At 62.8% G+C, this 274058-nt stretch overlaps 7 protein-coding genes across 20 annotated transcripts in view; 3 read left to right on the forward strand and 4 right to left on the reverse strand.

Annotated features, from left to right (window-relative positions):
* LOC311515919 (uncharacterized protein) overlaps positions 1-5188 on the forward strand; it is a 12681-nt gene extending 7493 nt beyond the window's left edge. For both annotated transcript variants that reach the window (XM_084619426.1, XM_084619427.1), the window contains exon 4: positions 675-5188. In XM_084619426.1, the coding sequence (XP_084475552.1) occupies positions 675-3049 (2375 nt within the window). In that variant the 3' untranslated portion in view covers positions 3050-5188. The remainder of the gene's footprint in view (positions 1-674) is intronic.
* Positions 5189-22058: 16870 nt separating this feature from the next.
* LOC311515915 (uncharacterized protein) lies at positions 22059-40805 on the reverse strand. 5 transcript variants are annotated; one of them, XM_084619415.1, is made up of 7 exons: positions 40695-40805; positions 34022-34226; positions 32564-32697; positions 31795-32031; positions 31272-31385; positions 30377-30490; positions 22059-30067 (listed from the first exon to the last, which is right to left on the reverse strand). In XM_084619415.1, exons 4-7 carry the CDS (start codon positions 31895-31897, stop codon positions 27558-27560), a joined length of 2841 nt encoding a protein of 946 aa, XP_084475541.1. In that variant the 5' UTR covers positions 31898-32031; positions 32564-32697; positions 34022-34226; positions 40695-40805; the 3' UTR covers positions 22059-27557. The 5 variants fall into 5 exon arrangements, with proteins under 5 accessions (XP_084475541.1, XP_084475542.1, XP_084475544.1 ...); XM_084619416.1 differs by lacking the exon at positions 40695-40805 and adding an exon at positions 35525-36106; XM_084619418.1 differs by lacking the exon at positions 40695-40805 and having other exon boundaries at positions 31795-31946; positions 32595-32697; positions 34022-35502.
* Positions 40806-49469: 8664 nt separating this feature from the next.
* Positions 49470-54355, forward strand: LOC311515932 (retinoic acid receptor responder protein 2-like). Its single transcript, XM_084619454.1, has 5 exons — positions 49470-49682; positions 52226-52330; positions 52990-53094; positions 53524-53661; positions 54123-54355. The coding sequence occupies exons 1-4, from the start codon at positions 49518-49520 to the stop codon at positions 53629-53631; spliced, it is 483 nt and encodes a 160-aa protein (XP_084475580.1). The 5' UTR covers positions 49470-49517; the 3' UTR covers positions 53632-53661; positions 54123-54355.
* Positions 54356-56409: 2054 nt separating this feature from the next.
* LRRC61 (leucine rich repeat containing 61) lies at positions 56410-69136 on the reverse strand. 5 transcript variants are annotated; one of them, XM_084619449.1, is made up of 3 exons: positions 64564-66994; positions 63258-63375; positions 56410-59585 (listed from the first exon to the last, which is right to left on the reverse strand). In XM_084619449.1, exon 3 carries the CDS (start codon positions 59405-59407, stop codon positions 58616-58618), a length of 792 nt encoding a protein of 263 aa, XP_084475575.1. In that variant the 5' UTR covers positions 59408-59585; positions 63258-63375; positions 64564-66994; the 3' UTR covers positions 56410-58615. The 5 variants fall into 5 exon arrangements, with proteins under 5 accessions (XP_084475575.1, XP_084475574.1, XP_084475576.1 ...); XM_084619448.1 differs by having other exon boundaries at positions 64452-66994; XM_084619450.1 differs by lacking the exons at positions 63258-63375; positions 64564-66994 and adding an exon at positions 68262-69136.
* Positions 69137-69260: 124 nt separating this feature from the next.
* On the reverse strand, positions 69261-77969 carry LOC311515914 (zinc finger BED domain-containing protein 6-like). Of its 2 annotated transcripts, none has more exons than XM_084619413.1 (2): positions 77771-77969; positions 69261-74045 (listed from the first exon to the last, which is right to left on the reverse strand). In XM_084619413.1, the coding sequence occupies exon 2, from the start codon at positions 73374-73376 to the stop codon at positions 69960-69962; it is 3417 nt and encodes a 1138-aa protein (XP_084475539.1). In that variant the 5' UTR covers positions 73377-74045; positions 77771-77969; the 3' UTR covers positions 69261-69959. The 2 variants fall into 2 exon arrangements, with proteins under 2 accessions (XP_084475539.1, XP_084475540.1); XM_084619414.1 differs by having other exon boundaries at positions 77789-77817.
* An 18075-nt stretch (positions 77970-96044) lies between these two features.
* Positions 96045-103241, reverse strand: ZNF467 (zinc finger protein 467). Of its 4 annotated transcripts, none has more exons than XM_084619433.1 (6): positions 103132-103241; positions 101640-101959; positions 100264-100379; positions 99761-99874; positions 98939-99058; positions 96045-98540 (listed from the first exon to the last, which is right to left on the reverse strand). In XM_084619433.1, exons 3-6 carry the CDS (start codon positions 100295-100297, stop codon positions 96961-96963), a joined length of 1848 nt encoding a protein of 615 aa, XP_084475559.1. In that variant the 5' UTR covers positions 100298-100379; positions 101640-101959; positions 103132-103241; the 3' UTR covers positions 96045-96960. The 4 variants fall into 4 exon arrangements, with proteins under 4 accessions (XP_084475559.1, XP_084475558.1, XP_084475560.1 ...); XM_084619432.1 differs by having other exon boundaries at positions 103056-103221; XM_084619434.1 differs by lacking the exon at positions 103132-103241 and adding an exon at positions 102542-102559.
* A 10379-nt stretch (positions 103242-113620) lies between these two features.
* LOC311516811 (SCO-spondin-like) lies at positions 113621-243261 on the forward strand. Its single transcript, XM_084621145.1, has 114 exons — positions 113621-113723; positions 116374-116512; positions 117822-118034; positions 119322-119404; positions 121751-121921; positions 122426-122756; positions 124307-124602; positions 125172-125330; positions 126467-126552; positions 128031-128165; positions 128264-128426; positions 128951-129191; positions 129894-130032; positions 130645-130771; positions 131013-131185; positions 131525-131746; positions 132153-132318; positions 133045-133294; positions 136024-136204; positions 137371-137465; positions 138640-138896; positions 140210-140344; positions 140904-141106; positions 146267-146394; positions 147749-147858; positions 148335-148484; positions 149804-149897; positions 150414-150814; positions 151330-151560; positions 151996-152184; positions 152915-153151; positions 154070-154192; positions 155248-155339; positions 160698-160935; positions 165257-165409; positions 165881-166021; positions 166856-167038; positions 167211-167361; positions 169323-169482; positions 170670-170724; positions 171211-171330; positions 171572-171790; positions 172448-172575; positions 174605-174746; positions 174923-175087; positions 175618-175807; positions 176369-176408; positions 179605-179662; positions 180515-180635; positions 181504-181726; positions 182215-182356; positions 183890-184045; positions 184920-185333; positions 185818-185946; positions 186843-187013; positions 187443-187607; positions 188353-188532; positions 188699-188821; positions 189191-189320; positions 190557-190682; positions 191426-191517; positions 191910-192092; positions 192763-192927; positions 194620-194872; positions 195068-195114; positions 195439-195609; positions 196561-196692; positions 199206-199351; positions 200901-200995; positions 201082-201134; positions 201721-201891; positions 202935-203105; positions 203755-203834; positions 204941-205110; positions 205560-205606; positions 206102-206302; positions 207501-207671; positions 209277-209474; positions 209652-209748; positions 210375-210601; positions 210926-211075; positions 211525-211691; positions 213004-213164; positions 214106-214326; positions 215198-215239; positions 215803-215970; positions 216558-216767; positions 217780-217947; positions 218808-218939; positions 219299-219539; positions 220106-220258; positions 220536-220582; positions 220678-220848; positions 220922-221092; positions 221759-221917; positions 222610-222740; positions 224346-224470; positions 224666-224712; positions 226392-226673; positions 227382-227543; positions 228587-228703; positions 230074-230212; positions 230789-230991; positions 232375-232545; positions 233622-233749; positions 234848-235084; positions 235407-235815; positions 236202-236366; positions 236729-236937; positions 237284-237379; positions 237973-238033; positions 238485-238615; positions 241490-241640; positions 243065-243261. The coding sequence occupies exons 2-114, from the start codon at positions 116409-116411 to the stop codon at positions 243085-243087; spliced, it is 18126 nt and encodes a 6041-aa protein (XP_084477271.1). The 5' UTR covers positions 113621-113723; positions 116374-116408; the 3' UTR covers positions 243088-243261.
* Positions 243262-274058: the final 30797 nt, after the last annotated feature.

Here is a 274058-nt window from a genome sequence, read left to right on the forward strand (position 1 = left end):
TGAACAACCTCCCTTCCCGAGGGTCTCGTAACTCTGCGGTTCTGCTGTATGTGACAGTCATCTTAATCTTCCTAAGTAACCAGCAGTGTGACCTTCTGGCTCACTGCAAACTGATGTGACCTGACAGCATTTTTTAAAATCTATCTTTCATACATGCCACCTAGTGTTCAAATAATTAAGACGATCCTGGGAGCAATTTTATCTTTAACCAGCAAATTCTAAGAAATCTTGGAAAGGAGGAAGCAGCATGTATGGTGGGAGTACGGTCTCCTGAGTTGTGTTCCCAGCTTTCTGTCACTAACCTATTGTGTGACTTCTGCCAAGCCACTTGATCTCACTGTGCCTCAGTGAGCCACTCTGTAAAACGGGTATGATACCACTACTGCTTACCTACCTATCTCACAGCACGGGTTTGGGGGACTAGATAATGCCAGTAAAATGCTTTGAGATCCTAATATGGAGGCAACATCCTGTTGGCACGATGACTTCCTACAAAAGTTCAAAATCTTTTAAACCTTGTATCTGTAGACATGGAGGTGGTACAAGGGGCCTATAACCAGTGCTGCTTGTGAGACACACCTTCATGGGATTACACTGGAAATCAGACAGAGCTGATATTAAGAGTTTTACCTTCCCTTGCAATAATATTCTGAACTCTTGTCTCTGTGTTGTAGATGATGACAACTCTACTATAAAATCAGAACCACCTGACCCCTTACCAGAGAGATCAGAAGAGAGTCTCTCCATGTCTCCAGACTGGAGAAATGCCTACAAGATCCAGTGCAAACCACAAAGGCAACAGATGTACCATGCAGAAGCCAAGCATGAGAAACTAACTGTAAAATTAGAGCCAAGTGAGCCCTCATCAGAAAAGTCTGAAGAAGATCTTTCCACATCTTCAGACATCTACAGGATCCAGTGCAAACCAGAAAGGCAGCAGATGAACCCCACCGGAGCAGAGAATGAGAACCTTACTGTGAAATTAGACTCACCCGAACTATCACCGGAACAGTCCAAAGACACTGTTCTTAAGTCTTCAGACTGGGACAGCATCTTCAGGATCCCTTGCAAATCAGGAAGGCAGCCGGTGAGCCTCATTGAAGCAACCCATGAGACCTCTGCTATAAAACTGGAGGTATCGGACCGATCATCGGAAACACGCCAAGAGAATGTGGCCATGAATCCAGACTGGGGGAGTGTCTGCAGGGTCCCATGCAAATCACAAAGGCAGCTGAGGAGCACTCTAGAGGCTGAGGCTGAACAATCCAGCTTTGGCAACATGGAGAATTTTGCACTTTTCCAAGGACACCTGAAGAGAGAAATGCCATACGTGTGCATGGAATACAAAGACAACTTTGCGGATCAGGTTGGCCTGGAACCACACCAGGGAAAGCTCCCACTGGAGGCTCCATTTAACTGGACTGATTGCAGCAGCAGCTTTGGACCGATGTCCCTTCTCATGACTCATCGGGAAACCCACATGGGAGTGAGGCCATACATCTGCACCGAATGCAAGAAGGGCTTCAATCACAAACAAGACTTGATACGGCATTACCGTATCCACACGGGAGAGAGGCCCTATCAGTGCACTGAATGCGGGAGAAGCTTCATCCAGAAAACGCACCTTATAACGCACTTCCGAATCCACACGGGCGAGAGACCATTTCCATGCACCGAGTGTGGGAAAAACTTCAGGAAGAAAACCCACCTGGTGCGGCACCAGAGGACTCACTCGGGAACCCGGCCGCTTCCCTGCTCTGTATGCCAGAAGAACTTCAGCCACAAGCAAGATCTCGCCAGGCACCAGCAGATCCACACAGGGGAACGGCCGTTCACGTGCATCGAGTGTGGGAAGAACTTCAGCTGGAAGAAGAATCTTATCACCCACCAGCGTATCCACACGGGGGAGCGGCCCTTCAGCTGCGTCAAGTGTGGGAAAAGCTTCAGCTGGAAGAAATACCTCATCACGCACCAGAAGACCCATGAGGAGAAGAGACTGTACAACTGCCCTCACTGCGACAGGAGCTTCTGCCAGAAGTCCGTGCTCACCATGCACCAGAAGACACACCTCGAGAGGCGATCCTACACCTGCGCCATATGCCAGAGGAGCTTTGGTCACAAGCAGGACCTCATAAGGCACCACCGGATCCACACCGGAGAGAGACCCTTCGCCTGCAGCGAATGCGGGAAGAGCTTCAGCCAGAAGACTCACCTGGTTACCCACTTCAGGATCCACACAGGCGAGAGGCCGTTCCTGTGCAGCGAATGCGGGAAAGGGTTCAGCAAGAAAACCCACCTGATGAGGCACCAGCAAATCCACACCGGGGAGCGCCCCTTCAGGTGCACCCAGTGCGACAAAGGCTTCAGCTGCAAGAAGAAACTCCTCACCCACCAGCTGATCCACTCGGGGGACGTGACCCTCTATGCCTGCGCCGAGTGTGAGAAGAGCTTCACCTGGAAGAAGAACCTCATCACCCACCAGAAGATCCACGCGGGGAAGAAGCCGTTCATCTGCACCGAGTGCGGGAAGAGCTTCAGCCAGAAAACCCACCTGAACGCCCACCAGCGCATCCATACCGGAGAGCGGCCCTTCCCCTGCGCCCAGTGCGGGAAGGCCTTCAGCCAGAAGTCCATCCTCATCACACACCAGAAGACCCACCTGGGCAGCCGGCCCTACGCCTGCACGGAGTGTGAGAAGAGATTCAGCCACAAGCAGGACCTGAAGAGACACCTGAGGATCCACACAGGAGAGAGGCCCTATGCATGCACCGAGTGCGGCAAGAGCTTCAACCAGAGGACACACCTCGTCACGCACTACAGGATCCACACCGGGGAGAGGCCCTTCCCCTGCGACCTCTGCGGGAAGCGCTTCAGCAAGAAAACACACCTCATGAGGCACCAAAGAGTGCACGCAGTGGTAAAGCCGCACGTGCGCTTACTCAACATGGGGGCCATCACCATGGGGAGCCAGCTTTCGGTCTCGGTTGGAAGTCCTATCTCACTCGGGGATCCGCTGAAGGAGGAGACCATATACATTTACCAGCTGTGAAAGAAGAGCAACACTAGACACCTGCCCAACGGAGCTGAGCAAGGAAGGTGCAAGGAAGAAGCTTCTTGTAAAATAACCACTCAGAATCCAGACACTGCTGAATGTGAGAGAAGCTTCATTCTTGCTCCACAGCAAGGCCACATGCCTGGACCCAGTGTGCAGGAGCAGGTCCAGTCTAACCGTCCAGCTCCTGTTCCCACCAGCAAATGCGCACAGAGCAGAATCCGTGTCTCTTTATCAGGCTGAAGTCTGCAGATAAACTTCATAGCACTCCAGGGACCAGCCTAGCGCTGGGACCCTAGAGGAAAGGTTCGTCTCCTCTCTAAGGTTAATTAGTGGCCTCACACAAAAAACATACTTTGGCCCCAATTTGCAGCAAGTTGCCTTAGTTGCACATGCAGAAGTTGAGTGCATCTGTCTGCGCCCCCGAAAGTGCATCAGCCTACGCAAGACGAGCAACTGCCTGCACAAAGCACGCTGGGGGTGCAGTACTTGTGAGCACTGTTAAAGAGTCCCCCTGGAAACACGTCCCTTTGTATCCTGGATGTGAGAAGAACGTCCATCACAACTGGACATTTTAAAGGTCACAAGACAGTCCACATAGACATTCACGGGAATCTACTGGGAGGAATATAAGCTTCACTACTAGGTCCTGCTTCAGTCTATTCTGCAGATCTGAACCAGGAGAGCAAAGACAGAACTGCAATGAATGTGTGAAAAGCTGCTATCGATGTTTATATGTAAATTTCAAATGGGATCATCGCAGGAATCAACAAACCACAAAGACTGCCCTCAGTTGTACAGTAACCCCTGAAAACATGAGAAATGGGGGGACACAGTGTCCGACATGTAGAATGTTTTCAAAAGAAGAGGAGTAAAGGAATAACCAAGATACCCTGTTATCATCTCTGTCAGCCACTCCCCCTGCACCCCATATCTGCAGGGTGGCAGAGGACACTGAACACGAGTTGGCAGGAAGCTGTAGTGGGAAACAGTTTCGAACAGAACCATCATTTCTCCTTGAACTGCTCCTGGAAATACTGGAGTGTATTTCAGTGGCGCATCAGCACACACTGCAGTGACCAAACCAGGGGCTTTCCGTTCAGACAGTGGGAATGTCTACCTAGTTCTTCTCTCATTTGGCTCGTACATCCGCAGCAGAGAGCAGCTTGATGGGATTCAGAACCGGGCACACCATGAGAATCCGAGCACCGTCTGCTTCCCCACAGGGACCCAGGGCTGTTATTGCAGATGTTAGATCTTGCTTGCAAAACGAGCGTGCTGAGTATCAGACACGCTCACCACCGTCTAGCCATGACACACTAACAGGGCTTAAATTCGTCCGGAGCAGAGCTCTAGTAAATATTCCCGAGCCCCAGCACCACCCTGTGGGGTGGAGCCCCTGCCTGCCCTGAGACCCGATGTGCCCCTCCTCCCCTACCCCCATTGCGGCTATATCCCAGAGCCCCGCCACAGGGCAGAATCCCCGAGCTCACCCCACCAGCCCAGCGGCTGGAGCCCTGAGCCTCCCCTCCACCCTGCTGGGCCCTGGAGTTTTTATAGCATGGTGGGGGGAGGTGAGGGGGGCTCTGGGAAATAATCTATAAGAATTTAAGCTCTGCCCACTAATACTGCGGCCTCTGCTACAGGGGATAGCAGAGACTTCGGTGCCTAACATACAACACGAAGACTTGTTCATCCACAGAAGCAGAGAATATCTAAAGTCGCATTCAGTGTCCTGCATAAAGCGCGGGTACCTTGTCGTGAAAGGGGTGGTACGACTGGTGTTACGGCACTTCCCGCTCCCAGGCGGTCTAGGGGCCAGTCTGAGCTGTCCAGCATCTAGGGGCTTGTCTCTTCTCCCCGCATCGCTGGAGTATCGGAAAGCCTCCCAGTAAAACCAACCCCGCTGTTGCTGCCATTGGAGAGTTTTAAGGGCAGGTTGGACAAACCCTGTCAGGGATGGTCTAGTTATTATGCAGTCCTGCCGTGAGTGCAGGGCACTGGACTAGGTGACCTCTCGAGGGCCCTTCCAGGCCTGTGGTTCTGTTTCTTTCTTCCGTCCCTGCAGGCGAGAAGCCGGTTTGGTGGACACGGACACACAGCCTGGGGCAAATAAAGAACATGGGTTTAATGTTGTGCAATGTAATAATATACGTGGGGGGAAAGTTACTGAGAAGGGGACTGTAGAGATCCATGAGCTCAGAAAATGCCTGCCTTGGTTTGTAAAGGCACCGCGGCGTGAAAACGCAGGAAATCCCCTCCTGTCCCTGCACGTAGTAACGCTCGCTGAAAGGGCTTCCCTCGGTGGTTCATGTGCCACGCTGAACCTGCAGCGTCAGGGGCTGGAGTTTGCTGCTCATTGTAAATGGAGCGAATTTGATCTGGAACCCACTGAGGCAGAATCAGTGTTAACTGCCCCACCCCGCAGTGCTGTTTCAACAGGGGCCTACCTACCTGGCCACACTCACACTCTAGGTAAAGTCCCATAGCAGCAGGCCCGCCAACGCGGGGCAGGAGGGGGCAAAGGGGGCAATGGCCCAGGGGTCCCCAGCCCCCACCCCAACCGCCAACTCCGCAACTCCCATTGGCCGGGAACTGCAGCCAATGGGAGCTGCGGGGGCAGTGTCTGCGGGCAGCAGCGTGCGGAGACACCCTAAGCCCCCCGCCTACGAGCCACTGCGAGAGGGGTGTGTGGGTCGCTTTCGAGAGCCGCCCAAGATAAGCGCTGACCCCCTCCTACAACCCAGCCCCCTCCCCAACCTAGAGCCCCAACCCCCTCCCACACCCAACATTCTGCCCCAGCCCAGAGCCTGACCCCACACCCCCTCCCACACCCAAACTCCCTCCCAGAGCCCGACCCCCTCCTGCACCCAAACTCCCTCCCAGAGCCCCGACCCCTCACCCCCTCCTGCACCCAAACTCCCTCCCAGAGCCCCGACCCCCTCCTGCACCCAAACTCCCTCCCAGAGCCCCGACCCCTCACCCCCTCCCGCACCCAAACTCCCTCCCAGAGCCCCGACCCCCTCCTGCACCCAAACTCCCTCCCAGAGCCCGACCCCTCACCCCCTCCCGCACCCAAACTCCCTCCCAGAGCCCCGACCCCTCACCCCCTCCCGCACCCAAACTCCCTCCCAGAGCCCCGACCCCCTCCTGCACCCAAACTCCCTCCCAGAGCCCGACCCCTCACCCCCTCCCACACCCAAACTCCCTCCCAGAGCCCGACCCCCTCCTGCACCCAAACTCCCTCCCAGAGCCCCGACCCCTCACCCCCTCCCGTACCCAAACTCCCTCCCAGAGCCCCGACCCCCTCCTGCACCCAAACTCCCTCCCAGAGCCCCGACCCCTCACCCCCTCCCGCACCCAAACTCCCTCCCAGAGCCCCGACCCCCTCCTGCACCCAAACTCCCTCCCAGAGCCCGACCCCTCACCCCCTCCCGCACCCAAACTCCCTCCCAGAGCCCCGACCCCTCACCCCCTGCTGCACCCAAACTCCCTCCCAGAGCCCCGACCCCTCACCCCCTGCTGCACCAAACTCCTCAGAGCCCCGACCCCTCACCCCCTGCTGCACCCAAACTCCCTCCCAGAGCCCCGACCCCCTCCCGCACCCAACATTCTGCCCCAGCCCAGAGCCTGATCCCACACCCAAACTCCCTCCCAGAGCCCCGACCCCTCACCCCCTCCTGCACCCAAACTCCCTCCCAGAGCCCCGACCCCTCACCCCCTGCTGCACCCAAACTCCCTCCCAGAGCCCCGACCCCCTCCTGCACCCAAACTCCCTCCCAGAGCCCCGAGCCCTCACCCCCTGCTGCACCCAAACTCCTTCCCAGAGCCCGACCCCTCACCCCCTCCCACACCCAAACTCCCTCCCAGAGCCCCGACCCCTCACCCCCTCCTGCACCCAAACTCCCTCCCAGAGCCCTGACCCCTCACCCGCTGCTGCACCCAAACTCCTTCCCAGAGCCCGACCCCTCACCCCCTCCCACACCCAAACTCCCTCCCAGAGCCCCAACCCCTCACCCCCTCCTGCACCCAAACTCCCTCCCAGAGCCCGGATCCCTCACCCCCTCCTGCACCCAAACTCCCTCCCAGAGCCCCAACCCCCTCCTGCACCCCAACATTCTGCCCCAGCCCAGAGCCCGACCCCTCACCCCTTCCCGCACCCAAGCTTCCTCTCAAGGCCTGCACCCCAACCCCCTGCACCAGCCCACAGCCTGCACCCCCTCCCACATCCAAACACCCTCCCAGAGCCTGCATCCCCACCCCAGCCTGATGAAAGTGAGTGAGGGTAGGGGAAAGCGAAGGACAGAGGGTGGATGGAGTGAGCAGGGGCGGGGCCTCGCAGAAAGGGTGGGATGGGCGTGGCCTCATGGAGGGGGCGGGGCAAGTGTCTTTGGGTTTGTGCAATTAGACAGTTGGCAACCCGACCAGGCGGGCATGAGCAAGCCCTGGCTGTGCCAGAAGTAGGGTGACCAGATAGCAAGTGTGAAAAATGGGGACAGGGAGTGGGAGGTAATAGGCACCTATATAAGACAAAGCCCCAAATATCGGGACTGTCCCTATGAAATCGGGACATCTGGTCACCCTAGCCAGAAGAGCACTCCCGGCAGCACAGCCCGCTGGGCACCAGCCAGCGCAGGGGACACCACCCAAATGTCAGGCGGACCACCTCCGCGTGGGCCCAGCTTGTGCGTGCACAGGGGCCCGGACTTGCTGCCGGCCGGCCTGCGTAGCAGCATACAGAGTTACAGTCTCATCTGTACAGCAGCAGGTCTGTATTCTCATTTCATAAATAAAACTAGTCCCTGTACAGACCAATGTGTTTCAGTGGCGAGGTTAAAATAACACACCATGAATTACACATCAGCACAGCAGTGAGTACTGGTAAGGTGCTGAGAGCCTTCTCCCGGTGACGTCAAGAGCACGCAGCCCCTTGAGAGAACAGGCCCTGGGCACCTCGTACACAATTGCTAACTATTCCTACCCTGTGTACACGGCCTGTTTGCGAGCAGGAGGCGGTAGGGTGGAGATCAGAGGCTGGTGGCTTTGAGGGATGCCGGTTTGGGATTCTTGTCTGGAGAGTTTTCTACCAACATCTGAACCACTGAACCATCTTGACCTGCTCTGAGCAAGTTAAGACAACGTGGTGATGAGAGCACCTGTGCCCTGTCTACACTAGCGCGCCCACTGTTGCTACCTCGACTTCCACTGGCTTCAGTAGGCATTGGATCAGACCCCCGACAAGCAGCTATGGCAGGTCATGGAGGTGCTAACGTTGGAAGGGGCAAACTCAGGGCAAGATTCTGCCCCCGGAATCCCATGTTGTGTCCGGAGTCAGACTTTGATGCTCAGCTCCCCCTACAGGCATAGACCTGGGGCAGAACTCCGGCCATTTACTTGAACCTCTGTGGGGGGTGATACGGGACCACGTATGGAGACTTCCCCCTTGGCGAAGAAGAATGACACAGAGTACTTTAGACACTGCAACAGCCAGCAAAGCTGGCATTAGCCACGATGACTTTAGCTTCTTAGGAGTGTAAAAGTAAATGAAAATGTTAATTGCAGTAGAGACAAAATGTCTCTCTCCCTCTGTCCACACGCATAATTCTCACTATTGCACCTGGCTTCCAATCATTAAGAAAACAAAACTCCACAGGTCTTTAAATACTAGCACGTCTTGTCAGGTTCTGTTAAGGGCTTGGATTTTGCCGAGGTTTCTCTCTCCCTTCTTGTACGTGCTCCAAGAGGTTAAAATATTGATGATAATGAAAACATACACACTTAAAATAAAACACCACCACCAAGGTGACACAATGGCCCCCCACGGAGTCACATCTCGCCCTCAAAACAGAATTGTCTAATTATAAAGCCAGTGCAGCAAAGAATATGATTGACTGGTTATAATTATGCTATCTGTGTATTTGTATCATTTTTCTAGTTAAAGTTATGAATATTGGCTCTATACTGTCTGTATTTCAAACTTATGCTATGCTTCTGGGTGACACCCCAGACAAGTTGGTCTCAGCTCTGCCCAGCCTTCTTGATGGCCCATTGAGGACCATCCGCTACACAACTGACCTATCGAAAGAAGGCAGATACACCTTGGGACTCAGCGAGGTGTGCAGGGTCCTGCCTATGGACAGAACTCTGAGGTGTTTCCAGGCCATGGGATGGGCAGCTTGTCCTTGGGACAAAGAAAGCAGAGATCACATGGCAAGAGACTATAAAAAGCTGCTGCAGCTCCTCCATCTGGTCTTCAATCCTGCTTCATTCCTCTGGAGGGACTTGGCTACAAACGGAAGCTCTACACAAAGGACTGAATGATGAACCAAGAACTTTGACATTACTATATGTAATTGATTCCATTTCATAGAATCATAGAATATCAGGGTTGGAAGGGACCTCAGGAGGTCATCTAGTCCAACCCCCTGCTCAAAGCAGGAACAATCCCCAACTAAATCATCCCAGCCAGGGCTTTGTCAAGCCTGACCTTAAAAACTTCTAAGGAAGGAGATTCCACCACCTCCCTAGGTAACGCATTCCAGTGCTTCACCACCCTCCTAGTGAAAAAGTTTTTCCTAATATCCAACCTAAATCTCCCCCACTGCAACTTGAGACCATTACTCCTTGTTCTGTCATCTGCCACCACTGAGAACAGTCTAGATCCATCCTCTTTGGAACCCCCTTTCAGGTACTTGAAAGCAGCTATCAAATCCACCCTCATTCTTCTCTTCCGCAGACTAAACAATCCCAGTTCCCTCAGCCTCTCCTCATAAGTCATGTGTTAGAATCATAGAATCATAGAATATCAGGGTTGGAAGGGACCCCAGAAGGTCATCTAGTCCAACCCCCTGCTCAAAGCAGGACCAATTCCCAGTTAAATCATAACTGATTCCAGTCCCCTAATCATTTTTGTTGCCCTCCGCTGGACTCTTTCCAATTTTTCCACATCCTTCTTGTAGTGTGGGGCCCAAAACTGGACACAGTACTCCAGATGAGGCCTCACCAATGTCGAATAGAGGGGGACGATCACGTCCCTCGATCTGCTGGCAATGCCCCTACTTATACATCCCAAAATGCCATTGGCCTTCTTGGCAACAAGGGCACACTGTTGACTCATATCCAGCTTCTCGTCCACTGTAACCCCTAGGTCCTTTTCTGCAGAACTGCTGCCGAGCCATTCGGTCCCTAGTCTGTAACAGTGCATTGGGTTCTTCCGTCCCAAGTGCAGGACGCTGCACTTATCCTTGTTGAACCTAATCAGATTTCTTTTGGCCCAATCCTCTAATTTGTCTAGGACCCTCTGTATCCTATCCCTACCCTCCAGCATATCTACCACTCCTCCCACTTTAGTGTCATCTGCTGAGGGTGCAATCCACACCATCCTCCAGATCATTTATGAAGATATTGAAGAAAACCGGCCCCAGGACCGACCCTTGGGGCACTCCACTTGATACCGGCTGCCATCCAGACATGGAGCCATTGATCACTACCCATTGAGCCCGACAATCTAGCCAACCTTCTATCCACCTTATAGTCCATTCATCCAGCCCATACTTCTTTAACTTGCTGGCAAGAATACTGTGGGAGACGGTGTCAAAAGCTTTGCTAAAGTCAAGGAACAACACGTCCACTGCTTTCCCCTTATCCTCAGAGCCAGTTATCTCATCATAGAAGGCAATTAGATTAGTCAGGCATGACTTGCCCTTGGTGAATCCATGCTGACTGCTCCTGATCACTTTCCTCTCCTCTAAGTGCTTCAGAATTGATTCCTTGAGGACCTGCTCCATGATTTTTCCAGGGACTGATGTGAGGCTGACTGGCCTGTAGGTCCCAGAATCCTCCTTCTTCCCTTTTTTAAAGATGGGCACTATATTAGCATTTTTCCAGTCGTCTGGGACTTCCCCCGATCGCCATGAGTTTTCAAAGATCATGGCCAATGGCTCTGCAATCACATCCGCCAACTCCTTTAGCACTCTCGGATGCAGCGCATCCGGCCCTATGGACTTGTGCTCGTCCAGCTTTTCTAAATAGTCCCGAACCACTTCTTTCTCCACAGCGGGCTGGTCACCTCCTCCCCGTGCTGTGCTGCCCAGTCCAGTAGTCTGGGAGCTGACCTTGTTCGTGAAGACAGAGGCAAAAAAACCATTGAGTACATTAGCTTTTTCCACATCCTCTGTCACTAGGTTGCCTCCCTCATTCAGTAAGGGGCCCACCCTTTCCTTGTCTTTCTTCTTGTTCCTAACATACCTGAAGAAACCCTTCTTATTACTCTTAACATCTCTTGCTAGCTGCAACTCCAGGTGTGATTTGGCCTTCCTGATTTCCCTCCTGCAATCCCGAGCAATATTTTTATACTCTTCCCTGGTCATTTGTCCAATCTTCCACTTCTTGTAAGCTTCTTTTTTGTGTTTAAGATCAGCAAGGATTTCACTGTGAAGCCAAGCTGGTTGCCTGCCATATTTACTATTCTTTCTACACATCCTGATGGTTTGTCCCTGTAACCTCAATAAGGATTCTTTAAAATACACCCAGCTCTCCTGGACTCCTTTCCCCCTCATGTTATTCTCCCAGGGGATCCTACCCATCAGTTCCCTGAGGGAGTCAGAGTCTGCTTTTCTGAAGTCCAGGGTCTGTATTCTGCTGCTCTCCTTTCTTCCTTGTGTTAGGATCCTGAACTTGACCATTTCATGGTCACTGCCTCCCAGATTCCCATCCACTTTTGCTTCCCCTACTAATTCTTCCCGGTTTGTGAGCAGCAAGTCAAGAAGAGCTCTGCCCCTAGTTGGTTTCTCCATCACTTGTCCCCTACGCTTTCCAAAAACTTCCTGGATTGTCTGTGCACCGCTGTATTGCTCTCCCAGCAGGTATCAGGGTGATTGAAGTCTCCCATGAGAACCAGGGCCTGCGATCTAGTAACTTCCGTGAGTTGCTGGAAGAAAGCCTCGTCCACCTCATCCCCCTGGTTTGGTGGTCTATAGCAGACTCCCACCACGACATCACCCTTGTTGCTCACACTTCTAAACTTAATCCAGAGACTCTCAGGTTTTTCTGCAGTTTCATACCGGAGCTCTGAGCAGTCATACTGCTCCCTTACATACAGTGCAACTCCCCCACCTTTTCCGCCCTGCCTGTCCTTCCTGAACAGTTTATAACCATCCATGACAGTACTCCAGTCATGTGAGTTATCCCACCAAGTCTCTGTTGTTCTGATCACATCATAATTCCTTGACTGTGCCAGGACTTCCTGTTCTCCCTGCTTGTTTCCCAGGCTTCTTGCATTTGTGTATAGGCACCTGAGATAACTCGCTGATCATCCCTCTTTCTCAGTATGAAGCAGGAGCCATCGCGCGCTCCTGCTCGTGCTTCCTCCCGGTATCCCACTTCCCCACTTACCTCAGGGCTTTGGTCTCCTTCCCCCGGTTTAAAGTTTAAAGCCCTCCTCACTAGATTAGCCAGCCTGCTTGCGAAGATGCTCTTCCCTCTCTTCGTTAGGTGGAGTCCGTCTCTGCCTAGCACTCCTCCTCCTTGGAACGCCATCCCATGGTCAAAGAATCCAAAGCCTTCTCTCCGACACCACCTGCATAGCCATTCATTGATTTCCATGATTCGACAGTCTCTACCCCGGCCTAACCAATTCTAGCTCTAATCCATATATTTTTCCTTTTATGAATAAACCTTTAGATTTTAGATTCTAAAGGATTGGCAACAGCGTGATTTGTAAAAAGAAAAGGAGGACTTGTGGCACCTTAGAGACTAACCAATTTATTAGAGCATAAGCTTTCGTGAGCTACAGCTCACTTCCTCAGATGCATATCGTGGAAACTGAGTAAGATCTGACTGGTATATTGACTTGGGTCTGGGGCTTGGTCCTTCAGGATCCAGAGAACCTTTCTTCTTTTACTGGGGGGTTGGTTTTCATAACCATTCGTCCCCATAACGAGTGGCGCTGGTGGTGATACTGGGAAACTGGAGTGTCTAAGGGAATTGCTGGTGTGGTTAGCTAGTGAGGTAAAACTGAAGTCTTCCCTGTTTGGCTGGTTGGGTTTGCCTTGGTGTGCATAGAAACCCCAGCCTTGGCCTGTAACTGCCCTGCTTTAAGCAGTTTGTCCTGAATTGGCACTCTCAGTTGTGTCCCACCAGAACCAGCATCGTTACAAAGGTCTTTTAAGCACAGCCAGTGCATGATCAACAACCTTGTTCAGACCTTTCTTCCTCTCCCACTTCCATACCCACAGGCCTGCCTGCCATCTCGCTAGGCTGAGCTTTGCTGCTCTTCTTCCTGGGAGACACCCCCAGACAGAGGCTAGGGAGCAATGTGCATCTGAGCTTTGCCAGTCCGGGCATGAAAGGGATGTTATCATCCTAGTGCAGTGGTTCTCAAAGTTCATTGCACTGTGACCTCCGCCCCTTCTGACAACAAAAATTACTACACGGCCCCAGGAGGGGACCAAAGACTAAGCCCCCTTCCCCACTCCCCCCCGAGCCCAGCTGCCCGAGCCCCACCACCTGGGGCAGGGAGGCCAAAGCTGAAGCCCAAGGGCTTCTGCCCTGGCCGGGGGCATGTAACCTTAGCCCTGGGCGGTGGGGCTTGGGTTTCAGACTTGCTGGGGCCCAGGGCCAACACCAGCCTTGGCGACCCCCACTTTGGGGTCCCAACCCACAGTTTGAGAACCCTTGTCTTAGTGCATTTGATTAGAAAGGCAACTGACCATCAGCCAAACAATGAAGCTGGCTTCCCACACAAGGTGGTCTCAATGCACAAAGCAAAGACATGTTAACAGCAGAGAAGCAGGGTTGTTTCTGTCACGGGGCTCTCCGGTGTGACCTGTAACAAAGCACGTGCAAAGTGCTCAGAGGGAAATGAGGTTTTCCAGAGGACAGCAGCTCCTTTAACGCTGGCGTAACCGAGAGCTTTGAACTGACCACCGTTCTCTCACACCCTTCATTCCTAACGAAACCGGGCAAGCAGTCGCTCAGCCCAGGCAGGAGATTTTTGACAATAACAAAATGATTGGGTTCGAGTTGAAAATTATAGGCACTGCAAATCATAGGAAGCCACCAAACTAGGTTGTTTTAGTTGGGATGACTAGGGTTTGAAAACAAGCCTCGGCCAATCAATACCCCGCAGTGTGACCGGCTTATTTGGAACAGTTTGCGAATGACTGAGCAAGATTTGAAATGAGTCCACAAAGAGAGGAGTTTTTATCCTGGGAGCCTGGCTGATGAGTTTGGGGGTCCAGTGACCGTGCAACTACTCAGGGGGCCAGGACACTTTCCCAGAGCCCCTTGGACATGCTGGGTGGGGATTCTCTAGGGCTCTGAGAACCACAGAGTTACAAACCTCAGAATCCCAATCCGACTGGTCGACCCCACACCGCATTTGGAACCAGAAGTTCACCGTCAGGCAGCAGCAGAGATGCACACAAAAACGAACACAGTGCAGTGCTGGGTGAAACGTCAACTACGAATAAAACCAAGGAAAAGTTTACGATGTTTTGACAAGGGAAGGAAACTGTTTCTGTGCTTGTTTCATTTAAATCAAGATGGTTAAAAGCAGCATTTGTCTTCTGCACAGTAACATTTCACAGCGGCATTAAGCCACTGGTCAGTTGTAAACTTTTGAAGGAACAACCCTCAGGCTTTGTTCCAAGTGACGAGCAGCCTCCAGCCCCGAGGGGTCCGTAACGCCGAGGCTCTGCTGTAAAATTACTCTGAGGCTAACCCGGAGCAGCAGAAGCACATGGAGAACCACGGTTAACGTCATGAGGCGAGCGGGCTCGACGTAGTCTGGGACAAACAGGGCTCTGCTGGTTTGCTTTGTCCAGGCAGGCTCTCAGTGGCTGTCACTCACCCGTGCAGACATTTCTCTGCATTTCCTTCTCTGTGGAGTCCCTTTGATGCAGGGAGCCCAGCTCCTGCCTCCTCTCCATCCTTGTAATTGGGCGGCGAGGTTCACAGACTTGGAGGACCTGGTAGGGAAAAGGTCATTCAAATGGTGGGAAGAGGCTGCCCTGCGGTGGGGACACAGGTCCCCAGAAGCAGCAGCACTGGGATGAGCCTGCTGGGGTCAGGCCGGCAACTGGTTGATTCCAGAAGGAGCCAACACGAGTGACCCAGGGTCTGTCCAAATGGGTGGAGAGTAGTAATGGAACGACACCCCACCAAACAGCCTCTGCTATACTCCCCCTCATGCTCCGGCTGCTCTGAAACCACCCCCCCCCCAGCTCAACCCCTCCCGGCGCTGCAGCCCTCCCACCGCCACACCTCACCTCCAGCAATGCAGAGCCACAGAAGGGACAAAATACTGCGCGACCCTCGACCCTGCCTGCACAGGGCAAGAGCTGGCGTGGGTGTGGCACCCGGCTCCCTTGGGTAGGTGGCATGGCTCATGGAAACTACAGGGCTCATCCCTCAGTTTGACTCCGGATTTGAGTGCAAAGCCTTTGCATGGGTTTGTACAGCACCAAGCACACCTACAGCACCATATCACCAGCTCTGCCATATTTGTGGCGCCAGGGGGCCAAGCTGGGGGGCTGCACTGGGACAGCCCATGGCACTTGTGCAGATGTGGGGCCTGTCACAGACCCAGGATTCACTGCACCTCTGCCCCTATGGGGTCTCCTTTAGGTTTCAGCGCTCCAGAACCCACATCCCTCTCCCTCCAGACCAGGAGTTTAGGCTTGCAGCCCCCGCTTGCAATTCACTGTGATTATCCCAGCAGCTCTGACCTTAGTCCAGCACCTGCATCTCACTCTCCCAGGGCTTTGGTGGGGATTACTAGAGACCAGCCAGCTGTCACAATGCCCAGTACATTTATTTAGGACAAAAACAGCACAGGGAGGGTCCTAGTGGCTTCTCCATCGCTGGATATTTTGAAATGAAGATTGGAAGGGTTTGGAACTTCTTTAAAGAGATGCTCTAACTCGGAAGTTGTGGTTCCAGGGAAGTCCTCTGGCCTGTGTTATGCAGGAGGTCAGACTGATCCCAATGGTCCCTGCTGGCCTGGGAATGTCTGAAAACATGTAATAAAGCACGTGCTAATTTACCAGGTGTTACCCATCTCCCCCATGGAGACCCTGGCAGGTTCTGGTCCCTCAGCCCCTGCCAGTCTCTTGGTTACAGTCGCATGTCAGTTCAGGGCTCAAAGGAGGGTCACTGAGTGAGTCCAGGCTGCTTCTTGGTACCAAAAGCCTGTTTTCTGTCTCCAGAATCTGATCAGCGCCAGTCTGGGGCCTGGTCCACACTGCAGGGTTAGGTCGATGCAGCTGCCTTGCATCGACCTAGCTGTGGCCTTGTCTTCACTTAAATCTGGCTCCTGCCGATGTCAGGGCCTCTCTGCGCCGATTCAGTCACACCGCCTCCCCGAGCGGCATAGAGACACGCGCGATATAAGTAGGTCGACGCAGTGTGAGTGTAGACACGGCATTGCTCACATCGACCGCTACTGGCCCCCGGGAGCCCTCCCACCAGGCCCTGCACTGACAGTAAAATTGATACAAGCGCTCCCGGTGAGGGGACACACCGCCCGCGCAAGGAGCAATGTGTGCACACGCCTAAGCAATTTAATAGCTGCGTGCCGACGTAAGTTAGGTCGCCAGCATTTGGCCGCGTAGACGCGGCCGAGGCAATGGTGGTATCTCTCTGCAGCAGGGTGACCAGATAGCAACTGTGAAAAAAAACGACAGGGGGTGGGGGTAATAGGCGCCTAGATAAGAAAAAGTCCCAAAAAACAGGACTGTCCCTATAAAAACAGGACATCTGGTCACCCTACTCTGCAGTGATTTACAGTAATTACCCCCCACTGATTTTAGTTCCTGCAGCAAGGTCAGTTACTGTCCCTCATGGAGCCAGAGTGCAATCCCCAGCTCCCGGAGATACAGAGAACACTGAGAGATACCAAAGCCTGTGAATGGTCCAGGTGCCCATCCCAGCACATCTCAGTAGAACAGTCCGCTGAGCTTTCCACGCTTTTGAGGGCTCACTTCTGGCACAGCAGCTGGTGTGGAAAAGCATCCCCAGAGCACGTGCTGTACGTTGGGCTGTTTACAAGTTGGATAGTAAAATGCAGGAAAAGGAGATTGTTTGCAAAGTGCTGTTTCTAAGACTAAAGCCAAGTTGAAGTATTTTAGAGGCAGCTTATATCTACACAACCTTTATTATTATTAAATATTTATATTACAGTAGCAGCCAAAAGTCCAAGCAGGTTCCCTGACCTGGAGAGCTTCCTGCTAAATGACTCGCCCTGTAGCACCAATAAGCTGTGGTACTGGGGGACCGACGGTGGCGACAGAGACACCGGATTGGATAGCAGGATGGGCTATAGGGAAACAGGGATTCCTGAGTTCTCGCCCCTGTTCTCACACGACTTTCCCATAGCCTTGGTGGGGAATTCTCTTAGGGCACTTTGTGGAGGATCTGGGTGGCCAATTCTGAATGCTCAGAAAACACAGGGAAATATGATCTAGATGAAATCACTACAAGGTGGGTGCACAACTGGTTGAAAGATCGGACTCAAAGCGGAGTTATCAATGGTTTGCTGCCAAACTGGGAGGGTGCATCTAGTGTGGTCCTGCACCTTCACCCACCACAAGACCAAGCTTCCTCTCTGCCTCTAGCGTATCATGTGGCAGTGAGTTCCACAGGTTAATTATGCACTGTATAAAAATGTCCTTGTATTCCCTTTCAGTTTCATTGTGTGGGGGTCCCCTCATTCTCTGGTCACAGGAAAGTGTGAATGGGATTCACCTTCTCTGGACCAGTCGTTATTTTGCTATCTATTTCATTCCCTCTCATGTGACTCCTCTGTAAACAGATCTAATCGTACCAATCCCTCTAGCCTTTTTCATTGCCCATCTTTGGAGTCCATCTGCTTCAGCTCTTTTTTACGAACTCACTTAAACCCCCTATGTTTTCTGTCACCTCTGATGACCACTTTTTTCTCCTCCTTGATATTTACTCTCATCACCTACATCCTCAGGTCAGTGCCCCTTTGCAATGAAACCCTGTGGCTCCCAGCCCAAACTTTTCTCCCTCTCCTGGATCCTCTCTCTGTATTACAGTCCCCATGTCTGGAATCAGCTCCCCATGGAATCTCCTAAGCCGACCGGTCACCAATAGTATAAGCAAATGCAATGCCCATCTCCCACCCATGGCACTTTCCTGACATTCTGTATCTAAGCAAACCTGTCACCTGCTTGGCTGCTTTTCTTACCCTGCGTTTGTAAAGACTTCCTTTTCATTGCGCAGCGGGCAAGACCCTGTGCGAAAGAGGCTGCAGCATTACAGAACAACCATCTATTTCACAGTTCAAGCTCAGGTTACGGATCCGATGATTTACTCCAACCCCCATAGCGGGGGGATTTTCCTCTGCTCTCCAGCAGTTACCAAGTGAAGTAAAGTTTCAATAATCTCCATTGTTCAGCACCTGTTTCCCTCTACTTCTGCTTCAATCCATTGTCCACGCAGAGATGCACAGACACCAGGGTATTGGCCACCTGCACCCAAATGCAGCCGGCGTTGTGGCCTGACCTGGGCAAGCCCCTTGAGCATTTCGCCTGCCCCTTTTGGCCCAGGAACTGGCCAGCTGGTTTCCTCTTCTCCTGTCCCAATTTTAATCTGGTTGATCAGGAGGCATCCTGGCCTCCACCCACTTCCCAGAGGAGTGGGACCAACCCTGCCCACCACCCCCTATTTGCACAGACTACAACAAAAGTTTCCAAGTGGAGGGGAGATTGTGGGAAGGTTTGGCAACCCCACAAGGACATCAGTCACTCAGCTCCACAAGCCAGGCCATCCAGGGAGCCTGACCGAGGGGGGCAAAGCACCGGTCCTGCCCGTGAAATGCAGAATTCATGCAACAGCAGATGCAGGGATCCTGTCGAGCGGACCAGATTACAGAGAGAGATGCACACACCATCCCCATATCTACATAGACACCCCACACACACACACACACACACATTCGGATTGCTGGAGACAGGGGCTCCAAAGAGCATCCCAGAGAGAGAGAGAGAGAAAATACCTTTGGACTTTGACCCTAAAGGGGGAAACACTTAGTGCCTGGGCTCAGTTACTGTTTTCCTGGCTGACAGTTGAGTCCTGCCTGTGCTAGGCATGGACGGTCTGCGGCCCTAGGATTGGCTGGGGGCCCTGACAATCCAAAGGGCCAGAGCAATTCAAAGGTTTGCTCTGGAGGGGGAAAAAAGCAGCCAGAGTTGAGGGTAGCGGGAAGCTGCCATTGGCTCCTTTTCTCAGATGACCCAAACCCTCCTATTGTAGGGGACGGTGGGGAGGTGAGGGGGGCGGCTGACAGCTCTGAGGAAGGGCCTTTGTTCTCAGGGACCAATAAAGAGCCAGTAGGTTCCCCAGCTGGCTGGCCAGCCACAGCACTGGGAAGTGATCGAATTAACCCCAGTCTCTCCAGGAGCGGGGGTGTGTACAGGGCAAACAGGGCTCAGCAGGGCATGGAGACGAGCACCCAGCATGGCTGGTGTTGGCTCACGATACCAGCTTCGGCGCTGAGACACGGCTGGGGCACTATTCATTGTTTGGTCCATTGTACCCACTGTACAGCACCGTTCACATCTGCAGCTGGGTGACTGTGTGTCATGCGGCAGCATCGCGAGTACCTAAAATGTCCAGTTCTTGAGTGACAAGGTGGGGGAGGTCAAGTCGTTGAGTTCGCCAACTTCGGTTGGTGAGAGCTTTGATGCAATAAGACATGACCTCCCGCACCGGCCTCTCTCAGATCCTGGGGCCAACATGGCTCCAACTTCACCACAGACGACAGCTCTCGCATGACAGCTGTCTGTAATGCGGGAGTGAAGCGCAGGGAGGGAAGATAAAGTTGGCACACCAAGAGCCCTTGCAGCCTGCTGCGCTTTCCTGTTTACTTTTCCCCTCTCTTCAGCCTCTTTGGGTGTGTCTACACAGCAAGCAGCACCCCCTGCCACGGGTAGTCCGAGGCTTGCAGGGCTCGCACTGTGGCACCAAAAATAGCCCTATAGACGTGGGGCTCTGAACCCCAGGGAGGCATGGTGGGTGCAGAGCCCACGCTCCAGCCCAAGCCCAAGCCTATGTGGCTATTTTTAGCGCCGTGGCAGGAGCTCCAGGCTCGGAAACTTGCTGTGTAGACGCCCCCTGTGGCTCGTGGGTGCGGCACGGCCTGTGTCTTGCCACGTCTTCCCAGCTGGCTGTGCTGATGCTGAAAGTTTTCCAGTCCCTCTTGGAAACATCCTTAAACCTGAGACAAGTTTGGCCCTGTGGCCTTGGACCACGGGCACAGTCTCCATGCAGGAGACCCTTTGGAAAGCGTCCATGCGGGCAGGTGTCCTAGCCAACGGAGACGTCTGTGGTGGAAACTAATAATTCAACTTGACAATTTTGCTTTCTCATGTACTTCAGTGTCAGTAATTTTGGCTCCCATTCGCCATTTAGAAGACGGGGAAGCCAGCAGGAGTGGAAGGTGCTTGGCCTTCTCTCACGCCTGCTGCAGACTGTCCGGGTCTCGCTCCCACCAGCTTCTGGAAGTGGGATGGGGGGCCTGCTCCACACAAGGCCAAGCAGGTTGAGTTAGACCAGTGATGCTCAGACTGAGGGTCCTGAGCTGCAAGTGGTTCTTTAACGTCTCCTGGGGCCCGTTGCAGCACGTGATATTAAAACAACATGTGATTGAATTAGTCACCAGTCTAAGTTATTAACCAGTCAGGAGACTTCTACTGTGTCATTAACCAATTGTTGATAAAATAATACTTGGTCAGTCATTTTGCTGTAGGAATAACATATATATCTATAGAAACATAGGCGCTGACTCCCCTCTGCCCCGTGGGTGCTCGACCCCCACCCTGCCCCTGGCCCCACCCCTGCTGCACCCTCACCCTGCCCCAATTCCCCCCCTTCTCCCAAGTCCCTGCCCCGCCTCTTTACTGCCTCCTCCCCCACCCTCCCAGAAAGGCATAAGTGCCACCAAACAGCTGTTAGGCGGCAGGCAGGAAACGCTGGGACGGGCAGGAGCGGGGATGCCACGCTCAGGGGAGGAGGAGGGGTGGGGGAGGGGCAGGGAGCTTGGCTGCCAGTGGGTGCAGAGTACCCACTAATTTTTCCCCTTGGGTGTTCCAGCCCTGCAGCACCCACAGAGTTGGTTCCTATGTATATAAACTAAATCTTTCCATCATACTGTTTAAATAGGACTATAGTATATATAGCACTATAGTAAATGAAACAATGAATTCACACAACTGTGACTCTTTGGGTAATGCTGATGGCTAATTTGGCTCCTGAACCACTGAGGTCTGAGTATCACTGAATTAGGTCAATTAACCTGATAGGCTGATTGATGAGGGTGCCCCCCTGAGACAGAACAGACAGGGCTGGTATAAAGCCAGGAAGCAGGCAGCAGAAGAGAGCTGCAGGTGAAGTAGCCAATGGGAGCTGCGGAGCTGGTGCTCAGGGTGGGGGCAGCACACGGAGCCCCCCTGGCTGCCCTTGAGCCTAGTAGCCGCAGGGACATTCCAGCCGCTTCCAGGAGCTGCGCGGAGCCAGGGCAGGTAGGGAGCCTGCCTTAGCCCTGCTGCACCACTGACTGGACTGACCAGAGCCACCAGGGTCCCTTTTCACCCAGGGGTTCCAGTTGAAAATCAAACTCCTGGCAACCCTAAGTGGCACGTGGGCTGGACCTGGCTGAAAGACTAATCAAAGGTATGAGAACTGGCAATGTGCTGGGCTGGGCAAAGCTACTACCTGTGGTGTCTCGGGAAGCAGGGCTAGCAATCTTCTTAATAGCCTCCTAGGAACATCAGAATGGCCACACTGGGTCAGACCAAAGGCCCACCTTGCCCAGTGTCCTGTCTTCGACAGTGGCCAGTGCCAGGTGCCCCAGAGGGAATGAACAGAACAGGGAATCATCAAGTGAATCCATCCCGTCACTAGGGTTGCCAACTGTGTAATCACAGAAACCCAAATGCCCTTGCCCCACCCCTTCTCTGAGGCCCCACCCTGCACACTCCATCCGTTGCTCACTCTCCCCTACCCTCGCTTAATTTTAGCAGGCTGGGATAGGGAGTTGGTGTATAGCAGGGGGTGCAGTCTCTGGGCAGGGGCTTAGAGGTTCGGAGTGTGTGAGAAGGGCTCCGGACTGAGCCTGGGCCAGGGGGTTGGGGTGCAGGAGATGGTGCGGGATGCAAGCTCTGGGAGGGATTTTGGCTGCTGGAGCGGGCTCAGGGCTAGGGCAGGGGATTGGGGTGCAGAAGGGAGTTGGGGGTGCACGCTCCAGCTGAGAGGTGCTTACCTGGGACGGCTCCCGGTCGGCAGTGCAGCGGGGCTAAGGCAGGCTCCCTGCCTGCCCAGGCCCCACGCCGCTCCCAGAAGCGGCCAGCGTGTCTCTACAGCCCCTGGGGGTGGGGGCTCCACACTCTGCCTGCACCGCAAACACCACCCCTCCAGCTCCCATTGGCCACACTTTCCGCTCGGGGCACCGGCAGCACACAGAGACCCTCTGCCCCCTCCCCACAGGGGCCACAGAGATGTGCCAGCCACTTCCAGGAGTGGCGCAGAGCCAGGGCAGGCAAGAAACCTGCCTTAGCCCCGTTGCATCGCCAGACTTTTGGCAGCCTAAAAATCTCTTAGTTTGGAGTCAGTAGCCTCTGGGAGATAGGGCCCGATTCCAGGAGACTCCCGGTAAAACCGGGAGGGTTAGCAACCCTCTGACACCTGTTCGCAGCTTCTGGCACCATCTCTGCCCATTCTGGCTAATAGCCATTGATGGACCTATCATCCATGAATTTGTCTAGTTCTTTTTTGAACCCCGTTATAGTCTTGGCCTTCACAACATCCTCTGCAAGGAGTTCCACAGGTTGACTGTGTGTTGTGTGAAGAAATATTTCCTTGTATTTGTTTTAAATCTACCTAATAATTTCATTTGGTGACCCCCTAGTTCTTGTGTTGTGTTTCTCCACACCAGTGAAAATTTTATAGACCTCTAACATATCCCCCCTTAGTCGTCTCTTTTCCAAACTGAACAGTTCCAGTTTTATTATTCTCTCCTCATACAGAACCTGTTCCATCCCCCTCATCATTTGTGTTGATCTTCTCTGTTCCTTTTCCAATATCTCTTTTGAGATGGGGTGCCTACATTTGCCTGCAGTATTCAAGATGTGGACGTACCATGGATTTATATAGAGGCGATATGATATTTTCTGTCTTGTTACCTATCCCCTTCCTAATGGCTCCTAACATTGTTAACTTTTCTGACTGTTGCTGCACATTGAGCAGATGTGTTCAGAGAATACTACGTGGGGAGCAGTTGCAATTTCCAGTGAGGACCAGCAAACAGAACAGGAGTTATGCAGGTGTAAAACATGGGAAGAGAATAACTGAACGAGAGGCACCTGAGAGCAAGGGAGGTAGCAGCTTTGGAGCAAGCGCACTGCACCCCCGCCACCACACTGCACGCTAACCCTGCTGCATTTAGGAGGTAGCTAGGCTACTTTACAGCAGTGCAAGAGGCTGATCCACAGGGAGTTTGCAGCTCCCCCCTTTCCTTCCCCAGCCACGCCAATGCACCAGACTCGGCCACACTTTCAATCACTTAAACAGTGTCTCTGCCGAGCTGACTAGGACACGTTCATCCCAGCCCCAGGAGCAGCACTCAGCCAACCAGCCGTGCTTCTCCAGCCAACTGCAGAGCTTCAATCGCCCTGGGATAGTTCACTGTCCTGGCATCACCATGAACACTGCACGAGGAGGACGAGTGTTTGTTCACATCAAACAAGTCCCTACATGTTGTGTCTGAGGATCAGGTCAATGGGCCTAACGCTGCAGGGTGTCCAGGAGCTCCAACCTCCTTGCCCCACTGCTCGGAAAGACCCACAGATGCCAATACACAGAAGTTAAGCTGAGCACCGAGGAGAGCTAGGAGCTCTATGGACACCTGCCTCTCACAGGCCTCTGAACAGCCACCCAAGAGCAAAGGTTTGCAGTTACTGCTGGCCTGGCCTGAATTCAGCCTGGCAGCCTAGAAGCGAGAGGCTGCAACCCAATCCCCTCTGCCGCTGTGCCTTGTTCCCCAGCAGCCCCCGAACCCAGACAGGCATTTCCACAAACACAGAACTCACCTGCTGCCCCAAAGCTTTTATTTTAAATGAACATACTGGGCAGAAATAGACTCGCCAGGCATTAAAGACGGCAGGAGCGCGGGGCTGGGTTAACAGGGATGGTGACAGGGGCATTTCCCACCAGGGCCATGCCATGAACACACAGCAGCAGCACGAGATGGTGATGAGAGGGCTGCAGGTATGCAGCAGGTTTGACCTCATGCTAGCGAAATGGTCCCCAACCATGCTGAGCAACTGTGCCATCCCGCCCTATCCAGCAGCCTCCTGCCCCTCCCAGTCCCATCCAGCTGGCTGCCTAGTCAGGTGTGTTCTAAGCCAGGAGCCTGATCAGCGAGTAACGCTCAGTCCTTACCGCTCCTCCAGGCTCTGCCTGCCTACCTCAGTGGGGAAGCGCTGTGCTGACCCCCAAGGAACTGACATGCCACCTCCGGTCCATGGGCTCCCTGGCACATTGGAAACGCACACCTTGCGCAGTGGCAGACAATGGCAGCACATCAGGGCCTGTCGTGGGACAGGGCAGGCCTAGATTACCAACCACAGAGGGCTGAAACGCCCATTCCTACTGCTATAACCTAGTGAGTGCCCACGGCCTGCAGCAAGTACAAACACACACAGTTATCGTGGGTACTAGCATAGCACCAAGAGCCCTGGTGCAGGAAGAGTGCCCGCCCTGAAGAACTTCTTCTGAAGGCAAAAGTCTGTGTCACGCCCAGCACTAACCAACATCCAGAGCAGGACGCGGTCCTCACCGGTGCGGCTCAGTGGCTGGGAACAAAGTGGCTCCATGCCCACAAGCAAGAGAAGAGCGGGGAGATGGCTGCAGGGACGGGGTGCGCACGGCTCTCAGCTTTTGCACAAATGTACTTTAAGGTGAAAGCACCCCAGTCCCCTACCAACTCATCCTGTTTGTGGGGTGCGTGCAGCCTTTCACTACCCACCACCTGGGGCAGTGACCCCTCCTTAGCACCGTGCTCCATGGGCCCTGCTGCACAGCGGTGCCTCTCTGGCATGCTGGGGGGACTTACAGATGCTAGACAAGAACAAAAGGAAGCAACACACGCTCGTTTGTTCCCATCCAAGTGCCCACTCTCACCCTAGCCAGCAGCTGCTGCTGGGAGGGGCCCCAAAGCTTCGGGAGATGTCAGCACTGAGACAGAGCGTGGTCAGGTAGCAAAACACAAGGAGAGAAAAGCCCCAGTGGGTTCCGTAGCCACCTCTTCCCCCAGCGCTCCTGGGGAGCTATGTAAGGTCAGTGCGGGAGAAAGGCGCTGGCCTAGCAGCCCTGTGAACCAGTCAGCAGATACGGCAGGGCCCTGCAAGCTTCACATGTACGCACGCACATCTCCCAACCCTGCCCCAGAAGATCACCTCTGGGGCTCAGGGGAGGCCAGGGCCAGTGGCCCATTCTGCCTGCGTGCTGGGACTGTCCAACAGGACCCAGGCTGGCAATGACTGGCGGGAACCGGTCTGAGATGGTCACACAAAGGGCTCCTTTCCCACAGCCTGTCCCAACCTCCTGCCCCAGCCCGTGGGAAAAGCAGAGCCCTGTGCTTGTGACAGCAGGGGCTGGTGCCCGGGCAGAGATGGCGCAGCACAGGCCCCACCTCACTGTCACTAAGTGAAGACGGGATTTGGTACCCCCTGCCCCAAGCAGCCCTGGCTTCTTCCTTCCCCTCATTCGACCCTGTTCAACCAGCCACGCCCACAGGCCAGGCTGTCCCCTCCCCACCTCTGCTCACTCATCTGCAGCTTCAGTCCCGCCCACACCCTGCAGCAGCAATCCACAGACAGGCAATGCCTTCGCTGCCAGCACAAGGGATCCTGGGGAGGCCTGAGAGCCAGACGTCCACTGCTGCCTGGGACTGCACAGCCCTGGGGTCGGCTTTGGGGGCAGCTGTCAGAGCCTGGCCCATTGCTGAGTGACCGACCTACCCAGGGGATACCCCCTTAGCTATAACAACCTGGGGACTGCTAGCTGCGTTTTCATGTAAGAGACTTACGAGAGGGTCACCACACGCACTGTCACTTCTGCAGGCCAAGCTCAGCACACACACCAGGGGTCCCTCCATTCCCCCAAGCTCCCCGGGTGCCACCCTCCCTCCCCCTCTAGTACAGGGGCTCCCTGCTGCAACCCACAGCCTCATGCTAGAGGCTCTGTGTGCCCCCCATTCTGCCCTCCACAATCTGCCTGGGGTTCTGTGTGTGCCCCACCCCCCACACAGTCCTCCCGCCATTAGTATTTCTTTTCTTCCTGAGACATACGTCATTCATGGTGTCGCCACATTCTTGCTGGGACGACGGGACGAGCGTAGCTGGGAGATCATGCTGGAACCTATTCATGGCTCTGTTCTCTGCCGTGGAGCTAGTTACACACCTGGCTGAGGCTGGGGGCTCAGCTAACCAGGTACCAGGGCTCCCCGTGTCGCCCGGCTGTCCCTTCCGGTTTTCAGCTCTGACCTGACGGGCAGCAGTGCTGCGTAGTTATCGTGTTACAGTTATCAACGCCATCGAGCGGAGCTCTGCCCCAGCACGCAGTCCTCCTCCACCAGGGCATCAGTGCCCAGCTTCTCCTTCCTGCTCCCCAGGAAGGGCACCTCGTCCTCGTGGGGCCCCCACTGCTTTCAGACCAACCGCAGCCTTCTCTGGGGCTGGGGCTGGGCCTCCTGCCCACCGACCCCCATGAAGTGCAGACACTCTGGGGGGAAGGCACGAAAATAAAAGGGACGCTGTAACTGTTTCTACAGGGGCTGGAGCTTGCAGCCCCAGGTGGCCTTTCACTTCCCTGCAGATGGCTCTGGGGGGGGATCCAGAGCCCAGCAATACCCTCGGTACAACTTACGCCCAGGCTAGCCAGGCTCCACCTCTGTTTGGATCACAGCTTCCAAGAGCCGCCCACACCCCACGTTTAGCTCCAGGGAGGCCACAGCGTAGAGCTCCATGGGCCGTTCCCTCCCAGGGAGTCTCTTGCAGGGTTTGGGTTTCCCAGGACACTCGCCACAGGGTCCCAGGCCTGCCAGCTTGCTGCGCCCTCCCCTCGTTCTGCTCACAGCAGTACTTGGCGTCTCCTCGCACCCTGCAGCAGTGCGTGCTGATCAACCAGCCGGCTTGCCCGCTGTCAGGAGCTGTGCCCTCTCTGAAGTTCGGTGTGTGTAGAATGAAGTCAGATCTGGCTTCTGGCTGTAACGTTCCCCTGTCCGTGTCTGGTGTCGTGGGTGCGACAGCAGCACTGGTTAGCCCCACGTTCCCAGATCCAGTCACTGTACAGCTCGCCAACCAGGTGCACGCTCTACTCGCTCTGGCTCACACCGGGGGCGGGCGCTCTCGGGTTCGCTCACAGATCTTCCAAGCTCCTGCCACCCCCGCTGCACGGACACCACATCTCTGCTTGCTTGGCTTCAGGAGCTCCCTGCCGTGGGAGACGCAGTGGCCGAGGCCCCCTCTGCGGGCCAAGTGCACGTGGGGCCAGTCCCCACAGCGGCGCAGGGTGAAGGGGTGTCCGTGGGGGAAGCTTGCGTGGCACTGGGGGAAGCATACGGTCTCTGCTGGGAGTGGGTTCTGCGGTGAGTGAGGAGATTGGGCTTCTGGCTGAAGGTCTTCCCGCAGTCGGAGCAGCTATAGGGCCGCTCCCCGGTGTGGGTGCGGTAATGGGTCACCAGGTTGGGCTTCCAGCTGAAGCCCTTCCCGCACACGGTGCAGGCGAAGGGCCGCTCGCCAGTGTGCGTCCGCTGGTGCGTGAGGAGGTTGGGCTTCTGGCTGAAGCTCCTCCCACACTGGGTACACTGGAACGGCCGCTCTCCAGTGTGGGTCCGGAGGTGCGTGACCAGCGTGACCTTCTGCCGGAAGCATTTCCCACACTCCGGGCAGGCGTACGGCCGCTCCCCACCGGGCACTCGCTGGGGGAGCTGCAGGGCTATGTGCTCCTTGAAGGGTTTCCCACAGGGGGAGTGGGAACAGTACCTCTTCCCAGCGTGGGCCTCCATCAGATCCACGCTCAGCGGCCTTGCGGGAGGTCTCTCCCCTATGTGGACACGCTGGTGGATCTTCAGGGACATCTTGCCCTTGAAGCGTTTGGGGCACTGGGCACAGGCGAAGGGCCGCCGCCCCATATGGGTTCTCTGGTGGGCAAGGAGGTTGGGCTTCTGGCTGAAGCTCTTGCCGCACTGGGGGCAGGAGAAAGGCCGCTCACCCGTGTGGGTCCGGTAGTGAGTCACCAGGTTCCCCTTCTGGTTGAAGCGCCGCCCGCACTGGCTGCAGGCAAAGGGCCGCTCGCCCGTGTGGAGCCGCTGGTGTGTCATCAGGTTGGCTTTCAAGCCAAAGCTCTTCCCGCACACGTCACACCGATGGGGCCTGTCGCCCCCGTGGCTTTCCTGGTGCTTTGCCAGCTGGCTGTGCTGGCTGAAGCTCTGCCTGCACTCGGGGCACGTCCAGGCTGTCTCCCGCACCTGCGCATCCTGCTGGGCTGGCAGGGACAGCCGGGGCCTGAGGCCTTTCCCACGTTCAGGAAGCTGATACGGCTGCCATCCTGCATGGCTGCTCTGATGGGCAATGAGAGCCGGCCAAAAGCTAAAGCTGCTTCCGCAATGGTTACAGATGAAGGGCCGCTCTGCCCCGGGGACCGCGTGCGCCGCGTCACCAGGGCTCAGGCAGGGTTCCAGGTGTCTGAGGAGATGTTGGTTCAGGCTGAGGCCTCTCCCATACTGGGCGCTCTCACAGGGCCTCTCCCTGGCATGGCTGGGCTGGTGCTTCAGAAGAGCCGCCTGTGGGCAGCTTTCCCCACACTGCATGCACAGGAAGGGCTGCTCTGCTGAGGGGGTTTGCTGGGGCAGTGGGATATGCTGTTTCTGCGGGAAGCTGCTACCGCAGTCAGTGCACATACATGGTGCCTGGCTTCCGGGGATCTTCTGGGCTAGCACCGGCTGAGCAGGATTGCGCTGACTCTCCTGCTCAGCGCCTGCGGGCTGGAGCGGCATGGCGGGGGGACCGTGGAGTGGGATTGGCTCTGGATTCCCACAGGGTCTGGGCTGGCTCAGGCTGTGGGTTCTCTGGTGCGCTTTCAGGGACACCTTGTCCTTGAAGCACTTCTGGCACTCCCCACACGGGTAGGGTCGCACATCCGTGTGGGTGCTCTGGTGAGTCACCAGGTTGGTCTTCTGGGTGAAGCGCTTCCCGCACTGGGGGCAGGCGTAGGGCCGCTCCCCAGTGTGGGTCCTGTAGTGAGTCACCAGGTTGGTCTTCTGATTGAAGCTTTTCCCGCACTGGGCACAGCTGAAGGGCCGCTCGCCCGTGTGGGTCCGGTAGTGAGTCACCAAGTTGGGTTTCTGCGTGAAACTTTTCCCGCACTCGGGGCATACGAACGGCCGCTTTTCCTCATGGTCTCCCTGGCGTGCTGGGGACTTTGGCTTCCCCCCAAGCCCACCCCACAGCGGCGGCTTCTCCCCTGCGTGGGTTCTCTGGTGGGCAATGAGATTGGCCTTCTGGCTGAAGCTCTTCCCACACTGCGTGCAGGAGAAGGGCCGCTCCCCGGTGTGGATCCGCCGGTGAGTCAGGAGGTTGGGCTTCTGGCTGAAGCTCTTCCCGCAGTCTGGACACCTGTAGGGCTTCTCTCCTGTGTGGATTCTCTCATGCGTGATGAGGCTCTGCTTCTGGCGGAAGCGTTTTCCGCACTCAGCACACTGGAAAGGCCCAGCCCCTAGCTGGCATACGACGGCATCTGAACACTTGCTGAAGCCGGCTGATTCCTCCATCTTGATCCTGGTCTGGTTTCTCTGCTGACTCTTGGACACCAGCTGCCGACTGTGAAACGAGCCATCAGAAAGGTCACAGACCACAGGGGACAGCTCTAAGTCTGCAGCAAAGCTCTCAGAGTTCTCTTCCTGCTCCACTGTGTTCACACCCCCATGCTCTGCTGGATTGCAAAGAGAAAGTGAAGGCATTAACTCATGGGCTTTCCTTGCCATTCGTAAAACTCTACAGAAATGAGCAGCTCATAAGGCTGGACCCAGACTGTACCCAGCTGAGGCTGCACTGGCAGCCTGCAAGAACAGCAGAGGACGCAGCTAACTGGCATAAAGCAGAGCAGACTGCTGCTGTCCTCATCTTTGCTATGGAACTGCAGCCCCTTGAGACAACAGGTCCAGCAAACCACTCCCTGTGCTGATCTCAGCCTCCGCTGGAAGGGGAGCCCAGAGCAGAACAAATTGCTGCTCTCACTCACCTACGCAGGCACTTCCGGGGATCTTGCTCTCCTCCAGTTTCTGCTGAGCCTCGATATATCGCTCCTCCCATTGCTCAATATGGAATAAACCATCGGGCTTGAAAAATCCATAGCCTGGTTGAGGGGATAGAGGATGTCACCATGTATGGTTAGGCACATCCAGTGACAACACCACTGTGCTGGAGACGATGCATATGCTACTTCACAAATCATATAATTAACCTGAGTCCCAGGGGAACCTTTTTCTTTATTCTAAGCCTCTACTGCCAAATGTGGAATTAAAGATACCGGACAATACAATCAACACACCATCAAGCTCCCTGGCTAGCCCTCCTTTTCCTCTCCACTGTCCTGGGGGTGACTGGCAGACAGAGGAGAGCACATCTGGCCAGGAAAACAGTGAGCTTTCAACGTATCTTCCAAATGTTCATAAAAATACTTTGTTCTTTTTTGGTGTCTTTCAACCCAGACTCTCAAAGCCTGTAACATGTGTTAATGAATCACATCTCCAGCCTGTCTCCTGGGAGGAAAATCTGGATCACTAGCCATACTGTACTGAGGGAAAAACTGAGGTCCAGGAAGGTTAAGTGGCCTGACCCAAATTTGCACAGTGGGTCAGAGTGGCAGAGCTGGGATTAGAAACCGGGAGCCTAAACTTGTCCTTTGCCTTGTCCACTAATCCTCCCTGAACCGCTCAATCGAAAGGGAGGGGCGACAGCCAGATGTCATTTAGTACTGGTGCAAAACCACGATGGACGCGTCCCCTGAAACTCTAGCAAATTCTATTTAATCTGAACTAAGTGAGTAAAGACATGAAAGGATTACGCCAATGGCAGTTTCATCTGCTTCTCTCGACCTCGCGTGCTGCTAACTAGCTGTTGTGCTGAGCACTCACCTGCGCAGGGATCTGGCGGACGCTCTAAGCCACCAGAGACCAGCTGAACCCCAACACCTGGGGGTTCCCCTCGTTCAATCCGGAACAAGAGATCAGGTTTGAGAGCTGGGTGGCCTGGTTCGGGGGGGAAAATATTCCTGTTAGCAGGTGCTCGACCACTGCTGCCCGCACTGAAGTCAACAGGACCAGGGCCTTCAGCATCACACCGACTCTGGCCCCGCTGCACTGCTAGCTGGCGCTGGGTGGAGGGACATGGCTGTTTAGAGCACAGCTACGGTCAGACAGTGGAGAATAGAAAATGGCATAATCATACCCAGCACCTCTAGCGCCCATGGGGGCGGGGAGGAATAAGTCTCCACTGCCCACTCAACCGCCAGTGTGCCATGCAAGATGGACAGCAACAGGGCCAGGCTGGGGGTGGATTTTAGGAGGTGCCCTAAGAAAGTGGACCCAGGCCCTCCAAATAATTTCATGAGGGTCTCCAAAGAGGCTCAGATGGCAATGACTTTGGAGCAGCACTGACCTGGATTTGAATTGGTGGCGCCGCGAGAAAAGGTTCCACAGCCCATCTCCAGTTCGCGGTGCCATCCGGCCCCCTCCTTTGATGGGTGCGACTCTTCAGACATGGCTACACCCAGCCGCAGGGCCAGCTGCCTTGTGTGGGGCTCTCAGACCCTGCAACAGGCAACACCTGAGCCTGCGCTCCACCAGGGGCCCAGCCTGATCGCTCTTCCCCGTGGAGCTGCTTGCACTGAGGCCCCTGAGGAGGGGAGGGAAGAATGAGGAGGGGGCAGGGTGCTCCTGCTGCCCCACCAACCAGCCATGTACATCACAAAGAGAGTGAGCCTCTCCAGCACCCCTCACGGTCACACCCAGAGCCACCCACTGCAGCCAGGGAGCAGCCCTCTGCCCTGCCAGGGAGGGCTGCAAAGTGAAGCCACTAGGAAGTCCAGAGCCTGGCTCCTGGCAGCCCCAGTACAGTTTCCCTCCGCTCCTGGCTCCCAGATCCTGCTGGGAGAGCACAGGCTGGTCTTGCTTCTCTTCTGAAAGAGAGAGTGAGGCGGGCAGTGAGTTTAGTGACACTGTCGTCTAGGGGCTGGAGGGAAGAGCTTTGTCCCATGCATCAGCAGTACCAGCTCTGGTTTCAGGAAGCAGACTCTTGCAAAGAGATTTGGAGGAGAAGGTAACAGCTCCTCAAACAGTGAGACAGCTGAGCCCCGCCCAAAGAGTTATTTTTACATCAGCACTCTCCAGCCCCTCACATGTTCCCCTTTTACTGCCTGGCATCTCACCTCTAACTTGTGCACCAGACACAGTCCTCACCCAGCGAGGTGACCAGCTCGCACAGCTCCCTCTGCCACTCCACTAACACCGCCCACTTCACCGGGGAGAAACAGACCCTGCCGTCCTCAGACGTCACCGGCACCTGCAACAAGAAGCTGCCCCCACTTAGCACTGCTGCTGCAGCAGCACAGCCGTCACCCACCCCAGTCTACTGGGCAAGGCCATTGTGTGCTGGCCGAAACAGGAGAACAGGCTGGGTGTGCCAGGCACTCGTACCGGGCGACATGGCTGAGTACAATATTGGTGGCTGGCTGGTGGGACCACGGCTCCTGCCTACCTCACCGTGCAACAGGTGACATGACAGAGATCAGAAGGCTCTGTCTGGAGGAAGGAGCTTGGGATAGCTGGGGTGGGAATGGACAGGGGACACGCCCGTGAACAAACTGCTGACTGGCAGCATCGCACACGGGGGAGAAGCGGCTGGAGCAGGGGACTTGGCATTCTACGCCCAGCTCTGCCACTGATTCACTGTGTGACCGTGCACAAGTCACTTCCTCTGCTGCGCCTCAGTTTCCCCATCCGTGAATCGGGGATACACCATATTCTGCCTCCCAGGAAAACAGTCAAGCTGTATTCCTTACTGTTGCTAAGGTCCCTAGCTAATGGAACCCAGAACCAAAGAGAAAGCTGGGCAACAGGAGAGGGGGCACAGAAGGATCCTGGACTCCCAGGAGGACAGTGACTCTCAGGAAAGGTGAGGAAACTGAGGCAGGCTCTTGCATGCAGTGGTTTGGTACTTCTCCATAGCTCTGTATATCCCTTGTGCTCTGGGTATGAGTGAGGTATGTGTAATTCAGAAATACTTTTGCAATGTCTGTGTTACTTGCTTTAACTGTAACAAAGTCCCTCCAGGGTTAACCTGTAAACCAGAGTGCCCGGGCAGACAGAGCTTAAATACTGGGAAGCCTTAGGGAACAGCACTGGTCTTGGGGCCTAGGGCAACTGGCCCGCAGGGTTCCACACCTCCAGGAGGGGGTACCAGACGGGGTTGGTACCCCAGAAGCGTGCCAGGCATACGGACATGGTCTAGACACTGCTCAGGCTCAGCAGGGTGAACAGCCCATGGAATCCAAGTTCTCGGTCTATTACAGCAGCCCAGTTACTGTCCCCAAGGGGCAGGGAGCTCAGCCAGGAGTGTAAATGAGGGCACAAAATAACAAGAAATGGGGTGACACATTGTTAGGTCTCCAACTCCCCCAGACACCACCACAAAACCCTCACAGAGCAACAAGGAATCAAAGGCTGCCCCTGCCCACCATAGCACCATCTGCCTCTCTTCTGTGATGGGGGGAGGGGGAGGAAATAGAGATCAGAATTAACCCCTTCCTGTCCGCAATGTGTGCGCACAAGAAAGCAAGCAGACAGGCAAGCCTGTGGCACCCTGCAGTCCCCCAGCTGCAGCCTACCTGGGCAGCACCCCCTGCAGGCACTTTCCCATCGGAGAGGACTCGGTGGAAGATGACGTGGATCCTGTGTGGAGGATGTGAGGACGAGATCCTGTCCCTTCACCTTTTACTAGGATTGGCAACTCGAATCGTCTCTTCTCACAGCTTCTTCGAGTGGCTGCTGCAGATCCCTGCACTGACAGCAAGTAGCGCTAATAAACGGGGGCTGGGAACAGGAGAGAGGCACAACACAAAGGCTGAGAAGCTGCTCAGAGAGAGACTTGACCAACGCTTTCATCCCACCTCCCTCCAGCCATCTTAGGGAAAGAGTTCAGCTAAGCCCAGGCTCTGTATTGAATTCACAGAGCCCCTGTTATTGCAAACTTCCCCAGCCCGCTCAGCACTACTGGGACTTGTAGTCCATGCTGCCCAGAGGATGCTACCATACGTGAGTGCTGCCTAGCCTGCTTCACAGTACACAATGGGGGAGGGGAGAGAAAACTACAGTTCCCAGCAGCCTCTGGTACAGCTTAAAGATAGCCTGTCCCTCTCCAGTCAGTGATAACAGTGAAAGCAGGGTCCCTTTATCCCAGCCCACCAACTCAGCTAGACCCACAGCCCTGAAGGGTAGCACTGCAAGAAGCAGGAATGCAGACTGCAAATCGGCAGACCTGGATTTCCCCTCATCTCATCATTTGTTTCAAAATTCAGCAATTCCTGGCCTTAGTGCTATCCTGTGGCTGAGAGTTCTACAGGTGAATTATGCACCAATTACTTCCTTTAATGAGTTTTAAATGTGCTGCCTTTCAACGTCATTGAATGGCCCTTTTTGTTCGTGTAGTGCAGCCAGTGATAAATGAGAGCCCCTGATTCACGTGTCTATCCAGTCATTTCTTTGTCTCCTCCTCTCTACACTGAAATGTCCCAGTCTTTTCAATCTCTCCCAGCCTCAGCTCCACCTCTATCCCCTTCCTATCACTGCACTATCTTGTTTGAGAAAGGGGGACCAGCACAGAATGCAGGACTGGGGGAACAGGATGTACAGAATGGCAGCACTCCAGACAAGAGCCCCACCCCTCATCCGAAGCTGCCAGAAACCCTCCCTGATTCATACACTACAGCCCCCTGCCAAACCTTTACAAAGTAGCCATTGTTTGCGTGTGTTCCAACTCTGACTACCTAGCACATAAAGGGTTAAGTCTGATGTGCATGACAACTGCACTCAGCCCCTGAGTTTTGGAGGGGCTGGTTATCAGCTCCCCACTGAAGTCACGAGAGCTGCATGCCTCCCAGTGCCTGGCCCTGCACGCTGACAGAATGTCCCATTTCCAAAGCGCTTGACCATCGTTAGCCTACCCAGTAACTTTCCCCAGGCTTTGCAGCTAGTGAGTATCAGAGATGGGACTCAGACTCAGGAGGTCCTGGCTTCTGGACCCATGCTTACCCTGCACTTTAACTGAACTGTTGTGTGCGCCCCGGATGTCCATAGTAATGAGGGAGGAATCTTTGATGGGTCTCAGTTACCTCCAATCTCCTCTCCAGTTATTTTTCTCCCTGGGCAGCAGAGGAGCCTTGCTGTAGCTAATCCTGGAGTGCTGTCACGAGTGCCTAGTGGGCAGAGCACCTGCTTTACATTGCAAACGCGGTTAGTTCCACTTTTCTGGGGCGGGAGCATTTACTGAACACTTGTTTTCTCTTCTACCTCTGTGTGTGGAGCTTTCTGCACTTTCATCTTCATCTGTGCCCAAATGCTCTGCTTTGAAGGGAAACGTTTACCCCAGGCTCATGCTGGAAGGACACAGCACCCTGCAGGAAAGCTACTCGCTGGGAAATGTTGCATAATCACAGATCAGAATCTGAGCTGAGAAAACAGGCTTTGAACTTCAGCACCTTCAGATGCTTTAAAATCCATGTTCCTCCTGGTTCTCTAGAGCATTCAAGGAACAGGAGGGCACTACGGAGACCAACTAAGCTATGCAGCCTAGGGGTAGTGTCGGGGAAGAAGTCCCAGGCAAAGACTGGCAAGAAGTTTCATGCCAAGTGCCATCAGGCCGGTTAGACACTGGTGACTGGGAGTGGCTGAGGGACTTCCACACCCATCTCCTCTGCTGCACCCCCAGATGTATTGGGCCACAAATTCTAATAAAAGACCCCCACCACCACCACCTCCGCCAGCTCCATTAGTGCTGTGGCAGCTCTTGGTGAGTCTCTGAGCCTACTAGGCAGAACCATTCTCAGTACTCCTTAGAAGTTTTTAAGGTCAGGCTTGACAAAGCCCTGGCTGGGATGATTTAATTGTGTATGGGTCCTGCTTTTGAGCAGGGGGTTGGACTAGATGACCTCCCGAGGTCCCTTCCAACCCTGATATTCTATGATTCTACTCGGCTGGTAAGAGAGGAAGCAGTTAAGGAAGCTCATTTGGAGCATGTTAAGTATCCTCACACCTTCTTGTCAACTGTCTAAATGGGCCATCTTGATTATCGCTGCAAAAGTTTTTTTTCTCCTGCTAATAATAGCTCATCTTAATTAATTAGCCTCTTACAGTTGGTATGGCTACTTCCACCTTTTCATGTTCTCTGTATGTGTATATCTTCTTACTATATGTTCCATTCTATGCATCCAATGAAGTGGGCTGTAGCCCACGAAAGCTCATGGTCAAATAAATTGGTTAGTCTCTAAGGTGCCACAAGTCCTCCTGTTCTTTTTTCATTTGGATCAGTGGTTCTCAACCTTTCCTGGCAACTGGAGTAGTGCACCAGACTAGGAGCCTGTGCTGATCTCACCCCGGTGAGGATCGGGGGTAACCGCAGGAGTTCCAGCAGCGTACAGTCAGCATGACAGCAGAATCAGGCACTCGGACCTCTGCGGCACAAAGAGAATCATGCCCCATTTACAGATGGGGAAACTGAGGCACAGGAAATTACTTGGCCAGCACTACTCAGGAAATCAGAGCAGAGCTGAGTTTGGAACCCAGGCATCCTGACTTCCAGTCCTCAGCTCTCGTCAGTAAGCCACACTCTCACCTGAAACAAGTGAGGCACTGCCCAGCCTACACTGGGAAGCCCTATGTGTGTATCCCAGTCCCATGAAGAAGCCAAAAGGAAGGGAAGAGGCCGAGCTTGCTCGAGGGGTCATTGGAGTGTGGAGAGGAAAACTGCACAGGAACTTTGCAACAAAACCAGAGAAATCCCTCCGCTGGCCCCTTGTTCTATTTACAAAGACAGCAGAGCTGGGCTCCTCGTGCTGCGGGGCCTCCTGACTGGCAAGCAGACAGGGTCAGGTTTGGCTCAGGGAGGGAGATGACAGGGAGGCAGGACAGGATGGAGTCCAGCCTCCACATTAGCACTGCAGGAAACACAGAAGAGGAGAGACCCAGGGGCCACTGTACACCCTCTCTTCACTCCCACAGAACTACTGGGGAAGGACCACTCCTGACCCACCCATGACAGGTGAGACAAGCAATGGTGATCCTCAACCCACACACATAAAGACATACATGGAAACCATTGCTTTATCCACCCAGAAAGCACTATCATAGAATATCAGGGTTGGAAGGGACCTCAGGAGGTTATCTAGTCCAACCCCCTGCTCAAAGCAGGACCAATCCCCAATTAAATCATCCCAGCCAGGGCTTTGTCAAGCCTGACCTTAAAAGCTTCTAAGGAAGGACATTCCACCACCTCCCTAGGTAACGCATTCCAGTGTTTCACCACCCTCTTAGTGAAAAAGTTGTTCCTAATATCCAACCTAAATCTCCCCCACTGCAACTTGAGACCATTACTCCTTGTTCTGTCATCTGCTACCACTGAGAACAGTCTAGAGCCATCCTCTTTGGAACCCCCTTTCAGGTACTTGAAAGCAGCTATCAAATCCCCCCTCATTCTTCTCTTCCGCAGACTAAACAATCCCAGTTCCCTCAGCCTCTCCTCATAAGTCATGTGTTCCACTCCCCTAATCATTTTTGTTGCCCTCCGCTGGATGTTTTCCAATTTTTCCACATCCTTCTTGTAGTGTGGGGCCCAAAACTGGACACACATTTCCAAGGCATACATGTGACAGCCTCTTGATGTGGGGGTGTTGATGGGCCTTTCCATCCCACAGTGCCCAGAGCTAGTGCCCAATGCTGTGCTGGGGGCTGGGTGGGCACTTGAAGCGGGTGGGCGTAATAGCTGCCCTTCATTCAGGATAAATGTAAGAAACAATTAATTCCTTTATGGAATAAGATGGCTGAAACAATAGGAGCCACCACCCAAAACACAGGCCATATGCAAGGAGCTGAGCAAGGATGATGTAGCTGTGCATGCATGTGGAGAGAAGCAGCCAGAAACACCACAGAGGCACACAGAGAAGGCAGCAGGGAAGCACCAGAGACAGACAGAGAAGCATTTGTAGCATGAGCATAAGAGAAAGCTCTTGGGCAGAGTGCTAGCTGGAAAGGGGCTTAGAACCATGAGCAAAGAAGCTCTCTCCTATTGTTTGATTCCTGCTGTGTTCATGGAGACAGGACTTTGCATATTCTTTGTAGATAAATAGGGTTGCATCAAAGAAATGCCTGATTCCATCATCAATTGCTCTTAACAGAAACAACCCACAAGTCCCCAGATATCAGCTAACCACTTAGGTCAAAAAGGGTGACACTGGGAAGCAGGCTTAGACCATCTGAGTAGAACTGGCTTTCAGCACTCTCTTGGTTTGCAGTTATTTACAAAGAAGTACTCAACGGTTTGGTTCTGCTCCCATTTCCCTGCTCTGCCCCCACATGATGGCTTCCAGGTCTCCCCAGCCACTGTGCTCCAGCAGAACCCCCTCTACGCACAGGGAGAGACTTCTTAGGCCATTGGATGGCTCCATTGATTGACACAGTTGAACCACAATGAGAACAACTAAACCCTTGAATCTACAAAGAGAAAGTGCACTTCCCCTCCCTATGCTACTGCCTGACACCCAAACTCATCCAGGCTTTAGCTCCGTCACCAATTTGAGTTGTTTCCATATTTCGTTAAGCATAGGGGGATGCTGGACAATGAGGGTTGATCCAAGCTGAAAGCGTCTGTCCTCAGGAGACTTGAACACAGGATGTGTTTTTCACAGAAGTCCCAGAGCAGTGAGACTGAGGATCTTTGCAATACAAGGCTGTATCTACTAGCAGTCACAGTCTGGCAGTCAGTGCAACTTTGAGGCTCCTTTAGCCCGTGCCCTGACTTCAAGTGAAACAGAACTATCACTGCAGGGAGCGAGTTGGACATACATATCAACAGAGCTGAGCTGAAAGCTTGTTCCCAGCTATTACCGTGATCTAAAGAGAGAATTTACTGCTGTTTTGCTACAGTCCTCCTCCATGGGCCATGGCACAATGGTCCCCTACAGTCCATTTACACAGCTAGTTTGTAATGTCCTAATGGGGTTCCCGTCCCTTCCCTTAGGACAGTGGTTCTCAACCAGGGGGATGCTTAGCCCTGGCGGTACACATAGGTCTTCCAGGAGGTACATCAACTCATCTAGAGATTTGCCTAGTTTTACAACAGGCTACATAAAAAGCACTAGCAAAGTCAGTACAAACTAAAATTTCATATGACTTACTTATACTGCTCTATATACTACACACTGAAATGTAAGTACATTATTTATATTCCAATTGATTTTATAACATTATGGTAAAAGTGAGAAAGTCAGCAATTTTTCAATAATAGTGTGCACTGACACTTCAGTATTTTTATGTCTGATTTTGTGAGCAAGTCGTTTTTAAGTGAGGTGAAACTTGGGGGTACGCAAGACAAATCAGACTCCTGAAAGGGGAACAGTAGTGTGGAAAGGTTGCGAACCACTGCCTTAGGAGATGGGTTTACATGCTTGTCACTGATACACTAGGAAGATTATCTTTGATATTTTACCCTTAATTTCCCTTTTCTCCATTCCAGCCCATGACTCCCAGTCACCTTCCCACCCTGGCAGCATCCTGAGTAATTCTTCTACCAGCGCAACTACTAACTCGCCTCATCACCAGGCATTTACAATGGATAAACCTAGTTTCAGCTGAGCCTCTCCCCACACCTGCCCCCTCCCCCCAGCCTAACCCTGCCCCCTGCCCCAGCCTCTCCCCACACCCGCCCCCTCCCCCCAGCCTAACCCTGCCCCAGCCTCTCCCCACACCCGCCCCCTCCCCCCAGCCTAACCCTGCCCCCTCCCCCCAGCCTCTCACCACACCTGCCCCCTCCCCCCAGCCTAACCCTGCCCCCTCCCCCCAGCCTCTCACCACACCTGCCCCCTCCCCCCGCCTAACCCAGCCTCTCACCACACCCGCCCCCTCCCCCCGCCTAACCCTGCCCCCTCCCCCAGGCTCTCCCCACACCCGCCCCCTCCCCCCAGCCTCTCCCCACACCCGCCTAACCCTGCCCCCTCCCCCAGGCTCTCCCCACACCCGCCCCCTCCCCCCGCCTAACCCTGCCCCCTCCCCCAGGCTCTCCCCACACCCGCCCCCTCCCCCCAGCCTCTCCCCACACCCGCCTAACCCTGCCCCCTCCCCCCAGCCTCTCCCCACACCCGCCCCCTCCCCCCGCCTAACCCTGCCCCCTCTCCCCAGCCTCTCCCCACACCCGCCTAACCCTGCCCCCTCCCCACACCTACCCCCAAATCCCCACGTGATCGCCAGACACCCCCCGCCAGTGCCTGCCCACGTCACGGCAGCGGCGCTTACGTCACCCTGTGACTCCATTTTGTGGCGGGAACACGTCATCGCGCATTGTTATGGCAACACAGTCCAACTCCCGCGCTAAGCCCTAGAGCCGCATCACCGCGGCGACCGCCCAGCCTCACGGGTTGACGTCACATCGGAACGTAATGACGACACCACGCGCACGCGCGGACCCACTCACCTTCAGCCAGCTCCGCGGAGACGCTGCCGCTGAGCGCCGCCCCGCAAGGGATCACGGGAAAGATAGGAGCCAGAAATCTCGCGAGCACAGGCGTCCCCTCACGCACCGCGCGAGAACGGGGCCGCACGGTGTGATGGGAGATGTAGTTCCAGGAGGGGCAGGGCGCTCCCGGGAGCTGGGAGAGCCGAGGGGCCGCCGCGGCTTTCTGTAGACAGGAGCCTTGACTGAGATGGCCAGAGCGCCGCTCCCACGGCACCATAGAGACGTGTCCGCCAGAGCGCCGCTCCCACGGCACCATAGAGACGTGTCCGCCAGAGCGCCGCTCCGATGATGCCACCATAGAGACGTGCCGGAGCGCCGCGCCTCCCTGGGGGCCCTGCAGCTGCAGCACCATAGAGACGAACCAGAGCGCCCTTCCCCCAGCACCATAGAGACGAACCAGAGCGCCCTTCCCCCAGCACCATAGAGACGAACCAGAGCGCCTCCTCTGTAGGCTCGGGGAGCAGAGGCCTGGGGGGCCGAGGCCGCCGCGGAGCCCCAGTGGCCTGACTCCCCGCCCCTGCCCGGAGTTAGGGTTGCCGGTGCCTGGTTTTTCGCCGCGAAGTGCGGTTACCGGCGTAGCCGCGATCAGCCTCCCCGCCGAGCGATGGAGGGCCTCCACGGCGGCTGGGGGGGGGCCTCCACGGCGGCTGGGGGGGGGGCCTCTCACAGCCGGGGGCGGGGCCGGGGCTGGGGCGGGGGGGGCCCACAGTTTGGAGCCAGCAGACAGGCCGCGGGCTGCCAGCTTTCTAATGGCACAAAACCAAACCCCCTTGCCCCGCCCCCTTCCCTGAGACCCCGCCCCCCACTCACTTCGCCTCTCCCCCACCCTCGCCCACTTTAGACTGTCGGTGGGCTGGGACAGGGCGGTGGGGTGCGGGAGGGGCGGAGGGCTCCAGCTGGGGTTGCGGTCTCTAGGGTGGGGGAGGGGGCTCTGGGCTTGGGGTATGGGCCCTGAGGTGGGGCCAGGGATGATGGGTGGGGGGGGAGGGCTCCGGCTAGGGCTGTGGGCTGTGGGGTGGAGCTGGAGAGGAGGAGTTCGGGAGCAGGAGGGGGCTCCAGGCTGGGGCTGAGGGGTTTGGAGTGCAGGAGGAGATGTGGGAGAGGGCTCAGGGCAGGGGCTTGGGGCACAGGAGGGGGTGCAGGGGGTGCTTCCTTCAGGCAGCTCCCAGAAGTGGCCAGCATGTCTCTGCAGCCCCTAGGCACAGGGGTCTCCAGTGGCCTCCGCACGCTGCCCTCACCTGCAGGCAGAGCCACTGCAACTCCCATTGGCAGCAGTTCCCGGCCCCTCGGAGCTGCAGAGATGGCACTCGTGGCGGGGGCAGCACACTGAGACCTCCAACCCCCACCCCGCCCAGGGGCCTCGGAGACGTGTGTTATGATAGCACAGTTTGATTAATGACCACTAACTAATGTCTAATACCTATATACACACACACACACCCCAAATGTTCTGCAGCTGCTGTATAGTTACCAGTCCTGAACATAGCTTGAGTCCGTGGCTTGATTTCACAGCTTCGGTTTGTAGCTTGTGGTGGCTAACTGGCCAGGAAAGCCAGGCACAAGGAAGGGCTGGGTCTCTGTTGGGCATGCACCGATGCCATTTGATGCTGGCAGCAGAACGTTACCCAAAATCTTCCATCTCACCCATCCTTTTTGTAGGCTTTAGTTTGAATCAAGAGTCTTGGTCTTGCTGGGTCATGCTGTCTCTGGGTTCTGTGTGATTGGTCACCTGTCAATTGCAGACCTGACTTTCAGCCTGGGACCTGACTTTGATCTTGTTTCAATTTCACCTTTGTTCTTTTCTTTTGGGGTGGACTCTTCTCACTTTGTTAGGGCTGTTGTCTGCATCTTCAGCCATTGGTATTTGCACTTAACTTTATCAGGACAGGCTGGGGCTGGAGGTTGATTCCATTATCCATGCATACCTCATTCACACATCTAAACTAAACTAATAAGGTTACAGCAGGGTTTACAAAATGGAGTGAGCATTTCAAAATGGAGTTTGAGTTACAATATGGAATCTTATTAATAATAGTAATTAAAGAAAAGAAATAATTTCATTCTTCAGATCTACATTTGGCAACTGCTTCCGGGAGCCATGTGGAGCCAGGGAAATTAGGGAACCTGCCTTAGCCCCACTGCACCACCGACCAGACTTTTAATGGCAAGAGCTGCCAGGGTCCCTTTTTGACTGGGCATTCCAGTTGCAACTCGGATGCCTGGTGTGACGGGTTGGATCACAGAAACCCCTTGGCAGCTGCCAATTGATGTGCCAAGTTTACTGTTGCTCCTTCTTTCCTGCCCTGTCAGCTTAGGAATTCAGTGCCCTGCCTGGTTTGAGCCAGACCCGCTAGCCTGCTGCAAACCCAGACCCAGGTCTGAACCACATCCCCTAACAGCTGTTGGCTTAATTGAAAGCAGCTTGGGAAGTGTTCCTGTCTTTAACACTCAGATGCTCAACTCCCAATGGGGTCCAAACCCCAAATAAATCCATTTTACCCTGTATAAAGCTTATACAGGGTAAACTCATAAATTGTCCACCCTCTATAACACTGATAGAGAGATATGCACAGTCCCCCCTGCTCCCCCGCCAGGTATTAATATATACTGTACGTTAATTAATAAGTAAAAAGTGATTTTATTAAATACAGAAAATAGGATTTAAGTGGTTCCAAGTAATAGCAGACAGAACAAAATGAATTATCAAGTGAAATAAAATAGAACATGCAAGTCTATGTCTAAGAAAACTGAATACAGATAAAACCTCACCCTTAGAGGAATTCCATTAAGCTTCCTTTTACAGACTAGTCTCCTTCTAGTCTGGGTCCAGAAAGCACTCACACCCCCTGTAGTTACTGTCCTTTGTTCCAGTTTCTTTCAGGTATCCTTGGGGTGGAGAAGCTATCTCTTTAGCCAGCTGAAGACAAAATGGAGGGGTCTCCCATGGGCTTAAATAGACTTTCTCTTGTGGGAGGAGACCCCCTCCCCTCTCCTATGCAAAGTCCAGCTGCAGGATGGAGTTTCGGAGTCACCTGGGCAAGTCATATGTCCATGCATGATTCAGTTTTTACAGGCAGCAGCCATTGCCCACATGGTATCTTGAATGTCTCCAGGAAGACTTCTTATGTGGATTGGCATCTTCCAACATCCATTGATCGTTAAATGCTTCTTGACTGGGCACTTGCACATTCCTTTCTCAAGAAGCCAACCAAATGCTTTACTAAGTCTACTTAGAATTCAAGCAAGTACAACTTCGAATACAACAATGACACATGCATACAAATAGGATGAATAGATTCAGTAGATCATAACCTTTACAGAGACATGTTACATGGCATATGTAGCATAAACCATATTACAGTTATGTCAGATATATATGTTCATAAGCATATTTCCATAGAGCCTTATTGGGTGCACCGTCAAACCTGGCGACCCTAGTGGGAAGGAAGGGGGCAACCCGCTACCTGCAGGGCATGGATGTTAGGAGGGGAGCCATTTGGAGAGCAGCCCCTGGCCGCTCTCCACTCACCCCCCACTGGCTGCAGAGGGGCCCGGGCTTGGCACGTTGCATGGGGCCACTTCCCCTGAAGTGCCAGGCCAGGCTGCCAATCCCAGCTCTGCACATGGCACAGTCACCACCCAGGTAGGAGCCCAGTTGCCCACCAGTGCCACTCCCTGAGAACTCAGGCTCCCGCTCGCTCTGGCAGCAGAAGTTGGTAGGCTCTGGCACTTTGTAGCCAGACTGCGTCAGCCGCAGCTGTGGTAGCCCAGGAGCTGGGGCCCCAAGAGCCTCTCACGGTGGGGTGTGTAGAAGCCAGGAGCCAGGACTCCTGGGTTCCATCCACTGATGAGCTGCCAAAAGCTGAAGAACTGGTTACTTCAGTTGCTCTTGAGATATGTTAAGTGCCCAATCAAGAACCAAAGACACAGAGCGAGTGAAGGACTCACCACCGAAGTGCCGCCAAAGACCCGGAGCACCGCCGGGTGAGAGATCAGGCGGCCCAGATGTGGCCTGCGGGCCGGAGTTTGCCCACCCCTTTAACAACCGGTTCTAAACCAGCTTCAAAATTTAACAACCGGTTCGCGTGAACCGGTGCAAACTGGCTCCAGCTCACCACTGGTTCCATCCTCTGCTCTGGGAGGGGAGTGGAGGCTAGTGGGTTAGGGACTCAGGGCTCCTGAGCTCTATTCCTGGCTCAGAGAGGGGAATGGTGTTTTTTGTTTAGAGCAGGGGGCTGGGGGAGCTGGGAGCCAGGACTCCTGAGTTCTATTCCCAGCTTCTTCACAGACTTCTTGTGTGACCTGGGTGAGTGGCTTATGGAGAGAGCCTCTCCTGCCCCCCCCCCCGCCCCTGTAGGTAACTGGTGGGGTGGGAAGACTGCGGCAGTCCCCCAGCTGGATGGGACCTTGGGGCCTCAGGGGGCGGGGGCAGAGCAGTGGTGTCCAGTTTTCAGAAATTGGAAAGTTAGCAACCCTAGTTTTAACCCACTTCACTCCCAGTGGCGGGGATATCCCTAGTATCAGCCCAAGTATTCTCAACCATAAGTCAGGCACCCCCAGGCCTGGGATTGGCTTAAACGTCAAGTGAACATTTCTAAATAATAAATGTGCCCTTTTATTTGCCTCCTCATTTCTGAGCTTTTAGGGTGCACTCGGGTCATGTTTCCCAGCTTTTCTCTGCAACTGTGAGGACTGGAAACTTACCTTTTTCTTAAATGAAAGCTGAGCTTCTCATGTAATAACATGGCTCCAGGAGCTGGGGCTTTAACAAAATCCACCAGCTAGTGTGAAACTCAGTGAAATCATGAGCACTGGCAACATTAGAAATAGAAACCAGGAGTCCCAACTATTATTTCCGGGCCCCCCCTCGTGCCCCACACACCTCCTAACCCACCAGCCCCACTCCCAGGTGTCAGGGTGGCAAATCCCCACTCTGCTTGGGCATCACTGATGCCATTCAAGTGCTCCGCAAGGCACAGAGACCTGAGCTCCAGCCCCAGTGGGTAGAAAGCCTGCCGATCCCCTGTGGCTGTTGTTTACGTGTCCGTGTTAAGTCTGCACCCGTGGTTGCGACACTAGGGTGGCAAACAGTTGATGCATTTCAGCAAAAGCCTCTGCAGTGCCCCTGCGCCACCAGTGTTCAGCAACGTGGGCCCGGCTCCACCAATGCTTGGGCTTATATTTCTGGGCTGTCCTCTCCATAGGACGGACCGGGGCAACCACCCCGGGCCCCATGCTGTGGGGGGCCCCATGCTTCAGGGGGATGCGGGGTCCAGGGTGGCCTGGGGATAGTGGGGGGCCTGGTGCCAGCAGCAGTGAGTAACCAGGCCCCAGCCTGCCCTGCTCCACCCCGCCCCCATTCCACCCCTTCCCCCAAGCCCCCACCCCGCCCCTTTCCAGCTTCCTCCCCCTCCCCTGAGCGATGCTGGGAGCCGACAGGGTGGAGTGGGGCGGGCTGGGGCCGGGTCACTCGCTGCTGATGGTGCCAGGCCCCCAGCTTACCCCCCAGGCCACCCTGGACCACACGTGCCCCTGAAGCATGGGGACCCCCAAAGCATGGGGCCCAGGGCGGTTACCCCAGTCCATCCTATGGTCAGGACGGTTCTGCTTGGACCTATTCTGGGCACCACCAAAAATTATCCAAACCTAGCGCCCATGCTCCCAGCCCCACTTTGACTGGACCAGTCTATCTTTAGAAATGCTCCCTGATTCCCCGGCTGTACGCCCCTCCCCCCGCCTTTCTTTCTACCCAGCCAGGGAAACGGGGACTCAGCTGGGAGCACATGTCTGGGGGATAGACCGGCGTGGCAGCAGAGCATGGCCAGGGGGGAGTGGGGCCTGGAGAGAGGAGATCAGCTCGGAACACTGAAGGCGGGAGGGGAGCACTTTCAGAAGGATTCGAAGAGCAGCGCGAGAGGGTTGAGGCTGGTTGGCAGGGAGAAAGTGGGATCGGGGCTGGGTGGGGGAGCAGGCTACGGTTCGGGGCGTGGGTGAGGCACAGAGCAGGGAAGAGCTGGCTCGGTATCTAGGGGTAAGTAGCTCCGTTGCCCCCCGCCCTCCCCAAGCGCTCGGACTCTGTGCTGAGAATTCAGCTGTTTGGATCATTTGGAGAAATACTGAACTTCAAACCAGCTCGACCTTCAGCATTTCCAACCCCTGCTCTCTTAGTCCTCTGTACAGGGCAACACATTGCATAATCCACCTGCCCTCCCAGACAGTGACCAGATGCCATGAGTCCCCTGCCTGCCAGGGACACTGGGAAAGGTTCAGCTCTGCCACAGGGTTGGTTCTCTCGGGATGGAACATCTGTCAGGCTTCAGATAAAACGTAGCGACCAGAATGGAAAAACAAACTGTGATCCAGCTGTGGGGGCTGGGAGACCCAGCATCAGGGACGTACGCAGCCAGGTTCCCTAGCTGGTAGGGAACAAGCCTGGCATTATCCCCAGGGGATGGACTCAGTGGGACCTGACCAGGCTTTTCCATCGCGGCTGCTCTGAGCTCCTTTCTCTTCACAGGGTGTAACGAGGCTGGTTCTGGCGGGACCCAACGGAGAGTGCCCATACAGGGTAGATTGCTTCGAGCCGGGCAGTTACAGCCCAAGGCTGGGGTTTCTGTGCACACCAAGGCAAACCCAACCAGCCAGACAGAGAAGACTTTGGTTTTATCCCACTGGTTAACCACAAGTCACACAAGCAATTCCCTTCGACACTCCAGTTTCCCAGTACCCCCACCAGAGCCACTCGTTATGGGGACAAATGGTTATGAAAACCAACACCCCAGTAAAAGGAAAAAGGTTCTCTCGATCCCAAAGGACCAAGCCCCAGACCCAGGTCAATGTACAAATCAGATCTTACCCACAAATCACCCTGCTGCCAGTCCTTTAGAATCTAAAATCTAAAGGTTTATTGATAAAAGGAAAAAGATAGAGACGAGAGCTAGAATGGGTTCAATGGAATCAATGACATCCAGTAGTGGCGAAGTTCTTGGTTCAGGCTTGCAGCAGTGATGGAATAAACGGCAGGTTCAAATCAAGCCTCTGGAGAACATCCCCAGCTGGGAGGGGTCATTCAGTCTTTGGTTCAAAGCGTCAGTTTGTAGCCAAGTCCCTCCAGAGGTCGGAAGCAGGATTGAAGACCAGATGGAGGAGCTGCAGCAGCTGTTTATAGTCTCTTGCCATGTGGTCTCTGCTTCCTTTGTCCCAAGGACAAGCTGCCCATCCCATGGCCTGGAAACATCCCAAAGTTCTGTCCAAAGGCAGGGCCCTGCACACCTGGCTGAGTCCCCAGGCGTGTCTGCCTTCTCTCAGTGGGTCACTTGTATCGCTGATGGTCCTTAATGGGTCATCCAGCAGGCTGGGCAGAGCTGACACCAACTTGTCTGGGGTGTCCCCCAGAAGCACAGCACACGTTTGAACTACAGACAGGGTAGAGCCAATGTTCATAACTTTAACTACAAAAGTGATACATGCAAACAGATCACATAATCCTAACCAGCCAACCATCACCTTGTCTGAGACACCTCATTTGACCCCCTTTGTACGAGATTTGGTGCCACTGCAGGACCTTGGTTGCAACAATGATCTATACGGTCCCAGATTATGTCAATAACGTCACACAGGTCGAGGGTGGCTAAAGCCTGCAAAGTCCCCTGGGCTCCTGTGGGCAGCACCCATAGAGCCAGAACCCCTGCAGCTCTTCTGCATGACTCCCGGGCAGAGCTCGGGGCGTGCCCCCTTGGTAAGAGCTCCAGAGGGATGGCCTCCTGGCTGGGAGTCCTGTTCCTTTCTCTGCCATTCACTCGCCAGGAGATTCCTCTCTCTGGGCTCCAGGGAGAGTGACCTGCCCCACCCCCTCACTCAGGGGCTGGGAAGCTGTATGCACTGGCCTGGTGCCCTGGGATGGGCGATGCCCCTGAATTGCAAAGGGCTGTGATGAGAAGCCAGGTCGGGGAGCTCCCAGCACCAGGCCGGAAGCTTCTTCTGTTGCAACGGGAGGCAGAGGCTGTATCCCTGTGGGTCTCTTTCCATTCTACCTCCTGAGCATCCCCTCCCCCACCCCAAACACACACCTGTCCCTGGTCAGATGGGGGGCTGGGGTGTGGTGCAAGCTGGCAGGGCGGTGGGTCTCCTTGCATTGCGGTGGCCCTCAGGGCATGCAAAGCTTCCCCCAGGACACAGTCAGCTCCCGCGGGAAAGCCAGGGAGCGGAGCCAAGAAACAATGTGCTCAGGCTCCAGGAACCTGCAGCTGCAGCACTGAATGGGCTCGTTCAATCCGGTCCTAGAGGCTAGAGGGGTTTAGTGACCAGCCACAGGAAAGAGCTTCCATGCCCCTAGGAGCTGGGCATCCCGTTCCCCTGGATCGCCCTCCCCCCTGCCCCCCCCCAGGCCGTGCTGTGCCAACTTTGCCTGCCTCTCTCCATCAGCTCCCGGCAACAGATCGATGACAGAGATTGCAATGGGCAGGGTGCTGGCCAGGGGCCGGGGCGGAGTAGGGCAGCTTCTGGGGCATTAGTTAATGGAAGACTAAGATCAACAGAGGGGAGTTCTTGGGGTGGGTGAGAGCGGCAAACGGCTCCCTGGGATCCATTCGCCACCCGCACAGATGAAGGGGCTGCTAGTTCTGGGCTTGGGCTTGGTGGCCCTGGCTGCGGCGAGCAGATTGACACTGCAGGAGAGGGTGGTGGACTTGGTGCTGGAGGCTTTTCACAACAGGAGCATCGTGCAATGGATGTACAAGGAGCAGGGGGTGGAAGAAGTCACTGAAAGAGTGAGTGCATGAGAGCCGGCACTGAGCTGCTGAGTCCCTCCTCAGAGGTGGCTGCTCTGCAGTGATGGGGGAAGCGATTCCTGTCTACCCAGCCTGTATGCTGCTTTGGGATCCTGTGGGATGAAAGGAACATGTGACTCTCATTGCTGAGAGCCCATCTGGGTGGGTTTGCGCTGGGGGTGGCCCTGGATGAGGACGGAGGAGGTCTGCAGAGACTAGCTGGAAGGGGAGATGTGGGGAGGGGTGGGTTTGGGTACAGGGAGGGGAGTGCGGGGGGTGGGATGGCAGTGAGCAGGGGCCTGGGATGAGCTGGAGCTCTGCAAAGCTTGGTGCAGACACAGCCATGCTCAGCATTCCCAGTGGCCCCTGCATCACCCGGCTGGGGCATAGGGGAGAGGGCAGGGCCTCTTCAGAGCTGGGGAAAGCAGGACAGAGCTCTTCCTCCAGCCGGAGCCCATGCCTGGCCCCCCGGAGCTGCTCACGGCCCTGCAGGCAGTGCGAGGCGGGTGTTGGTCGGGAGAGCTGGTTCCAGCTAATGGGGCTCAGCGTCCTGGGCTCTTCATGAGGCCAGGGCGGCTGGGCTGGGTTGCGGGCACCTGGCCAGCCTTGTCAGAGGCGAATGGGCATTGACCTGCAGAGCTCAGCTACACATTAACTGTGCCCGGCCCCCCCGAGGGGGCAGCCAGCGGCAGGCACAGGGTGCAGGGCACTGCCGGGGCCTACGAGTGGTGACGTCGACGACTGGCTTTTCTCTAGGGCTGTAGCAGCGTCCCAGAGCTCCCGCTTCTCCAGGCCCCTCTGCTTTGTTGACGGGCCACGGCCCCTGCTGCTAGGACACTTCCCCACGCAGGCTGCTGAGTGACTGACAGCCTGTTGTCCGGGAGCTGGCTGACCTGCCGCAGAGGGGGCTGATATGCCGGGGGCCCGCTGGGCTGCAGTGTTTGCCTCTTGTAGAAGATTCAGCCACTGGTTGGTGGCCCCCTCTCATGGCTGGGCATGGCATAGCCACGGTGACGGGTCCCCCCCAGGGCGCCAGCTGGAACTGGGGTACCACTGAGCCCCCTGCCCCACCAGCCTGGGCTCCCTCTCGCTCTGTGCTGCTGTGAGTAGGTGTGACGCTCTCCCCGCCTGCTCTTTCACCAGCATTCACGCAGGTCGGGACACACGCAGCTGCCGTGACATCCACACCAGCCCCTGCATGGCAAGGCTCCGCTAAGGCACCTCCCAGTTCCTAAAGTACGCACCCCTCTGGAGTGTAAACCCCAAATTATACCGTCTTGCACTGCCCAGAGATCTGGGACTAGGAATAGCATATTCCTATTCCCAGAAGACTGTGGCGGGCGCCAGTCACCCCACCGCCGAAATGCCGCCGAGAAACCGCAACGCTTCTCGGCGGCATCTCCGCGCTGGTGGTTCTTTGGTGGCCGCGCTCAGCGGTGGCATTTCGGCGGCACGGTGTCCTGCGGGCGCACACAACTGCCCCAGCGGGCGCCATTGCACCCCTGGGCACTGCGCTGGGGACCCCGACCTAGAGAGAGAGCTTGAGTCTGCTTTGCAGCCTTAGCTAATAGGCCCTGGGCTTTTAGCTCCTGCGGTAGACGCTCAGGCACACAGCTCCAGAGGTCCCCGGTTCGATCCTGCCCGCCACAACCGACCGGGGTCTGCCAGCGTTACACACGCAGGCTGCAGAGATTCTTAAGGGGCCAGCTGCACTTGCTTACAGCTTGAAACCCGGGTGCTCCTTTCACAGGCTAAAACTCCCTTCAGCCTGCGTCCAGCCCTTCCCCGGTTCACTCCTCCTTCCCCAGGTGTTTCCAGGAGTCTCTGCGGGTGGGGAGTCAGTGAAGCACCCCGAGGATGTCACTCCCCTGCCTGATGTAGCCGGCGGGAGCCCTTTGTCTCCGAGCTTCGTTCCCACGCCCGGCAGTGGAAAAACACTGGTATTCCACCGTGGAGCCCAGCACCAAGTGACCTGGTCCCATGGTGCCGTACACTCACATGGGCCAGTCACACGCCCACGCCTGCTTGGCTTAGTCACAGCAGAGGCCGTGACCCATACTTTCGCTGGCACAGGGGTTCGCCCCTCGGCCCCCCCGACAACGCAGCTGACCAGCCGCTAGCCCCTTCCCGGCTGCTGCAGCGTGCGGCTAAGCCCCCCACGCTCCAGCACAGGCCGCGGGGCGCTCCGGGGCTTCTCCCAGGCTCCTCCGCGGACACCTCTCCTCGTGGGAGCGGGCGCACTGGACGGCATGTCCCACCTGGGGGCCTGCGTCTGGTTTCCCCGGCGGCAGCACGGGGCAGAGGGAGCCTCTACCAGCCCCTCCGTCGCCGCGCCGGCCGTGGGGAGGGGCCCTGGGGGGACCTGCCCCTCCCAGGGTTGCGCCGTGGCGAGCGACGGGGGCTCTACCCTGGTGCAGGCCGGCGTCTGTCCCTGCCGCGTGCCCAGGCCCCCGGCTCTGGGCTGGGCTGGAGTGAGGGAGCCCGGGGCTCTGGCAGGAGCTGCCGGCGGCGCTTTGCCGACCCTGCTCTCGCTTTGGTTCCAGGAGTATCCGGCGGGGTCCTTTGTGCGGCTGCGGCTCCGGCTCCAGCAGACCCAGTGCCCGAACCAGCCGGGGAGCAGGCAGGACTGCGCCCTCAAACGCAGGGGGGTGAGCTCCCACCTCGGTCTGTCCGTGCGGCCGGGTCACTGCTCCAGAGGGCCGTTTCCTCTCCCGCCCCCGGGGGAGCAGGGCTGCGGTGACGCTCTCCCCTGCCGCGGGAATGAGGGTGGGGGGCAGCCCCCTGCTCCGCCGGGCCCCAGGAAGAAGTGCGGAGCGGCGCGAGGGAGTGACTGAGCGTGCGAGCGGCGGGAGGGGCTGAACGCTGGCCCGCGGCTGAGTGTGCGCGGAGCCGGGGGGCTCCGGCTAGACCCCGCGTCCGGGGGCGGGAGGCGGCTGCCCTCGGGGCACGGTGCTGGGCTCCGGCCCCCGCTCTGCCAGGGACTCCCCAGGGGACAAGTCGCCTGGGGTCAGCGCCCTGCCCTGCCCTGCCCCACGGGCTGCGGGGGGTGCATACTGCGGGGGCTCAGCACCTACAGGGATTGGGGCCAGAGGGGTGCGGGGGGGGGTGCACGGGCCTGCGGGTGCGACGGGGAACATGCCCCATGGTGAGGGAGGGGCACAGATGGCACGGGGGACACGTGCACCGGGGGAGGTGGCTGGGGAGAGCTGCTGCATCCTCTCGGCAGCCCGCAGGCGCTGCCCTCAGCCCAGCCTGCCCCAGCTCGCGCCCTGGGCTGCGAGGCTTCCCTGGGTCCCTCTCTCCTCAGAGGAGGCAGATCTGCCTGGCTTGTGTCAAGTTTGACTCCCGCAGCCCAAGCAAGGTGCTGGATAGCCACATGCACTGCAGGACGGAGACGCAGCACGCTGTGAAGGTGAGGGCGCCCGCGGGCAGGGATCGGGCTCAGAGCCGCTCTCCTGGGAGCAGGGTGCTGGGAAAACCCCACACGTGGGGCAAAGGGCCTGGGAGCCGTGCTGGGTGGGGCCAGGCTCAGCTGGGCCATTCAGCCCCACAGGTCCCACTCCCAGGCGCAGCATGGCTCTGCGCACACAGGACGGACAGACACCCGTGCCCCGGGTGGATGCCAAGACACACACGTGCCCGTGACACAGGCCCACAGACGTGCACACGCAGGCAACCCGCGAGCACAGGGGCTCAGTGGTTCCATGCTCTGTGGAGACTGATGGTGCCAACAGCGCTGGGCCCAGCCCATGCCCCCAGGGCGCTGCTTGGGGCTGCATCCGCACCACCTCCCTGGCCGGAGCTGTGGCCTCCCTGTGACCTGGCACCTCTGCCCCTGCAGGAGATGGAGACGACGAGACATGAGGAGAAGTGCAGGACTGTGCAGGAGACGGGCGAAGCGCCCTACCATCCCGGCCGCTTGGCCTTCTCCAGAGGGCTGCCGTCCTAGCCCGGGCGGCACCCCCACATCCACAGCATGGTATGGACGGGCACCCCCAGGCAGGGACCTGGGACCAGGTGGGGGCTGGGCTGCTCATGGTTCCCTTAGGGGGCCCTGGCCTGGGCACCAGATTTCCCCGCTCTCCGGCCAAGCCCCGCTGCAGAGCGCTCTGTGCCCACTCCCCTTGGGCCTGATGCCCTGTGACCCATTGCTCTCCCCAGGGGCTGATCCCGCAGCCCAGCAGAGGGCGCCAAGATGCGCTGGAGCGGGAGCGCCCCGCGCCCCCAAGGAGGAACCAAGGGCAGGGGTTTCAGGGGCACAGCCTGGGCTGCAGAGACTCGGGCTCCCCAAGGCAGCGGTGACCGAGCGGCAGAGTCTGGGCACTGCTCTCTCCAACCCCCAGAAACGAACCCAGCCTGGAGAGCAGCAGGGGTGGGGATCCCCCAGAGCCCCCAGCCACAATGCTAACCCCATGACGCGTCTCCTCTTCCCCTGGCCAGTGCCCACAATGCCAGGGCACCTCTGGTGCCCCCCACCCTCGGAAGGACACGGCTATCACGGCCGCCCAGCGGAGACCCGGCGACCACCCCTGCCCGTCAGACACCGCGCCCGCTCAAGCACCAGGCCGGGCCGAGCAGCCTGGCCAACGGATCCTGCTGCCCCCAGCCCCCGCCTCATGCAGCTCCAGCACCTGGCTGCTCATCCCCAATAAAGCCAGAGGCACGGTTCGGAAGGGCGGGGCTGTTATTCGGACGGGGCTGCCCTGCCAGCGGAGGGGAGGTCGGGCCAGCCGTCCCCCCGGGGATGTCTCGCGTCATGGGGATATGGCAGCACAGACACCTGGGCCCGCTCCTGCCGCACCCGATTGCCTCAGTGGGTCATCTGCTCCAGTGCATCGTCTCCCGCCCGGCGGGGCAGGCCAGGAGTCTGTGTCCCCCACTCCCATCCGGCTGGGTCCCTGGGCTCTGCCCCGCCTCGCTCTGGGGGGTGGAGGGTTTAGCTGGGTGTGGTGGCCCCAGGGTGAGGAAATCACCCCCTGAAGCACCCACCCGACTTTTACAATCCAGCCACCAGGAAGCAGGAGGATGTTGGGGCGAAGGACCAGGCCGGGCAGTCAGGAATCTGGGTGTGACGAAGTGGGACTGATCTTAATGTTTTCTCTGAATACTGTGTGGGTGCCTCAGTTTCCCCAATGCAGTTCTTAAGTATCTAGGTGGTGGGATTAGGGGATGTGATTGTTGCAGAGCCCTAGAGAGCCAGTGTGATGGTGTCTGCACAGAGAATGGGCCATAGGCAGGGCGAGGGGCTTCATACTGGGACCTTCACGCAGCTCACACAGCCCCCCAACATCTGGTGAGGCTGCACCACCCGGGGCCTGACACCAGTTCTCTCTGTCCCGGGATCTCGCCACCCCAGGAATGTCTCCCCATTGACCATCACCTTCCGCTCCCACCTGGGGGTCCGAGGGGCCTGAGCCCAGGAGACTCCACACAGACATATAGGTTGGGGTCAGGAGCGGGAGCCTGTCCACCTCCCCACCCATCTGGCTGACGGAGTCTATGGCCTTGGGACCCAGTAAGGGAGCTAGACACCGGGGCTTTTCCGCAGGGTCCCCTTGGTTCAAATCGCCAGCCTGCTCAAAGGCAGTGAGGTGGCATCCACACCCCCCCCCCTCCTTAACCAGGGGCAGCAATTTAGTCTCGAGGTTCCCTGCGGAACTGGCCCCCCAGGGTCTATCCCCACTCACCCCAGGGGGTCCCCAGGCCTCTCCGCTCCCCCACCGCCAGATCATGCTGCTGCTGCTTCTGCAGCTCTTTCTCGGGCTCTCGCTGTCTCTCACAGTCCTCTTGCTCTCTCGGACTCAGCTCCAATCCCGTCCGTCTCCGATCCCCCGATGAGGAACCCGATCGTGAAGACCCCTGTCTGGTTGGGGACAGGAGTCTTGGCAATGCCTGGCTCCCACTCCAGCTGCTCCCAGATCCTGCCATAGCCCCATTTGGGGTCAGGAATCTGCTCCTTAGAGCGGTCATCCTCCTCCAGCTGCACGATTAACTGTGCTTTGGTGAACTTTCCAATGCTCAACCCTCTCTTTTTGCACAGGTTGACAATGTCCTTCTTAAGGAGATGGTGACAGGCCATCGCTTCGCTGTTCCCAAGGTGTTATGGACTCACAAGCCTGTGTGCTCTCAGCTCCCCAGTTTCCAGGGAGAACCCCTAGTGTGCCAGCCCTTCTCGAGGTCACCACCTCTCTCCCAAGGCCAAGCTGCAGCCTCCTCCGCCCCTGAGACTGCTCACTGCAGTCCCCAGAGGGACCCCATCACTGCAACAGTCCTTCTTGCTGGTCACACACTCCCAGGGGTTAAGCGTAGCTCCTTCGCCCCCTGAAACCGCCCCTCCCTGAGCCTTCAGCACGCCTGGTCCTCGTTAGCCCCACTTCGTTTTACTTCCCCAGCCACTTCCCACTTCCCCAGTCACTTCCTGCCAGATGCTCAGTCTACGTGGTGCAGTAGATCCCACCTCTCCCACCAGTTGTCACGGAGTCCCGGGGCGATGCTCTGGAACTGCTCCCCATGAAGCCAGTCAGGACTCTGGGGGAGTCTCCTTTCTGGGAGCAGCCTGTCTGCAGGACACACAGCTCACCCGGCTCCACCTTCCTGGGTCTGACCTCGGAGCCTTCAGCCTCCTCTGCCCCTCCGTCCGCTTCCCACAGCGAGTCCGCCCAGGCGGGGTCTTGGGGAAGCCAGAGGGTCCTGCCCCCCAACTCCGCAGTCAGACGGGACTCTCAGCCAGCCAGTAAAACGGAAGGTTTATTAGATGACAGGAACATGGTCTAAAACAGAGCTTGTAGGTACAGGAAACAGGACCCCTCAGTCAGGTCCATCTTGGGGGCCAGGGAGCCCAGAGCCCCATCTGGGCCTCCCTCCATTTCCCCAGCCAGCTCCAAACTGAAACTCTCCCGCCCCTCCTCTGGCCTTTGTCTCTTTCCCTGGGCCAGGAGGCCACCTGATCTCTTTGTTCTCCAACCCCTTCAGTTGGCACCTTTGCAGAGGGGCCCAGGCCATCAGTGACCAGGAGACAGGGTGTCGGCCATTCTCTGTGCAGACACCATCGCACTGGCCCTCTAGGGCTCTACAACAATCACACACCCTGATCCCACCACCTAGATACTTAAGAACTGCATTGGGGAAACTGAGGCACTCACACACTATTCAGAGAAAACATTAAGAACATTCCCACTTCATCACACTGGGGGACAGCAGAGGGGCAAGGGGTGCAGCCCCCCAGAACAACTCACGGAGGCAGGGCAGGGGCTTAAGAACCCCAAGATTATCAGGCCCCCCTTGTGGCAGTGAGGCCCCGCAATCCAGCTCATTGGAGGAAAGTCACTGGGCCCTGCAGCGCAGCTGGGGTGCCCCCGCAGCCCCCACGGCTCTGCAGACAGGGCACAGAGAGGCAGGGGCCAGGGAGGAGACAACACATTTATTTCACAGGCAAATATCTTCACATGGCACCATGGTACATCCACACTGGGCTGGGCCCATGGTGCCAGAATGGGCAGCTCCCAGGCCCTGCCTCCCCTTGGTTGCCCACAGGCTGTGTCCCCTCCTCCCCCTGAGCCCAGGGGATCACCCCACCCCCTCCCCTGGGTCCTGCCCCACAGGAAACAGGCTAACCACTCCTTCCTCCCAGCGGATCAGGGATGCTTGCCGTAGTCTGCACTAGGGCTGGTCCTGGTCTCTGCTCCTGTCTAGTCCAGCCTGCGAGGCACTGCTGCCCACCTGCCTCCATGCCAGGGGTCCGAGAGGGGCTCCTGCCAGCCTCGGATAGAGGCAAAATCCCATGGGGTCAGCTGTGCACCATCCCCAGTCCCTGGCAGGTCTCAGAGCAATGTGCCAGGGCACATGCCATCCCTGAGCCCAGCTGGCCCTCCCCGGCAGGGGACCCTGCCAGGGCCCCATACAGCTGGCAGGAGCTGCCCTTCACCAGCAGACTGGGCTTCATAAAGACTACAGGTCCCTCCCGCCCCCCCCCCCCCCCGACTCCTCTCTGCCACTGGGCTCAGCCAGCCGGTTCTCACACTGACACTGGGTTGGGAGGGACAATGGGGGAGAGGGAAGGTGCTGCCCTGGTAAAGGGACTGGTTCCCCCAGGACCCTGGCCAGTAGGGACTGAACGCTGGGCCCTGCTGGCAGCTGGCGGGCTGCCTGCAGGAAGGAGACTCAAAGGGAAGGACGTGGGGGGTGGGTGGTCCCCTCCGCAAACCCACCACTGCCTCTGGCCCCCACTGGCCCCATGAGCTGAGAGGACAAGGAGCGAGGGAGCGAGCCACAGAGCAGAGCTCCCCTCCCACCTCACAGATGGGGCCGGTGCCCATTGGTGGTGGGCAGCTTGCCCTGAGCTGGTGGAATTGTCTCCAGGGCCGCCAGCCCGGCCTCTCTCAGAGCAATCTGAAAATTAAGCCCACGGCGGAGGGAACTGGGGGCGGCCCTGAGCCCCAGGGCAATGCCAGCGGCTAAGCAGATTCACCGGAGGCCCAAGGGGAACTGATGGGGTGGTGTGGGGAGATCTGGCTCAGCGCCCAGCACTCCACAGGCCCAGCTCCAGGGGCTCCCGTGCACACCAGTGCTGGGGCTCCGTGGCTGGGCTCATCGGCTCAGACCCAGGTGCGCCTCGCTACGGGGCTGGGCCCTTCCGTCCAGTCAGCTCCTGGAGCCCCTCTTGCTTGGGCCCCCTCTGGCGTAGGGGCAGAGTCAGATCACCTTGGGATGAGGGGCTGGGGCCAGTGCCCCAGGGCCTCAAGCCGGCTGTGGCTCCCCATCCATTTTGGCTGCAGTCAGGAGAAGAGGAACGCCGGGGGCCGGGCGGGGGTGTCCTGGCAGGCAGGGCACCGGAGCTAGAGGGCACGGGGCTTTGCAGGTGGAGACTCTGGCGTGGGCCTCCGTGGAGCCGGGCGATGGAGAGGCAAATCCCCAGCTTCGCCCCGGCAGGTGGCTCAAAACACATAGGAGCTGGGGTCGCTGCGGACGCTCAGGGCCCGCTCCGCCTGGGAGATGGTGTCGTCCGCCCTCTCGCTCAGCTCCCGGCACTCCCGCAGCACGTCGTTGAACTGCTTGTAGGCCTCCTCCATGATGGAGCTGCGCCGAGCCGGCCTCCGCTCCCAGTAGCCCTCCTCCACCCAGGGCAGCGCCGTGCCCGGCGGCTCCGGGCTGCCCACCCCGACGCTGCTGCCCCGCTCCAGGGAGCTGTCCAGGTCCCGGCAGAGCTGGTAGAGCTCGCTGCCACGCCCGGAGACCCTCTCGCCGTCGAGGGCCTTGAGGCCGGGGAGCAGGCCCCCCAGGGCGCTGCGGTAGGCCCCGGTGGCGCAGATGGGGTTGCTGAGGCGGGCCCGGGGGTCGTGCAGACGCAGGCTCTCCAGCCGGCGCAGCCCCGCCAAGCCCTGCAGCTGCTGCAGGCTGCTCAGCAGGTTGCCGGCCAGGTTGAGGCTCTGCAGGCTCTCGCAAGCGCCGAGCGGCTCCAGGCTGCAGACGCGGTTGGCCGAGAGGTTGAGGACGGCCAGGGACTTGAGGGCAGCCAGGGGGCCCAGGTGGGAGATGGCGTTGCCGGAGAGGTCCAGCCACTCCAGGCTGGCGCACTCGCCCAGGCAGCCCAGATCCGAGATGCCCAGGCCCTGCAGCTGGAGCAGCAGGATGGACTCAAGGGCGAACTCGCCCGTCCTGGCCTTCAGCAGCTGGGCGGTGACCCTGATGTTCTCGCCCTCGTCCCCCTTCTCCGCCCAGGGCTCCATCGAGGCCGGCCCACTGCACTACGGCTCAGGCCAGGCCTGCAGCGCTTGGCATTCGGGGCCCGGGCAGCCCACGGCGCGGAGAACCTCTGCACACTGCGAGCCGGGCCAGGTCTGGGAAAGTGCTTTGCCCCTGCCTGGAGCCTCTGCCCGTGTGGCCACGCCAGGAACGCACCAGCCCCTGGAAGGGAAGAGGAGAAGGGATCAGGACCCTGCCCACGCCCAGCCGCCTCCTTTCCGCCAGCAGCAGCCTCAGCCAGCAGGGCCGGAGCCCCCCTTAGCCCTGCCCCTGCACACAGCTGGGCACACCGGGCGGCTCTGTGGCCTGCTGGCCCCTGGTGCTCGCAGCCGCCGTCTGTGGCAGGTGCAGCTCGGTTCCTGGGCTGGGGAGGCGGGGCAGGGAGGGGGCCCGAATCTCCTGCAGGCTGCTCCAGGCAGGATGCTGCCAGACCTGCAGTCAGAGGTTTGCCCCTGACCCCGAGAGCAGCAGGGGCCGAGAGGTAGGTTCACACTACGAGCATCAGCTGCTCACAGCTGGGTGAAGAAGGAATTCGCCCCCCACAGCCTCACCCACCTGGCCTCTTCCGTCCAGGGGCATCACCCACTGCCTATCTCAGACCTGACACCTTGTCCGTCCTTCCCTGGGGTACTAACCCCCCCCCACATGCACACACCCCGCAGGTCAGGGGTCTCCCTGGCTTCTTCTGTGCCCAGGCCATGGCCAGAGCTCCGGCTGCTTCGAGTGCCAGGCGCTGGGGGGAGGCAGGCTCTAGGAGGCCACAGCTGCAAGGGTTGGCCCGCGAACAGGATGGGGGGCGGGGGGAGCAAGGGAGGTGGGGGAGGGGCGTTTCCATCCCAACAAACCAAAAGAGGGTTGTGGAAACAGGGTGTTTCAACACCAGGTCTTGGCACCGTTGCAGGAAGCTCCCAGAGCCCCAGGCCGTCTGCAGCCCGACACCTCCCGGGGGCCAGGGAGAGCGCAGGGGCTGCGGGGCTGGCGGGAGCCCTGGGAAGGGAGGTGCACACCGACGTGTGCAGAGCCAGACACGCCTGTGCACACGGATGGACACGCGTGCATCCCCCCCCACCGGTGTGCAGGCGGCACGTCCGTGCAGAGCCACACAGCTACGTGAACGAGTACGCGGTGCTCACAGGGATGAACGCACGGACGGACACACGGATGAACACGCTCACACGGACACGCACGGACAGATGAACGCACGGACGGACACACGGATGAACACGCTCACACCCACACACAGATGAACGCACGGACGGACACACGGATGAGCACGCACACACCCACACACAGAGATGACCGCAGACAGACACACGGATGAACACGCTCACACGGACACGCACGGACAGATGAACGCATGGACGGACACACGGATGAACACGCACACACAGAGATGACCGCAGACAGACACATGCATGAACACGCTCGCACGGACACGCACGGACGGACACACGGATGAACACACGCTCACACAGAGATGACCGCAGACAGACACACAGATGAACATGCTCGCACGGACACGCACGGACAGACACATGGATGAACACGCTCACACACACACAGAGAGATGACCGCAGACAGACACACGGATGAACACGCTCACACGCACACACAGATGAACGCACGGACGGACACACGGATGAACACGCTCACACGCACACACAGAGATGACCGCAGACAGACACACGGATGAACACGCTCACACGCACACACAGAGATGACCGCAGACAGACACACGGATGAACACACTCGCACGGACACGCACGGACAGATGAACGCACGGACGGACACACGGATGAACACGCACACACACACATACACAGATGAACGCACGGACGGACACACGGATGAACACGCTCAAACGCACACACAGAGATGACCGCAGACAGACACACGGATGAACACGCTCACACGCACGGACAGATGAACGCACGGACGGACACACGGATGAACACGCTCACACGCACACACAGAGATGACCGCAGACAGACACACGGATGAACACGCTCACACGCACGGACAGATGAACGCACGGACGGACACACGGATGAACACGCTCACACACACATACACAGATGAACGCACGGACGGACACACGGATGAACACGCTCACACGCACACACAGAGATGAACGCACGGACGGACACACGCTCACACGCACGGACAGATGAACGCACGGACGGACACACGGATGAACACGCTCACACGCACACACAGAGATGACCGCAGACAGACACACGGATGAACACGCTCGCACGGACACGCATGGACACAGAGGTACACATGGGCGGCCGCAGGGACACACATGCACACGCATGGACACGGGCCCATCCCCCCCGCTGCATTCACAGGACCCGCCCCCCCCGGGGTGCCCGGTGCCCCCCGCCCGCAGCCCCTCACCCAGCAAAGCCGCCTGCTTGCTCCCGGCCACTCCCTTCACGGGGCGCCCCCCCCAGCGTTGCCATGGCAGCAGGGGCCGCAGCTCCCTGGCCGGGAACATTTAAAGGGCCAGCGAGGGGCACTGCACAGCGGGGGGGCGGGGGGGGGCAGCTCCGTGTGTCCCTCAGCCCGCGCCCCTGGGACCCCACAGCCCCCGCCCCGCCAGGTCCCTAGGCCACACACCCGCCTGCGGCCGCGCACCCCTGTCCCACAGCTGCAGCCAGCTCCGGAGCCGGGGGGGAGAAGGGGGGTGGTGTTGGCCTGTCAGCTCCCCCCCACACTCCCCCCTATTTAGCCCTACTCCCAGTTTTTAGTAAAGTCACAGACTGGTCACGGGCTCCCTGAATTTCTGTGTATTGCCCATGACCCTGTCCCTGAGTTTTACTAAAATCAACCGTGACAAAATCTTAGCCTTAGGATTGGGGCCTCAGCAATCTACCAGGGGTCTGTGTGCACACACACACTCGTACACAGACACCCAGCACGCTCACAGACACCCCGTGCACGCTCACACAGATCTGCACGCACAGATACACCCCAGGTACTCACACGTCTGCACACACAGAGATCTGAACAGATACACCCTGTGCACGCTCACACAGATCTGCACACACAGATACAGCCCGGGCACACACACACAGATCTGCACGCTCACATACACCCCGTGCATGCTCACACAGATCTGCACACACAGATACACCCCGGGCACACACACACAGATCTGCACGCTCACACACACCCCGTGCACGCTCACACAGATCTGCACGCACAGATACACCCCGGGCACTCACACGTCTGCACACACAGAGATCTGAACAGATACACCCTGTGCACGCTCAAACAGATCTGCACACACAGATACACCCTGGGCACACACACACAGATCTGCACGCTCACACACACCCCGTGCACGCTCACACAGATACACCCCGGGCACTCACACATCTGCACACACAGAGATCTGAACAGATACACCCTGTGCATGCTCACACATGCAGAGACCCACTGTGCACACGCACACACAGTGCACACAGATTTACACACACAGAGATACACACTTCACACACAGCTCTGCACACACACCCAGATACACACATTGCACATGCATTCATACACACCGGTCACACTCAGATCTGCACATGCACACACATACATGCTGCAGAGTCACAGAGACAGGTCCTGGGTATGCTCACACATGCTGCACACTTGCCAACACGCATGCGCCATACATGTTCACACACACACACTGATGCTCATAGAAACACAAACACATAGGTCTGGAAAGGAAGGGTCAGGTAGTCCAGCCCCCTGCACTGAGGCAGCACACAGGAAAGCCTAGACCCTGATAGGTTGGTTCAACCTCCAGGGATAGAAACTTTCTAGTATTTAACCTACATCCCCCTGGCTGCAGATCAAGCCCATTGCTTCTAGTCCGACCTTCAGTGGAGAACCAGTTGTCATGGTGTCCCCGGGCGATGCTCTGGAACTGCTCCCCACAAAGCCAGTCAGGACTCTGGGGCATAGAATCATAGAATCATAGAATATCAGGGTTGGAAGGGACCCCAGAAGGTCATCTAGTCCAACCCTCTGCTCGAAGCAGGACCAATTCCCAGTTAAATCATCCCAGCCAGGGCTTTGTCAAGCCTGACCTTAAAAACCTCTAAGGAAGGAGATTCTACCACCTCCCTAGGTAACGCATTCCAGTGTTTCACCACCCTCTCAGTGAAAAAGTTTTTCCTAATATCCAATCTAAACCTCCCCCACTGCAACTTGAGACCATTACTCCTCGTTCTGTCATCTGCTACCATTGAGAACAGTCTAGAGCCATCCTCTTTGGAACCCCCTTTCAGGTAGTTGAAAGCAGCTATCAAATCCCCCCTCATTCTTCTCTTCTGCAGGCTAAACAATCCCAGCTCCCTCAGCCTCTCCTCATAACTCATGTGTTCCAGACCCCTAATCATTTTTGTTACCCTTCGCTGGACTCTCTCCAATTTATCCACATCCTTCTTGAAGTGTGGGGCCCACAACTGGACACAGTACTCCAGATGAGGCCTCACCAATGTCGAATAGAGGGGAACGATCACGTCCCTCGATCTGCTCGCTATGCCCCTACTTATACATCCCAAAATGCCATTGGCCTTCTTGGCAACAAGGGCACACTGCTGACTCATATCCAGCTTCTCGTCCACTGTCACCCCTAGGTCCTTTTCCGCAGAACTGCTGCCTAGCCATTCGGTCCCTAGTCTGTAGCGGTGCATTGGATTCTTCCATCCTAAGTGCAGGACCCTGCACTTATCCTTATTGAACCTCATCAGATTTCTTTTGGCCCAATCCTCCAATTGGTCTAGGTCCTTCTGTATCCTATCCCTCCCCTCCAGCGTATCTACCACTCCTCCCAGTTTAGTATCATCCGCAAATTTGCTGAGAGTGCAATCCACACCATCCTCCAGATCATTTATGAAGATATTGAACAAAACCGGCCCCAGGACCGACCCTTGGGGCACTCCACTTGATACCGGCTGCCAACTAGACATGGAGCCATTGATCACTACCCGTTGAGCCCGACAATCTAGCCAGCTTTCTACCCACCTTATAGTGCATTCATCCAGCCCATACTTCCTTAACTTGCTGACAAGAATACTGTGGGAGACCGTGTCAAAAGCTCTCTCCGAGCAGCCTGTCTGCAGGACACACAGCTCACCCAGCTTCCACCTTCCTGGGTCTGACCTCGGAGCCTTCAGCCTCCTCTGCCCCTCCATGCGCTTCCCACAGCGAGTCCGCTCAGGCTGGGTCTTGGGGAAGCCAGAGGGTCCTGCCCCCCAACTCCACAGTCAGACGGGACTCTCAGCCAGCCAGTAAAATAGAGGTTTATTAGACGACAGGAACATGGTCTAACACAGAGCTTGTAGGTGCAGAGAACAGGACCCCTCAGCTGGGTCCATTTTGGGGGGCAGTGAGCCAGACAATCCCATCTGCCCTTCACTCCATGTCCCCAGCCAGCCCCAAACTGACTCCCACTCCAGCCCCTCCTCCTCTGGGCTTTGTCCCTTTCCCGGGCCAGGAGGTCACCTGATCCCTCTGTTCTCCAACCCTTTAGCTCTCACCTTGCTGGGGAGAAGGGCCCAGGCCATCAGCTGCCAGGAAACAGGGTGTCGGCCATTCTCTATGTCCAGACCCCTGCACACACCTGCCCTCTAGGGCTCTGCAGTGATCATACACCCTTATCCCACCCCCTAGATACTTAAGAACTGCCTAGGGGAAACTGAGGCACCCTCACACTATTCAGAGGAAACATTAAGAACAGTCCCACTTCGTCACATCTCTCCCGCCTTCGAGATCGAACTGAGCGGGGTCACTTTAGCCGGTGACCTGGGGAAGTCTGACGCCACCAACATTCCCATGGATGCCCCAGCATCTCTCTCATTCCTTGGTAGGAGTTACACCAGGCCCTTCCAGTTTCGCGCCCTCCCTTAGGACGGGGGTGGTCAATACCACTCGCACGCCACATGTGGGAAGGTTTATGCGACCCGTACCTTTTGGCCACCCCAAAACCCCAGGGGGTCAAACTGGGATTGGGTCTTCTCCCCAACAAGCTGGCCAAACACAGCCACTTGGTTATAGGACTGTTTAACTTTCTTAACAGCTTTCACTTCATCTGAGACCTTCTCAAAGCTCTCCATACTGGATCTTTCAACAGGAAAGTCAATGGATCCATTCACAACAGAACATTTCTGGCTGTTAGGAACTGAAACTTGCTTGATTAAATCACTTTCACACCCTTCAGTTGCAGTAAACTGCTTGCAAAGACTCCATGAGGATTCCTTTCCCTAGCGGCTTTTCTATGCAACAATTCACCCCTCACAGAAATTCTGCTCTTACCCTCTTCACCGAGGGCTTGCTCTAGAGGAACACTTTCCTGAGCAACAACAGACTCTTTCTGGGTCTTACATCCACAATTACCTCTGGCCCATCCGGCGGATTCCTACACAATCCCCTTTCAGGGAAACTTACAGACTTCCTAGATAAAAGGCTAAAGCATTCTCCTTCCCTTTGCCACACACAAGTTCAGGAATCTTTTCCTTCTTGCTACAGGTTTCCACACCCTCAGTAGGTAACAGGATCAAATCACCTTTCTGCTCTCCTTGTGCCCTGGCTAGGGTCTCACCCTGATTAGACAGAGTTGCTACACCCTTTCCCAACAACACACTAGCAACAGGCAAAATACAAGCACCAGAATTGTCTGGCCTCTGGGATTTTACATAGACACTAACTGGATGCGACCTAGTTACAGGGCCATTCTCTCGAGCAGACAAACTTAGGACCCTTTCCTTCCTGTGCTTTAGCTGAATCCAGAACCAGCTCTGAGACAACTGCACGACCCTCAACCATCACAGGCTGAAAGGCCCCTTCTGTCTGCTCCACAGACAAAGAAGAGCCGGACACACTTTCTCCTTGACCAGACACACAGCTTGGGATCTCATTCCCCTGGTCCCAGCACACAGGGCTGGTCACAGACAACTGGTTGGAGATCAGAGTAGCTCCCTCCATAGGCAAGTCAATGACAGACACAGGCATGTTTCCTTCACTGTCACAATTCTCCACCCAGCTAACAGGTAAGGTCCAGGGACACTCCTCTTCCACTCTCCTCGCCTTCCCACCCTGCTGACTAGACAAGGCCATCAGATCACAAGGCTGCCTAGGCTCATCCAGACTTTCCTTACCAAGCACCTTGCCACTCCCCACAGATCCCCTGCCCTGCCTGTGTCTCCCCCCCACCACAGCTGGGGTCTCAGCTCCCACTGTGCTCAGCGCTGCCCTTTCTGTCCCTGTGGGGGCAGGCAGCGAGCTCGCTGCTTTCCTCACTGCATCAGAGCCAGCGTGAGCCCCCTCTCTGGTGCGCAAGGGGGGCGGGGAGCATCTCTCTGTCCCACCCAGCCCAAGGGGTCTTGTTACAGGCAGACAGGTAGCCTGAGCCTAGCCGCTCCTCCCTGCTGCCAGCCAGGTCATCTGCATTTTCACTGACCATTTCCCTCTCCACCGATTGGTTCCCTGGATTCAAATTCAAACCCTTGGCAGTTACCGGAGCAAGGCCTGGTGTGACGAAGTGGGACTGTTCTTAATGTTTCCTCTGAATAGTGTGGGGGTGCCTCAGTTTCCCCTAGGCAGTTCTTAAGTATTTAGGGGGTGGGGTAAGGGTGTATGATCATTGCAGAGCCCTAGAGGGCAGGTGTGTGCAGGAGTCTGGACACAGAGAATGGCCAACACCCTGTTTCCTGGCAACTGATGGCCTGGGCCCTTCCCCCCTGCAAGGTGAGAGCCGAAGGGTTGGAGAACAAAGGAACCAGGTGACCTCCTGGCCTGGGAAAGGGACAAAGCCCAGAGGAGGAGGGGCTGGAGGGAGTTTCAGTTTGGGGCTGGCTGGGACATGGAGTGAAGTGCAAACGTGGTTGTCTGGCTCACTGCCCCCCAAAATGGACCCCAGGCTGTGGGGTCCTGTTCTCTGCACCTACAAGCTCTGTGTTAGACCATGTTCCTGTCGTCTAATAAACCTTCTGTTTTACTGGCTGGCTGAGAGTCACGTCTGACTGTGGAGTTGGGGGGCAGGACCCTCTGGCTTCCCCAGGAGCCCCGCCTGAGCGGACTCGCTGTGGGAAGTGCACGGAGGGGCAGAGGAGGCTGAAGGCTCCGAGGTCAGACCCAGGAAGGTGGAAGCTGGGTGAGCTGTGTGTCCTCCAGACAGGCTGCTCACAGGAAGGCGACTGCCCCAGAATCCTGACTGGCTTTGTAGGGAGCAGTTCCAGAGCATCGCCCAGGGACTCCGTGACACCTGGATCCTGTCCCAAAAGACAGAGTCCCCCCAGAACAGGGTCTCGCAGCTGGTATCCTGGAGAACCCCAACGACCAGCCAGCCCCACCCCTCCTGGGTCTGCACAGGGATCTGGGCCATAGGCAGGGTGAGGGGCTTTGTCCTTGGGACCCTCACCCAGCTCATAGAGCCCCTCACCATCTGAGGCTGCACCACCCAGGGCCTGACAACAGTTCCCTCTGTCCCAGGATCTCACCACCCCAGGAATGTCTCCCCATTGACCATCACCTTCTGCTCCCACTGGAGGTCCGAGGGGCCCGACCCCAGGAAACTCCGCACAAACATATAGGTTGGGGTCAGGAGTGGGAGCCTGTCTACCTCCCCACCCATCTGGCTGGCGGAGTCTATGGCCTTGGGACCCAGCAAGGGAGCTAGACACCGGGGCTTTTCCGCAGGGTCCCCCTGGTTCAAATCTCCAGCCTGCTCAAAGGCAGTGAGGTGGCATCCACATCCCCCCCCTCCTTAACCAGGGGCAGCAATCTAGTCTCGAGGTTCCCTGCGGAACTGGCCCCCCAGGGTCTATCCCCACTCACCCCGGGGAGGTCCCCTAGGCCTCTCCGCCCCACCACCGCCAGTTCATGCTGCTGCTCCTTCTGCAGCTCTTTCTCGGGCTCTCGCTGTCTCTCACAGTCCTCTTGCTCTCTCAGACCCAGCTCCAATCCCATCCGTCTCCGATCCCCCGATGGGGAACCCGATCGTGAAGACCCCCGTCTGGTCCGGGACAGGAGTCTTGGCAATGCCTGGCTCCCACTCCAGCTGCTCCCAGATCCTGCCATAGCCCCATTTGGGGTCAGGAAGCTGTTCCTTAGAGCGGTCATCCTCCTCCAGCTGCACGATTAACTCTGCTTTGGTGAACTTTCCAATGCTCAACCCTCTCTTTCTGCACAGGGTTACAATGTCCTTCTTAAGGAGACGGTGACAGGCCATCACTCCGCTGTTCCCAAGTTGTTGTGGACCCACAGGCCTGTGTGCTCTCAGCTCCCCACAGTTTCCAGGGAGAACCCCTAGTGTGCCAGCCCTTCTCGAGGTCACCCCCTCTTTGTCAGGGTCAAGCTGCAGACTCCTCCGCCCCTGGGACCGCTCGCTGCAATCCCCCGGGGGACCCTGTGACTGCAAAAGTCCTTCTCTCTGGTCACACACTCCCAGGGGTTAACCGCCCCCCGAAACCGTCTCTCTTTGAATCTTCAGCACGCCTGGTCCCCGTCAATCCCCCTTCGTTTTACTGCTCCCCAGTCACTTACTTCAGGAAGCTCCGTCCACGGGATGCAGTAGATCCCACCTCTACCACCAATTGTCACGGAGTCCCCGGGCGATGCTCTGGAACTGCTCCCCATGAAGCCAGGCAGGACTCTGGGGAAGTCTCCTTTCTGTGAGCAGCCTGTCTTCAGGACACACAGCTCACACAGCTTCCACCTTCCTGGGTCTGACCTCGGAGCCTTCAGCATCCTCTGCCCCTCCGTGCGCTTCCCACAGCAAGTCCGCTCAGGCGGGGTCCTGGGGAAGCCAGAGGGTCCTGCCCCCCAACTCCGCAGTCAGACGGGACTCTCAGCCAGCCAGTAAAACAGAAGGTTTATTAGACGACAGGAACATGGTCTAAAACAGAGCTTGCAGGTGCAGAGAACAGAACCCCTCAGCTGGGTCCATTTTGGGGGGCAGGAAGCCAGACAACCACGTTTGCCCTTCACTCCTTGTCTCCAGCCAGCCCCAAACTGAAACTCTCTCCAGCCCCTCCTCCTCTGGGCTTTCCCCTTTCCGGGGCCAGGAGGCCACCTGATTCCTTTGTTCTCCAACCCTTTAGCTCTCACCTTGCAGGGGGCAAGGGCCCAGGCCATCAGTTGCCAGGAAACAGGGTGTCGGGCATTCTCTGAGTCCAGACCCCTGCACACACCTGCCCTCTAGGGCTCTGCAACAATCATACACCCTTACCCCACCACCTAGACACTTAAGAACTGCCTAGGGGAAACTGAGGCACCCCCACACTATTCAGAGGAAACATTAAGAACAGTCCCGCTTCGTCACACCGGTCATTGTCCTCTTTATAGCAATTGAGACCAAACGGCCCATGGTTAGGAGCCACACCAAAAGCAGCAGGGCCCATAGGGTAGCTGTACCCTCTCCCTTCAGCCATCTTTGCCCCATAACGGCCCAGTGGCCGCCCAGCGCCATGCACCCGGCTTGGCGTACCCCAGAGACAGGCAGGTGCCCCGCTGCCTGTACCTCGGAGACAGTCTCTAAGCCGGCCGGGTCCCCTCCTCCCCGCTGCTGCTGCCCGCGCTGTCGTTCTCCGAGCAGATGAGGGGCGGTGGGCGGTAGTCGGGGAAGTTCCCCAGGTTGGCTCTCAGAAAGACGAGGTGCTCCGCACTCTCCTCCTGCGGGGGACGCCTCTCAGAGAAGGGGCTGTCTGGGGCAGTGAAGATGCGCTCCGAGAAGGCCCCCGAGGGCGGGCAGGACAGGTAGAGCATGGCCAGCTTGGCCAAGGCCGGCCAGAGCCAGTGCCGCTTCTCCCAGTACCCCAGCGGGTCCTCCCGGGCCCCGATGGTCTGGTTGTCACGCAGGTACCTTTCTACCATCACACAGGCCAAGTGGCTCTCGGTGGGGAGGGAGGCCCCACGGCCCTCAGAGGCCAGCAGCCCCACGCTCTCCAGGTGCTCAGTCAGCGTCTTCTCCTTCTGGATCAGTGGAGGCACCGCAGAGCCCATCCCACTCAGCCCCCTGTCCTGATGGGGCTCCCCTGGCCCCGGCTCTGCCTCCAGGGGCTGCAGGGCCATGTCCACGCAGAAGGCCTTGCCCGGCTGGGCGTTCCAGGGGGAGGAAGGGCAGCCGCTGGGTGAGGCCAGGAGCTCCTTGACCTTCCGGACCAGCAGCTGCTTCCAGTAGTCGAGGTCGGAGCCCAGTGGCAGGATGGCGTCCATCCTGCCCTTGAAGCGGGGGTCAAGCAGCGTAGCCAGCACGTACTCCTGGCGGTGGAACATCTCGCTGAGCCGGGGCTCGCTGGAGAGCTGCAGGGCCAGGCTCTCGGCCAGGCGCACGGCGGAGCCGGCCCCCTCCCCGGCCTGGCTCTCGAAGCGCAGGCGGATCTGCTGCAGGAAGATGTGCAGGTAGCGTACCTGCGGCAGCACCTGGCTCAGTGAGGCCTCGGCCGCGCTCGCCTCCCGCACAGCCATCTCGAAGGGCTGCAGCAGCTCCACCAGGCTGCGCATCAGCGTCCACTGGGGGGCGCTCAGGGCCAGGCCAGCCTCGCCCACCTGGCACTTGCCCACGTACTCCTGTACGGCCGGCTGCAGCGCCAGCAGCCGCTCCAGCATGTAGTAGGTGGAGGCCCAGCTCGCCGTGGCCTCCTGCTTCAGCCGGCGCGGGGCCAAGCCGTGCTGCCGCTGCAGCTCCGCCAGCCCCCTCCTGGCCTCCGGGGAGCGGGCGAAGTGGGCGCAGATGGCGCGGGCCGCCCCCAGCGTGCCCTCGATGCTGCGGTGGAGCCGCAGGAAGCCCAGCACCAGCTGGCTCAGGCAGTGAGCGAAGCAGGGGATGTGAGTGTGGCCACCGTCCTTCGCGGCCCGCTCCACACCAGGGCTGCCGCCCGAGACCAGGAAGCCGGGGCTCAGGGAGTTCTGGGCCAGCCACAGCTGGAGCTGCTCAGCCAACACCTGCTGCATGCCACCCAGCGCCTGCTCCTCCTGCAAAGCCCGCACGCACAGCACCGCCCGCCTGCGCCGGCTGCAGGGCCGGGGCTGGCCTGACTCCGAGCAGGGAGCCAGCCAGTGCGCTGCCAGCGCCAGGTACGCCCCTGCCGGCCCCTGGGCCCACATGTGGGCACTGAGGTGCACCCGGCTGACACTGGCCTGCTGCAGCTCCAGGGCCAGGCGCAGGCCGACAGCCTGGCGCAGCTGGGGCACTGCCTTGCGGGAGAAGAAGGCCGGCGAGGGGACGTGGTAGCGCGGGTCAGCCTGCGCCATGAACTGGTGGAAGGGCTTGGCCGAGACGAAGGAGCAGGGCAGGGCCATGCCGCAGAGCAGCTCGGCAATGCTGCGGTTCCAGGCCTGCGCTTGCGGGTGGTTGGAGGTGTATTTGCCGGGCACATCCTCGCACCGCTTAGCCAGGCCGGCTTGGTTCCTGCTTGGGAGCAGCAGGGCAGCTGAGGTGGGCAGGGCTTCGTCCGCCTTGCCTTCGGGAGGCGCCTCACTCTGCCAGCTGTCACACAAGGGAACTGGGGCCCCGCCAGTGCTGATGCAGGGCAATCTCAGGGGGTCCGACGCTATGGGCGAGGTGAGAGACAGGTCCTCCACGGGCTCCTCATCCTCCGCCGGCCCCAGGCTCAGCCTCTCGGACCGGGTGCTGCCGGGAGGAGTGGCAGGGACGCCAGCAGCCCTCCCCCGCCCCCACTCCAGCGGGTGCTTGCCCTCCAGGTGGCGCATGAGGGCCGAGGTGCCGAAGTGGCTGCCCAGTTTGCCACGGCTAACGCTGACCTGGCACAGGGTGCAGACAGCCCGGCACACATTGCTGCAGTCGATGTAAAAGAACTGCCAGACGGCCGAGGTGGACTTGCGGCGCTTCGTGCCTGGTGGCACCAGCGGGTGGTTGGGGCGGCTGAGCTGCCCGGACTTGGGGAGCCCCTGGCCCACTAGCACCTCCAGGTAGGGTGTGGCCAGGTCCGGCTTGCAGTGCCCTGCTTGGACCCTGCCCTTCCTGCCCATCCCCCTGTCCTGGGGCAGCAGCTTGCTACTCTCACGGCTTTCCTCCTCGCTGGACTCTGGGGAGGAATCAGTGACTGTGGTGCCTGCCCTTCCCTGCCCCTCCTCCTCCTCCTCTTCCTCACTGGAGTCGCTGATCACATACGGGAAGCGGGGGGCACCCTGGGGCACTTGGGGGGGCGCGCTGCTGAGGGCTTGGGTGCGGGAACACAAAGCATGGCTGGTGCCAAACACAGTGTCCTGCAAGGGAAACCCCTTCATCTGCTCTTCCTCCTCCTCCTCATTCTCCTCCTCCTCCTGGGCCCCGCCCCCTGCTCTCTTCCTCTGCCCCCACTCCAGCGGGTGCTTGCCCTCCAGATGGCGCTTGAGGGCGGTGGTGTTGCAGTGGCCCCTCAACTTGCCGCGCCCAATGCTAGCCTGGCACAGGGTGCAGACGGCCCGGCAGGGGTCGCTGGCGTCCGGGGAGAAGAACTGCCACACCTCGGAGGTGGTCTTGCGGCGCCGGGTGCGGACGGGGAGACCAAAGGCCGGAGGTGTGGTGCGCTTTGCTGCCCATCCCTCCAGGACAGCCTTGTCTACATCCAGCATGGAGGAAGGGGGTTGCCAGCCGGCCGTGACTCGAGGCTGGCTGCCCGCACCTTGGGGGGCCAGCTCTGCCTTCCTCTTCTCATGGCTCCCTTCCCCACAGGCTGCCACGAATCCCAGCTTGCTGCCCTCATGACCCTCCTCCTCCTCGTCACTAAACTCCAGCTTGATCTCGATCTCAGGGACATGCTCGTGGTCGGAGCCCAGAGGCAGATGGTGGAGATTGGCATCGGCAGTGCCGGCTATGGCGAAGGGGAAAGCGCCCACGGCACGCTCTGCTACGGCCTGCGGTAAAGTGGCACACACGCCAGGGCTCAGCATGGCCGAGCTGCCAACTGTCCTCCGCTTCCGCAGCTTGCTTTTCTTTACCGGCAACATGCCTAGCGAAAAGGAGCAGGTTCAGTGATGGAAACACCCAGGGTCAACTGGGCAGCTGGCGAGGCAAGTGGTGTCACCCTTGCTCTTACTCGCCACGCCCAGCCAGGCCCTCTCCTCCCCCTCAACAGGAGACGCGCTCGTTGACAGTGGCTGAGCCAGGTGCTGCAGGCCCAAGGTAGGGCGATGCCTCCCAAGCCAGGGAGAGGCAGAGTCCTGTCCGCGAGCGCAGAGCTCAAAGCTGCACTGGTGGCTCGGGTAGGCTGTCAGAACGGCCTTGGGACTACCAAGAATGCACCAGAGGCTGGGTTCTAGGGGCAGGAGGCCATCGGCCGCAGCTGCTCGTGAATTTCCAGGTAGGTAGCCAGTCTGCTCACAAAGGACACCGTGAATTCAGTTCATTCCTAAGACCTCAATGGCTCCTCAGCCTCTCCACCTGGCTGCCCCCATCCTGCTGTCTGTCCAGCGGTGTCTGTCCACAGGAAACTACAGCTCGTGCTGTTACCCACTTGTTCTGGGTGAGGCAGTGTGGGGGCCCCTGCCTGGGGTCTCTGCAACAGGGGCTCTGGGTGTCCAGGCCAGACCCATGCATCCGGAGCTGGGAGCCCGGCTTCTCAGGACACGCCCAGGGACACAATGCTGGGGAAGATGGAGACTCCACCAGTTCTGGACCTACAACAGCAGAAAGGAAGCTCAGAACCCTACAAAGCAGCCCAAGGAGAGAAGCTGCCCGTCGCTGCCAAGTCAGGCTGAAGCACATAACAACAGCCACACTGGGTCAGACCAAGGGTCCATCTAGCCCAGTATCCTGTCTTCCAACAGTGGCCAATGCCAGGTACTTAAGAGGGAATGATCCATCCCCTGTTGCTCATTCCCAGCTTCTGGCAAATAGAGGCTAGGGACACCATCCCTGCCCATCCTGCCTAATAGCCATTGATGGACCTATCCTCCATGAACTTATCTGATTTTTTTTTTTTAACCCTGTTATAGTCTTGGCCTTCACAACATCCTCTGGCAAGGAGTTCCACAGGTTGACCGTGAGTCGTGTGAAAAAATACTTCCTTTTGTTTGTTTTAAACCTGCTGCCTATTAATTTCATTTGGTGAGCCCTAGTTCTTGTGTTATGAGGAGTAAATAGCACTTCCTTATTTACTTTCTCCACACCAGTCATGATTTCATAGACCTCTATCATATCCTTAGTCGTCTCTTTTCCAAGCTGAAAAATCCCAGTCTTATTAATCGCTCCTCATATGGAAGCCATTTCATACCCCTAATCATTTTTGTTGCCCTTTTCTGAACCTTTTCCAATTCCAATATATCTTTTTTGAGACGAGGCGACCACATCTGCATGCAGTATTCAAGATGTGGGTCAGCCATGGATTTATATAGAGGCAATATGATATTTTCTGTCTTATTATCTCTCCCTTTCTTAATGATTCCCAGCATTCTGTTTGCATTTTTGACTGTCGCTGCACATTGAGTGGATGTTTTCAGAGAACTATCCACAATGACTCCAAGATCTCTTTCTTGAGTGGTAACAGCTAATTTAGACCCCATCGTTTTATATGTACTGTAATTGCCGGGATCACCCCTGGAGCCCTTTCAAAAATTGGCATCATATTAACTACCCTCCAGTCATTTGGTACAGAAGCAGATTTAAATGATAGGTTACCAGCCCAGCTCCTGCAAACACACCAGGGTAACCAGCCTGATTCTAAAGAATTACAACAGTGGCAGAGCTAAGGGGCGCCCAGCTCCACTGGGACAGATGCTGGGTGCTCTCGGACTTGTCAACTGGGATGGGTCTCTTCTCCCCAGGTTCTCCCGCTCGCGGTCTCTCCTCCCCACTCAGCACTTCTGTGGTTTATTCTCCCAGTCTCTCCCCATCACCCCATGAAAATCGACACCTCCCCTGAATCCATGCTTGTCCCCATCCACCAGGTTGCTGTGTTTCTCACACACACACTCTCACACTGCCCTGCTTTGTGCTGCCTCTCTAACCCCGCCAGCACCTCCCCTGAACCCGCTCCCTCGCACACCTGCAGGTACTCTCTCCCCTGCAAAACATCCACTCCCCCACCCCAAAGCCATGTGGTGCCCTCCTCTGTCCATGCCCCTCCCCAAACATGCACAGTCCTTCTGCTCCCAAATGCTGTTCCCCGCTCGCCTCCCAAGCTGAGCTGGGGAGTCCACAGGGACATGGGTCTGACCTGGGGGGTGCAGCAGTGAGCAGCACAGAGAAGGGCTCTAGCTTCTCTGCCCCGGTTGCTTTTTTGTCTAGTGTAGCAGTCCTCAAACTGGGTCACAACCACCAGGGCTGGCTTAGACCACTGCTCAGGGCCGAAGCCGAAGCCTGAGCGATTCAAGCCTGGGCAGCGGGGTTCAGGTTACAGGCCCCCTGGCTGGGACTGAAGCCCTTGGGCTTCAGCTTTGACCCCTTCCCTGCCCAAGGCAGTGGGGTTCGGGCTTTGGCTCCCACACTGGGGCAGTGGGAATCAGGCAGACTCAGGCTTTGTTCCACCCTCCTGGGGTTGTGAAGTAATTTTTCTTGTCAGAAAGGGGTCGCGGGGCAATGAAGTTTGAGAACTCCTGGTTTAGTGGATCTGCCAGGCAGGAGCCTCAGGGCTGGAGAGGAGAGAGGGGGAGCGGGCTGGGAGCAGCCCACCAACCTTAAAGCTGTCTATGGGTTATTTGTGCAGAGGCCTGGCCTCCCCCCCCCACCCCCATGCTTCACAAATCTGTGGGGAACCGCCACTGAAATGTCCTGGGGAGCAACCCAGCAGCCTTTCTACTCCCCCAGCTCTGCTCAACAGCCTAAGACAGACAGAACAGGTGCGGTCCAGCAGGAGCAAGGCAGCCGGGCCTCACGCTGGTTGCAATGGGAGCTCAGCAGCTTGCAGGATCAGGACCATTGTAATTAGCTGAGCTGGGACGCCGGGATTAATTCTCCGCAGGCTTAGAAAAGAGCCTCCCGAAGAGACAAGCCTGGGTCTTGCAGCTGAAAGATAGAGCCTCCAGCAGCCCAGCGCCCCACCATGGGGGGCAGCAGCACAGCACCTACACAGGGGAGCGCACGCCCTGCCGAGCCCCCACCCCGCTCCCCAGAGCCCCCCGCCGAGCCCCCGCCCCGCTCCCCAGAGCCCTGTGCCCCCTGCCAAGCCCCCCAAAGCCCCCCGCCCCCTGCCGAGCCCCCACCCCACTCCCCAGAGCCCTGCGCCCCCTGCCGAGCCCCCACCCCGCTCCCCAGAGCCCCGCACCCCCTGCCGAGCCCCCGCCCCGCTCCCCACGGCCCCACGCCCCCTGCAGAGCCCCCCAAAGCCCCCCGCCGAGCCCCCGCCCCGCTCCCCAGAGCCCCATGCCCCCTGCCGAGACCCCCAGAGCCCCCCGCCCCCTGCCGAGCCCCCGCCCCGCTCCCCAGAGCCCCGTGCCCCCTGCCGAGCCCCCCAGAGCCCCCCGCCCCCTGCCGAGCCCCCGCCCCGCTCCCCAGAGCCCCCCGCCCCTGCCGAGACCCCCAGAGCCCCCCGCCCCCTGCCGAGCCCCCGCCCCGCTCCCCAGAGCCCCGTGCCCCCTGCCGAGCCCCCCAGAGCCCCCCGCCCCCTGCCGAGCCCCCGCCCCGCTCCCCAGAGCCCCCCGCCCCCTGCCGAGACCCCCAGAGCCCCCCGCCCCCTGCCGAGCCCCCACCCCGCTCCCCAGAGCCCCCCGCCCCCTGCCGAGCCCCCGCCCCGCTCCCCACGGCCCCGCGCTCCCTGCCGAGCCCCCCAGAGCCCCCCGCCGAGCCCCCGCCCCACTCCCCAGAGCCCTGCGCCCCCTGCCGAGCCCCCCAAAGCCCCCCGCCCCCTGCCGAGCCCCCGCCCCGCTCCCCAGAGCCCCCCGCCCCCTGCCGAGCCCCCGCCCCGCTCCCCAAAGCCCCCCGCCCCCTGCCGAGCCCCCACCCCACTCCCCAGAGCCCTGCGCCCCTGCCGAGCCCCCCAAAGCCCCCCGCCCCCTGCCGAGCCCCCGCCCCGCTCCCCACGGCCCCGCGCTCCCTGCCGAGCCCCCCAGAGCCCCCCGCCGAGCCCCCGCCCCACTCCCCAGAGCCCTGCGCCCCCTGCCGAGCCCCCGCCCCGCTCCCCAAAGCCCCCCGCCCCCTGCCGAGCCCCCACCCCGCTCCCCAGAGCCCCCCGCCCCCTGCCGAGCCCCCGCCCCGCTCCCCAAAGCCCCCCGCCCCCTGCCGAGCCCCCCCCCGCTCCCCAGAGCCCCCCGCCCCCTGCCGTGGGTCATTGCGGCCAAGGCGCCCCCTGCAGCCCCCGCCCCATTCCCAGCCTTTGTTCTGGCCTCAGCCCCCGTCCCTTTGGGCGCCGGCTGCCGGGGGGAGCCCGGGGTCCCCCCCGCAGCACAGAGCCGCCCCCTCCCCTTACCCGGCAGCAGCGACCCACCGCCAGGGCCTGCGGATCCCGCCCTCGCCCTGCCAGTAGTAAAGATGGCCGCCATCTCCCATTGTTTGCAAGGGGCTCGACGTCCATTGCCCTCTCTCAAAATGGCCGCCCCGTTCGCCTCTGCGGGTTGGGGGGTTGGCGGAAGGCACCGCAGAGGCGATGGACAGCGCCCTTCCCCGGGGTGGGGCCTGCCCGAGGGGAGCGCGGACCGACCCCCCAACTGCCTCTCCAGCCCCCCCGAGGGGAGCGCGGACCGACCCCCCCCGGAAACTGCCTCTCCAGCCCCCCCCCAGGGGAGCGCGGACCGACCCCCCCCGGAAACTGCCTCTCCAGCCCCCCCCCCGAGGGGAGCGCGGACCGGCCCCCCAAACTGCCTCTCCAGCCCCCCCCCGAGGGGAGCGCGGACCGACCCCCCCGGAAACTGCCTCTCCAGCCCCCCCCCAGGGGAGCGCGGACCGACCCCCCCCGGAAACTGCCTCTCCAGCCCCCCCGAGGGGAGCGCGGACCGACCCCCCCGGAAACTGCCTCTCCAGCCCCCCCCCAGGGGAGCGCGGACCGACCCCCCCGGAAACTGCCTCTCCAGCCCCCCCGAGGGGAGCGCGGACCGACCCCCCCGGAAACTGCCTCTCCAGCCCCCCCCCAGGGGAGCGCGGACCGACCCCCCCGGAAACTGCCTCTCCAGCCCCCCCGAGGGGAGCGCGGACCGACCCCCCCGGAAACTGCCTCTCCAGCCCCCCCCCAGGGGAGCGCGGACCGACCCCCCCCGGAAACTGCCTCTCCAGCCCCCCCCCCGAGGGGAGCGCGGACCGGCCCCCCAAACTGCCTCTCCAGCCCCCCCCCGAGGGGAGCGCGGACCGACCCCCCCGGAAACTGCCTCTCCAGCCCCCCCCCCGAGGGGAGCGCGGACCGACCCCCCCAAACTGCCTCTCCACCCCCCCCCCGAGGGGAGCGCGGACCGACCCCCCCAAACTGCCTCTCCACCCCCCCCCGAGGGGAGCGCGGACCGACCCCCCCGGAAACTGCCTCTCCAGCCCCCCCCCGAGGGGAGCGCAGACCGACCCCCCCAAACTGCCTCTCTACCCCCCCCCGAGGGGAGCGCGGACCGACCCCCCCGGAAACTGCCTCTCCAGCCCCCCCCCGAGGGGAGCGCGGACCGACCCCCCCAAACTGCCTCTCCACTCCCCCCCCGAGGGGAGCGCGGACCGACCCCCCCAAACTGCCTCTCCACCCCCCCCCGAGGGGAGCGCGGACCGACCCCCCAACTGCCTCTCCAGCCCCCCCCCAAGGGAGCGCGGACCGACCCCCCAACTGCCTCTCCACCCCCCCCAGGGGAGCGCGGACCGACCCCCCAACTGCCTCTCCACCCCCCCCCAGGGGAGCGCGGACCGACCCCCCAACTGCCTCTCCACCCCCCCCGAGGGGAGCGCGGACCGACCCCCCCAAACTGCCTCTCCAGCCCCCCCCAGGGGAGCGCGGACCGACCCCCCCAAACTGCCTCTCCAGCCCCCCCCCAGGGGAGCGCGGACCGACCCCCCCGGAAACTGCCTCTCCAGCCCCCCCCCCGAGGGGAGCGCGGACCGACCCCCGCGGAAACTGCCTCTCCAGCCCCCCCCCGAGGGGAGCGCGGACCGACCCCCGCGGAAACTGCCTCTCCAGCCCCCCCCCGAGGGGAGCGCGGACCGACCCCCCCGGAAACTGCCTCTCCAGCCCCCCCCCGAGGGGAGCGCGGACCGACCCCCCCAACTGCCTCTCCAGCCCCCCCCCGAGGGGAGCGCGGACCGACCCCCCCAACTGCCTCTCCACCCCCCCCCGAGGGGAGCGCGGACCGACCCCCCAACTGCCTCTCCAGCCCCCCCTGAGGGGAGCGCGGACCGACCCCCCCAACTGCCTCTTCCGCCCCCCCCCGAGGGGAGCGCGGACCGACCCCCCCAACTGCCTCTCCAGCCCCCCCCGAGGGGAGCGCGGACCGACCCCCCCAACTGCCTCTCCACCCCCCCCCGAGGGGAGCGCGGACCGACCCCCCAACTGCCTCTCCAGCCCCCCCCGAGGGGAGCGCGGACCGACCCCCCCGGAAACTGCCTCTCCAGCCCCCCCCCCAGGGGAGCGCGGACCGACCCCCCCGGAAACTGCCTCTCCAGCCCCCCCCGAGGGGAGCGCGGACCGACCCCCCCGGAAACTGCCTCTCCAGCCCCCCCCGAGGGGAGCGCGGACCGACCCCCCCGGAAACTGCCTCTCCAGCCCCCCCCCAGGGGAGCGCGGACCGACCCCCCCCAACTGCCTCTCCAGCCCCCCCCGAGGGGAGCACGGACCGACCCCCCCGGAAACTGCCTCTCCAGCCCCCCCCGAGGGGAGCGCGGACCGACCCCCCCAGAAACTGCCTCTCCAGCCCCCCCCGAGGGGAGCGCGGACCGACCCCCCCGGAAACTGCCTCTCCAGCCCCCCCCCGAGGGGAGCGCGGACCGACCCCCCCGGAAACTGCCTCTCCAGCCCCCCCCGAGGGGAGCGCGGACCGACCCCCCCGGAAACTGCCTCTCCAGCCCCCCCCGAGGGGAGCGCGGACCGACCCCCCCGGAAACTGCCTCTCCAGCCCCCCCCGAGGGGAGCTCGGACCGACCCCCCAAACTGCCTCTCCAGCCCCCCCCCCGAGGGGAGCGTGGACCGACCCCCCAACTGCCTCTCCAGCCCCACCCCCCGAGGGGAGCGCGGACCGACCCCCCCCCAGCTGCCTCTCGTCTCCCGCCTGCGGGGAGCGTGGGCTCACCCCTGGCAGTTGTGGGATCAGGGTCCCGGGTAGGTGCTCGATGGGCCCTGTTGCCATGAGCTTTTGGGGCTGGCAGCGATGCAGGGCCAGGCTGTCTGCCCAGTGCCCGCCCCAAACAGCCAAACGGCCATAACTCCAGGTGCCCAGGTGAGGCTAGGTCAGGAGGGGATCCCCCTCCTGGGCAGGGTCTGAGAGCTGCCAGAGCCAGGGGCAGCTCTCAGACCCAGCCCACTCCACCCCTCTCTCCTGGATTAGCGAGACCCCCAAATCCAGGACCCCTTCACCTGCTGCTGGTCGTGCCTCTACCACCCCACCCCAGACACACACCCCCGCCCGGCCTGGCCTCCCTCTGTCCCCACTGCCCCCCAGGGCAGGAGAATGGAGGCAGACTGGCTGCCCTGTCACTGCTCCGGCCCAGGGGTACAGACGACACAGGTGTATGTCTCCTCTTCCAGAGGGCTGAGGGCAAGGTTCAGGGAAGGCCAAGCTGGCTGCACCGCTCTGGCCCCTGGTTGCTTGGCTGGGTCTAACGTACCCCTGGGGCCATCTCCAGTGGTTTCTCCCTGTGTGCCAGCCCTGCAGCGCAGTCTCAGGCCTCGGGGAGCCCCCACTAGCCGTGCCCGCCAGGCTGGGACAGGCCAGTCCATGCTGGGGGAAGATAAGGGGCTGAGTGCCATGTTTTATTTATTTCTGTTCTTGGAGCCTCTGCTCTGCTGTCACAACGCCTGTTTTCCTTAAAGCCCCAGCTGCTTGAGTCACGTGGATCTCTGATGATTTCAGCCTTCATTCTTAAAGAACAAGTAAGTTTCTACCCCTCCTGGCTGTAAAGAAAGCTTCAAAATGTGACCCCCGTGCACCCTAAGGGCTCAACAAGCAAAAGGCAAATCAAAAGAATGCCAAATCTATTATTTTTTACAGAATCTCCCGCTTTTAAAGCCAATCTCGTGAGTTTTGGTGAGCCTGACTCATGATTTTTGACCGTTTGGGGTTGGCAATACTGCCATTGTCATAAATATAAAGGGAAGGGTAAACCCCTTTGAAATCCCTCCTGGCCAGGGGAAAGCTCCTCTCACCTGTAAAGGGTTAAGAAGCTAAAGGTAACCTCGCTGGCACCTGACCAAAATGACCAATGAGGAGACAAGATACTTTCAAAAGCTGGGAGGAGGGAGAGAAACAAAGGGTCTGGGTCTGTCTGTATGCTGGTCTTGCCAGGGACAGAACAGGAATGGAGTCTTAGAACTTTTAGTAAGTAATCTAGCTAGGTATGTGTTAGATTATGATTTCTTTAAATGGCTGAGAAAAGAATTGTGCTGAATAGAATAACTATTTCTGTCTGTGTATCTTTTTTGTAACTTACGGTTTTGCCTAGAGGGGTTCTCTATGTTTTTGAATCTAATTACCCTGTAAGATATCTACCATCCTGATTTTACAGGGGGGATTTCTTTATTTCTATTTACTTCTATTTTTTATTAAAAGTCTTCTTGTAAAACACTGAATGCTTTTTCATTGTTCTCAGATCCAAGGGTTTGGGTCTGTGGTCACCTATGCAAATTGGTGAGGCTTTTTATCCCACATTTCCCAGGAAAGGGGGGGGTGCAAGTGTTGGGAGGATTGTTCATTGTTCTTAAGATCCAAGGGTCTGGGTCTGTAGTCACCTAGGCAAATTGGTGAGGCTTTTTCCAAACCTTGTCCAGGAAGTGGGGTGCAAGGTTTTGGGAAGTATTTTGGGGGGAAGGACGCGTCCAAACAGCTCTTCCCCAGTAACCAGTATTAGTTTGGTGGTAGTAGCGGCCAGTCCAAGGACAACGGGGGGAATATTTTGTACCTTGGGGAAGTTTTGACCTAAGCTGGTAAAGAGAAGCTTAGGAGGTTTTTTCATGCAGGTCCCCACATCTGTACCCTAGAGTTCAGAGTGGGGGAGGAACCTTGACAGCCATTAATTAGAGCTCTCACCCAGGATCAGTTTCCCCCTCCATCGGAGGAGGAGAAAGGCTTTGAACAGGGCTGTCCCAAGCATGCCCTAACCACTGACCTATGGCCTGATGTGGGGCTCCGACAGTCTCTCCTGTGATGCTTTTCCACTGTGGATAAATAATGACCCAGCTAGTAGAGCGGGGGGCTGGACCCTGGGTCTAACTCAGCCCAGGGGTGTGCCCTGAGCACTGGAGTACATACAGAGTCACTCTGTCTCCGACCCAGTGAGAATTAAGCATTTATCCATAGTGGAACAGTCACTGGGCTAGAGCGAGAGAATGAATTAGTGACTAGTCCAATGAGCCCCCCTTACCAAGTGCTCCAGCTCGGTCTGTATAACTGACGTGTGCCCATCATGACTGACCACTCTGCCAGTGTCTGTGGCATCACCTGCAAATGTTACCAGCAAAGGTTTTCTCTGTTCTTCCAGAAGCTTGAGAAAGGTATTGAATAGCATTGGGACAAACCAGATCCCAGGAGAAACACCCCCAAGGACGATGATTCTCGTTTGCTATTACATTTGTAATCTCTCAGGTAGCCAACTTTTAATCCATTTGATACGGGTAACATGGATTTTGTATAGTGCTAGCTTTTTTAACAAAATGTCATATGGGATTCAGACAAAAGCCATGCAGAGGTCATAGCTACATTATGTCATCAGTTATCTTTGTCAACCAAACTTGTAATCTCATCAAAAAGTGATGTAAAATGTGTGTGACAAGACCTGTGTTCCATAAAACCATGTTGATTGCCCTTAGTCACGCTGCCATCCTTTCAGTCTTTGCTGACTGCATCCCAGAGCAGCTTTGCCAGGACTTTGCCCAGCATCGTAGTCAGGCTAACTGGTCTAGAGTCACTCAGCTCATCCAGTTTGGCATCATTTAAATTTTTTAAATATTTGCACAACAATAGCGTTTTTCCCAGTCCTCTGGAACTTCCTGGGTAGTCCATAGTTGTTAAAAATCAACGTCAGTGGTTCAGAGAGCTCCTCAACCCATTTTTTTCATATGCTTGGGTGTGAGTTATCCTGTTCCACCAATTAAAAAATTAACTTTAGCTGTTGCTGTTTAACAACCTGCAGGATTCCTGATGGAATAGAAGGAAGTTGTCCTTATCACTATGAGGTACGAATAAGTCATCACGCTTCATTGCCTTCCAACCCTGATATTCTATGATTCTATGATTCCAAATACAGAACAGAAATATTGATTCAATACCTCTGCCTTTTCTGCATCAGGATTGTCTATTTTAGCAGACGGACCTAGTACTGGACTTATACCATTGTTAGGATTTAATTTGTTTCCGGTATACCTAATGAATTCCTTCTTTTTGTCCTTAACTGCACTGGCCATAGATTTTTTTCACTGCTATGCTGAGCTTCCCTTATCAATTATCTGCATTTTCTTAACAATTGGTTTGTATTCATTGCTATCAAATTCCCCATTTTTCCATTTGTTATATATTATGTTTTTACTTTTAATTGCTAATTTGACTTCCCCTCTTAACTAGGATGTTACTCTTTTTTAACTGAAGAAGCCTTCATACATGATTGCAGAACTGTGGGGAGTATTTAGCATCTAATAAAGCATTCCTAAGAAGCTCCCAATTATCACTCAGCCCTCTTCACACCCCGTATGCCCATTGTCTTGAAGCCTGCAGTGTCATAGAATCATAGAATATCAGGGTTGGAAGGGACCTCAGGAGGTCATCTAGTCCAACCCCCTACTCAGAGCAGGACCAATCCCCAACTAAGGGTATGTCTACACTACGGAATAAGGTCGAATTTATAGAAGTCGGTTTTTTAGAAATCGGTTTTATATATTCGAATGTGTGTGTCCCCACAGAAAATGCTCTAAGTGCATTAAGTGCATTAACTCGGCGGAGCGCTTCCACAGTACCGAGGCTAGAGTCGACTGCCGGAGTGTTGCACTGTGGGTAGCTATCCCACAGTTCCCGCAGTCTCCGCTGCCCATTGGAATTCTGGGTTGAGATCCCAATGCCTGATGGGGCTAAAACATTGTCGCGGGTGGTTCTGGGTACATATTGTCAGGCCCTCGTTCACTCCCTCCCTCCATGAAAGCAAGGGCAGACAATCGTTTCGCGCCTTTTTTCCTGAGTTACCTGTGCAGACACCATACCACGGCAAGCATGGAGCCCGCTCAGGTAACTGTCACCCTATGTCTCCTGGGTGCTGGCAGACGTGGTATGGCATTGCTACACAGTAGCAGCAACCCCTTGCCTTGTGGCAGCAGACGGTACAGTACGACTGGTAGCTGTCATCGTCATGTCCGAGGTGCTCCTGGCCACGTCGGCTGGGAGCACCTGGGCAGACATGGGCGCAGGGACTAAATTTGGAGTGACTTGACCAGGTCATTCTCTTTAGTCCTGCAGTCAGTCCTATTGAACCGTCTTATGGTGAGCGGGCAGGCGATACGGACTGCTAGCAGTCGTACTGTACCATCTTCTGCCGAGCAGCCATGAGATGTGGATGGCTTGCAGTCCTTCTGCACCGTCTGCTGCCAGCCAAAGATGTAAAAGATAGATGGAGTGGATCAAAACAAGAAATAGACCAGATTTGTTTTGTACTCATTTGCTTCCCCCTGTCTAGGGGACTCATTCTTCTAGGTCACACTGCAGTCACTCACAGAGAAGGTGCAGCGAGGTAAATCTAGCCATGTATCAATCAGAGGCCAGGCTAACCTTCTTGTTCCAATAAGAACAATAGCTTAGCTGCACCATTTCTTGTTGGAACCCTCCGTGAAGTCCTGCCTGAAATACTCCTTGATGTAAAGCCACCCCCTTTGTTGATTTTAGCTCCCTGAAGCCAACCCTGTAAGCCGTGTCCTCAGTCGCCCCTCCCTCCGTCAGAGCAACGGCAGACAATCGTTCCGTGCCTTTTTTCTGTGCGGACGCCATACCAAGGCAAGCATGGAGGCCGCTCAGCTCACTTTGGCAATTCGGAGCACATTAAACACCACACGCATTATCCAGCAGTATATGCAGCACCAGAACCTGGCAAAGCGATACCGGGCGAGGAGGCGACGTCAGCGCGGTCACGTGAGTGATCAGGACATGGACACAGATTTCTCTGAAAGCATGGGCCCTGCCAATGCATGCATCATGGTGCTAATGGGGCAGGTTCATGCTGTGGAACGCCGATTCTGGGCTCGGGAAACAAGCACAGACTGGTGGGACCGCATAGTGTTGCAGGTCTGGGACGATTCCCAGTGGCTGCGACACTTTCGCATGCGTAAGGGCACTTTCATGGAACTTCGTGACTTGCTTTCCCCTGCCCTGAGGCGCAAGAATACCAAGATGAGAACAGCCCTCACAGTTGAGAAGCGAGTGGCGATAGCCCTGTGGAAGCTTGCAACGCCAGACAGCTACCGGTCAGTCGGGAATCAATTTGGAGTGGGCAAATCTACTGTGGGGGCTGCTGTGATGCAAGTAGCCAACGCAATCAAAGATCTGCTGATATCAAGGGTAGTGACCCTGGGAAATGTGCAGGTCATAGTGGATGGCTTTGCTGCAATGGGATTCCCTAACTGTGGTGGGGCCATAGACGGAACCCATATCCCTATCTTGGCACCGGAGCACCAAGCCGCCGAGTACATAAACCGCAAGGGGTACTTTTCGATAGTGCTGCAAGCTCTGGTGGATCACAAGGGACGTTTCACCAACATCAACGTAGGATGGCCGGGAAAGGTCCATGATGCTCGCATCTTCAGGAACTCTGGTCTGTTTCAAAAGCTGCAGGAAGGGACTTTATTCCCAGACCAGAAAATAACTGTTGGGGATGTTGAAATGCCTATATGTATCCTTGGGGACCCAGCCTACCCCTTAATGCCATGGCTCATGAAGCTGTACACAGGCAGCCTGGACAGTAGTCAGGAGCTGTTCAACTACAGGCTGAGCAAGTGCAGAATGGTGGTAGAATGTGCATTTGGACGTTTAAAGGCGCGCTGGCGCAGTTTACTGACTCGCTTAGACCTCAGCAAAACCAATATTCCCACTGTTATTACTGCTTGCTGTGTGCTCCACAATATCTGTGAGAGTAAGGGGGAGACGTTTATGGCGGGGTGGGAGGTTGAGGCAAATCGCCTGGCTGCTGGTTACGCGCAGCCAGACACCAGGGCGGTTAGAAGAGCACGGGAGGGCGCGGTACGCATCAGAGAAGCTTTGAAAACCAGTTTCATGACTGGCCAGGCTACGGTGTGAAAGTTCTGTTTGTTTCTCCTTGATGAAACCCCCTGCCCCTTGGTTCACTCTACTTCTCTGTAAGCTAACCACCCGCCCCTCCTCCCTTCAATCACCGCTTGCAGAGGCAATAAAGTCATTGTTGCTTCACATTCATGCATTCTTTATTCATTCATCACACAAATAGGGGGATGACTACCAAGGTAGCCCAGGAGGGGTGGTGCAGGAGGGAAGGAAAATGCCACACAGCACTTTAAGCACAGCACTTTAAAAGTTTACAACTTTAAAATTTATTGAATGACAGCCTTCTTTTTTTTGGGCAATCCTCTGTGGTGGAGTGGCTGGTTGGCCGGAGGCCCCCCCACCGCGTTCTTGGGCGTCTGGGTGTGGAGGCTATGGAACTTGGAGAGGAGGGCGGTTGGTTACAGAGGGGCAGCAGTGGCAGTCTGTGCTCCAGCTGCCTTTGCTGCAGCTCAACCATACACTGGAGCATACTGGTTTGGTCCTGCAGCAGCCTCAGCATTGAATCCTGCCTCCTCTCATCACGCTGCCGCCACATTTGAGCTTCAGCCCTGTCTTCAGCCCGCCACTTACTCTCTTCAGCCCGCCACCTCTCCTCCCGGTCATTTTGTGCTTTCCTGCACTCTGACATTATTTGCCTCCACGCATTCGTCTGTGCTCTGTCAGTGTGGGAGGACAGCATGAGCTCGGAGAACATTTCATCGCGAGTACGTTTTTTTTTTCTTTCTAAGCTTCACTAGCCTGTGGGAAGGAGAAGTTCCTGTGATCATTGAAGCTGGTGGAGAAAAAAAAAGGGACAGCGGTATTTAAAAAGACACATTTTATAAAACAGTGGTTACACTCTTTCAGGGTAAACCTTGCTGTTAACATTACATACATAGCACATGTGCTTTCGTTACAAGGTCGCATTTTGCCTCCTCCCACCGCCTGACTACCCCCTCAACCTTCCCCCGTCCCTGTGGCTAACAGCGGGGAACATTTCTGTTTAGCCACAGGCAAACAGCCCAGCAGGAATGGGCTCCTCTGAGTGTCCCCTGAAGAAAAGCACTCTATTTCAACCAGGTGACCATGAATTATATCTCTCTCTCCTGAGGATAACACAGAGAGATAAAGAACGGATGTTGTTTGAATGCCAGCAAACATACACTACAATGCTTTGTTCTACAATGATTCCCGAGTACGTGTTACTGGCCTGGAGTGGTAAAGTGTCCTACCATGAAGGACGCAATAAGGCTGCCCTCCCCAGAAACCTTTTGCAAAGGCTTTAGGACTACATCTAGGAGAACCGCAAATGCCAGGGCAAAGTAATCCTTTCACATGCTTGCTTTTAAACCATGTATAGTATTTTAAAAGGTACACTCACCAGAGGTCCCTTCTCCGCCTGCTGGGTCCAGGAGGCAGCCTTGGGTGGGTTCGGGGGGTACTGGCTCCAGGTCTAGGGTGAGAAACAGTTCCTGGCTGTCAGGAAAACCGGTTTCTCCGCTTGCTTGCTGTGAGCTATCTACAACCTCCTCATCATCATCATCTTCTTCGTCCCCAAAACCTGCTTCCGTATTGCCTCCATCTCCATTGAAGGAGTCAAACAACACGGCTGGGGTAGTGGTGGCTGAACCCCCTAAAATGGCATGCAGCTCATCATAGAAGCGGCATGTTTGGGGCTCTGACCCAGAGCGGCTGTTCGCCTCTCTGGTTTTCTGCTAGGCTTGCCTCAGCTCCTTCAGTTTCACGCGGCACTGCTTCGGGTCCCTGTTATGGCCTCTGTCCTTCATGCCCTGGGAGATTTTCACAAAGGTTTTGGCATTTCGAAAACTGGAACGGAGTTCTGATAGCACGGATTCCTCTCCCCAAACAGCGATCAGATCCCGTACCTCCCGTTCGGTCCATGCTGGAGCTCTTTTGCGATTCTGGGACTCCATCATGGTCACCTGTGCTGATGAGCTCTGCATGGTCACCTGCAGCTTGCCACGCTGGCCAAACAGGAAATGAGATTCAAAAGTTCGCGGTTCTTTTCCTGTCTACCTGGCCAGTGCATCTGAGTTGAGAGTGCTGTCCAGAGCGGTCATAATGTAGCACTCTGGGATAGCTCCCGGAGGCCAATACCATCGAATTGTGTCCACAGTACCCCAAATTCGAGCCGGCAATGTCGATTTAAGAGCTAATCCACTTGTCAGGGGTGGAGTAAGGAAATCGATTTTAAGAGCCCTTTAAGTCGAAATAAAGGGCTTCATTGTGTGGACGGGTGCAGGTTTACATCGATTTAACGCTGCTAAATTCGACCTAAAGTCCTAGTGTAGACCAGGGCTAAATCATCCCAGCCAGGGCTTTGTCAAGTGAGAGATGGAGCCCTTCCCCCCAAACTCCAGCCAAACCCAGCCTCAGTCCCAGAGGCAAACAGTGGGCATGGAGAATGTGCCAGGAGCTTTGAAATCACTGCCCTGGGCCCAGTCTGCAGGTGCTGGGAGTGGGGAGGGTCCCTGGGAACAGCCAAGGGCTCCAGTGGCAGGAGCCGGGTTCTGAGGGAGGGGAGGAGAGAAGGGGGCCAAGTGCCGGATGGGGCAGGGGGTTTTGCCTCTTTGTAATATCTCTCTCCAGTAAAATGCCCTGGAATTTCTTATACGCAAATATATATTTTAAATTGTGAGTGTTGATCTGTCAGATGGGTTGGATGGTTTCCAGTGAAGCATTCTCCATTTCCACTGAAGTGCAAGGCCAGAGACCTCCCATACAAAGAATGCCGTTTACAATCCTTTCCCTTTGGTCTGTAAGGCTGGCATGGCAGAAATTCTGTGCTGAACAGGATGTGTCAGACACTTGGTTTTTCTCACACACTGTACAAAGGCCTCTTTGGGTTACTGTTGATTTCCTTTCACCCCTCCTGCAGGCTGCAGGGGATGTTGCAGTGTCTTGCAGACGTGATGGGCTCAGGCTCGTCTCCCCACATTTCCATGGCTTAGCCTCTCTTCCATTCGCTATTAAACATGACCAGTGAAATGCTCAGGGCAAAGATGGATTCCTTTGGACAACACTGGGTGTTGAACCACAGTTTCTTACTCAGAATACAGGCCTCAGCCCTTTACGGCTCAGGAACTGGGGGGGTTTCCCCCCTACACAAGTGAGTAAATCTGGAGTCAGCTCAGTGCGTCGCAGGATGGAAAAAGCTTAGCTATGGAATGGGCAGGTGGGTGAGCCAGGGTTTGGAAGCCATACGAGGAGCTGCCTGTCTGCGGGAGGAACTGGAATCCTGTCTGAGATGTGGCACTCAAGACGGGAAAGTGAAAGGGAGTTCAAGTGCCCAGCGAAGCCCGTGAGCTCCAGCTGCACTGTGCGTGGTGTGCGTGCCCCCAAGTGCCTCACTGTGCAAAGTCCATACTCGCTGAACCACAGCCCTCTGACACAGCCCTGGTGCTAGCCAGGGTAGAGACCTCTGTGTCGGGAGCTGAGAGAGCAGGGTTTTTGGCTGGTCACACCCACCCATGTGGGTTTGTGCATGGTTGGTCTAGGCTAGATCGGAGCTGTAGCATGGGGCTTTGTTACCGATGACCTTGTGGCGGCAAAAAGTCCAAATGCGGAGTGTGGGCCCACGGCAGGGATCAGGCCTTGTCCCATTTTGGTATCATCCCACCCTGCAATGGGGCTGAAATAGAGCATTGTGCCCCCATCACAACGCCAGCCCCCCTGAGGCTCAGAGGGAAATGAACCTGCTCAGAGCAGCCTGTAGCTCACAGGGGGAAAAGATTTGCCCAACTGGATCTAAGTTTCTAAAGTCATAATAAAAGTTGGCTCTAGTCGGAATAAAACCAAAATCCTGTACACCCTTCCCAGGACTGGTCAGGCAGGGTGTCGGAATTTGGTTTTATTCTGTTTCTGTACCAGGTCTCCCCATCCCCACACCTCTGCACCCCTCACCCCAGGCCTAGAGATGGCAGCTCCATAGAATCATAGAATATCAGGGTTGGAAGGGACCCCAGAAGGTCATCTAGTCCAACCCCCTGCTCAAAGCAGGACCAATTCCCAGTTAAATCATCCCAGCCAGGGCTTTGTCAAGCCTGACCTTAAAAACCTCTAAGGAAGGAGATTCTACCACCTCCCTAGGTAACGCATTCCAGTGTTTCACCACCCTCTTAGTGAAAAAGTTTTTCCTAATATCCAATCTAAACCTCCCCCACTGTAACTTGAGACCATTACTCCTCGTTCTGTCATCTGCTACCATTGAGAACAGTCTAGAGCCATCCTCTTTGGAACCCCCTTTCAGGTAGTTGAAAGCAGCTATCAAATCCCCCCTCATTCTTCTCTTCTGCAGGCTAAACAATCCCAGCTCCCTCAGCCTCTCCTCATAACTCATGTGTTCCAGTCCCCTAATCATTTTTGTTGCCCTTCGCTGAAATCTCTCCAATTTATCCAGCATGGCTGTGTCTCACCGTCCTTCCCTGAGACTGCTGGATGCAGAGAAGAGGGTGGAGCAGAACCCTCCATAAATAGTTACCTACATTTCCCTTTTAGTGGCATTGTTCTGATAAGAAAACAACAAAACCACCAGAGGGAATGCCCGAGGAAGTGAGCAGGGGTGGGCGATGAGAGGCATTCGGGTGGAGAGTGCTCGTCTAACCAATATGCCCAGTCGCTGGCAGTCAGCAATGGAGCATGCTGCTGCAGCGTGGCTGGAGCTGTTAGCGGCTTCCTGTAGCTCGACTCACTCGGAAGGCTTGGATTAACGTAACTGGTGGGTTCCCTTCGCCTCCACACTCCCATCTCCTCTGCAGTTTATCCTGATGCTTCCCGGATAATGAGAGGAAATAGGAAGCTTCCTCTTTGTCTGCCACAGGAGAGGGGCTGGGTTCAGGGCTCTGTGGGAGAGGCCCACATAAGTCTGGCCTCCCAGCCAGCAGGAGAGAGGGCTAAGATCTGGCTCTCCATGCACACTGTGTCCATTAGCAGAGCCCAGGGCTGGGAGCTAGGGGCTGGGTGAGAGGAAGGAACCCTCACTAGGGTATGTCTACACTACGAAATTAGGTCGAATTTATAGAAGTCGGTTTTTTAGAAATCGATTTTATATATTCGAGTGTGTGTGTCCCCACAGAAAATGCTCTAAGTGCATTAAGTGCAGTAACTCGGCGGAGCGCTTCCACAGTACCGAGCCTCGCGTCGACTTCTGGAGCGTTGCACTGTGGGTAGCTATCCCACAGTTCCCGCAGTCTCCGCTGCCCATTGGAATTCTGGGTTGAGATCCCAATGCCTGATGGGGCTAAAACATTGTTGCGGGTGGTTCTGGGTACATATCGTCAGGCCCCCGTTCCCTCCCTCCCTCCGTGAAAGCAAGGGCAGACAATCGTTTCGCGCCTTTTTTCCTGAGTTACCTGTGCAGACGCCATACCACGGCAAGCATGGAGCCCGCTCAGCTCACTGTCACCCTATGACTCCTGGGTGCTGGCAGACGCGGTACGGCATTGCTACGCAGCAGCAGCAACCCCTTGCTTTGTGGCAGCAGACGGTACAGTACGACTGGTAGCCGTCATCGTCATGTCTGAGGTGCTCCTGGTGGCCTGTGTGAGGTCGATCAGGAGCGCCTGGGCAGACATGGGCGCAGGGACTAAATTTGGAGTGACTTGATCAGGTCATTCTCTTTAGTCCTGCAGTCAGTCCTATTGAACCGTCTTATGGTGAGCGGGCAGGTGATACGGATGGCTAGCAGTCCTATTGCATCATCTTCTGCCGGGCAGGCAAGAGATGAAGATGGCTAGCAGTCCTATTGTACCATCTTCTGCGGAGCAGCCATGAGATGTGGATGGCATGCAGTCCTTCTGCACCGTCTGCTGCCAGCCAAAGATGTAAAAGATAGATGGAGTGTATCAAAACAAGAAATAGACCAGATTTGTTTTGTACTCATTTGCAAACCCCCACCCCCCGTCTAGGGGACTCATTCCTCTAGGTCACACTGCAGTCACTCACAGAGAAGGTGCAGCGAGGTAAATCTAGCCATGTATCAATCAGAGGCCAGACTAACCTCCTTGTTCCAATAAGAACAATAACTTAGGTGCACCATTTCTTATTGGAACCCTCCGTGAAGTCCTGCCTGAAATACTCCTTGATGTAAAGCCACCCCCTTTGTTGATTTTAGCTCCCTGTAAGCCAACCCTGTAAGCCGTGTCGTCAGTCGCCCCTCCCTGCGTCAGAGCAATGGCGAACAATCGTGCATCTGAGTTGAGAGTGCTGTCCAGAGCAGTCACAATGGAGCACTGTGGGATAGCTCCCAGAGGCCAATACTGTCGAATTGTGTCCACAGTACCCCAAATTCGACCCGGCAAGGCCGATTTAAGCTCTAATCCACTTGTCAGGGGTGGAGTAAGGAAATCGATTTTAAGAGCCCTTTAAGTCGAAATAAAGGGCTTGTGTGGACAGGTGCAGGTTTACATCGATTTAAAGCTGTTAAATTCGACCTAAAGTCCTAGTGTAGACCAGGGCTAGGTGTGTAGGCCACTCATTCGCAGGTGGGCGCTTGACTTGTTTCCTGGTTAGTTGTGTAGTTTGGCTAGTGAGTACTGACCTATGCACGGCCACCTACCCCCTAACAGCATCTGCTGGGGCCCCCAACATGGGGCACAGGTGTCTCTCCTGCCCTACCCAAAGGAGGTGTCGGGACTGAAACAGCGACAGAGAGCGATGTGGGGGAGGGATAGCTCAGTGGTTTGAGCATTGGCCTGCTAAACCCAGGGTTGTGAGTTCAGTCCTTGAGGGGGCCATTTGGGATCTAGGGCAAAAATTGGGGATTGGTCCTGCTTTGAGCAGGGGGTTGGATTAGATGACCTCCTGAGGTCCCTTCCAACCCTGATCGTCTATGATTTTATGATGCAGTGGGAGAGTGGAGGGACAAGGAAGAGCAGACAGGGAAGGACAGCGGGGCTGGTCCAGAACCTGTCCCCCTCCCCCAGCAATACACCCATCGAGCTGAGAGAGCTTTATCGCGCCCGTGCCTGATCTTTAGGGACTCTGCAGCCCCAGAGTGGCCAGGGCACATGCAAAGGCCCAGCTCCAAACTTTGGGCAGGCCTGGTCACTGGGCTGCAGTGCCTTACTCCTGTGTCCATGGCAATGGGTACTTCAGCCTGGCGCCAGCCCCAGCCTGGCAGCCAATGGCACCAGGCAATGCCCCACCCCAGAATTGCCCCTTGATTTTGCTCAGCTTTGTGGTGGGTGGGTGGCTCCCCATGCTGTGGAGTTTTCTTGAGGGAGACTCTGAGCTTTGCTCCCAATTCCTGGCTACCCATCTGCTCAGTCCTGCATCTGTCTGGTTCCCAGCCGTGCCCCCAAGGCTGCCTTTGCCCACCTCTTGCCCTCAGCTCTGCGCCCCTGCTGAGGTGTTTGCAGTGACTGCTGCCCCTGCAGGCTTCAGGGAGTGACCAGACGGAGCCAGCTGCAGGGTCTGTGTCCCTGGCTTCCCCCTCAAGGGTCTCCCTGGGGGCCTTGGCCAGCTCTGTGGGCAGAAAGCAGCTCTCCCCTCACAGCCCAGGCTGGGCAAGGTCCCCTCCCCTGTCAGAAATGCAGCCAGATAGTTTCCCTCCCTTATCTCCAGGACTTGGATGTACCACCCCCCGCCACTCTCCTAACTATGGAGCTCAGCTGCCTCCCCCCTCAGCTCGTGGATGGAGAGCATCGGCTGTGCCCACCCCACACAAGGGCTGAAGGGGTAAATTAGACCAATTAACCTGTAGACCACATCTGGAGAAGAGCCAGGGGATGCTAAGGCCTAACTTACTGATGAAGCCCAGCTGAGGGAGGAGCTGGGCTGGGTTTATAAAGCCAGAAAGCTGGCAGCAGAAGGGGGCTGCAGTCACTCCCAGGGAGAAGCACTTACAGTGACTCCCTCTGAGGAAGTTAGAGCTGGTTCACCCAGAGAAGAGGGGGACCAGAAGCTGTAGGAAGGAACAGCAAGGGCTGCGGGACAGCAGACCGGTTACAAGGTGCAGAGCCCCGGGAGTAGTGAGTGGCCCTGGTTTCCCTACCGGTTGCTGGGGAAGTGGCACCATCAGGACAGTGTCGGAGAGGACTGCCTGGGACTGGCTGCGTGGAAGGACTTTGGGTAACCCCCAGAAGGGGAACTACGTAGTGACCTGGCCAGAGGGCCGGGTCCGGAAGAGGTGGCTGCAGTTCCTGGAGCGAGGGAGGAGCTGCAGGGTGAAGATACCACCCGTGGAGGGTGCAACGCCTGGCAGAGCTAATCCCCAGGATGGGCAGGAGAAGGCACCACCAGCAGTGAGTGCACCCTGGCAACACAGAGACGCTCCCCTGCTGCCCACCAGGCCTGGCACCAAGCCCCCCTCAGCCAGAGCTAGGGGTAACCAACCAAATCCACGAGCGTGACGAGCAATTTCTGCTGCGTGCCCCAGACAGCGATCAGGGCCCCACTGGACAGTCCCTGCCCAACTGAGCTCATGAGCCATCTCCACGCCTGCTCCTGCTCCCCAGCCCCACTGTCTCTGCGTTGCTTGTTAAGACAGCTGGCACCCGGGACAGGGATGTCAGTACCACAGGTTCAGGGAGCTGGGGGGTCAACCTGCTGCCCACAGCAGGCCTATCTCTGCCCTGCCTAGGAGATCCTGGGTCAGGGATGGGGAAGAGGGAGCAGCCTGCACAGCTCAGGGAGGCTCTGCTCCACCCTCCCTCTGCACCCAGTCATTTCAAGCTGGGGAGGGAGGGAGGAACAGGTCCCTGTTGAGCTGCCCCCTCCTAGGCAGAGGGGAGGGCCTCCTGGGCTGCAGGAGGAGCAGAGGTGGAGAATTGCTGGGGGCTGCAGAGCCAGAGCCAACATCTGGAGTCGAAGGGGCAGGAGAGGCACAGAATCAGCTGATGCGGGGACAGAGTGATGCAGAATGAATGGAAGTAGAGCTGGGGACACAGGCAGGTGGGGACAAAATTAACTCCTTGGCAATTGTGCTTTGCAGGGAGAAGCTAGCAGCCCTCCTGCCATGGCTGTAATTGGTGTGATTTCACCCAAACTGGACATTAACTCTTTTTTTGCTCCAACGCTACTGGCAGGTACGGCGGGAACTTCTGAGCAGGTCCCTCTCGGTCCCAGCTTCCCCACTCTGTGACCATCTTGCCGTGGACCCAAGCAGATCTCGCCGATTGTTCTCAGCGCCAAGCCTCTGCTTCCCACCCTGGAGGGCTCCTCAGAGACTCCCCAAGACGGGTGTGAAGAAGGAAATGCCCGGCTCACAGCACTAGCCAGGCAAAGGGCTTGAGTTTCGTCTTTAATTACAGAGGGACATTAACATTCAAATGCCCCTTTGCTTGGGGGTCCCCTGCTGTGCCCCCTCCCAGGTGGAGAACAGAGACACCCCACCCCCACCCCTTCTTGCTCACCCAAGTTCTCGCTGGACCAGTGCTGGGTGCCCTGGCCAGCAACTGGGGAACTGAGCAGGCTGAGAAGCCCGCTTCCAACCCATCTCCAGCACCGTTTGAGAACACTGTTTATGGCACCATTTGGCTCAGGGGAACGGTATTATCCCCCTTTCTAGTTTAGGAATGATTCACAGATGAGTCCTAACCCCATCTCCTGCCTGGTCAGCTCTCCAGGCAGGGTTAAGGGCTTGTCTCGCAGCTGCTGTTTGATGGACGGGTTAAGGGCTTGTCTCGCAGCTGCTGTTTGATGGACAGGCTGAGGGCAGCTGCACCCAGTGGTGTCCCTGCCCATGCGGGCTGGGCTGTCTGAACCGCACCCTGGGCTCTCATGGCACGTCTGGGTCAGAAGCAGGTCTCGCTGCAGGACACTCAGGCAGATTCTCTCCTGTGGCTTTGTGTGGCTTCCCAGTTCTCTCTCTCCTGTCCCGTCCGTACACCGGAGTGCGGGATTGAGGGCGACTGGCAGAGCTGTGTGGGTGGGGAGCCCCGAGCGGGCATGGCAGGGCCAGGCTGAAGGGAGGATCTAGAGAAGGACTGCAATGGCTGGCTGTCGGGAATGAGGGGCACCAGCAGAGCTGATGGGGGAGGGAGCCCAGTGCTGGATTAGCAGGGGGCTGCAGGTGGGTCTGAAGTGCATAAGCAGAACCAGGGTGACCTGGAAGGACTGGAATACGGGGGTGGGGGGGGGGCTGGGATAGCACAGCAGGGAGGGGGGTTACAGGCTGGCACTGAGGGCACAGCATCTGCCCGCACTTTGTCCAGCTCACAGCAGAGCAACTGGTCGCTCGGCGTGGTGAGCCCTGCGAGTCACTAGTCCCCCACCGCTAGAGACAGGCTGCCTGCTGGCTCAGGGGGTCGTGCACAGCCCAGGCGCTGCCCCTGTCCCTCTGCAGGGGGGCAGCGTGGGTACGCTCATGCCTCAGGAGATGCGTCTTCCTGCTGAAGCTCTTGCCACACTGGGTGCAGATGTAGGGCCGGTGGCCCGTGTGCACGGCCTGGTGCCGGACCAGGTTGGTCTTGGAGCTGAAGCGCTTGCCACACTGGGCGCAGCCGTGGGGGCGGGTGCCGGTGTGCACGGCCTGGTGCCTCACCAGGTGGGACTTGCGGCTGAAGCCGCGGCCGCACTGCTCACAGATGTAGGGCCGCTTGCCGGAGTGGGCCTTGGTGTGGGCGATGAGGTTGGGCCGGGAGCTGAAGCTGCGGTCGCACTGGGGGCAGGCGAAGGGGCGCTCGCCGGTGTGGACGCGGCGGTGCCGCACCAGGTGCTGGTTGTGGGTGAAGCTGCGGCCGCAGTCGGGGCAGGCGAAGGGGCGCTCCCCGGTGTGCGTGCGCTGGTGCGTGGTCAGGTTGGGCTTGTGGCTGAAGCTCTTCTCGCAGTAGGCGCAGGCGTAGGGCTTGAGGCCCATGTGGCTGCGCAGGTGGGCAGTCAGGTGGCGCTTGTCGCTGAAGCCGCGGCCGCACTCGGCGCAGGAGAAGGGCCGCCCCTCCCGGTGCAGCCGCTGGTGCGACGTCAGGTTCTTCTTCCAGCTGAAGCTTTTGCCGCACTCGGAGCAGGTGAAGGGTTTCTGCTCCGGCGAGGTCCCTGGGGACGGCGTTGCCACCCCTGGCAGCCTGCAGGGGGCACTTGTCTCCAGCTCGGCCAGCTCCCCCGGCCCCGGCCCCGGCCCCGGCTCCGTGTGCACACGCTGGTGCCGCACCAGATGCTGCTTGTGGGTGAAGCTGCGGGCGCACTGAGCGCACGGGTAGGGGCGCTCCCCGGTGTGGATGCGCTGGTGCCGGATCAGGTGCGTCTTCTTGCGGAAGCTGCGGCCGCACTCGGCACAGGGGAAGGGCCGCTCCCCGGTGTGCGTCTTCTGGTGCGATCCCAGGTGGATCTTCTGGCTGAAGCAGCGGCCGCACTGGGCACACTGGTAGGGGCGCTCACCCGTGTGGATGCGCTGGTGCCGTGTCAGGTGGGCCTTCTTGCTGAAGCCCTTGCCGCACTGGGCGCAGGGGAAGGGCCGCTCCCCTGAGTGGGTGCGCTGGTGGGCCACCAGGTTGGGCTTCTGGCTGAAGCTGCGGCCGCACTCCCCGCAGGCATAGGGGCTCTCCCCAGTGTGCACCCGCTGGTGGAGCCGCAGCGTCAGCTTGTCCTTGAACCGCCGCTCGCATTCGGTGCAACCGTACGGCTTCTCGGTCAGCAGCTGCCACTGCTGCAGGGCCAAGCCCGGGAGGTCGCCGTAGCTGCCGTAGTCCTCCAGGCTCGGCCTCTCCAGCTTGCACGCGCCCAGGTAGCCGTGGCCCCCGTCAGGGTGCAGCAAGCCGCTGCCCTGTAGCTGCCCCGACAGCAGCGCCTCCGCGCTGAGACTCGCGGGCCACTCCTCGTAGTCCTCCTCCACCTTCACTGTCCGGATGAGCCAGTCATCTGCCCGGGGTGGAGGGGAGAGAGAGATGGGGAATCAGACAGCCTGGCACGTCGGGTAACCCACTGAAGCCACAGACCCCCTGCCATCAGCCAGCCACGTTCCTGGCTTCTTCAGGGACAGATCCATGCCCAGCAATTCCAGTACCTTCCCCTGCTGAGCTACCGGTGCGGCTCCCGCGGCCCAGCGAGTCCTGGGAACCGGGGCCCGGGATGTGAACGGGGCCCACAACACGCACGCCTGAGTGGTCCCCTCGCTGGCCAAGGGCTGACTGGGCTGGGGAGACTAAGCACCTCTCACCGCAGGGCTGGGGCACATTGGCAGCGGATGGTGCCAGGGAGTTTGCTTGGCTGCTGAGGCTGCCCAAGCTTGGCAGATACAGCGGGGGGGGGGGTCTCACCTGAGCAGCTGCTCTCAGGGCCTTTTTGTCCTTCCAGACCCCTCTGCTCCCCGCCACCACGCTGCTGCTGCTGCTCTCGCTCACCTTGCGGGACGATCTCGGGCTTGGGAACTACGGATCCTGTCCGAGGGGGAGAGAGAATGAAGCCCAGATTCCCGCATGCTTCAGGAAGTGTCACAAGCAGCCCAGGAGTGGCTGGCTGCACCTCCCTCCATCTCCTAGGGTTTTATAAAGTCGCCCATCACCGTGGCATCAGGGCACCGGAAGGGCAGCACATCCTGGCTCTGGCAGACCAAGAGGAGAGGGGAGTTCCACTGCCCCGCCCTGCGAATGCCATCAGAGGCTCCCTCCTGCGTTCAGCACGGGGCTACCACTCGCTGGCAGCGGCACTCGGAGAGAGGCAGCCCCATAAGCAACCGCGACCCGAAGCAGGAAGGGTTTTGTGGGGCCACAGCAACTGCTCAAAGGGCCTGCAGCCAGGGACAGGCAGCCAGCACCAGTGCCACGAGCTCACGGCGCTATGCGGGGGCTGCTACAGCCTCCAGCTCAGCCCCCAGGAGACGCCTGCCAGGCGCGAGAAAGGCTCCTGCTTCCCACAGGAAGGAACGCAAACCTCGGGCCGAGCACCAGCGATGACAAGTCGTCTTGGCAACAGCTGCAGCTGGGGTTCAGCAGGACCTCCAGGCTGGCAGAGCAACAACCGTGCCCAGATCCTCCTGCCGCTGACACGGCACAAGCACTGGTCAGCCCACGTCCTCACTCTGCTTCCAGGACCTGGAGCATCTCGCCTGGGAAAGAGCCCTCCCCTTGCCCCTAACTGACCTGGGCTGGCGCTGCCAGGGGCCTCCCTCTCCTCTGCCTCCCCAGGAGCCTTGGCACAAGGCTCTTCGGCTTGCTCGATACGTGGGACAATCTCGGGTTTGGCGACGGGGGACCCTGCATGAGACACAACAGAGGCTGCTGGCCACGTGCGGGGCAGGCCTGTCCACCGCCGGCTCTCAGGCACAGCAAACCCAGTCGCCCCAAAGCTGATGGAGGGTACGTTTAGGAGAGGAGTCCGGATAGGGCCGTAGTCCCTGCGGAGACAACACTCCTGCACAGTGCCACTGGACTGGGGTTGCAATGGCTTCTGGAAGCAACAACTCCTGCATGAGCCACGCACCAGAGGGCCTGCCTGTTTGCAGCCAGGAGAGAGCCCCTGACACTGTAGGTGCTCCATTCACCAGCCCCCCAGGGAATTTAGGGGGAGGTGCCCCTCGCTGGCTCTTCCCGGAGCACTCCCTGTGCAATGCGGGGCACACCCGGCAGGCGGGGGCTGTTTTTACCCAGAGCAATCATGGCATCATAGTTCTCCCTCATTCTGGTCTTGTGCTGCTCCCCGTGCCGCTCTGCCACTGCTCCAGAAGGGAAGGGAGGTCTGGTCCGCACACCTCGCTGCGACCTGCAACAACAAGAGATACCTGCCCATCAGAACATGCGGCTGAGTGAGCAGCATGCCTAGTGGGCATACCCCAGTGGATCCCAGGGGCTTTGGAAACGTCCCCATGGGCTAATCCACTTCAGCTCTGGGGCAGCATCACAGTCAGGGCTTGGTGCGCTCTGGGAGAAGCTGGGCCTACATTCTGCAGCCTCTGGTGGAAAGTCTGCAGCAGTTTCAAGAACATTCAGAAACGGAGATTTCTGTGGACACAGGGATGAAGCTAAGCAGCTTAGCTCCACGCTCTGTGTTTGGATGTTAAATCCGCTTTGCCTCACGCTGTCCTCACACACTCCATTTTCAACGTGCTATCGAATCCGGGAACGAAACTACAGAACAGCTTTGTAGACATCTTCCAGGGGCAAGCTGAAGGTCTCGGCCGCTGGGGGAGGGGCAACTGGCAGCTGGAAAGGGGTGGAAGATTGATTGACGGTGTGGGGTCAACACATCGGCTGGATGCTTCTGCCCAAATAGTTAGCACTGTTGGGTTATTACTTGCTATCTGTAGGGTTCAGAGTTAACATCCCATTGAGATGAATGGGGCAATCCACACCCCTCCAAGCTAATGTCCCTTAGCTCAGGCAGACATCCCTGCGCGGCTTACACTGGGCTCCAGCTTTCAGCATCTCATTTGTTGCTATGAGGGCAAGAATCATTTTTAAAGTAGGGCTGAGCGGTTGGAGCCCAGATCTGCTCACAGGGCGGAGGGTACGATTGGGACCCTTGTCGTGCCTTAGATGTTCATCTTCAGGCTTGGCTCCTGGCTGCTAGTGACGCCTTTATCATTAGGATGCGGGATCTGCTTGCAGCCCTGCCCCCATCTTCTGGTAAATGAAAATTCTCGCTGGCATTAAACAAGGGACCATCCCCCAGTATCATGTGCGGAGGCATCACAGGGAGAGCAGACAAAATCCGCCTGCTGGGGCACAGTGATTCAGCTGGCGCTCTGCTCCCTGTGTGCCCCATGCCCCTTCGCGTACGTCTACACTGCAATAAACCCGGGGCGCCGAGGCTCAGGCCCGGGGCAGAGAGCTCAGGCTGCAAGGCCATAACACCGCAGTGCAGCTGTTCTGGTTCGGGCTGGAGCCCAGGCTCTGGGACCCTCTAACATTGCAGGATCTCAGAGCCCAGGCTCCAGCCCGAGCCTGGATGTCTATACTGCTATTTCACAGCCCGAGCCCAGGCCAGCCATGCTGCAGGCCTTTCACCGCGGTGCACACGTACCCTTAGTGACTCCTTTCTACTCCTGAGCTGGGTCGGCTCCGCAGGGCCATGGGGGGGGTCTGCGTCCTATTCTGGCTCCTGCTCTGGGCTCTCCATTGGCAGTGATGGTAGGCGAGGGGGAACGACCCAGCAGGGCTGTCAGAGCCCAGGCAGGGTTTGCGGGGCTGGCAGCTCGGGCTCTCAGCGCACACGGTCTGGGGCTGGCCTTGTCTCCCTGGCGGGCTAGCACGTGGCTGCGGAGGAGCTTGGTGGGCTGCGTAGAGGTGGACGTGTCCTGTCGGGTCCGACTCCTCCCAGCTGCGTTTGGACACGCTAAGGCTCTGTGGTGAAGACAAGGCTAGTGAGATGGCGAGCCACGGTGTTCTCGCGGAGGCCTCAGTCATGGGCACAGCACCTTAGCTAGCAGGTGACAGCTTCCCCAATAGCCACAGCTTTACCTCTCCCCATGACCCCCGTTAACCCCTTCCTAGCCCTATTAGGTGGCTGTGGTGTCCCCTGAGATCACAGGGCTTCACGCCCCACCCCAGACAAGGCACCAGTGGCTCTTCACTCTGTGCCTGAGACCAGCAACATTGCCTGGGCTCCTGCTGGTGTCTCCCTCCAGCAAGGAATCCCACCCCAGGGCTCAACCCTACTGAGATTGTCCCAGCAACTGGGGTGTCTGCCGCGGGGGCCATCCCTCTTCCCCCTGCCCATGCAGTCTCTCCCCTGCCCTCCCCCAGCTGCCCAGCCCTTCCCCCTCTCTGGGCTGGCTTTATCACCTCCCCTTCCCCTGCCACATGGCCTGGCCTCCCCCCCCCCCCGGAACAGACCCTCTCCCCCCCCTCCTCTGCAGAGACCCTCTCCACCCCCTCCCCTGCTACAAGGCCTCCCCTCCCCCACAGACTCCCCTCTACCCAGACCCTCTTCCTCCCTTGCTGCAAGGCCTCGCCTCTGCACAGACCCTCTTCCTCCCCTCCCCCCACCCTGCACAACCCTTCTTCCCCCTCCCCTTCCTGTACAGCTTCCCTTCCCCTCCCCTCAATTCTTGCTTCATCTCGCCTTCCTCTTCCTGCATCGTCTCTCCCCCTCCCCCAACTCTGCCTAGAGTCTCCCCCCCCCCCCGTGATCCTGCTGTCTCCCTAGAACTTCTCCCCCCCCTTTTGCCCCTCCCCTCCTGTCTAATCTCCCGCCCCTGCCTAGATGGTCCCCCCCCCCATTGTTAAGCCCTTCCCCCACCGGCCGCGGGCAGAGCACAGGGCGCAGCGGGGGACTCAGGAGCCCCCCCCCCGTGCTGCTGCATCAAAGAGGGGCAGGAAGTGCCCCCCCCACCCCAGCGGCGCTGAGCTCTCCGCGCCCATCACCGCGGCGTCGGGCGCCCCCCCCCCCCCGGCTCCAGCTGCCCCCGGGCGCAGTTCGGCCCCACGCGCGTCCTACCCGCGCGGCAGCCCCCACAGCCACGCGTGGCCCGGCTCCCCGGCGCAGCCCCCGCTCCGCCGCGACGGGACCGCACCTGGTCCAGGGGCGGCGGCGGCGGCGGGGCCCCCTGCTCCCTCCTGCCGGAGGCGCGGCAGCCGCGGGCCGGGCTGGGAGGCGCTGGGCAGCCCGGCGGGGGGAGCGGCCGGGCACCCTGGGAGCTGTAGTGTCCCTGCGGGTACCCGCGGGGCCCGCGGCAGGGAGGGGACTACATCTCCCAGCAGCCAGCGGGCGGGGCCCGAGCAGCCAGCTGGCCGGGGCGCCGGAGAGAGGGGCCCGAGCCCGAGCCCGGCGCGGCCACGCCTGGGGTCAGCCGGGGCCGCCCTGCTCCCTTCCTCCCCGCCTGGGGGCAGCCAGGCCCTCGGCCTCGCTAGCCCCACGTGCCGGGGGCGCTGGAGCGGGGGTCCCAGGGGGCAGAGGGTCATGTCTTCTGCTGGGCCGGCTTTGGGGGGGCGGGACAGACCCGCTTTCCAGCCGGGCCGAGCTCTTTTTCGGCCGTGGGAAAGGGGCTCTGAGCGGGACCGAAACGCGGGGCTGTTTGGTGTAGGTCTTGCCAGGGCCCATGCAAGGTGGAGATAAACCCTCTGCCGCCATAGGGCAAACAGCGGTCACTTCCCCCACGCTCTGCGAGACCCGTGCACGGCGCTTAGCCCGCTGGGGGCCTAGCCAGGACCCCACAGTGGAGACACTCCCCCCCCCCCCCGGGGGAAGGGCGGCGAGCACAGGACTGGGGGCTCTGTCACCCTTGTGCAACGGGGAAAACGCCCCGATTCAATCATTGGCCTAACTAGCCAGAGCAGCACTGCCCACCGACGCCAGGGCAGAGCCTCCCCGGGTCTGGGGGTTGACCCTGTGTCCCTTTGTCATCTCTGTCCCTGAGCCAGTGGCAGGCGGCTCTGTAGTGCCATGCTGGCTGCCCGGATCAGGTCCCCTTTTGCGACAGGACTCCTGACTGTCTGAGGTATTTTCTCTGTGGTCTCCCTCCTAGCTCGGACACGGCAGCATAGCGCCTCTGTCATGCTGGCTCTCCTCCCTGCGTCCGGGCCGTGCCTCCCGATTTCTAGCTCTAGTCTGGTCAGTGACTCGGCGCTTGGCAAGAGGCTGCCTTAGTTCCTACTTCAGGGTGGTGAGGGGCGGCCGTGGCCCCGCCTTGCAGAGCGGCTGGGTGGATGTTGGTAAATGGCTGTGAGGCAGGTCCGGCTCTGGCAAGGCTGCCCTGGCGTCCTGTCCCCTCCAGGACCTAGCTACACTGCTCTGCCCTTCTGGGGGAGCCTCTTGGGGAATCGAGGTGTCTCCCCCTCCTGGGCTCTCATGCACTAGCCCAGTTCTGCTGTGGTTTGGTGGCAAATGCACCAGGGGAATGTTTTTGGCTGAACTCCCTTTTCCATGGCACGTCAGACCGTTCCTGGAACAGTTCTATTCGCCCTGGGCTTTGGGGAAGGCTTCTTTTTCACACCCTAAACAGCGAGCTAAATTTTCCCAGACAGGGTCCCTTCCATGTTAGCCCAGAGCTGGGCAGGGGCACAGCCTGGTGTTGGCAATGCCCACCGCAGAAGCTCAGCAGCGGAGGGAGTGATTCCGGCATGGCTGGATGGAGGACAGAGATCATGCCTAATCCTTAGCGGTAGCTTACCGGCCCCTGGACATGCCATTGGCCACAGCTGTTCTCTGGCTGTAGCCAGCTCAGCCTGTGCTGTGACTCGGAGGCAGCCAGCTCCAGGGCAGGTTAGTACCTGGGGGAGCTCCCCAAGGAGCACCGAGGGGCCCTCAGAATTGGTGCTGGGGACTCAAGATGGGGGAAGCAATGTGCTGGGTGGTGCTGCCTTTTGGATGAGACCCAGACGGCACCAGGATCACGTTCAAAATCAGGAGTCAGATCCTCCCAGATCAGGAGATGGTAAAAAAAGGAAAAAAAAAAGATGAAAGCATGTTGTTTGGTCTGTCTTGTGTGTTTTGAACTCCTGCTGCCTCCCTGTGTGTGTGTGTGTGACAGAGAAAGAGAAGGAGAACTGGTGTTGCCACTAGCTAGTGAGAAATATGGCAGGCCTGGAGGGAGTGGAGCTGCCCTGCGCTGCTGGGCTCTTTCTGCTCCCTACTTCCCCCACTCCCCATGAGAGCAGTGTCAGCTGTTCCCTCTCCCCCTCCCCTACCCCAAAACTCTTCCTGGCTGCCGAAGGGGGGAAGAGTGTGCTGTGTGTCTCTGCAGCGGTCCTGATTGGCTGCTCTTCGCAGGGAAGTGGGGAAGGCAGCCAATCACAGAGAGGTTCCCGACCCCAGGCCATCGGAAAGGCATGAATGGGGGAGTTTCTGGCCGCACTGGGGCATTGGATCCAGCGGGGGCTGACTTTGCGTCACCTGCCGTCAATGCACAAGAGTTAGCCACACAGAATGCGCGCCCCCAAGATTCAGAGCCCCTGTGCGCTGCTCGGGGCGGACTCCAGGGACTCTCCCTGGAGGGGCGGGGTGGATTCCATCCCTTCCTGTCCCGTTCCCCCCACCCCCAACTAGACAGGACAGGCAGCATTCCTACTCCCGCTGCGGGCCCCCTGCACTGGCTCCTATCCCCCGCCTACACCCGGCATTCACTTATCCCCCATACTCCCCTCCTTTCCCCTCACATCCGCCCTTTCTGCCACGCCACGTTCCCCCGCAATCGCACGCTGTCTTCTCCCATCCCCCTTTCCTGCGTCCCACCTCCCCCGGGCACCCCAGACATCCCTGTCCTACCAACTTCCGCACTGTGGGGGTGAGTCTCCAAATCCTTGGGTGTGTCTCTTAATGCCCCAGCCCCTGGACTCAGGTGAGTTTCGTGAGAATCTCAGCTTTCGTAGGGGGGGGAAGGGAATGTACTGGCCCTCTTGGCTGTGGAGAAAAGCTGGGGAGCGTGACCCGAGTTCCCCCTGCAGACTCTCACAACAGAGGGCCCAGCACCACGTTCATCATTTTTGAAGAATCTCATGATTTCGGGGGCCTGACTCATGGTTTTAGAACACTGGGGTTGGTGAGACCATGAACCCATCATCCTCCCTGCTACCCCCACAGTCTTGTTCCCAACACTTCCCTGTTCCCTGGCCAGCCCCTCCTATGGCCACATCTTCCCTGACAGCGATGTGGCATCTGCTTGGGAACAACAGGACAGGGTGCCCAGCGGTGCTGCGGGCTGTCTCATTGTAATGCATGAAGCTCAAATGGATGTGGTGTGACGAAGTGGGACTGTTCTTAATGTTTCCTTTGAATAGTGTGGGGGTGCCTCAGTTTCCCCTATGCAGTTTGTAAATATCTAGGGGGTGGGGTAAGGGTGTATGATAATTGCAGAGCCCTAGAGGGCAGGTGTGTGCAGGGGTCTGAACACAGAGAATGGCCGACACCCTGTTTCCTGGCAACTGATGACCTGGGCCCTTCCCCCCTGCAAGGTGAGAGCTAAAAGGTTGGAGAACAAAGGAATCAGGTGACCTCCTGGCCTAGGAAAGGGACAAAGCCCAGAGGAGGATGAGGGGCTGGAGGGAGTTTCAGTTTGGGGCTGGCTGGAGACATGGAGTGAAGTACAGACGTGGTTGTCTGGCTCACTGCCCCCCAAAATGGACCCAGCTGAGGGGTCCGGTTCTCTGCCCTACAAGCTCTGTGTTAGACCATGTCATTGTCAGTTCCTGTCGTCTAATAAACCTTCTGTTTTACTGGCTGGCTGAGAGTCACGTCTGACTGCGAAGTTGGGGGGCAGGGCCCTCTGGCTTCCCCAGGACCCTGCCTGAGTGGACTCGCTGTGGGAAAAGCACGGAGGGGCAGAGGATACTGAATGCTCCGAGGTCAGACCCAGGAAGGTGGAAGCTGTGTGAGCTGTGTGTCTTGCAGACAGGCTGCTCACAGGAAGGCGACTGCCCCAGAGTCCTGACTGGCTTCATGGGGAGCAGTTCCAGAGCATCGCCCACGGACTCCGTGACAACTGGTGGTAGCCGTGGGATGTACTGCACCCCATGGACGGCGCTTCCTGCAGTAAGTGACTGGGGAGCAGTAAAACAAAGGGGGATTGACGGGGACTAGGCGTGCTGAAGATTCAGAGAGAGACGGTTTCAGGGGGCGGTTAACCCCTAGGATTGTGTGACCACAGAATAGGACTTTTGCAGTAACAGGGTCCCCCGGGGCACTGCAGCGAGTGGTCCCAGGGGCAGAGGAGTCTGCCGCTCAACCCTGGCAAAGAGGTGGTGACCTTGAGAAGGGCTGGCACACTAGGGGTTCTCCCTGGAAACTGTGGGGAGCTGAGAGCACACAGGCCTGTGAGTCCACAACAACTTGGGAAGAGCGGAGTGACGGCCTGTCACCGTCTCCTTAAGAAGGACATTGTAACCCTGTGCAGAAAGAGAGGGTTGAGCATTGGAAAGTTCACCAAAGCACAGTTAATTGTAAAGCTGGAGGAGGAGGATGACCGTAAAGCTGGAGGAGGATGACCACTCTAAGGAAAGGTTTCAGAGTAGCAGCCATGTTAGTCTGTATTCGCAAAAAGAAAAGGAGGACTTGTGGCACCTTAGAGACTAACCAATTTATTTGAGCATGAGCTTTCGTGAGCTTCCGATGAAGTGAGCTGTAGCTTGCATCCGATGAAGTGAGAGCTCACGAAAGTGAAAGTGAAAGTGAGTGTGAGCTCACGAAAGCTTATGCTCAAATAAATTGGTTAGTCTCTAAGGTGCCACAAGTACTCCTTTTCTTTTTGCGAATACAGACTAACACGGCTGCTACTCTGAAATCTCTACACAATGTGCATGATAATCAAGGTGGGCCATTTCCTGCACAAATCCAGGTTTTCTCACCCCCCCACCCCCATACACACACAAACTCACTCTCCTGCTTGAATTTGAATCCAGGGAACCAATCAGTGGAGAGGGAAATGGTCAGTGAAAATGCAGATGACCTGGCAAGCAGCAGGGAGGAGCGGCTAGGCTCAGGCTACCTGCCTGCCTGTAACCAGACCAATGGGTCTCCCCGCTCCCCTTGCACACCAGAGAGGGGGGCTCAGGGGGCTCACGCTGGCTCTGATGAAGTGAGGAAAGCAGCGAGCTCGCTGCCTACCCCCACAGGGACAGAAAGGGCAGCGCTGAGCACAATGGGAGCTGAGACCCCAGCTGAGTGCGGGGAGACACAGGCAGGGCAGGGGATCTGTGGGGAGTGGCAAGGTGCTTGGTAAGGAAAGACTGGATGAGCCTAAGCAGCCTTGTGATCTGATGGCCTTGTCTAGTCAGCAGTGTGGGAAGGGGAGGAGGGTGGAAGAGGAGTGTCCCTGGACCTTACCTGTTAGCTGGGTGGAGAATTGTGACAGGGAAGGAAATGTGCTCCTTTCTATCAGGGGTATTGACTTGCCTATGGAAGGAGCTACTCTGATCTCCAAGCAGTTGTCTGTGATCAGCCTTGTGTGCTGGGACCAGGGGAATGAGATCCCAAGCTGTGTGTCTGGGAAAGGAGAAAGTGTGTCCGGCTCTTCTTTGTCTGTGGAGCAGACAGAAGGGGCCTTTCAGCCTGTGATGGTTGAGGGTCGTGCAGTTGTCTCAGAGCTGGTTCTGGATTCAGCTAAAGCACAGGAAGGGAAGGGTCCTAAGTTTGTGTCTGACCTGTAACTAGGTCGCATCCAGTTAGTGTCTATGTAAAATCCCAGAGGCCAGACAATTCTGGTGCTTGTATTTTGCCTGTTGCTAGTGTGTTGTTGGGAAAGGGTGTCGCAACTCTGTCTAATCAGGGTGAGATCCTAGCCAGGGCACAAGGAGAGCATGAAGGTGATGTGATTGTGTTACCTACTGAGGGTGTGGAAACCTGTAGCAAGAAGGAAAAGATTCCTGAACTTGTGTGTGGCAAAGGGAAGGAGAATGCTTCTGACCTTTTATCTAGGAAGTCTGTAAGTTTGCCTGAAAGGGGATTGTGTAGGAATCCACCGGATGGGCCAGAGGTAATTGTGGATGTAAGGGAGACCCAGAAAGAGTCTGTTGTTGCTCAGGAAAGTGTTCCTCTAGAGCAAGCCCTAGGTAAAGAGGGTAAGAGCAGAATTTCTGTGAGGGGTGAATTGTTGCATAGAAAAGCCCCTAGGGAAAGGAATCCTCATGGAGTCTTTGCAAGCAGTTTACTGCAACTGAAGGGTGTGAAAGTGATTTAATCAAGAAAGTTTCAGTTCCTAACAGCCAGAAATTTTCTGTTGTGAATGGATCCACTGACTTTCCTATTGAAAGATCCAGTGTGGATAGCTTTGAGAAGGTCTCAGATGGAGTGAAAACAATTAAGAAAGTTAAACAGTCCTATAACCAAGTGGCTGTGTTTGGCCAGCTTATTGGGGAGAAGACCCAATCCCAGTTTGACCCCCTGGGGTTTTGGGGTGGCCAAAGGGCACGGGCCGCATAAACCTTCCGACATGCAGCCTGCGAGTGCTATCGACCACCCCCAACCTAAGGGAGGGCGTGAAACTGGAAGGGCCTGGTGTAACTCCTACCAAGGAATGGGAGAGATGCTGGGGCATCCATGGGAACACTGGTGGCTTCAAACTTCCCTAGGTCACTGGCTAAAGTGACCCCGCTCAGTTCAATCTCGAAGGGGTGAGAGATGTGACAAAGTGGGACTGTTCTTAATGTTTCCTCTGAATAGTGTGGGGGTGCCTCAGTTTCCCCTATGCAGTTCTTAAGTATCTAGGGGGTGGGGTAAGGGTGTATGATTATTGCAGAGCCCTAGAGGACAGGTGTGTGCAGGGGTCTGAACACAGAGAATGGCCGACACCCTGTTTCCTGGCAACTGATGGCCTGGGCCCTTCTCCCCTGCAAGGTGAGAGCTAAAAGGTTGGAGAACAAAGGAATCAGGTGACCTCCTGGCCTGGGAAAGGGATAAAGCCCAGAGGAGGAGGGGCTGGAGGGAGTTTCAGTTTGGGGCTGGCTGGAGACATGAAGTACAGACAGGGTTGTCTGGCTCACTGCCCCCCAAAATGGACGCAGCTGAGGGGTCCTGTTCTCTGCACCTACAAGCTCTGTGTTAGACCATGTTCCTGTCGTCTAATAAACCTCTGTGTTACTGGCTGGCTGAGAGTCCCGTCTGACTGCGGAGTTGGGGGCAGGACCCTCTGGCTTCCCCAGGACCCCACCTGGGCGGACTCGCTGTGGGAAGCGCAGGGAGGGGCAGAGGAGGCTGAATGCTCGAGGTCAGAGCCAGGAAGGTGGAAGCCGGGTGAGCTGTGTGTCCTGCAGACAGGCTGCTCCCAGGAAGGCGACTGCCCCAGAGTTCTGACTGGCTTCATGGGCAGCAGTTCCAGAGCATCGCCCCGGGACTCCGTGACACGTGGTGCCCAGCGGTGCTGAGGGCCGTCTGTGGCTTCTGCTGCCATTTTGGGGAAGGGCCAGACTTGGGGAGGTGAAGGCAGAAATCAGAAATTCACGAGAACCCTTAAAAAAAACTCCCAACGAGCCGAGAGTGAGCCCCCTGACAGAGAGTGAGCCCCCTGATAGCAGCGTGAGAGCTGGCAATGCTGGGCCGTAGGGGGGTGTGCAGCCCCCCGGCACCACGGGGCCCGATCTGTGAGTGGGACCTCTGGGTGCTGCTGCAACGCAGACAACAAATCACAGCAACCGTTCGCCCGCCTTTGCATTGTGAGGGGTGAGTGAAAGTTATCAGCCGCGGCTGGGCCCTGGGAAGCAGAGAATAGCCAGAGTGCAGCGTGCTCCAGCCACTTGCCCTCTCTGCATCTCACCCACCTCCTTCTGCCCATCGCCTGCCCAAAGTTGCCACCTGGCTGGTTAGCAGATTTTCTGGGCTGGCTTGGTTCCCTCGGACCATGCTGGCGCGCTCTCCGGGTCACCGCCCCACAGCTTGGCCTGCCACGCCGTGCCGGGACAGAGTAAGGAAAGTGATGAAAGAATGTAAAAATGCACAGACTGCCATGTGTGTTTGGGTGGCCGGCGGCCGGGTTTTGCCGGGGCTGGGGGTGGCAGGCGGCCGGTTCTTGGTTGGGGTGGGGATGGCTGGCAGCCAGGTTTTGGCAGCGCGGGGAGGGGGGACAGCAGCCAGGTTTTGTTGGTGTGGGGTGGCAAGTAGCCCGTTTGCCTCCGTCTGGGAGGAGGCCACCCTAGGGCTGGAAGCAGGACCAGCGCAGGGCCCTGAGGGCAGTTCTGCACCCCCTGGGAGGCTGGCGGGGATGCCAGGGGGTCTCAGCGAGCCACGTCAACCCACTGAACGCGCCCAGAGGGGCCTTACTGAGAATCAGGCCCTGGCGGGTCGCTAGGCAGTGGGAGAGAATACAACCATGCCCAGCCGCCCCGGGATGATGGGGAGGGACAGACTGGGGAGAGGCAGGAAGGGGGCTAGGCTGTGGGGAGACACGGGGAGGTGAGCAGGGTTGGAGGGACCCATATGCTCCCCAGTTAATAGGGCTACACAGGGCTATACGGAGACTACTCAGGCGGGGCAAGGAGCAGACACATCTCTCTGCAGGGCCCTAGCAGCGCCTGGTGCTTTGCAGTCTCTCCCTGTCCTGAATTGCTTCCAGTCTCAGCTAATACGCCAGGCACTGAGGATGGGGCCTGGGTGGACACTAGGGAGACTGCCCCCAGGAGGGAATTACTTACTAGATGCTGCTGGACTGGAGCTGGCCTGGCCTCTGCCCAGCTCAATGTCCCATCTCCTGCTAGGGCCGGGACTAGCTGCTGAAGAGGAAGATGGGGGCAAATCTGGGCTAGCCAGCCCCTCGGGGAGCTCCTGGGGGAGCCCAGGATTGAGGGGCGGCAGCAGAGCTGTGGGTGGGAGCCCAACTCTGGACTAGTCCGCAGCTGGTGGCCGGCACTGAGGGATCTTACCAGAGCAGTACTTTTCTGGGGAGCCGTCCCTTCTGGGGTGAGCCCTGTGCGACCCAGACCCTGCCTGGGGGCGTGGTGAGCTTGGTCTGCCTGGAGGCACTCACTATGCTTTGATTCTGTCCTTACCCTCTCCCCCTGCCCCAGAAGTCTGACCCTCTCCCTTCCCTTCACTGAGTGAGGGGGCTGCAGGGGGGCAAAGCCCTGCTCTGGCCTCGTACATTCTTTGTGGGGATGAGCCAGAGCCCAGGACGTGAGGATAAGGCAGATCCGGGTCTGGGACGGGCGGCTGAAGGGGAAGCCAGCGGGGGCCGAGATTCCAGCCCAGCAGCTGGGAAATCCCCAGGCCACATCCTAGTTACACACACGAGCCCCTGTTCTGGGCAGGCAACATCCTGGAGAGCCCGCACGCCAGCACCGCGCCAGCACCGGCCCTCCCAGCTGCTGCTCCCCCACCCTGCCCACAAGGGGGGAGGTGGCACAGAGCTCTGCTTTCAGGGGCCTGCCTGCCTCCCCAAAGCCCCCAGGGGTGTCCTTCCCTGGGAAGCAGCTCGGTCCGGTGGTTAGAATAGGGGGCTGGGTCCCAGGACCCCGGGTGCTCTCTGTGGTGCCAGAAAGGGAGTGGGATCTGGTGGGTAGAATAGGGGCTGGGCGTCAGGACTCCTGGGTTCTCTCCATGCTCCCAGGAAGAGAGTGGGCTCTGGTGGTTGGAATAGGGGCTGGGCGTCAGGACACCTGGATTCTCTCTGTGGTCCTGGGAAGGGAGTGGGCTCTGGTAGGTAGAATAGGGCACTGGGTGTCCTGTTGGCAGGTGGCTGATCACTGTGTGACCTTGGCGGAGTCTCTGCCCTCCTGTGCCTTGATTTCCCTATGTGGGGGGTGGGACCCCTGTACTTCCCTGGGGGCTGGGGAGCTCCCTGTTTGCAAAGGGGGCTGTGCACGTGTCCCCTTCTCCCCACACGCTAATTGCAACGGGCTCTTGTTATCCTGGCTGGGCCCCAGGCCCCTCGCTCAGAAGCTACCGAGGTGCAGCTTTGCATGCTGGGACTCGTAGTCTCTGTGGCCCACATAGCCCAGGACCTGTGGCCATGGCCGGTTACAGCTGAGGCCCAGGGAGGCTGCAGGCCACGAGCAGGGAGAACTGGAGCCGTTAGCGACGGGAGAATGGCCTAGGTCCAGCTGGCTCCTCCGCCGAGCCCAGGGCATGGCTGGTCCCTGCACCCTTCCCTGGGGCCGCGCCCGGTGACTGTCACGCACGGGGCCCCCATCTCACCCTGGAGACAATTGGCTGGCTGGGATCACTCTGGGGGCTCAGGCCATCCCATTCCTCGTTTCTGTTCCCCCTGGAGCTCCCCTGGACCGTTCCCTCCCCCCTCGGGGGTCACACTCTTTAGGCAGCTCCCGGTCGGCCGTCACCAGTAAGTTCAGATGCCCCCTGCCCAGAGACACGCCGCGCACAGGGCTCCGTACCCGCCGGCCAGGCCTTGGCTCATCCCCCCAAGTGTGTCCTGTGAAGTGTGGGCTGGAAAGACCCCGGCCCCCTGTGGCCGAGGGGAAGGTGGGGGTGGGGGGTTTCCGTCTGAGTGGGCAGAGCGAATCCATGCCGCAGCAGCTGTGTTTCCCGGGAAATTCTCCAATCCAGGCTCCTCCGATGGCTCCGAGTCCGATTAAACGGACAGGATATAAAGCCCTCCCTCCGGGCTGCTGCTGCCCCAGTCCAGAGGGGAAGAGCCACCCAGAGATGTGGCCCTAGGTGCAGGGAGCGGCTGCGGGGAAGGCAGACCCAGGCGAGAGCGCTGGGGTTTTGGGACTCCAGGAGACTCAGGTAAGGGGGTTTCGGGTGCGCGAGGGTCCTGCGGGCTCGGAGCAGTTAAGGGTGGAAAATCCTGGGGAGACTCCTGCCCAGCTCCCACCCCAAAGCCTCTGAAGCGAGGTGTGCAAGATCCCCACGCTGCAGCCCCCACTCTCATCCTGCCCAGCGTGGCTGTGGGCATCCAGTGTACTTCCTACCCCGGTATGAGCGTGGGGCAGAGCAGGGATCTGCCTGTCTCGGACCGCTGGTCAGAGGAAGCTGCAAAACACCGTGTGGCGGACAGTACTGAACTAGCCAGCCCCTAGATGAAGCTGCTTCCCCATAGCAGTTAGAGGTTGGCAGGAGGGTTTCTAGCCTTTCTAAATTCTTGTGCTATCTAACATAGCTGTGGATGTTATTCACATGAGTGTCTAGTCAAATCCTTCTTTGAACCCACCAAAGCTCTTGGCTTCAGAACAATCTTGTGGCAGTGGGTTCCAAAGGTCAACTATTGTCACGGAGTCCTGGGGCGATGCTCTGGAACTGCTCCTTACGAAGCCAGGCAGGACTCTGGGGAAGTCTCCTTCCTGGGAGCAGCCTGTCTGCAGGACACACAGCTCACCCGGCTTCCACCTTCCTGGGTCTGACCTCGGAGCATTCAGCCTCCTCTGCCCCTCCGTGCGCTTCCCACAGCGAGTCCGCCCAGGCGGGGTCTGGGGAAGCCAGAGGGAAGCCAGAGCTTGTAGGGCAGAGAACCGGACCCCTCAGCTGGGTCCATTTTGGGGGGCAGTGAGCCAGACAACCACATCTGCCCTTCACTCCATGTCCCCAGCCAGCCCCAAACTGAAACTCCCTCCAGCCCCCCTCCTGTGGACTTTGTCCCTTTCCCGGGCCAGGAGGGCACGGGATCCCTTTGTTCTCCAACCCTTTAGCTCTCACCTTGCAGGCGGGGAGGGCCCAGGCCATCAGTTGCCAGGAAACATTCTCTGTGTCCAGACCCCTGCACACACCTGCCCTCTAGGGCTCTGCAACAATCATACACCCTTGCCCCACCACCTAGATACTTAAGAACTGGATAGGGGAAACTGAGGCACCCCCACAATATTCAGAGAAAACATTAAGAACAGTCCCGCTTCGTCACAACTATATCTGGTGTCTCTAGAAAAGCCAATGTTTCCATACCCCACGCTGTGCTGTCAGGGAAAGTCCCAGTCTGGAGCCCCTCTAGGGAGGGGAATATTCTCCACTGCTGGGTGGGAGCCAGCGGGGACTGTGCCAGTCTGGGCCTCCCGCAGTAAAGGGGGGCTGACCCCTGTCACACCTTGGGGCCCGGTGGAGGGGGCAGCTCTGCGATGGGCAGCGAGGTGCGGGATCAAGGTGCTAGCTGGCCGGCTGAGACATGCGTGTGAGCACGCTGCACACGCTGGTGTGGGCGTGTGATTCCCAGCTTGGGCAGGCTCCCACGCTAGCTCTGCTCGAGTACGTGCCCACGGGGTCAGGCGGGGCGGCTGGCCTGACCCCTCACCGTGCCGCCGCTCCACGCGGCTGTTCTTAGCTCTCTCGCTCCAGCCCAGCGAGCGCCTCTGACCCCCGGGGATTGGCACCTCCCAGCTGGTGCACAGACGTCGCCCATGGGACCCTCGCCAGCGCTGGGCAAAGCCAGCCCCAGGGGAACCGCTGGGGTCCGTAGGGCTCCCCCCGCCTGCTCCTACCGAGCGGGGCTGTCTGTGTCGTGAGAACGGCCACAGCAGGTGAACGCCCCCGGCGGCTGCGGGGCGAACGGTGGCCATGCGGGGTGAAGGTTTGCTGGCCATCTGGCCGCTCTTTGGTGCTTTCTTCCATTTGGAAAAGCCTCAGCTGCAGTCGAGGAGCAAAACACTCCTGTGACCAGCCTCACCCTACGGATAGCCGAGAATAGCTCTGACGGGCCGTGCTGAAATGCCTTGGTGTGAAGGGCTGGACCAACCCGGAGTAACAAACCCACCTGGGAGAGCCCTGGGCCGCTCCCAACCCTGGCTTGGGGGGTCTGAGCTCCGGGAGAGCCGTGGGCCGCTCCCAGCCCTGGCTCGGGGAGTCTGACACCCCCCGGGAGAGCCCTGGGCCGCTCCCAACCCTGGCTTGTGGGGTCTGAGCTCTGGGAGAGCCGTGGGCCACTCCCAGCCCTGGCTCGGGGGGTCTGACTCCCCCTGGGAGAGCCCTGGGCCGCTCCCAGCCCTGGCTCGGGGGCTCTGAGCGCCGGGAGAGCCATGGGCCGCTCCCCGTAGAGCTGGGGGGGTCTGACACCCCCCGGGAGAGCCCTGGGCCACTCCCAGCCCTGGCTCGGGGGGTCTGAGCTCCGGGAGAGCCCTGGGCTGCTCCCAGCCCTGGCTCGGGGGGTCTGACACCCCCCGGGAGAGCCCTGGGCCGCTCCCAGCCCTGGCTCGGGGGGTCTGACACCCCCCGGGAGAGCCCTGGGCCGCTCCCAGCCCTGGCTCGGGGTGTCTGACACTCCCCGGGAGAGCCCTGGGCCTCTCCCAGCCCTGGCTCGGGGGGTCTGAGCTCCGGGAGAGCCCTGGGCCGCTCCCCATGGAGCTCGGGGGGGTCTCGGCTGGACGGTTCACTGTGAACAGTGGCCCAGCTGGCCCTAGCAGAGTGCGGAGGTCTGAGCTCCCCCCGCTCCCGGTGAGCCTTTCTGTCTCGGCAGGCGGCACTCGGCGACGGTGAGGTTGGCTGCGGGCCATGCCGGGCACAGCACGGGGCCGGGGCCTTTGCCCTCCCACCAGGGAGCTGATGGGGACGCTGGTCTGGCTCTCGCTCTGGGTGACGGTGGCGCTGTCTGAGGGGTAAGGACGTGTCTCCCGCTTTGGGTTCTTCCAGGAGCAGCCAGCCCCGGGCTCCCACCGGAGCTGTTGCACCCCCTACCCCCCAGGCCCTGCACCAGGAGGGCCCCAGGACGGAGGGGAGCAGAGCTGCGCCCCAGGGCGTGGGGATGTGAACCCCCAGGTGGCCCTGCAGCCACAGGGCTCCGATCTGCGCTCTGCCTGCCCGTGGTCCCCGGGCCGGTCCCCGCAGGTCCGCACTGCGCTGGGGTCAGTGGGGGGACGGGAAAAGCCTGAGTCCACTCGCATCCCTCAGGACAGAGGGGTGAGGCAGTGCCGGGGGCAGGGTGAAGGTTAGTTTAGGGGCCCCCGCTCTCCCCCTAGGCTGGGCTCCTCACCCCCCAACTCCAGCCAGTCCCAATGCCTCACAGCCCCCGCATGGCTTCGCCCTCGCCCTCCGCTGCTCGAGCAGGGGCCGGGCAGTCCGGTAACCCCATGGCAGCCCTCCCCCTTGTGACTCCAGTGAGAGTGCGGGGGGTGGGGGAGGGCTGGGAAGCCAGATCCCCACACAGCTGGGACGGGGGAGCCAGGCTCCCCGAACCCCGCGTCAGAGCTGGGACGGGGGAGCCAGGCTCAGCACAGGCCTGGGCTGCACAGGGGGGCTCCGGATCCGAGTGCTGAGGGTTTGGTGCTGGGACTCCTGGCCAGGCTTGGCCGGTTCAGGGCCGGGATTGCAATCTGGGGGGAGGGGTGGGAAAGGCTGGGTCCAGCGTCCTGGTTTAGGGGTCTGGGTCTAGGGCTCTGGTTTGGGGGTCCAGGGCTCTGGTTTGGGGGAGCTGGGTCCAGGACGCCAGTTTGGGAGTCCAGGGTTGTGGTTTGGGGGTCCAGGGCTCTGGTTGGGGGAGGCTGGGTCCAGGGCTCTGGTTGGGGGGAGCTGGGTCCAGGGCTCTGGTTTGGAGGTCCAGGGTTGTGGTTTGGGGGTCCAGGGCCCTGGTTGGGGGGAGCTGGGTCCAGGGCTCCGGTTGGGGGAGGCTGGGTCCAGGGCTCCGGCTGAGGGGGGCTGGGTCCAGGGCTCCGGTTTGGAGGTCCAGGGTTGTGGTTTGGGGGTCCAGGGCTCTGGTTGGGGGGAGCTGGGTCCAGGGCTCTGGTTTGGAGGTCCAGGGTTGTGGTTTGGGGGTCCAGGGCCCCGGTTGGGGGGAGCTGGGTCCAGGGCTCCGGTTTGGAGGTCCAGGGTTGTGGTTTGGGGGTCCAGGGCTCTGGCTGGGGGGGCTGGGTCCAGGGCTCGGTTGGGGGGCTGGGCCCGTTCCTCGTGTGGATGCCGGTGCGGTTGCAGGCGCTGGTGTGAGAGGACGGAGCAGGTGACGGAGGAGGAGGTGGTGAGCCCCCGGCGCGAGCAGGCGGTGCCCTGCCCGGACGTCTACCAGTACAACCTGGCGGGCTGGCGCATCGACCAGCACAGGATGCGCCAGGCCTACGGTGGGGACCAGGCCATTGCCCACTTCCATGCCCAGGCCGGGCCCACCGCCCCCCTGTGCTACATCTACAAGTGAGTGGGCCGGGAGAGCGGGGGGGTGTCATGGGGTCCCCGGGCGATGCTCTGGAACTGCTCCCCATGAAGCCAGGCAGGACTCTGGGGCAGTCGCCTTCCTGTGAGCAGCCTGTCTGCAGGACACACAGCTCACCCGGCTCCCACCTTCCTGGGTCTGACCTCGGAGCATTCAGCCTCCTCTGCCCCTCCGTGCGCTTCCCCCAGCGAGTCCGCCCAGGCGGAGTCCTGGGGAAGCCAGAGGGTCCTGCCCCCCAGCTCCGCAGTCAGACGGGACTCTCAGCCGGCCAGTAAAACAGAAGGTTTATTAGACGACAGGAACATGGTCTAACACAGAGCTTGTAGGTGCAGAGAACGGGACCCCTCAGCTGCGTCCATTTTGGGGGGCAGTGAGCCAGACAAGCACGTCTGCCCTTCACTCCTCGTCCCCAGCCAGCCCCAAACTGAAACCCCCTCCAGCCCCTCCTCCTCTGGGTTTTGTCCCTTTCCGGGCGGGGAGGTCACCTGATTCCTTTGTTCTCCAACCCTTCAGCTCTCACCTTGCAGGGGGGAAGGACCAGGCCATCAGTGGCCAGGAAACAGGGTGTCGGCCATTCTCTGTGTCCAGACCCCTGCACACACCTGCCCTCTAGGGCTCTGCAACGATCATACACCCTTACCCCACCACCTAGAGACTTAAGAACTGCCTAGGGGAAACTGAGGCACCCCACAGGATTCAGAGGAAACGTTAAGAACAGTCCCACTTCATCACAGGGGGCATCCAGGCCAAGCCGGGGCCACCAGCGGGGGCAGAGCAGGGGATGCTGGGGGGAGGTGGGATCGGGGCGGCCAACAGGGAACCAAGGGAGATTCAGCCCAGGCGTGAATCCCTCAACTTGACCCCTCTCTGTGCCACCTCCCTCTCTGTGCCCCCATCCCATGTCTGTGCCCCACCCCGCCGTGCCCCCATCCCCTCTCTGTGCCCCCACCCCATGTCTGTGCCCCATCCCCGCCGTGCCCCCGTCCCCTCTCTGTGCCCCCATCCCCGCTCTGTGTACCCCCACCCCTGTCCTTGCCCCCATCTCCTTTCTGTACCCCCATTCCCGCTCTATGTACCCCCACCCCTGCTCTGTGCCCCCATCCCCTCCCTGTGCGCCCACCCCATGTCTGTGCCCCACCCTGCCGTGCCCCCGTCCCCACTCTGTGCCCCCACCCCATGTCTGTGCCCCTTTCCTGTGCCCCCCATGTCTGTGCCTCCACCCCTCTCTGTCCCCTCATCCATCACTGTGCCTCTCCCCTGCCCGGCAGGCCCCCGGACACGAGGCCCGTGGTGTGGAACCGCACGGTGCGAGCCTGCTGCGAGGGCTGGAGCGGGCCCCACTGCACCCAGGGTGAGGAGCCTGCCGGAGCCAGGCCCAGGGCATCGGGCTGGGGCAGGCGGGGGCTGGGTTTGGGAGGGCGGGGGTGAGCCGGGCACGGGGCGTCGGGCTGGGGCCGGCGGGGGCCGGGTTTGCGGGGGGAGCCGGGCACGGGGTGTCGGGCTGGGGCCGGCGGGGGCTGGGTTCGCGGGGTGAGCCGGGCACGGGGCGTCGGGCTGGGGCAGGCGGGGGCCAGGTTTGCGGGGGGAGCCGGGCACGGGGCGTTGGGCTGGGGCCGGCGGGGGCTGGGTTTGCGGGGGGAGCCGGGCACGGGGCGTCGGGCTGGGGCCGGCGGGGGCTGGGTTTGCGGGGGGAGCCGAGCACGGGGCGTCGGGCTGGGGCCGGCGGGGGCCAGGTTTGCGGGGGGAGCCGGGCACGGGGCGTCGGGCTGGGGCCGGCGGGGGCTGGGTTTGGGAGGGCGGGGGTGAGCCGGGCACGGGGCGTCGGGCTGGGGCCGGCGGGGGCCGGGTTTGCGGGGGGAGCCGGGCACGGGGTGTCGGGCTGGGGCCGGCGGGGGCTGGGTTCGCGGGGTGAGCCGGGCACGGGGCGTCAGGCTGGGGCCGGCGGGGGCCGGGTTTGCGGGGGGAGCCGGGCACGGGGCGTCAGGCTGGGGCAGGTGGGGGCTGGGTTTGCGGGGTGAGCCGGGCACGGGGCGTCGGGCTGGGGCAGGCGGGGGCCGGGTTTGCGGGGGGAGCCGGGCACGGGGCGTCGGGCTGGGGCCGGCGGGGGCTGGGTTTGCGGGGGGAGCCGAGCACGGGGCGTCGGGCTGGGGCAGGTGGGGGCTGGGTTTGGGAGGGCGGGGGTGAGCCGGGCACGGGGCGTCGGGCTGGGGCAGGCGGGGGCCAGGTTTGCGGGGGGAGCCGGGCACGGGGCGTCGGGCTGGGGCCGGCGGGGGCCGGGTTCGCGGGGGGAGCCGGGCACGGGGCGTCGGGCTGGGGCAGGCGGGGGCTGGGTTTGCGGGGGGAGCCGGGCACGGGGCGTCAGGTTGGGGCAGGTGGGGGCCGGGTTTGCGGGGGGAGCCGGGCACGGGGCGTCGGGCTGGGGCAGGCGGGGGCTGGGTTTGCGGGGGGAGCCGGGCATGGGGCGTCGGGCTGGGGCAGGCGGGGGCTGGGTTCGCGGGGGGAGCCGGGCACGGGGCGTCGGGCTGGGGCAGGCGGGGGCTGGGTTTGCGGGGGGAGCCGGGCATGGGGCGTCGGGCTGGGGCAGGCGGGGGCTGGGTTTGCGGGGGGAGCCGGGCACGGGGCGTCGGGCTGGGGCAGGCGGGGGCTGGGTTTGCGGGGGGAGCCGGGCATGGGGCGTCGGGCTGGGGCCGGCGGGGGCTGGGTTTGCGGGGGGAGCCGGGCACGGGGCGTCAGGCTGGGGCAGGTGGGGGCCAGGTTTGCGGGGGGAGCCGGGCACGGGGCGTCGGGCTGGGGCAGGCGGGGGCTGGGTTCGCGGGGGGAGCCGGGCACGGGGCGTCGGGCTGGGGCAGGTGGGGGCTGGGTTTGCGGGGGGAGCCGGGCACGGGGCGTTGGGCTGGGGCCGGCGGGGGCTGGGTTCGCGGGGGGAGCCGGGCATGGGGCGTCGGGCTGGGGCCGGCGGGGGCTGGGTTTGGGAGGGCGGGGGTGAGCCGGGCACGGGGCGTCAGGTTGGGGCAGGTGGGGGCCAGGTTTGCGGGGGGAGCCGGGCACGGGGCGTCAGGTTGGGGCAGGTGGAGTCCAGGTTTGCGGGGGGAGCCGGGCATGGGGCGTCGGGCTGGGGCCGGCGGGGGCTGGGTTTGCGGGGGGAGCCGGGCACGGGGCGTCAGGCTGGGGCCGGCGGGGGCTGGGTTTGCGGGGGGAGCCGAGCACGGGGCGTCGGGCTGGGGCAGGCGGGGGCCGGGTTTGCGGGGGGAGCCGGGCACGGGGCGTCGGGCTGGGGCAGGCGGGGGCCGGGTTTGCGGGGGGAGCCGGGCACGGGGCGTCAGGTTGGGGCAGGCGGGGGCCAGGTTTGCGGGGGGAGCCGGGCACGGGGCGTCAGGTTGGGGCAGGCGGGGGGCCAGGTTCAGGGTTAGGGAGCCATACATTGGGCTCCCCTGCACCCTCGGGAACGGGCCCAGGCCAACGCCATTGTGTTTAGCCCCCGTCCACACGGCCTCACCCCCAAAGGGAGTCCCGAGGCCACGCCGGGTGCCACGGGCAGGGGGAGCTTCCGCGGGCTCTGAGGTCTCTGTGGCCACCGGAGTTCTTTGGACATGTAGGGAGGCTCAGGGGTCATTGGGGGCACAGCGGGGCCCCGATGGAGCATGACCCAGGGCCTGGCCTCGTTCTCCCCTGACCAGTGTCTGTCGCTCTCTCCCAGGCGAGGGCTTCCTGGGACTCTGCTTCTCTACATGGCAGTGCCAGGCCGGCCTGGGCACCTGGAACCTGTCCCTGCTGAGCATGGCCGAGTGCTGCGGGCGGCCCTGGGGCCGCAGCTGGAAGAACACCTCCTCCGAGGTCTGCCTAAGCTGCTCCGCCCTGCCCCTGCCAGGCGAGTGCTGACTCCGGGGGCAAGGGGCACTGCCCTGCGTGCTGCTCCCAGTGCCAAGCCCTGCTGCATTGCCCCTGGGGCAGCGCCCCGGCCACCGAGCCAGTCCCACGCCACAGCACCATGGAGCCGCGGCCCCCGGGAGATGGCAGCTCCCAGCATGCCGTGCTCCCTGCATCGTGCTGTCCGGCACAGCCGCGGGGGTGCTGAGGAGCGAGACCCTCCCGCCCCCAGGCAGCCGCGACCCTCAGGAGAGACCCCAGGGTGGCCCTGGCATGGTTGATCGCCCGGCCCTGGGCAGCTGAGCTCTGACTAACCCTCCCAGGGGGGCGAGTCGGAGCCCCCCACGCCAGGTCTCCCAGAGGCCAGTTACTGGGTGACCCCCAGCCCATGCTGCCTCTCCTCGCCCCCACGGCGGCTCACAGCAGGTCCCGGTTCTGGAGTTCTGTGGGTGTCACCGGACCGTGACGTGCCCGCTAGCTGATCAGTCCCCTTGTTCTTCCGCAGGGGACCTGCCGGCCCCCTTCCTCCTCCGGCCCTTGCCCCCCACGGCCCTGCTGGGCCTGCCCAGGCCTCGCCACCGCCTCTTTGCCACCTGCGTCACCTGGGCCGGCTTCCACTACCGCAGCTTTGATGGGAAACATTTCCACTTCCACGGGGACTGCACCTACAGCCTAGCTGCTGCCTCTGATGGCACCTGGGCCGTGGACATCTCGGGCAGCGGGACCTGTGCACCATCACACTGCCACCGGGTACGGGGTCTCACCGGGGTCTTCCGCGACCAGCCAGGGCCTTGGGTGTTGGGGGCGGGGAGAGACAGGAAGAAAGGGAGAGGGGGGTGAGAAAAGAGCAAGGGAGAGTGTGACGGGTTTGGTCACAGAGACCCCTTTGGGACTGTCACCTGATGTACTGAAGTTACCTCTGAGCCCGTTTTCCCTGCCAGCCTGGGACTCCAGAACCCTGCCTTGTTGAGCCAGACACGCCGCAACACAGACCCAGGTCTGGTCCACGCCCCAAAGCTACAGGCTTTAACTGAAAACCACTCAGCAGGTTCCCTGTCTCCAGCACCCAGACACCCAGCTCCCAATGTGATCCAAACCCCAAATAAATCCGTTTTACTCTGTATAAAGCTTATACAGGGTAAACTCATAAATTGTCCACCCTCTATATCACTGAGAGAGAGAGATATGCACAGCTGTTTGCTCCCCCAGGTATTAATCACTTACTCTGGGTTAATTAACAAACAACAGTGATTTTATTAAGTATAAGAAGTAGGATTTAAGTGGTGTCAAGTAATAACAGACAGAACAAAGTTACCAAGCAAAATAAAACCTAGCACACAAGTCTAAGCCTAATACATTAAGAAACTGAATACAGGTAAATCTCACCCCCAGAGATGTTCCAATAAGCTTCTTTCACAGACTAAAAGAAAAGGAGGACGTGTGGCACCCTAGAGACTAACAAATTTATTTGAACATAAGCTCTCGTGAGCTACAGCTCACTTCATAAATTGGTTAGTCTCTAAGGTGCCACAAGTCCTCCTGTTCTTTTTGTGGATACAGACTAACACGGCTGCTCCTCTGAAACCTTCCACAGACTAGACTCCTTCCTAGTCTGGGCCCAATCCTTTCCCCTGGTGCAGTCCTTGTTAGTTCCAGCTCAGGTGGTAACTAGGGGATTTCTCAGGACTGGCAACCCCCTTTGTTCTGTTCCACCCCCTTCTATAACTTTGGCCCAAGGTGGGAATCTTTTGTCTCTCTGGGTCCCACCCCTCCTTCTAAATGGAAAAATACCAGATTTAAGATGGATTCCAGCATCATGTGACATGGTCCATTCTTCCTGGGCTGGAACACAGGGAGGCCTGCAAGTGAACAGAGCCACTGACAGCCAATTGTCCTAGTCAGTGGGGCCCATCAAGATTCCAAAGCACCATCCATGGCCCACACTTTGCATAATTACAGTAGGACCCCAGAGTTATACTTTATATTTCTAGCTTCAGATACAAGAATGATACATACATACAAATAGGAGGAATATATTCAGTAGGTTATAACCTTTGTAACGATACCTTACAAGAGACCTGTTGCAGAAAGCATATTCCAGTTGCATCATATTTACCCTAATAAGCATATTTCCATAAATCATATGGAGTGCAATGTCCTAGAGAGCGAGCCAGAGGATGGGGTAAAGACACACCAAGAGCAGGCTGGGTGTGAAGGGGGCTGCCAGGGAGAGCCCAGGGGGCAGACTGGCTGAGGAGGGGCCGGTGGAGGTCACCTACCCCGCTGCTCCGGAGAGCTTCGGGCCAGAAGGACCTCCCAGGGCACAGGCCGTGAGCTTCAGCCAGTTCTGCCTGGCTTGAGCCCTGTGGCTTGTGTCTGGCTACAGTGTCTCTCGCGGAAGTAGCCAGTCTGCTAGGGGAGCCAGCAAGGCATGGAGACTCCACACTGGCCGGGGAAGCAGGTCCCAGTGGCTCATCCCCGCGCTGTTAAAGCCACGGGCCATGTTCTGCCGTCCCCCTCTAGCTCCGCGTGCCCCTGAGCCGCCATCTCGCTCACTCCCTGCCCTGCCTTCCCCGCAGGCGCTGCACATGCTCTTCGGGCTGGACCTGGTCGTGGCTCAGGGCCGAAACGTCTCCGTGAACGGGGTCGTGGTGCCAGAGGGGGAGCCGCTCCTGCAGGACGGTGAGGAGGACAGAGAGCTCTGTGGGGGAAAGCCACAGGACCAGCACGCGGCACACAGGGGCTTCTGATCTGCCCATCTGCCTGGCAGAGCCGCGGGGTGTCCCCGTGTCCTGGGCTTCCTGGGGTCTCCCCAGGCCTGTTTGTCTCCAGGCACTTGGTGCTTAGGTCCCCTGACACCCACTGGGGTCCACCCATGCCCATCGCCTGGGCAGAGCTGGTGGGAGGAGAGGTCTAGCCTGGGACCGGCCTGCACGGGCCCCGGGGAGGGACTGCTGGGGCCATAGGGGCGAGCTAGGAGGAATGGGGTGGAATTAAGGGACACACAGAGCACCTAGGCCGTGCCCAGGCAGGAGCAGGCCGACAATCCGTCACCCAGGGCTCTGCCCAGCCCAGCCTGGGGCTCCCAGCCCCTCCTGGAGACGATCCCACTGCTGGATCCATCTCCCTGGCAGGGAGGCCCCAACATGCAGCCCATGCACCCGTTGCTCAGTCCTGGCCCGTCTCTCTGGGCCCTGGCTGGCAGCCGGGCACGTGGCTCTGCTGAGCTGCCCACCGCTCTCCCCCCACAGGGATCAGCGTCCGGTGGCTCGGTGACTTCGTCTTCGTGGAGAGCGGCCTGGGCGTGCGGGTCAAGTCTGACGGGCGCCACACGGTGTATGTGACGGTCAGCGGGGAGCTGCGGGGCACCACGCGCGGGCTCTGCGGGCTCTACAATGACGACCCTGCCGGTGAGCACAGCCCTGCGGGGGCAACCCGCCCTGCTCACCGCGTGGGGCCGAGCCCCCTGCCGACACTGCTCTGCCCCCAACCCGCCCTGCTCACCGCGTGGGGCCGAGCCCCCTGCCGACACTGCTCTGCCCCCAACCCGCCCTGCTCACCGCGTGGGGCCGGGCCCCCTGCCGACAGGGCTCTGCCCCCAACCCGCCCTGGTCACCGCGTGGGGCCGGGCCCCCTGCCGACAGGGCTCTGCCCCCAACCCGCCCTGCTCACCGCGTGGGGCCGGGCCCCCTGCCGACAGGGCTCTGCCCCCAACCCGCCCTGCTCACCGCGTGGGGCCGGGCCCCCTGCCGACAGGGCTCTGCCCCCAACCCGCCCTGCTCACCGCGTGGGGCCGGGCCCCCTGCCGACAGGGCTCTGCCCCCAACCCGCCCTGCTCACCGCGTGGGGCCGGGCCCCCTGCCGACAGGGCTCTGCCCCCAACCCGCCCTGCTCACCGCGTGGGGCCGGGCCCCCTGCCGACAGGGCTCTGCCCCCAACCCGCCCTGCTCACCGCGTGGGGCCGGGCCCCCTGCCGACAGGGCTCTGCCCCCAACCCGCCCTGCTCACCGCGTGGGGCCGGGCCCCCTGCCGACAGGGCTCTGCCCCCAACCCGCCCTGCTCACCGTGTGGGGCCGGGCCCCCTGCCGACAGGGCCCTGCCCTGGGGACCCGAGACAGCTTCATCTCCATCAGCCCGGCTGGGAACGTCTCTCCCTCGCAGCACTCCCACTGCTAGGGAAGGGGACGGGGGCACCTCCTGCATCCCCGTGCCGGGGGCACCTGCCCTGGTGCAGCAGGATCCAAGCTGCCGTCCTCCGGTCCTGCTGGGTGAGGGCCCCCAGCTCGCTCCAGGGGCTCTTCTCTCCTGGGCCTGCCTGTGTCTTGGTGACAGTGCCCCAGAACAAGCCCTCCCACTGTCCATGCCTTTCCCCTGGGGCGGAGCAGGGAGCAGACACCAGGGCCTGTTCCTGGCGTGAGCAGGTGAGCGTGGAGTGAGAGCTGAGGCTGGAGATCTGGCCCCGGGGGGGTGTCCCCATTCCCAGCCCCCACCTGCCAGCAGGGGCGGTTTCCTCTCCCCACATCCCCAGCGCCTGTTTTGCTTGCAGATGACTTCCTGCGTGTAGGAGGGGATGTGGCCACGTTCGCCGCCAGCTTCGGGAATTCCTGGAGGGTCCCAGATGCCAGCCCAGAGGTAGTGGGGAGGGCCCCTGCTGCAGTCCTCTCCCACGGCTCAGAGGGAGGGGGAAGGCGAGACACCGCCCTGGGGCTGCGCTGGTGCCCAGAGCCCTTCGCCCCCGTGCAGCGTATTCCTGACCCTGCGGGGAGCGGCGGGAGCTGGGGTGTAGGTGGCAGCTGGTGGAGATGCTTCTGCCGCACAGGAGCAGTGCGTGCTCAGAAGGGGGAGCGCCCGGGGGCTGCATGGGGCGAGGTGGGGGTGCCCCCCGAGCAGCTCTGGGGGCGCAGGGCTGACGGCTGGGGGGGCTCCCCCTGTGCGGCTCTGGGGGGCGCCGGGCTGACGGCTGGCGGGGCTCCCCCGTGCGGCTCTGGGGGCGCAGGGCTGACGGCTGGGGGTGCTCCCCCGTGCGGCTCTGGGGGCGCGGGGCTGACGGCTGGGGGTGCCCCCCGAGCGGCTCTGGGGGCGCGGGGCTGATGGCTGGGGGGGCTTCCCCGTGCGGCTCTGGGGGGCGCCGGGCTGAAGGCTGGGGGGGCTCCCCCGTGCGGCTCTGGGGGCGCGGGGCTGACGGCTGGGGGGGCTTCCCCTGTGCAGCTCTGGGGGGCGCCGGGCTGACGGCTGGGGGTGCCCCCCGAGCGGCTCTGGGGGCGCAGGGCTGACGGCTGGGGGGGCTCCCCCGTGCGGCTCTGGGGGCGCGGGGCTGACGGCTGGGGGGGCTCCCCCGTGCGGCTCTGGGGGCGCGGGGCTGACGGCTGGGGGTGCCCCCCGAGCGGCTCTGGGGGCGCGGGGCTGACGGCTGGCGGGGCTCCCCCGTGCGGCTCTGGGGGCGCGGGGCTGACGGCTGGGGGGGCTCCCCCTGTGCGGCTCTGGGGGGCGCCGGGCTGACGGCTGGCGGGGCTCCCCCGTGCGGCTCTGGGGGGCGCCGGGCTGACGGCTGGGGGTGCTCCCCCGTGCGGCTCTGGGGGCGCCGGGCTGACGGCTGGGGGTGCTCCCCCGTGCGGCTCTGGGGGCGCGGGGCTGACGGCTGGGGGGGCTCCCCCGTGCGGCTCTGGGGGCGCGGGGCTGACGGCTGGGGGGGCTCCCCCGTGCGGCTCTGGGGGCGCGGGGCTGACGGCTGGGGGTGCCCCCCGAGCGGCTCTGGGGGCGCGGGGCTGATGGCTGGGGGGGCTTCCCCGTGCGGCTCTGGGGGGCGCCGGGCTGAAGGCTGGGGGGGCTCCCCCGTGCGGCTCTGGGGGCGCGGGGCTGACGGCTGGGGGGGCTTCCCCGTGCGGCTCTGGGGGGCGCCGGGCTGAAGGCTGGGGGTGCTCCCCCGTGCGGCTCTGGGGGTGCTCCCCCTGTGCGGCTCTGGGGGCGCCGGGCTGACGGCTGGGGGGCTCCCCCGTGCGGCTCTGGGGGCGCCGGGCTGACGGCTGGGGGGGCTCCCCCGTGCGGCTCTGGGGGTGCCGGGCTGATGGCTGGGGGTGCTCTGGCACTGACGTGGGTTCTGCTCTGCCCAGGTGCAGCTCCCGTGCCAGGACGTGGCGGAGGCGGGAGACAGCTGTGACGATGCGGAGGCCAGCGCCGTGAGGCAGGAGGCCGAGGCCGTGTGCCGGAAGTTGCTGGCCAGCCCCTTCAGCCGGTGCCACTCCGAGGTCAGGGGACGGCGGTACCCACCCCCGGGGAGCAGCCGGGGCAGCCCCCCCCTCACCCCCCGCCCCGGCGCTGGCTGACGCGGCCTCTCTCCCTGCAGGTGGACCCGGGCGGATTCTACGACGCCTGCATATCCGCGTCCTGCCGGCAGGGGGGCACGGGGGCCGGGCAGCGGGAGGCCGTGTGCGCCACCTTTGCCAGCTATGCCCGCGAATGCGCCCAGGAGCTCGTCTACCTCGACTGGAGGAGGCCCGGGTTCTGCGGTAGGGGCCAGTGCGCTCCCCCAGCGGGCAGCTCCACAGCCGGGCCCGCTCCGGCAGCACGGACCCCTTCCCCCCGGCTCTGCCCCCCGCCCCCACGCCCTCCCCTCGCACCTGTCTCCCATCCAGCCCTAGCCCCCACATACACCCACCCTCACGCCCCGGTTCACCCCCTGCACGCTCAGGAGACGCTCAGCCCCCTGGGCCGCCCGCCCGTGAACGCCCCGGGCTGGAAGGGCCTGGTGCATGTGTCGGAGACAGGGAGTGGGGCTGCCCGCTCGTGGCGAGGGCCATGGGTAAGAGACCCGCTACCGCTGTCAGCGGGGAGGAGCTCCTCTCACTCCGGCACCGCAGGCTGCGTGTGGGGAGCAGCAGCCCCCGCGGCTCTCGTGGCGTCGCCCCGCATGTGCTCCTCGGACGTGGGCGGGGCGACCGGGCAGACGTGCTCCCTGGGAGCCCGCGCCCGGCTGCCTGGCAGAGGGGGCGCTGCCAGCCCGGGCCTGAGGCGCCGTGTGTCTGCCCCGCAGAGAAGCAGTGCGGCCAGGGGAAGCAGTACTCGGACTGCGTGTCCTCGTGCCCGGCCAGCTGTGCCGCCGTGGGCACCGGCGAGGAGGGGCACTGCCGGGACGAGTGTGTGAGTGGCTGCGAGTGCCCGCCGGGCCTCTACCTGGAGGGGGGGGCCTGCGTCCCTGAGGGCGACTGCCCCTGCTACCACCGTCGCCAGAAGTACGCCCCGGGGCAGAGCATCCAGCAGCGGTGCAACCAATGGTGAGGAAAGCCCCCATCAGCCCTGCCCGCCGGGCACTGGTGTGGGCAGCAGGGAGGGGCAGCCCCTAAGGTAACCCCTCCCCGGTGCCCACACCCGCACGGCCGAGCTGGACTCGGGCAGTTGGTGGTGCAGTGCCGTGCCAGGCTGGGGCGTGGCGATCCGCGGGGACGGTCTGGGCTCCGCGGGCCCCTCAGTGACGGAGCGGGGCAGAGTCCCCGTCTCACAGCTCTGCCACCCCACGGTCCCGCCCCACCCGAGGGGAGGACAGCATTGTGTGGGGAGCCCCCTGCCTCCTGGGGAATCCCTGGGGGCCCTTCTCCCTCACTCAGGCTGCTGCACCCCACTTTCCCCGGGGTACATCCCCAGCTCCTGTGGGGTACCTCCCTTGAATTGCAGAGGAGACCCACGGAGGATCGGGCCCGGTGGGGCGGGGGCAGGGCAGCTGCTGAACAAAGGTACTTGAGTGGAACCAGAGAGACAGGTGGCAGCTGGGATGCGACGCCCCGGGAGCTGCTGGGGACCCCTGGGTGGGAGCCCCAGGCTGGGCCTCCCCAGGCTGGAGGGGTCCCTCCTGGAGATGCCCCCCACCATGTCCTGGGGGCCCCGGCACCAGCAGCAGTGCCTGCCGCGGCCCGGCATACGGCAGGGGGCTCAGCGAGCCCTGGCGACCCCGTGCCCCGCTCTCGCCCCTGTCCCTGCAGCACATGCCAGGGTGGGCGCTGGTACTGCTCGCAGGACAAGTGCTCGGCCGAGTGTGCCGTGATCGGGGACCCGCACTACGTGACCTTCGACCAGAAGCGCTACTCCTTCCACGGTGTCTGCGAGTACATCCTGGTGCAGGTGAGGGGGGTCTGGGGCCCTGGGAGCTGCCGTGGGGCTTGGGGGGCCAGGCTGCTGGCGAGAGAGGGGTCTGGAGCCCTGGGAGCTGCCATAGGGCTGGGGTGCCGGGGGAGGGGGGTCTGGTGCCCTGGGAGCTGCCGTTGGGTCTGGGGGACCAGGAGAAGGGGCGAACTGGAGCCCTGGGAGCTGCCATGGGGCTGGGGAGCCAGGGGGAGGGGGGATCTGGTGCCCTGGGAGCTGCCATGGGGCTAGGGGAAGGGGGGATTGGGTGCCCTGGGAGCTGCCACGGGCCTGGGGGGCCAGGCTGCTGGGGGGAGGGGTGTCTGGTGCCCTGGGCAGGAAGGGAACCCCACGGCATGGGGGTTGGGGGGCATGTGCCCAAGCAGCCCCTCGAGGAGCCTGGCCACTCAGTGCTGGTGCAGCTCTGGAGAGCCCCTCCACGAACAAACCAGTGCAGAGCCCCGCAGGGCCCCCAGCCCAGCCCGCGCCGTGCCCTCGAGAGCGGCCGGCAGGTCCCGTCCCCTGGGCCGGGGCGCGCGGCAGGGAACGGCTGGGGAGCCGCCCTGGGCCGCGTCTCCGGCCCTCACAGGCTGGGGCACCGTTGCCTGGCAGGACTTTGTGGACTGGAAGCTGCTGATCACGGTGGAGAAGGTGGCGTGTGGGAGCAAAGGGGCCGTGAGCTGCCTCCGGGCCCTGACGGTGACTGCGCACAGGACCTCCGCCCGGCTCCACATCACAGGTCAGCTGGGCTTCGCCGCGGGGGAGTGCCTGGCAGCCCTTTGCAGAGACGGGCAGCCTGGGGGCATCAAGGGATTGCAGGAAGTGGGGCTGGCTGGCTTGGGGCTGGCTCTGATCTGCCCAGGGCAGAGGCCCAGCTGGCAGGTGGTGGGTCAGGGAGTGGGGTCGGGGCCTCTCTCTCTGTGCGGTTCTCCCTTGCCCTCCTCCTCTCCCATCTCCTCTCTGGCCCTTCCCTGCTGCAGGGGACGTGGCCGTGAACGGGCAGGAGGTGGCCCTGCCCTTTGCCAGCGCTGACCTGAGCATCCGACGGGCCTCGTCCTCCTTCCTGCTGCTCCAGGCCTTCGGCGCCCACGTGCTGTGGGGGCTGGAGTTCCCTGCCGCCTACATCACCCTGCAGCCCGGCTTCGCGGGCAAGGTGAGGCCCAGCGCGCTCCTGGTGCCCCCCGGGAGGGCCCTCGCAGCGGGGCGTTGCCCGCAGGGCCCGAGGGGAGAGGAGCCCAGCTGTGGGCGTGGGCCGAATGGCCGGCTCTGAGTACCGGGAGCGGGTCCCGGAGCCTCCCAGGCCTGTATGGCGGGTGCCAGGTCTCTCGCGACTTGCATCGCAGACCCCGGGGTGAGGGAGCCGGTGGGTCTTCGCCCCGTGCCTGGCAGAGCAAGAGTCCGCGTCCCCCGCAGGCCTGGCACCCGCTGGCCTCCCTGCGGCGTGTGGGGAGGGGGAGCTCCCCGGCTGCCCCCTCACCCCCTCCCCTGGCAGGTGCGAGGTCTGTGCGGCACCTACACCTGGAACCAGCAGGACGAGTTCACCACCCCCGCCGGGGACGTGGAGCCCAGCGTCGCCGCCTTCGCCAACAAGTTCCGGGCGTCCAGCGAGTGCCCCGCGCTCGGCTCCTTCGCCTTCGACCCCTGCAGCACCTTCGCCCAGCGCCGGGAGTTCGCCGAGGCTGCCTGCGGCACCCTGCACGGCCCGGCCTTCCAGGTACCCGCCCCGGCGGAGCCCCCGGGGGGCTGGGACCAGAGGCCACAGCGAGGGGCACCGGATCTGTGTGTGCACGTGCCGGGGAGGGGGGGCAGATCCAGGAGCGTTTGCTGTGTGCCCCTGGCACGGGTGTGGGCCTGTCTGGACGTCCCCGGCGTGTGTCTGCCCTGAGGGATCCCGGCCGCCCCATGTCTGTGTCACGCGTGTCGGGTGGTCACGGGACTGGCCCCCTCCACGTGCGGCTGTTCGCACATGTGCTGTCCGTGTGCCCATGCGTCTGTGGGGCTGGTTTCTGACGTGCCCCCCGGTGCTGTGCTCCCAGCAGGGGCCCCCGCAAGGGAAGGGCCTGGAGCCCGGGCGGCTGCTCCGAGCCCCTGGGTGACGCGCCCCCTGCCCTGTCCCACAGCCCTGCCACGACCTGGTGGAGCGGGACCCTTACTATCAGCTCTGCCTCTCCGACGTGTGCGGCTGCCCGGCCGGCGGGGACTGTCTGTGCCGCGCCCTGGCCGCCTACGCCAGGCAGTGTGCCCAGGAGGGGGCGCCGGTGCCCTGGAGGAACCAGACCTTCTGCGGTGGGTGGCTGCCTAGGCTGGGCCCCACTGGGCATGTCCGGGGAGGGGAGCCCTGCCTGGCTGGGTGGGGCAGCCAGAGGATGGCTCTGGAGAAGGGGTGGAGTGGGTGTGGGATGGGCTCTGGAGAAAGGGCAGAGAAGGCGATGGGTGCTGGAGAAGGGGTGGGGGAGGGGATGGGCGCTGGAGAAGGGGCGGGGGGGATGGGCGGGGGTTGGGCTCTGGGGAAGGGGAGGGGGTGGGCACTGGAGAGGGGGGATGGGTGCTGGAGAAGGGGCGGGGGGATGGGCGGGGGTTGGGCTCTGGGGAAGGGGAGGGGGTGGGCACTGGAGCGGGGGATGGGTGCTGGAGAAGGGGTGGGGGAGGGGATGGGTGCTGGAGAAGGGGCGGGGGGATGGGCGGGGGTTGGGCTCTGGGGAAGGGGAGGGGGTGGGCACTGGAGAGGGGGGATGGGCGCTGGAGAAGGGGTGGGGGAGGGGATGGGCGGGGGATGGGCTCTGGGGAAGGGGAGGGGGTGGGCGCTGGAGAGGGGGGATGGGTGCTGGAGAAGGGGCGGGGAGAAGATGGGCGGGGGGCGGGCTCTGGGGAGGGGGAGGGCTGGGCGCTGGAGAAGGCGGGGGATGGGCCCTGGAGCCGGGGGGTTGGGGCACGAGGCAGGTCTCTGCTCTCGGCGAGGAAGCTGGGGGTGCCTGTGCTAAGGCCCCCTCCCCCCTCTCCCTCTCCCCACAGCGGTGCCGTGCAGCGGGGGGCAGGTCTACCAGGAGTGCAGCGCCCCCTGCGGGAAGAGCTGTGCCGATCTGCGCATGGGGGCGGCCAGCTCCTGCCAGGCCCTGGCCGTGTGCGTGGCCGGCTGTAACTGCCCCGAGGGACTGGTGCTGGACGACAGCGGGCAGTGCGTCCCGCCGGGCATGTGCCCCTGCGAGCACGGGGGTGAGACCTACCCGCCCGGCAGCAAGGTCCACAGGAGCTGCAACGCCTGGTGCGTAGCCCTGCCCCGCTCCCCGCTGCCCTGGGCATAGAGAGGGTCGCACGGCAGAGCCTCCTGCACCAGCACCTCCCGCCAAGCTGGTGGGGCAGGCTGTGGGCCCAGCTCCCCAGCACAGCCCTTGGCTCTGCGTCACGGAGTTAGTGCCAGGCCCGGCCTGGGCAGGGGAGAGAGGGCATTGCAGCTGCCAGCCGCCCAGTCCCACCAGCACCCAGCCCAGAAAGGGACGTGGAGACTGGCAGGCTCAGGGGGGCAGGGAATGGGGCATGGGGCTTTTCCCCGCTACGGGGCGCTGGTTCCCATCCAGCCGCAGAGCAGGGACTGGCTGGCACAGGGGGGCAGAGAATGGGGCATGGGGCTTTTCCCCGCTACGGGGCGCTGGTTCCCATCCAGCTGCAGAGCAGGGACTGGCTGGCACAGGGGGCAGGGAAAGGGGCATGGGGCTTTTCCCCGCTACGGGGCGCTGGTTCCCATCCAGCTGCAGAGCAGGGACTGGCTGGCACAGGGGGCAGGGAAAGGGGCATGGGGCTTTTCCCCGCTACGGGGCGCTGGTTCCCATCCAGCTGCAGAGCAGGGACTGGCTGGCACAGGGGGGCAGGGAATGGGGCACGGGGCCAGATCAGACTGTAACTTGCTGTCTGGTGGTCCCTGCGTGAAAACCCCCCAGCACAGCAGGCTCGAACTGCCCCAGCAGAGAGCACAGGCAGACTGGGCCAAGGGCCTGCCCTTCCCTCTGCTCCTAGAGGGGACCCCAGGGGCAGGGCTGCCGCTGGTGCTCAGGGATTGGGGGAGAGGAACCCAAGCTGCCTGCAGCTGCTATTGCAATGAGCCATACTGGTACCTCTGGGGCCCGATCCTTCCCCCTCAGGATAGGAGTAACTCCTGCTGTTGTTCCCGGGGGCTGCTTGTATCCTGCCGTGGGAGAATCTGGCCCCTGCGGGCTATTCATAGTGTGTGCACATGCGGAACTCACTGCCACAGGATCCTGCGAAGGGCAAGGACTATTCAGAGCTGGGTTAGAGCCTGCGGAAAGAGAGGCCTGCAGGGCTGCGCTGGGGCAGTGTTCCCAGGGCGGCCAGCCCTCAGGGAGGGGCGGGAGGGGCGCCCAGCTCTCTCCCCTCAGATGGGGTGAGGTGGTGGTAGGAGATGTCTGATGAAATCACCCTATGGCCTGTTTCTGATGGCACCACAGGATAGGTGGATTTCATTGAATGTCTCTGCCACATGACGCCAGCTCCCGCCCCGCGCGTGGCCTGAGCCACGGACCATCCACCATGCGCCGGGAGAGCCAGGAGGCTCTGGGAGGGTCCTGGCCCGGGAGAAGCACACGCAGCAAGGAACCCCAGCCCCTGGCAGGGGAATCCAGGCAGATGGCAACCGCCTGGCTGAGCCCTTCTGCCAGCACGTGCGGGATCTCACGAGCTAAGCAGGGTAGAGCCAGGTCACGATGGGATGGGAGCTGCAGGGAGGGGTGCTGTCCCCTGAGTCAGTGCTGACCCCAATGTGGTGCTGGGGAGCAGGGCGGGGGCTGGGCAGGGGGCCCGGGCTGGGGCTGCGGGGAGTGTAGGGGGGGCTCAGCAGGAGGCAGGGGCTGCGGGGAGTGGGGTGGGGGCTCAGCAGGAGGTGGGGGGACTGGGGTGGGGGCTCGGCAGGGGGCGGGGGCTGCGGGGAGTGGGGTGGGGGCTCGGCAGGGGCTGCAGGGAGTGGGCTCAGTGGGAGGCTTGGGGAGCGGGGTGGGGGCTCGGCAGGGGGCAGGAGCCGGGGAGCGGGGCGGGGGCTCGGCAGGGGGCGGGGGCTGCGGGGAGCGGGGCGGGGGCTCGGCAGGAGGCGGGGGCTGCGGGGAGCGGGGCGGGGCCTCGGCAGGGGGCGGGGGCTGCGAGGAGCGGGGCGGGGGCTCGGCAGGGGGCGGGGGCTGCGGGGAGTGGGGCGGGGGCTCGGCAGGGGGCGGGGGCTCGGCAGGGGGTGGGGGCTGCGGGGAGCGGGCCGGGGGCTCAGTGCGGGGCGCTCTCCCCTCCGTCAGTACTGCCCCGTGCTCTGCTGGGACTCCGTGCTGCCGTGAGGGATCCCCAGCCCTTTCCGGGACAGGGCCAGGACCGGCTGGCTCCCAGGAGCGCTGGGCAGAGGGGGCCCCGTTGCCTGACCTGGGTCAGGGTATGAAGGGTGACCCCGGGGCAGGGCCGGGCTGCCCTGGCTCCGGTGACACCGTGTAGAGGCTGCGAAGGGCGGGGGGACCCCAGCGGCTGCGAGGTGCCCATGGGCTGCTTTGCCGGGACTCCGGGCTCGTGGGCTGCACCGCTGCTGAAGCAGGGCTTGGGGAAGTGCCCCGTTCCAGAGCGGCGCTGAATCATGGAATATCAGGGTTGGAAGGGACCTCCGGAGGTATCTAGTCCCACCCCCATGAGTCTCGGGGGACCTGGGCTGGATTTGTGCAGGGCGCCGCGTGCTCTGGCTGGGAACCTGGGGGGACGCCCAGGACCATGCGGGGGCACGAGCAGAGAGCTGGGTTTCGCGTAGGAGCCGCCGGAGCGCGTCAGCCCGGGGTCCTGTACCGAGCGTGGCCAGTCCCAGCTGTGTCCGGGGAAGGCGCGAGGACCCTGCAGTGGGCCGGGATGGGCCGGGGGTGAGGAAAGCTTCCCCCTAAAGCCTCCATCTGACATGGAGGGTTCGTCCGGGGCGGGCTGGTCGCTGCGGGCGTTCCCCTTACCCGTGGCCCTGCCTTGCAGCGTCTGTGTGAACGGGCTGTGGAACTGCACCGACGACAGCTGCCCCGAAGCCGCCTTCTGCCCCGGGGAGCTGGTCTACGCCTACGGGTCCTGCCTGCGCACCTGCGCCACTGCCGAGGGCAACCTGAGCTGCCCGGGCCTCTCCGACGGCTGCGTCTGCCCGCCAGGCACCGTCTTCCTCGTGAGTCTCCCGTTCCCTCCCCTGGCTCTGCCCCAGTCTGGGAGCGTCTGGGGAGCCTGGCCCGGCACGGAGACACGAGCCCTGGCAGCTTGTCTAGCGGTGGGCCGGGCATGGGGGGCGGTGTGAGCCTGTCACGGACCCATAGGGTCGGGGCTGCGCTCCCAGCTTTGGAACAGTCTCTGGGAGGCCCCTTCAATGTGCCAGCCCCCCTGGGGGTCCCACTCTTCCTCCAGGGTGAGCCACACGGCCTCACTGCCCCATAGATTGGCCTTGTGGGCCTGCAGCCCCCACTCCCCATGAGCTCCGGGCCACGAGTCCCCCGGAGACAGCCCCTGAGGGAGACTCGGCTGCTCTGCAGGGATCAGGACTCTGGAGAGGCACTCCCAGCACGGGCACAGCCGAGTTCAGTTGTTAGCTGGTGCCCAGCCTAGGGGCCCTTAGGGCAGCCCGGGGCAATGAAAGGTGAAGCAGGGTCCGTCCTGGCCAGCCCCAAGCCCAGCCCGGCTGTGGGGAACCCTTGGGTCCGGCTCTGTCTGGGTGGCCTCCTTGGTCAGACTCTAGGTGGGAGCCCCAACTCCTTCCAGCCCCCAACTCTTGTCTCCACCTCCCTGCTCCCAGCCCTGTGTTCTCCAGCCGGGGATCCTTGTCCAGCCCCCACTGCAGAGACAGGGCGGAGGGGGAGCCCATCTCTCCCTGGGTCTTCGTTGCTAGGTGTCAATATCCTGGCATCTGGATTTGCCATTGTCTTCTCAGGAGCTCCACTGAGATGGGGACTAGGCCCAGCCAGCTCGGGACACCCACACCCATGTCTCAGCCTGCCCTGAGAGCAACTGCCCCCCCGCCACCCACTGGTAACAAAGCAGCACTCAGGGGAAACTGAGGCACACACAGGCTCTCAAAAACATGACAAAGCATTCCCATGTTGTGGCAGAGCCGGGAGCATTCCCAGCCCTTCCACGCAGAGGCTGAGCCCCTTGGGCAGGGGAGGGGAGATCTTTCACCTCCAGACACCTAGGTTGATCCCCGGCTTGGGCTGGATCCCTCTCCCGGGGGAGCCTTGCAGACCTGCCCAATGCAGAGCGGTCTGGGCCACCCCCACCCTGCCCTGGTCTCTTGGGAGCTCTGGGGCCACGAGGCCATTGTCACGCTCCCCTTCCTCCCCCCAGAACGAGCGCTGCGTCTCCCCGGACGAGTGTCCCTGCCACCATAACGGCAGGCTGTACCAGCCCAACGACACCATCACCAAGGACTGCAACACCTGGTAAGGGCGCCCAGGGATCCGAAAGCCCTGAGCGAGGATTGCCACGTGGAGGGAGCAGGCCGTGGCGGTGGGCTGCTGTGGAGGGCAGGGCTGAGCTGGCATAGTGCTAAGGAGCCAAGTGGGATGTGCCGGTGCTGTGCCCGGGGCTGGGGGGCTGGCAGTGCCCGGGGCTGGGGGGGCTGGCAGGCCCCAGAATGGTGTCAGGGCCCAGGGCCAGGGGTGCTGGCAGTGCCGGGGGGGGCTGGCGGTGCCCGGGATGCTGGCAGTGCCCAGGCCTGGGGCTGCTGGCAGAGCTGGGGGTGCTGGTGAGGCCTGGGGCAGGGGTGCTGGCAGTACCCAGGCCTGGGGGTGCCTCGGGCCGGGGGGCTAGCGGTGGCTGGTGGTGCCCAGGGCTGGGGATGCTGGGGATGCCCGGGTCTGCAGTGTGGCTGAGCCCCATGTCATGGAGTCCCCGGGCGATGCTCTGGAGCTGCTCCCCATGAAGCCAGGCAGGACTCTGGGGCAGTCTCCTCTCTGGGAGCAGCCTGTCTGCAGGACACACAGCTCCCCCGGCTCCACCTTCCTGGGTCTGACCTCGGAGCCTTCAGCCTCCTCTGCCCCTCCGTGCGCTTCCCGCAGCCAGTCTGCCCAGGCGGGGTCCTGGGGAGGCCAGGGGGTCCTGCCCCCCAACTCCGCAGTCAGACGGGACTCTCAGCCAGCCAGTAAAACAGAAGGTTTATTAGACGACAGGAACATGGTCTAACACAGAGCTTGTAGGTGCAGAGAACAGGACCCCTCAGCTGGGTCCATTTTGGGGGGCAGTGAGCCAGACAACCACGTCTGCCCTTCACTCCATGTCCCAGCCAGCCCTAAACTGAAACTCCCTCCAGTCCCTCCTCCTCTGGGCTTTGTTCCTTTCCCGGGCCAGGAGGTCACCTGATCCCTTTGTTCTCCAAGCCTTCAGCTCTCACCTTGCAGGGGGGAAGGGCCCAGGCCATCAGTTGGCAGGAGACAGGGTGTTGGACATTTATGTACCCTGGCCCTTTGCTCTGCAACAGTGACACCCCCTTATCCCGCCCCCTAGAGACTTAAGAAGTGCGTAGGGGAAACTGAGGCACCCCCGCACTATTCAGAGGAAACATTAAGAACAGTCCTGCTTCGTCACACCCCGACACCCCTCTCCCTTCCTGTGCAGCGAGTGCCGGAGCCGTCGCTGGCAGTGCAGCACCCACCACTGCGTGGGCACCTGCGTGGCCACGGGAGACCCGCACTACGTCACCTTCGATGGGCGGGCCTTCTCCTTCCTGGGGGACTGCGAGTACGTCCTGGCACGCGAGGGCAGCGGCCTCTTCACCGTCACCTCCGAGAACGTGCCCTGCGGCACCAGCGGCGTGACCTGCACCAAGTCTGTGGTGGTGGTGATCGGGAACGCCGTCGTCCACCTCCTGAGAGGTGGGGGGCCGTGGGGGGAGAGGGGGCAGAGCACTAGGGGTTCCCGGCTGGCCCCTGGGCAGGCCAGGCCAGAGCCAGGCTCTCCAGGCCAGTCTGTCCCCCAAGTAGGAGCTTGCGGGTTCCCAGGCCAGGCTGAGTTCGTGTCTCTCATCGGGGCCCCTCTGCCCAGCCGCTGCTGCTCCCCCGCAAGCCCCGCGCGGACCTGCACCCGCTGGCTGGCAGCCCCAGCCCGCGTCCCACGCGGCTCTGCAGACGGCTCTGCTTCTGTGCCTCCAGCCGCCTCCTGGCCTGGCTCAACTCAGCACCCTGCCCCCTGGCCTGGCCAGGAGCAAGGGGGTGTGCGCTGAGGAGGGAGGGGAGGGGCGTTGTAAGTTCCCTGGTTAGCAGAGCCGTCGCAGTTGAAGTGGGTGGGGTTGCATTTCATTGCATTGCAGGCTGGCAGCATCGCGGTGTGGTGCATTACAGTGAGTTGCATCTCCGCGCGGGGCGTGGGGTATGGATTGCAGCGCGGCATGGTCCATCGCAGTCCGATGCGGTGCATTCCTTTGCATCACAGTGGGGTGTGCGACATTATGTGGAACCGTCGTGCGGTGCATTGTATTCTGTCGCGGAGTGGTGCGTTACGTGGTATTGCATCCTGGGGCGGGGCGTTGCGCTGCATCGCAGGGCAGTGCCATGTGGCGAGTTGCAGCATAGAACGGTGCAGTATATTGAATCGCAGGGAGCTGCGTTGCTCACGGGTTAGTGCCTTACGTTGCATTGCAGGGCGTTGCGTTGCATTGCACTGCAGGGTGCTGTCTTGCGTTGCATTGCACTGCAGGGTGCTGTCTTGCGTTGCATTGCACTGCAGGGCGTTGCATTGCATTGCACTGCAGGGTGCTGTCTTGCGTTGCATTGCATTGCAGGGCATTGCATTGCACTGCAGGGTGCTGTCTTGCGTTGCATTGCATTGCAGGGCGTTGCGTTGCGTTGCATTGCACTGCAGGGTGCTGTCTTGCGTTGCATTGCATTGCATTGCAGGGCGTTGCGTTGCATTGCACTGCAGGGTGCTGTCTTGCATTGCATTACACTGCAGGGCGTTGCGTTGCATTGCACTGCAGGGTGCTGTCTTGCGTTGCATTGCATGGCACGGTGTTGCATTGCATCACAGAGCGGTCCGGTGCATTGCATCGTGGGGTGGCGGGGTGCCGCGGTCGTTCTGCACTGTGCTGTGTTTCCCAGGCTGTGCGCTGTGCAGGGCCCTGCGGCCGGGTAGGGGAGCTCCCCAGACACTGACTGTCCCTCTACGCTCTGATTTTTCTACCTGTGGCCAGGAAAGGACGTGACAGTGAACGGAGTCTCAGTGCGGCCCCCAAAGACCTACAGCGGGAATGGCCTGACCCTGGAGCGAGCTGGCGTCTTCCTCATCCTCATCTCCCAGCTGGGGCTGAGCGTGCTCTGGGACGGAGGTGAGGCCCTGCCAGGCCGAGGGGGCGGGGCCCTGCCAGGCCGCAAGGGGCGGGGCCCTGTCTGGCCGAGGGGGCGGGGCCTTGCCAGGTGGGACATGGGAAGCACATGGCTTGTTTCCCTGATGGCCTCATGGGCTGTCACCTGGGCCCCGCTGCCCTTCTGTGACTCCTGGAAATCAGTGAGAAGACGAACTTGTTCCATCTGATCTGCCCTGTGGCCCGGGGCAGGGTCGCTCCCTATAGTCTGTGCTCCAGGGCTTTGCCCAGCTGAGTCAGAAACCTCCCTAGCCATGGGGCTGCCCCCTGCCCTGTTGTGTCCAGTGCTTCTCTCTGTCGATCCTTATGCTTGCCGTACAGGCTGGGGCACCCAGCCGTTCCCCCGCTGCAGTAAGATCCTGGTGGTACACTACGGTTAGGCTGAATTTCCCCCAGAGCCTGGTGCGGGAGCGGGGGGGCCCTGGAGGGGGTGGGGCTCCCCCCATATGGAGCTCCTGGGAATGGAGAGCTCCCATCCCTCCCCCCAGCAGAACCCCAAGCCCACTGCCCTCTGCCCCCACAGGCACCCGGGTGTACGTGAAACTGGATCCCCGGTACCAGGGCCGCGTGGCGGGGCTGTGCGGGAATTTCGATGGGGACACGGAGAATGACTTCACCAGCCGGCAGGGTGTCGTGGAGCCCACATCCGACCTGTTCGGCAACTCCTGGCGCGTCAGCCTCCTGTGCCCCGAGGTCAACAACGAAGACTTTGAGCACCCCTGCACCGTACGTCCCCAGGCAGGGGAGAGGAAACCCGTGCCCATAAGAGAGGGGAATGGGGCGGGTGCTGTGCCGGGTGGAGGCTGGGGCGCTGTCCCGGAGTCCCTAGGCGATGCTCTGGAACTGCTTCCCATGAAGCCAGGCAGGACTCTGGGGAAGTCTCCTTCCTGTGAGCAGCCTGTCTGCAGGACACACAGCTCACCCGGCTCCCACCTTCCTGGGTCTGACCTCGGAGCTTTCAGCCTCCTCTGCCCCTCCGTGCGCTTCCCACAGCGAGTCCGCCCAGGCGGTGTCCTGGGGAAGCCAGAGGGTCCTGCCCCTCAACTCCGCAGTCAGACGTGACTCTCAGCCAGCCAGTAAAACAGAGGTTTATTAGATGACAGGAACATGGTCTAACACAGAGCTTGTAGGTGCAGAGAATGGGACCCCTCAGCTGGGTCCATTTTGGGGGGCCGTGAGCCAGACAACCACGTCTGTACTTCATTCCATGTCCCAGCCAGCCCCAAACTGAAGCTCCCTCCCGCCCCTCATCCTCCTCTGGGCTTTGTCCCTTTCCCGGGCCAGGAGGTCACCTGATCCCTTTGTTCTCCAACCCTTCAGCTCTCACCTTGCAGGGGGGAAGGGCCCAGGCCATCAGTTGTCAGGAAACAGGGTGTCGGCCATTCTCTGTCTCCAGACCCCTGCACACACCTGCCCTCTAGGGCTCTGCAATGATCATACACCCTTACCCCACCACCTAGATACTTAAGAACTGCCTAGGGGAAACTGAGGCACCCCCACAATGTTCAGAGGAAACATTAAGAACAGTCCCACTTCATCACATCTCTCCCCCCTTCGAGATCGAACTGAGCGGGGTCACTTTAGCCGGTGACCTGGGGAAGTTCGAAGCCACCAGCGTTCCCATGGATGCCCCAGCATCTCTCCCATTCCTTGGTAGGAGTTACACCAGGCCCTTCCAGTTTCACGCCCTCCCTTAGGTAGGGGGTGGTCGATAGCAATCGCAGGCCGCATATGGGAATGTTTATGCGGCCTGTGCCCTTTGGCCACCCCAAAACCCCAGGGGGTCAAACTGGGATTGGGTCTTCTCCCCAACAAGCTGGCCAAACACAGCCACTTGGTTATAGGACTGTTTAACTTTCTTAACAGCTTTCACTCCATCTGAGATCTTCTAAAAGCTCTCCACACTGGATCTTTCAACAGGAAAGTCAGTGGATCCATTCACAACAGAACATTTCTGGCAGCTAGGAACTGAAACTTTCTTGATTAAATCACTTTCACACCCTTCAGTTGCAGTAAACTGCTTGCAAAGACTCTGTGAGGATTCCTTTCCCTAGGGGCTTTTCTATGCAACAATTCACCCCTCACAGAAATTCTGCTCTTACCCTCTTTACCAAGGGCTTGCTCTAGAGGAACACTTTCCTGAGCAACAACAGACTCCTTCTGGGTCTCCCTTACATCCAGAATCACCTGTGGCCCATCCGGCGGATTCCTACACAATCCCCTTTCAGGCAAACTTACAGACTTCCTAGATAAAAGGTCAGAAGCATTCTCCTTCCCTTTGCCACACATAAGTTCAGGAATCTTTTCCTTCTTGCTGCAGGTTTCCACACCCTCAGTAGGTAACACAATCACATCACCTTCATGCTCTCCTTGTGCCCTGGCTAGGATCTCACCCTGATTAGACAGAGTTGTGACACCCTTTCCCAACAACACACTAGCAACAGGCAAAATACAAGCACCAGAATTGTCTGGTCTCGGGGATTTTACATAGACACTAACTGGATGCGATCTAGTTACCGGGCCATTCTCCCGAGCAGACACAAACTTAGGACCCTTCCCTTCCTGGGCTTTAGCTGAGTCCAGAACCAACTCTGAGACAACTGAACGACCCTCAACCATCACAGGCTGAAAGGCCCCTTCTGTCTGCTCCACAGACAAAGAAGAGCCGGACACACTTTCTCCTTTCCCAGACACACAGCTTGGGATCTCTTTCCCCTTGTCCCAGCACACAAGGCTGGTCACAGACAGCTGGTTGGAGATCAGGGTAGCTCCCTCCATAGGCAAGTCAATACCCCTGACAGACAAAGGCACGTTTCCTTCCCTGTCACAATTCTCCACCCAGGTAACAGGTAAGGTCCAGACCACTCATCTTCCACTTTCCTCGCCTTCCCACCCTGCTGACTAGACAAAGCCATCAGCTCACAAGGCTGCCTAGGCTCATCCAGTCTTTCCTTACCAAGCACCTTGCCACTCCCCACAGATCCCCTGCCCTGCCTGTGTCTCCCCCCCATTAGCTGGGGTCTCAGCTCCCACTGTGCTCAGCACTGCCCTTGCTGTCCCAGTGGGGGTAGGTTTCAGAGTAACAGCCGTGTTAGTCTGTATTCGCAAAAAGAAAAGGAGTACTTGTGGCACCTTAGAGACTAACCAATTTATTAGAGCATAAGCTTTCGTGAGCTACAGCTTATGCTCTAATAAATTGGTTAGTCTCTAAGGTGCCACAAGTACTCCTTTTCTTTTTTCCAGTGGGGGTAGGCAGCGAGCTCGCTGCTTTCCTCACTGCATCAGAGCCAGCGTGAGCCCCCTCTCCAGTGTGCAAGGGGGCGGGGAGCATCTCTCTGTCCCACCCAGCTCAAGGGGTCTAGTTACAAGCAGGCAGGTAGCCTGAGCCTAGCCGCTCCTCCCCCCTGCCAGCCAGGTCATCTGCATTTTCACTGACCATTTCCCTCTCCACTTATTGGTTCCCTGGATTCAAATTCAAACCCTTGGCCTTTACAGGAGCAAGGCCTGGATTCTGTCCCAAACAGACACAGTCACCCCACAACAGGATCTCGCAGCCAATGTCCTGGAGAACCCCAAGACCAGCCAGCCCCACCCCTCCTGGGTCTGCACAGAGATCTGGGCCATAGGCAGGGCGAGGGGCTTCGTCCTTGGGACCCTCACGCAGCTCACACAGCCCCTCAGCATCTGAGGCTGCACCACCCAGGGCCTGACACCAGTTTTATCTGTCCCAGGAATGTCTCCCCATTGACCATCACCTTCCGCTCCCACTGGGGGTCCGAGGGGCCTGGCCCCAGGAAACTCCACACAGACATATAGGCTGGGACCAGGAGTGGGAGCCTGTCCACCTCCCCACCCATCTGGCTGACGGAGTCTATGGCCTTGGGACCCAGCAAGGGACCTAGACACTGAAGCTTTTCCGCAGGGTCCCCTTGGTTCAAATCGCCAGCCTGCTCAAAGGCAGTGAGGTGGCATCCACATCCCCCTCCCCCTTAACCAGGGGCAGCAATTTAGTCTCGAGGTTCCCTGCGGAACTGGCCCCCCGGGGTCTATCCCCACTCACCCCGGGGGGTCCCCTAGGCCTCTCCGCTCCCCCACCGCCAGTTCATGCCTCTCGGGCTCTCGCTGTCTCTCACAGTCCTCTTGCTCTCTTGCACTCAGCTCCAATCCCGTCCGTCTCCGATCCCCCGATGGGGAACCTGATCATGAAGACCCCTGTCTGGTTGGGGACAGGAGTCTTGGGGATGCCTGGCTCCCACTCCAGCTGCTCCCAGATCCTGCCATAGCCCCATTTGGGGTCAGGAAGCTGTTCCTTAGAGCGGTCATCCTCCTCCAGCTGCACGATTAACTCTGCTTTGGTGAACTTTCCAACGCTCAACCCTCTCTTCCTGCACAGGGTTACAATGTCCTTCTTCAGGAGACGGTGACAGGCCGTCACTTCGCTCTTCCCAAGTTGTTGTGGACTCACAGGCCTGTGTGCTCTCAGCTCCCCACAGTTTCCAGGGAGAACCCCTAGTGTGCCAGCCCTTCTCGAGGTCACCCCCTCTTTGTCAGGGTCAAGCTGCAGACTCCTCCGCCCCTGGGACCGCTCGCTGCAATCCCCCGGGGGACCCTGTTACTGCAAAAGTCCTTCTCTCTGGTCACACACTCCCAGGGGTTAACCGCCCCCTGAAACTGTCTCTCTCTGAATCTTCAGCACGCCTGGTCCCTGTCAATCCCTCTTCGTTTTACTGCTCCCCAGTCACTTACTGCAGGAAGCGCCATCCGCGGGGTGCAGTAGATCCCACCACTACCACCAGTTGTCACGGGGTCCCCGGGCGATGCTCTGGAACTGCTCCCCATGAAGCCAGGCAGGACTCTGGAGATGTCTCCTCTCTGGGAGCAGACTGTGTTCAGGACACACAGCTCACACAGCTTCCACCTTCCTGGGTCTGACCTCGGAGCATTCAGCCTCCTCTGCCCCTCCGTGCGCTTCCCACAGCGAGTCTGCTCAGGCTGGGTCCTGGGGAAGCCAGAGGGTCCTGCCCCCCAACTCCACAGTCAGACGGGACTCTCAGCCAGCCAGTAAAACAGAAGGTTTATTAGACGACAGGAACATGGTCTAACAGAGCTTGTAGGTGCAGAGAACAGGACCCCTCAGCCGGGCCCATTTTGGGGGGCAGTGAGCCAGACAACCCTGTCTGCACTTCACTCCATGTCCCAGCCAGCCCCAAACTGAAACTCCCTCCAGCCCCTCCTCCTCTGGGCTTTCCCCTTTCCGGGGCCAGGAGGCCACCGGATTCCTTTGTTCTCCAACCCTTTAGCTCTCACCTTGCAGGGGGGGAAGGGCCCAGGCCATCAGTGGCCAGGAAACAGGGTGTCGGCCATTCTCTGTCTCCAGACCCCTGCACACACCTGCCCTCTAGCGCTCTGCAAGGATCGTTCACCCTTATCCCACCACCTAGATACTTAAAAAGAAAAGGAGGACTTGTGGCACCTTAGAGACTAACCAATTTATTTGAGCATAAGCATGATGCATCCGATGAAGTGAGCTGTAGCTCACGAAACCTTATGCTCAAATAAATTGGTTAGACTCTAAGGTGCCACAAGTCCTCCTTTTCTTTTTGCGAATACAGACTAACACGGCTGCTACTCTGAAACTAGATACTTAAGAACTGCATAGGGGAAACTGAGGCACCCCCACAATATTTAGAGGAAACATTAAGAACAGTCCCACTTTGTCACAGGCGCTGATGGCTGGAGTGTGGTGGGGGTGGACGGGAGGCTGGGATGTTGCTGCAGCAGGGGTGCAGGGGTCTTGCAGTGGCTGGGAATTCGGGGTGCTGGGATGCAGAGGTGTTGCAGTGTCTGGGGATTCGGGGTGCTCACATTCCTGTCTCTGGTTCCCAGGTGAATGCTCACCGTGGGACCTGGGCCCGGAAGCGCTGCAGTATCATGATGCAGAATCTCTTTGCCCCGTGCCACGAGGAGGTGCCCTGCCAGCAGTTCTACGACTGGTGTGTCTTCGATGCCTGCGGGTAGGTGCCGGGGGCTGGGCTGGGCAGGGCGGCTGGCTCTGGGGCCTGGGCGCTGAGCGCTGGTGAGGGGTGGTGTCATGAACCCAGAGGCCCGGTACTATTGCACGGTGTGGAGCAGTCCCTGGGAGGACCCCTCTGTGTGTCAGCCCCCTCAGGGTCGCACTCTCACAGGGATCCGCCCCTCAGCTTCCCCACCTCCCGGGACCAAACCTCAGAGCCGTCAGCCCCCCTGCTTCACGCCCGGCGCTCCCCTCAGCGAGTCCACTGGGTTGGACCCAGGAGGGAGACTTGCACCCCCAAAGGGAGCAACGCACCCCGACTTCCTGACTCCGCAGTGACTCTCGGCCAGCGTGTGACTGCAGGAGGGACGTCTGAGCACAGCACAGAAAATCCTTGGTTACCATAGAGAAGAGAAAGTTACGGCATAGTCCATCGGGGTCGGTCCCAGAGCTGTGACCCCTCTTTGGACCCAGTCCAGAAGCTTCTCCCCTGCCTCAGCAGCCCACACTTAATAGCCCCACCTGGCTCCTCCCCAGCCCTTTGTCCTCCAGCTGGACACACGGACACACACAAACAGGGCCTCTGTCTATGGTCATTTGTTGCTAGGTGCCAAATGTCTGGGCAATTGCAATGGTCATTGTCTTCTGGGACTGTCCAGGGGTGTGGGCCCCAGGCAGCCTGGCCCTCTGGGGCTCTGCAAAGAGTAAACAACCCTTTCCCCCACCCAGTTACCCAAGTACCACATAGGGGAAACTGAGGCACGCACATTATTCATACATTCTGAGCAATTCCCACTCCGTCACAGGCGGCAGGGCTGCAAGGCTGCCCCATGCCGTTCCCTGCAGCCAGTGGTCTGTGCAGGCTTTGGTGTGAGAGCCGGGCAGTGGGTGCTGGCCTCCCCTGGCTCTGCTCACCATTACAGCTGGCCCCGACAGCCCGGGGATCGCCTTGCTGGGGAGAGGGTGTTTCGTGAGGGGCTCAGGGCTGGCGTGAGGGATGCTAGGGAGGGAGCAAGAGCCCCCCCAGGGCGAGTGGCGCCAGCCTGGCCTCTAGAGAAGGGGCAGGAGGCTGAATTTGTGTGTCCCTGGGGGGGGTCGGTGCATCGGGGGGGTCGGTGCACAGGGGGAGCTCGGGGCTGAAGGGGCCCAGACTGGCTTCCCCCTGCCCTCGGGGAGCCCCGGTCTGAGCATGGAGCCCGGGTTCCCCTCCCCTCCCACGGTCAGTAGGGAAGCACGCTGGACAGGGAGATGAATCCCCCACTGCAGGTCACATCTGGCTTGTGGGCGGTGCGCGCCCGGCCGTCGGCTGCCCCTCCCCGGCTGCCGGCGGCTGATGCGGCGCTGTGTGTGGGCAGGTGCGATGCCGGGGGGGACTGCGAGTGTCTGTGCACGGCCATCGCCGCCTACGCCGAGGAGTGTAACAAGCGCGGGGTGTACGTCCGCTGGAGGAGCCAGGAGCTGTGCCGTAAGTGCCCCCCCGCCCCCAGGGCCCCATAGCAACAGCCCTGGGCTGAGCCTGGAGAGGGGCTGGGGCTGGCAGTCGTGGGCAGAGCTCCTGTGTGGGCCAGGAGGCCTCCTTGGGCCGGGGGCTCCCCCTAGGGCTGTCTGCTCCCCTGCCACAGCTGCGGGGTCCATCGCAGAGCGTGTCCAGCCGCGGGAATCCGGCTAGCTGTCCGGGGCTGGAGGGGCGGGACGGAGTTGGAGGGGGGCAGGACACAGAGCCCAGGCCCTGTGGGTTTGCCCTCCCCCCCCCCATCCCTGCCCCAGCCGGCGGCAGCTGCAGGTTTCCAGGCCAGGCTGGAGGCGGGAGGGCTCTGTTTCCCCGGGCTGGGGCCGTTAGCAGCGTGTAGCCCCCACACCTGGCTCCCAGGCCTCCTCAGCCCCCGGAGAGCCAGCGCCTGGCCGGTGGCAGTGACCCCCGCCTCCCTGCCTCCCTGCCAGCCATGCAGTGCGATAACGGGCTGGAGTACGAAGCCTGCGGCCCCGCCTGCCCCCAGACCTGCAAGAACTTCGGCCTGGAGCCCGCCGAGCACTGTGATGCCATCTCCTGCGTGGAGGGCTGCTTCTGCCCCGACGGCAGGGTCCTGCATGGTGAGCTGCTGGGGGCTGGGCGGTGACGGGGGCGCTGGGGTGACTGGAGGCTGGGGGCAGGGCGGTGACGCTGGGGTCAGGGACAGGGGGCGCTGGGGGGCGGGACGGGGGCGCTAGGGCCAGGACGGGGGCGCTGGGGGCAGGGCGGGGACTGGGTGCTGGGGGGCGGGACGGGAATGCTGCGGGCGGGACGGGGGCACTGGGGGCGGGGACGGGGCGCTGGGGGCAGGGACAGGGGGCGCTGGGGGCAGAGCAGGGACTGGACGCTGGTGGCAGGACAGGGGCACTGGGGGCAGGGCAGGGACGGGGGCGCTGGGGGCAGGACGGGGGTGCTGGGGGCTGGGACGAGACGCTGGGGCCGGGACGGGGGCGCTGGGGGCAGGACAGGGGCGCTGGGGGCAGGGCGGGGACGGGGGCGCTGGGGGCAGGACGGGGGTGCTGGGGGCTGGGACGAGACGCTGGGGCCGGGACGGGGGCGCTGGGGGCGGGAAGGGGGTGCCACGGCTGCCTCCGTTTCCAGCAGGTCTCCGGCCCCTGCGCCCCGTGCTGGAGTGTGGGGAGACGGAGCCTGTCCCAGGTGTGACTTGGGGCCTGGATGGGCCACACTGAGCATGCCCCACTCAGGGCAGGCTGCCAGAAATGGGGAGACAACCCCCAAAAGTGGTGGTTTATTCCGGGGTTAGAGTCACCGGGCCAGTAACAAAAAGCAACTCGCTCTTGTGTCACCACGTTGGTTCACAAGCAGCCCAAACCACAGTCCCCCTTCAGCGTCCCAGCCCCTGGCTCCCTGTCAGGCTTTTGCAAGTGCCCAGAGCAGGAAGGGCCCAGCTGCGATGTCACAGCCCAATGCAGGGGAAGTTACTGGCCCGCGATGGAGTCCAGGGTCGCGTGAGCACGGACAGTTACTGGTAAAAGATGGAGTCTTAGGTCACATGTCCTTGTGTGGTTTGCTGGCTGACGGGCGCCCGCTGACCCCAGGCTGTCTGAGGCATCCACAGGAAAGGCCTCTCACCACCGGTGCCCCTCGGTGCCACACTGTGCCGGCCCTGGAGCCAGGATGCCCCTCACTCCACCCTGGTTCAGAAGCAGGCTGTGGGTGAGAGCGTGGAGACACCGCTGCTCGCTCGAAGTGCGCTGGGGATAGGCTCTCACCCGCCAGAACTGGCTGCTCGGGAACAGGGTGGGGGGAAGGCTGTCCCTCCCAGTGCTCCCCTGCAGCCCTCCCAGCTGCGTGTGGGGCCCTGAGTCCCCGAGGCCCTGGGGTAAAGTAGGGGATCTCCAGGGCCTGGACAGCATCGCTCTCCCGCTTGCCCCGGCAGATGGCAGCTGCATCGACCCCGCCGAGTGCCCCTGTTACTGGGAGCGCATCTCGTTCCCGGCGGGCGCTGTGGTGAAGCAGGAGTGCAAGAACTGGTGAGTTCAGGCTAGTGCCCTGCGAGCTGTCTCCCCTGTGCTAGCTCCCTCCCACCCATCTTCCAGCCCTGCCTCCGCCGAGCGCCCTCGGAGCTCCCCTCGAGGCGCGTGCTCTGCCCAGCCGGGGGGCTTTCCCACAGCCCAGGGGGCTCCCTGCCAGCCCCATGCCCTGAGGTGACAGCCAGGAGAGGCTAAGGGCAGCTTGCCCAGGGGTAGGTGAAGGGCGGCCATACCCTCCTGCCAGCTGGGAGCTGTGCTCTGTGTCGAGTCGCCCCCGTCGGTGGAGCTGCGGCGTGGGGATGGCCAGGTCCCAGCAGATCCCAAAGAGCCCTCCCCGGGCTAGAGTGGACTCTCTGGGCGCTGCCTTCCCCAACCCGCGGCATCCCCCCTCCCGGGGAGGCAGCTCCCCCAACAGACAGACGGGCAGACAGACATTTTCAGGAGCTTTGCTTTGCTTCCGCTCCGTGGCGTCCCTGCCCAGCGAGGCCCTGACGCCCGCTCTCCCGTGGCCCGCAGCACGTGCGAGGCGGGGCTGTGGCAGTGTGATGCCCCCGCAGAACCCTGCGTGGCCCCGGCCCGCTGCCCCGAGGCGCAGTTCGCCTGCCGCACGGGCGGGCGCTGCGTGCCCAGCGCCTGGGTCTGCGACAACGAGGACGACTGCGGGGACGGCTCGGACGAGTTCTGCGCGCCCAGCTGTGCCCCGCACCAGTTCCGGTGCGCCAGCGGGCAGTGCGTGGCCTGGGGGTACCGCTGCGACGGCACCGACGACTGCCTGGACCGCTCGGACGAGCGCGACTGCCCGGCGCCCGGCTGCGCCCAGCAGGAGTTCCGCTGCGCCAATGGGCGCTGCATCCCCCGGGCGCACGTCTGCGATGGGGAGCTGGACTGTGGCTTCGCCGACGAGTCCGATGAGGCTGGTGAGTGACGGGCCATGGGCGGCGGGGCTAGCGAGGGGCCGGGCAGGGCCGCCCACCTGGCCAGTGGGCTACCGAGCCAGCCCTAGAGCCTGTGTGATGGCGCCGGCCGTGTACTGGGGCCTACGAGGTGAGGTGACGCCCCGGCTGAGCCCCTCTGGAGATCCCCAGGCAGAGATCCCAGCCCTGCCCCCTATGCACGCGTGGCTCAGAGTGCGGGGCCCGGGCGGGCGATTCGCTGTGGGGCTCCCGGAGCGGAAGGCGGAGCAGGCCCTGCATGGTGAGTGACGGGATGATCCCGCGGCAGAGCGTGGGGCCTGCGCCCTCCTGTCGGTGCCACCGGCTCCCTGTGGAGACCCCCCGGGGGAACTTGGGCCCTTCTCCCGGTAGCCGAGTGCCAGGTTGCTGGACATGGGCCGTTCCCCGAGGAGCCTGGGGGCGGTGTGTGGACCATGCCTCGCCCACGCTGCCGGGGCTGCCCGGTGGGAGGAGAGTCTGACCCCGGCTGGCCCCGGCAGGCTGCGGCCCCTCCTGCGGGGCCGGGGAGTTCAGCTGTGCAGCAGGGCGGTGCCTGCCCTATCTGCATCGCTGCGACGGGCACGACGACTGCGGGGACTTCAGCGACGAGCGGGAGTGTGTGTGCCCCCCCGGCGACTTCCAGTGCCCGGACGCGCTGTGCCTCCCGCCGGCCCTGGTGTGCGACGGGAAGAGGGACTGCCCGGCTGGCACCGATGAGGCCTTCTGCCCAGGTGAGCTGCTGGTCCACCACCCCGCGTGGCTCCTCTCCCCCCCCTCTGGCTTCCCCCTCTGCTGTGCTGGGGCCACCCACCACCCAGGGGCAACCACCCCCTTGCCAGGCCTGGCCTCGCCCCGCCACCCCGCCAGGACCGTCCTCCACGGCCAGCCACCCCTTCGCCACAGCCGGGATGGCCACCCGCCTCCTCCCCTCAGAGCCCCGCCATGCCGCCGGGCAGGCCCTGGAATGAATGCCGTGCTCCTGAGGGGGCCAGGCTGACGGCCCGGGAGCCTGGATGCCCCTGGGGAGCCGAGCGCGGGCAGCAGCGAGAGCTGCCAACCTGCCCACCAATGCGCCTCCCCCTGCCCTGGGGCCTGAGCGGGGAGCTGCCCTCGGCTGGGTGGCAGCGTGTGGCCGGGCAGCCCATCTCTGAATTCTCCCCCTTCAGGCCGGGTGACCTGTGCCCCGGGGCAGCTGCCGTGCCCGGACGGTTCCTGTGTCAGCCGGATGCGGGTGTGCGACGGAGCCTGGGACTGCAGGGACGGCTCTGACGAGAGCCCAGCTCGGTGCCCCCTGCCCGTCACCCTGCCCACGGCGCTGCCCGCGACTCGCCTGCCGCCGGCCAACCGCACCACCGGTGAGTGGCCAGGGGCCGCTGTGGGGGGGCTGCGGCTTCCGCACTCTGGCCAGACAGCAGCAGTGGGGCACAGCTCCTCCCCGCTCCCCACTGTGCCCCATGCCGGGAGCTCCCCCCACAGCCGGCACCCCACCCTGCTCCCCACAGCGACCCCTGCCGGGAGCCCCCCCACAGCCGGCACCCCACCCTGCTCCCCACAGCACCCCCTGCCGGGAGCCCCCCCCACAGCCGGCACCCCACCCTGCTCCCCACAGCGACCCCTGCCGGGAGCCCCCCCCACAGCCGGCACCCCACCCCCGCCCCACAGCGCCCCCTGCCGGGAGCCCCCCCATAGCCTGCACCCCACCCTGCTCCCCACAGCGCCCCCTGCCGGGAGCCCCCCCATAGCCCGCACCCCACCCTGCTCCCGACAGCGCCCCCTGCCGGGAGCCCCCCCATAGCCCGCGCCCCACCCTGCTCCCCACAGCGACCCCTGCCGGGAGGGGCCAAGACTGGAATAACTGGGAGCCCCTCACAAACCAGCGCCCCCTGCTGGGAGCTCCCCCCACAGCTGGCGCCCCGCCCCCTCCCCACAGCGCCCCCTGCTGGGATCGAGGCGTTGGAGCTGTCGTGTGCAGCGAGCAGGGGACGAGGCTGCCGCTGGGTCCTCTCCCCGGGGGCTCCCTGTAGGAAGCCCCCCCCCCCCCCCGCAGGACCGAGCCCTGAGAGCTCCCTCGGTCTCCCCTCACAGCGCCCCCGTGTGGCCGCTACGAGTTCCGCTGCGGCAGCGGGGAGTGCACGCCGCGCGGCTGGGTGTGCGACGACGAGGCCGACTGCCTGGACGGCAGCGACGAGCTGGTGTGCAACCGGACCTGCGGCCTGGACCAGCACACGTGCGCCGTCAGCGCCGAGTGCATCCCCTACGGGCAGCTGTGCGACGGCATCCCCCAGTGCCGGGACCGGTCCGACGAGAGCACCGACAACTGCGGTGAGCCCAGCGCCGGCTCCAGCCCGGCCCGACCCAGCCCGCGCCTCCCGGGGCCTTTCCTCCTTTCCTCCTCTCCTCCTTGTCCCTGCTGGCCTCCCCGCCCCGGGGCCCCTGTGACCCCCTGCAGGATTGCTCCCCCTGTCCAGCCCCCAGCTCCCCCGTTCGGTCCCTCAGGTGAGTGGCCAGGGCGTGGCCGGGAGCGTGCTGTGGCTTTCGTACCCTGGCCAGTCAGCGCCAGTGGGGCAGGACGTTTCAGTCCCTCTGCTCTGAGCCCCTCCGTCAGGGGTGACAGGGCCCCATGGAGCTGGCGCAAAGTGCCCTGCTCTGTGCTGGCTGCTGACCCATGCCCAGCCCGGTGCCGGCTATGCCGGCTGCTCAGAGCTGCACTCGGAGACGGTGGGGCTCTCCGGGGCAGACGAGGCCGCGGGGGGTCCCCTCTGCCAGAGCCCCGCTGACCACGGACCCCGCGCCTGGCGAACGTGCAGAGTGAGCCGAGGGCACGTGGTGAGTCCTCAGTGCGGGCCAGCCACACCTATGCCTTGGGGTCCCTGGTGTAACCCTCCAGAACCGGCCGGCTTTGGGCCCCTCCCGCCCCCCTCCCCGAGCCGGGCTCCGATTCGGGCACAGAGCCAAGCCCGCTGAGTGGGCAAAAGGCTCTGTTCGCTGCCCTGGGCCCTGCCCAGCCCACTCGCCTTTCCACTCTGGCCGCGGGGCCCCACACGGTGACATCGACAGGCCCTGGCTTCGGTTCCCACTGACGACCCAGCCAGGGGCTGGTCATGCAGGCAACCCCCTCCCAGCCCCAGGCAGCAGCAGACACTGCACCCGCCTGCACCCTTGGTGCTGGCCGGGGTGGTCCTGCCCCTTCCCCCCCGTGCCCCAGAGCAGGGTCACTGATCTCCCTTCCTTCCCTGGCAGGATCCACTGAGATCCCACCCTGCCCAGGGCTCTTCGTCTGCAACAACCGCATGTGCGTGAACGTCTCCCGGGTGTGCGACGGCTTGCAGGACTGCCCCCAGAGCGAGGACGAGCTGGCCTGCGGTGAGGGTGGCTGCGGGGGGCGGGGGGCATCGCACAGGCCTGGGCGCTCCCAGCAGCACATCTGTTGGGATGGGGGGCTGCTCCAAGCCCTGCACAGGCTGAACACGGGAGGGGGTGAATGGCAGGGTGACCGGACGATTGGTCTGAGCCCGCACAGGGGGGCCATGGGGCTACATAGGCACATTGATCAGAGCTTGTACTGCAGGGAGGCAACGATGCCAAACTACAGGGGCCCGTGGTTGTGACGGGCACGGGGGGAGCGGGCGGAGGGCCGAGGCCGTGATGGGCACGGGGGGAGCGGGCCGAGGGCCAAGGCCGTGACGGGGACGGGGGGAGCGGGCGGAGGGCCGAGGCCGTGATGGGCACGGGGGGAGCGGGCGGAGGGCTGTGGCCATCATGGGCACGGGGGGAGCGGGCCGAGGGCCAAGGCCGTGACGGGCACGGGGGGAGCGGGCGGAGGGCCGAGGCCGTGATGGGCACGGGGGGAGCGGGCCGAGGGCCAAGGCCGTGACGGGGACGGGGGGAGCGGGCGGAGGGCCGAGGCCGTGATGGGCACGGGGGGAGCGGGCGGAGGGCTGTGGCCATCATGGGCACGGGGGGAGCGGGCATGGGTCTGTGGCCGTGACGGGCACGGGGGGAGCGGGCGGAGGGCCGAGGCCGTGATGGGCACGGGGGGAGCGGGCGGAGGGCCGAGGCCGTGATGGGCACGGGGGGAGCGGGCGGAGGGCTGTGGCCATCATGGGCACGGGGGGAGCGGGCGGAGGGCCAAGGCCGTGATGGGCACGGGGGGAGCGGGCGGAGGGCTGTGGCCATCATGGGCACGGGGGGAGCGGGCATGGGTCTGTGGCCGTGACGGGCACAGGGGGAGCGGGTGGAAGGCCGAGGCCGTGATGGGCACGGGGGGAGCAGGCAGAGGGCTGTGGCCATGACGGGCACGGGGGGGAGCGGGCAGAGGGCCGTGGCTTTGATGGGCACGGGGGGAGTGGGTGGAGGGCCGTGGCTTTGATGGGCAGATCCCCTGGGCCTCTCACTGCCCCTCATCGGCCCCCCTGCAGACCATCACGTCCCACCCGGCGAGAGGAACCAGACGGTGGGGCCCTGCACCGAGTACTCGTGTGCCGAAGGCAAATGCATCCCCTTTAAGCAGGTATGGCTGGGGCTGGGGGCCGAGGGGGGCAGTGCCCCTGTTGGGGGCTCCAAGACGTTGTTGTGTGCGGCTGCTGGCCCAGCCCTGCCCCGGCTCCACTCCCCTGCCTGCGGGGCTGAGAGGGGCTGGCCAATCGGGTCTGGGCAGGTCTGCATGGCAGAGCTCCCCTCTGGCTAGCGTCCAGGGAGGAGGAAGGGGCAGTGCCCCTGGGTGAGCTGGGCCCAGTGTGCATAGACTCCCCGCTTCAGCCCTGTGCCCTAGCCCAAGACATGCGAGCTCCCTGGAAGCACTGCCCAGGCTGCCCCCTCCTGTCCCCTATGCCTGCCTCAGTGCTCCCCCCCGCCTCTGTCTCCACCGCCCTCCCCTGGCCAAGGGTCGTCTCTCTGCCCCCTCTCGCCATGCTCCCCTCGCCGATGCATCACACCCCTGGCACCCGGCAGCCTCATCCTCAACCACTGAGAGAGCCTGGGGGCTGCTGCGCCAACCTCCTCTGCCCCCCGCCAGCCTGCCAGGCATGCCTAGCCCTCATCTCCCTTCCCAGCTCTTCCTTCCCTGCCTGCCACTCCCCGGCAGGGCAGAGCCGGCTGGATCCTAACAGCATCGGACAGCTGCGCCACCCAGCCCTTGCCTCCTGATGCCAGTCCAGAGTGCCCCCTCGCGCCCGCTGCTCTGTCCTGTCTGCACTCGGCTCATAGGGTCCTTCTTACACCGGCTGGTCTCTGCTTCCCTCACCTGCCCATACTGCCTGCCCTGCCCTCCCCCTGTCCCCTGTCCCCTTCCCTGGTCTCTACTTCCCTCACCTGCCCATACTACTTGCCCTTCCCTGCCTTCCCCTGCCCTGCCCTGTCCCCTTCCTTCCCCTGCCCTGTCCCCTGCTGTCACAGAGTGTGGGGGAGTCAGGGCCCTGCACCCCCCACTTCCTGCGATTCCCCAGGACTCTCAGCCAGCCAGTAACACAGAGGTTTATTAGATGACAGGAACACGATCCAAACCAGAGCTTGTAGGTACAGAGAACACAACCCCTCAGTCAGGTCCATCTTGGGGGGTGGGGAGCCCAGACCTCGGTTCTGGGCCTCCCTCCATTTCCCCAGCCAGCTCCAAATAAAAACCCCCTCCAGCCGTCTCCCCCAGCCACAGCCCCCAGCTCCTCCTCTAGCCTTTGTCTAGTCTGGGGCAGAAGGTGTCACCTGGCCCCTGGGCTCAGGTTACAGGCTCAGGTATCGTTCCTCAGTCAAGTCACCCCCTTATTTCCCAGCACTATCTAGTATCAATGCAGACAGTAAACTAGTAAAACTCCCATGCAACATTCCCAGGTTAATACTCGCTGCTCCCTCACACCGCACCCTTTAATGCTCTCTGCTTCCTTCACCCACCCAGACTGCCTGCCTTCCCCTGCCCTGCCCTCTCCCTGTCCCCTGCTCCCTTCGCTCATCTCTGCTTCCCTCACCCACCCAGACTGCCTGCCTTCCCCTGCCCTGCCCTCTCCCTGTCCCCTGCTCCCTTCGCTCATCTCTGCTTCCCTCACCCACCCAGACTGCCTGCCTTCCCCTGCCCTGCCCTCTCCCTGTCCCCTGCTCCCTTCGCTCATCTCTGCTTCCCTCACCCACCCAGACTGCCTGCCTTCCCCTGCCCTGCCCTCTCCCTGTCCCCTGCTCCCTTCGCTCATCTCTGCTTCCCTCACCCACCCAGACTGCCTGCCTTCCCCTGCCCTGCCCTCTCCCTGTCCCCTGCTCCCTTCGCTCATCTCTGCTTCCCTCACCCACCCAGACTGCCTGCCTTCCCCTGCCCTGCCCTCTCCCTGTCCCCTGCTCCCTTCGCTCATCTCTGCTTCCCTCACCCACCCAGACTGCCTGCCTTCCCCTGCCCTGCCCTCTCCCTGTCCCCTGCTCCCTTCCCTCATCTCTGCTTCCCTCACCCTCCCATACTGCCTGCCCTGCCCTGCCCTGCCCTCTCCCCGTCCCCTGCTCCCTTCCCTCATCTCTGCTTCCTTCACCCACCCAGACTGCCTGCCTTCCCCTGCCCTGCCCTCTCCCTGTCCCCTGCTCCCTTCGCTCATCTCTGCTTCCCTCACCCACCCAGACTGCCTGCCTTCCCCTGCCCTGCCCTCTCCCTGTCCCCTGCTCCCTTCGCTCATCTCTGCTTCCCTCACCCACCCAGACTGCCTGCCTTCCCCTGCCCTGCCCTCTCCCTGTCCCCTGCTCCCTTCGCTCATCTCTGCTTCCCTCACCCACCCAGACTGCCTGCCTTCCCCTGCCCTGCCCTCTCCCTGTCCCCTGCTCCCTTCGCTCATCTCTGCTTCCCTCACCCACCCAGACTGCCTGCCTTCCCCTGCCCTGCCCTCTCCCTGTCCCCTGCTCCCTTCCCTCATCTCTGCTTCCCTCACCCACCCAGACTGCCTGCCTGCCTTCCCCTGCCCTGCCCTCTCCCTGTCCCCTGCTCCCTTCGCTCATCTCTGCTTCCCTCACCCACCCAGACTGCCTGCCTGCCTTCCCCTGCCCTGCCCTCTCCCTGTCCCCTGCTCCCTTCGCTCATCTCTGCTTCCCTCACCCACCCAGACTGCCTGCCTTCCCCTGCCCTGCCCTCTCCCTGTCCCCTGCTCCCTTCCCTCATCTCTGCTTCCCTCACCCACCCAGACTGCCTGCCTTCCCCTGCCCTGCCCTCTCCCTGTCCCCTGCTCCCTTCGCTCATCTCTGCTTCCCTCACCCACCCAGACTGCCTGCCTGCCTTCCCCTGCCCTGCCCTCTCCCTGTCCCCTGCTCCCTTCGCTCATCTCTGCTTCCCTCACCCACCCAGACTGCCTGCCTTCCCCTGCCCTGCCCTCTCCCTGTCCCCTGCTCCCTTCGCTCATCTCTGCTTCCCTCACCCACCCAGACTGCCTGCCTTCCCCTGCCCTGCCCTCTCCCTGTCCCCTGCTCCCTTCGCTCATCTCTGCTTCCCTCACCCACCCATACTGCCTGCCTTCCCCTGCCCTGCCCTCTCCCTGTCCCCTGCTCCCTTCCCTCATTTCTGCTTCCCTCACCCACCCAGACTGCCTGCCTTCCCCTGCCCTGCCCTCTCCCTGTCCCCTGCTCCCTTCGCTCATCTCTGCTTCCCTCACCCACCCAGACTGCCTGCCTTCCCCTGCCCTGCCCTCTCCCTGTCCCCTGCTCCCTTCCCTCATCTCTGCTTCCCTCACCCTCCCATACTGCCTGCCCTGCCCTGCCCTGCCCTCTCCCTGTCCCCTGCTCCCTTCGCTCATCTCTGCTTCCCTCACCCACCCAGACTGCCTGCCTGCCTTCCCCTGCCCTGCCCTCTCCCTGTCCCCTGCTCCCTTCCCTCATCTCTGCTTCCCTCACCCACCCAGACTGCCTGCCTTCCCCTGCCCTGCCCTCTCCCTGTCCCCTGCTCCCTTCGCTCATCTCTGCTTCCCTCACCCACCCAGACTGCCTGCCTTCCCCTGCCCTGCCCTCTCCCTGTCCCCTGCTCCCTTCGCTCATCTCTGCTTCCCTCACCCACCCAGACTGCCTGCCTTCCCCTGCCCTGCCCTCTCCCTGTCCCCTGCTCCCTTCGCTCATCTCTGCTTCCCTCACCCACCCAGACTGCCTGCCTTCCCCTGCCCTGCCCTCTCCCTGTCCCCTGCTCCCTTCCCTCATCTCTGCTTCCCTCACCCTCCCATACTGCCTGCCCTGCCCTGCCCTGCCCTCTCCCCGTCCCCTGCTCCCTTCCCTCATCTCTGCTTCCTTCACCCACCCAGACTGCCTGCCTTCCCCTGCCCTGCCCTCTCCCTGTCCCCTGCTCCCTTCGCTCATCTCTGCTTCCCTCACCCACCCAGACTGCCTGCCTTCCCCTGCCCTGCCCTCTCCCTGTCCCCTGCTCCCTTCGCTCATCTCTGCTTCCCTCACCCTCCCATACTGCCTGCCCTGCCCTGCCCTCTCCCCGTCCCCTGCTCCCTTCGCTCATCTCTGCTTCCCTCACCCTCCCATACTGCCTGCCCTGCCCTGCCCTCTCCCCGTCCCCTGCTCCCTTCCCTCATCTCTGCTTCCCTCACCCACCCAGACTGCCTGCCTTCCCCTGCCCTGCCCTCTCCCTGTCCCCTGCTCCCTTCGCTCATCTCTGCTTCCCTCACCCTCCCATACTGCCTGCCCTGCCCTGCCCTGCCCTCTCCCTGTCCCCTGCTCCCTTCGCTCATCTCTGCTTCCCTCTCCCTCCCATACTGCCTGCCCTGCCCTGCCCTGCCCTCTCCCTGTCCCCTGCTCCCTTCCCTCATCTCTGCTTCCCTCACCCACCCAGACTGCCTGCCTTCCCCTGCCCTGCCCTCTCCCTGTCCCCTGCTCCCTTCGCTCATCTCTGCTTCCCTCACCCGCCCAAACTGCCTGCCTTCCCCTGCCCTGCCCTCTCCCTGTCCCCTGCTCCCTTCGCTCATCTCTGCTTCCCTCACCCGTCCAAACTGCCTGCCTTCCCCTGCCCTGCCCTCTCCCTGTCCCCTGCTCCCTTCCCTCATCTCTGCTTCCCTCACCCACCCAGACTGCCTGCCTTCCCCTGCCCTGCCCTCTCCCTGTCCCCTGCTCCCTTCGCTCATCTCTGCTTCCCTCACCCACCCAGACTGCCTGCCTTCCCCTGCCCTGCCCTCTCCCTGTCCCCTACTCCCTTCCCTCATCTCTGCTTCCCTCACCCACCCATACTGCCTGCCCTGCCCTGCCCTCTCCCTGTCCCCTGCTCCCTTCGCTCATCTCTGCTTCCCTCACCCGCCCATACTGCCTGCCTTCCCCTGCCCTGCCCTCTCCCTGTCCCCTGCTCCCTTCGCTCATCTCTGCTTCCCTCACCCGCCCATACTGCCTGCCTTCCCCTGCCCTGCCCTCTCCCTGTCCCCTGCTCCCTTCGCTCATCTCTGCTTCCCTCACCCACCCAGACTGCCTGCCTTCCCCTGCCCTGCCCTCTCCCTGTCCCCTGCTCCCTTCGCTCATCTCTGCTTCCTTCACCCACCCATACTGCCTGCCTTCCCCTGCCCTGCCCTCTCCCTGTCCCCTGCTCCCTTCGCTCATCTCTGCTTCCCTCACCCACCCAGACTGCCTGCCTTCCCCTGCCCTGCCCTCTCCCTGTCCCCTGCTCCCTTCGCTCATCTCTGCTTCCCTCACCCACCCAGACTGCCTGCCTTCCCCTGCCCTGCCCTCTCCCTGTCCCCTGCTCCCTTCGCTCATCTCTGCTTCCCTCACCCGCCCATACTGCCTGCCTTCCCCTGCCCTGCCCTGCTCTCTCCCTGTCCCCTGCTCCCTTCGCTGGTCTCTGCCTCCCCCCGGCCTTTCCTGGCCCCGTCACTGTGGCCCCCCATCTCTGTGCGTCTCTGCCTCTCCCAGGGCGGCTCAGTGTGTCTCCCTGCAGGTGTGTAACGGGCTGGCGGATTGCGCTGATGGCAGCGAGGCCTCGGGCTGGCTGCCCTCCGACGAGCGGGACTGCGGGCTCTGGAGCCCCTGGGCCCCGTGGAGCACCTGCAGCCGGTCCTGTGGGACGGGCTTGCAGATCCGCAGGCGGGTCTGCACCAGGCGGGCCAACGATGTTCTACGCCAATGCCATGGCGAGGAGACGCAGGCCCAGCAGTGCTTCGCCGTGGCCTGCCCAGGTGAGACGGGCTGGGGGGTGCGTACAGCCGGGCGCGGGGCAGAGAGAGGGGTGTGTGTACAGCCGGGCGCGGGTCAGACAGAGGGGTGTGTGTACAGCCGGGCGCGGGGCAGACAGAGGGGTGTATGCACAGCCGGGCGCGGGGCAGACAGAGGGGTGTGTGCACAGCTGGGCGCTGGGGAGACAGAGGGGTTTGTGTACAGCCGGGCGCAGGCAGACAGAGGGGTGTGTGCACAGCCGGGTGCTGGCAGACAGAGGGGTTTGTGTACAGCCGGGCGTGGGGCAGACAGAGGGGTGTGTGCACAGCCGGGCGTGGGGCAGACAGAGGGGTGTGTGCACAGCCGGGCGCGGGGCAGACAGAGGGGTGTGTGCACAGCCGGGCGCGGGCAGACAGAGGGGTGTGTACAGCCGGGCGCGGGCAGACAGAGGGGTGTGTACAGCCGGGCGCTGGGCAGACAGAGGGGTGTGTGCACAGCCGGGCGCGGGGCAGACAGAGGGGTGTGTGCACAGCCAGGCGCGGGCAGACAGAGGGGTGTGTACAGCTGGGCGTGGGGCAGACAGAGGGGTGTGTGTACAGCCGGGCACCGGGCAGACAGAGGGGTGTGTGTACAGCCGGGCGCGGGGCAGACAGAGGGGTGTGTGTACAGCCGGGCGCGGGGCAGACAGAGGGGTGTGTACAGCCGGGCGCGGGGCAGACAGAGGGGTGTGTACAGCCGGGCGCGGGGCAGACAGAGGGGTGTGTACAGCCGGGCGCGGGGCAGACAGAGGGGGGGGTGTGCACAGCCGGGCGCGGGGCAGACAGAGGGGTGTGTGCACAGCCGGGCGCGGGGCAGACAGAGGGGTGTGTGCACAGCCCGGTGCGGGGCAGACAGAGGGGTGTGTGCACAGCCCGGTGCGGGGCAGACAGAGGGGTGTGTGCACAGCCCGGTGCGGGGCAGACAGAGGGGTGTGTGCACAGCCCGGTGCGGGGCAGACAGAGGGGTGTGTGCACAGCCCGGTGCGGGGCAGACAGAGGGGTGTGTGCACAGCCCGGTGCGGGGCAGACAGGGGGGTGTGTGCACAGCCGGGCGCGGGGCAGACAGAGGGGTGTGCACAGCCGGGCGCGGGGCAGACAGAGGGGTGTGCGCACAGCCGGGCGCGGGGCAGACAGAGGGGTGTGCGCACAGCCGGGCGCGGGGCAGACAGAGGGGTGTGCGTACAGCCGGGCGCGGGGCAGACAGAGGGGTGTGTGTACAGCCGGGCGTGGGGCAGACAGAGGGGTGTATGCACAGCCGGGCGTGGGGCAGACAGAGGGGTGTGTGCACAGCCGGGCGCTGGGCAGACAGAGGGGTGTGTGCACAGCTGGGCGCTGGGCAGACAGAGGGGTGTGTGCACAGCCGGGCGCTGGGCAGACAGAGGGGTTGTGTGCACAGCCGGGCCCGGGGCAGACAGAGGGGTGTGTGTACAGCCGGGCCCGGGGCAGACAGAGGGGTGTGTGTACAGCTGGGCGCTGGCAGACAGAGGGGTTTGTGTACAGCCGGGCGCGGGGCAGTCAGAGGGGTGTGTGTACAGCCGGGCGTGGGGCAGACAGAGGGGTGTGTACAGCCGGGCGTGGGGCAGACAGAGGGGTGTGTACAGCCGGGCGTGGGGCAGACAGAGGGGTGTGTGCACAGCCGGGCGCTGGGCAGACAGAGGGGGGGGTGTGCACAGCCGGGCGCGGGGCAGACAGAGGGGTGTGTGTACAGCCGGGCGTGGGGCAGACAGAGGGGGGTGTGTGCACAGCCGGGCGCGGGGCAGACAGAGGGGTGTGTGCACAGCCGGGCGTGGGGCAGACAGAGGGGTGTGTACAGCCGGGCGCGGGGCAGACAGAGGAGTGTGTGCACAGCCCGGTGCGGGGCAGACAGAGGGGTGTGCGTACAGCCGGGCGCGGGGCAGACAGAGGGGTGTGTGCACAGCCGGGCGCGGGGCAGACAGAGGGGTGTGTACAGCCGGGCGCTGGGCAGACAGAGGGATGTGTGCACAGCCGGGCGCGGGGCAGACAGAGGGGTGTGTGCACAGCCGGGCGCTGGGCAGACAGAGGGGTGTGTGCACAGCCGGGCGCTGGGCAGACAGAGGGGTTGTGTGCACAGCCGGGCCCGGGGCAGACAGAGGGGTGTGTGTACAGCCGGGCCCGGGGCAGACAGAGGGGTGTGTGTACAGCTGGGCGCTGGCAGACAGAGGGGTTTGTGTACAGCCGGGCGCGGGGCAGTCAGAGGGGTGTGTGTACAGCCGGGCTTGGGGCAGACAGAGGGGTGTGTACAGCCGGGCGTGGGGCAGACAGAGGGGTGTGTGCACAGCCGGGCGCTGGGCAGACAGAGGGGGGGGTGTGCACAGCCGGGCGCGGGGCAGACAGAGGGGTGTGTGTACAGCCGGGCGTGGGGCAGACAGAGGGGGGTGTGTGCACAGCCGGGCGCGGGGCAGACAGATGGGTGTGTGCACAGCCGGGCGTGGGGCAGACAGAGGGGTGTGTACAGCCGGGCGCGGGGCAGACAGAGGAGTGTGTGCACAGCCCGGTGCGGGGCAGACAGAGGGGTGTGCGTACAGCCGGGCGCGGGGCAGACAGAGGGGTGTGTGCACAGCCGGGCGCGGGGCAGACAGAGGGGTGTGTGTACAGCCGGGCGTGGGGCAGACAGAGGGGTGTGTGCACAGCCGGGCGCTGGGCAGACAGAGGGGTGTGTGCACAGCCGGGCGCTGGGCAGACAGAGGGGTGTGTGCACAGCCGGGCGCTGGGCAGACAGAGGGGTTGTGTGCACAGCCGGGCGCGGGGCAGACAGAGGGGTGTGTGTACAGCCGGGCCCGGGGCAGACAGAGGGGTGTGTGTACAGCTGGGCGCTGGCAGACAGAGGTGTTTGTGTACAGCCGGGCGCGGGGCAGTCAGAGGGGGGTGTGTACAGCCGGGCGTGGGGCAGACAGAGGGGTGTGTACAGCCGGGCGTGGGGCAGACAGAGGGGTGTGTGCACAGCCGGGCGCTGGGCAGACAGAGGGGGGGGTGTGCACAGCCGGGCGCAGGCAGACAGAGGGGTGTGTACAGCCGGGCGCGGGGCAGACAGAGGAGTGTGTGCACAGCCCGGTGCGGGGCAGACAGAGGGGTGTGCGTACAGCCGGGCGCGGGGCAGACAGAGGGGTGTGTGCACAGCCGGGCGCGGGGCAGACAGAGGGGTGTGTACAGCCGGGCGCTGGGCAGACAGAGGGGTGTGTGCACAGCCGGGCGCGGGGCAGACAGAGGGGTGTGTGCACAGCCGGGCGCGGGGCAGACAGAGGGGTGTGTACAGCCGGGCGCTGGGCAGACAGAGGGGTGTGTGCACAGCCGGGCGCGGGGCAGACAGAGGGGTGTGTGCACAGCCGGGCGCGGGGCAGACAGAGGGATGTGTGCACAGCCGGGCGTGGGGCAGACAGAGGGGTGTGTACAGCCGGGCGTGGGGCAGACAGAGGGGTGTGTGCACAGCCGGGCGCTGGGCAGACAGAGGGGTGTGTGCACAGCCGGGCGCTGGGCAGACAGAGGGGTGTGTGCACAGCCGGGCGCTGGGCAGACAGAGGGGTTGTGTGCACAGCCGGGCGCGGGGCAGACAGAGGGGGGTGTGTGCACAGCCGGGCGCGGGGCAGACAGAGGGGTGTGTACAGCCGGGCGCGGGGCAGACAGAGGGGTGTGTGCACAGCCGGGCGCGGGGCAGACAGAGGGGTGTGTGCACAGCCGGGCGCGGGGCAGACAGAGGGATGTGTGCACTGCCGGGCGTGGGGCAGACAGAGGGGTGTGCGTACAGCCGGGCGTGGGGCAGACAGAGGGGTGTGCGTACAGCCGGGCGTGGGGCAGACAGAGGGGTGTGTACAGCCGGGCGTGGGGCAGACAGAGGGGTGTGTGCACAGCCGGGCGCTGGGCAGACAGAGGGGTGTGTGCACAGCCGGGCGCTGGGCAGACAGAGGGGTTGTGTGCACAGCCGGGCGCGGGGCAGACAGAGGGGTGTCCGTACAGCTGGCTGTGGGACAGAGGAGTGTCCATACATCAGGGCGTGGGGTGGACAGAGGGGTGTCCGTGCGGCCCCGTGTGAGACAGACAGAGGGGTGTCCGTATGGCCAGGTGTGGGGCAGACAGGGGTGTCCGTACAGCTGGGGGAGGGGCAGGCAGAGGGGTGTCCATACAGCCGGGTGCGGGGCAGACCGAAGGGGATGTGTCAGGAATCACTGCAGCCCCACATAGGCGATGGGGTCGCTGCAGCCCCACGCGGGCGATAGGGGGGGTACTCCAGCCTGGTGCAGTGCGTGGGTGGGGCCGGTCCCACCAGCCCTCTCCCCTCTGTGCCCTGCAGTGGACGGTGCCTGGAGCGAGTGGGCAACGTGGGCAAACTGCACCCAGGACTGCCGCGGGGTGGTGGTGCGGCGTCGGGAGTGCATCGTGCCCCGGAACGGGGGCCGGCACTGCACCGAGCTGCCCGGAGCCTCGCCCAGCACGCTGGAGATCAGTGAGTCCGTGGGGCTGCGGCTGGGTTCCCTGCTCTGGGCACGGCCGGCATCCACACTGGGGAGCAGCTCTATGGGGCAGAGCAGCTCCCTGTGCTTCCCCGCTGCCTGGCACTCGGCTGAGCCCACAGATGCCGTCTGTCTTAGATCCTTCCCTGCTGCCTGGGGCCTGCTGGCCAGGTTACCCTGCCCATGAGTGGGGATCAGGGGCCCTTGGCCCCCCAGAGCCGCTGTGCGTTGCTGTTGGCCCCGGAGCTCCCTCTGCTGGGGGGGTTGCTACGATGCTGCCATCATGGCCCAGAACAGCTGCTCCTGGCGGCCGGCTCCCGAGAGGGTCGAGCCCAGCCTGGCACCTCTGCCTCATCCCTGGAGCTCCCAGGGCTGGGCCGCGGGTGGTGGGGGCTGGTGGGCCTGGGCTTGGTGCTGGGGCAGCCCTGAGTGAACTAACCGCACTCCCTGGTCTCTCTCTGCAGAGGCCTGCCAGCTGGAAGGCTGCCTCAACGCCACCGCCTGCCCCGCAGGCCTGGTGCGCAGGCCATGCGCCCCGTGCCCCATGGCCTGCACCGATCTGGCCAGCAAGGGCAAGTGCAAGAGGGACAGGCCCTGCAGCCCAGGTAGGGCCATGTGGGGGACTAGGTGGGAGGGCCAAGAGGGGCGGGAGCTGGGTTGGAGGTGTCACGGAGTCCCCAGGCGATGCTCTGGAACTGCTCCCTACGAAGCCAGGAAGGACTCTGGGGAAGTCTCCTCTCTGGGAACAGCCTGTCTGCAGGACACACAGCTCACCTGGCTTCCACCTTCCTGGGTCTGACCTCGGAGCATTCAGCCTCCTCTGCCCCTCCGTGCGCTTCCCCCAGCGAGTCCGCTCAGGCGGGGTCCTGGGGAAGCCAGAGGGTCCTGCCCCGCAACTCCGCAGTCAGACGGGACTCTCAGCCAGCCAGTAAAACAGAAGGTTTATTAGACGACAGGAACATGGTCTAACACAGAGCTTGTAGGTGCAGAGAACAGGACCCCTCAGCCGGGCCCATTTTGGGGGCAGTGAGCCAGACAACCCCGTCTGCCCTTCACTCCATGTCCCAGCCAGCCCCAAACTGAAACTCCCTCCAGCCCCTCCTCCTCTTGGCTTTGTCCCTTTCCCAGGCCGGGAGGTCACCTGATTCCTTTGTTCTCCAACCCTTTAGCTCTCACCTTGCAGGGGGAAGGGACCAGGCCATCAGGTGCCAGGAAACAGGGTGTTGGCCATTCTCTGTGTCCAGACCCCTGCACACACCTGCCCTCTAGGACTCTGCAATGATCATACACCCTTACCCCACCACCCAGACACTGAAGAACTGTATAGGGGAAACTGAGGCACCCCCGCACTATTCAGAGGAAACATTAAGAACAGTCCCGCTTCGTCACAGGCTGAGGGAGCGTGTGCCCTCACCCGCCGTCTGTGCTGCCCCCCGCAGGCTGCTGGTGCCCGGAGGGGCTGGTGCTGGACAGTGAGCAGCAGTGCGTGCGCCCCCGGGAGTGCCCGTGCCTGGTGGAGGGCGTGCGCCACTGGCCCGGCCAGCTGGTGAAGGTGAACTGCCGCATCTGCGCCTGTCAGGACGGGCAGATGAAGCGGTGTCGGCAGAACCCCGAGTGCACTGGTAGGTGGGGCTGGGCCCCGGGCTCCCCGGCCCCCCCCATTCCCGAGCCTGCGGGTGGCTGGTTCCTGGCTGCCTGCGTCCCGCTGCCCCTGGCTGCCAGGGCTGGGCGGCGGCAGCAGCGCGGGAGGCTGTGGGGGCTCGTCTCACGCCCCCTCCCTGTGTCTGTCTCTAGTTAACTGCGGCTGGTCGGCCTGGTCTCCCTGGGGCGAGTGCCTGGGCCCCTGTGGCGTGCAGAGCATCCAGTGGTCCTTCCGCAGCCCCAACAACCCCAGCAAACACGGCAACGGGCACCAGTGCCGGGGCATCTACCGCAAGGCCCGCCGGTGAGCGGAGGGCGGCTCCTGCCCCCTGCACGGGGGCTTCGGGGGGCGCGGGGGGGAGTTTTGCCATTTTGAGGGGCTCCACCAGGGCAGCTGCCATGTCAGGTCCAGCCCCTCTCTGGAGGGTCTTGGCCTGGGCTGGGTTAGTTCAAAGGAGCCTCTGAGCATCAACCCTGGGCGATGGGCATGGGATAGGGGTCCGGCAGTGGGCACACTCCAGGGCACCCCCTTGGGTTCCTAGGGCTCAGGGCGCAATCCGGCTGATTTAGGCACCCCCACCCTGACCCAGTTCCTGGGGCTCCGGGCGAACTCCTCTGCGGGTTTGCAGGGCCTTTTACCAGAGAAAGAGCCTTACACAGTAATATCCTTCTCCCGTTTATTAACGCTCACCAGCCAGAATGCACACACAGTGCCATGCTCGCCCGGCCCCGTCAGGCAGGGGGACTTTCCCAGCTGGCCAGGCAAGGTCAGTCTCGTCTGGGTCGTGCCGAGGATTCTTAGGCTGTGTCTGGGGGGTGAATTTCTTCTTCCAGGTCTTTCCTTCTTCTTCTCCTTCTCTTCCCTTTGCCTTTCTTTTTCCTTCCCAGCTCGTCTCCTTCTTGGACCTCAGTTTATATAGTGAGACTTGAGTCCTGCTTTGCTGCACCTTCACCAATCATTTCACTAAAGTATTGCAAAATCATTCTCTGACCAATCCTAACATACAGCAAAATCATTCGTTACCCCGTCAGACCCCACCCCCTTGGTTGATTTAAATCTTGTAAAATTAATTATGCAACAGACAGAAACAATCAAAGAACCAGACACAGACCAGACAGATAAACCATAGAGAAGTGGGGACCATAAAGGCAAAACAATAAAGAAGCAGGGATTTCGCACTGCAACTGTTGATAAGTGATTCCTTGCCAGACAGACTGCTGCCACAGGAAGTTTTCTTGAACCATCGTAAGAGGCTCCTTGCTTATCTGGTGACGGTGGGTGCTGTTAGGAGGCACCTTCTTCACAGCCCACCATGACATGGGTTTGGTACAATTCAGATGGAATGTGGGGCTGTGACTTTCTGCTTCTTGGCTCATGGCAGCTTCTCTCCTAATATGGCTGCAGACAAAGGCCTCAGACCTTACATATGGGGACTGAGGGCTGGGTACTGTGCAGTGGGCTCTGGGCATGGGGGCTGGAGTGGGCACAGGGTGCTGAGTATGGAGTTGGGGGTGGGCAGTGGGCTCTGGGTAGGGGGCTGGAATGGGCACTAGGCAAGGGCTTCTGGGTAGGGGGCTGGGGTAGGAGCTGTGCAGTGGGCTCTGGGTAGGGGTCTGGGCACTGGGCAGTGCACTCTGGGTCAGGGGCTGTGGTGGGCAGTGGGATCTGGGTAGGGGGCTGGGGTGGGCATTGGGCAGTGGAATTTCGGGGTGGGAACTGGGCTGTGGGTAGGGGCTGGGGTGGGCACCGGGCAGTGGGCTCTGGTAGGGGGTTGGGGTGAGCTCTGGGGGTGGCCACCGGGCAGTGGACTCTGGTAGAGGGCTGAGGTGGGCTCTGGGGGTGGGCACCGGGCAGTGGGCTCTGGGTAGGGGGCTGGGGGAGGTCTTTGGGCTCTGGGTAGGGGTTGGGGTGGGCACCGGGCAGTGGGCTCTGGTAGAGGGCTGAGGTGGGCTCTGGGGGTGGGCACCGGGCAGTGGGCTCTGGTAGAGGGCTGAGGTGGGCTCTGGGGGTGGGCACCGGGCAGTGGGCTCTGGGTAGGGGGCTGGGGGAGGGCTTTGGGCTCTGGGTAGGGGTTGGGGTGGGCACCGGGCAGTGGACTCTGGTAGAGGGCTGAGGTGGGCTCTGGGGGTGGGCACCGGGCAGTGGGCATTAGGTGCCAGGCGCTCTAATCAGGGGACTGGACTTTTAAGCCTCAGTCCTTCCCTGCTGGTGCTGAGCCACAGCCAGCTCTAACCGTGCCCCTCTGCCTGCCCCTCCCCGCGCAGGTGCCAGACGGATCCGTGCGAGGAGTGCGAGCACCACGGCCGGTCGCACGCCATTGGCGACCGCTGGCGATCGGGGCAGTGCCAGGTGTGCCAATGCCTGCCCAGCCTGACGGTGCAGTGCTCCCAGTACTGCCCGTACAGCACCGTGGGGTGCCCAGAGGTGAGCCCGGCACCCAGCCCTGCCCTCTGAGCCGGGGGAGGGAGGCCCGGTCAGCCCCGGGGGTGCAGCCCCAGCCGGTGGGAGCTGGCGTTGCTGGAGAAGGGCCTCTGGCCCTGGCTAGGAACCCTTTGGCAGGGGATAGCACGGTGGGTTGGGGGGGGCAGGGCGAGGCTGGGGGGTTCATGGGGATTTAATGGGTTGTCACGGAGTCCCCGGGGCGATGCTCTGGAACTGCTCCCCACGAAGCCAGGCAGGACTCTGGGGAAGTCTCCTCTCTGAGCAGCCTGTCTGCAGGACACACAGCTCACCCGGCTTCCCCCTTCCTGGGTCTGACCTCGGAGCATTCAGCCTCCTCTGCCCCTCCGTGCGCTTCCCACAGCGAGTCCCCCCAGGCGGGGTCCTGGGGAAGCCAGAGGGTCCTGCCCCCCAACTCCGCAGTCAGACGTGACTCTCAGCCAGCCAGTAACACAGAAGGTTTATTAGACGACAGGAACATGGTCTAACACACAGCTTGCAGGTGCAGGGAACAGGACCCCTCAGCCAGGTACATTTTGGGGTGCAGGGATCCAGACAACCCCGTCTGCCCTTCACTCCATGTCCCAGCCAGCCCCAAACTGAAACTCCCTCCAGCCCCTCCTCCTCTGGGCTTTGTCTCTTTCCCGGGCCAGGAGGTCACCTGATTCCTTTGTTCTCCAACCCTTTAGCTCTCACCTTGCAGGGGGGAAGGGCCCAGGCCATCAGGTGCCAGGAAACAGGGTGTTGGCCATTCTCTGTGTCCAGACCCCTGCCCACACCTGCCCTCTAGGGCTCTGCAATGATCATACACCCTTACCCCACCACCTAGATACTTAAGAACTGCCTAGGGGAAACTGAGGCACCCCCCACTATTCAGAGGTAACATTAAGAACAGTCCCACTTCATCACACGGGTCTGGGCGTGAACCTCCCATGACGTCTCCAGCTCAGTGCAGAGCTGGTTGGAGCCCACAAGTCTTTGTGCCCCACTGGGGGCTGGGAGACTCAGCAAGGGGCTGCCCGAACCCGCCCCCTCCCCTGCAGCTCCCCCCGCAGGGGCTGTCATGGAGCCCGGCTGGCCCTGCAGCATGGGCACTGGGCTGGCACCCCGGAGAGCTGCGGTTAGTCCCTGGCTCCGGGGCTCAGGCTGGTTCCAACCGTCTCTCGCCACAGGGGCGGGTGCTGGTGGAGGGCAGGGGTGCGTCCTGCTGCTACTGCACTGAAGCGGGTGAGTCCTGCGCTGGGGGGATCCGGGGGGTGCTTAGGCCATGGCGCGGGTCACAGGAGGGGAGGGACTCTCACAACACATGCCCCAGCCAGTCCTGGCAATGCCCCTCCATCCCAACCTCGAGCCCCCGCATGCCGATGCCCCTCAGACCTGACCCGCAGCCCCCCAGTAGCCTGTGCTGGTCCGGGCAGAGTGTGGGCTGTCCCCAGCGTGGGGCCAGCCATGGGGCGGGTTCTCCAGCCCCCCTGGGGCTCTCCTGGGATGTGCCGCCCCTTTCCCCTGGGATTGAAGGCAGCAGGGAGCCCAGCCCCTGGCGGGCGAAGGGAGGTACAAGGGGGACTCCTGCCCCCAGGGCTGTGTGGGGACGGCAGGTGTGGGGGAGCTGGGAGGGGATCTCCCGAGCACGCACGGCTCCAGGGCAGGGCCCGCGGTGTGTCTGGCACAGAATCGAAGGGACCGAGGCAGAAATCCTGTCGCCCTGCTCAGGTGAGAACCGGACCAGCGCGCCTGCTGTCCAGACGGCCAGGCCCCCGGGCCCCACCCTGGCCAGCCCGGCTGCCTCCATCAGCCCTCCTCTCGTCACCTTCCCGCTGCCCCCTCTCGGAGGTAAGTCCTGACTCCATGGGCCCCCAGGAGCGCCCCCCGGGCAGTGTGGGGGGGTCACTTGGACAGAGGCCGGAAGGGCCCCTGGGATGGACTCGGTGTGGCCGGGTCAGTCTCTGATTCCCAGCACAGGGCAGGGGCATCTCCTGAGTCAGGCTCTGCTGCCAAGCCCCCTCCGCCCGGCCCGCCTGCCTCTGGCCCAGCGTGCACAGCAGCGCCCGTGACCCCCGTCTCTGTCCGCCAGACCGGTGCTACGGCCCGCTGGGTTTGGCCTCCTTACCGGACAGCTGCTTCACAGCCTCCTCCCAGCAGCCGGAGAACCCTGCCCACGCCGGGCGCCTCAACTACGTGCTGCCAGGCTCGGACCTGCAGGGCTGGGGGCCCCAGGCAGAGGTGTACCAGGAGCTGGTCTCCAAGCCGCCCTACCTGCAGGTGGATCTGCTGGAGCCCAGGAACCTCACGGGTAGGTGCCTGGCCTGGGTCGCTCGTGCAGTGAACATGCTCCAGCCCCCGGCCTTCCTTGGCTTCCGGGGGGCACAGGAGACGCCAGAGCCCCAGGGCAGTGCTGGGGGGCGGGTGCCATGCTGCCCATCCTCCGCTGCTCGGTGCCCTGCGCTGGCTCTCCACACTCTGGGCTGGGCAAAGTGCGGTGCCTCTTCAGAGCCCTCAGCAGCCCAGGACCCGATTACCTCCTGGGCCACCTGTATCCCTAAGAAGACATGGGTCACCCGGACCTTCCCGAGCCGGGGCATCATCCTCAGCCCTGGGCTGTTGGCTGTGGGACTCCCTGCCACTGGACAAGAGGCTGAGCCATACGGCAGGCCAGTCCAGGGCTGGCAACGCTGGCTCATGCTCTTCAAGTGAGCGGGCTGGGGACGATCCTTGGAGCCGTCTCCACACGATCCTTAGCGATCCCGACAGACCGACCATGTGGCGCTCTGCAGCCGGGGTGCCAGGCCCTGCCGGGCTGGCGTCAAACCCGCCCCGCCACAGCCCTGCTGCCGAGGGGCAGCTCTCAGCTCACAGGCTGGTGCTGATTCCTGGGGCTCCCCAGCCCATACCCTGGAGAGCCCCGTGTCCCTGCAGGGGCCCTGAGCTGTGCTGTGTTCTCCTCCCCCAGGGGTGGTGGTGCAGGGGGCAGGCTCCTCGGACGCCTACGTTACCAGCTTCCTCCTGCAGTTCAGCATGGACGGGCTGAGGTGGCATGAGTACCGGGAGGTCTCTGCGGACGCCCAGCCAGAGCCCAAGGTACCTCCCCAAACCAGCCCCCCAGCAGCCGTGTGGTGGTGTGCGGTGGGAGGTTGGTTTGGACGCTGTCACAGATCCACCGGCCCAGTGCTCCCCCGCGGCTGTGGAGCGGTGCCTGTGAGGACCCTGTTAGAGTGTTAGCCCCCTTAGGGTCATGCTCCCTCGCTGGCGTAAGCCCCTGGACACCCCCCTTCCCCCGCCTCCTGGAACCGCACCTCTGAGCCTTCAGCCCCCTGCTTCCCACCATGAGTGCACTCGAATCGCACCCCTGGGAGGCTTGCACCCCCACAGGGAGCAATGACCCTGACCTCTTCAGACTCTTGGCCAGCGGGGTAAGAGCAGGAAGCTTATTCGACCTCTGGACGCCACCTGTCCTAGACCTTTCGTGGTTAGCACAGAGAAGCGGAACGGTCCAGCAGGGTCCAGCGGGGTATGTCCAGAACCCAGGTGGGCTCAGACCCCTCTGTGGAGTCCCCAACCCCCAGTCCAGAAGTGTGTGTCTCCAGCTGCCCATAACCCAAGGTCATCCCCCCCTATGTCCTCAGTCTTTGTTCTTCTTCTTCCCCGACAAGCAGGGCTACCCGGTCTCCTCCTGACTCACTCTTGTTCCCTGGCTTCCTGCAGAGGACCAGGGTCGTCAGTAGCTAGGTAACAAACTGATGGGCCATTGTCTGGATCCAGGCCCCACCTGGATCTCTGGATTCTTCTGCAAAGCAAACACCTTTCACCCCTCTCCTCCCCACCTAGTTACTCATGCCGCGCATAGGGGAAACTGAGGCACGCACAATATGCGTACAAAATATTCTGGAAAAATCCCCCTTCATCTCAGGGGTTTGCACCCCTGGGGGCGTATGTGAGGTGGTGGCTGTGTGAGCCCGTGGATACGCCGGAGCTTCTGTGCGTGCGTGCATTTGTGTGTGTGTGTGTGTTTGGGGGGGGCATCTCATAGAATCATAGGACTGGAAGGGACCTCAAGAGAGCATCTCGTCCAGTCCCCTGCACTCATGGCAGGACCTGCTCTTAAAAATCTCCAGTGACAGGGACTCCACCACCTCCCTGGGCAATTTATTCCCGTGCCTAACCACCCTGACAGGTCGGAGGTTTTTCCTAATGTCCAACCTAAACCGCCCTGGCTGCAATTTAAGCCCATTGCGTCTTGTCCTGTCCTCAGAGGTTCAGAAGAACAATTTTTCTCCCCCTTTGTAACCACCTTTTATGTACTTGAAAACTGTTCTCATGTCCCCTCTCAGTCTTCTCTGCTGCAGACTAAACAAACCCAATTCTTTCAATCTTTCCTCATAGCTCATGTTTTCTAGACCTTTACTCAATTTTGTTGCTCTTTTCTGGACTTTCTCCACATGCATGTGCATATATTTGGCATGTGTGTGTTTGGGGCGTATGCATGTATGTTTGGGGCATGTGCATGTGGTCGGAGGTGTGTAAGTGCGTGTTTGGGGCATGTGAATGTGTTGGGAGGTGTTTGGTGTGTGTGTGTGTGTTTGGGGCATGTGCTTGTGTTCAGGGCGTGTGTGTGTGTGTGATCGGGGTGTGTGCGTGTGTGTTTGTGGCATATGCGTGTCTTGGGAGGTGTTTGGGGCATGTGCGTGTGTGTGTTTGGGGCGTGTGCATGTGTTGGGAGGTGTTCTGAGGTGTTTATGCGTGTGTTTCGGGTGTGTGCATGTGTTGGGAGGTGTTTGGGACGTGTGTGGGAGGTGTTTGGGGCATGAGCGTGTGTGGGAGGTCTTTGGGGCGTGGGCGTGTGTGGGGCGTGGGCGTGTGTGGGGCGTGGGCGTGTGTGGGGCGTGTGTGGGGCGTGGGCGTGTGTGGGGCGTGTGTGGGGCGTGGGCGTGTGTGGGGCGTGGGCGTGGGCGTGTGTGGGCATGGGCGTGGGCGTGTGTGGGGCGTGGGCGGGGTGTGGGCATGTGTGGGGCGTGGGCGGGGCGTGTTTGGGGCGTGGGCATGGGCGTGGGCATGTGTGGGGCGTGGGCGTGGCGTGTGGGGCTGAGCCGGCCGGTCGCTGCCCCTGCAGCTGTTCCTGGGGAACGCCGACGACTCCACGCCGGTGGTGAGGACGTTCCAGCACATGGTCCGTGCCCGGCACGTCCGCATCCTCCCCCACGACTTCCACCACGGGATCTTCCTGCGGGCCGAGCTGCTGGGCTGCGAGAGAGGTACCGCGCCCTGGCCCCTCGCGGGCAGCGGGGGCGGGGAGGTGGGGGGGGGCAGGTGCAGTGAGGGCGCCCCCTGGGGTTGGGGGCTTGGTTTCTCAGGGCGGGCCCGTCTCCTGGGACTGACCTGGAATTGCCTCACCCCCCCGACCTGCTCTTCCGCCTTCCCTGCCCCCCAGTGCCCCCTGTGCCCCCTGGGGCACCGACTGCACCACCGGGCCGGAGGCCCTGCCGGACCGGTCAGTTCCAGTGCCGCAACGGACGCTGCGTCCCCGCTGGGCCCCGCGGCGCCGTGTGCAACGGAGTCGACGACTGTGGAGACTTCTCGGACGAGCTGCGCTGCGGTGAGCGGGGGGGCCCAGCCCGGGGGGCAGGGCGGGGCCGGGGCCAGCCCTGCAGGGCTCAGGGAGTGTCCTGGGGACTCAGCCTCGGCAGTTGCACCGTCCCACGCTGGCTGGGCAGGGGCTGTGGCTGTTGAACAGCTGCTGCGGGCCTCCCCGGAGGGGGCAGCCTCTTCGTGCTGGGGCAGCGAGCTTTGCAAACCACCCCCGAGGCAGCTCAGGTCTGGGCCTTCGAGTCCCGTCCGATCAGCCGCTGCCTCCCTGCCCAGAGGGGGCTGCCTTTCTGTGGTGGCAGAGCAGAGCCCACAGGCAGTTCGCACGGTCGGTTCAGACCAGGCGCTCGGAGCTGCAGCCACATGCTAGAGCGGGAGGGCCGGGGCTAGGGCTGCCAGGCACAGGAAATGTCTCCCCAGGCCTTGGTCTGGAGCCTGGGAAAGGCTGAGCCCGGCTGGCCTGTGCAGCCTCTGCTCCCATGCCTGCTCGGAGAGCTCCCCCGGCCTGCTTACCAGCCCCGCCTCTGTGCCCCCTCACAGGAACAGCCCCATCCGTGGGGCCCTCCGCCCCCTGGCGCTGCCCCCTCTCCCACTTCCACTGCGCGCTGTCTGACGGCTGCATCGACGCCTCCCGGCGGTGCGACGGCATCGCCGACTGTCCGGACGGCACCGACGAGGCCGGCTGCGGCGCCCTGCCCGGGAGCACAGTGCCCCCTGCCAGCACAGCCAGGTACCGCATGGGGCAGAGGTGGGGGGGTTGCCTGGACCCCTATGACGAGACCCCTATGACGAGGCCTGTCGGAGACAGGGATGTGTCACGGAGACAGCTGGCGGGCGTACAGCGAGGGGAGCAGGACAAGTCCTGTCGGCCCATCCTGGGGTCAGCGTGGGAGCGAACCCTGCTGCCTGCCCCCAGGCCTGGGCTGTGGGGCACCAGCCCTGCCGCTGGGAGGAGATTCTCCAACTGGATCCATCCCAATACCCCATCCAGGGACCCAGCCCCCCATTCCAGCCCCCGTGACCCCTGGTGTACCCTACCACTCCCCAGGCCCCGCTGGCCAGCATGGGTGTGTTGCCCTGTGCATCCCTGGCTCTGCAGAGCTCTCCCTGGGGGGCTGGTCTGATGCCCCCTCCTGGGAGCCATGCCCTGGAGCTGAGCGGGCAGGCCTGGGGCGGGGGTTCCCCCAGTGCAGTGGAGAGGGGCTGCCCCATGACCTGGGACGGGAGGCCCCCGGCGGCAGCTTTCCAGCGGGGGCAACACTAATTCATCCCTTTGCTCTGGTTCTTTCAGCAGCTGGGCCCCCGGGCAGCCCTCGCCACCCACCCAGGAGGTGAGAGAGCCTGCAGCGGGGCAGGGAGGGGAGGGGGAATCTTGCAGCTGCCCTGTTAGTGTGTTAATGACCTGTCCCCATGTCCCCCCAAGCCCTGCCTGGCTGGGCTGCCACCGAGCTGGGGACCTGTGCAGAAGGGCAGGACCCTGTGTAACGAGGCTGGTTCTGGCGGGACCCAACGGAGAGTGCCCATACAGGACAAATTGCTTCAAGTCGGGCAGTTGCAGCCCAAGGCTGGGGTTTCTGTGGGCACCAAGGCAAACCAGCCAGCCAGAGAAGACTTCGGTCTCACCCCACTGGCTAACCACAAGTCACACAAGCGATTCCCTCAGACACTCCAGTTTCCCAGTTGTCACGGAGTGTGGGGGAGTCCAGGCCCTGCACCCCTCTTCCTGGGATTCACTGAGACTCTCAGCCAGCCAGTAAAACAGAAGGTTTATTGGACAATGGGAACACAGTCGAAAACAGAGCTTGTGGGTACAACCAGGACCCCTCAGTCAAGTCCTTTTGGGGGAGCAGACCCCAGCCCTGGGGTTCCCTGCGTTCCTCCACCCAGCCCCAAACTGAAAACTAACACACACACACACACACCCCCGCCCCAGCAGCCTCTCTCCTGCAGCCTGTCTTCACATTCCTGGGCAGAGGTGTTACCTCCCCCTCCCGCTCCTGGCTCAGGTGACAGGCTCTCAGGTCTCCCATCCCCAGGGCACATTCCCAGGTCAACACTCCCCCCTCCCTGCTGAGTCACATCGTCACACCAGTATCACCACCAGGGCCACTCGTTATGGGGACGAATGGTTATGAAAACCAACACCCTAGTAAAAAAAAAAAGGTTCCCTCCATCCCAAAGGACCAAGCCCCAGACCCAGGTCAATATACAAATCAGATCTTACCCACAAATCACACTGTTGCTAATCCTTTGGAATCTAAAATCTAAAGGTTTATTCATAAAAGGAAAAGATAGAGATGAGAGCTAGAATGGGTTCAATGGAATCAATGACACACAGCAATGGCAAAGTTCTTGGTTCAGGCTTGTAGCAGTCATGGAATAAACTGCGGGTTCAAATCAGGTCTCTGGAGAACATCCCCAGCTGGGATGGGTCTTTCAGTCCTTGGTTCAAAGCTTCAGCATAGCAAAGTCCCTCCAGAGGCAGGAAGCAGGACTGAATACAAGATGGAGATGTGGCATCAGCCTTTTATAGACTTTTCCAGGAGTAAGAACCCCTCTGTGTTCTTACTGTGGAAAATTACAGCAGAATGGAGTTTGGAGTCACATGGGCAAGTCCCCGCACACTTTGCTGAATCGCAAGGCGTGTCTGCCTTCTCGCAATGGGTCAATGGTATCGCTGATGGTCCTTAATGGGCCATCCAGCAGGCTGGGCAGAGCTGACACCAACCTGTCTGGGGTGTCCCCCAGAAGCACAGCACACGTTTGAACTACAGGCAGGATAGAGCCAATGTTCATAACTTTAACTACAAAAATGATACCCACATATAGACAGCATCATCCTAACCAGCCCACCATCACCTTGTCTGAGACACCCCTTTATACAAGATTTGGTGCCACTACAGGACCTTGGTTGCAACAATGATCTATACGGTCCCAGATTACGTCAATTACGTCACAGCCCCAACGCAAAAGTGATGCAGGAAGGGATGGCACAAACATCTCTGACTGCATCCCAAGAGCTCCCCATCCTGGGTTCTGTCTCACTACAGCTGGTATTGGGTTCGAAGCCGTACCAGTGTAGAACAGAAATGGTTTGCCAAAGTCCTGGTCAATAACATGATTGAATCTCTTTACAGACCCCAGGTAAAACTTGGTTAGAACAATAGTGGATTGGATCTGCCCTTGCAGCATGGTTCCTGTAGGTCTCATGTGATCTTGCCAAGAGCTAAAGAACGTAGCTACTTTATCCATACAAGCTCTGGCAAATGTGTGGAACCCAATTAACATCAAGTCAATGTAGATATTAATGTTGTCCATAGTACAGGAACCTTGGCAGTTAGCCGTGAAAGCAATAGGGTAGTGTGCCTCAGTTTCCCCGTTTCATACAGCACATCAGGTCTGGAATGTCTTTGCCCCTGTGAAAAGTTCCAATACTGTTTACAGGCATTAACTGTGAAACGTCAGTATAACAAGGCCTTTTATCACAAAGTGTGTTCTCATGTATTCCTTTTAACGTGTTCAAGGGTTTTTTCAAAAGATTAGGCACATTGGACATTTTTACAGTTCTTGGTAATAGCAACACCCTAGTTACAAGAATTACCATGAGCAACAACAACAAATTCGTTGCACGTGTCCATTTACAATCAGTTTTGTCATGCCACACCTTTGGCTCAACGCTATTGGGGTTTGGGCCTTTTAGAGTCAGCCTGTGGCTTCCCTTTGCAGAATTAAGGTCTCTCTCTTTCCTTCCCTTCCTGAAGGATCAAACCCAGATTTCTCTGGCGTAACCGAATTCACTGGCTGATTGGCCGTGCTCTCTGTGCTAACAGCTATTAGCGAGTCCTCTTTCTCCCTGCCAGCCAAGTAATTTGCATTACCACAGTTCCCCAGTTCTCAGATCCTTAACTGCTACCGATTCCAAGGCTAGACTCTGTCTTAAAGAGAAACCATCCATTTTCACTGACAAGCCAGACTCAAAGCTCTGTTGTCCTTCCCTCACCAACCTCTGCTTCCACCTGGAATCAGATGTTAAGTTCACTGAGAGACTGCAAGTCATATCCAAAGTGTCCGGAGAGGAGAGTAAACCTGTCCTCCCCTGCATTCTCCAGAGATCAGCTGCCCAGCTGTTCTGCTCTGCAGACTCCGCTCCCCATCCTTCCCTCTGAACCTGGGACACCTCATTTGACCCCCTTTGTACAAGATTTGGTGCCACTACAGGACCTTGGTTGCAACAATGATCTATATGGTCCCAGATTATGTCGATAACGTCACACCCTGTGCGGGGAGGGGGAGTGGATGGCTGCAGGGTTGGGGGAAGGGGAAATGAATGGCTGGAAGGGGAGGGGAGGGGAGTGGATGGCAGCAGGGCTGGAGGAGTGGCTGTCCGTGGGGAGGGTCACGATCTCTTGGTGCCCAAGGCTGTGGGTGGGTCACAGGCTGGTACCTGACTGGCCAGACGGGGGGGAGGAGCGGCCGGACAGAGGGGCTGGTGGCAGGAGGGGTAACGGCTCTTTCCCTGTGTTGCAGGTGTCCCAGGGCACAGAGGGCTGGCTATTCCCTGGAGACGTCCTCCCCACCCCCACAGGTACTGCCTTCCCCCACTCATGGGGGGCTGTCACGGAGTCCCGGGGCGATGCTCTGGAACTGCTCCCCATGAAGCCAGGCAGGACTCTGGGGCAGTCTCCTTTCTGCGAGCAGCCTGTCTGCAGGACACACAGCTCACACAGCTTCCACCTTCCTGGGTCTGACCTCGGAGCATTCAGCCTCCTCTGCCCCTCCGGGCGCTTCCCACAGCGAGTCCCCCCAGGCGGGGTCCTGGGGAAGCCAGAGGGTCCTGCCCCACAACTCCGCAGTCAGACGTGACTCTCAGCCAGCCAGTAAAACAGAAGGTTTATTAGACGACAGGAACATGGTCTAACACAGAGCTTGTTGGTGCAGAGAACAGGACCCCTCAGCTGGGCCCATTTTGGGGGGCAGTGAGCCAGACAACCACAACCACGTCTGCCCTTCACTCCATGTCCCAGTCAGCCCCAAACTGAAACTCCCTCCAGCCCCTCCTCCTCTGGGCTTTGTCCCTTTCCCGGGCCACGAGGGCACCTGATCCCTTTGTTCTCCAGTCCTTCAGCTCTCACCTGGCAGGGGGGAAGGGCCAGGCCATCAGTGGCCAGGAAACAGGGTGTCGGCCATTCTCTGTGTCCAGACCCTTGCCCACACCTGCTCTCTAGGGCTCTGCAATGATCATACACCCTTATCCCACCACCTAGAGACTTAAGAACTGTGTAGGGGAAACTGAGGCACCCCCACACTATTCAGAGGAAACATTAAGAACAGTCCCGCTTTGTCACAGGGGCCCTTCTGGGGTTACCCGCTGTGGGGGAGGGGACACAGGGGCGCATGGGGGGGCACGGCTGCTCTGAGCTGCCCCATCTCCCTGCAGGTCCCTGCAGCGAGCCACTGGGCCTGGACGACGGCAGGATCCGCTACCAGCAGCTGAGCGCCTCCTCCCACCGGGACAGCAACCCCCCGGATGCCGGGCGCCTCAACATAGTGCCCAACATGTGAGCAGCCCCCTGCCACGTGACCAGCCCCTCCTGCCAGGGCCTGGGGGTGGGAATGGGGGGGGAGGGCCCCTCCTGCCAGCGGACACAGGTCCCCCCCAGTGGCTGGAAGGAGATGGGCACGGTCAGGCTGGCAGGAGGGGAACTGACCCTGGGACGTGGTGGATTCTCCGTCCCCGAAAGGCTCTGCCCAGCCAGCGCCTGGACCAGCGGCAGGGGTTAGCTCAGGGCAGTCCGAGCCAATCGCAGGGGACCGTCTCAGGTGACGTCTGTGGCACGAGCGAGGGCTGGGGTCCCCGCTCGTCCAGCCGGGCTCACACCAGCCCGTGTCGAGCTCACGCCAGCCGGAACAGCTGTGCAGCCGCGGCAGCAGGGCGAGTGCATCCCACGACTCCAGCTCGGCCCGGCTCTGCCAGGGCCCCCAGCCACACCCCGACCGGCGAGCAGGGACTCACCGCTGGGCGGGAACGGATGGGAGGGTCTCAGCCCCTGGGAGGAGGTTTCCAGGCTGCCTCGGGGCCAGTTTCCCTGCCTGTGGAGTGGGGCTCGGATCTGTGGGTTGGGGTCTGTCCCCGCAGCGTCTAAGGCGAGGGGCCGGCGGGCGACCAAGGTCCCTGTGCTCTGGGTCACGCATGGGTTCCAGGAGCTGCGACCAGCCCCCTTTCCTGCTGGCGGGAGGGGAGCGGGTGCCCTGGGGGGGTCATGCCCCGTGGGAGCTGCTGAGCCCCCTGAGGGAGGGAGCTGTCAGATGGCAGGGCCCTGGCACCGATGGATCTCGGTGGGCGACTCCCCACCCCAGGGTGCCTGGGCCCTCTCGGTCAGGGCTGGTGCTGGGCCTGCCCCATCGCTTCCCCTCTGCCCCTCCCAGACTGAACATCGAGCCAGGCTGGAGCCCCCTGGAGACCGACAGCAGCCCGTACTTCCAGGTGGACTTCCTGCAGCCCACCTTTGTGAGCGCACTGGTCACGCAGGGCGGGCCGACGGCCGGGGGCTACGTCACCAGGTATCGTCTGCAGTACAGCCACGACGGGGTGCACTACCGTGACTACACGGGGGCAGCACGCGGCGCCGTGCCCCCCCAGCCGGCTCAGGTACCCGGCCATGCCCCCCGGGGCTCGGCCCACTCCCCCCACCCCAGGCCACTGGGCCGTCTGCGCGGCACGGGTGGCCTGAGGCAGCCCACGAGCTTTGCAGCGTGCCCTCATCTCCAGTGCCCGGCATGCCACCGCGCGTGCCCGGCTCAGTCAGTGCCCAGGGCCAGGGCCCTGCGGGTCGGCATTCAGGGTCTCTCCGGCCAGGCTGCTCCTGTCATGATGGAGCACTGCGTGCCGGGAGCCGTGGTCTCCAGGGGCTGCTGTATGATGCCACAGAGGTGCCACCCTCAGGGGTCTGGCAAGTCACCAGCGTGGCCCTCGGCTGAAGCCTGAGATCTGGGTGCAGCTCAGACCCAGACCCCCGCCTCGGTCAGCCCCCGAGCCTGCCCCCTCCCGTCCCACGCCAGCCGGCAGTGGGGACAGAGCCTCTCCCCTGCCCGCTCTCCAGCCCTGGGCTGACCGCTCCCTCCGGGTCCCTCGGCCAGGTACTGGAGGGAAACTTCGACAGTCACACGCCGGTGCAGAGGGAGCTGCGCCCCCTGATCCTCGCCCGCTACCTGCGGCTGGTGCCTGTGGAGTATCACCGGAGCATCCACCTGCGCATGGAGGCGCTGGGCTGCCCCTGGAGTGAGTGCTGCTCCCCCCGAGATCGGGGGTGGGGGGCTCTGTGACCCTGTGGGGCCGGGCTGGGGAGCATGAGGGGGGCCTGTGACCCAGCAGGGTGGGGACAGGGAGCAGGGGGGCCTGTAACCTGGCAGGGCTGGAGAGCATGAGGGGGCCTGTGACCCTGCGGGGCGGGGACCTGGAGCAGGGTGTCTGTGACCCTGCAGGGCTGAGCTGGGTCCCTGGTACCCCCGGCCGTTGCTCTAGCCTCTCACCCTGGGCTGCTCTCCCCGTCCTCCGGAGCACCTTTCTCTGGATCCTGCACAGGCTGATGCCCCCCACTCTGGGCTCCGGCCCCTGGGGGCACCTTGCAGGCCCTGCCAGGGGAGGGGTGGGTAGTGCCAGGCCTCGGCCTTGCCCTCCCCCATGGGGCGACAGAGCAGGCAGCCCAGCTCCACCTGGGCCCAGCCTTGCGCTGAGTTTATTTGGGGCTGAGCCTCGCCTCGCCTGCTCCGTTCCCTGCTCAGGGGTCCCTCCCTGCATCTGCCCAGCCCCGACCAGTGCCAGGCTGCAGGGCAGAGTCCCGGGCTCTGGGGAGAAAAAGGCCCCGTGATTGCCTAGCCCGTCACTGCCGATGGCCTGAGCTGCTGGTGCTGGGCGAACCACGTGCAGGGAGCTGCCGGGCCTGGGGCAGGGGGCAAGTGCCCGGGGGTCAGTCAGGGCACCGCAGGAAGGGACAGTTGGGCCGAGTCCCCAGGGAAACATCCCATTAGTCAGGGAATCCTTGCCGGGGGGGCGGGGGGCTGGAGAGAGCCTGGAGCAGAGAGAGCCAGAACTGCCCTGGCGGCTGGGCATGGACGGGCGAGGGGCCACCGGTGGCCTGCCCCGGGCTCTGCCCACGCGGGTGTGAGTGACTCAGACCCTGAGGAGAGGATCCCCCGCGGGAGGTTCCCCCATGGCCCAGCTCCGTCGCCCGTTCCCAGGCGCCCCCCGATAGCCATTCCCTCGCCCCCGGGGGATGTGCCCTAGAGACCAGCAGGCACGTGTTCCCCCCACCCCCACCCTATGGAGGCTTCTCTGAGCCCTTTCCATCTCCCCAGCCCCCGCCATGTCTCCTGCTCTCCCCTGAGCCCCATTTCCCAGCACTGCCAGCTGCGGGCACCTCTCCCATAGGGCCAGGCACCCTGGGCACGACAGGTGGGGCCCGGAGCCTTCCCCGTTGAGCTGTCTCGTCTCTGCCCCCGAGTCCAGCCTCTGCCCTGGGGAGACCAGAGTGCACGACTCTGCCTGGGGTCGGGGTCCCCGGGACTGGGGCGTGCTGCTGGTGGGGGATGGTGGGGGCCTCGGGGCGCTGTGTGAAGCCCCTGCGGCCCCCTGTGATGGCAGGGCCGGCTGCAGAGCCTTCCTGGGCGAGCAGGGATGTGCTAGGTGGGGGGGCAGGATGGGGAGGCTTAGGGGGCAGGACGTGGGAATCTAGGGGGCAGGAGGGGGGACCCAGAGCAGCTCAGCCAGCACCATGGCCCTCCCACTGATCAGTTCCTTCTCCCTCTCCCCAAGGTGCTGCTCCACTGGGGCCCAGGCCCACCTCTGAGCAGCCCCTGCTCCCCACGGCGACTCTGGTCCCAGGATCCAGGATTCCCAGCACAGTCAATGAGAGCCGTGAGGCCAAACCCACGGGCCAGCCAGTGAAGCCGCCAGGCACCATGGCAGCAGGTAAGAGTGGGCCGGGAGCAGGGCAAAGAGACGTGGCACCGGGTGCTGGGTCCCCATTAGAGAGCAGGAGTGTCCGAGTCACTGGGAATGGACAGGCCCGGCCCGTCCTGCCAGCAGCCCCACAGTCCCCAAACCAGCCCTGCGCCTGCTGCCCCAGGGGGTGGTGTCACGGATCCCCAGCGTCGGGGCTACAGCTGTGTCCAGGAGGAGCCCCCTCGCAATGTCAGACCCCAAGGGGTCCTGGGGGAGCCTCTTCTGCTCCACAGGGACCGACAGGCCTAGCCCGGACCTGCAGCAACCCTCAGGCAGCCTGGGAAGCCCGGAGCTGAGCCCTGGATGGTCAGAGCACCCTCTCTCCTGGCCAGCCCAGAGCCCAGCCCTGCTGTCAGGACCCCCACTGATGATGCTGCCTGTCTCTGTCTGACCCCCTAGGTCAGACCCCAAGGTAGGGAGCCTCAACTCCTTCCCGCAGCCAGCTTCTCTCATCCCCCTGCACTTCCCAGCCCTTAGCTCTCCAGCCGGGTCTGTGCCCAGATTCCCTGTGCCCAGGTCCAGGGGCTGGGGCTGCCATTGTCTGTTCGGGTTTTCCATTGATCTGGGGCAGCCTCAGCCAGTCCTTCCTGACGGCCTGTCCAGTTGGCTCAGCCAGCTTGGTGACCCCCACATACCTCCGTATCTCAGGCGGGGAGGGGGGAGGCAGGCGGGGCTGCGGGGAGGAAGGTGGGGCTGGGTGGGAGGCTGGTGGGGTTGGGCGAAGACAGGTGGGTCTGGGCGGAGGCAGGCGGGGCTGTGGGGGAGGCAGGTGGGTCTGGCCGAAGTCAGGGTGACTGGCCCAGCCCGTCACTGACACGTTTTCTCTCTCTGGCTCACCCAGGGAAGGAGCCGGGCACCGTGCCAACGCTGGGGACGACAGGGCCTGCAGGGGACATGCGCAGGCCTGGAGCAGCTGGCCCCGAGGTGCCCCACCTGAGCACAGCTCGGCCTTGGTGGGGCACTGGGACGCCTGGCCTTGTGGAGGAATCCAGGCGCTCCAGAGCTCCCGGCGTGGCAAGCCCAGAGCCCGGGCGCCCGGGGGAGATGCCCACTGCCTGGTCCCCAGGGACTCCTGGGCTCTTCTGGGCAGGGACAACCTCGCCGGGGAGCCCACGCCTGCTGGGCCCCACCCTGCCGGGCATGGCGGCTGTGACTGTGTCGGCAGCCGGTCCTGGGCCTGGCACCACGGGGCTGCCTGGGCTGCACACTGGCCCCTCCCAGCCTGGCAGGCCTGGGCTGGCCACCACTCTGGCTGGTAAGCAGGGGGCCGGTGCTGGGGGGAGGGCAGGGCCGTGGATGGGCCGTGGCAGAGCCGTGGCCGGGAGCTTGCCAGCTGAGCAGGGATGGGCGGGGGGTGACCCCCAAGGAGAACCCAGCCATTGCAGGGAGCGGAGCTGCTGACCCCTGTGGGGGAGCTGCCCTGCGAAACCCTGCCCATTAAACAGCTGCTGGCCTCTCTAAGGCGGGCCTTACCCACGTGCCCCAGCCTGGGCACCTCCTCCCACCGTTCCGAGTTCCCCTGGACCCTGCCTGGCTCCGCGACTCTGCAGATAGTCTGTGCCCTCCAGGGGAGCAGCCCTGGGCCTGCCGAGATCCAGCCCCGCGCAGTGGGGCAGAGCTGCGACCCTGTCCCCTAAGGATGCCACGCGTGAGGGGCTACTGGGGACAGGATAGCTCTGCGCTGGGCACCCCGCAGGGGGTTCAGTGCCAGCCCCCCAGCCCGTGTGTTCTTCCAGCAGGGCTGCCCTTCCCCCGGCTCCTCTGCACCCAGGGCCAGTTTGCCTGCGAGGTGCTGGGCTGCGTGGAGGCCGCCTTCGTGTGCGACGGGCAGGAGGACTGCCTGGACGGGTCAGACGAGTGGCACTGCGGTGAGTGGGGAGAGGGATGGGGCCAGACCCTCATAGCCACCCCACAATGGAGCTGGACACCCTGGATTTGACCTGGGGGCTCGCCTGGCGCCAGATCCTCCCAGCACCCTGGCCCCCGTCACAGACCCACAGGAGCGGGGCTATGGCCCCAGCTTTGGAACGGTCTTTGGGAGGCCCCTCAGTGTGCCAGACCTGGCTCTTGCTCTGTCCCCCACCTCTTTTTGTTTGTGTTCCCAGGCCTGGCCCTCAAGGCTCCTCCTCGCTATTTGTTCCCCAGCTGGTGGGCGGGGGTTAGTTGCTAGGTACCAAATGTCCCAGTGGTTGGCTTTGCCATTGTCTTCAGGGACCCTCCATTGACCTGGCCCCCAACCCCAGACAGCCAGGTGTGAGCCACATCTGCCTCCCTGGGCCTCTGGGAAGAGCCACCAGCCCTTTCCCTTTCCAACCGCCTGGGGGAAACTGAGGCACCCACCATGTTCATACAAAACATTACAGAAAATTACCACCCCCTAAGGCCCTGCTTGGGGGCCTCTGTGGAGTAAGTGGGACTGTCAGCCCCGCTCCTGGGGCCTGTGGGGTTCAGCATTGAGCCCCCTTCGCGGACTGCCAGTGTGGGGCTAGGGCCCACTCCTGATGTGGGCAGGAATTAGACCAGGACCAGCCCAGCGGGTCACACATGGGCAAAGGCTGGCGAGGCTGGCCTAGGAGCTGCCAGGCTGGGCTCCCAGGGGCTGGAGGCGGGCGGCTCCTCGCTGAGCGAATGGGGCTCGGTGCCTGCGGGCTGGGGGCGCTGGGCCAGGCCCACGGGTCGGTGTTAGCCCTGGCAGGTGGTAGCTGAGGGCCGGGCCAGACGCTCCCCTCACTTCTCTCCTGTGGGCGGCTGCCTGTCTCTGCAGGAGGCCCCACCGCCTTGGCTGTCCCCATCGCCACCCTGGCCTCCCCGACCGGGCGGCCCAGCGTCTGCTCTGCCAAGCAGCTGTCCTGTGGCAGCGGGGAGTGCCTGGCCCTGGAGAAGCGCTGCGACCTGCACCCGGACTGCCAGGACGGCTCTGACGAGAACAGCTGTGGTACGTGCCGGGCTCCTGCTCCGGGCGCTCGGCCCTGGGCCTGTCCCCCTGGAACCTCCCAGCGACGCTTGGGGAGCTGCCTGAACCTCGGAGCAGGGAGCCAGGCCTGCCCGACCTCCAACAGCCGCCCCCTGCCCTCCCACTGGCTCCATCTCCAGCAGGCACAGCCATGGCTGCTGCGGTCTGGTGCCAGGGGCCAGGCTCTGGAGCTGTCCGGTTCCGGCAGATCCTGGCCATGGGAGCCCTGGTGGCCCTGGGGCCAGCACCACGAGCCCCAGCCTGCATGGCCCCCGGCTGGGGCCCGGACTAGACAAGGCGAGGCTGGATCCCAGGGCGCTGGGTCCGGCTGGGGAAATGTCCCGGGGTGCAGCGGGGCTGGCCGGAGCCCTTGGCACCCCCATCTCTAAGGCCTGTCTCCTGCCCCGCCAGTGGACTGCATCCTGTCTCCCTGGAGCGGCTGGAGTGAGTGCAGCCGGTCGTGCGGGCTGGGCATCACCTTCCGCCAGCGGGACCTGCTCCGGAACGCCCTGCCCGGGGGCCAGTGTGAACGCAACGAGTTCGACAGCCGCTCCTGCTTCCTCCGGGCCTGCCCAGGTGAGCCCCCAGCCTGCCCCCTGGGGAGCAGAGACCCCTGCCCTGCCTGCCACGCCCCCCTGGGGAGCAGAGACCCCTGCCCTGCCCGCCAAGACCCCCGCCCGCTGCGCCCCCTGGGGAGCAGAGACCCCTGCCCTGCCTGCCACGCCCCCCTGGGGAGCAGAGACCCCTGCCCACCCGCTTTGCCCCTTGGGGAGCAGAGATCCCCACCCGCCATGCCCCCCTGGGAAGCAGAAACCCCTGCTGTGCCCACTGCGCCCCCTGGGGAGCAGGGACCCCGCCCCACCTGCCTGCTCCTTCTGCACAGCCCCTCATAGCTGGGGATAGAGGCTCAGCCCCCTCCTCAGCACACAGCCCCCATCTACTGAGCCCCATGGCCCAGCCCTGCCGCTCGGGCAAGGGCTGGGCTGCCAGGGTCTGGGCCCCACTCCTGCCCTGCTGGACCCAGCCAGCCGCCCTTCCCGGCCTCTGCACTTTGCCTAGCTGCTGTTGGAGGCATCCGGGGAACGTGGACCACCCCCCCCGGCAGTGGACCTCACTGTGTGGGACTGTCCCACGGGGAGCTGCCCCCAGCCTTGCGAGCATCGCTGGCGGCCGGTGGCAGGGCGCGGGGCCCTCGCCTGTCGCAAGGTCGGGCGGGGGGAGGGGAATCCGGCGTGGCATGGGGCCAGGCCAGCGGGGCTGAGAGCAGGCCAGGGCTCTCCAGCTCTGTGCTCACCCCGTCCCTGCCCCTTCTCTGGGTCAGTGAATGGCACCTGGGCCCCCTGGGGCGAGTGGTCGGACTGCGACGCCGAGTGCCGGGGCGGAGTGCGGAGCCGCACGAGGAGCTGCGCTGACCCCCCGCCCAAGAACGGGGGCCAGCCCTGCCCCGGCGACGCCGTGCAGACAGAGCCCTGCAACCTGCAGCCCTGCGGGGATGCCCGCGGTAAGCAAAGAGCGGCAAAGGCGGGGAAGGGCTATGGGGGGGGATGAGGGCCCATGGGTCTGCGTGGGGAATGCTGGGGGAGGACGTGGAGTGGGAATGGGGGGCACTGGGAGGGGTGTGTGGGGCAGCTGGAGGGTCTGGGCCTGACTGCCTTGCGCCCCTCCAGACTGTGGCCCCGAGATGGTGCACGTGCAGGCAGGGGACTGCGAGAGGGGCCTGGTGGCGCCGTGCCCCCAGTCTTGCCGGGAGCTGAACGCCGAGAGGAGCTGCCACAGCCGCTGTGTGGAGGGTGAGCGGCGCAGGGGGGCGCTGGGGGGCAGGGGAGGGGCGGCAGGGCATCAGCGAGAGCGCAGGGACCCTGGCCAATGGCTCCGTCCTTCACATCCCCGGCTGTCGCCCGGCCTGGCCCCGGCGGCCCCCTCCCCATCCACCCCGGCCTCTCAGCCGGCCGGGACTGAGTCTCCCCCAGGCCTGGGAGGCGATGGCCTCGGGTGCCCTCCGTGTACCGGCGCCCAGCCCACGGCCCCGCTGCCTGGAGTCCTGGGGCTTCTCTCTGGCGGGTGACTCTGGGTCCCTGCTGGGTGACCCGATCCCTGGGCGCCGAGGGTCCACCAGGCCCGCGCCCCCCGGCCTCACTGCGTCCGGCTGGCGTTGGCAGGCTGCCGGTGCCCGCCGGGACTCTACCTGCAGGAGGGCGGCTGCGTGAACGTCAGCCAGTGCCACTGTGACTTCAGCCAGGAGCGGCGCCTCCCCGGGGAGATGTTCCTGCACGACAACTGCAGCCAGTGGTGAGTGCCGGGGGGCTGGGCTCTGGGGCCCCCGGACGGCCCCTCGCTGGCGTCGGCCCTGCCTGCGCTGCCCCCCGCCTGCCCGTGCCGCCCTGCGCCCGCTCCCCACGCTCTGCCCGCCCTGACAGGGCCTGGGCTCCTCGCCCTCGGCTCGCTCCGCACGCCCTGCGCCCGCTCCCCACGCTCTGCCCACCCTGACGGGGCCTGGGCTCCTCGCCCTCGGCTCGCTCCGCACGCCCTGCGCCCGCTCCCCACGCTCTGCCCGCCCTGACGGGGCCTGGGCTCCTCGCCCTCGGCTCGCTCCGCACGCCCTGCGCCCGCTCCCCACGCTCTGCCCGCCCTGACGGGGCCTGGGCTCCTCGCCCTCGGCTCGCTCCGCACGCCCTGCGCCCGCTCCCCACGCTCTGCCCGCCCTGACGGGGCCTGGGCTCCTCGCCCTCGGCTCGCTCCGCACGCCCTGCGCCCGCTCCCCACGCTCTGCCCGCCCTGACGGGGCCTGGGCTCCTCGCCCTCGGCTCGCTCCGCACGCCCTGCGCCCGCTCCCCACGCTCTGCCCGCCCTGACGGGGCCTGGACTCCTCGCCCTCGTCTCGCTCCGCACGCCCTGCGCCCGCTCCCCACGCTCTGCCCGCCCTGACGGGGCCTGGGCTCCTCGCCCTCGTCTCGCTCCGCACGCCCTGGGCCCGCTCCCCACGCTCTGCCCGCCCTGACGGGGCCTGGGCTCCTCGCCCTCGGCTCGCTCCGCACGCCCTGCGCCCGCTCCCCACGCTCTGCCCGCCCTGACGGGGCCTGGGCTCCTCGCCCTCGTCTCGCTCCGCACGCCCTGCGCCCGCTCCCCACGCTCTGCCCGCCCTGACGGGGCCTGGGCTCCTCGCCCTCGGCTCGCTCCGCACGCCCTGCCCCTGGCCTGCCCTGGGCACTGTGCCCACAGCAGCCCTCCGGCCCCCAGCATGTTGCACCCACCAGACACACCCCTGGGTGCTCCCCGACAGCCCTGCCCCGTCGCTCTGTGTGGCGCTCCCTGGCACTGTCCCCTGGGCTCTGGCTCAGCGCGGGGCCGGCCCTGCCGAGTGCCGGGCAGCAGCATCTGTGCCCAGGGCTGCTGGAGTGCGGGTCAGTGCTAGGCCTCATGGCAGCCCCGGCCGGCCGATGGCCCTGCGGCCCCCACTGAGTGCGCCGCACGTGCGGCAGGGAGCCCTGGGCCCAGGCCCCCTGACCCTGCGTCTCCTCTCCCCAGCGTGTGCCTGGACGGGGTGGTGACATGCGACGACCTGGCCTGCCCCGTTAACTGCGGCTGGTCGGCCTGGTCCCCGTGGACACCCTGCGACCGCAGCTGCGGAGTCGGCATGCGGGAGAGATTCAGGTGCAGAGGGGGAAGTGCATGGACCCCGCCGGGTGGGCACCGCCCTGGGACCCTCCCACAGCAGGAGACCCCCAAGAAAACCAGACACTGCGGGGCTGGGAGTAGGGACTCAGTAGGGCCCACGCTGGGAGCGCTGGCCTGAGTGCCATGCTAGGGGTGCCGTCCTGCAGGGGCACGGCAGGGGCTGTCTCCTGTCACAAGCAGTGCTGGGATGGGGGGCGCGAGGGAGCAGGGCGGGGGCTTAGTGGGGGCGCTGGGCAGCAGGGAGCGGGGCGGGGCTCAGTAGGGGGTGCTGTGTGTAGGGGGGCTCAGTAGGGGGCGCTCTCCCCTCAGTCAGTGCTGACCCCAGTGCAGCACTAGGGGGCGCTGTGCTCTGGGGTGTGCCGGCTTTCAGGGGGGATTTCAAACTCAGCGGTGACCCCTCGGTCCCCTCCGGTCTGCCCCGTCCTTGTCGCCCGAATTCTCTCGTTGGCCCCGTGTCCTGGCACGGGGGCAGCGATTCCTGCGGGCAGCACGGGGTCCCTGTGGGCAGGGGGCGCCTCGACATGCCCGCTCAGCCTCCCCGCTGCCGGGAAGCAGGATCCTGCAGGAGGAGAATCAGGGTCCCCCCTCGCTGTGGCGTTGCCGGGGGGCCGTGGGCTGCAGCGCCCTGGCACCCGTGGCAGGTGTTGCCGTGGTGCAGCACCCAGCTGTGCTGCCCCCTGGCGATCGCTCTCCCTAACTACCTGCCCCCACCTCCCCAGATCCCCCACCAACCCGGCACCTGCCAACGGCGGAGCCCCGTGCGAGGGGGACGCACAGCAAGTCCGCGAGTGCCACACGGCCTGTGTCTCCGGTACGTACACCGCGCCCGGCCCCGGGGCAGCCTGCGGGGAGGGGACAGGGTCCCTCTGTCCTGGCACGTGTTGCCCTGGGTCGTAGGGCAGCACTCCTTCTGGGGTAGTGCAGAGCAGCCTGGGCGTGGAACCCAGGCGTCCGGGCAGCTCTGCCAGCTGGCGTTGGAGATGACAACTGGCCCAATCCTCCCATTGTGCCACCAGTTGAGAACAGAACATGCCCTGCCTGGCCCTCCGCCCTGGCCTGGGGCACCGCTGCCCTCCCTGTCCTCGGGCGCCAGAGCCTGAGCCCGGGGGCCCGTCCCTGGGGTTTGTCCATAGCCCCCCTGATGTCACAGCCGGGCAGTGCTGATCAGCCCTGTCCCCCACCCCATCCCCCCGTGATCCCCAGAGCCCACCGGCCCCTGGAGTGACTGGACGCCCTGGTCCCCCTGCTCCAAGACCTGCTTCTACGATGTGGACCATGTCGGCGTGAGGAAGCGGTTCCGTCACTGCAACGACACCGGGGAGGGCGCTGGGCGATGCCAGGGGGCACCCGTGCAGGAGGAGCAGTGTGACACGCCGCCCTGCCCCGGTGAGAGCCCAGCTGGAGGGAGGGATGGACGGGAGACAAAGGGCCATAGCAGTGTCTAAGGGGGTTTGTGGGGGCAGCCCTCGAGGAGGGTGGGGGATCCATGGGCGGGGTTCTAGGCTCTGAGGAAGGAGGGGGATCCATGGGCGGGGTTCTAGGCTCTGAGGAAGGAGGGAGATCCATGGGTGGGGTTCTAGGCTCTGAGGAAGGAGGGGGATCCATGGGTGGGGTTCTAGACCACAAGGATGGAGGGGGATCCATGGGCGGGGTTCTAGGCTCTGAGGAAGGAGGGGGATCCATGGGCGGGGTTCTAGACCACAAGGATGGAGGGGCTGCTTTGGTGGGGGCAGCCCGTGAGGAGGGACGGGGATCCATGGGTGGGGTTCTAGTGTGTGCAATGAGGAGGGAGGGTTATGTCGGTGGGGGGGGCACCCCCCAAGGATGGCCGGGGTTCCCCAGTTGGGGGTGGCATCCAGGCTGACTCCCACGAGGCCCCTGGCAGGGCTGGGGCAACAGGTGCCAGGACAGGGCTAGGAGCGGCAGCTGGGAGGTTCCCAGTGGGTTTGGCAGAGCCCCTCTTCTGGGGGAGCGGCATGGTGCCGAGGGGACCCCCCAGACCCGGCTCCTGGCCTGCTGAGCTCGTCAGGCCATGCCCTCTGATGTCCCCTGGCAGTGGGAGGCGTCTGGACCCCCTGGACGGCCTGGTCCCAATGCTCCGCTACGTGCGACTCCGGCGTCCAGACCCGCAGCCGCACCTGCTCCAACCCGGCCTACGGAGGGCCCGAGTGCACGGGGCCCCTCGTCCAGACCCGGGACTGCGACAGCCAGCCCTGCCGAGGTGCGGGGGGGCCTCACCCCAGGGGCTGGGCACGGGGCCCTGCCGAGGTGCGGGGGGGCCTCACCCCAGGGGCTGGGCACGGGGCCCTGCCGAGGTGCGGGGGGGCCTCACCCCAGGGGCTGGGCACGGGGCCCTGCCAAGGTGCGGGGGGCCTCACCCCAGGGGCTGGGCACGGGGCCCTGCCGAGGTACAGGGGGGGGCCTCACCCCAGGGGCTGGGCACGGGGCCCTGCCGAGGTGCGGGGGGGCCTCACCCCAGGGGCTGGGCACGGGGCCCTGCCAAGGTACGGGGGGGGGCCTCTCCCAAGAGGCTGGGCACGGGGCCCTGCCAAGGTGCGGGGGGCCTCACCCCAGGGGCTGGGCACGGGGCCCTGCCGAGGTGCGGGGGGGCCTCACCCCAGGGGCTGGGCACGGGGCCCTGCCAAGGTGCGGGGGGCCTCACCCCAGGGGCTGGGCACGGGGCCCTGCCGAGGTGCGGGGGGGCCTCACCCCAGGGGCTGGGCACGGGGCCCTGCCGAGGTACGGGGGGGGGCCTCTCCCAAGAGGCTGGGCACGGGGCCCTGCCGAGGTACGGGGGGGGCCTCACCCCAGGGGCTGGGCACGGGGCCCTGCCGAGGTACGGGGGGGGCCTCACCCCAGGGGCTGGGCACGGGGCCCTGCCGAGGTACCGGGCATGGGGCTTATGCTAGTGGGCCAGGACACTAGGCTCTGAAAAGGGGCAGAGCGGGGGGCTCACTCTGATTGGTCCAGGGCATGGTGTGCTGCCGAGCGATGGGGTGCGAGAGCCCTGCCACGGGACAGGATGGTGATGGGGGGAGCTGATGTGACGAAGTGGGACTGTTCTTAATGTTTCCTCTGACTAGTGTGGGGGTGCCTCAGTTTCCCCTGTGCAGTTCTTAAGTATCTAGGGGGTGGGGTAAGGGTGTATGATCATTGCAGAGTCCTAGAGGGCAGGTGTGTGCAGGGGTCTGGAAACAGAGAATGGCCAACACCCCGTTTCCTGGCAACTGATGGCCTGGGCCCTTCCCCCCCTGCAAGGTGAGAGCCGAAGGGTTGGAGAACAAAGGAATCAGGTGACCTCCTGGCCCGGGGAAAGGGACAAAGCCCAGAGGAGGAGGGGGAGAGGAGGAGTCAGTTTGGGGCAGGCTGGGACATGGAGTGAAGGGCAGACGTGGTTGTCTGGCTCACTGCCCCCCAAAATGGACCCGGCTGAGGGGTCCAGTTCTCTACACCTACAAGCTCTGTGTTAGACCATGTTCCTGTCGTCTAATAAACCTCTGTTTTACTGGCTGGCTGAGAGTCCCGTCTGACTGCGGAGCTGGGGGGCAGGACCCTCTGGCTTCCCCAGAATCCCGCCTGGGCGGACTCGCTGTGGGAAGCGCACGGAGGGGCAGAGGAGGCTGAATGCTCCGAGGTCAGACCCAGGAAGGTGGGAGCCGGGTGAGCTGTGTGTCCTGAAGACAGGCTGCTCACAGAAGGGAGACTTCCCCAGAGTCCTGCCTGGCTTCGTAGGGAGCAGATCCAGAGCATCGCCCGGGGACTCCGTGACAGCTGACCCCAATGGGGCTGTTACCTGGGGGTCTCTCTCCTGCCCGCCACCCCGGCTGCCTGCCAGGGCCCACCACCTGCCCCCCCGTGGCGAGAGCCCCTGGGGCCCCGCCACGGCTCTGTCTCACCCCCTCTCTCCTCGCAGCACTGTGCCCCGCGCCCATGATCTACCAGACGGCTGAGGAGTGCCGACGAGCAGGGGGCGCCTGCCCGCGGCTCTGCATGGACCAGGGTGCCGGCGTGGAGTGTGCCACCCACTGCTACCAGGGCTGTTACTGCCCCGATGGCCTCTTCCTGCAGAACGACAGCTGTGTGCCGCGGAGCCGGTGCCCGTGCTACCACCGGGGGGCGTTCTACCAGCCGGGCGACACCGCCCCCCGCGACGCCTGCAACAACTGGTACGGCGCCGGCATCCGGGAGGCCAGGCCCTGCTGCTCAGGGCAGCCACTCCCCACACTGGGCACGAGCCCTGCGCCTGCTCCGGGGTCCCTCCCGCAGCCCGCCTGCCAGGGGCGCCCCGGGGCCTGCTGCGGCCGGGTCTGGGGCGGGCTCTGCGGGTCGCCACCCTGAGCCTCTCCCTGTCTCCCTTGCAGCACCTGCGTGGCCGGGGAGATGGTGTGCGACACGGAGCCCTGCCCAGGTAACGCGGCCCCCCGCCAGGCCCTGCCCACGCTGGCTCTGCGAGCACCAGGGGCTGGGTGGGGCACAGGCTATGGCCAGGCCTGCCCACAGCCCCGGGGAAAGGAGGGCGGGTCTCAGGCCCGTCCCCAGCAGGCAGGGCCCCTCACAGACCTGCCCCCAGGGTGGGCAGCGACTGAGACTGAGGGACGCTAGGGGCTCTGCGGGGTGGGCCAGGGCAGGACGGTCCCCACCAGCCCGGGATAAGGGTAGGGATGGGGCCCCCAGGGCTTTGCGTGGGCAGGGCCGCGGTGCCCACGGGGGCCTAACCCTGCCGTCTCCCCAGTGCACTGCGGCTGGAGCGGCTGGACCGAGTGGAGCTCCTGCAGCCGCAGCTGCAACGTGGGCACCCGGCGGCGTTACCGCTCTGGTTCCGATCCGCCCGCCGCCTTCGGGGGCCGCGACTGCCAGGGCCCCGGCGTGGAGATCGAGTTCTGCAGCCTGCAGCCCTGCAGGGGTGAGTCGGCCAGTGGCTCCCCGCCCCCGGCCCGGGGCCGGAAGGGACTTCCCCAGGGCAGGGGGCTGGGGTGCTCCGCTGCAGCTGTCTGGGCACAGCCCTGCTCTGGGGGCCTGTGCCTGGGGGGGCCCCGGGGCTGGAGCCACAGCGAGGGCCGTGGCACAGGGTGGTGCCCACCCCGGAGCCTGGCAGCCCGCGAAGCCTCCCCACTTCGCCTGCCCTAGGAGGGCTCAGGGTCACTGGGGCCTGGTGGCTCCTGGGGTCGGTGACACTGTGGAGCCTGGGGGCACTCCTGGGTCATTGGGCCTGTGAGGTGGGGTCTCTCAGGCAGTCGGGAGTCTCCAGGGGTCTCTGGCCCTGTGGGGCTGGGTCTCTGGGACAGGGGATGGCTCCTAGGGTCTCTGGCCCTGGGAGATTGGGTCTCTGGGGCAGGGGATGGCTCCTGGGGTCTCTGGCCCTGGGAGATGGGGTCTCTGGGGCAGGGGATGGCTCCTGGGATCTCTGGCCCTGTGGGGTAGGGGGTATCCCCTGGGGTCTCAGACCCTGTGGGATGGGGTCTCTGGGGCAGGGGATGGCTCCTGGGGTCTCTGTCCCTGTGGGATGGGGTCTCTGGGGCAGGGGATGGCTCCTGCGGTCTCTGGCCCTGTTGGTGGGGTCTCTGGAGCAGGGAATGGCTCCTGGGGTCTCAGGCCCTGTGGGGTGGGGTCTCTGGAGCAGGGGATGGCTCCTGGGGTCTCAGGCCCTGTGGGGTGGGGTCTCTGCCGCTCCTGGGTCACTGGCCCTGGGGGGTGGGGTCTCTGGGGCAGGGGTTAGCTCCTGGGTCACTGGCCCTGTGGGGCGGGGTCTCTGGGGCAGGGGATGGCTCCTGGGGTCTCTGGCCCTGTGGGCCGGGGTCTCTGGGGTCGGGAGGTCTCCGGTGCGTGTGCCTGAGCTGCCCCCTCTCTCCAGCAGGCTCCGGGGCAGAGTGGGGTCCCTGGTCGGAGTGCTCCGTGCCCTGCGGGGGCGGCTATCAGAACCGCACACGGGGCAGCACCGTCCTGCACCGGATCGAGTTCACCACCTGCAACCTCCACCCCTGCGCCGGTGAGACACTGTCCGTCCGGCCAGCCGGCCCACAGGCTCCCTGGGCATGGGGCTGCAGCCTGAGCTAAGGAGGGCTGTCCAGCCCCGGGCCCACGTCCTCTGGGGCCGGGCTCTCCGCTCCCGCCCTGACGGCCGTACACAGAGCTGCAGCCAGAGCGCCCTGGGACCATACAGCCGGACAGACTGAGTCAGCCCGGGGGCCCCCCAGCCCGGCCCCGGCCCTGCCAGGGGCCAGAGGGAGGTGTAAGAACCCCCTGATAGCGGATGGGGATAATCGCACCCCTGTTTGTGATAGCTAGAGATTGGCTGCAGCGTGAAGCAGCAGGTTTCATTTCCCTTCCCCAAAGCCTGTTATCATTGCAATAACCCTGACTGTTTTTGTTATCCATCACAATGGCCAGCCCCTCCCGAATCTGGCTAAGCTCTCGGCCTCGGGGATTTCATGTGGCAATGAGTTCCACAGGCTAATCATGTGTTGCGGAAAAAGCATTTCCTCTGATCAGTTCTGAATTTCATGTAATGGGATGTCCCCTGTTCCTGTGCTAGGAGTCAGGGGGAACAGACGCCCCCAGGCAGCCCTCCCTAGCTGAGCTGCTGTTTTATATGCAGTGTAGGGGTAGCTGGGTGAGTCCCAGGCTCTGAGAGAGACAAGGTGGGGCAGGTAACAGCTTTTACTGGCCCAGCTTTTGCTGGTGAGAGACAAGCTTTGGAGCCCCACCCAGAGCTGTGTGTGGCTGGAAGACTCTCCCCGACAGAAGCTGGTGCAGTAAGAGATCCTACCTCCCCGACCTTTTCGCTCTTCATTGTACAGATTTGTCTCACGGCCCCTCTGCTCCATCCCCTCCGCCGTCGCTCCAGTCTTCCCTCGCGGAGTTTTCCAGGCCCGTGAGCGTTCTCGTCGCCTTTCACTGGTTCCTGCCAGCTGGGCCCTGGTCTCTGGGACGGGGTGCCCGGGGTGGCCCAGGGGCCAGACAAGGCAGTGCACCTCCCAGCCCTTGGCTCTGCCACGGGGCAGGGAATCCTCCTCGCTCTGGCCGCTGGGTGCCCACGTCCGGGGGCTGGGGCTGCCGTTGTCTGCTCGGGTTTTCCATTGGTCTGGGTCGGCCTCGGCCAGTCCTTTGTCAGGGCTCGTCCAGTCGGCTCAGCCTGCTCGGCGACCACCCCCCATCTCTTAGCCTGCCCTGTATCACAGACTCCCAGGACTTGTGTTGTCTCTCGGCTCCGTACGGTCCTTGGGGGAGCCCCCTTCAGTGCGACAGCCCTTCTCAAAAGGCCACCCTTTCTCGCGGGTTAAGCTGTAGACCCCTCCGCCTCCTGGGACTGCACCTCTGAGCCTCCAGCCCACCCGTCTCTCGCCGTGGGCCCCCTCAGGGAGTCCACTCGCCCTGGACCCCCGGGGCCTCCACTCCCAGAGGGAGCAATCCCCCCGATCTCTAGACCGGAGAGACTCTCAGCCAGCGTAACACAGGAGGATTTATTGAGCATCTGAACCCAGCCCAGGAAACTCTCCAGGCCTCAGGCCTGGCCTCCCTCAGCACAGCACATCTAGGTCTGTCCCTCATCCAGGGGGGCCCTAGCTGCTCTCCCCTCCCAGCCCAGAGCCCCCACTTCCAGATGGGCATCTGATATCACCTGCCCCCAAGCCCCACCTCGGTCCTTTGCCTTCTGTCCCAGGCCAACAGGCTGCCTGGGTCTCCTCTCTGCCTCTCCTCCCTTTGACTGGAACCGGCTGGGCAGGTCACCAGGGGGCAGGTCACCAGGGTCCTCTCTCCGCAGCCCTTTGTCCCTGCACTGGCCAGACCCAGCTGTGACTCCTGAGCTGGGCCTCCCGGTCACCAGGTCACCAGTCGTGCTGGGCTACCCATTCTCCAGGCCATTCGCTGGCCCTCTGTAACCACAAACTCCCTCTCCCACCACCTCGTTAAACCAGTAACACCCAGGGAAACTGAGTCCCACCCCCTCTGCATGCAAACCACTGAAAACAAGAAAACCCCCTGCTTCGTCATACCCTGGCAGCAAACGTCGTCCTTTTCCCCCCGCTGGGCAGCCGGGCACAGTATAGGGGAAACCGAGGCACACATGGGATTAATATAAAATATTACAAAAAAATCCCGCTTCATCCCAGTGCTCTCTCTGGGTCAGACGAGATGCTCATAACAGTCCCTTCCGGCCACAGAGTTTATGATCCAGTGCAGCACAGGATGACAGGCTGGAAACGGGCAGGGGCGGCTTTGGTTAGTTCTGGGGTGGGAGACCTCCCACGGGCACCAGCTGCTGCAGGGATGGGGGGCTGGTGGAGGGCGCCAAGGAAACCAGCTGATGGGGGGGACCAAGGGACCTGGCTGATAGAAGGAGTCGGTAGGCGGCACCAAGGAACCAGCTGCTGCGGGGGGGTTCAGTGGGGGGTGCTCTCCCCTCAGGCAGTGCTGACCCCGGGGCCAGGGGCCGGTGGGCTCCCCGCTCTCCCTGCTGTGCCTCTCTGCCTCTACCTCCCGCTGTCGCCCTGTGCCCAGGTGAGGTGCCCGGCGTCTGCCCAGAGGGGAAGCTGTGGCAGGAATGCACTGACGCGCCGGCCTCCTGCGCGGAGCTGGGCACGGAGCCCCCTGCTGACAGGCCCTGCCACGCTGGCTGTTACTGCCCCCCCAGCACCGTCCTGCTGGTGAGTGAGAGCCCCCCGCACCCCAGCTCCGCCTCCCCAGGCCTGCCCAGCTGCGGGCACCAGGCCCTGCACAGAGCTGGGGGGGCCCGGACAGGCCGTGGACTCCTGCCCCAAGAGCGGCTCCCACGGGGCAAGGCAGGGTGAGGGGAAGCTGGCGCTCCCTGCTCCGTGGATAGGCCAGACACTGCCAGCGTGACACCTTCCCCTGCCAGGAAAGGCCCCTGGAGGGACTGGAGTGGAACGGAGCCGGTGAGGGGGGAGTGTTGGGACCAGGGTTACCTGTCAGGGCTGGGAGCTGTGGGGCCCCCGGCCCTGGCTGGCGCTGGGGCTCTTCGAAGGAGCCTAGAAATGTCGGGCTGAAAGTAGGGGTGTGTGCCGAAATTTAACTGTGACGCCATGAGGGGTTGGGGGGCCATGTTCTGTGCCCTGTCCTGGCTCCGGCAGGAGCTCGCTCTCCTCCCCGCGGCCCTGGGGCTGCAGGAGTTCCATGCCTGACAATTATTGGGGGGCCCATGCCCAAGCTTGCCCACCCCTGCCTGGAAGGGACCTCAAGAGGTCACCACGTCCAGCCCCTTGCACTGGGGCAGGACCAAGTAACCCTAGCCCAGCCCTGACGGGAGCGTCCAGCCTGTTCTTGAACACCTCCAGTGACGGGGATCCCACATCCACCCTTGGGTGCCTGGTCCAGAGCCGAGCTCCCCTGAGAGCTAGAACGATTCGCCAGCGTGGAGCCCAACTCCCCCTTGCTGCAGATGGACCCATTGCTGCTTGTCCTGCCTCCAGCAGGCAGGGGAACCGTCCTCTTTGTAACCAACCCCCCTTCCTGCCTCCCCCCGCCACCCCAGGCTCTGATCAGCTTCCCCCTCAGGCTTCTGTTCCCAGGACTTGACCCCTCACAGCTCAGGTTTGCTAAACCTTCAATCAGTGTTGTCCTCTCCTCTCAACTCTGCAATTTGGCCACATCTTTCCTGACCTGCGGTGTCTAGAATGGGACCCATGACCTCCCGTGTCACATACCACACTCCTGTGCATACACCCGGAGTGAGATTAGCCCGGTTCACACCTGGGTCGCACTGGTGAGCCACTCTAGCCCCCAGCTCCTCTCCAGCAGCACGGCCACCCATGGGATAGCTGTGGATTTTAACTTTTCTTTCCTAGGTGCAGTAATTTGCACTTGTCTTTATTGAATTTCAGTTTGTTGATCTCAGACCAATTCTCTATTTGGTCAAGATCACTTTGAATTCTAACCCTGTCCTCCGGAGCGGCTGCGGCCCCTCCCAGCCGGGCCTCATCCAGACATGGTATAGCATCCTCTCCTCTCCCTTATCCAAGTCACTAATGAGAGTATTGTCTGGTCCCGGTCCCAGGACTGACCCCTGCGCCCTCCCTGTGTGACCCTGAACCTTTGCTAGCTGCTCTCAGGCCGGTCTCTCAACTAGCTGTGCGCCCGTCGTCCCAGCCGCGGGTCCCGTTTCGGTCTGAGCATGCCTGTGGGAGCTCTCACAAGCCGCACTGAAAGCAAGCTCTGTGCTGTGCCGTCTGCTTCCAGAATAACCTGTGCGTGGCGGAGTGGGAGTGCCCCTGTGCCGAGGGCGGAGTGCTCTACGCCCCGGGAGACGTGGTGCCCAAGGGCTGTGAGAACTGGTCAGTGCCCTTCTGCAACGCTGCCCCCTTCCCGGGCCGCTTCCTCGGTGCTTCGGCTCTAACCGCTTGCTCTCTCCCCTGCCCAGCTCCTGTGAGGCTGGCCGGATCTCCAACTGCTCCCGGGTGGCCTGTGGAGACGGTGAGAGCTGGCGCTAGGGCTGGGGAGCGCAGCGCTGGCCGCTGACCCGGCCCCCGGCCAGGGAAACCAGTCCAAGAGGCGGGAACCGGACCTGCCCCGTGAGGCCCCACCCCAGCGTCCAGCTGACAGCCTGAGCCATCTCCTGAGTGACACCAGAACGCCCCTTGCCCCGATCCTCCTGCGAGCCCTGCTGAGCCCCTGGCCTGCCGGTCCCTGCCGCGCTGAGGCCCACTGGGCTCCCGCATGGAGACCCTGACAGTCCCGGTGACAGTGGGGATGGGTGGCACGTTGCCTGTTGGCGTCTCACCCAGAGCCCCCAGCCCCTCCACGTCATGGAGCGGTGGGTGGCTGGAGCCCATAATGGCATGAGACCACCGAGGGGCTGGCCCCATTCCCAGCGCTGCTCCCCATGGCCGGCAGCTCAAGGCCAACCCCGCTGCGGGCTGCGTGTCCCAGGCTTCAGGCCAGGGCTTGGCCTCACGGGGGGGGGCAGCAGTGGGGGGCTGGCAGTGTCCAGGGGCCTGTTGGCTTGGCATGCTCTGGGGCATGGGGCAGCCTCTGACAGCCCCTGTTTCCTCCCGGGCAGTGAGCGGCAGCTGGTCAGACTGGACGCCCTGGAGCGAGTGTTCAGCCTCCTGCGGGCTGGGGCTCCAGAACCGGTACCGGTTCTGCACGGCCCCCCCTCCGTCTGGGTCCAGACTGCCCTGCCGGGGGCCAGAGCGAGAGGAGCAGCCCTGCCACGTCCAGCCCTGCTCCAGTGAGTGTGCCCCCGCCCACCCCGGGAGAGCCCCCCCCTGCTCCAGTGAGTGTGCCCCCACCCGTCCCAGGAGAGCCCCCCCTGCTCCAGTGAGTGTGCCCCCACCCGTCCCAGGAGAGCCCCCCCTGCTCCAGTGAGTGTGCCCCCACCCGTCCCGGGAGAGCCCACCCGCTCCAGTGAGTGTGCCCCCACCCGTCCCGGGAGAGCCCACCCGCTCCAGTGAGTGTGCCCCCTCCCGTCCCGGGAGAGCCCACCCGCTCCAGTGAGTGTGCCCCCTCCCACCCCAGGAGAGCCCCCGCCCCGCTCCAGTGAGTGTGCCCCGCCCGCCCCGGGAGAGCCCCTCCGCTCCAGTGAGTGTGCCCCGCCCACCCCAGGAGAGCTCCCCGCCCTGCTCCAGTGAGTGTGCCCCCGCCCATCCTGGGAGAGCCCCCCACCCCGCTCCAGTGAGTGTGCCCCACCCGCCCCGGGAGAGCCCCCCCTCCAGTGAGTGTGCCCCGCCCACCCCAGGAGAGCCCCCCGCCCCGCTCCAGTGAGTGTGCCCCGCCTGCCCCGGGAGAGCCCCCCCTCCAGTGAGTGTGCCCCGCCCACCCCAGGAGAGCCCCCCGCCCTGCTCCAGTGAGTGTGCCCCCGCCCGCCCCGGGAGAGCCCCCCGCCCTGCTCCAGTGAGTGTGCCCCGCCCGCCCCAGGAGAGCCCCCCCGCCCTGCAGCCAGGCCTGGCAGCACAAGACCCTGCTCCATCTGACCCCGCGGGCGTGTCCCGGTGCCAGGAGCGACCCCAGAGTCTCTGCACTGCTCGCTCTGCCGTACCTACTGCTGCCAGCCTGGGAGGAGGGGCTGGGAATGGCCCTGGGGGGCTGCAAGCGGCCTGCACATCCCCAGCAGCCCCCTGGGTGGGGCTGGGGGCTGGTGACATGTGCCCAGTGCTGGGGGGACCCTGGCCGGGGGGACGGAGGCTGGGTGAGGAGTGAGGCTTTCCCCAGACACACAGGGGGGCCCCAGGCCAGGGGGGGGCAGGGGGCCTGACACCCCCGGCTCTGCCCCAGGGGACGGCGGCTGGAGTGAGTGGAGCCCCTGGACCGAGTGCACCAAGAGCTGCGGGGAAGGGCTGCGGAGCCGGGCCCGAGCCTGCGACAGCCCCGCCCCGCTGGGCCACGGCGACTACTGCGAGGGGCCCCCCGCCCAGGTGGAGGCCTGCCGCCCGGGGCAGTGCCCAGGTACGTGGGGGCGGATCCGAGAGCAGGCAGCCCCACCAGAGCGTGCCATGGGGGAGGGCAGCTATCCCTGTGGGGGAACCCCCGGACCCCTCCCATGGCTAAGGGGTGAGACAACAGGGGAAGCTCTATACAAGCACCACAGCCCCCTGGGGCTTCAGCAAATGGGGGTGCCTCACTAGGGGGCCCCAATGCCCTAGCATGGTGCTGTGGGGTGCTGGGCTGCGGGGAGCGGGGCGGGGGCTGCGGGGATGTGGCGGGAGCTGCGGGGAGTGGGGTGGGGGATCAGCGGGGGATGGGGGCCATGGGGAGCTGGACGGGGGCTCGGCAGGGGGTGGGGGCTGTGGAGAGCGGGGTGGGGGCTCGGCAGGGGGTGGGGGCTGTGGAGAGCGGGGCGGGGGCTCGGCAGGGGGTGGGGGGCCGCGGGGAGCTGGACGGGGACTCGGCAGGGGGTGGGGGCTGCGGGGAGCGGGGCGGGGGCTCAGCAGGGGGCGGGGGCCGTGGGGAGCGGGATGTGGCTGGTGCCCCACAGCACGTCCCTGCTGACCTAGGTCTGTGCTGTGGGAGGTGCCCGGGCCGAGGTGCTGCCCACTGGAGCGTGCCAGGCTCTTCGTGCCACATCCTCACCCCCGGCCTCTCCCCGTCTCCCCAGCTCTGGACTGCGCGACCGTGCAGGGCTCCATGGCCAGCCGCTGCGGCCCCTCCTGCCCCCGTTCCTGCGACGACATCGCGGTAAGGGAACGAACGCCCCTGGGCCCCGGAGCGAGGGGACCGCCCCACCCCGGCCCTGGATTCCTGGGTGCCAGGTGCTGGGCTGGGCTGCTGTCCCGTAGGGCGAGGAGAGCTCCTGCTCCAGACCTGGCTCCTCTCCCCTGCCAAGCCAGGCTGCTCCGCTTTGCCAGGGCACTGTGGTCCCTCCATTCCCCCCGCACTCCCCACAGGGCCCTGCCCCCCAGTGGGTGAGGCTGAGGGGCGGACTGGGCAGCGATAGGGGTGTTGCCACCTGCTCCGGCCAAGGGGTCTGGGAATCCAGCCTGTGTGTATCCTCGTCCCCCTCCCTGTCACGGAGTCCCCGGGCGATGCTCTGGATCTGCTCCCCACGAAGCCAGGCAGGACTCTGGGGAAGTCTCCGCTCTGGGAGCAGCCTGTCTGCAGGACACACAGCTCACCCGGCTTCCCCCTTCCTGGGTCTGACCTCGGAGCCTTCAGCCTCCTCTGCCCCTCCGTGCGCTTCCCACAGCGAGTCCGCCCAGGCGGGGACCTGGGGAAGCCAGAGGGTCCTGCCCCCCAACTCCGCAGTCAGACGTGACTCTCAGCCAGCCAGTAAAACAGAAGGTTTATTAGACGATAGGAACATGGTCTAACACAGAGCTTGTAGGTGCAGAGAACAGGACCCCTCAGCCGGGTCCATTTTGGGTGGCAGGGAGCCAGACAACCACATCTGCCCTTCACTCCATGTCCCAGCCTGCCCCAAACTGACTCCTCCTCTCCCCCTCCTCCTCTGGGCTTTGTCCCTTTCCCGGGCCAGGAGGTCACCTGATTCCTTTGTTCTCCACCCCTTGAACACTCACCTTCCATCAGTGGCCAGGAGACAGAGTGTCGGCCATTTACGTGCACTGACCCTTTGCTCTGCAACAGTTACACCCCCTTATCCCACCCCCTAGAGACTTAAGAAATGCCTAGGGGAAACTGAGGCACCCCTACAGTATTCAGAGGAAACATTAAGAACAGTCCCGCTTCGTCACACTCCCTGCCCAGCAACGACAGGGGACTCCATAGCCCCCCCGCCCCTGCACCCCAGGGTCTCCCCCACCCCGTGACGCTCCCTCTGCCCCCAGCACTGCATGTGGAGCTGCGAGGCCGGCTGCTACTGCACCAGTGGCAGGGTGCTGAACGCCAACGGCTCGGCCTGCGTGGAGAGGCAGGACTGCACCTGCCTGGACCTGCTCACCCAGGAGAGGTACCTGCCGGGGGAGACCGTGGCCCACCAGGACGGCTGCAACAACTGGTGAGCGAGACTGGCAGGTGGGGCGCGTTATGGGGGGCAGCGGTTGTCAAGAGCCGCCCGTTGGTCCGTGACACAAAGCCCTGCTATGCCCAGTGCATTGGGTCGCGGCAGGAGGTCCTAGTGGGGCAGTGAAACCAGGAACAGGGGGTGGCTGTGGGGCAGGAGATGTGGAGGGGAGGTGTGCCCAGTGGGGCAGAGCTGCCACGCCCCAGAGATGACTGCATTGCGGCGGTGGGTGAGCGCTGCTGCTCAGCGCTGCTCCTGGGGCGAGGGTACCGAGGCGCGGTCTCTGTACTGTGGGGGGCAGGGGGGGCTGTCTCCCGGTGGAGGTGGGCATGCTGGAGGCACTGGCGGTCCGTTGTGGGTCCCCCCTGACTCCGTCCCAACCCTTGGCGCCCCCTCCCCCCGCACCATGCCGCGGTCTCACTGCCCCTCCACTCCCTCCCCAGCACCTGCACCAGGGGGATGCTGCTCTGCACCAGCCTGCCCTGCCCTGGTGAGTACCCGGCCGGCCGCTGGGGGGTCGCCGGGGGTGGAGAGGGGCCCACGGGGTAATGGGGCCCCCAGGGGTGTGATGGGGGATGCAGAGGGTCCTAGGGTGGGATGGAGAATGGGTGCCCTGGGGGATGCCATGGGAGCGGGGTGGGGTCTAGGTGGGGGGCCCTGGGGTGGGAAAGGGGGAGGAGAGGGTCCCAGGCCACACACTGATTGGGTAGCAGGGTTGGAGGGGACATGGCCCCCCCCGTGACCCCCTTCCCCCTGCTCACCTCCCTGCTAAAGGGGGGGGGCAGGGGAGAAGGTGGAGGGTGGCAAGAGGAAAGGGGGCAAGGAGTTGGCGGATGGTGAGAGGAGAAGGCAGGGGGCAGCCAGGGGAGAAGGGGGGCAGGGAGGTGGGGGTGGTGAGAGGAGAAGGTGGGAGGTGGGTAGGAGGGGGCCTAGGCTGCTGGGAGAGACCCCCTGAGCGCCCCCTGCTCTGTGCCCCTCTCCCCAGTGGCCGGAGGCTGGTGTGACTGGTCCCCATGGACCCCCTGCTCCCGGACCTGCGGAAGTGAGGTGGTGACGCGGTACCGCGGCTGCACCTGCCCCACACCTCAGCATGGGGGGGCCGATTGTGCCGGGGCGCAGGAGCGTCACGGAGACACCGGCACCCAGCTCCAGCACAAGGAGTGCCCCTCGGCTGCCTTCTGCCCCGGTACGGCCCCGAGCCCGGCCGGCGGCCCCTCCCCCCGCCGGGTACGGCCCCGAGCCTGGCCGGCGGCCCCTCCCCCCGCCGGGTACGGCCCCGAGCCCGGCCGGCGGCTCCTCCCCCCGCCGGGTACAGTCAGCAGCCCCTCCCCCCGCCGGGTACGGCCCCGAGCCCGGCCGGCGGCCCCTCCCCCCGCCAGGTACGGCCCCGAGCCCGGCCGGCGGCCCCTCCCCCCACCGGGTACGGCCCCGAGCCCGGCCGGCGGCCCCTCCCCCCACCAGGTACGGCCCCGAGCCCGGCCGGCGGCCCCTCCCCCCACCGGGTACGGCCCTGAGCCCGGCCGGCGGCCCCTCCCCCCGCCGGGTACAGTCAGCGGCCCCTCCCCCCGCCGGCAGCCCCTCCCCCCGCCGGGTACGGCCCCGAGCCCGGCCGGCGGCCCCTCCCCCCGCCGGGTACGGCCCCGAGCCCGGCCGGCGGCCCCTCCCCCCACCGGGTACAGTCAGCGGCCCCTCCCCCCGCCGGGTACGGCCCCAAGCCCGGCCGGCGGCCCCTCCCCCCGCCGGGTACGGCCCCGAGCCTGGCCGGCGGCCCCTCCCCCCACCGGGTACAGTCAGCGGCCCCTCCCCCCGCAGGGTATGGCCCTGAGCCCGGCCGGCAGCCCCTCCCCCCACCGGGTACGGCCCCGAGCCCGGCTGGCGGCCCCTCCCCCCACCGGGTACAGTCAGCGGCCCCTCCCCCCGCCAGGTACGGCCAGAGCCCAGCCAGAGTCCCTTCCCCCCGCTGGGTACACCCCGAGCCAGGCCGGCAGCCCCTCCCCACACCCGGTATGGCCTCAGAGCCCACTTCTCCTGCCTGGGTACATCCCCAGTCTCCTCCCCTCCCAGGTATGGCCGCAGCACCTGCTCCCCCCTGCCTGGGTACTGCCCCAGAGCCCACTCTGCCCCCACAGGTACCGCCCCAGTGCCAGCTGCCATTGCCCTGGTATGGACCCTATCTGGAGCCGACACTGGGTCCCCCACCCAGATATAGCCCCAACCTCGAGACATTCTCCGTCCCTCCGGTATCCCAACCCCAGGCAGGGTCCCTGTGTTACTCTGGCCCGCAGCCCTGCCCACCCTGGGGGTTTACGGCAGGCCTAGGGGCTCCAGGCCCAGCCAGCCAAGGTTCGGGGAGCCGGGCTCACCTCTCCGGGGGTGGTTTGCAGTGGACGGTGGCTGGAGTTCCTGGGGGCCATGGTCGGCCTGCACCGCCTGCGCAGGGGAGTCGGCACGGAGCCGGGAGTGCAGCAGCCCCCCCGCCCGCTTCGGGGGCTTGCCCTGCCCCGGAGAAGCCCGGCAGAGCCGCGCCTGCCACGATGGAGACACCGTGTGTGAAGGTGAGAGACCGGCCCAGGCGCCGACCCCCCGAGGGGGCACTGCGCTGGGGCACGACGCCCAGCGGGGCCTTGCCGTGCAGAGCTGCGCCCAGCCCCAGTGTTCTGCCGTGGGAAATGGGGCCAAGTCCCCCTGGGAGCCATCGCTGGGCCTGGCATGGCCGCCCGGCCTCTGTGTGATCTTGCTCCCATCCCACCACACCCCCTCAGAGCCCCCCAGCCTCTGCCCCTTCCCGAGGTCACCCGGCCTGGCCCCGCACCTTGGCCCCCTTCACCCGGCCCGGCCCCCTCGCTGTCAGGCCCGTGGCCCACATGGCGGCAGCCCGGCTGCGGTGGAGTGGAAGCGGTGGCCAGGGCAGGGGCCGGGCCCAGGGGCTGACCGGGCCGCAGGACCTGCGGGGCAGGGCGCAGGGTAGCAGGGGCAGGCTGGGTGGAGCCGGACGGGTCGCTGCGCTTGTGGCTGAAGATCCAGCAGCGCTCACGGTGCCGCGATGCCACCCACGCCAGGGGCAGGGAGCGGCTGGGGACGAGGTGGGAATGCTACCCTGGCAGCCCAGCTGCTCCTTGGAGACCCGGCTGGTGGCCACCCCCACAGTCCTGCCAGCCTCATCCTCACCCCTGCCCATCTGCTGCCCTGGGCAGGGCTGATGGTGTCATGGAGTCACAGGTTGTACCCACTCATGGCCCCATGTGGTCCCTGGGGGGAACCCCCTTCAGGCCCCTCAGGGAGTCCCCTCACTGTGGACCCCTGGGGCCTCCACTCCCAGAGGGAGCAATGCCCCCCCCCAATCTCCCCATCCCCAGAGGGAGCAGTGCCCCCCGATCTCCCCACTCCTAGAGGGAATAATGCAACCCTGTTCTCTAGACTGGAGCAACTCTCAGCCAGCGTAAATCAGGAGGGTTTAGTGAGCGTCTGAACCCAGCCCAGGAAACTCTCCGGGCCGCAGGCCTGGCCTCCCTCAGCACAGCACATCTAGGTCTGTCCTGCATCCAGGGGGCTCTGCCTGCTCCCTCTCTCCAGTCCCGAGCCCGCCCCCTTCCCAGCTGGGCATCTGATATCACCTCCCCCAAGTCCCACCTCTGTCAATTGTCTTCTATCCAGGTAAACCTGGTCTCCTGGGCCCCCTCTCCCCTCCTCTGTCCTCTGGCTCCTCTGGCTGGAACCGGCTGGTCGGGTCACTGGGGTCCTCTCTCCGCAGCCCACTGTCCTGCCACCGTCCAGAACCGGCTGTGACTCCCGAGCTGGGCTTCCCGGTCACCCGTCGCTGGGTCTCCATTCTCCAGGCCGTTCGCTGGCCCCCTGTAACAACAAACTCCCTCTCCCACCACCTTGTTAAACCAATAACACCCAGGAAAACTGAGTCCCGCCCCCCTCTGCATGCAAACCATTGGAAAAACCAAGAGAACCCCCCACGTCGTCACAGATGGCTAGAGCGGCCTGTGTGGCTGCCTGATTTCCTTGCCGCTCCCTGTACAACCCGGGCATTGGCCGTGCTTCCCCCAGCACCGTGCCCGGCAGTGGCAGCCCTGGAGGGCAGTGTGGCCCACGCCGTGTGCCGGGCGCTGCCGGGTTTGCGGGTGGGGGTGACCCCAGCTCTCTCCCCACAGGCTGCGGCGGGGGGCAGGTGGCTTTCGCCTGTGGCAAACCTTGCCCACGCTCCTGTGAGGACCTGCAGGCGGACGCGGCCTGCCTGGACAGCCCCCAGTGCCAGCCCTCGTGCGGCTGCCCCGCTGGCCAGCTCCTCCAGGACGGGGCGTGTGTGAGCCCGGCACAGTGCTCCTGCAAGTACCGCAACGGCTCCCTGGGTGAGTGCGGGCCTGGGGCTGGCAGGGACGGTGCACCCAGGAAACCTCCACGGCCCGGGGGAGGGGAGGGGGCTTCAAGGAGGGTACAGGGGGCTGGGCACGGGGGAGCAGTGCAGGGGTAGTGGGGTGCGTCTGTGGCTTTACGGGAGGGTGACGCCCCCGCCCGTCTCCCCGCAGAGGCTCCGGAGCAGCAGCCCCTCTCGTCCTGGGCTGGCCCCGTGCCCTGGGAGTACGTGCAGCCTGGGCAGACGGTGTACGGGCCCTGCCAGAACTGGTGAGTGCTGGGCTCCGTGGGCACTCGGGGCCCCCTCCCCTAGGCACCCTGGGGGCTGGAACGGGGATGGCACTGCCCACATCCGTCCTGGGTAGCGGAGTCCAAACCCCCATCCCCGGGGGGCTGCGGGTGGCTCTGGGAGCTGGGAGCTGCTGGGCCTCGGGGCGGTCTAAGGGGCAGGTGCCACTGGCAAACCCCCTCACCGCAACCCACCCCCTCTCCAGGGCCCCGCCTGGCATCTGGCCAGAGATGGCTGAGGTAGCCAAGGAGACGGATACTCCCCCAGGCCTTGCGGAGCTGCAGCCTCTGTCCAGGGGCAGCCCAGGGCGGCTGGGCAGGGCCTTGGGCTCTGGGGCAGCGCCCGGGGCAGAGGGGAGGCCTGGGTGGCTCATCGGGGCTGGGCTCTGGGACAGTGCCCAGGGGGAGGGGAGGCCTGGGTGGCTCATCGGAGCTGGGCTCTGGGGCAGTGCCAGGCTTTTCTCTCCCAGCCTGGGCACCGGGCATGCAGGGCTCTAGTCTGTGGCTGCCCAGGGCTGGGACAGGGGTGTTGGATGCAGGTGCGGTTGTGGGCTGCGTGGCCGGTGGGCAGCCCCCCCGGGCGGTAACGCGCTCTCCCCTCCCCGCAGCACCTGTGAGGACGGGCACCTGCAGTGCCGCGCTGACCCTGCGTGCCGGCTGGACGGCGGCTGGGGGGCCTGGGGGCCGTGGTCGCCCTGTCCCCAGCGCTGCCAGGAGGGCACCCAGTTCCGCTTCCGAGAGTGCGATAACCCGGCCCCCCAACACGGGGGCAGGGGCTGCACCGGGGACAGCCAGCAGCAGCGAGCCTGCCACCAGGGCGAGCCACCCTGCCAAGGTGAGAGCCGGGGCATGGGGCACTGCAGGGGGGCATATTGGGGGTGCTGACCCCCATGCCCCACTGCACTGGGGCGACAGTGTTACAGGGCACATCCCGGCTGCGCCCAGGCCCTTTCCCTGCACAGCAGGGTCACGGTGGCACCTACAGACCCTGACCAAGCCGGGGCCTGTCTCCGTCTGGGACGTCAGAGCTCTGCCCCGGGAGCAGAGGCCTGGCGCGGGGGCAGCGGGAGGGCCGTGGGCGGACGAGTACCGGCGGGGGACAGACGGTGCTGGTGGTGGGGGCCCATGGTACCCAGTGTCTGTGCCCTGCCCCCCGCAGAGGAGGCGCCGTGGAGCGACTGGTCCCCGTGGGCCCCATGCAGCGTGTCCTGTGGCGGGGGAGAGCAGATCCGCAAGCGCCGATGTCGCCAGCCGGCCTGCCAGGGGCTGGCCGTGCAGAGCAAGACCTGCCACACCCAGGTCTGCCTCGGTGAGTGACCCCTGGGGAGTAACCGGCTCCCCCGGGGAATAACTGCCCCCCCCAGGGAGTAGCTGCCCCCATCTCCTGCCCCCCCCTCGGGGAGTAACTGCCCCCGTCTCCTCCCCCGCCCAGGGAGTAACTGCCCCGTCCCCTCTTCCACCCAGGGAGTAACGGCCCCAATCCCCGCCTTGGGGATTAACTGCCCCCTATTGTGAGAACTCCCCCACTGCCCTCCTTCCCTGACTGGCTCCCGCTCCTCGGGGAGTAACCCCCCACTGCCCTGTCTCAGTGAGTAGCCCCCAAAGATAGGCGCCCCCCGCATCTGCTGAAGAGCAGGGTGAGGCGGCCGGTGGGAGGAGGGCCGGGGCTGGCTCTGCAGCAGCGGGAGGGGGACAGGACACCCCCCTCCCAGGCCCCAAGCACAGGGAGCTCAGGCCTGTCTGTCGCCCTCCCCGCAGAGGTGGGCTGCCCGGCGGGGCGCCTGTACCGGGAGTGCCTGCAGGAGGAGGGCTGCCCGTACAGCTGTGCCCACCTCACCCGCCAGATGGACTGCTTCTCCGACGGCTGTGAGGAGGGCTGCCACTGCCCAGCGGGCACCTACCAGCACGACGGAGCTTGCGTCCAGGTCAGGCGCCCGCCGGCCGTTTCCTCGCTCTGCAGCGGGGCAGAGAGCAGCATGGCATGGGCAGCCCCGCTCAGCTTCCTGCCCATGGCACTTGAGCGAAGCCACGCCCCAGTGCATTGTGGGTGGGGGGATACGTGAGCGAAGCCACACCCCAGTGCATTGTGGGTGGGGGGATACATGGGCTAAGCCACGCCCCAGTGCATTGTGGGGGGGATACGTGAGCTCAACCATGCCCCAGTGAATTGTGGGTGGGGGGATACGTGAGCTAAGCCACACCCCAGTGCATTGTGGGTGCAGGGGTACATGGGCTAAGCCATGCCCCAGTACATTGTGGGTGCGGGGATACATGGCGTCATGGAGTCCCTGGGCGATGCTCTGGAACTGCTCCCCATGAAGCCAGTCAGGACTCTGGGGCAGTCGCCTTCCTGTGAGCAGCCTGTCTGCAGGACACACAGCTCACCCGGCTCCACCTTCCTGGGTCCGACCTCGGAGCATTCAGCATCCTCTGCCCCTCCGTGCGCTTCCCACAGCGAGTCCGCCCAGGCGGGGTCCTGGGGAAGCCAGGGGGTCCTGCCCCACAACTCCGCAGTCAGACGGGACTCTCAGCCGGCCAGTAAAACAGAAGATTTATTAGACGACAGGAACATGGTCTAACACAAAGCTTGTAGGTGCAGAGAACAGGACCCCTCAGCTGGGTCCATTTTAGGAGCCAGTGAGCCAGACAACCACGTCTGCACTTCACTCTATGTCCCAGCCAGCCCCAAACTGAAACTCCCTCCAGCCCCTCATCCTCTGGGCTTTGTCCCTTTTCCGGGCCAGGAGGTCACCTGATTCCTTTGTTCTCCAGCCCTTTAGCTCTCACCTCGCAGGGAGAAGGGCCCAGGCCATCAATGGCCAGGAAACAGGGTGTTGGCCATTCTCTGTGTCCAGACCCCTGCACACCCCTGCCCTCTAGGGCTCTGCAACAATCATACACCCTTACCCCACCCCCTAGAGACTTAAGAACTGCCTAGGGGAAACTGAGGCACCCCCACACTATTCAGAGGAAACATTAAGAACAGTCCCACTTCGTCACAGCTGGCGAGGCCGTCCCCGGCTGTGGGCGCACAGGCGGGGATGCACCAGGCCAATGGCCCTTCGAGCCCAGAGCCCTGCAGCATGGGGGTGGCTCTCTGGGGTGGCTGCGGCTGCTCTCAGGTGCCCGTCCACCAGCATTAGCCCGTGGCAGGGCAGAGGCCCAGTCCCTGTGTTCTCCATGCCGGAGGGGCGCCTACCCCCGAAGCGACCACCGCCGTTTTTGCCTCCCATGCAGGAGTGCCCCTGCCTGGTCACCGAGGAGACCCTGCAGAAGCTCCAGAACCATTCGGCAAACGCCAGCACCCTCGCGGCCGTGCTCACCTCCCAGGGCCGCTGGGTCCCTCTGGGCCAGGAGGTGCAGCCCCGCGACACCATCCGCTCCCCCTGCAGCACCTGGTGAGTCCGCCTGCGCGATGGCCCCGCCCCGGCTGCGGGGCTGTGTCTGCCATTGCGGCTCTGGCTCTGCAGGGGGGCTGGACCGAGCCTAGCCGGCGCTCCAGGACACCAGTGTCTGGGTGTGGCCCTCTTCCCTCCTCTCGCCCCCAGCGCTGGTTTGAGAGCTGCTCCTCCCAGATCAGTCAGAGCAAGGAAACCCTGCTCCACGGGGGGCTGAGCCGAACCCCACGCGCCTCCCCCAGGACTGGGATGGGGAACAGCGTGGCCCGTGGCTGGGAGCGTGGCCCATGGCTGGCAGCACAGCCAGCCTGATCCCACGGAACCACCTACACCCGGGGCCTGTGACAATGTGCTGAGCAGCCAGCGAGAGCTGGGAACAGGCCCCAGGAGGGCGACCAGCTGAGCTCTCCGGGTGCATCCCTCTCCCCAGGGACCGGCTGAGTCCCGGCCTGGTGGCTGCGTGGGACCTACAAACCCCATTGCAGAATGTGGGGCCGTGCAGGGCTTGTGCTTCTGGAACCTGGCTGGCTTAGAAGGGAATTTACAGGGTCTCAATGCTGGGAGCTACCAGCCTAACCCCATCCACCCAGCGCTTGTTCTGGGGCCGTGTACAGTTCTGGGATGTGAGCGCTGTGTGTGGGGTGGCCCTAGAGAGTGGGCTGGGCCAGAGCTCGGCAAGGCCCCACTACCGCCTTTCTGGAGTTGAGCCGTCCCAGAAACATCTGCTGCTCTGCCCGGGCTGTGCCCTGAACTGCCCCTTCCTTGGCTGCAGGGCCTTACTGCCCTGCCTCCCCAGCTCTGCAGTGGGCCCATCCACCCATGGGCTGCGTTCGGGACCTGCGTCTCTGCTACACCCTCCCCTGCCAGGGGCTGCCCCTCCTGATTGTTCGGACCCTGCCCGTGCTGGGCCGTTCTGACCTCTCCTGGCCGTTCCCTTCTAGCACCTGCCACAATGGCCAGCTGAATTGCTCCTTCACCCGGTGCCCACTGGATGGCGGCTTCACGCCCTGGAGCCCCTGGACACCCTGCTCCGTGAGCTGCGGGGGGTTGGGGCACATGACCAGGGCACGGGGCTGCACCAGCCCCCCTCCTGCCAACGGAGGGAAGGACTGCGTGGGCCCTCGGACTGACATCAAGTACTGCCAGACACCAGACTGCCCCGGTGAGTGGGCATTGGGGGCTCTGCAGACCCGCTCTCCCCTGTGCCCCCGGATTCCTCGTGGGGGCGGGCGAGACGGGCAGGGCTGGCCGTGTCCAGCCTCCCCTCCATGCCACTGGCAGTTAGCTCGCTCCACGAGTTCCCTGGGGGTTAGCACTGGCCCGGCAGATCCCTCGCTGCTGCTGGCTCTGGATGGACCAGCTCCAGCTGGCACTGGCTTACCCTCCTGGAGGCTCTGGCCTGTGAAAGTTGGGCACTGCCCAGAGGGGTCCCGACGTGGGCGCGTTAGAGCCCCCACCTGGCGAGCAAGCAGCTCTGAGGCCGGGGAGGCACTGTCCGCTCTGCTGCCATGCCGTGGCGCTCAGCAGGCCTGCCCGTAGAGCACAGCAAGGGCCACACGGGCCCCTTGGCTTTTCAGGCACGGCTCGCAGGCGCCCAGTGGTGGAGAACCTGCCCCGGCCCCGGCTGGCTGAGCTGCAGCGGCTCTGGTAGAGAGACCCGGGTGTGAGAACCCGCCGCGTCCGCGGGCCGGCTGGGCCCAGGGTCACTCCCTCCGCCAGGCAGAACTCACGCTGTTTCCAGGAGGCAGCGTCGGACTCAGCTCCAGCTGATGGCTGTCGTTAGCCATGAACATCCCCCCACCGACTTCACCTGCGCCTCCCACTGGGCCCCGGGCCCTCGGCTCGCAGACATCGCCTCCCCTGGGGTTCTCATGGCCGTGAGCCGGGCCCTCGCCACCCTTCTCTGGCTGCGCCGGTGAGCAGAGGGGCTGGTGCTGCTGGCAGAGCTCCTGCGGGCCGGCCCAGCCTGGCAGCGGGCATGCGAGGAAGCTGGCAGCCCCGTAACTCTCCCTTCTTTCTTCTGCCCTCCCCAGTGGCGCCTGGTCCCACGAAGGAGCCTGTCTCCAGTGTGCCAGGTGAGGGGAGAGGCGGGGGCTCCCAGGGGCCTGCTCGGGGCGGGCGGGCAGGGCTGTTACAAACACGGGGGTCAGAGCTGGAGCCTTGCCTGAGGGCCCTGCTTCCCCAGGAAGGGGAGAGTGCACCAGGCTCCACCGCCTGGCGAGGCTGCAGCCCGTCCGCTGACCCTGCAGGCGGAAGGGGCACAAGTCACCTGGCACCCCTCGCCCGCAGCCTGCGTCGAGTGGACGGACCCCGTGCTGGGCTCCAGGTCTGGGAGGGCAGTGGGGTCTAGTGGTTCAAGTGGGGGGTGGGGGAATCAAGGACTCCTGGGTTCTACCCCAGCTGAGGGGGCAGTGGGTTCTAGCGGTTAGAGCAGTGAAGTGGGAATCAGGACTCCTGGGTTCTACCCCAGACCTGCCATTGGCTCTCTGTGACCTTGGGTAAGTCCCTTCCCCTCTGGGCCTCAGTTTCCCCCTGTAGCAGGGCTGCGTTCCTGCTCCCCCAAGGGGTGGGGTCTGGAAGCGGTTTGAGGCCACGAGCAGTGAGTTAACCCCTGCTGCCCCCTTCCCCTACGCTCCAGGCTATGAGGAGGGCTTCAGCCTCTGGTCCCCCTGGAGCCCCTGCTCCAAAACCTGCACCGATCCCGAGTTCCCAGCCAGGAAAACCCGGACCCGGGTCTGTGGGGGAGGAGCCAACTGCACCGGGGAGTCGTTCCAGGAGCGGGCATGTAACCTGCCCCAGTGCACAGGTGAGGCATCCAGACCGGGCGTGTAACCTGCCCCGGTGCACAGTGAGACACCGGGCGGGGGGCCAAGGGATCCGAGCCACCCCCTGACCCCACGGGCAGGACAGGGCTGCAGTGCACCGGCCTGGCTGGGTGTGGGGTGCGGGTGCACCTCAGCCCCGGTCCATGTTCTGCCCAGCTAGGAGAGTCCCTCGAAGGGCCACAAGTGACGGGCGAGGAGCTGGGGCACCGACCAGCAGCCCCGGGTAGCAGGCCAGCACCAGAGCAGCGTGGGATCCCTGGGGCTGGGCAGCTGGGCAGAGAACAGGGGCTGCCTCCAGGGTGACAAGTGCACCATCGTCCCAAGTGCCCTGAACTCCCCTGCAGGGACCCCCCCAGCTCGCCCTGTCCAGCCCCCACAGGATCACCCACAGATCGCCCTGAGCTCCCCCTCCCTGCCCCCCAGCTTACCCTGCCTTCTGGCTCAGCCCATCCAAACCCTCCAGCTCACCCCACCCCAGGCCCCCGCTCACCCAGCCCGAGCTCCCTCCTTCCCTGCTGCGGAGCGACCCCCGGGTGGACTCACCGCATCTCTGCTCCGTGCCCCGCAGATGCGCCCCCGTGCCTGGGTGAGGAGTGCGCCGGCAGGAACTGCAGCTGGACCCCGTGGGCGCCATGGAGCGAGTGTTCCCGCAGCTGCGGCGTGGGCCAGCAGGGACGTCTGCGCACCTACCACCCCCCCGGCGAGCGGGGGCTCTGGTGCCAGGGCATCCTGACCGCAAACACCGAGCAGCGCTTCTGCAACCTGCAGGCCTGCAAAGGTAGGGCCGTGGGCACGGGGGATGCTGGTGTCGCTGCCCCAGGCCGGCTGCCTCGCCCAGGGGCGCACTGGCCCTCCGAGCCCCTCAGTGCCCCATGTCGCGCCCCTCGGCTGTACCTCACATGGAATGGAGGAGCCAGGAGATTAACCCCTCCCTGCCCGCTGGCTGTGACACGCTGTCACGGAGTGTGGGGGAGTCCGGGCCCTGCACCCCAATTCCTGGGATTCACCGTGACTCTCAGCCAGCCGATAAAAGAGAAGGTTTATTGGACAACAGGAACACAGTCCAAAACAGAGCCTGTGGGTACCCCCAGGACCCCTCAGTCAAGTCCTTCTGGGGGGCAGGGAGCTTAGGCCCCAGCCTTGGGGTTCCCTGCGTTTGACCACCCAGCCCCAAACTGAAACTCCCTTCAGCCCCCCCTCCTCTGGGCTTTGTCCCTTTCCCAGGCCAGGAGGTCACCTGATTCCTTTGTTCTCCAACCCTTCAGCTCTCACCTTGCAGGGGGGAAGGGCCAGGCCATCAGTGGCCAAGAAACAGGGTGTCGGCCATTCTCTGTGTCCAGACCCCTGCACACCCCTGCCCTCTAGGGCTCTGCAATGATCATACACCCTTACCCCACCCCCTAGAGACTTAAGAACTGCCTAGGGGAAACTGAGGCACCCCCACACTATTCAGAGGAAACATTAAGAACAGTCCCGCTTCGTCACACACGTCCACAGCCCCAGGCAGAGTGGGCACCCAGAGCACCCCCGCCTTGCTGATGGTGCCACACGTGGACACTGCCACCGGCTCTTCCCCTCTGGGATGCACCCGCAGCCAGTGCCCAGCCCCAGGGGAGGGTTTGGCCCAGGGCAGCCTGGCGTGAGCTGGGAGGGTCGGCCGGGCCTCGTGGTGAGGCCTGGGCAGAGCCCTGTGCCCGCGGCTGGGGGCCGGGCTGCGTCTGGCATTAACGGCTGTTCTCCCCTCCCCCGTCTCTCCCCCCACCATGCCTGTCGGCGTCTCCGCGAGCCAGTGGCCGGAGCCTGGTCCAAGTGGAGCCCGTGGTCGTGGTGCGACCGCACCTGCGGTGGGGGCCGCTCCGTGCGCACTCGTACCTGCACCAGCCCCCCGCCCAAGAACGGAGGGTCCCACTGCCCAGGGGAGAAGTACCAGGGGCGCGTCTGCAACCCCCGGCCCTGCGGTAGGGAGTGCGGGGGGCTGGGGAAGGGGCGCTCCAGGCCTTCTGCGCTGGGAGGCTGGCGCCTGGCTGGACGGGGGCCATGGAGGGAGGGGCCCTGGGAGCTGGGAAGGAGGCTCCCCGTCCCTCCAGTGCCCGTCATAGGCAGAGTGAGCAGGGTGCACGGCCTGCCACCCGGCGCTCCCAGCGCTGAGCCGCCAGGCCCAGGAGACACTTGGCACTGGCCGAGTGCAGCTGGGGGCACGGCCTGGGGGCATGCAGGGCCAGTGCAGGGTAGTGGGATCTCAGGTGGGAAGCCCCACACACCTGGCTGGTGCACTTAGGGGGCTCGCCCTGCCCTGCCCCCTGCTGCCCAGCACTGCCAGCTGGCACATGGCACCTGGCCTGGCACACCCCATGGTAGCCCCAGAGCTGGGCTGTGCAGCCAGGCTCCACTCCCGGAGCAGGGAAGGGGCAGGTGCTGTGCTTCACACTGCAGCCCCCAAAGGTGGGGGCACCAGAGGGCACTCGGGGTGGGGGGTGGGGAGCAATACCAGGGGAGGGACCCCCGAGCTCGAAGAGGACTATGGAGCATTTGGCATTGTTAGGGGCAGAGACACTACGTGACTGGTCTCCGCCCAATCCCGCCCTGCCACCCAGATCAGACCCGGGGCCCCTCCCCAGCCCTACCACCCAGATCAAACCCGGGGCCCCTCTAGCCCTGCCCCTCCCCTTCCTGCCACCCGGGTCAGACCCGGGGCCCCTCTAGCCCTGCCCCTCCCCCCGGCTCTCATTGCCCAGCCCTGCCCAGGTGAGGGGCTGTATCTGTGGGGCTGCAGGGAGGGGTCACAGCCCTGGGATAACCAGTCCCCATTGCACCCCAGAGGAGGGATGCCCGCCTGCCATGGCCATGGTGGACTGCGCCAACAGATGCCCACGCCATTGCTGGGACCTGCAGGAGGGCATCACGTGCCAGGACGGGGAGGCCTGCGAGCCCGGCTGCCGCTGCCCAGACGGTGGGTGCCCTGTGCAGAAGGCTGGGGCGAGAGGGCACTCTGGGGGGCTGGGGGACCGCTGCCTTGGTGTTATTCACCCCCTGGGACTCCTCCTCTGCAGGGCTGGCCAAAGCCCATCCTCTTGAGAACCCCGGGGTCCCCAAGGGCCTGCAGAGCCGGGGGCCCTTTGCCAGGGTGCCAAGTCTCCAGATGGGACCTAGGACTCGGCTCCTGCGTGCCGAAAGCAGGGGTCACGGCGACTCTGGGAGGCGTGCGGGGTCTATGGCACCCCGGAGAAGTCCTGGTGGTGCCCAGCAGAGCCCTCCCGCCGTGCCCGGGGCAGGGTCTCCGGCGTGACCGTGTCCCCCGTCCCCGTGCAGGGACCCTGGAGCAGGACGGCGCCTGCGTCTCCCCGCAGCACTGCGAGTGCACCGATGCCCAGGGGCACAGCTGGGTGCCAGGCAGCCTGCGCCACGACGGCTGCAACAACTGCACCTGTTCCGAGGGGCGGCTGCTCTGCACCCACCGCACCTGCCCCCCCAGCCAGTGCGACTGGAGCCACTGGTCCAGCTGGTCCCAGTGCAGCGTCACCTGTGGGGACGGGCTGCAAACCCGGTTCAGGTGAGGGGCCCCGCCCAGGGCTTCCCTGCTCGCGGGACAGGAGACCCCAGGCTGCGGGAGCTCCAGCCCCAGCCTACCCCAGCAGGAGGCGCTGTGGGGAGCGGGGCGGGGCGCTGGCTGGGGGGAGATCTCAGCAGGGGGCGCTGTGGGAAGGGCTGAGAGCGCTGGCCGGGGGGGGCTCCTGGCAGGGAGTGCTGGGGGGAGGGGGCGGGAGTGCTGTCTTGGGGGGGGGCTCCCAGGAGGGGGTGCTGTGGGGTGGGGGTGGGGCTGCTGGCTGGGGGCACCGTGGGGTTGGGGCAGGGTGCTGGCTGGGGGGGAGCTCCCAGCAGGGGGTGCTGTGGGGTGGGGGTGGGGTGCTGGGGGTAGGGGAAATACCAGCAGGGGGCACCGTGGGGGTGGGGCAGGGTGCTCCCAGCAGGGGGTGCTGGGGGGCGGGGCTGGGGCTGCTGGCTGGGGGCGCTCCAGTGCTGAGTGCCATTCCCCTGGGCGCCCAGGGCACGGCCAGCCCCTGCCCCCATGGGCTTGCTGGGCCCGTCTCACGCTCTCCCCTCTCCCTTCCTTTCCAGGACGGCCACGTCGGGCTCCTGGGCCAGGGAGTGCCAGAAGGAGCAGCTGCAGACCCGGCCCTGCCCCCAGGGGCCCTGCCCCCCGCTGTGCCCACACCAGGGCTGGGAGAGACGCCTGGGGGACACCTGGCTGCTGGGCGAGTGCCAGCAATGGTCAGTGCCCCGGGGGGGCAGCCGTACCAGCCGTGCGCCCTCCTGGCAAGGGGCCCGAGTGTTCGCTGGGACTCAGTGGGAGCCGGGGCACCGGGGATCCGAGCTGGGTGGCCGTGCGCCAGTCCCTGCCCACGGGTACAGTGGGGCTGACCCTGCCCTGCCTCCCCAAGGGGCGATTCCTGAGGGTGTGGGCGTTTGGGCTGGGCATGAGAACTCAGCGCCACCCGGGGGACCCCACCCCATCCGCCCTGACCATCTGTCTGCCCCTTCCCCCTAGTATCTGCACCCCGGAGGGCATCTACTGCCAGGACATCGCATGTGCGGGTGAGTGCCCCTACTGGAGCTCCTGGCACCCTGCCCCCTACTCCCTTCCGCTGAGGGGAACCCCCCCCCGTGCTAACCCTGCCCGTCTCCCCCAGTGCACGGCTCCTGGACACCCTGGTCTCCCTGGTCCGACTGCCCCGTGACCTGTGGCAACGGCACCCACGTCCGCACCAGGGCCTGCATCAACCCGCCTCCGCGCAACAACGGCTCGGACTGCGCCGGCCCCGAGGCCGAGGCCCAGGGCTGCGCTGCCCGGCCCTGCCCAGGTAAGTGGCGCCCGCCTGGGCTGGGGAGGGGACCCGGAGCCCGCGCCCCTGCTGACCCTGTCCCCTCCCGCAGCGGCCGAGCGATGCGACTGGTCGGCCTGGAGCCCCTGCTCACGCGTCTGTGGTACCGGTCTGGCCAGGCGGACGGGGACATGCACCTGCCCCAGCCCCGAGGGTCCCGGCACCCCCTGCAATGCCAGCGCCCGCCAGGAGGTGGAGCCCTGCTACCTGCGGCCCTGTGAAGGTAGGGGCATCCCCTGGGGACGGCGAGGGTGGTGGCCAGCCCCGAAGGAGCGTGCGCTCAGCCTGCCGTGGTACCCCTGTCTGGCCTGCTCGGGGCGGGGTGCCCTGCATGAAGAGGAGCTCGTGGGAGTGTCGGATCCATGGGGTCGGGGCTGGCCTTGGAGGAGCCCCCGCAGTGCGCCCGACCCCCCAGGGTCCCCTCCAGGGCCAGCCGTGCGGCCTCCCTGCCTCTGAGACGCAGCTCCAGCCCTCCTGCTTCCCCCCATGGCTCAGCCTGCTCAGCGACCCGCCCCCCCCCCCCCCCCCCGTCTCTTAACCTGCTCTCAGAGCAAATTTCGGGCAGCTAGGCACAGTATAGGGGAAACTGAGGCACACATCGGGCTCTTCTTCCCTGCCCCCAGAGCACTTCCTGGCTGAGGGGGCAACTGAGGCAGGGGCTGAGGGAAGGGGGCCTGGCCAGAGTCAGTTAGGAGCCAGGACCAGACTCAGCTGTCCTGGCTCTCCTGGACTCACGGCCCCTTCTCTGGCTCCCCACCGGGAGGGTCCGGCAGCAGCTGCCGTGCCCCGGTCCCAGGCCAGTGCCCAGCCCCCCATGGCCACTGGGGACTGGGCGGGGCTCGAGGGCACGTGCCAGGCTGCCATGCTGTGCCCCTCTCCTCTGCCCCAGGCGACTGCTCCTGGAGCCCCTGGACGCCATGGACCCAGTGCTCCTGCAGCTTCCTGGTGCAACAGCGCTACCGGAACCAGCTGGGCCCGGGCCCCCAGGGGGCGCTGTGCGTGGGGCTGGACGGCCAGTTCCGCACCTGCAACGCCTCCCAGTGCTCGGGTGAGGGCGGGGCCGGGGCACGACTGGCTGGGCAGGGACCCTGGGGGGCAGCTGCGGGGGGGAGCTGGGGCAGGGACCCTGGGAGGGAGCCCGGTGTGAGGAGCCGGGGCAGGGACAATGGAAGGGAGCCCGGTGGGGCGGGGCAGGGTGGGTTGAGGCAGGGACCCTGGGAGGGAGCCCGGTGTGGGGAGCCGGGGCAGGGACAATGGAAGGGAGCCCGGTGGGGTGGGCTGGGCTGGGGCAGGGACCCTGGCGGTGGAGCCCAGCAGGAATTCTGCTCTCACGCCCGTGGTTGGTGCTCCTCCCCTGCCCCGGTCAGAGAGCGCCTCCTGCAGGATGGACCCTGCCCTCCCCACTCCCGAGCCCAGGGGACTCCCCCCTCCAGCACTGTCCTCACCCCCACCCCCCGCGCTGGTGCCCGGGCACCCCTGGGACTGCCCTTTCTGAGGCTGCAGTGTCTCCCATAGAGGGGAGAGCACCCCCTGGGGGCACCCAGAGCCATTTGTTCACCCCTCCTCATGGTGGGTCCCCTCTGGCCCCTCGCCCTACCCTGAGCCCCCCCCGCCGGGTACCTGGCCGTGGGGCCATCGGACACCCGGGTAGCTGTGATGCTGCAGGCCAGGCGGGAAGCCTCATCCCCTCCCGGCTGGCAAGCCCTGTGCTGGGGGTGACCCTGTGCCCCTGCCCCGCAGAGGCCAGCTGTGAGCCTCCCTTCGAGTTCCGGGAGTGCGGGTTCCCCTGCGCCAGCCTGTGCTCCACGCTGCAGCGCCAGGAGCTGTGCACAGACATCCCGCTGTGCCTGCCCGGCTGCTACTGCCCGCAGGTGAGGGGCGCGGGGCCAGGGGCGTGTTGGGGGGTGCGGGGGGCTCTCAGCAGGAGAGGGGCGCGGGGCCAGGGGCGTGTTGGAGGGTGCGGGGGGCTCTCAGCAGGAGAGGGGCGTGGGGGGCAGGGGCGTGTTGGAGGGTGTGGGGGGCTCTCAGCAGGAGAGGGGAGTGGAGGGGCAGGGGCATGTTGCGGGGTGTGGGGGGCTCTCAGCAGGAGAGGGACGTGGGGGGCAGGGGCGTGTTGGAGGGTGCAGGGGACTCTCAGCAGGAGAGGGGCACGGAAGGGCAGGGACACATTGTGGGGCTCTCAGCAGGTGAGGGGCGCAGAGGGGCAGGGACACATTGGGGGCTCTCAATAGGTGGGGGGCAGGGGCGTGTTGGGGGGTGTGGGGGACTCTCAGCAGGAGAGGGGCGTGGAGGGACAGGGGTACATTGGGGGGCTCTCAGCAGGAGAGGGCAGGGGGAGCGATCCCAGCCAGCCCTGCCTGGCAGGCGCTGGTAACTGGAGGGACTCACTGCTGCAGGACAATGTCGCAGTCTTCGGAGGAGGCATAGCTGGTCCTGAGCAAGGGGCCGTACTGGGGCCGTACTGGGGCTCTCGGCCCTCCAGCTGCAGGGCGCGCCTAGCCCAGCTGGCCAGCAGGCACGTCCCCGTGGCAGGCTCCTGCCTCTCAAAGGCACGAGCGTGGGGAAGGGCCCTGGGCAGCTTTCTGGGCCAGCAGGGCCAGTGCTTGGCCCCCACACAGCAGATCCCCGACTGCCATGGCGGAGCTGCAGGGAGGCGGTGAGGCCTCGGCAGGGGCAGCTCCCTGCTCCTCACAGCCCTGCCAGTGCCCAGATACCTAGGGGCGAGGAACAGACCCCGAGGGGGGCAGGGCACTGGGTACGGATTGTGGGGAGGGGCACTGAGGGAATGACGGGGGGCAGGGCACAGACCATGGGGAGGGGCACTGAGGGAACGACGGGGGGCAGGGCACAGACCCCGGGGGGGCAGGGCACTGGGTACGGATCGTGGGGAGGGGCACTGAGGGAATGACGGGGGGCAGGGCACAGACCCCGAGGGGGGTAGGGCACTGGGTACGGATCGTGGGGAGGGGCACTGAGGGAATGACGGGGAGCAGGGCACAGACCCCGGGGGGGCAGGGCACTGGGTCCGGATCGTGGGGAGGGGCACTGAGGGAACGACGGGGGGCAGGGAACAGACCCCGAGGGGGGCAGGGCACTGGGTACGGATTGTGGGGAGGGGCACTGAGGGAACGACGGGGGGCAGGGCACAGACCCCAGGGGGGCAGGGTACTGGGTTCGGTTTGGAGGGAGGGGGGATGGGCACTGGGGGAGCGACGAGGGGCAGGGCAGAGATCCCGAGGGGGGCAGGGTTCGTGGGAAGGCACGGGGGCATCTAGTGAGACAGTCGGGGCCGGGTGCCCCCCGGCAGTGGGCTGGACCCAGCTGGGTGTGGGCACTGGGGGCAGCACCCTCCCTGGGGTATCTACCGCTGCGCTGGGCAGAGCCTGGGGCAATGGGCTGGGGCACCTGCTCCTCAGGGCAGCCCGGCTGGACCCAGGGCTTTGCCCCCTCTCACCCTTGCTCCTGTGCCCCGGCAGGGCCTGGTGGAGCAGAGGGGAGCCTGCGTGCCCCCCGCACAGTGTGGCTGCCTCCACCTGCGCCCGGGCGAGGGGCCTGTGTACCTGGCGGCAGGGGACACCGTGCTCGTCGGCTGCAAAGAGTGGTGAGTGCCTGGGCAGCGGGGCCGGACCGCGGGGGGCCTGGGGGCATGGCATGTTCCCCGGCCTGGCAGGGGGGACCAGGCCAGCCCAGGGCGGGTGGCTGCTCTGTGCAGTAGGGGGTCGCCAGGCGGGGCCGGTGGGGCCAGCAGCAGGACCGTGGGCGCGATGGGCACTAACCAGCCGGTTTGTCTCTGCAGCGTGTGCCAGGAGGGGGCGCTGCAGTGCAGCAGCCAGAGCTGCCAGGGTAAGTACCCTCCCCCGCCCACCCACGGGCATCAGGGGGGCGCCAGGAGCAACCTCCCCAGGGGTAGATCTGTGGGGGTGGCACTGTCGGCCCGAGACAGGACTGAGCCGCATGGACCCTGGACGGCTCCGGGCCCCGCTCGCTCCGTCCCCTGGCACCAGGGCAGGGCCCTTCTGAGATCTCTGGAGTGGGGGAGCCAGCCTGCCCCCCTGTCGAATCCACCCCCTGCCCCCCAGCCAGCCTGCCCCCCATACCCACCCCCTGCACCTGCCAGCCTGCCACCCCCAGCCAGCCCTACCCCCGATACCCACCCCCTGCTCCCCCAGGCAGCCTGCCCCTGCACCCCGATACCCACCCCCTGTACCTGCCAGCCAGCCTGCCTCTCAGCCAGCCCTATCCCCGATACCCACCCCCTGCCACCCCAGCCAGCCTGCCCCTGCAGCCCTATACCCACCCCCGTACCTGCCAGCCTGCCACCCCCGGCTAGCCTGGACCCCTGATCCCCACCCTCTGCACCTCCCAGCCAGCCTGCCCCTCAGCCAGCCCTATCCCCGATACCCACCCCGTGGCCCCCAAACCAGCCTGCCCCTTCCCCCCTATACCCACCCACGTACCTGCCAGCCTGCCACCCCCAGCTAGCCTGGACCCCCGGTATCCTCCCCCTGCCCCCCAGGCAGCCTGCTACCCCCAGCTAGCCCCTATCCCCGATACCCACCCCCTGCCCCCCAGACAACCTGCCTCTGCACTGCAATACCCACCCCCTGCACCTCCCAGCCAGCCTGCCCCCCAGCCAGCCTCTATCTCCGATACCCACCCCCTGCCCCTGCCAGCCTGCCCCTGCACCCCGATACCCACCCCCTGCACCTCCCAGCCAGCCTGCCACCCCCAGCCAGCCCCTATCCCCGATACCCAACCCCTGCCCCGCAGACAGCCTGCCACCCCCAGCCACCCGTATCCCCACCCTCTGCACCTCCCAGCCAGCCTGCCACCCCCAGCCACCCCTATCCCCAATACCCACCCCGTGCACCTCCCAGCCAGCCTGCCACCCCTAGCCACCCCATCCCCGATACCTGCTCCCTTCCCCCCGCACGCCAGCCTGCCCCCATGTCGATACCCACCCCCTGCACCTCCCAGCCAGCCTGCCCCCCAGCCAGCCACTATCACCCGCCTGCCACCCCAGCCAGCCTGCCCCAGCACCCCTATATCCAACCCCTGTACCTGCCAGCCTGCACCTCCCAGCCAGCCTGTCCCTGCACCCCGATACCCACCCCCTGGCTCTCCAGCCAACCTTCCCCTGCACCCCTATACCCAACCCCTGTACCAGCCAGCCCCTATCCCCGATACCCACCCTCTGCCCCCCCAGCCAGCCTGTCCTACCCTTCCAGGGGCACATGGCCTCTGCCCGTGGCCTAGCTGCCCCCTCCGCTGATGCAGGCCCGGGCCAGTCTGGGTCTGCGTCCCTGCCAGCTCCTCTGCCCAGCCCCGCTCCCCAGGGTATCGGTGCCCCTCTACTTAGCCCCCTCCCCCGGGTGTCGGTGCCCTGGGCAGGGCAGCGGGAGCTGGGCAGACGGAGGGAAACTCCGCACCGTGGCCCTCTCTGCAGACGCTGACCCTGTTGCCCGTCCCGTGGTGGCGTCAGTGGGGCTCACGGGCCCTGCCTGTGGCTTTTGCCCCACCAGGCCTGCTGCCCCTCAGCGAGTGGTCGGCCTGGACGCCCTGCACCTCCTGCCTGCCCCTCTCAGCTCTCCGCCCTGGAACCCTCTCCGTGCTCCTGGCGCAGCACGGCGGCTGGCAGGACAGTGGGCACCCCCAGCCAGACATCGGCCCCCTGGCCTCGGTGCAGCATCGCTACAGGGTGTGCCTGGACCCCCAGACCGGCCTGCCCTGGGCCGGCGAGGCAGCGCTGTGCTCAGCCGAGCTGCAGCACGAGCAGCTCTGCCCCAACCCCCACCTCTGCGAAGGTAACTGGGGCAGGGGGCTGCAGCGGGGCGCACGGGGCACGGCTGGACGGGGTCACTGCTCGGATGGGAGACGCCCAGAGAAACCCACCTGCTGCGGGGAATGGAGGGGGCTAGCCCCTCCGTCAGCACTGGCCCCGGTGCCCCAGGGTGGCAGTAGGGGGTGCTGGGCTGCAGGGAGCGGGGCGGGGGCTGGGCAGGGGGCAGGGGCTGCGGGGAGCGGGGCGGGGACTTGGCAGGGGATGCTGGGCCACGGGGAGTGGGGCAGGGGCTTGGCAGGGGGCGCCGGGCTGCAGGGAGCGGGGCAGGGACTTGGAAGGGGGTGCTGGGCTGTAGGGACGGGGGGACTCAGGTGGGGGCGCTCTACCCTCTGTCAGTGCTGGCCCCACATGCCCATCTCAGGGTGTTTAGCTGGGGCTCTGGGAGCCTCCCTCCTCCCCCCCACCTGGCTCCCTCGATCCCCTGCCCCCCAACTGGGTCCCCTCCTGCACTGCTGAGCCTGCTGCTGCCAAACAGCCGTCCTACCCCAGCAGTGGCTGCATTTCAGTGGCGGGTGGATGCGCCCAGGGGCGGAGGGTGTCCGGGACATGGAGCGAGCAGGGGCTGGCATCCCTGCTGCCCCACGGGCAGGGTGAGGAGCGTGGGGCCGGGAAGGGCCCGTGGGGGGGCGTGCTGTATGCCCAGCGCTGCAGCTCTGGCTCTGGCTCTCAGATCTCTGCCTGTGGAGTGAGTGGAGCCCCTGGGGCCCATGCCGGGAGCCCTGCAGCGGTGGCTTCCGGCTGCGCCGGCGCCACGTCCGGGACCCGGCCGAGGACAGGCAGTGCTGGGGAGCCCGGGTCCAGTCGGAGAGCTGCAACACGGCCGCCTGCCCAGGTAACCCGGCCGGGGCCCCGCCGCCCACCCGCGCCCGGCGCGGGGCCCCGCCGCCCACCCGCGCCCGGCGCGGGGCCCGCCGCCCACCCGCTCCCGGCACGGGGCCCCGCCGCCCACCCGCTCCAGGCACGGGCCCCGCCGCCCACCCGCGCCCGGCGCGGGGCCCGCCGCCCACCCGCTCCAGGCACGGGGCCCACCGCCCACCCGCTCCCGGCACGGGGCCCCGCCGCTCACCCACACCCGGCCAGGGCCCCGCCGCCCACCCGCTCCCGGCCCCGCCGCCCACCCGCACCCGGCACGGGGCCCCGCCGCTCACCCGCACCCGGAGCAGAGCCCCGCCGCCCACCCGTGCCCGGCACAGGGCCCCGCCGCCCACCCGCGCCCGGAGCAGAGCCCCGCCGCCCACCCGCGCCCGGAGCAGAGCCCCGCCGCCCACCTGCCCCCGGCGTAGGGCCCCACCCACCTGCACCCGGAGCAGGGTCCCACCCACCTGCTCCCGGCACAGGGCCCCGCCATCCATCCACGCCCAGCACAGGGCCCTGCCACCCACCCATCCTTGGCACAGAGCCCTGCCATCCATCTGCACCCGGCACAGGGCCCTGCCATCCATCCACACCTGGCACAGGGCCTTGCTGCCCACCCATGCCCGGAGCAGGGCCCTGCCATCCATCCGTGCCCGGCACAGGGCCTTGCCTCCCCCTCAGGACCATCCCCGGCACAGGCCCTGCCAGGCGTTGTGAGGGTTCCCAGTCCCCCGTTCATGGTCGCCCCGTGGCAAGCAGGGCCCTTGGACTGGGCTGTTGGGAGCTGGGGGGATGGGAGCTCCCCGCTCGAGAGCTGCGCCCCGTCTGGCTTTCCTGCCGCGCCCTGGGGGAGGGGATGCCCAGCGGGGCGGGGAGCTCCAGACCCAGCCGGGTGTGGCTGGGAACCTGCCCGCCGGGCATCTGACGGACTCTGGCTCTGCCCCTCCTGGCCATGCCCTCAAGTGGGGCTGGCTCCAAGGCAGGAATGGGGGCTCCCTGACTGCCCGTCTGTGCCCCCAGGGGAGGAGTGCGAAGATCGGGGCAAGGAGCATGCCCCGGCCTGCGCCAACCGCTGCCCCCGCACCTGTGCTGACCTGTGGGACCACGTGGAGTGTCTGCAGGGGGAGTGCAAGCCAGGTACCCGCCCCCGCTTACCCCCAGCTGTACCCACCCCACAGCACTCACCCAGCCCCTCGTCCTCCTGCCCCACATTACCCAGCCCCACGGCACTCACTCAGCCCCCTTGTCCCCCCCTATCCACCCAGCCCCCCAGCACTCACTCAGCCCCCTTGTCCTCCTGCCCCAAGTTACCCAGCCCCACGGCGATCACTCAGCCCCCTTGTCCCCCTCTATCCACCCAGCCCCACGGCACTCAGCCCCCTTGACCCCCCATCCACCCAGCCCTCACCCAGCTCCCTTGTCCTCCTGCCCCAAGTTACCCAGCCCCACGGCGATCACTCAGCCCCCTTGTCCCCCCCTATCCACCCAGCCCCACGGCACTCAGCCCCCTTGACCCCCCATCCACCCAGCCCTCACCCAGCTCCCTTGTCCTCCTGCCCCAAGTTACCCAGCCCCACGGCGATCACTCAGCCCCCTTGTCCCCCCCATCCACCCAGCCCCACGGCACACACTCAGCCCCCTTGACCCCCCATCCACCCAGCCCCACAGCACTCACCCAGCTCCCTTGTCCTCCTGCCCCAAGTTACCCAGCCCCACGGCAATCACTCAGCCCCCTTGTCCCCCCCCATCCACCCAGTCCCACAGCACTCACTCAGCCCCCTCGTCCTCCTGCCCCACATTATCCAGCCCCATGGCACTCACTCAGCCCCCTCTTCCCCCCCATCCACCCAGCCCCACAGCACTCACCCAGCCCCCTTGTACTCCTGCCCCACATTATCCAGCCCCATGGCACTCACTCAGCCCCCTCTTCCCCCCCATCCACCCAGCCCCACAGCACTCACCCAGCCCCCTTGTACTCCTGCCCCACATTATCCAGGCCCATGGCACTCACTCAGCCCCCTTGTCCCCCCCATCCACCCAGTCCCACAGCACTCACCCAGCCCACTTGTCCTCCTGCCCACATTACCCAGCCCCATGGCACTCACCCAGCCCCCTCATCCCCCCCATCCACCCAGCCCCCTCATCCTCCTGCCCCACATTATCCAGCCCCACGGCACTCACTCAGCCCCCTTGTCCTTCTGCCCCTCATTACCCAGCCCCACGGCGCTCACTCAGCCCCCTCATTCCTCCGCCCCATCTGTACCTAGCCCCACGGTGATCAGCCAGTACCCCTTGTTCCCCCATCCTTACCCGATCCCACAGCACTTGCTCAGCTCTTCTCCCCCCATCCATAACCAGCCCCACAGCTCCCACTCAGGCCCCCCAGCCCATCCTGCCATCCAACTGAACCCCACATCCTGTTCAGCCCCCACCTCTCCCTTCCTGCAGTCTCAGTCCCAAACTCAGGGTGCCTGGTCCCAACCCCTGACCTCCCGCTCCTCCGCTAGGCTGCCGGTGCCCCGAGGGGCAGCTGCTGCAGGACGGCGTGTGCGTGCCAATCCTGGCCTGCCGCTGCGGGCTGCCCACAGCCAACGGCACGCGGGAGCTCTGGCCGGGGCAGGCGGCCGAGCTGGACTGTCACAACTGGTAAGGAGCGGGCAGCCGAATGGGGGCCCGGATCCTCCCCCCGAGCTCCGGAGGGGCTGGCCGGGCGCCTCGCTCTGGGAGGGGACCCTGGCCCGGGGAAGGGCTAGCGTGGCCCAAAGGGAGCCACGCAGGAGACACCGCCAAGGGACGTCTAATCCCAGCAGGCCACAAAGGGGTCTCCAGAGCCAGGCCGGGCTGGCCACCCGGGTGCGTCGACCCACTGCCATGGGTTTGTCGATGGGGTTGGCAGTGACCGTGGCACCCAGCGGGAGTGGGCTGCCAACATGGGAGGGCGCAGAGCCGGGAGCGGTGGCCCTGCGGAGGGTGGGAACATTCTCCAGGAAGCCCGAGGGCCGGCACGTAGGAGCAATGTGAGGAATGTCTGCCCCGAGCTGGGGGCCTGGCAGCTGGCAGTGCCCGGAGAGAGCTGGGCGGGTGCCCATCACCAGCGGGATGTGGGCTGGGCGCTGCTGGGTAGTTGCTGAGGGGCTGAGTCCAGCCATTGGGCAGGGGCAGATCGTGTGTGCGGGTGTGTGTCTGTGACCCCCCCTCCCCGAGCCGTCTCTCTGCCTGCAGCACGTGTGCGAACGGCATCTTCGCCTGCCCGGATCCGGAGTGCCCCTCCTACGGGCCCTGGGCGGAGTGGAGCCCCTGCTCCGTCACCTGCGGGGGAGGCAGTGCCCTCCGGCACCGCCCCTGCCAGGAGAGCCCCGCTGGGGCCCCCTGTACCCCCGACGGCATGGAGGAGATCACGGAGTGCAATCTGCAGCCCTGCCCGGGTGAGTGCCGGCCCCACGGCCCTGCCCCGGTGAATGCCAAACCTACTGACCTGCCCCAGTGAGTGCCGGCCCCCCGGCCCTGCCCGGGTGAGTGCCAAACCCACGGCCCTGCCCTGGTGAGCGCCAGCCCCCGCGGCCCTGCCCGGGTGAGTGCCGGGCCCCACGGCCCTGCCCGGGTGAGTGCCAGCCCCACGGCCCTGCCCGGGTGAGTGCCAGCCCCTCGGCCCTGCCAGGGTGAGTGCCGGCCCCCCGTCCCTGCCCGGGTGAGTGCCGGCCCCCCGTCCCTGCCCGGGTGAGTGCCAAACCCACGGCCCTGCCCTGGTGAGCGCCGGCCCCCACGGCCCTGCCCTGGTTTGTGCCCGGGTGAGTGCGGCCCCGTGGCCCTGCCCGGGTGAGTGCCAAACCCACGGCCCTGCCCTGGTGAGCGCCGGCCCCCGCGGCCCTGCCCGGGTGAGTGCCGGGCCCCCGCGGCCCTGCCCGGGTGAGTGCCAGCCCCACGGCCCTGCCCGGGTGAGTGCCAGCCCCTCGGCCCTGCCAGGGTGAGTGCCGGCCCCCCGTCCCTGCCCGGGTGAGTGCCGGACCCCCGTCCCTGCCCGGGTGAGTGCCGGCCCCCCAGCCCTGCCCGGGTGAGTGCCAAACCCACGGCCCTGCCCTGGTGAGCGCCGGCCCCCACGGCCCTGCCCTGGTGAGCGCCGGCCCCCACGGCCCTGCCCTGGTGAGCGCCGGGCCCCACGGCCCTGCCCGGGTGAGTGCTGGCCCCCCAGCCCTGCCCGGGTGAGTGCCAAACCCACGGCCCTGCCCTGGTGAGCGCCGGCCCCCACGGCCCTGCCCGGGTGAGCGCCGGCCCCCACGGCCCTGCCCGGGTGAGTGCCGGGCCCCATGGCCCTGCCCGGGTGAGTGCCAGCCCCTCGGCCCTGCCCGGGTGAGTGCCGGCCCCCCGTCCCTGCCCGGGTGAGTGCCGGCCCCCCGTCCCTGCCCGGGTGAGTGCCAAACCCACGGCCCTGCCCTGGTGAGCGCCGGCCCCCACGGCCCTGCCCTGGTGAGCGCCGGGCCCCACGGCCCTGCCCGGGTGAGTGCCGGCCCCCCAGCCCTGCCCGGGTGAGTGCCAAACCCACGGCCCTGCCCTGGTGAGCGCCGGCCCCCACGGCCCTGCCCGGGTGAGTGCAGCCCCACGGCCCTGCCCGGGTGAGCGCCGGCCCCACGGCCATCTGGGGCCCTTCAGCAGCTGCTGCCCTTGTTGCCTGTTGTGTCCCCCAGGAGTGAGCACCTCCCCGGTGCCCCGGGATCCCACCCCGGTCGCTGCCTTCCCTGAGTCTGCTCCCCCTGCCGAGCCCTGGCGGGGGTGAGCCCTGTGCCCAGCCTGACCCTGCCCTGCCCCCGCAGCCGGCTGCCAGCTGAGCCCGTGGTCGGCGTGGAGCCCCTGCAGCGCCAGCTGTGGGGGGGGCGTGTCGGAGCGGAGCCGGAGCCTGCTGTCCCCAGGGGAGGGCCGGGGGGAGCACTGCCCTGCCCCCCTGCTGCTGCACCGCGCCTGCCAGACCCACAACTGCACGCCAGGTACAGGCTGGGGGCGGGGGGGAGGGGCATCCAGCATGGAGCGCGGGAATGGGGGGAGAGTGGCGCCCCCTAGAGCCTGCAGCCTGCCCCCAACATGTCAGCCTGCAGGGGCTGAGGGCATAGACCCCCCCTAGGGGGGCCTGGAGGAGAGCCCCTGTCAGCATAGGGTCTGGCAGAGGGGAGCCCCCGTCTGTACGTGGGCGCAGCGCGTCTGGGGCAGGGGAGCCCCCGTCTGTACGTGGACACGGCGTGTCTGGCAGAGGGGAGCCCCCGTCTGTAATGGATGCAGCGCGTCTGGGGCAGGGGAGCCCCACGTCTGTACGTGGACACGGCGTGTCTGGCAGAGGGGAGCCCCACGTCTGTACATGGACGCTGTGCGTCTGGGGCAGGGGAGCCCCACGTCTGTACATGGACACGGCGTGTCTGGCAGAGGGGAGCCCCTGTCTGTAATGGATGCAGCGTGTCTGGGGCAGGGGAGCCCCCGTTTGTTCGTGGACGCGGCGCGTCTGGGGCAGGGGAGCCCCATGTCTGTATGTGGACATGGCGTGTCTGGAGCAGGGGAGCCCCCGTTTGTTCGTGGACGCGGCGCGTCTGGGGCAGGGGAGCCCCACGTCTGTACGTGGACACGGCGTGTCTGGGGCAGGGGAGCCCCTGTTTGTTCGTGGACGCGGCGCGTCTGGGGCAGGGGAGCCCCCGTTTGTTCATGGACGCGGCGCGTCTGGGGCAGGGGAGCCCCACGTCTGTACGTGGACACGGCGTGTCTGGGGCAGGGGAGCCCCTGTTTGTTCGTGGATGCGGCGCGTCTGGGGCAGGGGAGCCCCCGTCTGTAATGGATGCAGCGCGTCTGGGGCAGGGGAGCCCCCGTTTGTTCGTGGACGCGGCGCGTCTGGGGCAGGGGAGCCCCACGTCTGTACGTGGACACGGCGTGTCTGGCAGAGGGGAGCCCCCGTCTGTACGTGGGTGCGGTAGGGGAGACCCTCAGGCTGTGGACGCCCCTGCCTGTGGTCTATGGGTCCCCCTCGGGCTGGGGGGCTCGTGGCTCCCCAGCGTGACCTGCCCCCCCTTGCTGTGTGCAGAGTGCCCGGGCACCCAGGTGTACAGCAGCTGCGCCAATGCCTGTCCCCACGCCTGCTCCGACCTGCGCCCCGGGACCGAGTGCCTGCGGGAGGAGTGCCAGCCCGGCTGTGCCTGCCCTCCTGGCCAGGTGGGTCTCTGCCCCCAATGTCAGCCCCACTGCTGCTTCCTGGGTCTGAGACGTCAGCCCTGCCTGCTCCGCGGGGCCCCGGGCTGGGCTCTGGCCTCTTCCTGCTGCTCCCCTCCCCTGGCCCCCTGGCCCGGGCACACCCTGCCTGGCACTGAGCCGGGGCAGGGCAGAGATCTCCTACCACTGGCGCCAGGGCTGGGCTGGCAGGGAGGAAGGAGCTGGTCCTGTCTGGCACCGAACAGACGGAGGCCATGAGTTGCCATTCGAGGGCATACACCGCCTGTGACAGCAGCTGCGCCCCGGGCCCCTGGCTGCGGGGCCTGGACAGAGTCTGCTGGGGATGGACAAGGGCCAGCTCCCTGGGACCCCAGGTTCCTCCTCCCCAGGTTGTGGGGCAGAGTCCCTGGCCTGGTCTCTGGGGGCACAGGGGGTTCCATGGCCCGGTCTCTGGCGGGGGACAGGGGGTTCCCCAGCCTGGGTGTCGGGTGGGGCAGGGGGTTTCCCGGCCCTGGTCTCTGGGGGGACAGGGGGTTCCTGGGCCTGGTCTCTGAGGGGGCGACAGGGGGTTCCCAGGCCCGGTCTCTGAGGGGGGGACAGGGGGTTCCCCAGCCCGGTCTCTGAGGGGGACAGGGAGTTCCCCAGCCCGGTCTCTGAGGGGGGGACAGGGGGTTTCCCGGCCCCGGTCTCTGAGGGGGGGACAGGGGGTTTCCCGGCCCCGGTCTCTGGTGGGGGGACAGGGGGTTCCCGGGCCCGGTCTCTGAGGGGGACAGGGGGTTCCCCGGCTGGTCTCTGAGGGGGGAACAGGGGGTTCCTGGGCCCGGTCTCTGAGGGGGGACAGGGGTTTCCCGGCCCCGGTCTCTGAGGGGGGGACAGGGGGTTCCCCGGCCGGTCTCTGAGGGGGGGACAGGGGGTTCCCAGGCCCGGTCTCTGAGGGGAACAGGGGGTTCCCCAGCCCGGTCTCTGAGGGGGCGACAGGGGGTTCCCGGCCCCGGTCTCTGAGGGGGGGACAGGGGGTTCCCCAGCCCGGTCTCTGAGGGGGGGACAGGGGGTTCCCCGGCCGGTCTCGGGGGGCAAGTGGCAGCTGCTTCGTTGCTGCAGGTGCTGCAGGGCGGGGGGTGCGTGCCCCCGGAGGAATGCCGCTGTTCGCTGGTCCCTGCACCTGCTGTGCCCTGGGCCTCCAGCCTGTCGCAGGAGGAGCGGGCGAGAGAGTACCCGGCCGGCAGCACCATCTACCACCAGTGCAACAGCTGGTCAGTGCCGAGCCGGGGCATGGGGGGCTGGAGAGCCCTGAGCTCTACCCGGGGCGGCCGCCTTCCCCTCCCGCTCTGCAGGCTGGTGTGGGCGGGGGCGGGGGGGGGCGCTGCAGGTAGTGCTGGGGGTCAGGCTGCCCCGCATGGACAGTGTCGGGGGAGCACTGCCTCCTGTAGACGATGCCGGGGGGGTTGCAGCGAGGGTGAGGGGTCTGCCCCACACAGGTGGTGCTGGGCCTGGGATGGCAGCACGGAGCCGGGGGGCTGGCTGTGGGCACAGAACGGCCACTGTGGGACAGGGGGCTGGGGGGCCGTGAGCCATGGTGGCTTGGCCCTGGCAGGACCAGAACTCCCCCTCACCAGGGAGGGGGCCGGCCGGTGGGACTGACCTTGCTCCAGGTGCATAGCGCTTAGCCCCCATGGCACGAAACCCCCAAGCAGGGAAGGAGCCGTGTGTACAGCTTAGAGTGGGGCTCGGAGCCAGGACTCCTGGGTTCTATCCCGGCTTTGGGAGGGGAGTAGGGTCTAGTGGGATAAAGCATCAGGTTGAGAGCCAGGACTCCTGGGTTCCATCCCCATCTCTGCCACTGACCTGCTGGGTGGGGGCTGGTAGGCCCCTTCCTCTCCTCAGTTTCCTCCCCAGCTGTGTGGGGATGATGGCTGGGGCTGAGCCGAGTGCTGGGGGTGCAGGGCTCGGTGCCTGGGGTGGGCAAGTCTGGCGCGGCAGCCAGGAGCCGGCTCCCATCTCACGCCCTCGCCCTGTTTGCAGTGTCTGTCGCAGAGGCGCCTTCAGCTGCTCCCAGCGGGACTGCAACGGTAAGAGACCCCCACTCCCGGCCTGCAGGCAGATCAGCAGGGAGCATGGTGTGCTGCCCGCAGCCCCCCAGGCCCTGCCCCCCGGCGGCGAGACGGCCCAGCTGAGTCTGGCGGGCGCGGGTCGCTGGGAGGCAGCATTGGTGGGGCAGGTGCTGTGGGGCGGAAGGTCTCTGCTCCTCCAGCACCCATGGAGCCCACGCAGTGAGGGCAGCCCACCCCTCCGAGCACGGGGGAAGTGGCAGCTGTTAATGCAACAGACAAGTACCCACATCTCAGCCCCCAAATGCCCTGGGGTTGGTGCTGGTCCCCCCACAGAATGCCAGGGCTCAGCTCAGATCCCCCCCCCGTGGGCTCGGCCCTGACTCCCCCCCCCATTCTCCCCACAGTGGACTGCCTCTGGTCCGCGTGGTCAGCCTGGTCGGCGTGCTCAGTGACGTGTGGGCCGGGCGTGCGGGTCTCCCAGAGACACCAGCTCCAACAGCGCCTGTATGACGGGGCCGAGTGCCTGGGCCCCCCGACGCGCCGGACGCCCTGCTCCCTGCCCGACTGCGGTGAGCCCCCCGGCCTGGCCCGGCCTGGCCGGCTGGGACTGCTGGGGTGGGGGTGGGTGACGGGTTGAGCCAGGGCCCCGGGGAGCAGGGTCCCCGTGTGCTGCTGGGCCTTATGCTATGGGGGGTACAGGGGAGCCGCCCCCCTGGGCCCCACAGTGGCTACTGACCAGGGCTTCCCCCGCACTAGCTTCAGGGTGGCAGGGATGGGGGTGGCGGGCACACGGGGCTGCAGGGGCCCATGGCTCTGCCCTTGTGCAGCAGGCAGGGAAGGGGGCATGCCCGACGAGGCGGGCCCATCGCTCTGCGCCAGGGAGGGCGGGTTAGGGGGCCTTTGGCCTGACGTGTCTACGCTGCTGCTGCAGCCTGCCCCACAGGGGAGAGCTGGCACGGCCCTGGCCCCACGGCGCCCTGCGAGCGAACCTGCCAGCAGATCTACGAGGAGCCCCGCCACAACTGCAGTGCGGGGGCCGTGCCAGGCTGCGTCTGCGAGGCCGGGCGGTACCGGGACAGCAGCGGGCACTGTGTTACCGCCGCCCACTGCGAGTGTGAGCACGGGGGCCAGCTGCGCCCGGTGAGTGTGCAGGGGCTGCCGCTCCACCCCCACCCCCACGGCACGGGATGGACCAGGGAGACCTGCCCAGCCAGGGGACCTGCCGTGCTGCCAGGCCCAGGGCAGCTTCACCCGGGACGGAACGGATCCTGGGGTCTGCCCTTCATGATCCCACTGGGTCAGGGCAGCCAGAGCCTGGGGTCTGCCCCACACGGTCCCATGGCTTGGGGCAGACGGAGCCTGGGGACTGTCCTGCTGGGTTGGGGGAGCCGGAGCCCCATGCGGCCCCGCTGGGTGAGGGCAGCCAGAGCCTGGGGTCCGTCCCCCACGGCCCTGCTGGTTCCAACGTTTCTTCTCTCTCCCCCAGCCCGGAGCCGAGTGGCAGGAGGGCTGTGAGAGCTGCCGCTGCCTGAACGGGAGGGCCGTGTGCACGGCTGGCTGCCCCCCTCTCGTCTGCCTCGAGGTACGGCTCGGCTCGGCTCGGCTCGGCTTGGCCTGGCTCGGCCCGTCGATCCCGCTGCTGCTGCGGAGCCACCTCGGGCTGGCCGCACGTCTGCTCCCGTCCCCCAGGCAGGGCCACAATGCCCCTTGGGGCGCACACGGGCAGCCTGCCCGCCCACAGCCTCACACTCCCCCTTCCAACCAGACCAGCCTGTGCACCCGCTGCCTGGGACTGGCCACGGAGACAAGCCCTGGTCCTCCTCCCTCCCCCCGGCCTCTCCCAGCAGCCCCTGGAGCACAGCAGAAGGAGCTGGTGGAGGGCAGGTTGGGGGGCTCAGAGGGCCCAGTGCTGGGAGATCCCTCCCAAGCCGGACTCAGCTCAGCTCAGAGCGACTCTGAGCCCAGGCCAGATGGCCCCAGGCCGGCTCCTACACAGGGGACACTGAAGGCCGGACCAGGGACAGAGCCAGAGCCACCCACGGCCATGGAGACGGGTGACGGGCTGTCGGCCGGGAGAGGCCCGGGCTCAGCCGTCCTGCGCCAGCGAGCCACCAGCCCTGGCCTGGCGCCTGGCACCCTGGCTGCCCATCACTCACGTTCACTCTCTGTCCCCAGGGGGAAGTGAAGGTGCAGGAGCCTGGCAGCTGCTGCCCCGTGTGCCGGAGAGAATCATTCGGTATGGAGTCACCCATGGCAGGGAGCCGCCGGGGCCCTCTTGGCACTGGGAGTCTCTGGGGTGGCCCTGGGAGGGGGGGTGCTGCCGGGGGAGCACTCGGGGGCACTCTCCTCTCTGTTGGTGCTGACCCCGGTGCCCCCGCATGGCCCTCAGGGTGCCGTGTGCGCCATTTTTCGGAGGAGGCATTACATTGTAGCCCTGACCCTCACCCTGATTCTTCAGGCCCACAGGGGCCATCCCGTTAGCCCGGCATCCTGGCCCAGTCGGCCCCCACGTCCCCTCAGGACTGTGCTGGGGCTACTGCCCTGGGCTGGTGGTTGTTGCGCTGAGCTGTTAGCCAGCTGCCGGGGGCCACCCCAGAGGAAGCTGCATGCTGGGGCTGGGCGGGATCCTTTGGCGTGGGAGGGCTCGCAAGACGGGAGCCGTGGTGACTCCCCTCGCTCCTTTGCAGAGGAGCCGTCGTCCGCGTGCCAACGCTACACCGAGGTGCGGAACATCACCAAGGGGCGCTGCACCCTGCACGGCGTGGAGGTGAGCTACTGCAGCGGCCGCTGCACCTCCCGCACCAGCGTCACCTCCGAGGTGAGTGAGAGCCAGAGAGCCTGGCGCCTGGCCGGGATTGTGGGCAGAGTGCTGCCCCCAGGCCGAGCACTTCGCCAGCGTCCCAGGCCTGGCCGAGCTGAGCCCGCCACCTGGCAAGCTGAGCCGCAGGTTCCTGACCCTGGAGACCGCACAGGGCTGTGTGATCTGGCCTCGCCGCGGATCTGGCCTTTCCCACGCAGGGCGGTGGAGGTGGGCCGGGAGCTCCTTTCAGACGGAGCGGTGAGGCTGTCATTTGCTATAATGAGCCAGTGGCCTCTGAATCCCGTTGCCCCAAGCCCTGTGCACCGGCACCTCTGTCCATTGCAAAAAGGGACTGGAACCGGGGATCGGCCAAGACGGGGCAGCCACAAGGGCCCTTTTCCACGCTGAAAATGGCAGATCGTGCTCTGCTGGCCCCTGGGCTGGTTTCCCTTTCTCAGCCTGCCTGGGCAATGGTTTAGTGCTGGCGAACCCCAGAGCCCCGCAAACCCCGCAAAGGCTGTGTGTGGCCGGCAGTCGCCTGTTCTGACAACCTTCCGTTCCTTCCCGGCGCTTTGCGTGCCTCTGTCGGAAGCGCTCCAGTTCTGGGGCTGGGACACACCGTCAGCCGGGGCTCCCTTCTCTCCAGTGCTCACGAGATCCACCGCGTCAGATTGCAACCCGCGAGCCCGTTTGTCACTCCGCCGAAACCAAACATCCACTGCCGTGCCCACCCCACAGGAGCTTTCACAGCGGAAATTCCCTGGAGCCCTGGGGTCTCCAAGCAGGGCTCCCCCATGCCCCTTTTCCTAGCTGTAAAGCCAGCACGGCATGGCGCGGTTAGCGTGGAGACAGGACAATGTGGTCCCTGCCGACCAACTGCCTGCAGGTCGTTTGTTTCGCCTGGACTGCGTCTCGCCAGGCGTCCTGGCAGGCTGAAGTGGCACAGACGGCTCCTGCTGTTAGCCAGAATTAAAGCCACCCAGATATCAGCTCGCCTGCCCTTGCGGCTAGCCAGACTGCTCACAGGCCAGCGCCCCAGCTTCCAACCCGCTCCCCAGTCACTGTCTCCAGCTCCAGCCTGGTGGGGCACGTTTAGATCGCACTTTCCCCAGCATTACTGGCATGTCTGGTCTAATAGCTGTTATTGTTCCCATGCGTTTCACAGCACCTCCCATCATTGTGTGTCTGCCCCACTCTGAGCAAACTGGGGGCTGATCCTCGTACGGCCAAGCTTTGCCCCTTCAGCCTGGCCACCCCTAGATTCCCAAATGAGCTAAATCCACCAGGCTAAATCCAGCTGAGCATTGATAAATAGATCCATCGCCAGTATCCTGGAAGGCCTGCTTGGTCTCTGGGTGTGCCGAGAACACGGCTTCCCTGATTCTCTCCAGCTCAGGTGAGGTCTCTTCTCACCCTCATCTTCTAGGCCTGAGCTGGGCCCTGGCTGGCTCTGAGCTACATAGCCAGGGCCTGTCCCAGGTCTGGTACCAGTCTCTGCTCAGGTGGTCAGTTCTTCAGCACCATCACAGCTGGGCCACCCAAGCTGACTGCTCGTAACCCCCCATCTGTTCATCTCTGCAGCCGTTCACTTGGGCCAAGACACTGCCCTGAGCCCAGGGAGCCTCCCACGGCTAGTGTGTCATTGAGCTGGGATGAGCTGAGCTCTCTCTCCCCCTCCCCGCGGGTTACTGGGCTCAGGAAAGGCTTACCCAGGTTCTCTGGCTGGCCCAGTTCCACGCCCAGGTAGCTGGGTCCACCGTGGCCTTGCGACTCCTGGAATCCCCTCAGCTCCTGACGTCCCGGCTGCACCTCATCTCTGTTGGCGAGTTCCCATGGCCGAAGCTTTCCTGGCCTCCCCTGTTGCCGGGGAACCTCTGGGCTCTGGCAGCGGGGTGCTGGGCACTCGCTGGGAATTAGCAGGTGGGCTCCCCGCTGCGCCCCGGCCTTGTGTAGCTGTCGCCCTACCAGAGACTTTATCTCCGACCACAGTTCCGCTCCGTGGGAAAGCTCCAGCTGCGGGTTTCCTTCCCCCTGGAAAGGCTCCAGTTCTCCCTTTAGAGTCTGTATGTGCTGGGAGCGCCCTGGGTCAACAGGAAAACCAGCTCATGCTGTCTCCTCTGTCCCACAGCTCACCCCAGGGTGTGCCCTCCGGCCCCAGCGGGGAGCCCGTGCTCAGGGCCATGCCAGGTTGTGTGCATTAGGAGAAATGCGTGGTACGAATGAGGTCTAGTCACTGGTGCAGCCGGTTTATTTACAGTGGATGTACAAAAGCCTGTTTCCTTGAACACAGTAGGAACAAGCAACAGGCAGGTTCCTGGCCGCAAAGTCCCCAAACCCGCCCCTCTAGCGAGCTCTGTGCCCAAAGAGCTCTGTCCCTCCAGTCCCTCTGCAGGCCGCATGAACCACTGGTCCTCCCGCTGTCTGCTGTCTGCCTCTCTCCCTCACACCCAGAGCTCCTCAGACGTTCCCCTGCTCTTGTGTTTGCAGGCAGGGAACTCTTCAGCCCGCGTGGTTTAACTTCTCATCAGGCTTTGCCATAAGGTCTGTTGCCCTGCATGGTGGCTTCTGGTGTTTCCGCCTGGCACACATAAAAGGGGTTTAATTGCTCCTTCCATTACGCCAGGAAGAAGCAGGGTTAGCCTGCCCATTGGCTTTAACCTGGTAGATCATAGACCTGGTGGTAGCCAGCATAAGAGGAGCTAGCATGCAGCTGGGTCTCCATGACCCCCGTTCTGGGCCCTTCTTGCCTACCAGCAGCCCCGCCATTAGCCCGGTCCGGGATCCTTTCCCTGTCTGCCCCCCGCTGGCCCAGGCCTGCCAGGGCCGCCAAGCTCCCCTTGATCCCCTGCTGTGGCCTGTGCCCTGCCGCCCAGCCGTGCTTTTCTCCCGCAGGAGCCGTACCTGCAGACGCTGTGTGCCTGCTGCAGCTACCACCTGGACCCAGTGAGCCCCGTGCGCATCCTCAGCCTGCCGTGCGAGGACGGGGAGGTGGAGCCGGTGGTGCTGCCCATCATCCACAGCTGTGAATGCAGCCCCTGCCAGGGTGAGTGGAGCGAGCGTACGCAGGCCCCGCTCAGGACGTGCTGCTCTGGGGGCCCCGCGCCTGGCCCGGCTGGGCGTGGGGCACTCACTCTGCACTCGCAGCTGGACTGGGCAGGGGGCTGCACCTGGGAGTGGTGATCAGCTGACCTGGCCCCGGGACGTGGGCTGGAGCGGGCGCCAGGGGCCGGGCCTTGGAGCACATGGGGGGCCGGGGAGACTCCAAGAGCACAAATGGAGGTGTCAGCATAGCTTGGGACTAGGGCAGGGACTGGGCTCAGGGGCCAGCTGGATATGGAGCAAGTGTCTGGGCCAGCGGCACGGCTGGTCTGGTAGCATAGGGGCAGCAGGGCTCCTGTTCCGAGGTCTCACACTGCCTCCTGGGCCAGTGGTCCCAGAACACACTGCCAGGGGAATGACCCTGTGTGTCCCAGCCTCACCCCACTGCACGGCACGGCCATGGGTATCGCACGCACAGCAGTGCCCTGGGTCCCAGCCTCACCCCACTGCACGGCACGGCCATGGGTATCGCACGCACAGCAGTGCCCCTGGGTCCCAGCATCACCCCACTGCACGGCACGGCCATGGGTATCGCACGCACAGCAGTGCCCTGGGTCCCAGCATCACCCCACTGCACGGCACGGCCATGGGTATCGCACGCACAGCAGTGCCCTGGGTCCCAGCCTCACCCCACTGCACGGCACGGCCATGGGTATCGCACGCACAGCAGTGCCCCTGGGTCCCAGCATCACCCCACTGCACGGCACGGCCATGGGTATCGCACGCACAGCAGTGCCCTGGGTCCCAGCCTCACCCCACTGCACGGCACGGCCATGGGTATCGCACGCACAGCAGTGCCCTGGGTCCCAGCATCACCCCACTGCACGGCACGGCCATGGGTATCGCACGCACAGCAGTGCCCCTGGGTCCCAGCATCACCCCACTGCACGGCACGGCCATGGGTATCGCACGCACAGCAGTGCCCCTGGGTCCCAGCATCACCCCACTGCACGGCACGGCCATGGGTATCGCACGCACAGCAGTGCCCTGGGTCCCAGCATCACCCCACTGCACGGCACGGCCATGGGTATCGCACGCACAGCAGTGCCCTGGGTCCCAGCCTCACCCCACTGCACGGCACGGCCATGGGTATCGCACGCACAGCAGTGCCCTGGGTCCCAGCATCACCCCACTGCACGGCACGGCCATGGGTATCGCACGCACAGCAGTGCCCTGGGTCCCAGCCTCACCCCACTGCACGGCACGGCCATGGGTATCGCACGCACAGCCTCACTCTCCGTGCCTCGTGCAGGAGCCTATGACTACAGCACGTGCGTGGCATTACCAGCCTTTGCCCTGCCCTGGGCAGGGACTTGCGTTCTCTGAACAGCCCCTTCCGTAATCTGGGGTTTCTCTTCTTTTTGCCAGGTGGGGACTTTTCCGAGCGCTGATGGCCCGTGGCCGGGCGGGACGGTGTCTGACTGGGGCCCCCGCGCTGTGCCGGCGGCCGAGGACGGCGAGATGGCAGCGTGTGTCCTAGCTGCAGGCTCCCCAGACCCCCCGCACTGCCCGCCGGGCTTGTCCTGCTGTAGCTCAGTAATAAAGTGAACAGAGCTGGTTCCAAAGGCGACTCCTCCAGCTGTTGCAGTGGGGGGGTCACTGCTCCCCCCGCCCAAAGGGGGCTGCTGGGCATGGTCCGGAGCACCAAGGCTCACCCGTAGCATGGCCCACGACATGGCCCCGCACTCATGGGGTCTGAGCTTGGCCTGGTTTTGTTCTCTTTTCGCCAGCGGTGGGGCTGATGCTCCCCCAGCTCCATGGGGTGGCTAATAGGGTCATAGGCACCGACTCCATGGGTGCTTCAGGGCTGGAGTACCCACGGAGAAAAATTGGTGGGTGCTGAGCACCCACCAGCAGCCAAGCTCCCCTCCCACCTTACCTCACCTCCGCCTCCTCCCGTGAGCGCGCCGTGTCCCCGCTTCTCCTCCCAGCGCTTGCTGCCGCAAAACAGCTGTTTCGTGGCGCAACAAGCTCTGGGAGGGAGCAGGGTGGAGCTGGAACACGCTGCGCTCAGGGGAGGAGGCGGGGCCAGGGCAAGGATTTGGGGAAGGAGTCTAATAGGGGTAGGAAGGGGGTGGAATTGCGGCATGGACTTTGGGGAGGGGTTGGAATGGGGGTGGGGCAGGGGCGGAACAGGGGCGGAGTCAGGGGGCCGAGCACCCGTCGGCGCCAGCAGAATTCGGCGCCTATGAATGGGCTCAGAGGAACCTTCCTCCCTGGCGCTGCAGCCCTGCTGCCGGGGCTGGCTCGGCCCGTGGGAGAACCGGGTCCCTGCTGGGGAGATGTGCACAAGAACAGAGCCGTAACCCCAGGCCACAGGAGCTGGCCGGGATGCGCTGCCAGACCCAGTATTACCGATGTGCCCACAGGCTGGACCCCGCGAGGCTGATTTCCCTGTCACGGAGCCACCGCGGCTGGTCTGGGCCCAGCCTGGAACCAGTCCCTTGGGCGTGGGCCACGCCCTGGGACCTCAGCAGCCTCCATGACGCCAAGTGTGGGCCTTAGCAATCCCCGTCTCTGTCTCTCTCCGCGGCCCCCCACGATCCCTCTTTCTCTCTCTGTGACCCCAGCGATTCCTGTCTCTCACCATAGCCCCCAGCGATCCCTGTCTCTCTCTCTCCGCAGCCCCCGCGATCCCTCTCTCTCTCTCTCTCCGCAGCCCCCGCGATCCCTGTCTCTCTCTCTCCGCAGCCCCCGCGATCCCTGTCTCTCTCTCTCCGTGGCTCCCCGCGATCCCTGTCTCTCTCTCTCCGCAGCCCCTGCGATCCCTGTCTCTCTCTGTGACCCCAGCGATTCCTGTCTCTCACCACAGCCCCCAGCGATCCCTGTCTCTCTCTCTCCGCAGCCCCTGCGATCCCTGTCTCTCTCTCTCCGCAGCCCCCGCGATCCCTGTCTCTCTCTCTCCGTGGCTCCCCGCGATCCCCGTCTCTCCATGAGGCCCTGCAGCGCGTCCCGCCCAGCCCGAGTCCTGCGGGAAGCCCTGTTGGGCCCTGCCGGGCACAGGGCTCCTGGGTTGGGTTTGTTCGGCGCCTGGCCCTGGCCTCGGGACATTGTTCCTGCTGCACTGGGGTGGGAGGGCTCAGACCTGGGCCATCCTGGCGCAGCCACCCAGCCCCGCTGGTCTGCAACGTCGGCTCTGGCTCCATCAGGCCCAGCAGAGAGCTACCGAGTCTCTCCAAACGCCACCGCTCCTGGCATGCCAGGCTGGGCTCGCATGTTCCACCGGCTGCAGCAGTCTGTGGTGCCGTGGCACTGGGGCAGCCGTGGGGGCCCCGTTATTTTTTCTGGCTCCTCCATTGCTATGGGTTGGTTTCAGCCCCTCCTTCAATGCCCCATCACGCCACTGCCACTAGGTACCACACACAGCTTGTGTCTCCCGCGCTGCCCCAGAGCAGCGTGGCACCCTGCTGCACCCAGTGGGCAGCCGTGTGAAGCACAGAGGGAAACTGAGGCAGGTGGCAGCATCATGAAGCTATTGCAGAAAATTCCCCCTTCGTCACAGCCCCTCCCCACGGCAGTGACTGGGGCGGCTGGGTATTGCCACTGCACGTGGGTTCCTGGAGAGTGGGGCTGGGGCTGGGTGCAGCCTCCCAGGCCAGTAACCCAGCGTGACCGGTCCGCGCGCTGCAGCGCCGGCCTCCAAACAGGCCTGCTGGAGCTAGCCCAGCCTGGTTGCCGTGGCTCCGGGGCTGGCTGCGCTCCCCCCCAACACGGGCCCAGCGCTACCCACACGGACCCCTGGGCTCGGCCTCTCCGGGCGGGTCCCACACGGTGCCCCGGGGCCTCCCGGAGCATGGAGCGGGGCCACCCCTGGCCGCCTGCAGTGACACGAGCCGGGTGGGGACCGGGCGGGGGTAGGGGTCCCTGGGGTCTCGCACCATCCTCGAGAGGGGGTCACTTTGGGGGTCCCTGGGGTCTCGCACCATCCTCGGGAGGGGGTCACTGGGGGGTCCCTGGTGTCTCGCACCATCCTCGGGAGAGGGTCACTGGGGGGGTGTCACGGAGTCCCTGGGCGATGCTCTGGAACTGCTCCCCATGAAGCCAGGCAGGACTCTGGGGCAGTCGCCTTCCTGTGAGCAGCCTGTCTTAAGGACACACAGCTCACCCGGCTTCCCCCTTCCTGGGTCTGACCTCGGAGCATTCAGCCTCCTCTGCCCCTCCGTGCGCTTCCCACAGCGAGTCCGCCCAGGGGGTCCTGCACCCCAACTTCGCAGTCAGACGTGACTCTCAGCCAGCCAGTAAAACAGAAGGTTTATTAGACGACAGGAACATGGTCTAAATCAGAGCTTGTAGGTACAGAGAACGGGACCCCTCAGCCGGGTCCATTTTGGGGGGCAGGGAGCCAGACAACCCCATCTGCACTTCACTCCATGTCCCAGCCAGCCCCAAACTGAAACTCCCTCCAGCCCCTCCTCCTCTGGGCTTTGTCCCTTTCCCGGGCCAGGTGGTCACCTGATTCCTTTGTTCTCCAACCCTTCAGCTCTCACCTTGCAGGGGGGAAGGGCCCAGGCCATCAGTTGCCAGGAAACAGGGTGTTGGCCATTCTCTGTGTCCAGACTCCTGCACACACCTGCCCTCTAGGGCTCTGCAATGATCATACACCCTTACCCCACCACCTAGACACCCAAGAACTGCCCAGGGGAAACCGAGGCACCCCCACACCACTCGGAGGAAACATCAAGAACAGTCCCACTTCATCACATCTCTCCCCCCTTCGAGATCGAACTGAGCGGGGTCACTCTACCCGGTGACCTGGGGAAGTTCGAAGCCACCAACGTTCCCATGAATGCCCCAGCATCTCTCCCATTCCTTGGTGGGAGTTACACCAGGCCCTTCCAGTTTCACGCCCTCCCTTAGGTCGGGGGTGGTCAATAGCACTCACAGGCCACATGTGGGAAGGTTTATGCGGCCCGTGCCCTTTGGCCACCCCAAAACCCCAGGGGGTCAAACTGGGATTGGGTCTTCTCCCCAACAAGCTGGCCAAACACAGCCACTTGATTATAGGACTGTTTAACTTTCTTAACAGCTTTCACTCCATCTGAGACCTTCTCAAAGCTATCCACACTGGATCTTTCAACAGGACAGTCAGTGGATCCATTCACAACAGAAAATTTCTGGCTGTTAGGAACTGAAACTTTCTTGATTAAATCACTTTCACACCCTTCAGTTGCAGTAAACTGCTTGCAAAGACTCCATGAGGATTCCTTTCCCCGAGGGCTTTTCTATGCAACAATTCACCCCTCCCAGAAATTCTGCTCTTACCCTCTTTACCTAGGGCTTGCTCTAGAGGAACACTTTCCTGAGCAACAACAGACTCTTTCTGGGTCTTACATCCACAATTACCTCTGGCCCATCAGGCGGATTCCTACACAATCCCCTTTCAGGGAAACTTACAGACTTCCTAGATAAAAGGTCAGAAGCATTCTCCTTCCCTTTGCCACACACAAAGTTCAGGAATCTTTTCCTTCTTGCTACAGGTTTCCACACCCTCAGTAGGTAACACAATCACACACCTTCATGCTCTCCTTGTGCCCTGGCTAGGATCTCACCCTGATTAGACAGAGTTGCGACACCCTTTCCAACAACACACTAGCAACAGGCAAAATACAAGCACCAGAATTGTCTGGGCTCCGGGATTTTGCATAGACACTAACTAGATGTGACCTAGTTACAGGGCCATTCTCCTGAGCAGACACAAACTTAGGACCATTCCCTTCCTGGGCTTTAGCTGAATCGAGAACAAACTCTGAGACAACTGCACGACCCTCAACCATCACAGGCTGAAAGGCCCCTTCTGTCTGCTCCACAGATGAAGAAGAGCCGGACACACTTTCTCCTTGACCAGACACACAGCTTGGGATCTCATTCCCTTTGTCCCAGCACACAAGGCTGGTCACAGACAACTGCTTGGAGATCAGGGTACCTCCCTCCATAGGCAAGTCAATACCCCTGACAGACACAGGCACGTTTCCTTCACTGTCTCAATTCTCCACCCAGCTAACAGGTAAGGTCCAGGGACACTCATCTTCCACTCTCCTCGCCTTCCCACCCTGCTGACTGGACACAGCCATCAGCTCACAAGGCTGCCTAGGCTCATCCAAACTTTCCTTACCAAGCACCTTGCCACTCCCCACAGATCCCCTGCCCTGCCTGTGTCTCCCCCCACTCAGCTGGGGTCTTATCTCCCCCCTTGCTCAGCGCTGCCCTTGCTGTCCCAGTGGGGGCAGGCAGGGAGCTTGCTGCTTTCCTCACAGCATCAGAGCCAGCGTGAGCCCCTTCTCCAGTGTGCAAGGGGGCAGGGAGCATCTCTCTGTCCCACCCAGCCCCCGGGGGCTGATTACAAGCAGGCAGGTAGCCTGAGCCTAGCCGCTCCTCCCCCATGCCAGCCAGGTCATCTGCATTTTCACTGACCATTCCCTCTCCACCGATTGGTTCCCTGGATTCAAATTCAAACCCTTGGCCGTTACAGGAGCAGGGCCTGGATCCTGTCCCAAGGAGACACAGTCACCCCACAACAGGGTCTCGCAGCTGGTGTCCCGGAGAACCCCAACGACCAGCCAGCCCCACCCCTCCTGGGTCTGCACAGGGATCTGGGCCATAGGGAAGGCGAGGGGCTTCGTCCTTGGGACCCTCACCCAGCTCACACAGCACCTCAGCCTCTGAGGCTGCACCTCCCGGGGCCTGACACCAGTTCTCTCTGTCGCAGGATCTCGCCACCCCAGGAATGTCTCCCCATTGACCATCACCTTCCGCTCCCACTGGGGGTCCGAGGGGCCTGGCCCCAGGAGACTCCACACAGACATATAGGCTGGGACCAGGAGTGGGAACCTCTCCACATCCCCACCCATCTGGCTGACGGAGTCTATGGCCTTGGGACCCAGCAAGGGAGCTAGACACTGGGGCTTTTCCGCAGGGTCCCCTTGGTTCAAATCGCCAGCCTGCTCAAAGGCAGTGAGGTGGCATCCACACCCCCCACCTCCTTAACCAGGGGCAGCAATCTAGTCTCGAGGTTCCCTGCGGAACTGGCACCCTGGGGTCTATCCCCACTCACCCCGGGGGGTGCCCTAGGCCTCTCCGCTCCCCCACCGCCAGTTCATGCTGCTGCTGCTTCTGCAGCTCTTTCTCGGGCTCTCGCTGTCTCTCACCGTCCTCTTGCTCTCTCGGACTCAGCTCCAACCCATCCATCTCCGATCCCCCGATGGGGAACCCGATCGTGAAGACCCTCGTCTGGTCGGGGACAGGAGTCTTGGCGATGCCTGGCTCCCACTCCAGCTGCTCCCAGATCCTGCTATAGCCCCATTTGGGGTCAGGAATCTGTCCCTTAGAGCGGTCATCCTCCTCCAGCTGCACGATTAACTCTGCTTTGGTGAACTTTCCAATGCTCAACCCTCTCTTCCTGCACAGGGTTACAATGTCCTTCTTCAGGAGACGGTGACAGGCCATCACTCCGCTGTTCCCAAGTTGTTGTGGACCCACAGGCCTGTGTGCTCTCAGCTCCCCACGGTTTCCAGGGAGAACCCCTAGTGTGCCAGCCCTTCTCAAGGTCACCACCTCTTTGCCAGGGTCGAGCTGCAGACTCCTCCGCCCCTGGGACCGCTCGCTGCAATCCCCCGGGGGACCCAGTTACTGCAAAAGTCCTTCTCTCTGGTCACACACTCCCAGGGGTTAACCGCCCCCTGAAACCGTCTCTCTCTGAATCTTCAGCACGCCTGGTCCCCGTCAATCCCCCTTCGTTTTACTGCTCCCCAGTCACTTACTGCAGGAAGCGCCGTCCACGGGGTGCAGTACATCCCACCGCTGCCACCAGTTGTCACTGGTTGACAGGCTGGGGCGCTGTCCCGGAGTCCCCGGGCGATGCTCTGGAACTGCTTCCTACGAAGCCAGGCAGGACTCTGGGGAAGTCTCCTCTCTGTGAGCATCCTGTCTGCAGGACACACAGCTCACACAGCTTCCACCTTCCTGGGTCTGACCTCGGAGCATTCAGTATCCTCTGCCCCTCCGTGCGCAATGATCATACACCCTTACCCCACCACCTAGACACCCAAGAACTGCCCAGGGGAAACTGAGGCACCCCCACACCACTCGGAGGAAACATCAAGAACAGCCGTCACATCGGGTCCCTGGTGTCTCGCACCATCCTCAGAGGGGTCACGGGGGGGTCACTGGGTTCTCACACCCACCACTGCGGGGGGGGGAAGCGAAACACGGCGTCTTCCCCCCCCCCATCCCCCCCGCAGAGGCGGGGCCCCGATCCCGGCTGTGCCCGGGTCTCTCCGGGAGCCTGGACCCAGGGCCGGGCCGGCTACGGCTCTAGGGCCGCCGGGCTCTGGCGCGTTACTGAGGCCGGGGGCGGCTCGGCCCCCCCGCCGCGGGGAGCGGGCCCGGCCGGACCGGGCGGCCCTTGGGCCAGGGCGCCTGGCGGGGGAGGGGCGGCCGCGGGGTCGGAGCGCGGGGGAGGCGGGGCGGGGCTGGGGAGAGCGCCCGGCCCGGCCGGCAGGGGGCGGGGCCCGAGAGGGGGCGGAGCCGCGTGAGCCCGTATGCAGATCTGTGTGCGAGCAGAGCACTGTGGGAGCGGGAGCCGGCTGCCGAGCGGGGCCCGAATTCGGCAGCCGGGGCTCGGCGGGGAGAAGGGTGGGGCCGGGGACACTCCGGGGCAGGTCGCGGCAGCGGGGGCCGGCGCGGGCGGGTCCGGCGGGCGTGTCTTGGCGGGCCCCACCGTGGGTTGAGAGTGCGGGGCGAGCGAGGGCGGGCGGCGGCCGGGGCTGCGCCACTCATACTTACCTGGCAGGGGAGACACCATGATCAGGAAGGTGGTTTTCCCAGGGCGAGGCTCATCCATTGCACTGCGGGTGTGCTGACCCCTGCGATTTCCCCAAATGCGGGAAACTCGACTGCATAATTTGTGGTAGTGGGGGACTGCGTTCGCGCTCTCCCCTGGCGTGCGGTGAAAGACAGAGAAACCTGCTCAGCGGCTGCGGTTCGGAACGCGCTGGGTGCTGCCTTGGGGTGATCTGCGGGGGGAGCTGTGTTTTTTCGCTCTAAGGGGCGCAGTCTGGCTCCTTTGCCTCTTTCCCTGATTGTATCTTGTTGCCTGTTCTTTCTTCTTGGGTTCTTCTTTCTCTGAGGGGAGAACGGCCTCCCAAACACCCTTATCTCACCTGGTTCTTTCCCACCATCGTCTGGGGGATCACTGGTGTGTATCGTACCATTCTTGGGGGTGGGTGTTGACCTGCCAATGTGGCAGGGGAGTTTCGTTTGGAGACCTGAGAGCCTGTCACCTGAGTCAGGACGGGGAGGTAACACCTCTGCCCAGGAATGTGAACAGAGGGTGCAGGAGGGGGCCAGCTGGGGGGGTTAGTTTCAGTTTGGGGCTGGGTGGAGGAACACAGGGAATCCCAGGGCTGGGGTCGAAGCTCCCTGCTCCCCTAGAAAGACTTGACTGAGGGGTCCTGAGGGTACCCACAAGCTCTGTTGGGGGCTGTGTCCCTGTTGTCCAATAAACCTTCTGTTTTACTGGCTGGCTGAGAGTCTCAGTGAATCCCAGGAAGAGGGGTGCAGGGCCTGGACTCCCCCACACCCTATGACAACTGGTGGGAGCAGTGGGATCTACTGCACCCCGTGGACGGCGCTTCCTGCAGTAAGTGACTGGGGAGCAGTAAAACGAAGGGGGAGTGACGGGGACCAGGCGTGCTGAAGATTCAGAGAGAGACTGTTTCAGGGGGCGGTTAACCCCTGGGAGTGTGTGACCAGAGAGAAAGACTTTTGCAGTAACAGGGTCCCCCCGCGGAATTGCAGCGAGCGGTCCCAGGGGCGGAGGAGTGTGCAGCTTGACTCTGGCAAAGAGGTGGTGACCTCGAGAAGGACTGGCAGACAAGCGGTTTTTCCTGGAAACCGTGGAAAGCTGTCCAGCCTGCGAGTGGCCAGCAGGGAGATGTACGCTAAAGGCCTTAAGACCGACCTGGTGGAGCTGTGCAGGCAGAGGGGGCTGCACATCGGGCAGTCCACCAAGGAACAGCTGATTGCCCAGCTGGAGGAGAGGGATCGCTTGGATGACCCGATCCCTGTCCCTGAGGGAAGCCGCCCGGCGGACGCAGCGTGGGCCCTGGGGCCTGACCGGGCTGGGAGGGGTCAGACTGCTGCCAAGGACATCCCGAGACCCTTCCTACCTAGGCCTGGGGGAGGGGTTGGGGGAAGCCCAGCAAATACAGAGGGCACCCTGACCCCAGCACCCAGCAGGGGATCCTCCCAGCAGAGCTCCCCATCCCTTGAGTGGATGCAGCTGGAATGGGAGAGGGAGATGAAAATGAGGGAGCTGGAGAATCATGAAAAACAATTTAAGGATGAGGAGAAACAATGTCAACATGAGCAGGAGGAAAAGGAGAGGGAACGTCAGGAGAAGGAGAAACAAAGACAGCATGAACTGGAGCTGGCCAGGCTGAGGAGCAGTGGGGCCCCGGCTGCGGTGAGTGAGGGGGGACCCAAGACTGCAAGGAGCTTTGATAAGTGCTTCCTGGCCCAGCGGAAGGAGGGGGAGGACATAGATAGCTTCCTGACAGCCTTTGAGAATGCCTGCGAGATGCACAGGGTTGACCCTGCAGACAGGCTCCAGTTTCTCACCCCCTTACTGGTCCCCAAAGCCGTGGAGGTGTACAGCCGGATGACAGGGCCGGAGGCAGGGGACTATGAACTGTTCAAACAGGCCCTGCTCCGTGAGTTTGGGCTGATCCCCAAGATGTACCAGAGAAGGTTCCAGAGTCAGCGTAAAACGCCTGAGGTCACTTACCTACAACTGGTCAACCGGATGCAGGGGTATGCCCGCAAGTGGACAGCTGGGGCCCAAGCTAGAGGACCTGCTGGACCTAATCGTACTGGAGCAACTGTATGATCAGTGCCCTTCCTACCTGAGGCTGTGGTTGGTGGACAAAAAGCTAGAGAACCCCCAGCACGCAGGGCAGCTGGCCGACGAGTTTGTGAACAGTCGGTCAGGGGGTAGCCGGGAGGAGCCCCAAAAGAACAGGCCCCCCCGACGCAGAGAGAGAGTCACCAGGGGGCCTCCCAGCGGGGAAATAGGGAAAACCCCCTCCCAAGGGGAACGCCTGGCGTCGGGCCCCTCCGACCTGCTCGAGGGGACCAACGTGACCTGAGCTGCTATCACTGTGGCCAGAGAGGCCACGTACGGACCCAGTGCCCCAGGCTCAGGGACAGACTGAGCAGACCCAACCTACCCAGGGTTAACTGGGTAGGGACCCAGCTGGACGAGGGGCAGACGACCCAGGCAAGGGGGCCTACCAGTTTACCACCTGCTCAGGAGGGAAGAGTACCCCCGACCAGCTCCGCCAGAGGGCTGGAGGCTCTGGACTCAGGGTGCTCGGTTTACAGGGTGGGCGCGGGGCTGTCCCTCCGGAGAGAGTGCCTTGTTCCCCCGGAGGTGGATGGGAGGAAGGTCAATGGATACTGGGATACGGGCGCGGAGGTGACGCTGGCCTGGCCCAAGGTGGTGGCCCCAGATCGGGTGGTGCCCAACACGTACCTGACCCTGACAGGGGTGGGCGGGACCCCATTCAAGGTGCCAGTGGCAAGAGTACACCTGAAATGGGGGGCCAAGGAGGGCCATAAGGACGTGGGGGTACACCACCATTTGCCCACTGAGGTTTTGATGGGGGGAGACCTAGAGGACTGGCCAAGCAACCCCCAGACCGCCCTGATTGTGACCCGTAGCCAGAGCCGGTGAGGGGCATTGCGCCCTGACCTTGGGGAGGGTATCACACCGGAGGCGCAGGACCCTACCCTGGTGGGGAGGGAGGGCCGAGGGGCACGGCTCAGAGAGGCGGAGGCCTCGGACCTGGCCAGCGAGAGGGAACCGGGCCCCGTCCCTGCCCCAGCCGCTGAGTTCCAGGCCGAGTTGAGGAAAGATCCCTCCTTGCGGAAGCTCAGGGACCTGGCCGACCTCGGTGTGGTACGGACCATGAGGAGAGGCTGCCAGGAGAGGTTCCTGTGGGAGAAGGGGTTCCTGTACCGAGAATGGGCTCCCACAAGGGAAGTGGAGTCCTGTGGGATCAGGAGGCAGCTGGTGGTCCCCCAGAAGTATCGCCGCAGGCTCCTGTCCCTGGCCCATGACATCCCCCTCGCAGGGCACCAGGGAATCCGGCGCACCCAGCAGAGGTTGCTACAGAACTTTTACTGGCCCGGGGTCTTTACCACGGTCCGGCAGTATTGCCGATCCTGTGACCCCTGTCAGAGGGTGGGGAAGGCCCGGGACAAGGGGAAAGCGGCTTTGAGACCTTTGCCCATCATAGAGGAGCCTTTCCAGAAGGTGGCCATGGACATCGTGGGGCCTCTCAGCAGGACGACCCGGTCGGGGAAGAAATACATTCTGGTGGTGGTAGATTTTGCCACCCGCTACCCCGAGGCAGTGCCGTTAGCTTGCATTGAAGCAGACACCGTGGCCGATGCGCTCCTGACCATTTTCAGCCGAGTGGGGTTCCCCAAGGAAGTCTTGACAGACCAAGGGTCCAACTTCATGTCGGCCCCGCTCCGGTGCTTGTGGGGAAATGTGGGGTCCGGCACGACTGGACCTCAGGTTATCACCCCCAGTCCAATGGGCTGGTGGAGAGGTTCAATGGGACGCTAAAGATGATGCTGAAAACCTTTATGAACCAGCACCCGCAGGACTGGGACAAGTACTTACCTCACCTGCTGTTCGCGTACAGGGAGGTGCCCCAGGAGTCTACCGGATTTTCGCCTTTCGAACTGTTATATGGAAGGAGGGTGAGGGGCCCCCTGGACCTGATGAGAGACGAGTGGGAGGGGAAGGCCACTCCCGATGGAGAGTCAGTGGTGGAGTATGTCCTGATCTTCCGAGAGAGACTGGCTGAACTCATGGGTCTGGCCAGGGAGAATCTGGCCAGAGCCCAGAGGAAGCAGAAGGTCTGGTATGACCGCACAGCCCGGGCCCGTGTCTACGCCACCGGGGATCTGGTGATGGTTCTCATCCCAGTGAGAAAGAACAAACTACAGGCCGCCTGGGAGGGCCCTTTCAAGGTTGTCAAGCAGCTCAATGAGGTAAACTATGTGGTGGAGCTGTCGAACCGGGCGCACCACCGCCGGGTGTACCATGTGAATATGATGAAGCCATATTATGCCAGGGGGAATGTGGTGTTGGCCGTGTGTGGACAGTGGGAAGAGCAGGGAGATGACCCTTTAGTAGATCTATTCCCTGGGACCAGAGCTAGTTTCCCCCTGGAAACAATTCCCCTCTCGGATCAGCTAACCCCTGCCCAGCAAGCTGAGGTCAGGGGGGTGCTGCATCCGTACCGACAGCTGTTTTCCACCCAGCCTGGATGCACTAATCTGACTGTCCACCGGGTGCAGACAGGGTCGCACCCGCTGATAAGATGCTCCCCCTTCTGAGTCACAGGGAAAACTGCTCAGGACCTGGAAAGAGAGGTCCGGGACATGCTGGCTTTGGGGGTGATCCAGCCATCTGCCAGCCCTTGGGTCTCGCCGGTGGTGCTGGTCCCCAAAAAACATGGGTCAGTTCGGTTCTGTGTGGACTATCGGAAGCTCAATGCCATCACTGTATCTGATGCCTACCCCATGCCCAGGCCGGACGAGCTCCTAGACAAGCTGGGAGGAGCTCGGTACCTTACCACCATGGACCTTACAAAGGGCTACTGGCAAGTGCCGCTGGAGGCAGATGCCCGGCTCAAATCAGCCTTTATCACCCCTCTGGGGCTCTATGAGTTCCTGACCCTGCCTTTCGGCCTCAAGGGAGCGCCAGCCACCTTCCAGCGCATGGTGGATCAGCTACTGAGGGGGATGGAGAGTTTTGCCGTGGCGTATATTGATGACATCTGTGTCTTTAGCCAGACCTGGGAGGACCACGTGTCCCAGGTTAGACAAGTGCTGGACCGACTCCAGGGGGCTGGGCTGACTGTAAAAGCGGAGAAGTGCAAGGTGGAGATGGCTGAAGTATCTTACCTGGGCCATCGGGTGGGGAGCAGCCACCTAAACCGGAACCAGCCAAGGTGGAGGTGATCAGAGACTGGCCCGCTCCCCACACCAAAAAGCAGGTCCAAGCCTTTAGTGGGTTGGCAGGATACTACCAAAGGTTTGAGCCCTGATTTAGTGCCATAGCCACCCCCATCACGGAGCTATGCAAGAAGGGGAAGCCAGACAAGGTGGTCTGGACTGAGCAGTGCCAGGAGGCTTTTCGGGCGCTGAAGGAGGCTCTGGTCAGTGGCCCAGTTCTGGCAAACCCAGACTTTGACAAGCCCTTTGTGGTGTTCACCGATGCCTCAGACACAGGACTGGGGTCGGTGTTAATGCAGGAGGATGAAAAGGGGGAGAGACACCCCATCATGTACCTGAGCAAGAAGTTGCTACCCCGGGAGCAACACTACGTGGCCATCGAGAAGGAGTGCCTGGCCATGGTGTGGGCCCTCAAGAAACTAGAGCCCTATCTCTTCGGGCGACACTTCACCGTGTACACCGACCACTCTCCCCTGACCTGGCTGCACCAGATGAAAGGAGCCAACGCCAAGCTCCTGAGGTGGAGCCTGCTCCTGCAGGATGACGGCATGGACATGGTCCTTGTGAAGGGAAGTGCCAACAAGATATCGGATGCGCTGTCCCGGAGAGGGGTCCCTGAACTTCCCCAGGTCACTGGTCAGCGTGACCCTGCTCAGGGGGAGTGTTGACTTGTGAATGTGGCAGGGGAGTTTCCCTGGGGATGGGAGACCTGAGAGCCTGTCACCTGAGCCAGGAGGTGGAGGGGGAGGTGACACCTCTGCCCAGGAATGTGAACAGAGGGTGCAGGAGGGGGCCAGCTGGGAGGGTTTAGTTTCAGTTTGGGGCTGGGTGGTGGAACGCAGGGAACCCCAGGGCTGGGGTCTAAGCTCCCTGCTCCCCCTGAAGGACTTGACTGAGGGGTCCTGGTTGTATCCACAAGCTCTGTTTTGGATTGTGTTCCTGTTGTCCAATAAACCTTCTGTTTTACTGGCTGGCTGAGAGCCTCAGTGAATCCCAGGAAGAGGGGTGCAGGGCCTGGACTCCCCCACACCCCATGACAGGGTGTCACTCGTGTATCGCACCAGCCTCTTGGGGGGGTCACTGGTGGATCACACCCACCTCAGAGGGGTGGGGGTCACTGGTGTTGTTATACCAATAAAATAAAAACCAGCAGGATCTTATTAAAGGGGAAAAGGCAAAATGCCACATTTATTGTGAATACAGAAAGAATCCTAGTAAGCAGTTAGTTATAGCTATAACATTCCATCCAATCTCATATTTATTCACACATTCATTCATACACACACACACACAGGTTCTGCAAGGTTGTTATCATAGTTACCAGCGTTAGCATCCATCACATACATCCTCTATCTCTATTTTAATCACAATTGTTAATACAACAAAAGGGCGGGGAGTCTCGGTGCTGTTTCTGTTGTGACAGAGTATTGCTCTGAGTCTCTCTCTGTGTGAGTACTTGTTCTTACAAAGAATTGCTTTGAGAACAGACTCTGCCTTGGAACAAGTTTCACACAGAGAGGGAGAGAAACAGAACTAAAAACCAAGAGACCTCTTAATTAGTAATACCCTGGAATTGAAACTCTGGGGAACCAAACTCATTTGTGACTTTAATACAGAACTTCTTTAATATGATCCCACAGTGTATCGCACCCACCTCGGGACGGGGGAAGCGAAACGCGGCGTCTCCTCCTCCCCCCAGCTCCCCTCCTACCCCGGCAGAGGCGGGGCCCCGATCCCGGCTGTGCCCGGGTCTCTCCGGGAGCCTGGACCCGGGGCCGGGCCGGCTACGGCTCTAGGGCCGCCGGGCTCTGGCGCGTTACTGAGGCCGGGGGCGGCTCGGCCCCCCCGCCGCGGGGAGCGGGCCCGGCCGGACCGGGCGGCCCTTGGGCCAGGGCGCCTGGCGGGGGAGGGGGAGGGGCGGCCGCGGGGTCGGAGCGCGGGGGAGGCGGGGCGGGGCTGGGGAGAGCGCCCGGCCCGGCCGGCAGGGGGCGGGGCCCGAGAGGGGGCGGAGCCGCGTGAGCCCGTATGCAGATCTGTGTGCGAGCAGAGCACTGTGGGAGCGGGAGCCGGCTGCCGAGCGGGGCCCGAATTCGGCAGCCGGGGCTCGGCGGGGAGAAGGGTGGGGCCGGGGACACCCCGGGGCAGGTCGCGGCAGCGGGGGCCGGCGCGGGCGGGGCCGGCGGGCGTGTCGCGGCGGGCCCCACCGTGGGTTGAGAGTGCGGGGCGAGCGAGGGCGAGCGGCGGCCGGGGCTGCCTAAGTCATACTTACCTGGCAGGGGAGACACCATGATCAGGAAGGTGGTTTTCCCAGGGCGAGGCTCATCCATTGCACTGCGGGTGTGCTGACCCCTGCGATTTCCCCAAATGCGGGAAACTCGACTGCATAATTTGTGGTAGTGGGGGACTGCGTTCGCGCTCTCCCCTGGCGTGCGGTGAAAGACAGAGAAACCTGCTCAGCGGCCGCGGTTCGGAACGCGCTGGGCGCTGCCTCGGGGTGGTCCGCGGGGGGGGGCTGTTTATTTTGCGAGTAACCTTTGGTATTTTCGCGCTTTCTGTACGTTGGTTTATAGTTTTCTGGATTAGGCGGGGGTCTGGGTGATTTATTCTTTCCTGGGCTGTTAGCTCTGACCTGCTCTCTAGTCTCTTTTTGGGGGCTTGGGCTCCTGTTTTCTTTTGCCCTGAGGGGTGCAGCCTGGCTGCTCTGCCTCTTTCCCTGCTTGCAGCTTATTGCCCTTTCCTTCTCCTTGGGCTCTTCTTCCTCTGACGAGAGAACGGCCTGTCAAACACACTTATCTCACCTGGATCTTTCACACCATTGTCTGGGGTATCATTGGTGTATCGCATCTACCTCTGAGAGGGAACTTGTGTATTGCACCATGCTTGGGGGGGGGCGGTTGACCTGGGAATGTGGCAGGGGAGTTTCACTTGGAGACCTGAAAGCCTGTCACCTGAGCCAGGGGGAGGTGACACCTCTGCCCGGGAATGTGAACAGAGGGTGCAGGAGGGAGCCTGCTGCGGGGGGGGGGGGGAGGTTTAGTTTCAGTTTGTGGCTGTGTTGCCGGCACTGGTGCCGAGAGGCTGAACAACAGCTTGAGTTGGTTCGTTACCCGGTGTGCTACAATAATCACAACGGGGTGGAGAAGCAGAAAAGTTTATTTGAAGCTTCAAAAAGGTACAGGGAGAATAAAATCTCAAATCCTGCACAACAGAGCAGGAAGTTATACAGGCTTTTATACATCCTTTTTTCCAGCATACTTATTCAATAGCAAGCTGCTCCAAGTATCCATCTAGCCAGCCAATCCAGTTCCCAGCTAGTTCCCTGATTCTCTGTATCATTTGTTAAACTATACATAAAGCTGCTTTATTCAGCATTGTTCTTCCATATCTCCCCTGTTTGGCCTTGCTTAGTTTCAGGCAGTCTGACTCTGCAGCATACTGTTGCAGATTCTCAGCATAACTGCTGTGTGGGCCTCCAGGCGGGGGGGCCAAGGACACTTGGGCCTAGCACGCAGAGCTGCTGCGAGTGCCTCCAGGCAGGAGGGGGGGTGCCAAGGACACAGGGGCCTAGTGCGAGGGGGCTTCATCGACACTTGTGGTCTTCCATCCCCTCGAGTTACCTAGTGGCCATGCCCCAGTGTTCCCAACAGCTGGGTGGAGGAACACAGGGAACCCCAGGGCTGGGGTCTAAGCTCCCTGCTCCCCCAGAAGGACTTGACTGAGGGGGTCCTAGTTGCACCCACAAGCTCTGTTTTGGACTGTGTTCCTGTCGTCCAATAAATCTTCTGTTTTACTGGCTGGCTGAGAGTCTCAGTGAATCCCAGGAAGAGGGGTGCAGGGCTTGGACTCCCCCACACTCCGTGACAACTGGTGGCAGCGGTGGGATGTACTGCACCCCGTGAACGGCGCTTCCTGCAGTAAGTGACTGGGGAACAGTAAAACGAAGGGGGATTGACGGGGACCAGGCGTGCTGAAGATTCAGAGAGAGACGGTTTCAGGGGGCGGTTAACCCCTAGGAGCGTGTGACCAGAGAGAAGGATTTTGCAGTAACAGGCTCCCCCACGGGATCGCAGTGAGCGGTCCCAGGGACGGAGGAGTCTGCAGCTCGACCCTGGCAAAGAGGTGGTGACCTCAAGAAGGACTGGCAGACAAGGGGTTTTTCCTGGAAACCGTGGGAAGCTGCCCAGGCCTGCGAGTGGCCAGCAGGGAGATGTACGCTAAAGGCCTTAAGAGCGACCTGGTGGAGCTGTGCAGGCAGAGGGGGCTGCGCATCGGGAGGTCCACCAAGGAACAGCTGATCGCCCAGTTGGAGGAGAGGGATCGCTTGGATGACCCGATCCCTGTCCCGGAGGGAAGCCGCCCAGCGGACGCAGCGTGGGCCCTGGGGCCTGACCAGGCTGGGAGGGGTCAGACTGCTGCCAAGGACATCCCGAGACCCTTCCTACCTAGGCCTGGGGAAGGGGTTGGGGGAAGCCCAGCAAATACAGAGGGCAACCTGACCCGGGCAGCCAGCAGGGGATCCTCGCGGCAGAGCTCCCCATCCCTGGAGTGGATGCAGCTGGAATGGGAGAGGGAGATGAAAATGAGGGAGCTGGAGGATCATGAAAAACAATTTAAGCATGAGGAGAAACAATGTCAACATGAGCAGGAGGAGAAGGAGAGGGAACGTCAGGAGAAGGAGAGGGAACGTCAGGAGAAGGAGAAACAAAGACAGCATGAACTGGAGCTGGCCAGGCTGAGGAGCAGTGGGGCCCCGGCTGCGGTGAGTGAGGGGGGACCCAAGACTACAAGGAACTTTGATAAGTGCTTCCTGGCCCAGCGGAAGGAGGGGGAGGACATAGATAGCTTCCTGACGGCCTTTGAGAATGCCTGTGAGCTGCACAGGGTTGACCCCGCAGACAGGCTCCAGTTCCTCACCCCCTTACTGGACCCCAAAGCCGTGGAGGTGTACAGCCGGATGACAGGGGCGGAGGCAGGGGACTATGAACTGTTCAAACAGGCCCTGCTCCATGAGTTTGGGCTGATCCCCGAGATGTACCGGAGAAGGTTCCGGAGTCAGCGTAAAACGCCTGAGGTCACTTACCTACAACTGGCCAACCGGATGCAGGGGTATGCCCGCAAGTGGACAGCTGGGGCCCGAGCTAAAGAGGACCTGCTTGACCTAATCGTACTGGAGCAACTGTATGATCAGTGCCCTTCCGACCTGAGGCTGTGGTTGGTGGACAAAAAGCTAGAGAACCCCCAGCACGCAGGGCAGCTGGCCGACGAGTTTGTGAACAGTCGGTCAGGGGGTAGCCGGGAGGAGCCCCAAAAGAACAGGCCCCCCCGATGCAGAGAGAGAGTCACCAGGGGGCCTCCCAGCGGGGAAATAGGGAGAACCCCCACCAAAGGGGAACGTCTGGCGTCGGGCCCCTCCGACCCGCTCGAGGGGACCAACGTGACCTGAGCTGCTATCACTGTGGCCAGAGAGGCCACGTACGGACCCAGTGCCCCAGGCTCAGGGACAGACTGAACAGACCCAACCTACCCAGGGTTAACTGGGTAGGGACCCAGCTGGACGAGGGGCAGACGACCCAAGCAAGGGGGGCTGCCAGTCTACCACCTGCTCAGGAGGGAAGAGTACCCCAGGCCAGCCCCGCCAGAGGGCTGGAGACTCTGGACTCAGGGTGCTCGGTTTACAGGGTGGGCGCGGGGTTGTCCCTCCGGAGAGAGTGCCTTGTTCCCCTGGAGGTGGATGGGAGGAAGATCAATGGATACTGGGATACGGGCGCGGAGGTGACGCTGGCCCGGCCCGAGGTGGTGGCCCCAGATCGGGTGGTGCCCAACACCTACCTGACCCTGACAGGGGTGGGCGGGACCCCATTCAAGGTGCCTGTAGCAAGGGTACACCTGAAATGGGGGGCCAAGGAGGGCCCCAAGGATGTGGGGGTACACCACCATTTGCCCACTGAGGTTTTGATGGGGGGAGACCTAGAGGACTGGCCAAGCAAGCCCCAGATCGCCCTGGGTGTGACCCATAGCCAGAGCCGGCGAGGGGCACTGCGCCCTGACCTTGGGGGGCATACCACACCGGAGGCGCAGGACCCTACCCTGGTGGGGAGGGAGCGCCGAGGGGCACGGCTCAGAGAGGCGGAGGCCTCAGACCTGGCCAATGAGAGGGAACCGGTCACCATCCCTTCCCCAGCCGCTGAGTTCCAGGCCGAGTTGAGGAAAGATCCCTCCTTGCGGAAGCTCAGGGACCTGGCCGACCTCAGTGTGGGACGGACCATGAGGAGAGGCTGCCAGGAGAGGTTCCTGTGGGAGAAGGGGTTCCTGTACCGAGAATGGGCTCCCCCAGGGGAAGTAGAGTCCTGTGGGATCAGGAGGCAGCTGGTGGTCCCCCAGAAGTATCGCTGCAAGCGCCTGTACCTGGCCCATGACATCCCCCTCGCAGGGCACCAGGGAATCCGGCGCACCCGGCAGAGGTTGCTACAGAATTTTACTGGCCCGGGGTCTTTACCACGGTCCGGCAGTATTGCCGATCCTGTGACCCCTGTCAGAGGGTGGGGAAGGCCCGGGACAAGGGGAAAGGGCCTTTGCCCATCATAGAGGAGACTTTCCAGAAGGTGGCTATGGACATAGTGGGGCCTCTCAGCAAGACGACCCGGTCGGGGAAGAAATACATTCTGGTGGTGGTAGATTTTGCCACCCGCTACCCCGAGGCAGTGCCCTTAGCTTGCATTGAAGCAGACACCGTGGCCGATGCGCTCCTGACCATTTTCAGCCGAGTGGGGTTCCCCAAGGAAGTCTTGACAGACCAAGGGTCCAACTTCATGTCGGCCCTGCTCCGGTGCTTGTGGGAGAAATGTGGGGTCCGGCACGACTGGGCCTCAGCTTATCACCCCCAGTCCAATGGGCTGGTGGAGAGGTTCAATGGGACGCTAAAGATGATGCTGAAAACCTTTATGAACCAGCACCCGCAGGACTGGGACAAGTACTTACCTCACCTGCTGTTCGCGTATAGGGAGGTGCCCCAGGAGTCTACCGGATTTTCGCCTTTCGAACTGTTATATGGCAGGAGGGTGAGGGGCCCCCTGGACCTGATGAGAGACGAGTGGGAGGGGAAGGCCACTCCCGATGGAGAGTCAGTGGTGGAGTATGTCCTGATCTTCCGAGAGAGACTGGCTGAACTCATGGGCCTGGCCAGGGAGAACCTGGCCAGAGCCCAGAGGAAGCAGAAGGTCTGGTATGACCGCACGGCACGGGCCCGTGCCTACGCCACTGGGGATCCGGTGATGGTTCTCATCCCAGTGAGAAAGAACAAACTACAGGCCGCCTGGGAGGGCCCTTTCAAGGTTGTCAAGCAGCTCAATGAGGTAAACTATGTGGTGGAGCTGTCGAACCGGGCGCATCACCGCCGGGTGTACCATGTGAATATGATGAAGCCATATTATGCCAGGGAGAATGTGGTGTTGGCCGTGTGTGGACAGTGGGAGGAGCAGGGAGATGACCCTTTAGTAGATCTATTCCCTGGGACCAGAGCTGGTTCCCCCCTGGAAACAATTCCCCTCTCGGATCAGCTAACCCCTGCCCAGCAAGCTGTGGTCAGGGGGTGCTGCATCTGTACCGACAGCTGTTTTCCAACCAGCCTGGACGCCGTAATCTGACTGTCCACCAGGTGCAGACAGGGTCGCACCCGCCGATAAGATGCTCCCCCTTCCGAGTCACAGGGAAAACTGCTCAGGACCTGGAAAGAGAGGTCCGGGACATGCTGGCTTTGGGGGTGATCCAGCCATCTGCCGCCCCTTGGGCTTCGCTTGTGGTGCTGGTCCCCAAAAAGGACAGGTCAGTCCGGTTCTGTGTGGACTATCGGAAGCTCAATGCCATCACTGTGTCTGATGCCTACCCCATGCCCAGGCCGGACGAGCTCCTAGACAAGCTGGGAGGAGCCCGGTACCTTACCACCATGGACCTTACAAAGGGCTACTGGCAAGTGCCGCTGGATGCAGATGCCTGGCTGAAATCGGCCTTTATCACTCCTCTGGGGCTCTACGAGTTCCTGAGCCTGCCTTTCGGCCTCAAGGGAGCGCCGGCCACCTTCCAGCGCCTGGTGGACCAGCTCCTGAGGGGGATGGAGAGTTTTGCCGTGGCGTATATTGATGACATCTGTGTCTTTAGCCAGACCTGGGAGGACCACGTGTCCCAGGTTAGACAAGTGCTGGACCGACTCCAGGGGGCTGGGCTGACTGTAAAAGCAGAGAAGTGCAAGGTGGGGATGGCGGAAGTATCTTACCTTATCTTACCTGGGCCATCGGGTGGGGAGCGGCCGCCTAAAGCCGGAATCAGCCAAGGTGGAGGTGATCAGAGACTGGCCCTCTCCCCACCCCAAAAAGCAGGTCCAAGCCTTTAGTGGGTTGGCAGGATACTACCGAAGATTTGTGCCCCACTTTAGCGCCATAGCCACCCCCATCACTGAGCTATGCAAGAAGGGGAAGCCAGACAAGGTGGTCTGGACCGAGCAGTGCCAGGAGGCTTTCCGGGCGCTGAAGGAGGCTCTGGTCAGTGGCCCAGTTCTGGCAAACCCAGACTTTGACAAGTCCTTTGTGGTGTTCACCGACACCTCAGACACGGGACTGTGGTCGGTGTTAATGCAGGAGGATGGAAAGGGGGAGAGACACCCCATCGTGTACCTGAGCAAGAAGTTGCTACCCCGGGAGCAACACTACGCGGCCATCGAGAAGGAGTGCCTGGCCATGGTGTGGGCCCTCAAGAAACTAGAGCCCTATCTCTTTGGGCGACACTTCACCGTGTACACCGACCACTCTCCCCTGACCTGGCTGCACCAGATGAAAGGAGCCAACGCCAAGCTCCTGAGATGGAGCCTGCTCCTGCAAGATTACGACATGGACGTGGTCCACATGAAGGGAAGGGCCAACCTGATAGCGGATGCGCTGTCCCAGAGAGGGGGCCCCAAACTTCCCCAGGTCACTGGTCAGCATGACCCTGCTCAGTTCAGTCTCGAAGGGGGGAGAGATCAAACATAAGATACTTACAGTTTCACACAATACCAGTCCAGTTCCTTGCTGCTTCCTGTCTAACCTCTGCACACATACGGTATACCCTCCCTACCCTGAGCTGATGCTCGACTTTTGCGCTCAGTACAGGAAAAAGAGAACCGAGAGGTAAGCTGTGCAGGGAACTCTTCCTCAACCTGCACTCCACTCCCCAAGGGCCTTTCGGGGTCTTCTATGGACTTCAAGTTTCATTTGATTTCCAAGTTTTATGGTCTCATTAATTAGCCATCTCTCCTAAGGCAGGGATCCTACCTGTCAGACCAAAGATCGATTGCCCAAAAGAGCTAAGAAACAGAACTAAAGCTGAGCACTAGGCATCATGAGCATCGAGAATCTGACTGTGCCCTGGCAAGTTCAACGCTGCCGAAAGAAATCAGAAAAGAAGGGGCTCATCAGGTCCCCCTGCTAGCATCCAAATCTGGTGTCTAGTCAATCTGCTGGGATATAAGGAAAAGGAAATGAATAAAGAAGTCAGGAAATAACAAGGAAATGAAGAGGTTTGTCGAACGGGTTTCTGTCCGAATTACCATCTTCCCAGCTAGCAATCAAAGTTAAAGACCTAAAGTCAACCTATCGGCATCAGTACAGATTGTTAGATGGAAATTAACCCCATCTAACAAGTGTTAAGTGCCTGCAAGCAGCGTGCAGACCGTTTAAAAGCACCGTAATGAGAGGCTCGGATGTAATGTATGCCCTAAATCAGACAGGACAATAGGAGGACCAGAAGAACGCCACCCTAGGTAAACGGCAGAGTAATGGAGGCTGTTAGACGCAAAACGTCATCCTTCAAAAATTGGAAATCATAATCCTAGTGAGGATAATAGGAGGGTGCACGAACTCTGGCCGGTTAAGTGTCAAAGTCTAACAAGTTAGGCCAAGAAAGAATCGGAGAAGCAACGTGCTAAGGACGCAAAAGCGAACGAGAAGAATGTTTCTAAGTACAGCAGAAGCAGGCAGCCTGCCCAAGGGGCGGTGGGGCCACTCGCTGCCGAAGGAGGAGTCTAGGAAGACGAGGCCATTGCAGAGGAGCCCCACGAATTCTTTGCAGCGCCGGTCACTGCAGAGGACGGGAGGGAGAGTCCCACATGGGAGCGGTCCTTCTTGGGTGACAAATGTGACGTGCCCCTACCCCCCACCTCGGGGGGTCCCTGGGGTCTCGCACCATCCTCGGGGGGGTCACGGGGGGGTCACTGGGGTCTCACACCCACCTCTGCGGGGGGGGAAGCGAAACGCGGCGTCTTCCCCCCACCTCCCCCCCGCAGAGGCGGGGCCCCGATCCCGGCTGTGCCCGGGTCTCTCCGGGAGCCTGGACCCGGGGCCGGGCCGGCTACGGCTCTAGGGCCGCCGGGCTCTGGCGCCTTACTGAGGCCGGGGGCGGCTCGGCCCCCCCGCCGCGGGGAGCGGGCCCGGCCGCACCGGGCGGCCCTTGGGCCAGGGCGCCTGGCGGGGGAGGGGGAGGGGCGGCCGCGGGCTCGGAGCGCGGGGGAGGCGGGGCGGGGCTGGGGAGAGCGCCCGGCCCGGGCAGGCAGGGGGCGGGGCCCGAGAGGGGGCGGAGCCGCGTGAGCCCGTATGCAGATCTGTGTGCGAGCAGAGCACTGTGGGAGCGGGAGCCGACTGCCGAGCGGGGCCCGAATTCGGCAGCCGGGGCTCGGCGGGGAGAAGGGTGGGGCCGGGGACACCCCGGGGCAGGTCGCGGCAGCGGGGGCCGGCGCGGGCGGGGCCGGCGGGCGTGTCTTGGCGGGCCCCACCGTGGGTTGAGAGTGCGGGGCGAGCGAGGGCGGGCGGCGGCCGGGGCTGCGCCACTCATACTTACCTGGCAGGGGAGACACCATGATCAGGAAGGTGGTTTTCCCAGGGCGAGGCTCATCCATTGCACTGCGGGTGTGCTGACCCCTGCGATTTCCCCAAATGCGGGAAACTCGACTGCATAATTTGTGGTAGTGGGGGACTGCGTTCGCGCTCTCCCCTGGCGTGCGGTGAAAGACAGAGAAACCTGCTCAGCGGCTGCGGTTCGGAACGCGCTGGGCGCTGCCTTGGGTTGATTGGGGAGCGCGCGGGCTACTTAGCTTCTGACTAGCCTTTGCTGTGTTTGCATTTTCTGTACATGGGTTTATAACCCGCTAAGTTCGGTGTTAGTGGGCGGTCTGGTTGCTTTCTTGTTCTTTTCTGGGCTGTTCTATCTGATCTGCTCTTTAGTCTATCTGTGTGGGGTTTGAGCTACTGTTTTCTTTTGCCTTGAGGGGTGCAGTCTGGCTGCTCTGCCTCTTTCCCTGCTTCCAGCTTTTTGCCTATTCCTCCCTCTTGGGCTTTTCTTCCTCTGACGGGAGAACAGACTGTCAAACACACTTGTCTCATCGGGTTTCTTTGCACTATCGTCTGGGGGATCATTGGTGTATCGCACCCACCTCTGTGAGGTCACTCGTGTATCGCACCATCCTTTTCGGGGGGGTCACTGGTGGATCGCACCCACCTTGGGGGAGGGGGGTCACTGGTGTTGTTATACCAATAAAATAAAAACTGGGAAGATCTTATTAAAGGGGAAAAGGCAAAATGCCACATTTATTGTGAATACAGAAAGAATCCTAGTAAGCAGTTAGTTATAGCTATAACATTCCATTCAATCTCATATTTATTCACACATTCATTCATATACACACGCACACTGGTTCTGCATGGTTGTTATCATAGTTACCAGCCTTAGAGTTGCTCATTCCAAGCCACTGGCCAGGTGGCCTGTGTTATACCAATCAAATAAAAACTAGCAGGATCATAGAATATCAGGGTTAGAAGGTGTTAGAGAGCTTATTCCTTCACTCTCCCACTTCCCTGGTCCTTCTCGCATGAACAGAGAGCAACAATACCCGAAGTCCGAAGGTGCAAACAATTAGATATTTATTGGGGTGAACTTCCAGCAAGCTTAAATACAAGTTCCTTTTTCCTTATTTTCAAATCCCAACTTACTTCCTGTTTGGCCCTAATTTATATAGTAATATTCTTAGCTATATTATATCCCACCACCTTAATTAGATTACACCCAGCAAAATTAATTATACAGCAGACAGAAACAATCACAGAACCAGACAGAGATTATACAGACAAACAATAGCAAAGTGGGAACTATAATGACAAAACAATACAGAAGTGAGGATTTCACATCCCAGCCATTGATAAGTGAGTTCTTGCCAGACAGGATGCTATCAAACTAAGTTTCCTTTTACATTTTCCAGGCACTTCCCTTTCTCTGGAGGTGATAGGAATACAAACCTGTCCTGATAGTGCCTGACAGCCCAATAGCACCTTATTTCAATGTGACTAGTTTAGAATGTGAGGGTGTGACTGTTCGCTTCCTAGCTTATGGCTGCCTTTGCTGCTTAGCCAAAGGCCTTAGCCTAAGAACAGGGCCTCCGACTGTCACAGTAAGAGAAGGCCCTCACACCGGCAGTCAGTGATTTTGATTCTTTCTTTTATACCTCTATCACTAGCCAAGTGATAAGAATACACCTAAATTCTTAAAGTACAGGCCTTTGCAGACAGGCCTGAATATCTATATCCTAACAGAAGGGACCTCAGGAGGTCATCTAGTCCAATCCCCTGCTCAAAGCAGGACCAATCCCCAACTAAATCATCCCAGCCAGGACTTTGTCAAGCCTGACCTTAAAAATATCTAAGGAAGGAGATTCCACCACCTCTCTAGGTAACACATTCCAGTGTTTCACCACCCTCCTAGTGAAAACGTTTTTCCTAATATCCAACCTAAACCTCCCCCACTGCAACTTGAGACCATTAGCCCTTGTCCTGTCATCCGCTACCACTGAGAATAGTCTAGATCCATCCACTTTGGAACCCCCTTTCAGGTAGTTGAAAACAGCTATCAAATCCCCCCTCATTCTTCTCTTGTGAAGACTAAACAATCCCAGTTCCCTCAGCCTCTCCTCATAAGCCATGTGTTCCAGTCCCCTAATCATTTTTGTTGCCCTCCGCTGGACTCTTTCCAATTTTTCCACGTCCTTCTTGTAGTGTGGGGCCCAAAACTGGACTCCAGATGAGGCCTCACCAATGAGGAATAGAGGGGAATGATCACGTCCCTCAATCGGCTGGCAATGCCCCTACCTATACATCCCAAAATGCCATTGGCCTTCTTGGCAACAAGGGCACACTCTTGACTCATATCCAGCTTCTCGTCCACTGTAATCCCAGGTCCTTTTCTGCAGAACTGCTGCCGAGCCATTCGGTCCCTAGTCTGTAGCAGTGCATTGGGTTCTTCCGTCCTAAGTGCAGGACTCTGCACTTGTCCTTGATGAACCTCATCAGATTTTTTTTGGCCCAATCCTCTAATTTGTCTGGGTCCCTCTGTATCCTATCCCTCCCCTCCAGCATATCTACCACTCCTCCCAGTTTAGTGTCATCTGCAAACTTGCTGAGGGTGCAATCCACACCATCCTCCAGATCATTTATGAAGATACTGAACAAAACCGGCCCCAGGACCGACCCCTGGGGCACTCCACTTGATACCGGCTGCCAACTAGACATGGAGCCATTGATACCCGTTGAGCCCAACAAGACGTCTTATTAAAGGGACAAGGCAAAATGCCACATTTATTGTAAATATAATAATAAAAAGAAATATATAAAAAACCCCTCAAACTGTTGTATTGCTGCTTATTCCTTACTTAACTATATATATATATATTCATTCATTAATTCATTCATACCCCTTCTGCATAGGGGTTATAGTTACCAGCCTTAGAGTTGCTCATGCCAAGCCACTGGCCAGGTGGCCTGGACATGAGGAGGGAGCAGGGCCTTGTCAGATGCTCATCTGATGCTCCTGGAAGTTGGTTTGCAGAATCAGACCCCAAAGTTCTCACTTTCTAGAGTCCATTTTTATAGGAATTTCTTCCTAGGCCAGTCTATGGGAATTGCTTCATCATGCTGTTGCTGAATCAATCAGCAGATGGCAAATTCCTGACGGCTCCGTGCTGGCAGACGTTATCTTGGTCTTTGGTTCTCCCATCCTTGAGGCTGTTGGGTGGATTCCAGTCTGCGCTCCAGAGGTCCTCTGGTTATTTCCACTTGACGCCTTCTTCAGCCGATGAACGCTGGCACCTCCCTGATCATTCAGTTATTATCCACACCAAGCATCCATCCACATACGTCCTCTGTCTCTATTTTAATCACAATTGTTAACAAAGCGAGAGGAATACAACACAAGGGCAGGGAGTCTCTGGGTGCTGTTTCCGTTGTTACAGAGTATTGCTTTGAGTCTCTCTCTGTGTGTGAGTAGTTGTTGTTAGAAAGAATTGCTTTGAGAACAGATTCTGCCTTAGAACATGGTTTTCCCAGGGCGAGGCTCATCCATTGCACTGCGGGTGTGCTGACCCCTGCGATTTCCCCAAATGCGGGAAACTCGACTGCATAATTTGTGGTAGTGGGGGACTGCGTTCGCGCTCTCCCTGGCGTGCGGTGAAAGACAGAAAAACTTCAGTGCCCGGTGTTTCTAACGCCCTGTGTGGTGCCTTGGTTGGGCCCCAGCGGGGGCTGCTTAGCTTGTGAATAGTCCTTGGCACGTTTGTATTTTCTGTACTTGGGTTTATAACCCGCTAAGTTCTGTGCTAGTCGAAGGTCTGGTTGCTTTCTTGTTCTTCCCTGGGCAGTTGGATCTGATCTGCTCGCTAGTTTATCTGTGCGGGGTTTGGGCGACTGTTTTTTTTTGCCCTGAGGGGTGCAGCCTGGCTCTTTTCCTGCTTGCAGCTTTTTGCCCATTCTTCCTTCTTGGGCTTTTCCTCCTCTGAGGGGAGAACAGCCTGTCAAACACACTTGTCTCACCTGGTTCCTTCGCACCATCGTCTGGGGGGGAAGCGTGTGTGTCTCCCCCGGCAGAGGCGGGGCCCCGATCCCGGCTGTGCGTGGGTCTCTCCGGGAGCCTGGACCCGGGGCCGGGCCGGCTACGGCTCAAGGGCCGCCGGGCTCTGGCGCGTTCCCAGAACTGACGGCGTGGTTTGGATCCTTCTTTCCCTCCTCTCCCCGGTGAAGAGACATTTACCTCCGGGGGGTCACTCGTGTATCGCACCCAGCTCCGGGAGGGGTCACTGGGGGGTCACTGGTGTATCACACCCCCCTGGGGGGAGGTCACTGAGGGGTCACTGGGGTCTCGCACCATCCTCAGAGGGGTCACGGGGGGGTCACTGGGGTCTCGCACCATCCTCGGGGGGGGGGAGGCGAAACGCAGCGTCCCCCCCCCCCGGCAGAGGCGGGGCCCCGATCCCGGCTGTGCCCGGGTCTCTCCGGGAGCCTGGACCCGGGGCCGGGCCGGCTACGGCTCTAGGGCCGCCGGGCTCTGGCGCCTTACTGAGGCCGGGGGCGGCTCGGCCCCCCCGCCGCGGGGAGCGGGCCCGGCCGGACCGGGCGGCCCTTGGGCCAGGGCGCCTGGCGGGGGAGGGGCGGCCGCGGGGCTCAGAGCGCGGGGGAGGCGGGGCGGGGCTGGGGAGAGCGCCCGGCCCGGGCAGGCAGGGGGCGGGGCCCGAGAGGGGGCGGAGCCGCGTGAGCCCGTATGCAGATCTGTGTGCGAGCAGAGCACTGTGGGAGCGGGAGCCGGCTGCCGAGCGGGGCCCGAATTCGGCAGCCGGGGCTCGGCGGGGAGAAGGGTGGGGCCGGGGACACCCCGGGGCAGGTCGCGGCAGCGGGGGCCGGCGCGGGCGGGGCCGGCGGGCGTGTCGCGGCGGGCCCCACCGTGGGTTGAGAGTGCGGGGCGAGCGAGGGGGAGCGGCGGCCGGGGCTGCCTAAGTCATACTTACCTGGCAGGGGAGACACCATGATCAGGAAGGTGGTTTTCCCAGGGCGAGGCTCATCCATTGCACTGCGGGTGTGCTGACCCCTGCGATTTCCCCAAATGCGGGAAACTCGACTGCATAATTTGTGGTAGTGGGGGACTGCGTTCGCGCTCTCCCCTGGCGTGCGGTGAAAGACAGAGAAACCTGTTCAGCGGCCGCGGTTCGGAACGCGCTGGGCGCTGCCTTGGGTTGGTCCGCGGGGGGGGGCTGTGTTTTTTCGCTTTAAGAGGCGCAGTCTGGCTGCTTTGCCTGTTTCGCTGATTGTAGCTTGTTGCCTATTCTTCCTTCTTGGGTTGATTTTTCTCTGAGGGGAGAACGGCCTCCCAAACACTCTTATCTCACCTGGTTCTTACCCACCATCGTCTGGGGGATCACTGGTGTGTATCGCACCATTCTTGGGGGGGGGGGGGGGGGTGTTGACCTGACAATGTGGCAGGGGAGTTTTGTTTGGAGACCTGAGAGCCTGTCACCTGAGCCAGGACGGGGAGGTAACACCTCTGCCCCTGAATGTGAACAGAGGCTGCAGGAGGGGGCCAGCTGGGAGGGTTTAGTTTCAGTTTGGGGCTGGGGGGAGGAACACAGGGAACCCCAGGGCTGGGGTCTAAGCTCCCTGCTCCCCTAGAAAGACTTGACTGAGGGGTCCTGGGGGTACCCACAAGCTCTGTTGTGGACTGTGTCCCTGTCGTCCAATAAACCTTCTGTTTTACTGGCTGGCTGAGAGCCTCAGTGAATCCCAGGAAGAGGGGTGCAGGGCCTGGACTCCCCCACACCCCATGACAGGGTGTCACTCGTGTATCGCACCAGCCTCTTGGGGGGGTCACTGGTGGATCACACCCACCTCAGAGGGGTGGGGGTCACTGGTGTTGTTATACCAATAAAATAAAAACCAGCAGGATCTTATTAAAGGGGAAAAGGCAAAATGCCACATTTATTGTGAATACAGAAAGAATCCTAGTAAGCAGTTAGTTATAGCTATAACATTCCATCCAATCTCATATTTATTCACACATTCATTCATACACACACAGACAGGTTCTGCAAGGTTGTTATCATAGTTACCAGCGTTAGCATCCATCACATACATCCTCTATCTCTATTTTAATCACAATTGTTAATACAACAAAAGGGTGGGGAGTCTCGGTGCTGTTTCTGTTGTGACAGAGTATTGCTCTGAGTCTCTCTCTGGGTGAGTACTTGTTCTTACAAAGAATTGCTTTGAGAACAGACTCTGCCTTGGAACAAGTTTCACACAGAGAGGGAGAGAAACAGAACTAAAAACCAAGAGACCTCTTAATTAGTAATACCCTGGAATTGAAACTATGGGGAACCAAACTCATTTGTGACTTTAATACAGAACTTCTTTAATATGATCCCACAGTGTATCGCACCCACCTCGGGAGGGGGGAAGCGAAATGCGGCGTCTCCTCTTCCCCCCAGCTCCCCTCCCCCCCCGGCAGAGGCGGGGCCCCGATCCCGGCTGTGCCCGGGTCTCTCCGGGAGCCTGGACCCGGGGCCGGGCCGGCTACGGCTCTAGGGCCGCCGGGCTCTGGCGCCTTACTGAGGCCGGGGGCGGCTCGGCCCCCCCGCCGCGGGGAGCGGGCCCGGCCGGACCGGGCGGCCCTTGGGCCAGGGCGCCTGGCGGGGGAGGGGCGGCCGCGGGGTCGGAGCGCGGGGGAGGCGGGGCGGGCCTGGGGAGAGCGCCCCGCCCGGGCAGGCAGGGGGCGGGGCCCGAGAGGGGGCGGAGCCGCGTGAGCCCGTATGCAGATCTGTGTGCGAGCAGAGCACTGTGGGAGCGGGAGCCGGCTGCCGAGCCGGGCCCGAATTCGGCAGCCGGGGCTCGGCGGGGAGAAGGGTGGGGCCGGGGACACCCCGGGGCAGGTCGCGGCAGCGGGGGCCGGCGCGGGCGGGGCCGGCGGGCGTGTCGCGGTGGGCCCCACCGTGGGTTGAGAGTGGGGGCGAGCGAGGGGGAGCGGCGGCCGGGGCTGCCTAAGTCATACTTACCTGGCAGGGGAGACACCATGATCAGGAAGGTGGTTTTCCCAGGGCGAGGCTCATCCATTGCACTGCGGGTGTGCTGACCCCTGCGATTTCCCCAAATGCGGGAAACTCGACTGCATAATTTGTGGTAGTGGGGGACTGCGTTCGCGCTCTCCCCTGGCGTGCGGTGAAAGACAGAGAAACCTGCTCAGCGGCCGCGGTTCGGAACGCGCTGGGCGCTGCCTCGGGGTGGTCCGCGGGGGGAGCTGCCTGATTTGTGAACAGTCTTTAGCACGTTCATGATTCCCTCTGGGGCTCAGTCCACATTCGCCGGCTTCCCTTACAGCACCGTGTTCTCTGTTAATGGAGTTCAGACGGGACGGACAGTTACACATCAGAGCGGTTCTTCTTGGGTGACAAGTCTGAAGAACTAACCTGGTATCAGAAGTTTTACAACCAATTGTTCAATGAAAC

The sequence above is a fragment of the Lepidochelys olivacea genome, assembly GCF_965140295.1.
Source record: "Lepidochelys olivacea isolate rLepOli2 genome assembly, chromosome: 2".
Classification (NCBI taxonomy): Eukaryota; Metazoa; Chordata; order Testudines; family Cheloniidae; genus Lepidochelys; species Lepidochelys olivacea.

Bases quoted from the DNA above. Each gene is read 5' to 3' on its own strand.
- LOC311516811 (XM_084621145.1), top strand. From the start codon at position 116,409: ATGCCGGGCACAGCACGGGGCCGGGGCCTTTGCCCTCCCACCAGGGAG. The intron at 147,859-148,334 runs GTAAGTGCCCCC...CCTCCCTGCCAG, and splicing joins GAGGAGCCAGGAGCTGTGCC to CCATGCAGTGCGATAACGGG. The intron at 217,948-218,807 runs GTAGGGAGTGCG...ATTGCACCCCAG, and splicing joins CTGCAACCCCCGGCCCTGCG to AGGAGGGATGCCCGCCTGCC.
- ZNF467 (XM_084619433.1), bottom strand. From the start codon at position 100,297: ATGAGGGAGAACTATGATGCCATGATTGCTCTGG. The intron at 99,875-100,263 runs GTAAAAACAGCC...TGTCTCATGCAG, and splicing joins TGATGCCATGATTGCTCTGG to GGTCCCCCGTCGCCAAACCC. The intron at 99,059-99,760 runs GTCAGTTAGGGG...CCCCTCGGACAG, and splicing joins CCCTGGCAGCGCCAGCCCAG to GATCCGTAGTTCCCAAGCCC.
- LOC311515914 (XM_084619413.1), bottom strand. From the start codon at position 73,376: ATGTTGCCGGTAAAGAAAAGCAAGCTGCGGAAGCGGAGGACAGTTGGC.
- LRRC61 (XM_084619450.1), bottom strand. From the start codon at position 59,407: ATGGAGCCCTGGGCGGAGAAGGGGGACGAGGGCGAGAACATCAGGGTC.
- LOC311515932 (XM_084619454.1), top strand. From the start codon at position 49,518: ATGAAGGGGCTGCTAGTTCTGGGCTTGGGCTTGGTGGCCCTGGCTGCG. The intron at 49,683-52,225 runs GTGAGTGCATGA...CTTTGGTTCCAG, and splicing joins TGGAAGAAGTCACTGAAAGA to GAGTATCCGGCGGGGTCCTT. The intron at 52,331-52,989 runs GTGAGCTCCCAC...CTCTCTCCTCAG, and splicing joins GCGCCCTCAAACGCAGGGGG to AGGAGGCAGATCTGCCTGGC.
- LOC311515915 (XM_084619415.1), bottom strand. From the start codon at position 31,897: ATGTCTGAAGAGTCGCACCCATCAAAGGAGGGGGCCGGATGGCACCGC. The intron at 31,386-31,794 runs GTCAGTGCTGCT...CCCCCGAACCAG, and splicing joins CGCCACCAATTCAAATCCAG to GCCACCCAGCTCTCAAACCT. The intron at 30,068-30,376 runs GTGAGTGAGAGC...TTTGCAATCCAG, and splicing joins CCCCGGAAGTGCCTGCGTAG to CAGAGCATGGGGGTGTGAAC.